The sequence below is a fragment of the Xyrauchen texanus genome, chromosome 7 (assembly GCF_025860055.1).
Source record: "Xyrauchen texanus isolate HMW12.3.18 chromosome 7, RBS_HiC_50CHRs, whole genome shotgun sequence".
Classification (NCBI taxonomy): domain Eukaryota; kingdom Metazoa; phylum Chordata; class Actinopteri; order Cypriniformes; family Catostomidae; genus Xyrauchen; species Xyrauchen texanus.
Window position 1 is genome coordinate 20,248,201 of NC_068282.1, and position 288,358 is coordinate 20,536,558.

General features: G+C 39.2%; 1 protein-coding gene across 1 annotated transcript; it reads right to left on the reverse strand.

Moving 5' to 3' along the window:
* Positions 1–4,574: 4,574 nt before the first annotated feature.
* lrp8 (low density lipoprotein receptor-related protein 8, apolipoprotein e receptor) lies at positions 4,575–226,029 on the reverse strand. Its single transcript, XM_052131165.1, has 18 exons — positions 225,888–226,029; positions 225,226–225,345; positions 120,504–120,626; positions 82,444–82,572; positions 62,699–62,824; positions 58,092–58,211; positions 55,961–56,086; positions 53,051–53,053; positions 34,687–34,858; positions 27,778–28,005; positions 25,597–25,715; positions 23,725–23,864; positions 19,335–19,476; positions 16,912–17,055; positions 16,625–16,634; positions 10,112–10,179; positions 6,469–6,638; positions 4,575–4,613 (listed from the first exon to the last, which is right to left on the reverse strand). The coding sequence occupies exons 1-18, from the start codon at positions 225,952–225,954 to the stop codon at positions 4,575–4,577; spliced, it is 2,046 nt and encodes a 681-aa protein (XP_051987125.1). The 5' UTR covers positions 225,955–226,029.
* Positions 226,030–288,358: the final 62,329 nt, after the last annotated feature.

Below are 288,358 nucleotides of genomic sequence, written 5' to 3' on the forward strand. Positions count from 1 at the left end.
CTATATCTTCATAAGCATTATGATAAGTGTAAGTGAGAAACAGATCGATATTTAAGTCCTTTTCAGTATAAATTCTCCTTCCTACCCAGTAGGTGGCGATATGCACAAAGAATGTGAATCGTCAATAACAAAAGAAGAAGAATGTGAAAATGAAAGTGGTGATAAATAATAAAAAAGGACATATATATTGATCCGTGTCTCACCCACACCTATCATATTGCTTCTGAAGACATGGGTTTAGCCACTGGAGTCGTATGGCTTTACGCTGACTTTATGTTCTTTCTGGACTTTCAAAGTTGTAGCCACCATTCATTTGCATTGTATGGACCTGTAGAGCAGATATATTTTTCAAAAAATCTTTATTTGTGTTCTGTAGAAGAAACTCATACACATCTGGGATGGCATGAGGGTGAGTAAATGATAAGAGAATTTTCATTTTTCAACTATCCCTTTAACCAGCTAAATTAGTCTTATTTTCTGGCAAGATTTATCATTATTCTTCATTAACAGTACAAAAAATGCATACAAACTAAACTGCATAGTCAAAATGCTCAATTGGTAAAACTGAATTTACCAATAACAATGTGCTTCTGCCATGATTCTTAAATCCACACGCCCCCAACTCAGAATTTCGTGGCTCAAAGAAAAGTCCGAGTTTCCCACTAGTAATTACGACATTGTGGTGGTATTCATGTGTGTTCAACTCGTAAATACGATCATTCCGACATGACTTGAACACACCAACAGACTGTCTAGTGCTTGTTTACATAGAAAAACAATTCAATAACGCAGATGGACAAAAAAATAAAACGTATTTATTGTGAACTGCCCTGTAGTAAACATAATAATATGACATGTAGGTTCGACGCTTCCAGTGCAGTTTCAAGTCATTGCAACGGGACACATCATTGGTCACTTCCAGTGTAGACATAATGAGGATGAATGACAACTCTTCAAATAAACTATAATTATGCTTACACTTGGCCTGTGAACCATCTGTTGGAAGTAATTCTAAAGGCATCTCAAGCACAGCCACATATCCCAAGTGTTCAGAAAATACAAATACACTGTTCTCAGTTAAATGCAAATCCTTTAATCCTCATAGACAAAAGTCACCCAAACAAAACTCCCATACTGTCTTTATTTCCCTAATGGATACATACAGTGACTTAATGGAGGACTATTTCAAATGTAGAGGGATGCTTTACAAGCAGAGCAGACTAGATGCCACATCACAGCGGAGAGGAGCAAAGGTGGCAAGAACAAAGAGCCACTACAGATGCAAGACCACCCACATGCTGGGATGAGCCAAACACAAATATTTCTCAGGGCGACCTTGGCATAGCCAGCGGCCCCTTTAAGTGGTCTCCAATACAGGGCCAATCACATTAATTTTTCAAAATAGTCGCAACAGTGCACCCCTGTTATAACAAGCTTTAATCCCTGCTAAAACAGCGTAAATTAGTATAAGGTGTTTTGCTGGTCTTAAATGTTTTTTACTGGTTAAGCTGGTTTCCCAGCCAGGTCAAGATGTTTTTAGCTGGTTTACCTGGTCTCAAAGCCTAAAAAGTGGCCAAAACCTGTCTAAAACACCCATCTTCCATAAAATAAGCTCAGTTTAACCAGGTTTTATTAAAACCAACAAGCAGGAGCACTTTTCTAGAAGAACTTTCATCTAATTTTCCAATGTGTAGTTTATCCAGTGTATTATCTGTTGTGAAAGATAACTAGAATAAGGTGCCTTGCAAATCTTAAGTGGTTTAAACTTGTTTATCTGGTCTCCCTGCCATCCTAAGGTTGTTTTCAGCCAGTTAAACTGGTCTCCCAGGATTAAAGGTACACTAAATGTCTCTAAAATCAGATCAGCTTAAAGGAATAGTTCACCAAAAAATGACATACTCTCATAATTTACTCACACTCATGCCATCCCAGATGTGTATGACTTTCTTTCTTCTACAGAATGCATACAAGGATTTTTAAAAGAACATTTCAGATCTGTAGGTCCATACGATGCAAGTGAATGGTGACCAGACTATTCAAGCTCCAAAATCACATAAAGGCAGCATAATACACAAGTAATCCAGTGGTTAAATCCATGTCTTCAGGAGTAATAAGATAGGTGTGGGTGAGAAACAGATCAATATCGAAGTCCTTTAAATCATAAAATAACCATTATATCTCATTAGAGAATTAGGAAACATGCTAAGTTGAAATACTGGCTTCTCCGATAACAATGCTACAGCGAGTATATTTTACTTTGAAGTTTCTATTTCTGGCCAGAATTTCTGTTTTTGTTTTGGCCTGTGTGAGTCCGGCCACTGCCCACTCACCAATAGTATTTCGACACCAGGGGTTGCCAGATTTGAACAAGTTTTCAGGCAAATACCACTGCGTGCTGCAGCCATGGAAACCAGCAAATGAACTGGATCAGAGATAACAGATTCCACACGACCTAAAAAGCTTTTTAAAACAAGGATAAATATTATAGATGCCTTTGGAAGATGGAGACCGCTTAAAGCCCAGAAATAATTTAAAACGGATCCTGTTGTGTGTCATCATTCTGGCAACCCGCATGAGCTTCAAGAGTGGGGCAGTGCAGACATCTCTCCAATATTTTGAATTTGGAATGCAGTACCCATTTTCAAACACTTGTTGACAATCTTACAAATAGCACTTTTAAATCCTCAATATTTAAGTCCTCATTTACTATAAATGTATAGTAAAAAGGATTTAAATATTAATATTTTTCTCATCCAGTGATTGAATCGCTTCAGAAGACATATTAAACCACTAGATAAATTTTATGCTGCCTTAATGTGAATTTTTGATCTTCAAAAGGTCTGGTCATCATTCACTTGCATTGTATGGACATACAGAGCTGTAATATTCTTCAAAATATCTTTGTTTGTGTTCAGCAGAAGAACGTAAGTCACATCTGGGATGGCATGAGGGCGAGTAAATGATGAGAGAATTTTCATTTTTGGGTGAACTATCCCTTTAACCAGTTTTTATAATACCAGCAAGCAGAAATACTATTCAAGGAGAAATTAGATCTCATTTGTCCACTTTGTCCAATGCATCGCCCTTTGTGTTACAAAGTTAGTCTAATTTTGCTGGTCTTAACTGGTTTAGGCTGGTATAGCTGGTCTCCCAGCCTGGCCAAGCTGGTGTTTAGCAAGCATCTCTGTCAAACCTGCTGACATGTATCCAAAACCTCTTTAAAACCATCAAAAAGACTTGTGACCAACTAAGACCAGCATACCCCCAAAGGCTGGTTTAAACAATTTTTCAGCAGGTAGGTCCAAACCTGTTTCTTACAGCTGTCCAATCAATCAGCCAGCTAGTGTCCCTGTGACAGTGATACAAAAATAACTGAGCCCTCATTTATCTTGTGAAGAGAGTTTGATGTTCTTGGCTATGTACAGGAAGCCTATATATTCAGGCACTCCTCATTGAACAGATGACTGTTCAGAGGAGCAAAGATTTGATCTATGACTGTAATCTATCACGCCATTAAGCCATGCAATAAGGCAGGCAGTGCCTTGTCGTCACTAAGCTAAATGCTTTTACCCAAGGCATGATGAGTGAAGGGAAGGAGAGGACTCATGTTTGTGAGTGTGTTTGTGTGCGAGTGAACAGATCTATATCTATTAGTGTGTTTGTGATAACACAACCACACAGATTGTACTAGTAACTATATTGAAACGAATGCCCTGAGCTAAATTTACAGGATAGATATGTGCCTGTGCAGGAAGATTGTAGTTGGTCCTATTTTGGCTCAAAAACGAATCCTTAAAGTGCACATGGAAGACATTAAGGAAGAGTATGTTTGGCTCTGGAAGTATATTGAAGGATACAAAATTATATATATATTCTGTCTTACATTTTTGTGGCAAATTATTTTTCAGCATGCATTATTGTTTTTTTTAGGAGTGAGTGCAGGTTTGTGTGTATGACTGCATATATGAATTCCTTCCATTCCCTCCCCATCCTATTTGACTATTTTACTTCTATGTTCCATGCAAACAGGCTGGATACCCACTATTCTCTCCTTTGAATTCTGCCCTACTGCTGTTCTGGGTGGCAATGCTCTCTTGGCACTGTCATGCCCACAAAGAAGCTCCTCCTGAATCCACAGCCTACCTCAAACCAGCTTTACTCTTAAACCAGCAATAAACATATTTCTAATTAAAAGAATTGCAGCACAGCAGGAGAGCCATTAAGTGTTAGCAACTACTGACATGATGAGCTATGAGGTTAGTCATCATTAAACAGCGCTACCTACTACTAGTGACACAGAGCAGAGATGATGCTAGTGTAAGTAGTTTTAATTTCACTAGTAGTGATTATTGCCCAAGTTAGATCGATTGAGAGATTATGGGCTGAAAAAGACACTACGAGAAGACAAACCCATTTTGTAGCTTTCAGATGCGAAGAGCGAGTGCTCTTGTGTCCTTTTGGCTCTCTGTGTTTATGTGATCTCTTCAGGAGACCAAGGGGGGTACCGATGAAAGGAGAGACGGAGGAATAAAATGTGGATGGAGAAGGAGAGAATGAGAGAGCGAGAATCGCCCTCAGGGGAATCCGTCATCGTCCAGACTGAGCGCCACGCGCTGCAGAGAGCAGATAAAAAAATTGTTAATCACTGTGAGAGAGAGGAGAAGAGAAATAAATGCATAAATTAGGAGAGAGTGGAAGGGTGTGAGACCAAAATTAAGGGAAAGAGAGAGACAGAGACAGCCCGTGGAGAATGAGACAAGGATTCAGAAACATCCAATATGCAGATCCCCCCACACCCACTGTGATGAGTGTGATGTGCAGGGCACTGGAGAGAATCCTGTTATGCCACTGGGATGGCCCTCCCCGCTGCTGCTACTTCACTGATATCTTTATCTGTGATTGTGCTTGACATGCCAACTGTAGCAAAGGAACCTCAGCTTCATCATATCACTCTGTCGAGCCCTTTGTTTTCCTATCTTCACATTCTTCATCAGTATTTTGCCCTGTTTGCCCGTAATATAACTCAACATCCTTAAAACAAGATTAATGTACTTGACAAGATATGATCACACTAGAAATCGACATGTTCCTTCCGAAAATTCATGTACCCTGAAATCAATGCCATTCAGCCATAGCCAAAGCACCAACCCCATTAGACATTTTTGCATTCAATTGAAGCATCAACATCTTTCCCAGGCAACCTCAAAAATAAAGGTTATAGTCCCGTGGGAACCAGGAAGTAATTGCTTTCAGATATACAATAATTAGCGCAATAAGGAGATTTAGGGTTGGGGTTTGGGCTAGGGGGTAGAGTTTATAAAATATGCATTCCTGTTGACTGTATTATAACCCACTTTTGGCACAACTCTGTGGACATTTCACCTGGAAAAGTGGAGCTCACACATAACTATACGTTCAACAACACTCCCAGCTTCTGCCACTGGGGGCAGTGGTTTGATTTTCAGTAAGTACAGACTTATTTCAGAAGCAAACCTTTCGACCTACTGTTGCCGAATTAACAGTGATCTGTATAAAGACATAAGAACTGAATTAAGTTTATGCTTCTTACCACTTTGGATTTTTTTTATTTTTATAAGTATGCTTTAACTTTCTTGAAGCATAATCAAACTACATTTAATGAGGTTTATGCTTAAAACAAGTCAAACAAATTGGCAAAGGGGTAAGAAAAATAAACCTAATTAAAGGAAAATTCACAATTTTGCTTCTTGAGTACATTTATCTTGTTTAAAGGATGCTTAGATATCAGATCCAACTTCATGTTTACTTTTTCGGCCCAGGCCTACAATTAGTAAAATATATGAATAAATTATTACACCACTCTAATAAATAAACAGCTAAAAACCTAAATAAATAAATTATTTTATATTAAAAAGATTGTCCTGTCATTTAAGGTGCTCGTTGCTCATCCCTAAAGCAATTATATATATATATATATATATATATATATATATATATATATATATATATGTATTTTTTTTTTAAATAAAAAACAAAACAACTATGGGATAATGGGAGAGCACAATTCAAATGCTTTCAGGCAAAGAAAGCATTTAAAGCTTTACAAACACACAACACAGAAACCAGACTATAAAATACGAACAAACAACTAACTAATCCTTACATGGTAATCCTTACACTAATTAAACACATGTAAATTAAAATAAATGAATTATATAAATATTATGGAAAGAGGTGGTGGATGAATGGCGAACTCATTATGCAAAGTAAAATATATAAGAGATAGCATAGTGCATTCTCTCTCTTAGTCACACTATGAGCTTGGTGTCTTAGCCCCGCCCTCCTTTTATAACTATCCAAATGCCTTCCTCCCTTTGTTCACTTTGTACTTGAAAGCATAGGTGCTCCTGAGTACCAATGAGCTTGTGGGTCTGGGATACTGCCCCCCAGTGGCAGTGCTAGGTATGGCTGTCTGGCACTGCCACTCACAGCAGGATAAACGTGTCCGATCTGTTCGTTGCGGCCGATGTGGATTTCGTCGTCATCGTCCTCTGTGGTCTTGCGGTAAACAGGGTTGTCGAAGTTCATGCTCTTGGTGTTCCGCCTCCTCCAGTTGCGCCACACCAGGTATCCTCCAGTACACATCAGGCCGATGACCACTGTAGCAAGGATAGGAACTGCATGCATTTAACACACAGTCGACACATATGGCGGGGTTAACACAGCCAAGGAACACAGAGCGGTGCTTAATGGCACACAAACCTTAGAGGAATAGTAAACCCAAAAAGGAAAATTCTGGCATCACTGACTCACCCTCATGTTCCAAACCTGTATGACTTTTTCAAAAGAGATGTTAGGTATAATGTAGCCTCAGTCACCATTCACTTTTATTGTATGGAAAAAAGATATGATGATGTGAACGGTGACTGATGCTAACATTCTGCCTAACATCTCCTTTTGTGTTCTATAGTAATTTGAGTTTGGAACAACATAAAGGTGAGTAAATGATGACACGATTTTTGTTTCGGTGAACTGTCCCTTTAAAGGTGCATCATGGCAGACCTGGGTCAAATTGTCTTTTCAAAATAGTTTCCAGTACCGAAAGTATGGTGTAAATGAAATGATTATGTATTATAGCTTCTAATTGCAATCTACAAAATCATCAGATTTTAAAACAATATTGGTGTAAAAACTATGGTTAAATCTGTAGTATGCAATATGAATTTTAGCACAGTCTGTAAATTATCTGTAGGAGTGGGTGACGTAAGCAAATATTAATAATGTGATTTTCTTTTTTTATTTTGTAAATGTCCAACTGTCTTTATGATAAATCAATTATTTAAATAAAATTGAATGACAACAATGTAGCATTCTACTTTTTGAAATATTTGGCATTGTATATTGCGTTTCACGTACTATTCTTCAAAATAATAAAGTAGGCAATATATAGTGTATGTTGCAGAGTATGCCATTATGACTTAATTTAATAAAGGTCTGACCATATCACCTCGCTAATAAACAAGCTACTCAACGAAATTTCAGGTTTAAACAAATAAATCAAGATAGATGTGTATTTTTAAACAGGTTGTTAAAAGGTAAAAAATGAAATATTTTTGAATTTGAACTAGGGCTGCCAACGACTCACCTAACTCACACAAAGTGGCTTAGTGGAGCATGTGGAGGGCATGCTCACATGCTGCTCAATGAGAATTCAGGGGTCTAAATGGAACCAGGAGCAATGGAATTGGACTGTGTACATGCATACACACGCATACATCTGAAGGGTTTGGGAGAGCATTGCCATTCAAGGTGAATTGTTAACCATGTGTGGCTTCACTGCAGTGGCTGACTAACAGCTTCCCTAATTTAAAAGATCAGCCACGACTGCTTCAGTCCCCTGGAAGTTCTTCCTAATTGCTCTTTTGTCCGAGGGGCCGTGGAGACCCCCTCATGATGTGTTTTCCTCCATAATTTAGCCTCTACTCTCTTGTGCACATTTGGAATTCATTCAGTCTATGAATAATGTTTTGAACCACACTATAAAAGCAATAAAAGCATTTAGAAAAACATTGCAATTTTAAGAGGGGTGCGCATAGAGGGACTGTAATTACAAAGGGCTCTTAAAATTATTTTAAGTGAGCAGATATTTAACTTAGTGTCTTCCATTTGAATGCAAGCACTAAGCTCATTTGATTCTCACTAAGCCACTCGGCAGACACAGCTAAGACAATCAATGAAGCCCATCAGGTCCTTTCTTTGACAAATAATTTCATCCTCCATCTTAGGTACACATATAATTTGGTTTATGCTTAGTTAGAAATGACCAAACAGTCAAAAGAATTATTCTAGAAATTAACAGAGATTTGATAACAAAATAAAATGTAATAAACCATTTATAAAGTATTTATTACATGCATAACACAATATATTTTGAAAGAAAAGGTTGTGAAATGTGGTCATTCACAACTGTGAAATAAACACTGTAACTATAAAGGAATATTCTGTATCAAATACAATTTAAGATCCTTCAACAGCATCTATGCCATTCTATCCACACAGACTATGAACACAGTCACTCAAAAAAGTGCATTGGCTGCACTTGATTCAATCATGGACAGTGATTCCACGTGTTTGAAATTCGTATTCTTAACTTAAAATTAATATTTAATATCAACACAAACACTGAGTTGAAAGAACCAAGTTGAATTGGTTAAACCCAGTGTACTAACTTTATTATTTATGTACTACCAAGTGAAAGTGAATGTTAGCATACTAAATACATGCTGGTTGGAACACTACAGAGTGTAGTTTAGTATGCTATGGTTAGCTTAACAATTGCTCAACGAAGCAAGCTATCAAAGTCATCGTTAGCTCAAGCCCCATTCTTCACCATAATGGTAAAATGTTCAAGAATTGTGTTGCTTTAGTTCATTTTAATTAAGTAAATTGGACAAGCAGCAAAAAAAAAAAAAAAATTGTGTGTGTGTGTGTGTGTAATGCTGAGAAAATGTCTAATGTGTACAGCACTGTGAAAAAAATATATGAAACTGTCACACTCTTACAAAAGTATAACATTGAATGTGTAAGCATATAACTGGTTTCAATTTAAAAGCACTTTTCTATGGAGAAAAGTTTTCTACAGGAATTACATTGGCAACATATACAGTAATCAGTTCATCCACCTAGAAAATGAGTCCTCATAAGGGTTCTGCCCTTAGTTTAAATTTGTTTTCCCCTTTATGGCAGAGCCCTGACATGTATGTGTTATATGTCTGTATTGTATCTGGATTCAGCCACTTCAGTTGGTTCGGTTTATTCACTCTGTGGCTGAGTCCAGGCACTTGTGTTTTGCCTTGTGCTGTGTGAATGCACTTGGGTTTGTGTATTCTCTTTCCCTTGTGCATTCGTGTCTGTCTTCAGTGATAACCCCACCCTTTTGTTTGGCTTGTTATCTGTCAAGTTATTAGTTAATGTGTTTCACTTGCCTTCCTCGTTTACCTCTTGATTTCTCCCTCTAGTTCCCTTGTGTGCTCTGTCATGTGTTGGATTGTTTTGTGAGTTACCCTGTTCAGTCGTGTTGTTCTAGTCCTGTTCAGAGTTAGTTCCTGTATCTTTGTTTATTTACTTGTCTTTCTCCATTGTGAGTGTTTTTGTTCTGTTATTTTTCACTTAATTAATCATGACTGCATTTGGAACCTCCTTCCTGCACACCTGACATCATCAGCTCAAAGGGATAATTTATTTGAATTTAACATATCAAATTATAATATTTCTTACTGAATAATTCATGTAAGTGTTACTACAAGCTTCCCATTTCTGCTTTTGAACCCTTTGAAATGATAACATCATAGAATTCCATAGTAAGTGCATTCCTGTTCACAAGCTGTCCTTTATATCTGAATATTCTGTAGAAATGAGCATGCCACAGATGCTGTCAATAGAGCTTGCGTTGTATTTATTCCAGAATATTCCTTCTGTATAAGTTTGATGAGGCAGTTGCAAGTTTATAAATGGCTAATTAAGTGTCTCTAAAGCAGGTAGTGCACTTAAAGCTGAAGAAACATGCAGATGATCTATTGGGTGAACAAGACTGAATTCAAAATGTAAATACTTAGTCAACAAAAATACTCACCTATTGGAATAACTATACCCAGAACTGCAACAGTTATATTGTTACCGAGGACGAAGTGGTCATTTCCACTTCCAGCTATATGAGAGAGAGAGAGAGAGTGAGAGAGAGAAAAACAATAGGGAAAAAGAGAAACAAAACATGACTTTTAATCACAAGCCCATTATAGATCATTGACAGGTGAGTAAACAGAACTAGCATGACTTAAAAAAATACTGAATGCACCTTCAAAAGAGCATTAACAGAGCAAGATAAAACCGTGATTGGGGGCCGCTGGTATGTTCAAGTTTAGTGATGACCATTTTCAGACAGCTGTATCCTTTCCAGTTTGTACAGTAAAGCACTCATTTGGCTTGATATCTCGCCCTCAGCCATACATTGCTGTTCATCCATCACTTTGATTTTCTCTGTTACTTTCCTTCTTTTAAGTAAGCTTCTACTGAGCGGTCGTTTCCATAAAATAAATCCCACCTTAATCTCACAATTAGCAGCACGTGGTCTTCAGTTATCTACAGCATAATTAGTGTCTGATAATGAACTCTGAGCCAGGAGATTAAGAGGACTAGATGGTACAGCATTAGCATACAGATATAGACAAGACGGCATGAGGGGCAACAAAAAGGGGCTTGGCTCTGTAACGAACAAAAGAAATGCAGTGCAGAAAACACAGATTACATAAAAGGAGACGAGATACAAAGAAAACTGTTTGATCTGTAAGAAAAGATCCCCTTGTAGCTACAGCCAGGGTGTTACCTGAAGTGTGTTTTTGTGATAACGTTACATCTGGGTTTCTATGGCAATGCTTTATTTTTATCACCTGGTTCTGTTTGTGAACCTTTAAGTCTTGTTTTAATGTATCTCTTAAGTTTCCATTAAAAGAGCATTATGTTTCATAACACATACACAGAAATGCTTTACAATTCAGATTACCTTTACAAACTGCTTAGGCAACCACCCACAACTCCATAGCATTGTGGGCATGAGTTTTGCTCAGTCAATTTATTGATGACTCAAAAGCTGCTTTTCAATCATGGCCCCCAAACAGTTCTTGTTGCTAAATCATGCCATTACATACCAATCCAGGCTCAATGGCATGGTTATGGTTTCTTTTTCCACTGTGGTGCTGTAAAATCAGGATTAGCATGGACTGACTGAGCAAGTGACCAATTGTGAGTCGCCACGTCACTACAAGCGTTATATAGAGCACTTCTCTTGAGTATGGTTAGCTATCATGCTGAGATAGTTTGTAACCATACCGAACCGCGCTCCAGTGGAAAAGCCACTGGAACCGTTAATCACCATGGTGGAAAAGGACTTACATTACTTCAGAAAATGTACTAAATGAATTTAAGACTGCAATTTGGATTTGACGTCACTCTTTACATGCTTTAGTTTTAATAAACGTGGAACTTGGATTCGGAACGAACACATGAGTTGGCCTTGCTGCGGTTTATGACATGTATTAATATAAAGTAATTGGTAGATATATAAAATCATATTTCAGTTCTGGAACATGTATTTGAGCTATTTAAAGCCATTTACAAATATACACAACAGAGCACAACTCTCTTTATATTTGAAAAGTATGCACTCCAAACAATGCACTGTAAACAGAATTGTTACATGAATTTCTCTTCACACTAAACAATACTCCACATCTACAAAAAATAAATAATCACAAAGCCACGTCCGTGAAAACACAAGGCAGTGTATTCAAACTTACAGACAGCATCATTAATATAGAAACTCTCAGTGCCAGTTCAAACTGCTGCCACCTCACTATTCCCATTCTGTCAGAATTGTCCTACAAGCAATTCACCTGTAACAGGTCATGCTGACAAACTTCATTATGGCCACATACACAGTGCAGCAAAGGTGTCAGTCACCTTCTGGGTGCTTAATACCAATTGTGTACTGAGAGAAATCTCTTCCAATCTACAAAGGTAAACTTTGTCATCATTAGCAAGTGGCCAGAACAGGCAGAAAGTGTGCTGGCATACTTCATAAGTTATCTCAGTGCAGCAATTTGCAGGTTTTATCTAATGGTGAGTTTCAGCACCTCTGCTGTGTAATATCCTGATAGTCATAAAATATTCAAGAACCCAGATTTATGGTTAGAGTCCAGAATGGGCACTTTTTATCAGGAGAGCTGGCTGAGAGCTGGACAGACCAATGGGATCTCATTAGTTTTTGTGGGTATTTGCGGGGGTGGTGGAGGGGTTGGAGTTTTTAGGCCTTTATTTGAAAAGGCGCTTTTGGAATACTCTAAATATAATGAAGACCCAAAATGTAATCATTTTTGGTTTTAAAAGATATAAAAGTTCATATAGTACACACAGACATACCCCAAATAAAATGGTTGGAGTTCATGAACCCTGGTCACTTTTGAAAGATGACACAGATTTTTGTCCAAATTCAGAATCATTTATTTATTATTATTATTTGTTTTTTTCATTTTCAATAAAATATGACACTTTCCTTGCCACAACCGAAACACAATTTGCAGAAGTCAAAGCCACAAGTCTTATAATGTTCTAGTTCTAATCTAGGGGTGATAACTCTCCCATTATTAGTTTTATATATCATCTTCTAAAGCAATGTTAAATAAAATTTCTAAAAGGCTACTTCATAAACACATTTATTAAATTCATTAACAATATTCACACATTCACTCTTTGTATGCCTGATATGCTAATAATTGCTCTGTTAAGGTTGTCTTTTAACATTCATATTTACAAATGACATTACGAAGCAACTGCGATGGACTGGCGACCTGTCCAGGGTGTCCCCCGCCTTTCGCCCAATGTTAGCTGGGATAGGCTCCAGCCCCCCGCGACCCTGTACACAGGATAAGCGGTTGACGATGGATGGATGGATGGATGGATGGATTATGAAGCAAGTAGAACTGTAAGTGAAATGATGAGTAGTTTGCATCCTAGACTGTTGGTCAGTATTGCATTTCAATCTTAAAATAGTGTCCAAATATTACAGTTTAGCTACTTGCATCTTACATGGCACTGAAACTTTTAACCTGAACTGCTGACCTTGCTGATGTTTCGTGCTGGAGTAATTCCCACTTTGCTTCTAAGGAACGTGAGTCTCACCTTCTTTGATTTGATTGGCCATCTCAAATGACAATTACGAGTAGCGTTAGACCACTGAGCATGCTAAAAATCTAGCAAATGTTGTTGATTGAGCTTAACTTGTATTGAACCCGGAATATTCCTTTAGGTCATTTATTTGTTTATTTTAATATAGTAATTAATTTATTATTTGTTTTATTTATAATAAATTAGATTCATTAACTATGTTTATTATCATCAGATTTATTTCACAGTTAATTTGACATTATGGCAGTAATATTACAATTTCTAAAGACTGCAAGAAATCACTCTGGCAGCATGCACACACACAAATCAGTAAATGAGGGAAACACGTTAATGTTAGGGATGTGCACGAGCAATCGATTAATCGAGTCCTCATTCAGCTTAAAGTATTTGACTGCTAGGAATAACTCTGGCAGCACGCACACACACACACATGCACACACGCACACACACGCACACACATATATCAGTAAATGAGGGAAACACTTTAATGTTATGAAGGTGCACGAGTAAACGATTAATCGAGTACTCATTTAGCTTAAAGTATTTGACTGCTAGGAATCACTCTGGCAGCACACACATACACAAATCAGTAAATGAGTGAAACACACATTAATGCAAGCAGGGCTGGGAGGGGGGAGGGAGATTTGTCACGGCGCCGCATTTTGAGGTCCGTTCTGCATAACGTGGCGGCTCCAGTTGAATAGCCCTGCCGTAAGCTAATGATGTCTACAAATGCTAATAAGAGTCAGAATTTGGCAAACCTGGCAAGGTGTGGGTTGGAGCTACTTTGACTTATAAAACACACTTAAACATTTTAAGTTTGCTATTCACATCTGCTGATGTGGAAAATGCCTTGCAAAAAGAGATCTTAGAAGACCTACAGTCAAAAATTGTTGCTTTGCATAAAGCTGGAAAGGGTTACAAAGTTATATCAAAGCGCTTCCATCTTTCCACAGTAAATTGAGGCAATTTATTACTGTAGCTACTCTCACTAGAAGTAGCCGTCCAGCCAAGATGACTCCGAGCACACCACAGAATGCTCTTTGAGGAAAAAAAAGAACCCTAGAGTGACAGCTAAAGACTTGAAGGTTATCATCTCTGTTCATTAGTCAACTATATGGAAAATATTAAACAGGTATGGTGTGCATGGCAGGTTTGGGAAGAACACGCAGGACTACCTATAGTGTAAAAATGGCACCCCATACCAACATAAAAACATCATTCCAACAGTGAATTATGATGGAGGGAGAATCATGATTTGGGGCTCCTTTGCTGCATTGGGGCCTGGACTGCTTGACATAATTGAGGGAAAAATGAATTACTAAGTTTATCAAGATATCCTACAGGATAATTTCAGACAGGCTATGTGTCAGCTGAAGCACAGTAGAAGTTGGGTGATGCAGCAGGACCCTTAATATAAAGTAAATCCACATCAGAATGGCTTAAAAAAAAAAAGAAAATCCACTTTTTGGAGTGGCCCATTCAGAGCCCATACCTTAACCAAACAGAGATGCTGTGGAATGACCTCAAGAGAGCCGTTCATAATAGAAATCCTAAGAATATGGCTGTGCTTAAGCAGTTCTGTAAGGAAGAATGGTCCATGTCTAATCCGAAGGCCAAAGGAGCATCAACCAGTTATTAAATCCAAGGGTTCACTTACTTTTTACACAACAATGTGAATGTTTAAAGGATGTGTTAAATAAAGGAATGAAAGATTATAATTGTTTGTGTGTTTTTAGCAAAAGCACACTATGTTTGTCTATTCTTGAGGGTTGAATATGAATATAAAGAATATGAAGATGGGATCACATATTATGCCAAACTAATGCAGATTTGCATCAAACAAATTCCGACACAGGGGTTTGCCAGAACACATTTTGATAAGGGTATGTAGAAGGGTCTATGTTTTAGATGCTATCAAAAGTTGCCATTGGTGATTTTTTTCCCCAACAATGCATCTCTTCTGGTCTGATAGACAACAACCCTTGACAGTCATTCAGTGGGTTTTCATGGATGTAGATCCTTGTAAAAGGTCTCTTCTTAATGGAAAGGAGGAAGCAGGAGTCGGCGAATTCAACACAAACAATATTTATTTTTATAAACAAACAAACTCGCTTTTCAGCATAATCTTAAAGGGGCTCATAGACAAAGCACAGTCTCCAGGTTTGTGCGTAACTCACAGCAATGACAAATAGCTGCTAGAGATAATCATTGCCAGGTGAGGATCCTTACCGTTCTCAACTCCTGTTCTCACACTCCATTCACAAGCCGGCGCTCAACCATGTCCCTACCACCACAATCCTATTATTAATATCATTAATGCCTTTATCTTGCTGCGTCAAGGTGCTATGTGCAGTACCCCAGTGACTGTGCAGTGTGAGAGTGAAACACTGAGCGAGGTAGAGGAACAAGGCTGAGGGCAATGTTCATCAGTCAAGGCTGGATGCTCCTCTCTCTTCACTGCCTACTCTAATTCAGCACAAAGCCACGTGCACTGGGACCCTGGGCTACTACTGCTGCCTCATCTATCACTCTCAAGTGGCCCAGTGATGCTCAGCAAGCAAATTCCACCACACATTAACTTTCACAGGCTCTAAGGAATACTGTGCAAGCATACTGAACCAGATTAAGGCTTCTAAAACTTCAGAGTGGCTTTCTTTATAGAGAAGAGGAAACAATCGTCAAAATGAACAGAAAGAATGAATTAGACATGCTGTACATCAGTGAATCCAAAAGAATTCCAACAGTATTATTTCACGGTACCCTGTCTTTTTTTTATTATCTCACATTGAATTCAGACTGCAAATTCTCAACTTGGATAAAATATAATTTGTTTTGCTGTGGTCCTGTAGATTCACTGCCATTGAACAAAACAATAGCACCAATACAGATTTGGATGACAAAATAATGACAAAAGCACGCATTTAAACAGACTCACCGCGATGAGAGAGGTTGGCATTTGCCCCTTGTATGCTGTTGCCGTGGGTGACGGTTGAAGATGTCTGTCTGTGGTCTGGTGTTGTCTGGCTGGAGGTTGGCTCTTGCCATGGTGCTGTAGTGCTGGGCTGAGTGGTTGTTTTGGGGGATGTGGCCATGGAGTGTGTGGTGGTGGAATGGCGTGTGCTGGAGTGAGTGGAAGGGCTTGTGCTGATTGTCATGGGAACAGGGCTGGTTGTAGTCGTTATTATTGATGTATATGTAGGTGTAGTTGTAGAGGTGGTTGTAGTTGTTTTTATACTAGTAGTAGTAGTAGAAGTAGTAGTGGATGGTTCTAGTGTTGTAGTAGTTGTACTTGCAGCAGTTGTCATCTCCAGTTTTACTGCAAAGACAGAGACATAGAAATATGATGAAAAAGTCTGGTGACTTGGATTCATTTTTCCTAGAAACAATTGGAGCTGTATTTAACTTCCTGTAACCTATAATCTATTTGAGATTCTTATTTGCTATTCAACTTTGAGACATATTCTGCTCAAAATAGCATGATAAAATTGGGATTTATTGAGACATTTGATAATTTACAAAAAAAAAAAAAAAAAGAATCATATTTTCATGAATAAAATATATAACTTTTTTTGTAGCTATTTAAATATCTGTTTCTGTCATTACCCAAGTGTGACAAAGGGTGATTTTCCACACTGCTTAATATATTAAATAAGCTTGACCTGTGACTCTTCAATTTGTTACCTGGCACACAGCGACGCATGTCTGGGCCCAGTTCCATGCTGTCTGGACAGGCACATGTGTACTTAGGTGAGTGATCTGTGATCTGAGGAGCTCTGAGACACAGATACTCACAGCCTCCATTGGGCAAACTCCCCATGTTACAATTGTCCGGAGCTGGAAAAAGGGAAAAACAATTGGTTGTCTTGAGGAATGGTCATTTTTGCACTAAAACATCAGAGAAAGAGAAATGCATCCATGTATCTTGGTGAAAAGGGTTAGATAATATTAATTAATATACATGTAATTAAACTGTGAATAGAAAATTGACTGAGTTTGAGCAAATGCGGTGTGCGTAAAGAGCAATAATTTATCCTTTGATGTTGTTATCAATGGAACAAAGGCAGTAATGTAATGCAGGGAAAATGCATTTGATTATTAGCCATCCATTTAAGGTGTTCATTAAACAGGGTTCTCAGAGCCAGGCTACAGCAAAAATACTAAAGATCAGACAAAACATGGACAGAGAGAAATGTATATACATTTTTTTTTTCTGTAGTCTAAATCCCATTGCAACCTTTAGACCAAAAAACAGAACTCATTCATCATACCTTCCAAGATCTGAAAGAGGTCGTTTAGCTCTTAGAAACACCATTCAGTAGGCTATTTTATTGAATAATATTTCATTTTTGGGTTATATTCATTATTTCCTATAGAAGCATTCTCTTTTCTGAAATCTCACTTAATTTGTGAGATGATTAATATTTCACTCAGAGGTACTTAAGAAACAAAAAGAAGCTGGATTTAATTCTCATTGTTTCTCCTTAAGCGCAAGTGTGTTTTCCTGGTTTCGTATGCATTTTTAGAGCAACATTTTAATTCTCTGAATTAGATTTAAAAAACACTTCTCATTTATAAATATCAGGAGTTTGTAAATTGGTTCTTCTGTTGGCACACTGCACACGCTCTGTTTGTGATTAAATTATGAAAACGAAGAATAAAGACCTGCACGCACACGCGCACACACACACGCGCGCGCACGCGCACACACACACACACACACACACACACGCTCTGCATGTCTTGAGAATAGAATTGATCATAACCATGCAATGCAATGACAGGGACACTGTTACTTTGTGGAAAACCAGTGAGTCAGTAAAGATTTGTCTCATCATTATAAAGGTAGTAAATTGCACGTTTTTATTTTATTTAGAATTATGAGATTATAGAATTTATAGAGCAGTCAAAATGAACGTGTTAACGCATGTGATTAATTAAAGTTTAATGTGTTAATTTTTCTTAATCACGATTAACATATTTACCATTAATACAGCATAAACCAGCATAAACACTGGTTGAAAGGGCAAAACCTTTGCGATGTGTCCACACGGAGTCCTTAGACACTGATGTACACACCACAAACACACATGGCAGTGATTCGGTGTCAGTGATAAAGTGATGGGGAAAGGAGCTCTTAACGCTATTTGTTGTAAAACACAATCCTAGATGGAAGGATTTTGATAGAAATTAAGTATTTTTCAGCCTAAGCAAGGCACATTTGAATTACCACAGAAGAATGCCAAATCTTAACAATCACCAAAAGCCAGAAAAATACATTTTGTCTGCAAGTGCTTTTCATGTAGAGTTCAAAGTGGCATTTGACACTGGCGCTGATGCCCTGACGTGAATCATGAACGCGGCTTAAAAATTGCTGTAACAAAGCAGATAGCCGCAGCCTGCCAGCTGATTAATATTGTGGAGGTAGAGAGTTTCAGAGATTTAATGCCCATTGCAATGAATATGCAACCTATGTAGGGACTAGTTTTTTGAATTAGTCAAACCCCTCTCTTAGACATTGGTAAACGTTAAATGTTACTTGAATTGGTGATATTTCAGTGCATTTCATTATACTATGGAAGGCTTTGTTTGGAAAATCTTAATAAAGCATTATATTGTTACATATATTTTCGACTTCTTTCCTAAGAAGGAAATAAATGCATTTTGACAGGAAAATAAGTATATATAGAGTCAAATTTCAGCACTTTCAGAATCTGTGATTTATCATGATTAACTACAAACAATTTTGCGATATTCGCAATTAAACATTTTAATTGAATGACAGCACATAAAATAAATACAAAATCTGAATCAGGCACCAAAAATCTTGGTGAATTGTTGAAAATCATTGAAATGATCCATCCAAACAAAGTGATTAAATAAAATGAGAAAATGGAATGGAAAAACGTTACTCTTTAAGCAACACTGGCTAGTATACGAATAATCTGTGCTGAGTAACCCATGTACACTAGTATGTAAAGTCAGTAATCTGGCATCTACAGACAGACTTCTATGAAATGAAAACACTCATAAATAGGGCTGGACAACCCAGACTCCAAATGAAATGGACTGGATGTCATTATGTTTGGTGAGAGCCCTGTTGTCATCTCTCGCACCTGTAGGCTGCCGGAGCTCGTGGAACACCACTACATCCAGTGGGTTGTTGAGATGCTGAGCCAGCATTGCAACATCATGCCCCGTCAGCCGGTTTACACTGTAGATGGCCTCATCCTCCAGATCTGTCCAGTACACCCGGTCCTATAGGGACAAATAGGAAGTGAGTACTGCACAAGCAAGAGCCATTCTTATTTCTACAGCACCTTATATTTGTCATTTTTGCTCCACTAGCAGCACCAAAATGGAATTACAAATATATCAAGAAAAGTTTCAAGACAAGTTTTGATGTTGGCTTGACAAAGCCCTGCCTGAAAATATATAGTAAAATAGGATAAGCCTTTAAAAGTCTTGAAGTTTGAAGGTTATATGGGCATTATGTAGGTTCCACACTGGATGGATAAACCAGCAAATACTGTCATTGTGCAAGGCTACTCTATTGTGGAACACTGAATGACCAAAACAGATATGCAGAGCAAAAAAACAACAACAACAAAAAAACAATTTGCTAGGAAATTGCAATAAATAAAATATTTTATTTATTTCCGTGTGATACAGGACACTAAAAAGGAGGGAGCTCTCGTAAGAACTCCTGTGTGAAAATGATTTTGGATCACAAAGGTTTTTCATCAGTATAATTAAAGCTCAAGGCTCTATCTCCACTTTGTATCTTCCACCTACATGAGCCTGAAAGCACATGATCCACTGTCTGACAATACTGCTTTCAACATTCTCCCCGCTTCTACGTTTTTCTACCTTCCTCTGATCAGTCCTTATCAGTCGCTACAGAAATATTGCAAATGTGCATGGAGAGATGGGTTGTTACTATGACAACCTGAGAATCATCTCCTTTTCAAACTGATGTAGAAATTGATAAGAAAGTTCAGTGAAGTGAGTTTGAGGGGGTTGGGGATGGTTTTAAGTAAACAAAAGAGAAAGACCAGATGGAGATTAACAGGAGAAGGGTGCACAGAGAAGATAGCGAGGACTGAGGATGCTCAAGGGGTTAGCTGGCTCTTACAGTATTACAGGATGTTTACAGAGCTGAGCCATTTGGAAAGGTCAGGCTGTTGAATCCCAGTAGAGCTCCATCAAGTACTTCTGCTGGTGGCAGATGATCTGTAGTACTCCTTACCTGCACTATATTCCTTTTAAAGTCTGCCGCATTGCAGACATCATCCATAGCACAGGTAAAGAGGCCACAAATCTAGATAACTTCTTTAATCTATGACACAAAAGGCTAGCATCTAAAACCCTTGTCTGAATTTTGTAGTACTTGATTAAGGGTAGCATCCTAATTAAAACTTTTCATCTTTGTCTGTACTTCATTTTGGAAGAAATAACTATTCCTATAGGAGAGATTTGTCTTGGACATCTTTAATCCTGCCCACTACCTACTGAATAGTGCAAAGGTGCACTGAAAAGTCATGGAGAAATATTGGCCGTTGGTCAAGGAATGGAAGATGTTGGTCTGCTTTATGAGATAGGGCCTTAAGTTTACACATAATCTGAATGTGACAAAGTATTTTGCAAGCTGGTTCGGCATAAGATGGCTGCAGAGTAAAATGTGGACAATTACATTTTTCAATCCCCATTTCGACTAATGTGTGCATGAATGAACTCTTGCCACACCCCCTTTAGTATCTTCAATTTAATTTATTTGTCATGTTTGTTATGTGTGTTTTGCACAGGAACGTGCCAAGATGCAATCCGTGTGTGAGAGAGTATGGGAAAGAGGCTACATGTAAGTGAAGTGTTTATGAGAAAAAATAAAATTCATAGATGTACAAAAAAAAAAAATAAATAAATAAATAAAAAAATCGACATAGTATAATGTCTAAAGCCACAATTGATACCGGGTCGATTTTTTTTTTTTTTTAAATGGTTATATTTTATAACAATTTTATAAAAAAAAAAAAAAATCTGAATTTATTTTTTTATGTGTATTTTGATAGTCTTGACAAAGTCACAAATTTTGGTTCCCATTCTAAAAACTATGTTATATTAAAAATGATCTTCCTCTCCTGGGTCAAAAATGACCCGAACACAATAGGAGGGTTAAAGGTAAATGGAGTCTGTTACAAAACTGTTCAGTCAGAGTAATCAATATATATCCCACAAAGTTGCCCAGTGTCCAATGATGTCTTCTCCAATTAACTTCACAAAGTGGTAAATGGTAAATGGTCTGCACTTATATAGCGCTTTTATAACCTTAGCACTATTCAAAGCGCTTTACACTGCCTCTCATTCACCCATTCACACACACATTCACACAACAATGACAGCAGAGCTGTCATGCAAGGTGCTAGCCTGCCATTGGGAGCAACTTGGTGTTCAGTGTCTTGCCCAAGGACACTTCAGCATGTGGAGTCGTGTGGGCTGGGAATCAAACCACCAACCCTGCGATTAGTGGACAAAACGGCTTTCAAGTTAAAATTTGAATTTCAAATATTCGTTGAATTAAAAAAAAAAAAAGCACATTCGAATGCAAAAACCATGCATTCGAATTTTAGGTGTATCAGGAGGCGCACGAGCCATGATCATGATGTAGCTGATGCGGTTTGTTTTTGTTAGCCTATCCAGTTCAACCCATTAGATGCGGCACGGCTGCATTGATAATTTGAAAAATGGTAAAAAAGAGAGTGAGGAATCGTAGTCGGAGAGGATCTTACTTACACCAATACATCTTAAAAGTGCTGTGAGGCGCTTCTTCGGTTTGTGGAGTATCGAAGGTTAGATTGTTGACAAAACCAATGTCATTTGTAAGTTGTGTAAGAAACCGCTGCTATATCACTACACAACTTCTAACTTGTAGTTAGATGCAGTCTTCTCATCCCGAAGAGTTTTCTCGAGAATGTCATGATGAGGGGCCATTATTAAACAAACAAAAACGCTCAGCCCTTGCTGCAGATCAAGTGGACCGTCAGGTGTTTTTGACAAACAATATGTAGATGTATGAGTGAGTGGATAGTTTCAGAATAACAGTTCGCCATTTTGTGATAACATAATACATTACGCTGTCTGTTGAAGCACGTTTTCTCATATTACTGATGCTCTTCCACTTATATGCACTTTTGTTACCTTAATTTCCTTGCGTGCACATTTAGGAAATTGTATTTGATCTATGAACGATTGTTTAAAAGGTTATGCACTTTAAACAAAGTCATAACATTTAATTTCAATAAAAAATGCTTACTCAATGCGATGCTTGATTTAGATTATATTTGCTCATTGCACTCACTTGCGCTTTCTTGAGGGCTTAGGAGACAATACAGTACTTTTTTCCTCTAACATAATGTCTTTAGAATTCAAATATAATTCAAATATTACTATTGTTTAAGTAAGAAATTCGAATTGAGTTTTTCAGCCATTTTGACAGCCCTAGTGGACAACCTGCTCAACCACCTGAGCCACAGCCGCCCCCTTCATAATAACAAATTTCATAATAAAGCGTTAATTTACTGCTTAAATATTTATTATGTAAATGTTGATATAAAACGAGAAATCCTCGAAAACCATCATCTAGTAATTTCTAAATCGAATGAACTTTTGCACACTTTTGAATGATCAACTCTCAAAATGAAAACTTTTTAACTAACACAAAGACACTAGACTATAATTGTAATTTGAGCTGCCAGAACTAAAGATTTTCAGAAAGATAATGCATCAACATTATAAATACAATCATATATCGATACATGACCAGATTCCTTTTTGCATCAATACCTGCTTGTATCATCATTCATTTATGTGTATTTACATGATCAATTCGAAGATAGAAAAAGCCAATGATGGATGAATAGATAGATAAATAATATAGAAAAATAATAGCTCATTGGAAATGACAACACCACAAAATTGTAAGATCGGCACGACTGTGTTCTTTAAAGATAATCTTCATTAAAAACATGTCTACATTCCTTTAGCACATCTACACACCTGAAGGACAGTGATGGAATGTCTTAAACTGGAGGCACCTATCAATAACACCTGTGCCTTATTTCTCTGAAGCTTTAAAATCTAAGTGAAGAACTTAAGCAGTAGTTTTGGAGCAGCCTCAAGGGTTCTGCAGCAATGTGGCGGTTCATTTCCCATGTGCTCTGGACAAAGAATGAAGAAAACACATTATTTCCATTTTCTAGGACTTGGCTCCTGGGTGTCCCCTCACTGAGCTGGCTCATTGGCCTGAGGAAGGGCATTAGGTGATCTATAGCCAGGGCTGGGTCCTGCCTTCAGGTTACTCAAGGAGCTGCCAAAGTATAAAGCTTTTTAATTTGCCATTTATTTTACAAATTGTAATTGCCATTACAAATTGCGATTGTCGAATTGAACTTATACATGTCTTCAGGCCTGTTCTTGAAAACACAAGTGTTATTTTATTAATTTGCTTACCTCAAACAAAGTGAGGGCAAAGGGATGACCTAGATGATCCATTGAGGAGAGTAAGACTCTGCGGTTGTCTCCGTTCAGGTCCACACTGGAGATCAAATGAAGTTTGGAGTCTACCCAGTAAAGTCGCCTGCTGGACAAGTCTGCAAGAATAAAACTTTTAAGGAAACAGAAATGTAGTGCTTCAATTATTTAATAATCTTTTCATTAATACAGACGAAGGTGGTTGAAATGACATTTCAAGCTGTGACCACAGTGTCGAAGACTATTTTAAACAGCAATTCTCTAATTCTTGTATACATTTTATGTGTTTTATGCGCAACAGTGCATGCCCACTTTTCAGCCGTCTGGATTCCAGAAGTATTTTTCCCATTTATTTTTTGCATAAGCATTTCATAAAATCCTCCATAAAAGAGTTGTAGGCCACACAGTTGTAAGAATATTAAAAACTTTGTTTTGAGGCTAAAAAGTATTTGAAAATCAGACAAAAAGAAAAAGGTACAAGACTGTGTACATACCGCCTTTCACGAGGGCAAAAACTACAATCCCATGAAGCACTGAAAATAACGTCATTATGAATGAAACTATATAAAACTACTGATTTTAGAGTGTTGATTATAAGTATTTAAACAATATATTATATGTTTATTGGAAAATATTCATTCATGTACAAATATATATATACAAGTAGTTTAAGGGTGAAGGGAGACTGACTCATTTGTCTCATTAACAATGTGTCAGGGAAGAAGGCGGTCGCTCCTGGGCACGATTTGCAGACTATTACCATGGGTAATGTAGTTGTTTTCCAAGAACTCTGTTAGCCAACATGATTTTTAAACAATTAATTAAAACTAACGAAGGCTTCAACTGAAGCATATTCCTTCGATGAACATCCTCGGAGCTCACAGTAGGTCTGTCTTTAAAGTTTTATAAGTCATTGTTGAATATCAATTAGTCATTGGAAAAACAATAATGAGATTTTTACTTCCGGAACCAGACTGTTGTTCTCTATTGAGAGACATTTTAACCTAAAATCTTGACCAATTTTATTTATTATGTTCATCCATGTTATTTGACAGATACCCAAGAATATTACGTGTTCCGGAGATGACATAAAGGAGAAACTGTCTGTTCTGACACTGAATATATTCGGACATAGAAATTATCAGAATGAAATGACAATGATTATTCATATTTCAAAATTCATGACAGTACCACTGAAAGCACAAACAAATGACAAAAACCAACACGGTGTACTTCAAACTCTCTTAGGTTTAAAGGTTACTTGCTTTTTTCCTATTCAAAATTGTTTTGGCTTCCAAACAGATACACAATTCCACTCTTTTGTCAATAACGTTTTTCCTATCCATCTAACATAACTGCTTTTTCAAAGGGCTTTCATCTAAAGCGAACCAGAGAAATGATGAAAATATTGACAATGTTGCTTGAGCAATTCCATTCAGTTTTTACTAAACTGACGGGTGATTGATGAGAAACATTGACAGTGAATGATTCAAAGCCCTGCTGGCCACAGGAGGCTTCATTATTAACACTCTTTCTTTTCCTTCTGCTACCCTTTTTCATTTTTTTTTCTTTCATATTGTTTTTCTCATTCTCTTATATGGTTGGTTGATGTCTTTCTCAATTGTAATGATCAGTTCAAGTAACTTGGCAAACATAGTTACCTGCTGTCTTGCTTTTTGGTATGATATTCTTTGTTTGCTTTCTGCTTCTTTTTCTTTTATCTGCTGTCTTTTCTGCTATTATCCTGTGTCAGTTTTTGCCACTTTGACAAGATTTTAAAAAGTGAATATTAAAATATTAAAAAGTAATTAAATTGCTAAACACCACGGCATCTCTTGAATAGAGTATTACCAAGCGCAATCCCGTTGGGCCACTCGATCCTCTCTGAAACCAGAACCTGTCGATCTACTCCGTTCATTCCGGCTTTCTCAATCTTGGCCTGCGTTCCCCAATCTGACCAGTACATGAAACTGAAGGGTAAAAAAAATTATTTTGAGTCATGAAGAAAGCATTCACGTTACCAAGCAAATATGATGCAATTAAGAGGAAAACATTTATTTTCACACTTGGATCATTAAAGGGGTCTTTCAGAGGGGTTTCCAAGAATTTTGGCTTATATGTGAACGCTAAAAATGAACTCGGACTCAGAAAAGAACTGACAGTTTGTCCACTGAAAGGGGTCTGATATTTGTTATTTTAGAGAAGACTCAAGTGTGAACCACACCCAATTCCCCAGACGGCCTTGAAACTGAAAATTCCCTTTACATATCAAAAAGCTGGATGAATATGGTAAATGTATGCTCATTAAAGACAGTCTATAGCTATGGGCCTGTAAGAGTGAAGTGGACACTTCACCCACAGGCAACAATTATCCAGTATGCAGACCTGCTTGAGACTCATTTGCATGTTTCATGCTCCTCTACTTCTGTAGTAAGGTGAAAAGAGTCAGTGGGGGATGGACTCATCATGAGGAACGGTAGGGAAAGAAGAACTTATAGTTATGAAGAGAAGGAACCATTGGTGGGGGTTTTAAAAATCTTGGTTGCCAATGATCATGAAACATACATCATATTTACATCACATTCACATTTTGGGATGAGTTCAACAGAAAATACAATGTTGTATGGTAAAATGACACTTTGCCTGCTGAACCCCAGCTTAAACAAGCCAAAGTTGGTTTTGCTGGTTTTAGCTGGTATTGCAGGTCCCCCTATCCTGGCAAATCAGTTTTTTAACGGGATTAGCTGCTCAGCCAGCTGATCTCCAACCCTTCTAAAGGGCTTTTCACAATTAACAAATTTTTTGCATCCCTCTGTGCTGGTTTAAAATAGTTTTCTATGTAAACATGCTCTAGACATTGTCTTTGACCTCAGACTCACCTTTTTAAGATGCAGTGTTAAAAGGATTCCATTCCATTCGTTGCACTGCATCTTGTTTTTTGTTTTTTAATGCAAGAATGCAATCGGTTTAAACACCCTATAACCAACTTAACAGACCAGCCTAACCCACTTAGCCATACTGGGAGACCAGCTAACCACCTTAGGCTGGTTATAGTTGATTTTTCATCAAGAAAAATACCGCAGAGAGAAACCTGCATGTTTTCTCTAAGCAATTTCAAATCAAATCAAATCAAATCACTTTATTGTCACACTACCAAGTACACAAGTGCAACAGTAGGTGAAATTCTTGTGTGCAGTTCTGAGCAACATAGCAGTCATGACAGTGACGAGACATATACTCACTCATTTCACTTGTCTTCTGACAATAAAAAAAACATTATATCCATTCTAGTGCTCTCAGTGGATTAATTTTTTTATTGTGATTAATTGCATAATTTTTTTCCAGTTAAAAATTTTCAATTGCAAAAACTATTGAAATCTGACAATTTATATACTTCTTTTCCTGCATTTATTTCCATTTTAGGAAATAAAACAAAAAATATGTCACAATATAATGCTTTATTAAGATTTTACGAACAAAGCCTTCTACAGTATAAAGACAGAAATGCCCTAAAATAACACCAATTCAAGTAAAATGTAATGTTTCACAAAGTCTAAGTGGGCATTAAATCTCTTAAACTCTCATCCTCCACAATATTAATCTGCCGGAAGACTGTGGCTATCCACTTAGATACAGACAAAAATGTCTAATTTTGCATTTTGGTGGTTGTTAAGACTTGACGTGCTTCTGTGGTAATTAAAATGTACATAGGCTGAAAAATACATGATTTCTATCACAAGTCCCCGCTTGGCTTGTTTTGTACATCAAATAGCATTAAGAGGTCCTTTCTCCATAATTTTTTCTACTGACACGGAAGCGCTGTTTTGTATGTTTGTGCTGTGTATGTCAGTGTAATGACTCTGGGCGGACACATTACAAAAGTTCTATCCTTCCAACCAGTGTTTATGCTGATTTATGCCGTATTAACGATACATGCATTAATCGCATTTAAGAAAAATGTATGCATTAAACATTTTAAATTAAATTAATCACATGTGTTAACACATTAATTCTGACAGCTCTAATACTTACCCTTGTCTTGGGTCTACAGCGATTGCTCGTGGTTCAATGAGCTCAGTGTCAATCAACACCTTCCTCTTCTTGCCATCGCCAGTTGCAACAGAGATAATCTTGTGCCCAGAGTCGGTCCAGTAGATGTTCTTATGGACCCAGTCAACTGCTAAGCCCTCTGGGGATTGAAGTGCAGTGTCGATGAGTGTGATCTGTTGAGAAGAATCGCTGGCTTTGTTGATATATGCACTGTCGAGGAAAAAAACACACAAATTAATTGTACATCCACAGCTTTTAAGCAGATGTTATACATCTACTTATAAACAATCACAAGTTGCTTAAAGCATCTGCCAGATTCATGGTGAATAAGCACACCTCAAATAGTTGACACGTCCATCTGTTGTTAATGTATACATAGACAGCAAAGTGAAGAAACATCTGTGTGAAAAAGTATTTCTCAAAGAACAGTCGTAGGACAACATGGCCCAGATCTGTTTTTAGAAACCGAACACAACATCAATATTAAAAGTAGGAGGGCAAATCCTTCTATGCAGTATATTTTAAAGTCCCCATTATACACTGATCAGCCACAACATTGAACCATCTGCCTAATATTGTGCAGGTCCCCTCGTGCCACCAAACAGCGCCAACCTGCATCTCAGAATAGCTTTCCGAGATGATAATCTTCTCACCACAATTGTACAGAGCGGTTATCTGAGATCGAAAAACATCCGAGAGTGATGGGAGTGGGAGTGATGAGAGTGGTCAACAGAGAATGGCCAGACTGGTTAGAACTGACAAAGTCTACGGTAACTCAGATAACTGGTCTGTACAATTGTGGTGAGAAGAATATCATATATATTGTTTTGGTAGAACGAGGGAGACCTATACAATATTATGCAGGTGATTTTAATGTTGTGGATGATCGGTGTATACATGTGATGTTCTGTGGTATTAGTTCCAACCTGTTTGATAAAATTACAGAAATTGGAATGATAATGTCTAAATATATATATATTATTTTTTTTAAATATTCAAATGATTTTTTACTTATATTTCCTTAGATTACAACACCAGTATACACATTTTTAAAGCCCAAAATATACTGCATAACAAGAATGACCAAGGTGTGATTGACCTTTGACATTTGATTCACGTTACAGACTTAGACTAACCTTATGAAATAGCATTCATAACAAAGCTACAAATCACTTTAGTGTCACCTGTCAATGATGATGAGCGGGTGGGTTTGGGTCAACACCTGATAATGTTTCACTTGCAGTCATGTAACTGAGAGTGTTAATGCTGCTCCAACAGCCACAAAAATGCGCCCATTTCCACTTATAAGACCAAGACTATGAAACAATCTCAAAGTGGATCGTAAGTGAAGATAATGATGGATTTGATGATGGGGTAGAAGATAATGATTCTACACTTAAATAATAGTGGCAAAAATGATGATAAGACGTTGAATATAAATTGACGTCAAATCACACAATGGCAGGTTCTCATTTTAATTATAATGATAATAATACAAGTTAACTTACAAATGTTTCATACGATAAGTAAAGGACCACTGCTGCAGACAAAATAAATAAATAAATAAATTCCAGGTACATGAGGTAATTAAAGTACTCACTCAATTAAAGCCCACTTTCTGTGTGACAAAACACAAGACAATCACAGATAATGAAAACATATTTGATGTTTAATATATAATGATATACCAAAGCTGTGTAGAGCTGGGTTTTCAACCAATGTGATTTCACTTTGAGTGGGGGTTCTCAGAGCATTGAGACAGAAAAACGGAAGCAAGTGACCAACAAAATGTCCTGTCACTTTGCGCTTGGTAAGGAAACGGTGTAGCAAGTTAAAGTAAATCAAATCAAACCAAACCATCTATAAAATCACAAACCACATGGTGTTTTGTGGTCAAGCCAGGATCAAACAATTATGTATTAGATCAGCAAGAGCAACAGATTGTCTCTTTGATTGCCTCTAAAATCTAAATAACAGCAGTAACCTTTGGTCATATTGACCCAAAATTATGCTTATTGGAACAAATCAAAGCAATGAAAACAACATTAATCTATAAATCTTGAAGCTTTTACATTTACTGCATGGTTTCAAACAAACAAAAAAAAAAAAGTAATTTTGAGCTATCATGCTGGTGATCAAAGATTTACTATGTAAACAACTTCTAACTGACAGCAACGGTCAGATAAATAACCAGAAAACCCACAAAAACTGACAGATCAAAGATGCTTTAAGCAGTCTTAAGGAGTTTTGAAATGTGCTACAATTACACAGCAATGTCCATCATTGCCAGTTTCAGCTGTCAACTGACATCTTGCATTGTATCAACTGACAATATAATACACATAATATGCTTACTTTTTGTCAATCAATGTGCAGTCTAATACCTTTGCAATAGCTACTTTATGTGCACAATAGTAAAGGGGTACCCTTATACTCTATTTCTTAATTTTTAACCATGTTTGTTCATCTAATATTGTCTATGTATTATTATGTATACTGTGTATATTGCGTTACATTGTGTATCTAGTTTATATATGTAGACTTCAAATTTTTCTGTATTTATTGAATTATGTGGTTCACTATTTCTGTAACAGCACTAGATGCAGCACAATGCATAATGACATGCATCTTATTCAATTTTCGTGAAAGCGTTAAGCACAAGTGGAAGTGTGCGGGAGTGCTTGCGCCTTCTGTGGGTGTATGAACGCAGTTGATGTGCAAAAGAATGCAAGTCCATATTCAGGGTTGGGAGGGTTACTTTTGAAATGTATTCCAATACAGATTACATATACATTTATGCATTTGGCAGACACTTTTATCCAAAGCGACTTACAGAGCCCTTATAACAGGGACAATCCCCCCGGAGCAACCTGGAGTTAAGTGCCTTGCTCAAGGACACAATGGTGGTGGCTGTGGGGATCGAACAGACAACCTTCTGCTTAACAGTTTAGTGCTTTAGCCCACTATGCCACCACCACTCCATGGCAAGAATACATACAGAATGCATGCTATAAAAATTAATTTGTAACATATTCCGTTAGGTTACGCAAGGTCAGTAACGTATTCGATCTTGTTGTTCGAAGGATTTTAAGACATTTTTACAGGAAAACAATACAAAAATTATCATCAAGAATATGATTTTTGCCCTAATATCAAAGGTCATACTAGAAAAAAAAAAAAGAAATTCAACATGAATTTTGGGCTGTCGATTTAACACCTTAAGTCAGTGCGATTAATAATAAAAAAATTAATGTCCCCAGACCGTAATAAGGAAAAATCCTGAGAAATGCAAGCTTGTAGTACCACCTGTTTACTCCAGAGGGCACTAAGTGAAATTTCAGCTGTATGAGCAATGCGTTGTTTATACAGTGAAGAAAACACTTCAGTAGGCAGAACACCACAAACATGCGTTACATTCTTGCATTCAAAACACTTGGAGTGCAAATGCAAACTAAGGGATCTCAAAATGTGTTTAAAGATTGAGTATTAAACTATATTTAACTTGACACAGTGACCGAAACATATTAGATTTATGACACAACGCACCAGAGACGCTGCAAAAGCATGTCTGATGCAGGTGTAAATTGACGGGTTCTTAAACAAGCCCTCATAATAAATCTCCAACTGACTGATAAATTCACTTGTGAAATGGATTGCTGTGAACTGTATGCCAATGATTGACTTATGATCAATATTATGGTATTAAACAATACATTGTATTCTAAAGCCACATTTTGTATGGTCTTATCAATGATTAACTCTTCTGCCACAAGAATATAATGCATTTTAATTGTCTGAATATTTTTTATTTTATATATATATATATATATATATATATATATATATATATATATATATATATATATATATTTAAAGATAACTATGCATAATTATTTCATCATTATATATTGAATTATTGTTATATGAGGGGCTTTCTCAGCAAATATTTGTATATGCGATTAATTAATCGGGACACCATTTAATTAATTAGATAAAACATTTTAATCGATTGACAGCCCTAAAAAAATATGATCATGTAAAAGTTAAATTAGCGTAAAGCTGCCAATTTACACAAGATTTATTTCTATTTCTTCTGCTCCATACTTCTCTGTCTGCTCGTATGAAAGTAACACATCATAAGAAAGTGTTTCACTGCTGTTCAAATGCACTTTGTGCTTTTTATATGTATAAATGTTTTCCATCTGAAAGAACTAAATATTAAATTAAACAAATGTCAATAAAATGCAAAGTAATCTCTTCAGTAATCAAAACACTTTTTGAATGTAACTGTATTCTATTTACCAATGATTAAAATTGTAACTGTAGTGGAATACAGTTAATTATATTTTGTATTTGAAATATGTAATCCTGTTACATGTATTCCGTAACTCCCCAACACTGTCCATATTTTAATTCTTTTAATGCATTGCATACAGCCCATTTACACTATATATTTCTTATGAATGTGCTATCTTTGTTTATAATGCCGGATCTTGACAGGAAATAAAATGAAGCCTATAATAGGATGCAGATGGCGCAATTACCTTAGAATTAAATTGCACTTGACCCAGCCCATTAGCTCTTTGCTTTGTTTGTCGAATTTGCCAGACAATGGTGTCATGTCCTGGTGCTAAACTAGATCAAACATATTGTTTTATTTATGCTGATATCACCGCACAAATCGGTGAGGCAGAAACAGCAGCAGCACGTTGTCATTAACGTCATCCTCACCCAGCCGACGCAGTGCATGATCACATGCACAGCAAGATGCTCATAACTACCAAAACCAGCTTATTTAAATAACGCAACCTGCAATTACATGGGACGGTTTATTATTTCCTGTTTTTGATATTGAAATGTAACAGGTATGAGCATACTACTTGTGCACATTGGATAAGCCAGTAAGAACACTGGTAAAGTTCCAATGTGAAGAGGACAAAAAACTATGTGTGCCAATCAATTTTTGCCAGAGGTCAGAGGTCAGTTTTTTTTCTCTCCACTAGAGTTTTTTATCTTTTTCATCTTTAGCTTGCTCAATGTTATTGCAAATGTCAGACACTGTTGAGTCATTTAAGATCCATCCATCCATCCATCCATCGTCAACCACTTATCCTGTGTACAGGGTCACGGGGGGCTGGAGCCTATCCCAGCTAACATTGGGCGAAAGGCGGGGGACACCCTGGACAGGTCGCCAGTCCATCGCAGGGCCACACATAGACAGACATACACTCACACTCACCTCCACATCCACATCCACACCTAGGGCAATTTTTTTTGGAGACACCAATTAACCTAGCCTGCATGTCTTTTGGATGGTGGGAGGAAGCCGGAGTACCCGGAGAGAACCCACGCAGACACGGGGAGAACATGCAAACTCCACACAGAAAGGCCGGGGCAACCAGGGTTTGAACCCACAACCTTCTTGCTGTGAGGCGACAGTGCTAACCGCTGCACCACCGTGCCACCCGTCATTTAAGATATAAAATATATTTATGATGAATCCTTGAATAAGTTCAAGTGAAAAACATTTGTGTGCACTGTTTTAAAAAAAATAATTGTATCGTATCGTGAGGCTTCTGCATCGTATCGTTAAATTTGTATATTGCTGCTTGCCTGTCTGTCTGTCTGTCTGTCTGTCTACACTGTTATATCAGTTTGTTTATATCACAGAAACCACCATTCTTTAATTCACATCACTCTCTTCCAGGGACCACATACAGTACATATACCGTATTAAACTCAATGCAGACAAGCAAAAGCATTTCCTCTATTCTTCTGAGTGCTCTACTGAGGAGTTTATAAAGTGATAGTGAATTGTCGTACCCTAACATGAGTAATAGTGAGCATTGTTGTAGGAGGTAAATTATGGCAAGCATATGGTGTAGTTGAGATGATTTAAAGATGCTCCAAGAGGCTGATGTGACTCATCACACAGTGAGTCAGGAAGTAAGGCGGAGACCCGAGTCTGACAGGGCAGCATGCACACAGGGACAGTAAAGGACAAACAGTCAAAGTTTTCAGCAGCTGTTTTAACTCAGACAGGCTGTGTGACAGGCTGGTGTTTTGACTGATAAGATATGACTTTGTTAAATGGTTGTCAGGGGTTTTTCATGATCACAAGACCTCCCATAAGGAATTGAAACGTCTTTCCATGAGGACAAAAATTGAAGTCTTAAAGGAATAGTTTGGCCAAAATGACAATTCTGTCATAATTTACTCACCCTCATGTCGTTCCAAACCCATATGACTTTTTTTATTTTATGGAACATAAAATTAGATGTTTATTCAATGTCCAGTCTATTCAATACAACCGCAAATAAATTTTTTTGTTAAAGATTTTAACCAATTTTTAGGTGAACTATTCTAACTTGTGCAATTTTGCTTCTCAAGTACATTTATCTTGTTTTATAGATGTTTAAAGGATTTTAATGGGAAAAAAGACAAAAATACTGAGTAAGAAAATGAATTTTACTGTGTAGAAAAAGAAGAGCAATGGCAACTAAAGAATTATTTGTTTTTTGTTTTTTACTAATTATCACCTCACATTTCAACACACACTATTTTTGGAGACAGGAAACCCAGAGTAAACCTTTATGAGAATGTGCATATAATATCAAGCACAGCTCTCGTTCCATGATGCTGATTGCTTTTAGAAACTATCCAGTGAGTCTATATCAGCTGTTCTCATGCATTTAAATATCAGCTGGTTGAGAGGGGGTGGGAAAAGTGTGTCAAAAGGAGCCTTCAACACCGCACTGTCTCCTCCCACCTGTACAGTATATTTACACTAGTTGTAAATTAGCATTTTTAAAACAGTTGTCAAGTTGCATGGAAGCAACACTACATCAAGCTGCACTTATTTGTTATTTAGATGTGTGATGTCATGAGTACCTGTAGATTTTGCGATGGAAGAGGTCACACCAATACATCTTGTTGGTGGTAACATCCACATCTAGAGCTACAGCGTTTTTCAGGGTCGGCACTACCTGTGTATAGTCCTTCTTCAACAGATCAATGCGACGGATCTCATGGCGGTTAGTGAACATGAGGTATGGGCTTTTACCTATGGGGAAAACAGAAAAACATCCCATTAGCGGCTGAGTGATCAGTTTGGGATTACTTGGGATCATCACAATCAGGATGTCAAGGTTTGGCTTGTTTATATCAGCAGGTATCCCTATGGGAATGGGGAAGAAAGGACCGATGTGGAGAAAACACAATGAGTAAATGTGGATTTCTGAAGTTATTCAAGGTCTTACACAGTATAATAGGGACTGAAATAGTGCACATCCTAACTTACTTTGACCAAGGAGTTTCATGTACCTCCACTGCATTGTTAATGCGATCATGTCCGAATAATGCACCAGATATACCTTTAAGAATATATATTACAACATTTTTTTAATTATTAGTTGCAGAAACAATATTTTGGTTGATTTTATTATGTTCCTCTGGATTAGCATGGATACATGGAGGTAAAATAACTTCTACTGTATAGTATAGCTGAGAGAAATAAAGTACACACACACTGTATTCCCCCAAAGTCAAAACATTCAGCTGTATGTGCTGTAGCCAGACGCATTTCCCAATCTCCCTGTTTCTGTTAGATTGCTTTTCACTATTGCTCTTGGCTTTGTTCAGTGGCCTCTAAAGAGGTTCTCCTTCAATCAGAGCAAAGTAAAATGGAGTCACAGGGACCATAGCTCTTCTCTGCTTCTTCAGAAAGGCTACTCTGTTTTACTCAAAAAAGTTAATTTGCCTGTCTGTGATAATACAGAATGTAAGTACTGTCATGCCATTACAGCCAAATATCATGTTGTGATAAAATCTAGTATTAACATGCGAGTAATACTGAAAAACAACCAGAGCTCAGAAGTTACACAGTTTGGGATATCTTGATCAATGTGAACAGCAAGACAGTCATTATGGTTGCATTAAAAATGAATAAACACTAGTCTGTAGACATAACCACTATTTGGTGGTAATTAATTCACTTGAGGAAGCTGCTCACTTGAAGCAAATATTCTTATGGTTGCTAAACACATCTATTTAAATAGCAATATAAAGCCAGAAAACACATGAATGTCTCAGATCATAAGTTCTTTATGACAGTTCTGGTATGATTATTTTGATTGTTTCATTTCATGCATTACAATAAATTAACTGAAGCCTGGAATTGGCAGTGTACATAAATGTATATCCAGAAATGGTGGTACAGTTTCAAAAGACCCTATTTGTGATTTGAGCTGTATGTACATATGTTAGGAGCAAATGTTGATGATGATAAAAGTGCATGAAAATGTAGTGAAAGAACATGCCAATACTTTTGCAGAAAACCGTCCATCCAGACCAACAGACCTACTATTAGGCAAAAGGGAGACAGCTTTATGAAGAGAGAGTTGGATGATAAGCGGCTTTAAACTTTTCATTAGTTAATATTAGAAGGTTAATATTGTTGACAACATTTTATTAATGTTTATTTCAGCATCTGAAGTGTACAGTAAAACTTGCTAAATGTAAGCATGTACACAGTATGTAATACAATCAAATTCAGTACCGTTGAAAAGTCTACCTGAGACATTCTTTTTCAGATTGTGAATTTTTCAAATACAGGCTTTTTTTTTTTTTTTATTATATTTATATTATAAGCATAACAATAGCTTTAATGATAGCATGCACTCGATCTGGCATGGACTCTACAAGTTTTTGCAAAACCAGAATCTTCCAAAGAGCACCTACTGTGCTTTAATGTAGGCAAGGAAATCTGATCTTTAGTATGGAGTTAACATGATCAATGTTTGTGATTAATCAATATATGAACATTTTGAGATTATTGGCATACATGGCATTAGCTTCTCTTTGTGTCAGTTTCAAAATCTACCAACAACCTTGTGTCACTGAAAAACCCCAATCGATCAACTGCACGCAATGCATAATTCACAATGCATAATGGCCTGCTACCATACATTTTTAGTTGGATTCCACCGTTATCAGTGCCCAGACATGTTATACTGCAAAAGAAAAAAAGACTGTAACTTGAATGTTTAAAACGCTCCCTGAGGAGGAGAATGAATCATAGCTTAAATTATTAAGCTGGAATGCAAATGCTTTGAGAGAGAAGCTAAAGAGAGCTGGCACTTCAAGGATAACAGTAAAAAAACAGTCTTCTCAGATGGGTAAACACATTAGGGCATATTATATTTAAACAACTCAGCACAGTGGCTGATGTGCACCGAATCATACTATTTATAATCAGAAAGTCAAATATATGAAGAGGAAAAATGTATTCTAACAACTCAACTGCAGCCTTTTTTGTGTAAGAGAGAAAATTACAATTTATTTAATAGTTTATTAAACATATAGTAAACACATATACATTGGCCCCAAACAGTATTTGGACACTTAACATACACTTACATAAGGGACTAAAACGTTTCCTGAAATGAAAAGTTCCATTTCGATTGTTCCTGAGTGAAAATGGTTAATTTTGTTCCACTAATGTTTTGTATCAGTGGAGTGGGGTGGTGGTGGCGTAGTGGCTAAAGCACAGGGCTGTTAATCAGAAGGTCGCTGGTTCGAACCCCACGGCCATTGTGCCCTTGAGCAAGGCACTTAACTCCAGGTTGTTCCGGGGGGATTGTCCCTGTAATAATTGCACTGTAAGTCGCTTTGGATAAAAGCGTCTGCCAAATGCATAAATGTAAATGTATCAAACCAAAGGGTTGCCCCCCAAAATGAGGCTTCTCTCTTTTAAGTAGAACAAGATAAGCATGTGCTTTTATCCTGAAGGAAACAGCTGCATCACACATTTCTTTGCCTAATTTCGCATTGTGAATGTAGCCTTCCATGACATGCTGATGACATTAATCCAGATAGAAGGAAAAATATTAAAAGGTAAAAGGTAAATTTCTCAGTTGTCTCTTAAGTCTTCAATGAATAATTATAGATATGATGCATTAATACAGATCTATAATATAAATTTAAGTATACACAAAGATAATTCTTACTTTATGATAATGTTCTGTTTCATTTGATTTATTTCAGCTAAAGAGCCAAGAGCAATGAGTGTGTGTTCCCTTCTGTTTTACCCTAATATTGGTTATTATATCAGTGCACAGTTGATTCAGGACTTTACCAGCTCCAGAAGAACATGGTTTGAGCATGCACTCTCTGTGGGTACAGCAAGGTTTAAAATGTATTTTTGGTATATAATAATATTAAGAATGCATTTATTGAAAATACATTATTTTATATAGGCTACTGTATACTATGCTTGTTGTGTTGTCTATGCTGCTAATCCCTTTCATGAGGAAAATAATTATTCGCTTATTTACGCTTATTTTGGGTGAGCAAGTCCCTTATTTTGGGCTTGTTTTTCATACCAGGTCACTTTTCTCTTGCAAGATCTGGCAACATTGCAACTGGAATATAACACAGATTTAGCAGTGAGTACTGTTATTTCTAACAATACAATTATTAACCGTTCTTTTATTTATTTCTAACTACACTTTTCTGAGCCATTTTTGCAATTACTTTAACCTCAAAGTTTTGACAACATGAAAGTGTCCAGAAACCATGTTTAGTTTTTTATAACAGTCTATCTATTGCTTTATGAATGGTCTCGTGATGTCTTTCTTTAAAACAAATGCCCCTTGCCACATTGTGTTTTAAAGCACTGATATACATACACTTTTAAGTGTGGCTTACATGTCCAAAAACTTCAAGGTCCCTGTATGTGTGTATGCAAAGTGAACAGCAGTATTAGTCTCCCCATAAATGGTTTAGTTGTGTGTGAGTATGCAGTGCACCTGCTGCTCATGTGATTCATGTTTCTGGGTTATTGACATGTGGCCACACTGTCTATGACTGTTTCCAGGTCATTACCCTGCACTGTGGTGTGCATGAAAATTTGAGTGTGTTGTGTGTGTGTGTGTGTGTGTGTGTGTGTGTGTGTGTGTGTGTGTGTGTGTGTACACTGCTGGGCAGCTTAGTCACTCTAGTTTGGTGCTCAGTCATGCAACACAGAATATTCCTGACCCATTAGTTCATCCTTTATATAGCAGCAAGGACAATCTCCCTGTTTCTGAGTAACTCTGTCCCCTCTACCTCGCCTATCTCACCTTGATACAGGTGTAATTCATTTCCAACCTGTCACACATGAGTCACAAAAAGAGCTGAGCAAATTATCCCCTTCTCATGACCTCTATTATAGTTTCATTGAGCTTTCATCTCTAATAAGCTCACTGCATCCAAATATCTCACGGGGTCTGTTCTAAAACTTTGTGAGCTGCCTCACTGTCTCCTGCATACATCATACTTCTATGGCAGCATCCTTATGGAAATGCTGAACTGTTGGTTGCTAGAAGCCTTTTCTACTCAATATCTGTATCAAAATTCATCAGGAGGTGAATCATGAGCATCACTGTCTTCTCTCCCTTTGGTTGTCGCCTCCTTGTGTATGTGCGCATTTGAATAAACTCTGTTCAAGTTTGTCCGATTGACTCATGTCATTTCAAAACACAAACTTCAAGTCTATCTATCACTGCAAATCCACGTTCAGTGTCTATGCCACTTCCTGGAAGGAATTTGTTAAGAATTAATTGCACCAGTTGCATAGCATTGTTTATCTGCACACACTCTCTGCGTTGTTTTAGCAAACGCTGCAAATGACGCACTTAACATATTTAAAATGCATGCTGAACAAAATTTGAAAGCTGAGGTTCTGTGCAAAAAGATACCCAATGTTATATAACTGAATAAAACATGGTGATAAACAATAACAATAACTCAAAAAAGCAGCGCAGGGCCAAGTGAATCAGTGAATCACTTATGTGAACTTGTTCATTTTTATAATCTGTCTGAAAGAACAGACTCACTAAAATGTTTTGGTTTTCCCAGCGATACACGAGAGAGAAAAGACAGTTTAGGTGAGCACATTGGATTATTCATTAAGCTCCATTGCTTCAGTTGCAATACAATGTGACTAATGTAGCATTTTGTGATGCTACACCGCTATTCCATGTAAAATGTTACTGGAAAACTATTGTAAAAATAGCAGAACTACTGTCATGCTACTGAAAAAGGTAGTTTTAGCATTGTCACTACTTTTAGTTAGTTACTCCCCAACACTGGTGGTGATGGGCTAGGAAAATATGGCTAAAACCAATTTCATCTGGAAGCTGGTTTTACTGGCTATTTATGTTAATTAGCTGCTCAAAGCTGGTCTAAGCTAATGTAGTTTAGATGGTTGATCAGCTGGAGCACTAGCTTGTGGGGTCTAGATTGACCGGGTAGACCATCTTGGTCAACCTGGTTAGAACTGGCAGACTAACTTTGGCTAAGCTGGTGAAAACAAATGGTCTGATCAGCTTGACCATCTTGGCCTTGTTTGAGTGGATGGGAAAGCCTATGACCTTGTTTATCCAGCAGGGAGATATCTCAATATAGCACATGCATGACAATAGAGGCTGTGTCTGAAACTGAAGGGAGTATAATGGCACCTGGTAACTGGTTTTACACAGCATTCCAAGGCACCATAATTTCCCTTCAGATGAACTAGAGTAAATTCAAGAGAGTTTGAGAGATAACCAACTAAATATTCTCTGACACAATGCTTTTTTTCTGATAGAAATGATTGTTCTAACTAACTGCCAAATTGCATGCACAGTACTGTTGTATATCACAGACAGTGAAGCATACATCTACTGTATGTTGCACCTTGGAGGCATCTCAACAGACAGGACATTACGTAGTCTCTAGATTTGGACATGCCTTGATGCCATTTTGCCTGTCAAAAAAGGCAGCATTTTTCAGGTTTGGACACCGCCAAATATACTTTTCTTACACTCCTGACAAGCAAGAGGTTCCTTCAAAAGACTTTGATAACCCACAGATGCCTTTTGGTCAAAAAGCATAACAGACAAAAGGAAAGATAGAAAGCACAAGTAGTGTATGAGAGGAAGAAAGAGTGAGCATAATGAAAACAAGATGTTGCTGTGAGTGTGCAGGAAAAGCGTTCAGGTTTGACAGTGATGGAGAGGGATGAGTGGAACTGATAGATGAGATCTCATGTCTCTGTTATTCTTCTCCTCCCTCCTCCCCTCATCATCCATCTAGACACAGCCAAATGCTGTTTTTAAAAGGTGCTTCTGTGTTGGACAGGTGCATGAAAAGCCCGTCCAGATTGTGGTTTGACAGATGGAGAGAGAACGTTTCCGTCCCCTCCTCAGAAAGCCCTCATAGACCACTGAATCATCAGCAAATATTTTAATTTACAACATGAGTCAAGGTTCAATTATTCTACCCATCTGTTGGACTTTTGGCAATCAATCTCATAAAGCCTGGAATGTTTTTATAATGTTGTAGTGACATCAGAAGTACCAGTGCTAATCAAGTTGCAGGATTGGGGAGTAAAGGAACACATGTAAAAATCTTATTCCTGATTCGAATTTTTGCATTGATATTCTGTAAAAATATCAGTAAATGCCTGATGAAGGTTGTGTGACCGAAACGTTGTAATACAATTTTGGAATATTTCTTGCAAGCTAAGGTAGTGTGCAGGATTTTTTTTAAAATTGACTGTCAAAATATCAAAAAATCCTTAAATAAAGATCATAATCATCATCTTAATTTATAAGCAACACTTCATAAGAATTTATTACTTCATAATATTTAGGCGTTTTCAGAGAATATATTTTTATTTCAGAGTTTTTAGTCAAAACAATTAAAAAAAAAAAAATCTACCAGTGCTGAAGTAGTAACCAAAGTATTTAGATTACGTTACTGACCTTGAGTAATCTAACGAAATATGTTACAAATTACATTATACAGCATTTACATTTAAAAAGTAACCCTTATGATGTGAAAAAAATATTATATTTAAAAATGTTAACAATATACTTTAATATTAAGTAATATATGTAAATTAATGATACCTGTCTTTCTACAGTATCGATAATGCAAAATACAGGCTCAATTCAGTTCACGCACGTTGTCTTGTTGGCAGCTGCTTTCAAGCACTCATGTTTGTGCGCGTATGCAAGATGAGAACGCGCGACACATGATTGTGGCTGCGTGTCTGGTCAACATTCCTGTCTTGGAAAGATTTGGAAAACAGTGCTGAGTTGGTCCATCCAGATGCTGTGAGAACCAAATTTTTGTATTTATAAACCTGAATTATTTTTATATATTCAGATGTGCTTTAGGAATTTGCAAACTTTGTGTCAGGAGCTAAGACAATTGTGTTTTTGAAAAACTTTATTAAGCCTCGCAAACTTTGGCAAATCTAGCAACTTAGTACCTATTTCAGCCTATTTACAGCCTGCTATCTTCTATCTTAAGCACTCAACAAATCAACATAAAACTGCACAATATGCGTCAAACTACAGAAAGCCAAAATCACAATTTAAAGTACATAGTGTTAAAAGCCTGCAATTTCTGATCTACAAACGTATCAGATGCTAAGACAAAACTTAGAGGGACCTTTCAGTTTTAGTTCAAGTAATCTTTAAAGATTTACTATATACATAAGTGACACCTCACAGATGTAAAATGTAAACTTTTAATAAAAGTCAAAGGGTGTTTCCACAGAGGTTTGGGCTAAGCCCCGAATATCCAATGACCCTAGAACCGCCACTGCTTCACTCTGAACGTGATTCCACAGTACGCTGACAAAAGGTTTGTTTTAGGTAAAGGACATGATTCTTGCTAGCCTTGAACCTGTATTATAATGGATTTATAATAACTAATGATTTTAATCTTTGAAACATGTTAAAGAAGAAAATAAACAGTATACTAATGTGACTTGTCATTTAGCAGACAAAGGGTTTAGGGATTTCCACATTAGTTTAAAGGTAAAGTGGCATTTTTGCACTACAGTAGCAGCTAAAAATGGATTGTGAAAAAATTATAAGCATTTTTACACGCACACCAATATACATAACTATCAATATACCAATATTTGATAACTATCAAAAATCACCTTATTCAAAAATATGACTACGCACATGTGACATGATATTATGGGTTATTTTCTGCTTTTGACGTCAAAATGTAAATAGACATGCACACAACACTTGTGCAAATTGGATAAGCTGGTAAAAACACTGGTAAATGTGTTTATATGCTTGCAACACGAAATCTTGGGTTTTGATTGTTTTTTGCTTAAGCTGTTTATAACCTTCCCCCATAAAGGAAAACCGTTTAAGGCGTTTACATGACCACATGCGTCATCCATTTGTTAAGCATAATTGGTGTAAGATTGTGCAGGTATACGTGATCAGTGATAGTTTCCAAACAGGTTTCCCAAACTAGTGTTGGGTTCGAGTCCACCTTAGTCGAGTCTGAGTTTTTAAACAATCGAGTCCGAATGAATCTGTTCAAAAATCTGAATTAAAATTGTAACTTTAAACTCAACATCAATATTTTAAGCTCATTTTAACCTCCACAACTAAGAAAAACAATTTGTCAATATGAATGCAAAAAACAAATTATTAGTATCCTGTTGAACAAATTTCAAAGTAGATTCAGAATGAAAGCATATGCTTTAGGTGTATGAATACAAAAATGTCCTTCAACACAATTCTTATTGCGTTCTGTTGACATTTCAATTATTTGTTGCTTTTTCCCCTCCACTCAAACACACACCAAAGAAAGTGAATGCTGTGTTAGTCATTATGACCAGAGTTATTTATTTAGAATTTTAATTTAGGCATGCGCTGAACATTTTTTAGAAGTTGCCAAAAGATTGGAAAGTAGAGCAAAAGTTAACAAAACTTGAGACCACTACCGTTTGCACACATGCCCTGCACGGCACACAGTGTGCAAAGAACAGTCACGGTTTCTCTTCACGACTGTGGATTTGACAGTGTTCTGGCCAAATTTTGCAAAATTGACATGTTGACCGCACAGGAGCTCGCTAAACTGCAAAAGCTGGAGGAACTACTTGAACCTTGTAGGTCATTTAATATTTCACTCTCTAGTCTTTGTGATCTCTGTATGTATTAGGTGTGTGTGGAGGGGTGCTCTACTGTTCTGTGTGTAAGTCTGTGTGTGTGTGTGTTTTATCCCCTCTATCTGTCGTCTGTGTTCTCTCTATGTGTGTGTGTGTGTATGTGTTTCAACATGGTTTTAAATTTCAACTTGCACTTTAACATTTAGTTTTTGCTATTGCCTTAAGTTCTAAGCTGATCCAGTCTTTTTGATAACCATTATGGTTTTAATATCCAACTTGCACTTGTCAATGGTATTGACTACTCTGTAGTTCTGAGGAGAGTCGGTTTACAGTTAACAAGATGTCATTAAAAAAAGTTGTTTAAAATGATTAATTTAATTAGGTGATCCTATGTTTAAATATTGAAGCTTGTTTACAAGCTTGGGGAAAAAAATTAGATTAATTGCGATTATTCACAGCTACGGAAGAGGATTAGGACCAAGCAATAATAAAAAAATAAAACCATCTCGAGATTAAAGTCATTATAATGCGAGATTAAACTTAATGAGTTTTTTCTCGAAACACAACGACTTTATTCTCGATATTTAATGAGTTTATTCTCAAGATTGTATTTCGACTTTTTTCTCGAAATTTAACGAGTTTAATCTCGCATTATAATTACTTTAATCTCGATATTTAATGAGTTTATTCTCAAGATTGTATTTCGACTTTTTTCTCGAAATTTAACGAGTATAATCTCGCATTATAATGACTTTAATCTCGAGATGGCTTTATTTTTTTTTATTATTGCTTGGCCCTAATCCTCTTCCGTACACAGCAAATTGTGACTTTTTTTGCCATTGAAACACAAGTGCAAGCTTTACAGGTAACACACAAAGGTTGCACTGCAAATATGTGACGGACTGAGTTGTACAATTTCCATCATGGTCTATTTCATCTGTCATATTAGTTTAATTGTACCTGATACATAGTACATTTGATTTTGTCTCGATTTAGTCAACGTTTTCAGGCAGAAATGACTTTGCGCAGAAAGTGTGAGTCTGATAAAACAAATGTTTTATTTAATAATTTGCAGAGTTGGCGAATGTACTTTTTAAAGTGTACTTACGGGCAAAAGAGTTAAAAAAGTACTTTGAAAGAGTGTGCACTGCTGCTCTCAGCCAGAATAATCACATGTAAGTATGCATGAAAACTGATGTGCAGTATCAAATACACAGAATGTATGATAGTATTAACTGTAGAGAGCACATCAATATGAAGACAAAACCAAATCTTGGACATTTAGAGGCAATTCTGAAATCTCAACCGGATGCTTTTTTTCAGGTCTGAAAAAGAGGACATGTGTGGGGAAAAGAGGACATATGGTCACCCTATGTTATTTTTTGGTTTGTTTTCATTGCATTACAAATGCCATGGACTCAGTCGGACAATGAAAAAAGTCCAAAAGGCTTGAGTCTGCGTCAAGTCCTAGTAAAAAAAGCATCAGAGTCCAAGACAAGTCCATTAAAATTGGACTCGTGACTCAGACTAGAGTCCGAACTAGAGTACCCCAACTCTATCCCAAACAATCCCATGTCTTCCATTGTTCACAGGAAGCAAATTCAGACTTCATTCAGACACAAATTCAGACATCTTGGACAACTCAAACAATCAAATAATGATTTGAATGGGCCACAGATTTAGAAGTCTTCAAGGACATCAACATGAATGGTTGTATGTATAATATACAGCTGGCTGTATGCATAATATAATATGAAGAGTGTAACAAAATATATATATAAAATGAAAAAAATTCCATTACCTGTAAAAATTATTTCAATAGTAATTTTTCATAATTTTCAAAGGCTTATGTGAATTTGTTGTGTAATTCGTATTTTCTCAAAGGTAAGCATTACTTAAAATGTCAGGGAATATTTAGTACACACAGTAAGACAATAATTTAAGTCACAGAGGTTTGGCAGACAAAAATTTTTGGAAACTCCTGATTTAGGGTAAAGTGCTTTTCTCATGGCCAAAATAGCTTTAGAATAGAAGGGGGACTCTCCAGTAAATAGTTCACTCATATGGGTCACCATCATCCTGTTATGATATGCCATAATACTGAAAGTTAACTACCTTTCATGAAGAGACAAGACTCATTCATTGTCAGAAACCATAAACCTTTCCCAGACACTGTAAACTTTTCCCCACATTTCCCAGAGACCATTAACTAAGTCACTAGTGTTTTTGAGCATCTTTCGCAATTCAATTTATAATTTCATTCGATATCCATCAGCTGTTTACACCGGCAGCTAACACAGAATAAATGTGAGGCATCAGCCCTGAAGACAACATGACACCTCCAAACATACATTCGATTTCCTCAATAAGTTTTTCCACACCACAGACAAGCATCACTCCACTGGCTGACACCCAGTGTGCACAGACGAGACAGCATGAAACAGCTTAATCTTTTTCCATCCACAGAGTCAAATATAGGTGGCTTGACAGAAAAAAAAAAACTGATTGAGTGAAAGCATGAAGATAATCAAATGATATGTGTGTGTGTGTGTGTGTGTGTGTGTGTATAAGAGCTGACTGACAAGAAAGAGACAAGATCTGCAGTTATGACAGCCCAAGTCATTTTCTATAACCTTCTCTTATCACGTCACTCAGCTGAGTGTCTCATTAGACAAATTACAAGGCAAAGATTTAATCCCAACTGTCCCTCCTGTCTACAACAGGCAAAAGTGACCTCACTCTATTAATGAGAGTATGTGACAGGCCTATTCTAGAGATGGGGGCGTATGACACACACCCTGCTTGATTGAGATTGACAATGGTGGCGTTTGGTTTACTTATGTACAGTAATGTGAAAGGGCGGAGGGTGGGGCCGGGTTGTGATTATACACACCTGGTCCCTTATCAGGCTATTAAAGCCTCTGAGAAGGATAAAGGCAGACTGCGGAAGGTGGTGCGATGAGAGAGAGATCGTTTACGGTCAGTTGACCGTCATGTGTGTGTTTGTGTCATTGTGTCAGACATAACCAACCTATATGCATGGGTTGATTTGGTAACGATGTAGGCGTGCCCACGTGATGATGCTTTCAAAACAGATGAGGGAAAAATGGAGGTGCATCAGCTCGCTCTCCAAATAAGTGCCCAGTCGCGGTGCAGAACTCTTCTGTCACACAAGAAAAACTCAGCGATGGAGGAGACTGTTAAATATTGTGATGTTCCATCCGATTTTTCACCGATTTTTGACATCATCGTTGTGTGTTGCATTAAGAGTGACGCAAAAGACCATTTGAAATCCGAATTGAGCAGCCAGAGCATCCGGACTGAGAAAAAAATCTGATTTCAATCGTATTTGAAACCACCTCCTGATGTGGTTTGAATCAGTTTCTAAAAAATCTGATTTAATGTGTTTTTTTGCAGTCAAGACTATCAAAAATCTGGATATGCCAAAAATCAGATTTTAGTGGCAGTCTGAACAAGGCCTAAGATATTTCCACCTCTGTCGACAGAACGCTTCATCTTTGCCCAGTGTCTGTGCTATTTCTTTCCAGGAGTTATGACCTATAAAAAATTTCTTTATACTCTTTCAGAGTAGAGTTGTACAAGTGCGGGTATCTTCTAACATCCTCACACAAGCGCTCGTCAATGTGGGATTCCATTGTTGCTGTGGTCTCTGCTTTTTGCTGCCTTTTGTTTCTTCCAGTTATTCTTCAACCCGTGAATACCCAGGGGTCTGTCTTGCCACCTTGTGGCAGCACAAGTTAAGTCCATGGGAATTCCTGAAGCATGTAATTGCAGTGAGAATGGACAGGCTTTAAGAGCAAGCCAGACGCCAGTCCAGACAGAGAGTGACGAGACACGAGCAGGAGAAAGACTCAAATGTTTTATGTCCACTGAAAAGCGGAGTTCTGAGTGCGACCGCTGAAAAGTGGAAATTTTGAGTTTAAAAGAAATAAAAACGTACTGTTTGAGTTGGATTTGCTGTCTTCTTCTTCCTCTTTTTCCCTAACTGTGAACATTGTTACAGTCAGTATTGTCTTTCATTGCACTTTGCACTACATGTTCTACTTCCCTAATAAACTAATTTAAAGTTGCTGTAAGTTATTTTACCATTCTGGAATTTACATGAGCTGAGCTGTTAAATTAGCCACGCCCCCTTTCTCCAAAACACGCACATAAAATATACCGTAGAGACTGACTGAGTAGAAGTCATCCCATGGTTGTCAAACACAACAGTAGCAAAAAAAACATGGCATGTAAATGGCATTATAGGCCTCAATATTTTACTGCAACTACAAAACAATGATAATGCACAAAATGATTAACAGGCAGAAAGCATCAGAGAACACGGCACCGGACACATTTTTGTATACTTTTTACACAGTCTAGGGCTGTCACAGAGACAGGTGAGATACATAACAACATTTATTTCAGTCACATCTTTTAGGCAGTATGATAATTTTTTGCATACCTTTGCATGAAAAAATAAATAAAATAGTTTACAGCACTTTTAATTTCAAATCAATATTTTGTTAGGAATTATGTATTTATTTGGTAAGTAACAGTGTAATAAGCACAACCTGCTCCAATATGGAGTGCTGATCAAAAACGACTGACTATAAAATCTCTTACATGTCAAACAAACACAGACAGATGAAACATTAGAATTACATTTGTTGTTCACTGGCATTACAGTTGTGTCCAATATAGCTGGCACTGCTCGATCTTGCAATATAAGTTTCTTTGCGAAGCCATATTGGTTCTCAAAAGAATCCATAGAGAAATGTGCCAAACAAACGTATACCATTAATACCACATTTAAAGTTAAGCAACTTAGTTCAAATAAATTTAAGCTACTTATTCCTTACATTGGAATCCCTCAGAAGGATATGCAGAGGTGCAGTTTTTTCACAACCCAGAACAGAATAACGTCTGTTGACTAATTCTTACTAATTAAATTTAATTAAAACGAATTCTTCCTCAATCTTAATCTTTTTGTTAGTTAAAAGCAAATTAGAGTAACAATATTGTCACTTTTATTGTCAGAGTACCTCAGTCACTCTCTCTTTCACCGGGACTATTACATATGTTGTGGAGGTGGGGCTATTCAAATTAACATCACAAACTGGTGTAAAAATGTGGCCAATTTCAAATCAAGTAGTTTTTGCATAGCAGAAACAATACATGCTATTTTTGGACTGGAGAGGAAGTTTTGAGTTCTGAAACTTGTATTTATAGTACAATCATGACATGGTATGTTTATATACAACAGGTATGTTTATATTAGGATATAATTATAATTTTTATTTTTTTTGCCTTTTCATTTATAACATTGTTTCATCAAATCTAAACAAACTGATAATGTTAATTATAAAGAACTATATACTTAATCTAAATACTGTGTGTAGTATAAAAGGCACAGTGTACATTTCTTCAATATCTCATAGGAAAGGCACTGTCTGATTTGTTGCTTGTTTGTTTTTTCCCCCTGCAGTAGCGGTTGTAAGAATAAATATGCCTGAATGTGAAGTTGGTGACACTGGTCTGTTCATGTTTTGGATTACTAACAGAGACACTGAATGTTCTCTGTGCTCTCTATTCATGTCACGAGCCATTATATCTCATATTGGTACCCAAAGGTCATATTTGCAGTTACTATTGTGCCTGAAAAACAGTTTTCATGCCCAGAAAACAAAAGTCTGGGCACACAGCACATAAAAGCACGTCTCCCTCTTATCTTTAATGTGCCTCCTTCGGATATGCTTATGAAAGGGAACGAGTGGGGAAAAATAGAAAAAAGTTATTTAGTTTATATTTTGAAAGATATACCTGTGACAAAAGGATCCAGCTATTAAAACTATTTAATAGATATTCCAGGCATTCTAAAGGGGTGGAAGAGTGAAGAAAAATTGTGAAGTGTTATTTAAAAGAAAACACACAGATCACTGCAGAGCAAATTTAGTTTGGCTAAAAATGTCACAAATCTAATAAAATTCCCAATGCGCTGTTGGTCTTCGTGGTGGCATAGTGACTCAGTTGGCGGAGGACGAAACTCAGTTGCCTCCACATCTGAGACAGTCAATCCGCGCATCTTATCACATGGCTTGTTGAGAGCATTACTGCGGAGACAAAGCGCGTGTGGAGGCTTCACACTATTCTCCACGACATCCACGCACAACTCACCACGTGCCCCACTGAGAACGAGAACCACATTATAGCGACCCTGAGGAGGTTACCCCATGCGACTCTACCCTCCCTAGCACCTGGGCCAATTTGGTTGCTTAGGACACATGGCTGGAGTCAGTCACCACGCCCTGGATTCGAACTCGCAACTCCAGGGGTGGTAGTCAGCATCTTTACTTGCTGAGCTAACCCAGGCCCCTAAAATTATTTTTTCTAATCTTAGTACAAAGTAAACAAAACTATTATTCCTGCATACCATGTGCCCGAAAACTTCTAAATCGGTCATGAAATACTCTAGATAGACAAAAGTACGTGGACAACCAAACCCACATTTGCTTGTTGAGAATTTAATTAAAACACCAATAACATTAATAGGGAATTGATCCCCTTACAACTTCCACTCTACTTCTACACTCACTGAGCACTTTAATAGGAACACTATGGCCTAATAAAGTGCCTGATGTGGCCTTCTGCTGTTGTAGCCCATCTTCCTCTAGGTTTGATGTGTTGTGCATTCTGAGATGCTATGCTGCTCACTACAATTGTACAGAATGGTTATCTGAGTTACCGTAGCTTTTCTTTCAGCTTGATCCAGTCTGGCCATTCTCCATTGACCTCTCTCATCAACAAGGCATTTTTGCCGCAGAACTGCTGCTCACTGGATGTTTTTTGTTTTTGGCACCATTCTGATAAACTCTAGAGACGACATCGACGTGCGCAAATACAGTAACAACAGAATGAAGCTTCTAAAGAGAGGAATCACTTAACTAGAAAGGAATCACTTCACTAAGTTTTCAGTGTGCTGTTTAGCCGCAGGGAAAGGTTTTGTTGGCCATCTTTACACACCGCACTTAATGACAGAGCTCCTCCAGCTGTCATGCAGCCCTTCGAGAGTGCTGGAAATGCACTGAAGTTTTACAAAGGCTGGTCAGACAAATGAAGTGCAATAAAGCCCCGCAAACAATTAGCTTAATTAGGTCCACAAAACCCTCACATTTCCTATGCAAGCCTTTTCATACCAACCCCATCTTATTTATGAAGTAAACAAGCAGCCTGCTAAAATAACACCCCACCGTTTCCATCACTTATCAAAGTTAAAGCATATTCGAGAAACATGTCCTCCAATGCCACTCCAAAGATTGATGGAATGAATTTTGCAACTGCAACTCTGAAGGTATCTGGTATATTTTGTTTGTTTTGGGGCATAACAGAGACTTAATCGATGAATTTTCACACTTCTTAATATACGGAACCAAATGTAATGTCTGCTTCCTCATCACTGATTATAGCTAACACAGTAAAATATAGAATTCAGTGCTCTGATGGCAATCATCCCTCTCCATTAAACCTTTAAATGTATTTTATTATGATAAATGCTATGACAGCCAAAGCATTTACAAATATTATTACTTTATTTTTGGGGGGGTTTGAAGGGTTTTTGAAGTATTGGAAGATTCAGTTTCCTATGCTATTAAAAGTTCTATGTATATTTACTGTATAAGCAACCATTCATTGTCTTGCCATGGAGCCTTTGAATCTCCTTAAATATTTAAATCATAAAAGCACAAATCTAAACATTAGCTTTTTACTTCCATGAAATTCTCAAAGATCTGTAGCTTCTGTTAAAACACCAAATGCCAGATGTTAGCAAAAGAGCAAGGCACTCAATTTCCAATGCTGAATATTTATTTCAGAGGCAACAAAACATTAAAAACTCAACGCTTATCGGCAGACTAGCTGCCTTCATCAGGACATCGCAAAACACTTTTGATGTTTTGACAGTAGCCCCATGTGGTAATGAGCACCTCTCTTCATAATTCTTTTTGGAAACATTTTCAAGCCTAAGTAGCTGTATTACTTTTCTACAGTATTCCTATTTTTGATCTGTAGCTTCTGTTGGCTAATAACTGATGTTGATGGGGCCCAACATGATCACTTGCCAAGAGTCAAATGTGAGTAAAACCTGGCTTGTGATTAAATAAAGCATTAATAAAGAGTTACTGGCCAGTCGGCAGCCAACAGAATTGCAATTCAAGAACAATGAGTCTCATTGACTTGGCATATTTACAAGCACAGGAAAAGTTCTCACCAAAAATTTCTGCCAGATTCACAACAGGTGCGCACGCACATAAGTTTGTTCTTAGCCTCGTTCTTATGTTAATAAATCCAGATTATTCTAAATAAAGGAGCATGCTCCCGAAGATAGTAATATGCATAAAAACACGCCTAAACCATCTCCATACAAGAGCTTTTAGCACAACCTCACCAGTCCAGCTGCAAATGTGTAGAGAAAGATGCGGGGAAGCAAAAGGCCAAAAAAAAAAAAAATAATAATTACACTATAAACAGGGCAGTACAGCATTACAGAATGATTTTACAATATACTGTAGATGTTGGATGAACTGAAGGCATGCTTTGAGTGCTGCTTTTGCAGGAGCATTTATCTGTGCTTCATCTTCCACAGGTTCAGACAGGTACATGTGAATTACTTTTATACTGCCTTTGTGCTTTTTTGACATTCTGGCCACCAATCACTTGCATTGAATAGACCTACAAATCTTCATTTGTGTTTAGCAGAGGAAATTCACACACATCTAGGATGGCATGAGGGTCAGTAAATGAGGAGAATCACTTTTAGGTCTCTTGTCAGATCTGGATGAATTTGTAAATAAGAAGAAGGGTTTGGAAAACATTCTAGTAATTATAACAGTGAAATCGAGAAAATGTCCCACAGGGGCAACAATCCCTTTAACCTTAAATCTTTTTTATAGATAGTAGGGATCGGACAATATATACAATTTTGAAATATTGGGAACCAAAATAAATGATTAACCATATAAACATGTTCAATACTATTTTGTGTCTACTTGATCCTTATATGACCCTTCAAACATAAAATCTGTAACACTTTACAATAAGGTTCCATTTGATAACATTTGTTTACTACATTAGCTAATATGAACTAACAATGAACAATACTTTCAATTAATCTTGGTTGATTTAAATTTTAACATATATTAATCCATCCATCCATCCATCTTCAACCGCTTATCCGAATTCGGGTCGCGGGGGCAGCTGCTCCAGCAGGGGGCCCCAAACTTCCCTATCCCGCGCCACATTAACCAGCTCTGACTGGGCGACCCCGAGGCGTTCCCAGGCCAGTGTGGAGATGTAATCTCTCCACCTAGTCCTGGGTCTTCCCCGAGGCCTCCTCCCAGCTGGACGTGCCTAAAACACCTCCCTAGGGAGGCGGCCAGGGGGCATCCTTACCAGATGCCCAAACCACCTCAACTGACTCCTTTCAACGCAAAGGAGCAGCGGCTCTACTCCGAGCTCCTCACGGATGACTGAGCTCCTCACCCTATCTCTAAGGGAGAAGCCCGCCACCCTTCTGAGGAAGCCCATTTCGGCCGCTTGTACTCGCGACCTAGTTCTTTCGGTCATGACCCAACCTTCATGACCATAGGTGAGGGTAGGAACAAAAATTGACCGGTAGATCGAGAGCTTTGCCTTCGGCTCAGCTCTCTTTTCGTGACAACGGTGCGATAGAGCGAGTGCAATACCGCCCCTGCTGCCCCGACTCTCCAGCCAACCTCCCGCTCCATTGTCCCTCACTCGTGAACAAGACCCCGAGGTACTTGAACTCCTTCACTTGGGGCAAAACCTCATTCCCTACCTGGAGTACGCACTCCATCGGTTTCCTGCTGAGAACCATGGCCTCAGATTTAGAGGTGCTAATCCTCATCCCAGCTGCTTCACACTCGACTGCCAAGCTGATCCAGTGAGAGCTGAAGGTCACGGACCGATGATGACATGAAGACAACATCATCTGCAAAAAGCAGCGATGAGATCCCCAGCCCACCGAACCAGCACACCATCCCCACCCCGACTACGCCTCGATATCCTGTCCATGAATATCACAAACAGGATTGGTGACAAAGCGCAGCCTTGGCGGAGACCAACCCCACATGGAATGAACTCGACTTTGTGCCGAGGACCCGGACACAACCCTCGCTTTGGACGTACAGGGATTGGATCAGCCCTAAGAAGGGACCCCCCACCCCGTACTCCAGCAGCACCTCCCACAGTCTCTCCGGGGACCCGGTCATACGCCTTCTCCAGATCCACAAAACACATGTAGACCGGATGGGCATACTCCCAGGCCCCCTCCAGGATCCTTGGCGAGTAAAGATCTGGTCCGTCGCTCCGCCGGACCGAAAACCGCATTGTTCCTCTTCAATCTGAGGTTCGACAATTGGCCGAACCCTCCTCTCCAGCACCTTGGAGTAAACTTTACCAGGGAGGCTGAGAAGTGTGATACCCCTGTAGTTGGCACACACTCTCTGATCCCCCTTTTGAAGAGGGGAACCACCACCCCGTTCTGCCACTCCTTAGGCACTGTCCCAGATTTCCACGCAATGTTGAAGAGGCGTGTCATCCATGACACCCCTCCACATCCAGAGCTTTCAGCATTTCTGGTCGGATCTCATCAATCCCCGGGCTTTGCCACTGCAGAGTTGTTTGACTACCTCAGTGACCTCCCCAGGAAATAGAATCTGATCCCCCATCATCCTCCGGCTCTGCCTCTACCATAGAGGGCGTGTTGGGATTTAGGAGTTCTTCAAAGTGTTCCTTCCACCGCCCAATAACCTCCTCGGTTGAGGTCAACAGCGTCCCATCTTTGCTGTATACAGCTTGAATGGTTCCCCGTTTCCCCTCCTAAGGTGGCGGACGGTTTTCCAGAAGCACTTTGGTGCGGACCGAAAGTCCTTCTCCATGGCTTCTCCGAACTTTTCCCACACCCACTGCTTTGCCTCCCTCACGGCCGAGGCCGCAGCCCTTCGGGCCTGTCGGTACCTTGCAACTGCCTCCGGAGACCTCCGGGACAACAAATCCGGAAGGCCTCTTTCTTCAGTCGGACGGCTTCCCTGACCACCAGTGTCCACCATGGTGTTCGAGGGTTACCACCCCTTGCGGCACCTAAAACCTTGAGGCCGCAGCTCTCCACCGCGGCTCGGCAATGGAAGCTTTGAACATTGCCCACTCCGGTTCAATGTCCCCAACCTCCGCAGGGATGCCTGAAAAGCTCCGCCGGAGGTGTGAGTTGAAGATCTCGCGGACAGGGACCTCCTCCAAACGTTCCCAGTTCACCCGCACTACTCGCTTGGGCTTCCCAGGTCTGTCTAGAGTCTTTCCCCACCCCTGACCCAACTCACCACCAGATGGTGATCGGTTGACAGCTCTGCCCTCTCTTTACCCGAGTGTCCAAAACATATGGCCTCAGATCCGACGACAAGATTACAAAATCGATCATCGACCTTCGGCCTAGGGTGCTCTGGTACCACGTACACTTATGAGCATCCTTATGTTCGAACATGGTGTTTGTTATAGATAATCCATGACTAGCACAGAAATCCAATAACAAACATCCACTTGAGTTCAGATCAGGGAGGCCGTTCCTCCCAATCACGCCTTTCCAGGTGTCCCTGTCATTTCCCACGTGTGCGTTGAAGTCACCCAGCATCACTATGGAGTCCCCTACTGGGGCCCTATTCAGGACATATATTAATAAATTTTTTAAATCACATTTGTACACACACTAACTAACACAAATTAATAATGAACAACTGTATTTTTATTTAAAAAGCGTAACAGTGTAATAAATGCTGTAAAATATATATTGTTAGTTCATGATACCTAATGCTGTGGCAGGGCGGAGGGCCGGGCCAGGTCACACCCGGTCCCACCCTCCACCCTGCCACAAATGCATTAACCAATGTTAACGAATGGAAACTTATTGTAAAGTGTTACCGTAAAATCTCTTTGTCCCTTTGTTTCTACACTTTTACCATGTTGGCAAAAGGTTCTTAAAGCTCTTAGCTTTTAGAAATGTATGTACTGAATGCATTTCTCAATTCACCTGCCATTTAGTAGGTGTGACAAAAAAGGTTTTTTTGGACCATGGTAGAAGGCACATTTGCATTAATGGTGAAGAGCAGAGCTGGATTGAGATGTTTGTGTGCAGTGTCTTACCCACTGCTTTGCAAGTCTTGGTAACTGGGTCCATCTCATAGCCCTCGTAGCATTCACATTTGTAGTCACCTTTGAGGTTGATACATCTTTGACTGCAGGTGTCAGGGTTCTCACATTCATCTATGTCTGTAAAGAAGCATCAGAAAAACTATCATGGCAGAGATACACTGAACATGAGCTTTTGAAAGGTGTCCACTGACAAGATAAATTATGCTTACAAACACCATCTGGGGATTTCTATCCAATACATTTCAAGGAGATGACAACAAAAGTAAACAATTCATAAACATTTACAATGTATGAACAGCAGTGGACTCATGAGAAAAATGTACAATGGTCATACAAATTGTCATACTTTTGTCACAGGTGTATGTATGCTTCATAAACCAAAGTCATATATTCATATTTAAATTTTACACCATTTCTTTAAGGCTTTAAAAACGTATCAATAACTTTAAAACTAATATTTTAAATATCAAAATATCTGTCAAATATCTCTTTTTGATCAATCTTACTCTTGGTGCATTTTGCATTTACTGTACACTGTTTTTGTTGTTGGAACTCACTTAACCCGAATACCAGTTATATTATATTACAGTTTAAGTCAGAAGTTTACATACACTTAGGTTGAAGTCATTAAAACTAATTTTTTAACCAAAACCAAAGATTTCATATTAGCAAATATACCGTTCTGGCAAGTCATTCAGGACATCTACTTTGTGCATGACATGAGTAATTTTTCCAACAATTGTTTACAGACAGATTGATTCACTTTTAATTGACTTCATCACAATTCCAGTGGGTCAGAAGTTTACATGCACTAAGTTATCTAGGCTAATTGGAGGTGTACCTTCAAACTCAGTGCCTCTTTGCTTGACATAATTGGAGAATCTAAAGAAATCAGCAAAGACCTCAGAAAACAAACTGTGGACCTCCACAAGTCTGGTTCATCTTTGGGAGCAATTTCCAAATGCCTGAAGGTACCACGTTCATCTTTACATACAATAGTATGCAAGTATAAACACCATGGGACCATGAATCCATCATACTGCTAAGGAGATGTATTCGGTCTCCTAGAGATTAAAGTAGTTTGGTGCGAAAAGTGTAAATCAATCCCAGAACAACAGCAAAGGACCTTGTGAAGATGCTGGAGGAAACAGGTAGACAAGTATCTATATCCACAGTAAAACGATTCCAATATTGACATTGAAGCCACTGCTCCAAACCGCCATAAAAAAGTCAGACTACAATTTGCAAGTGCACATGGGGACAAAGATCCTCTGGTTTAATGAAAAAACAATTCAACTCTTTGGCCATTTTGACCATTGTTATTTTTGAAGGAACAAGGGTGAGGCTTGCAAGCCGAAGAACACAATCCCAACCATGAAGCATGGGGGTGGAAGCATCATGTTGTGGGTTTGCTTTGTTGCAAGAGGGACTGGTGCACTTCACAAAATAGCTGGCATCATGAGGAAAATTATGTGGATATATTGAAAGCAATATCTCAAGACATCAGCCAGAATGTTAAAGCTCGGTTGCAAATGAGTCTTCCAAATGGACAATGACCCCAAGCATACCTCCAAAGTGGTGACAAAAAGGCTTAAGGACAACAAATTCAAGGTATTGGAGTGGCCATCACAAAGCACTGACCTCAATCCGATATAAAATGTATGGGCAGAACTGAAAAAGCGTGTGCGAGCAAGGAGGCCTACAAACCTGATTCAGTTGCACCAGTTCTGTCTGGAGGAATGGACCAAAATTCCAGCAACTTATTGTGAGAAAGCAACATTTACAACATTAAAAACAATTTTTTTTTTTATTTCTCTGGCATTAATTATTATTTAAAAAATGTCAACACTGTTTGCAATGGGGTTTCAAATTCAACTGCTGAGGGAGTGACAGAAAATTAGGGATCTTTATCTCTTCTGACAGCCATAATCCAATGTTCTCTATTTTTTTCTCTTGCTGTTGGAGATAATGGGAATGCAAAAATAATACAGTCTGTGGTCTAACATGTACCTCCACAGAAGTTTACCCTGTTTTAGTTTACTTTTACATTCCAACCCTGGAAATGTAAAAGGGTCCATTGAATTGAGAGGTCTGAAACTATAACTTATGTAAGTGGGTTTACCTCCACAAGTGTTCTTGTCCAGCAGCTTGTAGCCTGGGGGGCATTCACACTCATAGCCGATCCGCTGGTCCTTACATATGTGAGAGCAGCCTCCGTTGTTGTTGGAACATTCATTCAGAGCTACAATAGAAAAAAGAAATGTAATGTCAAAGGTCAGTATGCCCCTAGGATGGTAAGTGCCCATGGCAACCTGACAGCGATTTACGATGGATGAGCTATTTCTTTCTCATTTTCTCAGTTGAGTTTCTGGTTTGTGCCAAGAGTTTATGAGAAAGTGATGAGGTGAGTGCAATTGGACACACTTGCCTTAAAAGCTTTAGAGGATGTGTGTGTGTGTGTGTGTGTGGGGGGGGGACTTTAAGAGAAAATGACAGTGTAATAATGCGAAAGTCTTGCAAGTATTTCACTGACCAGTCTAGCGAAATTCTTAAAAAAGCAGCAAACACATTTGGACATTTTTTGATGACTTCTATCATTACAGTTGACAGGGAGAAATACTGTTTTATTTAATCTCTATAGAAAAACAGTATGTTTCCTCTCACTGTGAGAAAGATATACTGTAGCTGACAGCAGAGCTCCAAAAAGAGGCGGGAGCTCCAAACTGACAGCAACGATATAAGGAGCCCCTAACCTAACCCTTTCCCTAAGCCTAACCTTGACTGGAAGTAACACCACCTTTTGGAGTAACCTCGCCCCCTTCTGGAGTAACCCCACCCTCTTTTGGAGATTATGCCCCCATTTGGAGCCTGCAGCTATACCTACTCGCTCACTGTCCCTAAGAAAAGTCATAACATGAAAATGTGGTAAAATCATAATTGCAATAGGAAAATTTAACAAAGAAAATAGAAATATGTTCCAGTGCATTGCATGTGACAGATTGAACAACTGAGGTGCTCATGTGGGTAATGCAGGTTTGAATCTAGCCTGCGACACACCCAGACCTCATTCCACCTCTCTCTCCCCAATTACTTTCTGCCACTCTCTATTGTATTTATATAATTAAGATAACACATGTTTCTGGTGTTGAAATGAGATGCATTCTTGCATTCAAAAACAGAGCGTTATATGAACACTAATCTTGTGAAAGGAGTCTCAAAAAACTGCATATTACTGAACACATCAAAGACGTCCACTGGACTATTTACGAATGTAGTGGAAATACTTTAAATGTGATACATTTAAAAATGCAGCTTTTCGAGAGGGTTTAACAGCTAACAGCTAAAGCACCACTGCCAAAAACAAAACAAAACAACAATTCTAGATACCTCTCTAATCAACTATTTTGTTGTTGGACCTAATGTGTGTGGATAATAATTAGTCTTGTAACAGAACCTAGAGACACATGAACCAGCCTGACAGAACAAAAACAGACTCATCAGCTAGTGGAAGAAAGTCAGGAAGAAAAATAAGAGAAAGAAAGTAAGAGGCATAATAGCTGATACTAATGCTAATGCTGAGAAACAGCTGACAGCAGGAGATAGATTAAGAATACCACAGGAAGTTCAGCTGGAATAGAGGACAGAAAAGACATGATAGAATGAAAGAAGACTGAAAGAAGTTGAAAGAGAGGTTGATAGTAAGAGAAATGCACATTTAAAAAGTGAGTGAAAGGGACTGTGAGCTCTATTTTAAGACTGCTACATCTTAAGTGCAGTGCTATGTAATATGCCATACACACAAAGTCAGTAGGCTTTGCCAAGGAGGTTTGGTATTTTCATGCAAACATGCAATAAATCTTGCCGCTGGTTGGCGAAATCAAAATCTGCAATACTTGTGGAGGTAAACCCACTTACATAACCTCTGCAGTTGTAGTGAGTTATCTAATCTTTCATATTTAATAATTTGAAAGATTAAATAACTCACTACAACTGCAGTTTTGAAGAAAAGAAAGCAGTAAATCATCAAGATGTAGCATTTCAGCACCACTGTAAATGAACAGCAACTGATCAAACACAAAGCATAGACATATATACAGTATTGTATGTATGTATGAAAAATTTAGGACAAGCGCACATTTCATAATAGAAGTGCACTTTTTAAGAACTGCATTTACAATGCACAATAAACAGCAATATTTGTGATAAATGCCAGCTATGGTTTAATTTACAACATTGTAATTGTGTCACAGGTAATTGAGTCATCAGTGTCCCAATGATTAGTAGATCAAGGCCCTTGTTAGTGCCTGAATTTGAGTTATGATATACTGATTCATGTCACCGAGAACTAGTTAGCAGAATGAGAAAGAGTTGTACACTCTCTGGGAATCAAGAAACATGATCTTCTCCAGGCCACCTTTGAATCATGTACACAGTAGCATGTACAGGACACACCAGTGAATATGATAGAAGAGTAATCCTTGACACCAGTCCTAGCATGCATAAGAGGCAGTGGCCCACTTGGAGCCGGTCCAATGTGCACTGAGCTCAACGGGAGACTGCTGTACGTCAAGTGCCCGCTCTAATCTCATCCACTGAGTGGAAGCAACCACAAGGAAATTAACACCAACCTGAGGAGCCACTGTGGGACTATGTATTTTTACATTAAAGATAGATACAAGGATGAACATAACCAGGAGGATAAGGAGAAAGAGACAGATGACAAACAGAGAGAGGCAGAAAGAGAGAGAAGTGGAATGCTGGGGCTCTGGCTTTTTCTAAATACAGATCCAATTAATGTACAGCTGCAAGGTATTAGAAAACTTTGAACATTTAGTTGGTGTGACATTTTTTTTTGCAAAACATCACTTAATATTATAAATAATCCTAATTAAGGTGAAGTGTGGAATTTCCTGATTTGTACATGTTCAGAAGGAACTGTGAGAGGTGTCTGGTCTCTGTAAATTACACTGGGATAGGAGAAAGCATTTTAGACTTCACCTAAAAGCGATGATTGAGATGACCTATTCAGATCTACCTTATCACTGAAGAAAAAGTCCAGTTCCCCGTTGTGATGGAAGACTAGAATGGAGAAGAATGGATCTATAGGAGCCGTTATAGTCTGTGATAACAGGCTGAGAGGTATTGCACGCTGTGCACGTTCTCCTTTGATGAGAGCACGCACAGGAAGACACACACTTTGATCATAATGAGCGCTCTGTGAGTTGTTGGCCCTTGATCAAGTGAAGCTCCTAACAAGCCAACACTGCCTATAAGCTTAAATGCCCACTAATACTAATGTGCATGTCCATATGTTTCCAAATATGAGCTTGACAGAAAACAATGCATGTGTGTGGAAAGTGCTTATGATATTGCACCTTGTACAATATCATACCTTGTGCAATATTAGTATTCGATGACTGGCCTGCATGAAAAATATACCCACAAAATTCTGCAGAAAGCTCCAAAAATTCAAATGGTCACCATTCACATTGTTTAACAATCACTTGCCCCTTATGTTTGGCCTAATTTGACATTGCTTTCACATATCAATAGTACTCTAAGCTCTGTTTAACATATTTTACCATGTTTAAAGTGTTAGTTCACCCAAAAAGGAAGACGCTCTCATCATTTACTCACCCTCATGCCATCCTAGATGTGTATGACTTTCTTTCTTTAGCAGAACACAAACAAAGATTTTTAGAAGAATATTTTAGCTCTGTAGGTCCATAAAATGCAAGTGGATGGTGAACAACACTTTAAGGCTCCAAAAAGCACAGACAAACATTGTAAAATAAATCCATACAACTCCAGTGATTAAATTAATGTATTCTAAAGTGAAACAATTGCTTTATGTGAGAAACAGATCAATATTTAAGTCCTTTTCACTATAATGGTTTACTTCCGGTCACTTTCCGAAGAAAGAAAGTCATACACTTGGATGGCATGAGGGTGAGTAAATTATGAGAAAATTTTCATTTTTGGGTGAAGTATCCCTTTAAATCCATTGTGCAGATGTGAAAAAGTGTGCAAATTCAGTGTGGGCCTAATGTTGGCCTTTCAGGCATAATAGTTTTTAATGATTTTGTTTATTTGATTGTATGATGATCAGTTTACATCTGTCAATGAGAACTCACCGCACTCCTTTACAGGCTCGTCGGACCAGTCCTTGCAGTCCTTGATACTGTCACACACCTTACTGCTTACAATACACTCTCCGCTCTTACACAGGAACTTCAGAGGACCTTCACATTTTGTGGCTGTAAAGGATACAGCGAAGAAGAGTTCTTACAAATAACACAATTTTGTAAGGCACTATTATAAACAGCCAAAACGCAGATCTTCAAATGAAAATGGAAAAGTAATCGTTCTCCCAAAAACAATTTAATCGTTATCTTTTACCCAACTCTAAAGTAACCATAAAATTGCACAGATTGTCCGATACCAACAAGTTTAAAGAACAAGTCCTACTTGTGTAAATCACAATAATGATTCTTTTGAAATGAGTTTGATTAAAGGGCATCTTTTTTTTTTTTTTTTCCATATGGCATATATGGAAAGTATGCAATGTGGTACATTTTAGTAGTACATATTTTTGGTCTTAGAGGGTTTTGGTGGCTGTTTACTGACAGCATGATTGGGTGCACTCTTTCATCTCACCCTGTTTCAGTGAAAAGGCTGTTGAAAGAGGAGATGAAGAGACTAATCAAAAGAGAGATGGCTGTTACTCACTTTTGTTGATGCAGCCAGCCTCATCACTGAAATCTGGACAGTCGTGGACTTTGTTACACTGTTTAGTGCCATGAATGCAGGAGCCATCTCCACACTGGAACTCATCAGGACGGCAAGTCAGCAGAGCTGTAACACAGATATACAGGTTTTTATTATATTACATAAGATAAATCTTTTGAGTTTTTAAAGGAATAGTTCACCCAATAATTTAAATTCTGTCATCATTTGCGCAATTCCATGTCATTCCAACCCTGTATTTTTCTTTCTTCAGTGAAACACAAAAGGATATACGAGGCAAAATCAGCTCCTTCCCTTACAATGAAGCTCCAAAAAGGAAGTGTGCTATATTTCAAATCTCCCCTTCTGCTGAAACTCAGAAATAGACCACTTTTATGACACTTTTATTGTGCTTTATTTGTCATTCTGTAGCTTGGGATTATAAATCACTATTCACTGTCATTACACAGAAACGAACAGCTCGAACAACATTACGGTGAGTCATTTTTGGGCAAACTATCCCTTTTAAGGTGTCAGATAAGAACAAGCATGATAATAAAGCATCTCACCATCAAAGAATTACATGCTGAGCACCCATATAACCCTTCCATATTCCTGGTGTAAACTATATTTATAGAACAGCAAATGGTTTTGACATTTACCTGCTCTCATATTTGCAATTGTTACTTTCAAAAAAAGTCTTAAAAACCAAAAACAATCATTCACCTACTCAAGAGCATAAGGGAACATACTGCAGAGAAACTGTGCCATTCAGGAAAAGAGAGGTCTTTTAATTTCTCACATTCATTTTGAAAAATCCCTTTAATCTTTCATGTTGTGTGCTTTAGAGTAGCTGCAGAGGGAGAACATCAGGCATGATAAATTTCAGCACAGCACAGCGAATTATATCAAGCCAACTTGGTCTGGCTTCTAAAACTTAGGAGAAATACAGGCATGTAAACACAAACAGTTTAGCAACAATCAATATAGAATGCTCACACAGGCCAAGTAAATGTATTGGTAATTTCTTTAATCTAGCATAAGAAAACAAAGAATGGATTTCCTTAAAATTAATAAAATAATTTTAAGATGGAGGGGCTGGAGAAATAGAACAGAGCATCACTGATTATAACAGGTTCTATTTGCTTTTGATGTTATGCGCCGATCCCTTTCGGTGCAGACAGGGTGTAAGTAACAGCCATAACTAGACATAAAGTACTTTACATCTATGGACTGTGTGTTATTATATGGTAAGAAAAAATAAATAGCCATAATAATGGTTATAAAATACCCCTTGAAAATCAATTCTACGGGGCTAATATTGCCCCTACACAAAAGATTTTATGAATTAATTAATTTCTGACACTGGTCATCAGCATTAAAAAAAACATTGTTGTATTCTTGCACACTTACGACAATTGGCCTCATCAGACTTGTCCTTGCAGTCTGCATCTCCATCGCATTTCCAGTTGAGGTGAATGCACTCTCCGCTCCTGCAGCGGAACTCTCCTGTAGGGCAGTGAGGCTTCTGAGGTTCCGTCCTGCGACTGCACCGCTCCAGAGACTCGTCCGACTTGTCCCTGCAGTCTGGGTCTCCGTCACAGCTCCACAGTGCTGGGATGCATTCAGAGTCATTGCAGCGGAACTCATGCGGGCCGCAGGTGCTGGCAGTGTCCGCCGTGCACTTCTCCTCGTCACTGCCATCACCACAGTCATCGTCCCCATCGCAGACGAATGTGGGAGCCACGCACAGACGGTTACGGCACTGGAACTCTTTAGCCGGGCAGGCCTTGGCATCTGGAGGGAAGTGGAGGGTAGTTTATTTTTACAGAGTTTTACACAAAGAAGGCCTTACAAAACACAAATGCACAATCATCAACAGTTCTTTAATCAGAGAGAATAGATCTTCGTTCAGTTTGGAGTCCTAAACCTGTAAGAGAATTTGCCTTTTCGAGCCATATGGGTTTCAAGCCAATTTCCAATGGGTTTTTATAATAGTGGTTTTCATTTCAATTTATTATAAAGTCAATTATACAAATATGTATAATAAGGTATATGGTAAACATTACGTGAAGAGACACTTCACGTTTTGTTCTACAACCTAAATTATGCAGTCACACCTTCGACGCAAATTTAGAAGCTGTGGGCTTTTAAAAATATAAGCTACTAACAATTTTCTAAATGACTAGACATAAAACAAGGATCTAAGTTTACATGCTTGATAAATGGTTGCAAGATGGTTTCTAAAAAGAGTCAAAAGTCAAAAGAGACCAGGGTTTAAGTCATGACTGAACAGTTTTACAGTATTTCATCTAATTCATCTAAGGAGAAAAATAAAGGGGTAATATGAGGTAATATTCCAGTAAATTGACTGAATTAGTCACTCTCACAGGAGGTTTATTGCAAATGTAGCACCAGCGCAGAGCCATACTTTGCTGCTGTCTGTCAATGACCTCACTGATTCAAACATGTTGCGGGTCACCTGGGGTTCAAACAACAGCCCCACAAAGACGACAGACACTTAATGCACTCATCTGTGCTGAAGAAATCAGCTGACCATTCTTTAATGGGGTCACCCACCTTAACTGAATAAGAATCCTGAAGAGCTGTACAGCAGCTATAAAAGGATTTGAAATGACTTATACTGTACTCTATGTACAGGGTGACCCCAAAAAGGGTCAATATGTTTGATTGCTCATATCTTAAAAATGAATAAAGTCATTTGCATGATCATCTTCTATGACTTTTTGTAAACAACAATGACGTCACTGTGAGCAACAACTTGCTACAAATAAATATGTAAATTGTTTGGCCTAGCAAAATTGGGCCACATGGAAAAAGAGATTCACCTAAGTTTGCTGCCATTGAAAACTTAGCTAAACAATTGATTCATTTATTTGTAGCAAGCTGTTGCTCACGATGTTGTTTACAAAAAGTCGTAGAAGTAATGCAAACGCATTTATGCCTTTTTAAGATGCGAGTAATCAAACATTGTGGCCCTGTTTTTTTTTTTTTTTTTGGGTGGGGGCTACCCTGTATGTGAGCATGTTTCAGTGAATAGGAAGAGAGAGGAATTGATCCTAACAGTTGGTGACTTAGCATCAATATGCAAACTATTTGCAAAGAGCAACATGGGTTCAAAATGGTGACATTATCCAAATTGTATTGCCTGGACTCAAAATCAGTGTTGTTTGCACTGATCACAGAAAGGTCATTCTCGTTATACATTGCACTTTAGCTAATTTGTATTTCATATTTTTGCCACCTACGCTCACTGCTTTTAAGGCCAGTTATAATAATGGTCTAGGAGATGTACTGCTAATTGTATTTGTGCAAAGCTGATTAGCTAACAAGCATCTAATTGGCTAAAATAAACTAATTAAAAGCAGTTATAAGGAAATTAGCCTCTATACCTGCTGTCAGCCACTCAAAGGTGTCTTAAATGATTATTAAACAGCCAAGGTGAAATGACATATCAAGCTTAAAAACGATTGTTATCATCTGACAAATTTGACAAAGTAGTGAAACTTCATTAAACACATGTTGATGTTATCCATGCTACATAATTTCTCTGCTCCTGAGGTCAAGGAAGACATCAAACATAGCCGTTTTCAATAGAAGAGTGAGCGATTGGGTCTTGCTTGTGGGTATAGGGTATGGGATGGAAGGTTGTGTTTGCTCTGAGCAGGAAGATATTGGATTGACTGACCCTGCTCTTCTCTAGAGGGACAAAAAGGGCAGAAGTGGAAATGAAAAGGCTCACCCAGTGATGTAGATACCAGTTTAAAACAACACTCTCTCAAAGACCAATGGAACCCAGACATGTACAGCTTTATCATACATCAGTGCACACAGGCAGTACTGCCACATTCCAGTTAGAATGGAAATCAAACCAAGCAGCTATGTACTCTTCCAGATGAGATTGATTGAATGAACCAAATAAATTAAAATACCACATTCAGCTAACTGAAATCTGTGTAAATCAAATGCATATTTGTGGTGATTACTAAGGCAACCCTCACTTTTACTATTGCTCAAACTTAGTGTTTGTACTTCGACTGTAATCAGCATTTCAAAAGTTACTATGGCAAGTTGTGCAGTCCACCAATAACGTTAGAGTGGCGGCAGCAGTAGGAACGCCCACTTGTGACATAGATCACAGAGTATAAGCAACAATGCTGCCAGTGGTGTGAAAGGGGCTGATGTCTTAAATAGAGCAGACTTGTGATCGAGAGGAGTGCTATTACTTTTCTAGGTGATCAAACTTTTGCTTCTTTTTTAAAAATTATTTTCTGCCTGGTGGACAATAACATGGGTGATAACATCCCATAGAATTACAATGAAGCAGTGACCCAAAATATATCTAGGGACCAGAATATCATAGAGAATTGGGGGTGGGCTATTTTATCTCGGGCAAGTAAGCAACAACCCACAATACCCTTGCAACCATTTAGCAATGACCTGGCAAATAACCAGAACATCTTAGTAATTGGAAAAAGCAGTATGCTAAAAATAAACCACCTTAGCAACTGCATAGCAACACCATAATAAACACCCAAAACATAATGGGGAGATTTGCATGCATATACAATTCACATTTTCTTTAATTAATGTAAAATTCTGGTTTATTGGTATGCACATATAAATTAGAATAGCTAGAAAGAGACATTCACAGAGCACATGCTTCACATTTACCACACTGCAGCAATTGATGGCAAATTGCATTCCCTAACTAACATCTTTGGGCCATACAAAACAGAATTTACAAGCTAACATGCAGATATAATGCTTTTCCATTAGATGATAAAGCAGAAATGGGAAAATACATACAGGAGGAGACTAACAAATCAAAGAACAGTGTTAGCTTGGGGAGAATGTTACAGAGACATAAAAGAGCACCTTGCAGATAGTACATACACACACACACACAACTCAGAGCCAGATTGGCTTTTGTCATTCAATGCCTACTGATATATCTGTGCTATGTGGATTTTGATGGTATCTCCTGTAGAGGTCAGGGATGAAGGTGAATAGATTTTAAAAGAGCAGAAAGAAAAGCTCAAAGCAGGTCAATTGAATCCCACTGACCAACATCAACTAGTCATTCCTTAGTCCAACAACAGAGAGATAGTAGATAAGGCTTTACATTAAAAAGATCTCAGTGACCTTGAACCACACACAGGCACAACAGAGAGCGGAAAAAATCTTTAGTGGAACTGAATGTGAAAGGAAATACATTTATTTCACATTGCTGTAATAAAATAGCAATACATGCATGAAATATGCTGTATTAAACAGTGCATTAAAGTATTATAGTAAAATTCAAGTTTTCCATAAAATTCATATGTTCATGTTCATGCAAGTTGAAGTGTGTAATTGTTGTATGATTAGCTGGAACCCAATGGAATTACCTATATAAATCAACTTACTAATTGCTAACAGAACTTAGTTGTCCAATAACATTAAAGGAATGTTCTGGGTTCAATACAAGTTAAGCTCAATCAACAGCATTTACTGCATAACGTTAATTAACTCAAAAATAATATAAACTTGTCCTTTATTTATAAAAAAAAAGGCAAATATTGGGGTTACAGTAAGGTGCTTCTAACAGAATTAAATAGGTCCAGTATATAAATTATAAAATACACACCATTTCAAAAGTAATCAATATTATCACACTAAAATCATGTAGAACATAGATTTTATCACACCAAAATCATGCTAACGTGCATAATTTTTACGTATTGTGACTATACTTTTGAAACAGCGTATATTCTAGCGTTTATGTACTGCCCCATTCACTTCCATTGTAAGTGCCTAACTGTAACTGCAATTTTTGCTCTTTTTTTTTAATAAACTAGAGAAATAATTTACTGTGGTAATTAACATTATTCCATAAATGCAGTTGATTGAGCTTAACTTGTACTGAATCCAAAACATTCTATTACAGTAGCATTTTAACATGAACAAAATGTGCATCTGTAAAAAAATAAAATAAAAAAATGATGATTTCTGCAACCCCTTCCATTTTAATGGCCATCCCATATCATTTAGAACTAACCACCAGGAGCAGCTTAAGCTCTGAGGCTCATGCTACACCAGGCAAATGCCCTGCGGCACTAAGTCAGCACAGAGTTAATGGTGCGTTCACCATTGTCCTCCATCATCCCATAATATTATAGTAACTTGTATGAGAGAGACTGCTCTCCCCAAGGGAGAGAGGGACTGTAACCATTATGTACTGAGTTGAGGGGATGAGATGCCACAAACATACTGAGGCAGCTAAAGACTGTGGTGCTTTGGGATAGTTTCTACTCATGAAAACTCTTCCAAGTGCAGATAACAGTGCCCACAGGCACAATGTAAGGAAATGGAGATACAGCAGGAAAGAAAAATTGAAGACGACAGGGAGTTGAGTGAATCTCATGAAAACATGTCAGTGCCACATTTGATGTATAAATACTTCACAATAATTTTTTTTTCAGTTACAATAATGAGAAATCTATCTATCTATCTATCTATCCATCCATCCATCCAACCATCCATCTCAGCAACAACACTAAAACCACCAGCCTAATATTGTGTAGGTCCCCCTTGTGCTGCCAAAACACTGCCAACCCGCATCTCAGAATAGCATTCAGTGATGCTATTCTTCTCACCACAATATTCTTCTCACCACTACAGAGTGGTTTTACAGGTCCAAATCTGAGATCACATTTTTTCCCAATTCTGAATCCTGACCCTTATCTGAGTAATTTTATGCACTGAACTGCTGCCACACAATTGGCTGATTAGATAATTGCATGACATCATGGGAAAATCAAAAGAAATCAGACAAGACCTCAGAAAATAATATGTGAACCTCCACACACGTCTGAATGTCTTTAGGATTTGATGCAGCTGGCTGAAAATCAGAGCATGTTTTTGTTTCTTTGGACACTGGAAAGTGTTATTAAACCTGTTTGTCAAGCCGATCCCAGCTTCTTCCTTTCCCACCATTAAGTGTTACACTGGCTCATCATGATTCAGTTTGGAGATTACAAGGAAAAAGTATGTAGTACATCTAAAATATACTTCATGTGGTAACATCTAATTTACCTGTGTTAACTTCTCGTTAAATAAATAAATATGCCTGAAATACTTTGGCTTACACCAATGAAGGCATTTTTATGGGCCAGATCAGGTAAAAATATCACCTCAAGTTTACAACTTCACATGTTCTTTTTTCACTGTGGAAATGACTGACAGACAGCAGAAATGGTCTGAACTACTATAGTTGGGGAAATGATTGAACTGCCATTTTGAGCACTGAACTCTGGACAAACCCCTCTGAAGCAAGCCTGCATGTGTTTGTGGCATTTTCACATCTGAAGTGCAGCTATATGTTGACAAGGGGCAGGAGCATTACCTCTGGGTGGATTAGCAAAAGGCAGTACAGATGAAAGAAAAATATCAGGTTATTGCCAGGGGATTCGAGGGGTACAACATAGCGTCTGGCATTACGGGCGCAAATAGCTCTGCGTACGAAACTGTGTGCGGAGTACAGCCAGTATTCCCACCCACATAACAAACTGATTTTTAAAAAAGGGCAAGAGCTGTGCGGATTACATGGCCTGTGCATGCAAATTATTCTATCACAGAAAAAAATCTAAACATCTAAGTGGTGCTAAAGTTACAACTTGCAGAGTTACAAAGGGTTAATTAACCCAAAAAATGTATTCTGTTATCATTTATTCACTCATGTCGTTCTAAACCCGTATGAGTTTCAGTTTTCCATGAATTATAAGTAAATGTTTGTCAGAATATCAGAAACTGACAGCCTCAATCACCTTTCACTTCCATTGAATGGTGACTGAGGTTAACATTCTGCATAACATCTCTTTTTGTGTTCCATGGAAGAAAGTATAACAGGTTTATGACAAAATGAGGGTGACTAAATGATGAATTTTCACTGTGAGGTGAACGATCCCTTAAATTCATCACACTTCTTTGACAACTTTGAAGAAAATAGAGTTGAAACACTGACAAGTCATAAAATCAAATAGAAACCATTGTGACAAGTTAAATGGATGTGAATAAAGAGGATTAAACAATGATGACACTATTGACAGTGTAATAATGATTAATGAACTGCTTGATCTATTCATTTTTCCCTACACTTTTCTTATTAGGGAATTTGTAGAGAAAAAACAGACAAAACACATTTTGGCATTATCAAAAACTAAACTGATTCATTGTTAATTTCACTGGGACTCTTGCGATTGCATAAAAAAGCCTACATTTCCTGTTTAATTCAATCAAGATACTAACATATATCTGACAGCAAGCTGTACATCACTGAATTCATTAGCTTCAATGTCATGCAGGAAGTAAAAGAGAAACAAATAATCAACAATGTTGCATTATTAAAAATCTAAAATACAGGGCGGCTTACACTGTCTGCAGCATTGGCCCATCAGGGCTGTAATTATAATTTTACATGGATGCATGAAAACAGATTCATTATTTGCTCTAATCACATTAGCTGTCGGAAATAATCATGCATCTACTGATATAATCAGATTAATAGATATTCTGGTTGTGGTGCATCTAGCGCCTATGAATATCTCCTGAGGAAATAACGGTTTGGTAGATGACAACAGTGACATAGCAACAGCTGAATGTTGTAGGTGGTGAAATGTTGTACTTTTTAGAGATGAGCTGAATTCTCTCAGCACTCAGAGAAGTGCTAAAGTCTGGGAATGCCTCAGTAAGGGAAAAAAAAACACACAAAAAAACAAGACAGAGAGATTTTTCTTTCCAAAATCTAGTGAGCTGCCTACCTAGAGAGCATTTAAAGGCATCACAAGCATTCTTCTGATATAAACACAAGTAGCCTTCTAAGATACCTCAAAATCTAAGGCAGAATCGCAAGTCTCATTCATGGAGAAGACTGCCAGGAATATTGCGATGAGCTCAGTGAAAAAATAAACCCAAAATGGCTGATAATTCAGGAGAAATTTTCATTTAAAAAAAATTTCGTTCAAGACTCGAAAGTGTATATATATATATATATATATATAAAATATCTCAGTTCAATCTAATTAAAAATAGACTATTTTACAAAATATTTATATGATATGTATTGTTATTCTCATTAGATTATAGCGTCATTAGCTTAGAAACAATTTTGTTTAACTAAAAAAAGTAATCCATTACAAATGACTAATTATTTCTCAATTTTGTAATCAAATGACTGATTACTTCATCGAAAATGAATTACATTACTAACTGTATTCTACATAAATAATTATATTAAGTGATGTGGAAACCAAGTTAACTATTAACTTAATCTGATTACAAGAATTGAAATTGTAATGAGTAAACTACCTTTTTATTAAAAGTAATTTGATTACAGTAAACAATTACTTTTGTAATCAAATAACACCCAACACTGCTTTGCAACAAGTTAATGTGAAACTGTATTAAAATCAACTCTGCTCGTGAAGATCAATTTGTGTGACGCAAAGAGAATTCCAAATAAGTCACTATTGAGGTTTCATGACGATTAGGATGCTACCTATCTACAGTAGGCAGTAAGCAAGGCAGCTCATTTGTGCTTCTTGCAAGCAAAATATATTGTAAATGTGATTATGAAGTTGTGGAACATACAGAAGTTGGAGAGACTAAACTTATTACACTGTTCTGTATGTTAAAGAAGACAAGAAAATACTTGTTTGCTTGTAGTCTTACTAAAAATAGCACAGGTAACACACTCACTTAAATTTGAATAATTGTGCATACACACTCCCACACATAATCTCTTTTCCTACAATCGCAGAGACTGCTGCATGTGTTTGTTTTTCATTGTAAGGTATTCATTTCCTGTTTAACATATAGTTTCCATCATCCTCGGTTCTTTCTATATTCAAAGAATGTTCAAATCTATATTTGTCCACTTCAAATCCACCCACTTTACGATCTACCACGTGTCACAGGCCCCCCTCCTTTCAGTTCTCTTATCTGATCATCTCGTAGTCATCTCAGGGCGATGATCGACATTACATGCATCAGTGCTTGACTGCAATATCCATTCGATCTTAATTGATTGAATAGGGTCTGGTGTGCAGCCAAGCTAGCTACACCGAGGATGAGTTCACAGTTGAGTACTCAGCATAGTGAACACATTCACGTTTTAGTAATGGCGGCTATGTCTGTCACCTTCCCTTGGCGAGCCAAGTGTAACTTCATATTCACATTTTGGACCTGATGAGAGAATCAATGAAATAGTTTAAATGCAGGTCAAATTTGGGTTGCTTTCCCATTGTAACCAGGGATTGTGCATGAAGTTCTTAGAAACGGATACATGCGAGTATTAAGGCTGACATTCAAAGTCAAATGTGGGATAGTCCTACATGATATATCTGCCATCCAACAATACAGCGCTCTGTTTTCTGATCCTTGAAAGACAATTATGGAAATGCTAGCATTTGTTTTGCTGGATCATTTACCGTATTTAACACACCTGACTCTGGCAATGTTTACTAAATAGGGAGACTTTTTTATGTGTTGTTGGAACATTGAGTCATTGGGGATCTAATTCACTTAAAAGTAAATGTTTATGATAACAATGTACATCTCCCTGGCTGAGTGATATCATTCACCCGCACCTCTGCAATGTCGGGTCAAACTTAAATTGGCATTCTAGAGCAGTTCTCAAAGTCAGAAGTTGGAAATTTCAACTTAGATTTTCCAAGTTGAATAGAACGCAGTATAAGTATTAGATCCACAAAAGATGTGCACATTAGATATTAGCTGAATTCTCTCAGCACTCAGAAGTGCTAAAGTCTGGGAATGCCTCAGTTATGAATTAAATAACATGAGCTCAGTTCAATCTAATAATAAAAAAAAGACTATTTTACAATACCCAGTTCATATTTATATGATATGTATTGTTATGCTTATTAGATTATAGCGTCATTAGCTTAGAAACAATGTTGTTTGTGAATAATGGTTACATGTGACTAAAGGTGTTTTATGCATGTAGTCTCACCTCGCCTCTAGTTTCACATAATTCATGTTTTAATCTCTTTTTTTTATTATTGTTTTAGCTTTTTATGGGGCTGCAGGAATCAAGAGGGTGTGTGTAGAGTACATTAATCTCTATGGATGTGCAACGAGAGGCAGAGGTGGGGGGCACAGAACAAGATAAAGAGAGAGAGAGAGAGAGGAGGGGGGGATCAGAGATCTCAAGGGTAATATCACCCACAGCATGCCACAAATCTGACTGAACAAATTAAACACCAATTACAATAAAGCATAACATGTAAACACTCGACCATTTATAGGAGAAAAAATTAGCTGACATGAAGCATATTTTTATTCCTTTTTTCATGTATTATTTTAATAGAAAATATGTATACTATATACACTCACCTAAAGGATTATTAGGAACACCTGTTCAATTTCTCATTAATGCAATTATCTAATCAACCAATCACATGGCAGTTGCTTCAATGCATTTAGGGGTGTGGTCCTGGTCAAGACAATCTCCTGAACTCCAAACTGAATGTCAGAATGGGAAAGAAAGGTGATTTAAGCAATTTTGAGCGTGGCATGGTTGTTGGTGCCAGACGGGCAGGTCTGTGTATTTCACAATCTGCTCAGTTACTGGGATTTTCACGCACAACCATTTCTAGGGTTTACAAAGAATGGTGTGAAAAGGAAAAACATCCAGTATGCGGCAGTCCTGTGGGCGAAAATGCCTTGTTGATGCTAGAGGTCAGAGGAGAATGGGCCGACTGATTCAAGCTGATAGAAGAGCAACTTTGCCTGAAATAACCACTCGTTACAACCGAGGTATGCAGCAAAGCATTTGTGAAGCCACAACACGCACAACCTTGAGGCGGATGGGCTACAACAGCAGAAGACCCCACCGGGTACCACTCATCTCCACTACAAATAGGAAAAAGAGGCTACAATTTGCAAGAGCTCACCAAAATTGGACAGTTGAAGACTGGAAAAATGTTGCCTGGTCTGATGAGTCTCGATTTCTGTTGAGACATTCAGATGGTAGAGTCAGAATTTGGCGTAAACAGAATGAGAACATGGATCCATCATGCCTTGTCACCACTGTGCAGGCTGGTGGTGGTGGTGTAATGGTGTGGGGGATGTTTTCTTGGCACACTTTAGGCCCCTTAGTGCCAATTGGGCATCGTTTAAATGCCACGGCCTACATGAGCATTGTTTCTGACCATGTCTATTCCTTTATGGCCACCATGTACCCATCCTCTGATGGCTACTTCCAGCAGGATAATGCACCATGTCTCAAAGCTTGAATCATTTCAAATTGGTTTCTTGAACATGACAATGAGTTCACTGTACTAAAATGGCCCCCACAGTCACCAGATCTCAACCCAATAGAGCATCTTTGGGATGTGGTGGAACGGGAGCTTCGTGCCCTGGATGTGCATCCCACAAATCTCCATCAACTGCAAGATGCTATCCAATCAATATGGGCCAACATTTCTAAAGAATGCTTTCAGCACCTTGTTGAATCAATGCAACGTAGAATTAAGACAGTTCTGAAGGCGAAAGGGGGTCAAACACGGTATTAGTATGGTGTTCCTAATAATCCTTTAGGTGAGTGTATATATAATATATATATATATATATATATGTGTGTGTGTGTATATACTGTGTGTGTTTGTGTGTGTGCGTGTGTGTGTATATATATATATATATATATATATATATATATATATATATATATATATATATATATATATATATATATATATATATACACATACATACACACAGTATATAAATATATATATATATATACACAGTATATGAATAAACCATAAGGTGCATTCACACTGACAAATGTGTGAATTTTTTCTGGAAAAAAAACATGGTTACTACAGCCATGGTTATTACTGTCATGGTTAATTTTAGTTTATTATTATTATTATTTACTAACAACAATTACTTTAGATGTGCTTTTATTTAGTGTGAATTTACTCCAGGAGTTTCTCTGTTTTTCTCTCATTACCTCTTGTTTGAACGAGCGTTAGAAGAAATAGTTCCCATCCTGCACAAGTATTTTTCCCTTTGAAGTTTATATGTTCATGGAAACCAAATAATAATATCGATCTAATAATTAGTAATGATATTTTTGTGTGAGAATTAATATTTTTGATACAACATCAGAATCAGAAGTATCGATACTTTAGGATAAATCTGCACATCCCTAATGTCTACTAGTGATCAGCAGGCTTGCCAGACTTCGTAATCACTGTTAAAAGGTATTCATACTGGTACTAACACTACTTGTGCTCCAACATCTCATTGGTAGTCACCAAAACATGTCACTGCTCATTTGCAAGTTTAACCTTTCTTAACTTTGCAACACTGGACATACCCAAATCGTATCACCAAAAGTCAGTGTCGCTCAATTTGCCTCAAATGATCAACTCTGAACAAGAATGAATGCCTTTTGTTGGCTGTGCTGCTGAAAAGAGAGTGAATGCAGTGTTAAACGTGCTGTTAACCAGAAGTCAGTTAAATTTGTACAATTCTTGGTAAACGAAAATGTGTACATTCTTTCAACATGTGTACAGCTTCTATGCAAACAAACACAAACATGCACAATTGAAAAATTCTCTTAATCTCTGTAAGAATATGAACAACCAGCAATTCGACTTAAAACAAGGATAAAAAGATTTCTTGGATGCTAAAGCTGCTTAGTGTTTGATTACTTATCCTTGTCGTCATAGCTCCAATCACATGTAATAATGCTAAATGTCACAGCTTGACCTCACTGTGTCTAAATGCATAATTAAATTTTTTTGTTTGATAAATTAAAAACTTTTTTTGCAGGAATAATACAAGTGCAATGAGTCCTGATCATTTTTAATGTAGGTTCTTATTATACCAACCAGAATTGATGGTTAAGCTTTGTTAACAGTGTTTCTGGAGTTGAGATTAAGGGAATAGAGGAGACAGATGGAGAGCAGGGAACAAATTACTCTGGGACAAAGTTTAAGAGTGCAAACAACTGTTTTATTCCTCAGAAATGGGAATGTGAGGTTTGGAGGTATTTTATTCATGTGTGTGGCTCCCAAAGATATGTTTTATTTACATCTTTCAACCATTGGCATATTGAATAGGGCAAGTTTTTAGAGTGCATTTTTGTTGGTAAACTTTCACTATAAGAATGCTGCTGCCACACATAGTAAATAAATGTACTAACAAGTACATATTAACAATAGCTGGATCACATATCCCATATAATTTATTTTATATTAAGGTCAATATGGCTATGCCAGAAAATTTTAACATTCTGAATTTGCTGGCTGAAAACAGAGGTAGGTTTGCACTTCAAAGATGTCAGCTAATCATAACAAAAGTGGGTGTGAATATTGAAGTCTTAAAAGGGACAGCACAGAAATCCGAGTGTAACAGCCATTATGACTGTTCTTTTTGTGCATACTAACATTATAAGTGAACTTCATTGGCCTCAATGGAAATGATAAAATAATAAAAAAGCATGACTTTAAGGTAGCATAGTTGCCATATCCTATGCTGCTTTGATACCCTCCAATCCTATGCATGCAGTTCGGAGACTGGTGGAATAAAAACATTTGGTCTGAAGGAGCATCTGCAAGGAGTACATTAAAACAAACTTTTGATTATAGTGAAATAATTTCTTCTGAGAAATAATGACTTTATTCATTAAAGAGTTGTTGGTTATGTCTAAAGCTCAATTGAAATAGTTGTAAATACAGTAGTAAGACAAGACAATATGCTGCCTTGGTAAGTACAGAAACACTGCCTGTGAATTCATTAGCCCCTCACACATGCAACCAGGCAAATTTCAGGAAAATCATTGGGTTGCCTTCCTGGTAAATGTATCACATGTGCTATTCACACATTCACTTTGTCTTTTTTTTCTTTCCGCTTAGCTAGTACCATTCACATAGCACCAAATGTGAATTCTGAATGTATGCGGTCAGAAATGTTGGATGATGTTTTTAATTTATAGGTAATTATCCAACTTCTCATTAAGGCAAAGTGCCAGAGCAAAATTTAACAAAATCATAACAGAATCATGTTCACACATGACCTCTAACCTGAAAATTGCAGTACATTTTCTGAAAAAGGCTGTATGTGTGAAAGGGGCTAATGACTGACTCGGCATTGAGGCAGCAAAGTAGCTGGTCCTAAATTTCGGACACAGCCTACAGGCCTCTGTTTTAATCTGGAGATGACTGATTTGAAAATAATTTGAAATGTGATTTTTGTGTGAACATGATTCTTCAGAAGTGATGGGCTGTGAAGAATTAGGAGTAATATGTATTCACAAGCCTTGCCTTCACATCTTCAATTATAAATCAAAAGGAGTCATTCTGCAGGTTATTACACTTCTATAACAAAAATAATAGAACTCTGAGGAATGGACATCAAAGAGCAGGAAATCAATTATAATCAGGAGTGCAATGAAATATTACTACTGTGATGTTAATGCTCTTATTTCCAGTTCAGTGCAGGACTGTGAGACATACAGATCACCGCAATAAATCCAAGGAGATAAACAAATGCTGTCAAAGTTCTAATCATAGTGCTAATAGTTAGAAAATGGAAAGCCATACAAGCTGGAGCTAGAGTTGAAGGATGCACTCTGTATTCCATAATAACATGATTAAGTTTAAGAGAAAGCGTAAGTCTAAAAGTGACAAGGACAAGGAGATTTCACTTGGCTGTGTTTGGGTGATAAAGACTCCGTACATTTCAGATATGAAAGGTACAAGGGGCAAGGCTGGATAATTACATATTATGAACATAACAGGATTATTCAATTGAGAAATATGATTTTTGTAGACATCACAAGACATTCGTTGACAATGGTCAGTACAGACACAATAGGCGATTTACATTCTCTTTATGTTTAGCCAACGTGATCTCATTAGTATTCATTGGTATTTGTACGTTAAGTGTAGCCCATTCTAGCACACATAGACTTTTTTTTTACATTTGGATAGACACTGATTAGTGAAACATTATCATACAGACAGCTTCTTAAACAAACCCTTTTACACATGTACAACTGTAGAAACGTACAAATCTTTGCAATTCCTCTTTTTAGGTCTATAGATATGGTATTCTGAATGTGATTTTTAAAAAACTTTTTTTTTATACATATTTTCAGTATGTTTTTAAACTGGTCAGAACTGGAAAAGAGGAAAATGTAAAAATGGTAATATAGGCACATAAATAATAATAATCACGTAATTCAGTGTTTCCCAACCTTTTTTCTGCCATGGCACACTTTTTACGACTAATAAATTCTACGGCACATCATTATCCCACATAGGCTAACCATCGTCAATATTTTACCTTTTCAAGAACTTGTCCTTGTTTTCTGTGCGTAATCAAACGCATCAAGTGAGACTGATGCTGAGGCAATTGTCATTACAATGCGTCTTTGCCTCAGACAGATGACTTCTCGTGGCAGATTTAATTTGGTTCTGGAGGCTGAACCCAGCGTCAAGCACCACATTGCCCTCCACATGACAAGATTTGTAGGAAGCGTCACAGGTTTGCCACGTAAAAAGCAGGAGGTGTGCACAATAAACATTGAAAACATGTATTTGGAAGAGAGAAAAAAAAACTTGCAGTTGCTTTGATAGCAAAAAGTAAAAAAAGGACTTATGTTTAGATCCAAGCGCTTTCTTGGTGAATTTAAATTAGTTCAATAACTGGGGTCTCTGATTTTCGTAAACAATAAGGTAATATTTAATTAAAAGAAATTATGAGACATTCAATGTTTCTTCATAAATTTGGAGAGTTTTTAAATATTTCTTGTTGCCTAGTACTCTCAAAGACATTACCGGTGAAGCAAAAAACGTGTGTGTGAAAAACACTTGTGTAAAGTCACTTCGTAGATAGCAATGTTTTCTGCAGCGCTGATGTAGTCATGTGAACTTAACGCGTAGAAATATGACTCACTTCTGCACATTAATCATTGCTCTTCACAATCACAAAAAAGTGACTGATTATGGTTTCAAAACGGCGAATTTCTCTGAAAGGTGAGGAGTTTGGATCCTTGAAACTATTATTTTCTTTTTTTTTTTCTCATGCATTTATTTATTTTGTGGAATTTTATAATTTTCCACGGCACACCTGACAACCTTTCAGTGGTTGGGAAACACTGACGTAACTGAGTGTAAAATAAATATTAGACATGGTAAACAAACCTGCAAATACTGAGTTGTTTAGCTATACATTTATCACACTGGAAACAGAGTGAAAATGTAATTTTCTTTCATATCTGACCCCATCAGCAGTACGTCAGGAGTTTGTTATGATGATAAAGATTGTGAAGGGCTTTAAAAGACCAAATGTATGATCCATAATCTCTCCATAAAGAAGGTAGTTGGAGAATCAATGCTTCCATAGGCTGCATGTCAAAGAGCAAAGCAAAATCAATATTGGTGTATAAACAAAGAAAATTTAAATATGTATGTTTGGGAGCCAAATTATCGTGTATTTGTGTGTGTGTGTGTGTGTGTTTGTGTGTTTGTGAGAGAGGAAGGGAGAGAGAAAGAGAGAGACTGTGTGTGTAAGCAGAATTACAATTATTTATAGACATCACTCTCTCTCTCTCACACACACACATACACAGACAGACAGAAGCATGCACACGTGCCCACACACACACAAACACACACACATGCGTTGTTGCAGCTATCATTATGAGAACTCCCCTTAAACCTAACCCACGCAAAAAACCTTCTGAATTTGTACATTTTCAATAAAACATTGTTTAATGTGTTTAAGCTATTTGAATTATGGGGACACTAGAAATGTCCTCATAAACCACATTTATAGCATAACACCCTTGTAATTACCAGTTTGCAGGGGTGGAAAGAGTTCTGAAAAATAATACTCAAGTAAAAGTACCGTTACATCTTAAAAAATGTGGTATGAGTAGAGTAAAAGTACCTGTCCTAAAATCAACTCCAGTAAGAGCAAAAGAGTAGCTCATTTAAAAGTACTCATGAGTAGTGAATATTGAGGTCTGATTTGCGAATGCTATGCCCCTTTAAAATAAAAACTTGATGCTGCAATTTAAAAATGTAGCACACATACCGTAATTTATATTCCCTTTTATAGCCATAAAGAATAAAAAATATAGGTATTTTATAGGTGTTTGTGATTGACAACTTTTAAAATACATAACTTATCTATGATAATGATACTGACACTACATGAATCTGATTTAAAAATAAAGAAATAAAAGGGCGACATGGTTACAGAAATCAACAGATTAAATATATTTTCAATATCATAATGTATGAAACAATTACATTAAAATCAGTTTATGTGTAGGATCTGCATTAGTTATTTTTATTGTGCATAAAACAAATTGAAAACAATGCAAGGAATGCACGTCACTCCATTATGTTCACACATACACTCACCTAAAGGATTATTAGGAACACCTATTCAATTTCTCATTAATGCAATTATCTAATCAACCAATCACATGGCAGTTGCTTCAATGCATTTAGGGGTATGGTCCTGGTCAAGACAATCTCCTGAACTCCAAACTGAATCTCAGAATGGGAAAGAAAGGTGATTTAAGCAATTTTGAGCGTGGCATGGTTGTTGGTGCCAGACAGGCTGGTCTGAGTATTTCACAATCTGCTCAGTTACTGGAATTTTCACGTACAACCATTTCTAGGGTTTACAAAGAATGGTGTGAAAAGGGAAAAACATCCAGTATGCGGCAGTCCTGTGGGCGAAAATGCCTTGTTGATGCTAGAGGTCAGAGGAGAATGGGCCGACTGATTCAAGCTGATAGAAGAGCAACTTTGCCTGAAATAACCACTCGTTACAACCGAGGTATGCAGTAAAGCATTTGTGAAGCCACAACACGCACAACCTTGATGGGCTACAACAGCAGAAGACCCCACCGGGTACCACTCATCTCCACTACAAATAGGAAAAAGAGGCTACAATTTGCAAGAGCTCACCAAAATTGGACAGTTGAAGACTGGAAAAATGTTGCCTGGTCTGATGAGTCTCGATTTCTGTTGAGACATTCAGATGGTAGAGTCAGAATTTGGCGTAAACAGAATGAGAACATGGATCAATCATGCCTTGTTACCACTGTGCAGGCTGGTGGTGGTGGTGTAATGGTGTGGGGGATGTTTTCTTGGCACACTTTAGGCCCCTTAGTGCCAATTGGGCATCGTTTAAATGCCACGGCCTACCTGAGCATTGTTTCTGACCATGTCCATCCCTTTATGGCCACCATGTACCCATCCTCTGATGGCTACTTCCAGCAGGATAATGCACCATGTCACAAAGCTCGAATCATTTCAAATTGGTTTCTTGAACATGACAATGAGTTCACTGTACTAAAATGGCCCCCACAGTCACCAGATCTCAACCCAATAGAGCATCTTTGGGATGTGGTGGAATGGGAGCTTCGTGCCCTGGATGTGCATCCCACAAATCTCCATCAACTGCAAGATGCTATTCTATCAATATGGGCCAACATTTCTAAAGAATGCTTTCAGCACCTTGTTGAATCAATGCCATGTAGAATTAAGGCAGTTCTGAAGGCGAAAGGGGGTCAAACACAGTATTAGTATGGTGTTCCTAATAATCCTTTAGATGAGTGTATATATAAAACTGCATTATAGAGACAGGAGCTATGTTTAGACATATTTTTATTTGACTCTCTTTTGGCTCACCTGCGGCACACTGCTCCTCATCTGCTCCATTTTCACAGTCCCTTTCTCCATCACAGCGCCATGACAACGACACACACTTGCTGGTCGAGCCACCACAGTCAAACTTCTCTGGTGGACATGTCTGTTGACCTATCAACATAACCAAAAGAAACAATGAAAGATATTTCAGGATAAAATATATACCAATGCTAAAAATCCATTTATAAGGTGGATGGTTCCTTTTCATGTTTGGTCAATGCAGCTTTCAAACAGAGGGATGGCAATTTAATGAATTTGCCTGATAAAGTTTAATGAAACACACACACACGATAAGACATCTTCTCCAGCCTTATTGTTCACCAAAACCAAAGCCCATTGAAACACTTTCAAGTTTCACGAGATCACACAGCATTCCCAAGACAGCTCCATAAATTATACATCTCTACATGTCTGGGAACCGAACTACAAATCAATAGTACCCAGACTGATTTCTTTCTCTCCATTCTTCTCAGTCTTCAGAGTAATTTTCTCTTCATAAAAGAAGATTTATGAAGACCTTCTCACCTTCTCTGACACCTAGAATCTGTGTCTGCTGCCCATTGTGGCTCAAACCCTATCTATAATCATAAGCATGAATGCCACGTCTCACCCTGGATTCTCTGATTGTAAAGCCTTCTCTGAAGAAATGGGAAAAAAGACAGCTGTGAATCTCATTTGAGATATCACTATAACAGTTGACGGCCATTGTGGCTCTGCAAATTGATGCCAGGTTCTCTTCTGTGGGAGCCATATTGGCTCTGAACTCTGGTATGGAACAGAAAAAAATGTAAGGCCAGAGCTTAAGCGAACACAGCAAGGCTTGTTTGTGTGTGTGTGACTAGAGGGATGTATGTGACAGAACAGGTTTGTTTGAACAGTGTTTGCATGTAAGTGTGAGTGTTTGTTGCTTTGTCAGCATGAGTGTGAATAAACTGAATGACCCATTCTAACTGTCTGGCTGACTGCTCGAGATAGCACAACCTCCTGGGAAACGCAGTCTCTCTTATCTCCTCTCTCTCCTCCATGCCTCTCTCCATCCCAGCTTTTCAGGTACTGCCCACTCTCTCTAGGTTCTCTCTTCCCTACACCACAAAAATTCAGATTTGGATAAAGTAGTACTACTTCATAATCAGCTTTCATCACAATAAGACTTAAAGAAAACAAGGTCCTAAAACCGTTTGGAACACATAGGGAGAATTAACTAAGAATTCATTGCAGACACTGATAGTGTTGTTTATTTGCACATGCTGTCTGCATTGATTTAGCAGCCCATTCACTAAAGGAATTCTGTAAATCACATTACAGTGCAAAAACAAACAAAAGATATGTGCTGAACTCAGATTGCATGCTGCAATTCCCCATTTTGCAGGCTAGTTCTAAGTGCTGGGTTGTTGAGAATGCAGCACTGTGATCTGGTATACTTTGCAGGGACTGTTTAGCATTGCTCCACTACTGCAGTCCAGGAACTTGAATGGTCTTTAGCTGGGTTTCCCGAAGTACTAAGTATTATTATACAATTATTACTACTGTTGCTGATAGGGGTGCAACTATTTTCGGGTTAAATATTTTTACACAATTCGTTAAGCATTTGCACCGCGGTTCATCTGGAGTCTTACAACACATCTGGAGCAAACAGTTTGGTAAAGAATACACATCGTCAAATAGACAGGCACTGTTACACCCTCCGCTAATGCACCTATATGGCTCTGTAGATGGATACGCTGTGTCGGTGTCTCATGTGGGTCAACTTTCTACAGAGAGTAGCTGCCCAATTAACTTTTAGTATGATAATTCAGTTAATGACAGTTCTGCACAAGTTGGTGTGTAGTTAAATGGCAAGTGGAGAAGATAAGCCACTGAGAGAGAATCCCCCAGTCTCCTGTCTGGAAACATTTTCGATTTCCAGTCATTAACAACAGTGATGGTTAAACAATGTTGACAAAAACGTCACTGTTTGCAAGCATTGCTCAACACGAGTTCCGTAAACTCATGGTAATGTATAAAATATGACAGCCATTTACAACAACATCACTTTTGGCAGTTTAATAGCAAGGCCATTCCTTATATAGTGATGTACAGCTTCCAAATGCTGAATATATATTGATTTGATTTTGAAATGCACTTTATGTTGATGCATGTAGCATAATAATGAAGTTAAAATGTTGATTAAGTAATTAGATAAAAAGTTATATTTTAAGGACCTGAATGAAAACAAATATTGGTTTTATAATAGTAAATGTTGTAATCATGACTGAAGTAACCATGGCTGCTTTAAACATGTTTTTTTTTTTTTTTTGGCATATTCCATATATGGTTACATGGTTAGTTTTGTGGTTAATATGGTTTACTAAAAATACCATGGTGAAACTATGGTTACTGTGGTAAAACTGTGGTGATTTTTTATAAGGACAAACATGTTTGTTACCAAATTGAATATCCTTACTTCAGATTTGGCAGGTGTATTACATTTTTTCTGATCATAGCAAATGCCAAAAAGTAACAAAACTGTGACCCTAAAACCATGAAACAAACGTGAGAAATGTAATCCTTTACAAACCTAGTTGCTAATATATTAGACATCTTACCACCAACCAACAATATTACCCACAAGCTGGACAAATTTGATCTCTTAGGGGCATTTTCACACCTGGCTCATTTGGAACATTTGTTTCGGAACTGTTGTGTTTCTCCCTTTGCTCCATTTGTACAGGCATACATGAACACAGCAATCACACTCGGATCTGCACAAAAACAATGTCTGAAAACACCTGGACAAAAATGTTCTGATTTTAAACACCCTCTGTACCTGTTTGCTTGCAGAAAGAATGCAATCTGACCCAATGGACCAACAAACATGCCTATGATAACCAGCCTGATGGATCTTTGAAGAAACCTGTAGGTCAGCACGTCACAATAATTAATAATCAAAACGCAGATTTAGCCTTTTGTTAAAAGACTGGAAAACTTTGGTGACTATATAAGATGTAAATGCACATTTAATAATGGTGATATTATATATTATATATAATAATTCTGAGGTAATTTTAGTACGATCACTTATCTTTGTTGGATAGCAGTAGAACAAACATGAGCAGGATGACATTAGCAACTATTTGTCAGATCAAGAAAATCAAGAAAGAAAAGCATCTAGGAGGCATGAAGCATTTTCATAACCGTTGTAGCATCTGGACCAATCAGACACACAATTATTAATTATTTAATAAATAAGCCAACAGATGTCTCAAGACTGTAACAAGCAAAGGTCCAAGTAAGACCAAGCTGACTCCGTTATGTCTGCTCCCCCACTGATCATTATCAAGCATTTACACTGTCTTTGCTGCCACTGGACCAGCAAAAAGTGGACCCTCAGTGAAATTCCAAGTAGGGGAAGTTAGCTCCATGCTAGAGAAAATAATTCCGAAGAATTGATTCACTCCTTTCCCCCATAAGAAATGGACAAAAAGCCCAGAAAAACAGACCTTTCTTCATTAAATTATAGACAAACTTTGTATAATTTCACACGTATATTCCCAGGACATTATGTATAGGATCATTACTGTCTTTAAAAAGTGTTTTTGTACTGTATACTGTTTTATGCATTACTTATGACAGGACTGCAAGCTAATGTAAAATTATTTAGTATCATGTTTTTTACCAAATTAATCCTTGTGTGACATCTTGCACAATGGTATATATATATATATATATATATATATATATATATATATATTCATATTCTGGCAGTATGCTTGCTATATTAATCAGAGCATAAAGGGGCTTAAACTAACCCCAATCATACAAATGAGTCAGCTTCCAAACAAAGCAACATTTCCCACTTGGAAATTGCACCTTTCACATTGGTCAAGCCAGACTCGAGTGGAAGGACCTCCAGCAGAAGTTAAAAGACACGTCCTGCCTCTTACTCACTCTATTTCCCCTGACTCTCTCTTCCCTCTGCTTGCAGGCCGGCAGGCCTCAACATCTCAAGCCATGTGCAACTTCAACACCATCAACTCAAGGAACCATCAAGCCTATCTCCTGTGACTACATCCGGGCACTCTCTCAACAGCCAAGGCAATTGCAAGTATCGTACCAGTAACTAACTGAACATAGTTTAGTATAAGATGAAAACCCCTTTGTAACAAAGGTGCTTTTAAATTAAGAGATTGATGGGTCTCTCAGATGGTGAAAATGACTCTTGTCATAACTGCATTTCCCCCATTATGTTCCGGTTCCATGGTCATGTTCATAATTAATTATAACGAGTTATGATTAATTATTCATGTTTCCCTTTTAATGATATGTTGCCTGTTGAATATCTTGATAAATAATCTCATCCCTGTTTCTAAAAAAATTTGCTTCAAAGCTATACCTATGTGTGTAATATTATTGTCAATAAGCCATGAAATAATATTCATATGCACCGATGAAACGGTTTTCATTAGTGTTGACCCAGATCACAAATCACTGGTGTTGGTTGCTATGGCAACGGAAGTTCACAGGAAGTCCTAAAGAGACACTTCCGGGGCAATCTACCATGCATGCGCAACCTGCCGACGCCATATTGTAAACAAAGTACAGTGTCAAACTGACCAGTTAGCGAACTTTTATTGAAACCCCTAAATACGCTACACCATGAAAAACAATACTCGAAAATGTGTTCCATTTGACACAATCCCGAAACAGTGCTCAAACATTCTTAACAATGAGGGAACAATTTGCTCACGTCTGCCTTTTATTAACATAATTTTGGTCCATTTTGAAATGTTGCCTTGTCAAAGCGAAACTCTCTTTCCTAGTGTTTCTCCCGCGTAGGTGCAGGGTTCACTTCATGATAGTTTCCATATATATATATATATATATATATATATCTTTAGTTTAGTTTATCTTTAGTTTGCAAATATATATATATATTTGATTTGGCACAAGTTTTACAACGGATGCACTTCCTGACGCAACCCCCAGTGGCTGGGGGACTCTCACTCACACACATACGGGGCAATTTACAGTCTCCAGTTCACTTAACCTGCATGTTTTTGGACTTGTGGGGGAAACCGGAGCACCCGGAGGAAACCCACGCAAACACGGGGAGAACATGCAAACTCCACACTGAAAGGCCCTAGTTGAGCCGGGACTCGAACCCAGGACCTTGCTGTGAGGTGAGAGTACTAACCACTGAGCCACTGTGCAACTTTGTAACAATTTAAGCCCTTGTTTCAGAACAAATCAATTGAGCTACAGGCCTGAAAACGCTCTTCATTTTCTGTACTAAGACACAACAGATTAATGCCCAGGTGAACTGTTAGGTGAATGGTCAGCAAATGTAACTGTAAGAAAGTGATGAGCTCATCACTTTCGCTCAGGCAGAGAGAGCCAAGGGTCAACTCTGACTGAAAGCATGATGAGGTCAGAGACTAATGTAGTCTTTCACGTTGAGAGATGGTCTCACACCACGAAACAAGGCCTGTGGGCCAAAACTCAAAGCATGCTAGCAAACTGACAGTGTAAAGTCAAGCTTCATTTGCCGATCAAAGCTGAGGTCTATAAGTATGTATTCAAATGTTTCTTTTTTTTATTGAAAACAGAATAAGAAAGAGCTCTACCTGTACAGTGTGTGCAGAAAAACTCATCCTGACTGTAATACAATTCCTCTTGGGAAAATTAAGTTACAGAAGAGCCACAGGGAGTAGATGAGATTAGATTATCATATTTATCTAATAATGTAAATGATTTTCTTGGTGCTGGTGTAACATGGTGAAGCTAAATTGGGGACATGAAATTTATCACATTTAGCACATCAGTAGGCCCAGAGAAATAATCATTAGCTTCTCACAAAACCACATTATATTAGGGAAGCAGTTTCAGCCAATAATGTCCGAGTGATGAGTTTCACAGTCAACTAGATTCAGACATTTGTGTGAGTTCTGAAAATGCTGTGTGTCTAAGTGGGCATAAGAATGTCTTCCATCACTCCTCTCTCATTTGCCTAACTGCATCAGAACGAGTATTTGCACAAGTCCCAAGAACGTGTCCAAAAGGCAAAGCAATTATGGCTAACCAGCACAGCCCAAATACATCTAGATTCTACATCTCTCTGCATCATTTTTACAATAAGCCTCATTTACCCCTTTTGCTGCAGAAGAACTGCAAACCTACAAACCAGAACAGGCCAGTGTTTCCACCCACTGAACGGCATATTATGACATAACTGACTATGTTACTTTATAACCTTTTCACGAACAAACCTTGGACATTTCCAGTGTAGACAGCTTCGTTGATTATAATAAAAGCAATCTAGTTTTGTTTTGCGTCAGCCTTGACAGACTTAGTTGTTGTTTTAAAACATTATGTGGTGTGGACATTTTCCCACCTACAATTTCTAAAGAGGTTGGGCTGAGAAGTTTTCTTAGTCCTTCAGAAGGTCATTGTTAATCAGAGTACAACCCTTCAGGACTTTTTATGGAAATATCTTTATCACAAATGCTGACGGCTGCATTCTCACACGCTGCCCAACAAGAAATGCCAGCTCTATCGACATGCTTATCGACAGCTTTCAGGAGAACCCTTTTGATCCACAGATACAGCTCTGTACAGGGAAGTCAGGGCCAGCAGTATTTTGTACAGCAATCCAGAGTTTTAGGCTATTTTATTCCATAGAAATAAAAGGGATTTTCTAAACACTCCATCACACAATCACTCTTTTTCTAGCAAACACAACATTTTCATGCCAAATACATATGCTATAAACATACTGACTTAAATTTAAATGCTCCGCAATATTCTCTCCTCAACCTGTTGCTCCACCATGACCATAGCTGACTTCTGTCACCATTGAAGTGGACAGTTCCCACTAATCGCACTATGGCGGCAATTTGCGGATTGCATTGAGAATGCAATGTGTCCTTGCTTGGCTTATGAATTGCGCTCTGACACATCAGAACACAACGACGCGTGAAATCGAGCTGCGTGCAAGATACATCTACGTTCACGTATTTGCGTAGAGTGCAAGTAGTATGTTTACACTGAAAATGTAACAAAAAGAAGTGTAATTTAAGGACCTGTATGATGCACTTTTTCAACATTCAAAATATTGGACACTTTTGCACTCAAAGCTTGTGGCTTGCCGTATATAGTGGAATGGGTGGAGTTACCTGGCTGCATTGCTGGTCTGACAAAACAGTTGTAAATAATGAAGAATGTAGCAGACAGCAAAACTTTAATGGATACAGCACCTTACAAAAGCAAGTTGAATGCTTTATCACCCCAAGCTGTGTAAATATGTATGTTGTTTGAGATTCACATTTTGAACTGAGGTCCGCTAATGCGCTAAAGTTGTAGCGACAACACATCACGTGCGCTTGAAACGTCACTTCCGTCGTGTGGCAAATGCTTCCGTATAATAACAAACTGTTAAGTGTTCCATTTGGGACCACACCACATTCTACACAAAAAATGTATACACTATTTGGTTAAGTGCATAGTATATTTTGTAAGTGCATAGTGTATAGTGTGTCATTTGGAACACAGTTCATGTTTCAGCCCTTACAATCCACAGCAATCCATTTCACAATCAGTTTGCCAATCTGTCCAAAATAGATTTAAGGGCTGTTTACACAGAAAACATTCTTGCATTCTGACTGCATTATTTTTAGTTGTTGCCATATGTAAACATATGTTAGATGGATGTCTAGTGCCATGTTTTAAGATGCCATGTCAAGATGATATAATTTCAGCTTTTAAAGATGTTTTTTAAGAGCATTGCATCCTGCGTTGTATCACGGTTTTAGAATGCGAGAAAATGTCTTGTGTGAACGGCTCCACTCATTCTGTGCTGCCTTCTTTCGGTAACTGTGGTTTGATTTTTTTATTAAATAAGTTATTTTTTTATTGCATTATTTTTTCAATAAGTAACTTTAATTTATTAACATGTTAAATTGACAGCCCTAGTTTTACACCAGTTCACACAGAGGTAAACAGTGGGGTTAAACTTCTCTATTGACAGTGCTGCACACAAAGCCTGAATAACCAATCACAGTGGGGAATCGGTGAGGTCTTAACTGAGTCACTCCATTGATTTACATGTCTTTATTCCAGTGACAACTATTCCACCAAACAAAGGGACATTATTCTGATTTATGCTACAAAAATGCATTTTAACAAGTTGATGTGGCTGATTAGATGAGATACTAAGGGTCTTATCAAAAACCTAGTGAGCTTCCTCCTCTATGATGCCTTAAAATGCTACCTTCATAGGCTGATAACTAGGCTTAGAACAGAGCTATTCTCTCAAACAGATGCCAAATACCCAAGCACTGAACTTATTCATCATTTACAAAATGTAAATGCTAACTTCCATATAATGCATATCCGAATCAGTGCAGGTGATGTATATTTTATATGTTTTGACACCAGCCCACATGAGGGTATATGGAGAGGCGACTGAAACCTCTTGATCGACAGTACTGCACACAAAGCTTGAATAACAGATCACATTGGGGAATCATGGTGGTCTTAACTGTCTCACTCCATTGACCCACTTGTCTCTATTCTGTTGACACATATCCCACTGAACAAAATTATTCTGATTTATGTAACAAAAAACATTTAAAAAAGTTGATGCAGCTGATTAGATGGGACACTAAATGTGCATCTATGTGAGTATAATGACCAACTCAGTTTTGACCTGCATCCATCTAAAGAAAAAGCATCTTGAGCTCATTAGCAGGAGTGCTGGGATCTCTTCAGTATTCTGTGCACATTGCTTCAGTGGGGCTGTGCTACCATAATCTAAGGGTGCCCGTATTAAATGCTAATGTGATTTTGATTAACTGCCTTGCTAATGTCCCTTTACTGAGGGGTGGGGAGAGGGTTTATTATTGTGAAACCTCCCAGTCACATTTAGCTTTGTATGGTATGAGGGAGCATGATTAATTCTGATGTCTGAACCTGAAAGAAAATTGCTATGCTAATTTGCCAAGTGACGCTTTAACATTTGCAGACAGACTGTGTGGAGCTGAGGGAAGATGCTTGATTTCTGAAATATGCGATAAACTGTGCATCACTGTCAATGAGGAAGACATTAACATTGTGCGATTGCACTGCATGTTTTCTGAGGGACACAAAGGCTCCATTCCAAATACTAGTAAGCTGCCTATTTACACTCCACTTATGGTTATGTTTAAGTTTGGGTTAGAGCATAGGGTTAATAAAATATGCATTCCTGTTTACTTTGTTACAAAATTAACAAGAAAAAAATTACAACTCACTTTTGGCACCACTCTGTGGACATTTTCAGACACACTTGAGCTCTCACATGCCATTATATTTAACAACACTTCCATCTTCAGCCACTGGGGGCAATGTATTGAATTTCAGTAAGCACAAACAAATTTTAGCAGCTGAAATTTTGACCTATCGATGCCAAATTTACATTGATCTCAGTCTGATCTAGAATTCTGCCCAAATTCTAAGGCCGAATTATGTGTATTCTTTGTAGACCAGGCAATCTCGTACTGCAACATGTATTGCAAATTTCATCCAAGATGATGAATGGACTGTTCATTATATACACACACACACTATATGGCCAAAAGTATGTGGACACCTTAACACCACACCCATATGTTCTTGTTGAGCATTTAATTTAAAAAATCATTGGCATGAATATTAAGTTGGTTCTCCCTAACAGCTTCCATTGTTTTGGGAAGAGGCTTATGGTCTCTTAAGTGGCAAATGCTGTATAAAGCTGTGCAAAGCACATAGATCACATCTCATATTCCACAACTCCTGTTTTCTGAGATCCCTCCCAATATTTCAACAGTGGAACTATTCAAAACACTTTAAACAACAGTAAAATAGAAAAAGCATAGAAAAGACTGTAGGTTGGATAATGGCACAAAAGTGAATATGGTCTATAGAGCCAAACCCAGTGGTTCTCCACATGCTAAAATGACTCAAAGGCAACAGGTTTGGTTCAGGTGCAATAAAAATACATCATAGCCTATAAGATTTGCTCACACTCCTGTATCACACTCCACAATCCAGCAATCAAAAATACAGAAAGCATACCAGTTGTTTTTAAAGCTGTGCATAAAGAGAAATAAATGTGGTAAGGTGAAACAGAGTTGACAAATAATCCATAAACAAGATTGCTCACTCAGAGTGATACAAGATAAGTACAAGAATAAAAATAATTGCTTAAATCACAGTTAAACTATGTTCAAATGTCTCCATGGTGCTATGCATTCAATTAAGCAAATAACACAATCAATACAAGCTCAATACTATTTGAATGGAGGAAAATAAATCTGATATCATGGTCAAGCAGTGATACTTTACTGGACAGAAGTGTAAATGGTAAGAGGCTCAAGGGTGACTAACCACTAAAACCATAATGTATGAAAGTTAATGGTGATCTCCTTTTGTGTTACACTGAAGAAAGAAAGTAATGCATGTTTGGCACAACATGAGGGTGAGTAATTTTCATCTTGAGTGAACTAATCCTTCATATTTTTACTGTTTGATTTTAAATCAAGTAAAATTATATAATTAACAAAACAGTTTATTGTTCAATAACTTATTTGATCAACAGTGATAAGGCGAGCAGTTGGTTAAATGATGTAATCAATTATGATTGTATCAATATAAAAGTAATAAATTGATGAGAGGCAGCAAATTACAACAGTTAAAGTAAATTAAAGTAAAGGCAGGGGAAGAAGATTAAAGTGGATGATGAATCTACTCTGAGAATGTTATAAACCTATTTCATAGGAGACAGTGACTCTGCCATGTAGGAACTGCCATTTATATCAATAAAATTCCCCCGTGTCTCCACTTCATTTCACCACTCAACCCATAAGGGAACAAATACAAATCAGAGTGAGATAGAAATGGACTGAGATCAACAGAGCATTGGTGGAAGATGAAGAAATATGGCAGGATGAAGAGATGAAAATGAAGACAACACAACAAAGAGAGTTCAAGCACCATATACTCATGACAGCAAGGAAAATCAGCATGCAGAAAGGTTTTGTAAATTTTGATGTCAATCTGAGACAATCTGAAATAAACTCAAATCACTGAAGTGCAATATCAAAGCAGAGAATTTCCCTGGGGTGGATAAAACCTTTAAAGTGAAAAGATTAAGAAACTATACTATCACTTGCAAAAAGTTACATGGTATTACCTTGTTTTTTGGACACATCAACAACTTAAAAATTGCATCACAATACCATGGTCTATTTCAAAGTAATATGGTATTACCATCTGATTTCTGGATGAGAAGGCTGTCATTCAAATACCCTGGATTTACAGTTACACACCATCACTGTACTATGTTACCTCAACATTACTTTAAGTAAAAAAAAAAAAATGAAAAAGGAACCTTATTATTCAACAGAAATAAAAAGACCATAAAGGCAAAAAAAAAAAAAAAAAACTTTATTTCGTAAAAACGTTTCTTAATTTCAATAGAACAGCGGGAGATAAGTAAGCAGAAAGATGCTGATTAGACAAGCTGGTGAGCATGGGTGTGTCCAGCTAGATGTAATGCAGTGGAGTGCGTCACATGCCACTAATAAGTGTGCTGTTAACAGATGTGCTGATCCGACACAAATGCCACACTAAAACACATGCACAGGCAAAATTACATTTACAGCTTCATTATTGTATGCAGAGACCCTTAAACACACACTTCACACCACAGACACACTATTAAGAAGGAGAGGTACAGGGGAAAGAAATATAGATTTATAAACAGAGAAATGAGACTGTGTAATTAGTGGTGATTGCTAAGGCAAGCATCATTATTACTACTGCTCAAACTCATACGTGTATTATGAATAAAGCCCTAACCCTAACTACTACAGCTGGTGCTGCACTGTTTGTGCAACAGACTTGAATGACACCGTAAATTGTGTGGCTTGTGTAGGAGCGGTGCTCTTTTACTTTAAATAAACATACTTCTGATTTTCCTGGCAGACAATAAAACCAACAGTTCCATATACTTTAATTAAAGGAGGGTTGTACTACCTGTGCGTTATGTCTCACTTAAGTTGGAAAGTTCACACCAAGTAACTACTAGTACTGTAACTAGTAGTTAGTTTGTAGGCTTAGTAACTACTAGTTAGTTTGTTATAAATCAATGCTTGATTTGGTTGCACCACCTTTTCTTAAAGCAAGACTTAGCTTGTAAGTCATAAGCTCTTCATAAAGAAATGTATAGTCACATTATACTGTGTGATGTTTACCTTTATTGATCCTATAAACAGCCTTTCCATTTTTAAATGCACAGTATTGAAAAGCCTTGCATTGTGGTTTAATTTAGTTACGGTTGATTTTCAAATATTTTTTGCATTGCGTAACTGTCAGCTGTAACAAATTTCCTTATGTTGAATTTCAAATCGCAAAATAATATATACTGTAAATAATATTCAGGAACTGCATCTAAAATTAATAAGAGGCAATATATAAAACTAATACAATTAGTTATTTATTTTGTATTTTTAATTTATAATGTGTTGACTTGGCAACCCAAAGTGATGGCAGAGTGCACAGAAATGTATACCCACCATTTAGATTGGCTTCATGCTGAAGAGCCAATAAGTAGTATGTTTTATTTTCTACATAACACTCTTTCTCGTAAATGTAATACGGTGCAACCTTCCCATTAACCATAGTGACCAGATCATCAGAAATAATTTGGTTTAGATTATTTTGACTAGGGTCAGGAAGCAACACCCAAAACATCCTAGCAACCACACAGCAGTACACAACCCCCCCCCCCCAAAAGAACACCTTAACAACTGCATAGCCCTTGCAATCACTCAAAACCCTAGCATGCCAGTTTTGCAAGTGTAAACACCACTCACATTTTCTTTAAAAAAGTTACAAATAGAGAGTAGATAGCAACAACTTAGGCTACTATTACACTTAAAAAACACTCAACCGTGATCACACACTGTCCGGCAGTGCAACAACAGCATGCTGTAATCGGCTACCGTTGTCTGCGCACACACAAGCGCACCTCTAAATTTATGTTTCGGGCACACACGACAGGAATCCTTTGAGCTGTTAATCGATCGGTCTTACTTTAATTACACATTCTCTGGCACTCCAGCAGTTCTCCACAGATTTGACCCACTGGAAGTAATCTTGACAAAGAGAGGAGAAATACTGTGGATTACTGTACTGGGGGGATGTTTCTGAACAAGCTGACATTCAAACGATAAAAGTATACAAACATTTAAAAGTATATTAAAAAAAACACATTACAAATATTCATGGAAAAAAAAAATCTCTCTAAAAGAAACAAAAAACAAGATTTAAACATTAGCATGTAAAATAGAAAGTTCAGAACAAAAACATCTTAAACCAGATTAAGATGGTTTGCTCATTTTAGATTTTTTAAGATAGTCCGAGCTGGTCTCTCAGTATAGCCAAGCTGGTTCATTGATTACGAAATTTAAGAATCGATTAACATTACTATATTAATACCCAATGTGATACAGATACAGTCTCGGATTACACAAACTTTCATACAACAGAAGCAGAGAAGACAAGATTGAGGAGAAAAAAAAGTGCACTTTGAATTAATAACATTCACGCTGCCGAGTTAACTCTCTGTGATCCTATATAGGATATGCGGGTCACTGGATGGATGGATCAGCAGAGTTATGCTTTTTGTGTCATTATTCATAACTGACTGCATCCATTTCACTAAGATAAATTAATTGTCATCGATTTCTTCTCCGGTTATGATATATTATGTTTATATTGCTATATATTTATTTATTGCAAATATTTACACCACTTAAAACTAGCCAAATGGCCAGACTGAGAGACTAGCTAACCAGTTTAGGCTGGTTTAAGTGGTTTCTTTCAGCAGGGCTAAGGAAATATTCAATAATTCATGACAAAATATTGCTTCAAGATGGAACATACTCTTAAATTGAAATAAAGTTAATTTGAATGCAAACTGCCTTGGCCTCTTTGCTACAGTCTCCGAAATAATGTTTGTTTTCTACTGATTCCTGAAATCATTGTTTTAAATACCATAAGAGCAAAATATATTTGAATTCAAACAGTTACATTTAACAACAATGTCTGCTTTTTATAATAAATGTATGCTTGTTAAATTCCTGTTGCCCTTGGTTTACCCTTACAAAAAAAAAAAAAAGCCTGAATTTAGTGATTGTGATTTCTTTAGCCGTAACATTAACCAATGCATGAAAAACAAACCAATCTTTGTGGTGTTGCAATCACGTCTGCGATTCACACTACCCTCCCATGAATCTTTAATGTAGCAGGCATGTTTTGAAAGTCAAATGGCATCACTTAAAATGTTTGGCACTCAACATATGTTTATAAGGTTTGGACAGTTCCTCAATAAAATGGGCTTCAGGCAGTCTCACGCCTTGCTGCATGCGTGCTTGGGACTACCATGGTTCAGTCCCTGATTTCCAGCATGCTCCGTACATCCTCCACCAAATCAGAGCATTCCATGAAACTGAGCCAGACATTGTACTGCTATCCATATATAATCCCAAACTATTTAAATCACAGCAAATGAACCCTGTTTCCTGTAACAGAAAGCATGTATATAGTCTCAATTGGGTTATCTCCAACGGATTAAGATTTACAATTAGCATCTTCGAAGAATAGCGAGTGGAGCATAAGATGGGGCAAATCTGTGATTTACCAAAGGATTTATTAGTGATAAATCAATATTTGTTTTATTATTGTATCTTACAGTTGCATAATTAAACAATAAGGCACAAGAGGTAGTGCTACACCGTGATTGTCATGGCTAAAGGGCATTTTTAGGCATGACACACAGTAATGCATCTGTACGGATAAACAAGAATACCCTCTTGCATTAGAGCAAAGTAATGACACATATTACTTTTAAGAGGGTACAATCCAAATTTTATTGGCCCCCTTCTATTGTACAACAAACAGGTACTGTAGTCGTGCCCCAATGTTGTGATATTACCACAGAGCCATAGTATTTGCACTCTGGGAAGCTGATCTACAAATTGCTTACCCATTATTGTCTCTGCACATTAAAATGGGATTGGAAAAAGTAGTTTTACATACAAAAACATGCAATTCACCTGTAAGTCAATTAGCCTATAACAGGAAATTAAGGTTTTGTAATTGTGACTAAGTAAGTGTGTGTGTGTGGATGCAAGGATTAAATATTTACACAAAATTATATATGGTCACGAGTGTTATTTTAATACATGTCTGTGCCTTTAAACACCTCAGAAGGTGACTCAACACACAACAAAGGCTGAGCTAATAAAAGGGGCAGCATCTTTATGAGAGCCAATTTGCTACATTAGTCTTAGAACATTGTCCCGTGGGTTGTTCAGGTGAGCTATCCAGCTTGAAGGATATTCTGTAACAGTGGTATTGACATACACTATAAATGATAGTGGGTACTACCGGTGAAAGGCTGATTGCTTTAATTCAGCTTTAACTCAATGCTGCTTTTTCACAGACAAGGATGAAGAATGAGAGAGAGAAAAGATAGATGAGGTAGGGAGAAAGAGTGGGAGGATTAGCACATTATTCTTGTTGGTGGCAATATATATATATATATATATATATTCTTATGAAAGTTGGGAAGAATGTTAAAAATCTAACAAAAATCTCCAACAATATGTAAAAAATAAAATAAAATAATCAGTCATCATTAACTATGTTGCTCTAAACCCATGTAACTTTCTTTCTTTCATGGAAGACAAAAGGTGAATTTCTAAATAGTCTTTACAAGGCTTATTTGTCATATAATGCAATACATGTATATAAAACGAGATGTCAGTTGTACACAAAGGTATTCACATACTTTTGGCCAATTAGTATATGTAATATTCTGAATAGTAAGGAACCACACACATGGATATGATGTGATTTATGAGAACAAGCTGGTATTTGATCCCAGGGAAAAATAGTCCAATGCAACAAGGGCCCTTTCTTCCATGCACTGTGTTGTTTGTGATACTAAAGAATCTGATTATCCATGCAACAACAAGCTTATCCTGTTATTGAACAGCATTGTTAGCATTACAATCTGGCTTGTGGGTTTATAATGTGAAATGTTTTCAGATATTATGCCACTGTTTATGAGACAATATACTGATCAGATAGGATCTTTTTCCTACAAAGACTTCCAGAGAAAAACAGCCAAATCTATCACACTGTAATAATCACACCACAGAGCCTAAAGGCCTAAAGAGATTTGAAATGGTGCTCTGGCCCAAGCCTAAAGGCATTGATGGTGGATCAATAGGGAACTGGTGAGATCAAGGGTCACTAATTACAAGTAAAAAATGTAATTGATGGAATCATACAAATGATGCTCTAAGAGCATTTTTAGTAGGATAGATGTCTTGGTCTGATCTTTTTTTTTCTGCATATCTTGTCCAGTGGGGCACAATTAAGCATGCTATCCATCCATGACTTGGATCGAAAGTGATCCATAAGCGATTGATGTTGTTAAACAGACAAACACTGAAAACTTTATTCTCAATAGACTACCAGGGAAGAGAACACCTTCCTATTTATTCTGATTTATCTTTTCTTTCTAAACTTGTAAAGGTGACATTAAACGTGTACACACACAAACATCTTAACAATTGAACTAACTCCAGTCTGTCAAACTGACCATGCCCGACACCCAACATTAAGCGAGTAAGTAGAGAGCAGAAATGTCCATGTTTTTATACTTTCAGCCAATTAAATGTGCCTGCAGGGAATAAAGCCTCCTGACTTTATCCAACAGTCCTTTGCACAGTGAGAGTAGCCCACACTAATCTCCCAGAGAGCTTCACAGCCAGTTAATGTCTCTTTGACATGACCTGCTCTTATGAGATGCCTCAGTCTTTGACAGGTTTATCTTAACAAGAATTAGTGTCTGGGAAAATATAAACAAAAGGAATGCTAATTACTTAATTATGTGAGAGTTCAAAGAGCTGTTCTAATTAGTGTTGTCAAAAATAGCGGTACCCTGGTACCAAGTCGGTACTCAAACAAAAAATCATTTAAGATACCAAAATTTCTGGAGGTACCGGGGTACAGAGTACCGGGTCTACCCGGTACCCATGCAGAGTCGGGAACTTTCGAACGCTCACAACAAGCAAAAGATGATGACAAGCAAAGCTGCAAAAAGCCAGGTTTGGAAATTCATAGGTTAGGGAAACATCATAGATCAGCAAAAACCTATTTGTATACAGTGCTTTCACAATTTTCTGACGAAAGGAGGAAACACATCATACTTAATAAACACATCAACTTAATAAAGCACCTGAAAGACAGTCACCCGGATTTATTCAAGCAACTAAAGCATATTATCATTTGCATTAGGGCTGAAACGTTTAGTCGACATTATCGACATCGCCGAAAATAAAAAATTGACGAGAAAAATGTTCGTTGTTGAATAGTCGTTTGATCTCATTTAACGTAACATGAAATCACAATAAACTGTAACAAATGACGCATGAGAGCAGAAGTTCACGCCTGATGGAGGAAGAATTACACAGATCAGTCCAGATGCAATCTAAACTTTCACAGTTTATTTTATGTAGATCCCAAAGTATTAGGGAATGATTAAAAAAATGTACATTCAGAAGCATGTACCGTTGTGGAATAAGCGGAGGCGGAGCTCTTTCAAGGAAACATCCCGGCGTTACATCTTAAATGCAGTAAAATTGCTTTATTAAAGTTCAAATAATACAGAAGCAGGTCATGTTAATAACTATAAACTCTGTGTGGTCGGTGCCTCTTCTATGAGTTGCGCGAATGGCCCGATCTAAGGAGGAGAGATTGAAACTGTACCCGGCTGAGAGAGACTCCGCCTTTGGGACGCTCCTCCCTCGATCGCGGACGCTTCATGCAGCTAGATTAGAACTTATTTAATCATAATATCTATATATATATGTCCATATGCATTTCTTATCATGAAGAAAAATGGCAAAATGCAGCTTTATTAATAAGAGAGCACTTTGCACATTAGTTTGGAAATCGTTTTTTATTCATTCTATTGTATGCTCGTTTATTTAGGTTTTGATTTTTAGTACTTGGTAAAAATTTTAATTAAAAGTTGCAAAAGTTGAAGCAAATCTGAAAAATACTTTTACTGAAAGCATACATTGTTAAGTTTTGTTTAGTAACCTGTTTTTGTGTTTTGCTTTGGTACCGAAAATGGTATCGAGTACAGTGAAATTTCACTGGTATTGGTACCGACTACTGAAATTTTGGTACCGTGACAACACTAGTTCTAATATGTAATTGTGTCTTTGTTTTTGACAAATTGGATTTCTAAATTGGCTACTGAGTTGGTTTATTCTTTCTTACGAATAGAGCGCAACAGTCTGGTACTGGAAGTAAAAATCCCACACAAAAATGTCCATAGGAGACACGATATTTAACAATAACTTACAAACCTTTAAAGGCATACCTACTGTGAGCCCTAAGGTTGTTAAAAAATAGTATATGCCACTGCTGAAACCATAATTTCAAATTATTTAAACTTAATTTTTTTTAAATAGTGTTAAATACCATAATTCCTGGTGAAGAACTACACTACCCATGAATTGTGAGGGGGCAAATTCCACCAGTCAGAGAATGGCGGCAAACAAATCCAAGAACTCTGTAGTGATTGCTCACTTCCATGAAACACTGTGACTGACTATGTGTACATGAACACGAGAAAGCAGCTTAATATGAGAAAGCGGCTAATTGCAAGAAAGTGGCATTCCTGTTTGCATGCACTGTATAAGCGGCACACTCTTTTCTCCCATATACATGCAACTTGGTCAGTAAGCAGCTTTCTCCACAGCAAGGTAATTTCCCCGCAATGCGTATGTACTGTATTTTAAAAAAAAATTGCCATCCGAGGAAGACTAAGCTATATTATTCTCCATTGCTGTGATTTATTACCAGATATTCCAGAGTTGTTGCTGTGCTTCCTTAACTTTCTTTTGCAAACTGCAGCAGAGTTGCGCTAATTAGTGGGGTTTCCCTCATATATAAAACTTTGTGATTCCTCTCAATGTATGAGCGCATATACGCAGACATGAAGGACAGTCCATATTTTGCATTGGTGTGTATAAATGGGTACAGCATGTGTATGTGCTTTTCCCACTGTACTCTTAAATGTTGAATTATTTTCGCTTAACTTAACTTTCCTTAACTTTCTACCATGACCTGCTATGGAATTGCACTGCAGTAGTGGGGTTTCCCACTTATGTAAAACTCTGGGATGCCCAAATGTACAAGTGCATATATGCAAAGTTTATGGTGTATGTGCTTTTGTAGATTTTATTCCACTTAACTTGTTGTTGGGTTAAAAAAAACTGGGTGGATATCGTCAACTAACTTATGATACAAAACACTCTGAATTACATACTTTACATACGACTACACTGTACTGTTTTAATATATCATAATTGTATATTTTTAACTTTAATGAAAGGGCAAATATAATGAAATAAAAAAAAACCTGTCTGCAAGAAATAGTAAAACTACTTAAAGAGACTAAAATGGCGGTAAACACCCTGGAGATGAAGCATTTTTTTTCAAGAGATAATGTGTGGTATCAATTTCAATCTCTCTCATGCAGTTTTAATTCAGTTTCAGGTTATTTATATGATCTGCTTTTTCATTAATTGAAATATATCTGATATGAATGCACTCAAAAATTTTAAATATCCATACAAGGATCTAATGTGTCAATGCAATTTAGTGAGAAATACTAATTCGATGCTGTATGACAATATATGATTGTTTCGGCTTAACCCTAGAGCAACACCTTTTGTGGTCAGTAGTTGGCTCCTGTTGTTTGAGTCAGGTAGTGAAGAAAATTAGCACTGATAGGCGCTAAATTATTACATGGCACAGGCCATGGGACTAAGAAGCAATCAGGCTGCCGCCATTCTGGCAGGCAGGGGTTCGTGGCAAGGGGAACAGAGGTTGTTCTTAGGCTGCAGCACTGCTCCTGGAGTGCGGCCACATGGGAAATTACTTTGGGGAACCGCTGCCTGAAGCATGAAATTGAACCCATCCGGTGCATCTGACTGGATCCCTCCTTAATATTTAAAATAATTATGTAGCAAAACTCCTGCAGAGGGTAATAATAGACCCAGGCCTTTGTCTACTGACTTACAGCTTGGCTGTGACTTTCAGTATAAAAGCAACACAGATGCCAAAGATAGCTCCAACCACACACACACACACACACACACACCCCGGTGCTCCAAGGGATCTGCAAATCTCTCTTGTAAATGACCCGCTTTTTACATTGAATGATAATGTAAATGACAATGTTATTACATAACCTGACCTCAAATAAACATGTAGCATCGTGGTCTCTTTTTACATGTCTTACGAGAACATATTTTATTCAAAGTAATTCAATTTATCTATTTGTACTACCATGAGCTGCTTTTGATAAAATGGCCAGAAATAATTTAAAATAACAAATACATTTATTATGAATCATGCATCTTATCACCACATTATACAGTATGTTTCAATACAGCTTTGGTAATTATGACGGTAGCAAATTAGTTTTGTGTGATAGTTTTGCATCAGACTTGATTTATTGCAGCTCTGAAAACTTTACTTTGACATTACCTGGTACGAGACATGGGAGAGCAGTTTATTTCGCCCCCAAAACAACCTTTTTTTGGAGAAACACATGGAGCGATTCCAGATTTGGCAATGGCACCATGTCTGTGGAAAAGTAGTGATGGATATAGTTTAACACACAAATGCATTTGTTTATATCTTTGTACTTATTGACATTAAACACTAATTACATATTTCAGCTTTTTACACTCGAAAATATGAGAACCTGAAAACTCTGAAGCAGCAATTGTAACTTTCAGCTGGCCAAGAGTCTGTCAGTAAATGGATTCACTCAGGGACAGCATAATTGATGCAGAGGAGAAGAGATGAAAGAGAATGAATGTGGGGCACCTGGAGTGTCATTCTCAATGGAAAACTTCATTCTCTCCTTTATGATAACACAATTTTCAGTGCAGTAGATCTATGTCATGTAAAGATCTGGATTAAACTAATTTAGTCAGCAAGGAACACACTTATGAGACCACCCACTTACAGGCTTCAGAACACTGGGGATCATATTCAACTGACCAATATTGAACTTGTCGAAACCTCTGCAAAAGTCTTGTCATAATATAGAAGACTTGTGTTGTATACAGTGTTATCATCACACCACTTGCGATTAAATTACTTAATTAACTACCAACTAAAGCCTTTATCAGCCAAAAAACTAAGGACACTGCATCTTCATGCACTTTCGCAGTTCATTTTGGTATGGACTTTAAAAGCATTTAATCAATTATCTTACAGTTCAATAAATGTGCTTTATTTGCAAACATTGCCCATTAAAAATCTACTCAGTTCACTTAATACACAACTTGTATTAAATATAGCTAACTGATATTGGCATTATTTTCATGCTGTATAGCCAGAGGGGAACTGGCTCCTGAGCCTAGTTTCTCTCAAGTTTTTTTGTTTTTTCTCCATTAACAAACATCATATGGAGTTTTTGGTCCTTTGCTGTAGTTGTCTTTTGCTTGCTCTCTGGGGAACATGAGACGACTCATTTTAAGGCATCATTTTCAATGACGTTTTCAATGAAACTGCTCAACTGCTCAGACATTTCAGCATAATTTCTGTAAAACTGCTTTGAAATTATGTTTATTGTGAAAAGCGCTATACAAATAAAAATGACGACTTGCTTTATATTTGTCACTATGTAGGAACAACTGCATGCCATGAACTCTCTTTTACTGGCGATTACATTTTATTTAAATGACTGGCAATTAATAGTTTTATTAGAATTTACTTTGCAAGCAAATTTCCAGAGCTGAATGTTCAATTAAAATGGGATATGAGTGTGTATTTGTTTTGCAGTTTCACTAACTTTCCAGTGCATTCCTGTCTCAGTTTTAACAATTTCAAAGTTGTCTGATGCAATGTCTACCTTTTTTCTTTTATTTTTTACCTTATTTAGATTTAATCCAGGGGTATTTGAGGAAAACAACCAATTTCCAAGAAAGATGAACAATCCAAACAAACTCATTATCTAGGTGACTTGGGATCAGTTCCAGAGATGGATACATTTCAGGGAGCAACATAAAGTGTCCAAGTTAATTGCAAATGAATCAAAACAGAACGTGAGCTTGATGGAGAAGAGGAGGTTGGAGCTGGTATCACATATAGCAACATGAGGCAATTTTTGCGTGGAATTTAGAGAAATGCATTGCCGTAGTCTGGCCTTGACTGAGGAAAATGTGACAGAAGAAGAAGTCTTTCTATGTTCTATTCGAATAAGTTCTATGTGTTTTGGGAAAATACGTTTTTAAGTTATTTTATCTACCGACCAGTAGGCAACTTACACTTAATTGACATGCCTGAGGCAGATTTACTTTGTGGTTCTCTGGATTAAATCAATGGTGAAATTTGTCTAGCACTCACTTGCTAAGGTCCAGTACAGACTGTGTAGTGAATTTAGTTTGAATGTCCAATATGTTTTGGCATCTTTATTTTTTTACCACTTTTCCCATTTTTAATGAAATCTTCGAGTCATCAACATTCACTTGTAAAATGAATTAAGCTCAAATCACCTTGGACTTGAAAGTAAAATCTTAGTGCTCTAGCAACAGACATGAACTTCTTATCTCTCAACTTTTGGAACACCAAGAATATCTGCAAAAATATTGCACTCAGATTGGAAACAACCAGCAAAGGCTTTATGCACACAGGTAAAATTATGAACACAATTAAAATATGTAACACTCCCACAGTGGTCTTAGCTTTGGATGCAGAGCAGGCATTTGATAGTTTGATTGTTTCCCCTAGGAGTTTTTCAGCAGGGGTTTTGTTGTGCACATGTCCACAAGTACACAACGCCAGGGACAACACTAGGATTTCAATCTCAGAGGGACTTAGCCCCTAATGACACTATAAGATGTGTGCATTTAATGTATTCCAATCTCTTACATAGATGGTGTTTTGTTTTTAAACTACGATTTTTACATCATTCAAGCTAGAAAGCAAATATTCATTCAGAATCTTTTATAAAACATTTATAAAGTTATAAAAATAACCGATAATACAGACAAACAATGTATTATTGTAACGGTCAATTTATTGGCAGCATGTTTCATCTTTCTAATCATTTCTTTTTGTTCTCCATTTATTAACACAGAAACATTAGTCAATAATTTCACAACTTCTATAGTTTAAAGTTATATCAAACACCACAAAATCCTATTACTACAATAATGTCACATTATTCTGTGGAGTGAATTAACTCTAGATCAGTGATTCTCAACTGGTGGGTCGTGACCCAAAAGTGGGATGCAGGTTAGCAGGGAAAGAACAAAGACATGGTTCAACTACTGAAAATCTGCAATGCGATATTTTCGTGGTGCGATTTAGCTTTGCACAATTATAATGGAACCAGCTCGCACCAATGATATTGCGCGCGCACGCATCAATTGGGTTTCCCTCGATATTGCAGTGTGCGGACCATAAAACTGATGTGACCCATTTCAATTCTAGTGAGAACTTTCTAGTTTAAAGTGCTATGGAGGATCTCAAGTAAAACCTCTCAAACAGTAGGCAGAAACGATTTACCAGTAGGTGGCAACAAATTAACATATTTTATGTGTTTTGAGTGAGTCATTAAACCATTGATAAAGCACGGAGTCTTTTGTTGGCTTCAGAAGGATGAGACGTTGTTGAAGGAGAAATATCAGTCAGTGTAAGGAGGTGAATATGAACTAGGGTTGCACGGTATGCAAGTAAGAAATATTGCTATACCAAAAATGTAAAAATGGTATGATATCATCTTGTTGCTAATTTTGGTACCATACTACAGTATTGTGCTATTAGTCACATTTTACAGGATGTGACATTTTCGAGACAAAAATCAATGACAATTAATTAATATCTCAATATGGCCAAGTGTGGTAAGCCGTTAATTAGCCGGTAATTTCCAATTTTTTACTGTTCAAATTTGAACAGTATGTGTCCCACTGTACACTGCAGAGTCCTAATCCACGACTACAGCATGTTGTATCCCTCAAACTGGTATAAGCAGCCTGTGTTCCCTTTTCGCATGCCTGCAGTGAGGAACTTTTCACTTCATAATCACATTAAAACATTAGTCTTCTGGAGGTGAAGGACACCAGACTTATGTGAATCGCAATTTGTAGAGAAACACTACAGAGAAACTAGACATATTTGACTTCATTTTATCAACAAAACACTTTTGCGCTTTGAATTAGACAATGTGAGAAAATACATACGTAAAGTTATGTGAAAAATTGCAGTTTAGTTTTTATGTTTTACCCCATAGTTAATTTAATTATTATAATTAGACGCCAATTCCACGATGGCCGTTTTTTGTTTGCTTTTTTTCATGTTTTTTTTATATGAAAAAGCGACCATAATAAGCAAACTTTTATGGCTCATTTGACTTGTGTCATTATTACCCTATATTGCATTATTATGCATAGTCCATCAAGTTTAGAGTGCAAAATAAACACTTTGGTTTAAATTCTCATTACTATCATTAAAAATAATATTAATCATAATAATAATAATAATAATAATAATAATAATAATAATAATAATAATGTGTTTTTACATTATAATTATATAATAATAATAATAATAATCATTATTCTTATTCTTATTATTATTATTATTATTATATATAATAATAATAATAATAATAATAATAATAATAATAATATCTAAACAATATCACAAAAGCAAGTTTACTGAATATCAGCAATCTTTGAATCAGCCGTAGCAGCCTTAAACCACAGATAATCATATTTCTTTCAACAGTGTTTTCATTTATACTGTAAAGCAAGCAATTTTTTTCATTTTATTTTCATATTTTCAATATTTTCATATTTTTAAAGTTTTATGTATTTATTTGTTTAAACTGCTTGATTAATGCATTAAAAATGTAATCCAGAAATTCTTTAAAAGGAAAACAGAATTTGTAACTGCAAGACTTCATCCAGCCACTTTTCTATGCAATTTCATCAGTAATTTGAGGCTAGTTATGTGTAGCCAAAGTATTAATTTAGTATCGTTACTGAGGTACCAGCGCTGGTATCATTCAGAAGCCATACATATTGAATACGGAGCAACCCTAACATGAAATATTCGTTCAAAAAGACAGATTTGTTTACGAACGGAACATCGCTACTCTGCACAGTGTAGAAAGCAAACAGCTGGCAAGCATTACAGTGCATGAAGAATATCAATGAACCATATGAAATGCCAGCAGCAGTGCATATAGGGGAAACACTGCAGTGCTCCACACCAAAGTGTCCCATTACTGCTTACCATGTGTCTCTTACTGTAGATGACATGGGCAAAAACAAAAAAAAATAATTATAATAATAAATAAATATCTTTGTTTTTCATTTATAAACATTCTTAAAACCAGGTATGTATTTACACTAGCAGTATGTATTTTTACTTGTTTTAAGCATGTGTAAAACATTTAAAAACAAAAAACAAAATTCTGCAAGTGCAGCAAGACCCAAGTAGCAAAAAGTTAATATTGTATTTAGTGTTGCTTGACAGGTGTTTTTATCTTGTTTTTTTTTTTTTTTTTACTGGAAAACAAGTTAATAAAATAAGTAAAATAATGTAAGTGGTGGAGTAAAAAATAAATAAATTACAAAACTGGAAATAAATCATGTACATCAACTCAACAATGGCCCCAATTCATTCTGGATAACATACATTTTGAGAATATCAGTATATCACGGACATCTTAACAGGTTGACATTTGAGAATGCCTCCGCAACACTACATGCTGAGATGTTGCACAGAGACACTGCTTCCGGATATCGCGTTGCGTAGTCCACCAGAACAACACAACGCAATGCCCACGTGCCATCCACTGTAATGGACCGACGAGGTCCATACCAATTCTTTCGAAGGGGACCTCGATTAATGGAAGGTGGCACAATGGTGCTCAAGGGGTGGCTGGCAGATTCACCAGCATGTCGCACACCACCTGCGAACATCCCCGCGAATGCCTGTCCATTACAAATGGGCCATTAGAAGGATCAGTGTCTTTTCCTGCTCTAAGTGACCAACCATCTGACTATTATGAGCCATCTAGAATAACATTTCCCAATGGCTCCGCGATATTAACAACTGCGTTTTATCCTTCTTTGTCTAAGCATCCTGAATCACTCGATACAATAGATTTCAATAGATTGAAAAATACGGATATGTGAGTGCAATTTCTGGCTGGAGACATTGACATTCAATCACTTTCACTTGATAAAAGGCATGGCTAAGGGTCTCGTCTCGGGTCTGCTCCAGAAGGAAATCCCCACCAGGGAATCCTCTAAGAGTTGTAGCGCACTGGGGACCCAGACCAATGTCTCAATCACGGGGCATCGGTCCTGGAAATGCCCACGTTCCCTGCAGCTCCAGCAGACCGGCCCAGATTGCAAACCCTGCGGCAGTTGATTCACCAGCCTGTGGGAGAAGGGAGAGAGAGACGGGGGGGGGGGGGTGTACGTCTACCCCCGAAAACGCCACCTAATGGTCCTCAGCCAACTGGATTGCATCAGCATCGCGATCCTCTGCCAGCACCCACCTTAGACAGTCACCACAGAGCTGTTGGGCAAAGGCAAACGGGCGACCGCAGTCGCTGAACGGCATGGTGCGGAAGTGTTGTCGGTGTTGCGACCTACCCACTGCTGGATGGCCCGCGTACTCCAGGATACTCATGACTGGCAGTTATTGGGCCGCAAGATATGATTCGCAGGACAGAAAGGGAAGCGATCGTCCTGCACACTGGGTGTTGTGCTAGCCCCACGCTTCAGCCGCCTGCTTGAAGAGCTCGATGAAGGCTTCAGGTTCATCTTGCAGCCCGATTTTCTTGAGCGTGATGTTGGGCGTGGCCATGGCCGGTGTCATTGCTGGAGTACTCCTCCGGGCCATCAGGCTCCGTAATACCTGTCGGTCCTCTGCCTGGGCTTAAAGCTGGACCTGAAAACGATGTTACTGCTCCGCATGTAGGTCCAGGAGTGCTTGATGCTGCATCTGATGGATGCCGGCAAGAGTCGTAATGACTTCAGCAAATGGCGAGGACTCCATAACGGCGTTTTCTTCCTCCTAATCCTGAGTTTTGGCACTACTTTCACGGATCTCTCACTACTTTGAAGGAGGAAGCTGAAGCCGGGTGAACAATCCAACGTGAGTTTTTATTTTCCCACTTTTCAGTGCAACAACAAACTTTGCTTTTTAGAATGACATACATAATGGGAGATAATCACTGCTGCATGGGTCTCTCCCTCTCCAGGGTGGCATTCTGGACACCATTTTTATTCCTCTCCAGCGCTCACTGAAACACAGAACAGTTGATAGCTCTTACAATTTCCCACAGATAATCCTTACAGTGCTTCCTCTCCGGCCTCACTCTCCACAGATGTCGCTCGGCCACGCCCACATCACCACAATTTATTAATTTATTGGTGCAACATGAAGCAAGGAATGTCTTGGTGTGCAAATAAAAGTAAAGAAAAGTCTTAGTGTGTAGACAAAAAGTCTACAAATTAAAAACTTGCAAAGAAAGGTTTTATGAGAAGAATGTTTTGTGTTCAAAAAAAGATTTTTTTTTTATATGTGAATGCAACAAACACATGAATAAATAATTACATTTAATTGTTGCTATTAAATCAAAAGCATTTTTAACCAAAAATGTACAAATAAATTACTAGTTGAAAACAGAAAATGTGCCTTAGCAATTGACAAGGCTGTAGGTACATTTTTCAACTGACACAAGGGCAACGTTGCAGGTTAATCAACCAAGGCGGCACAGTTATTGACCGAGTTATTGACCGATAGTAATAGTCTCAATAGTTTCAAATATTAGCCGATTAATCAGCCTGGCTGATATATTGATCATTTACTAAGATAAAACCCTTCATCTGACCATTATTCTCACAGGACTGTTAGTGTGCGCTACTAACACACACACGCAAACTTCATCAAGGTGATTAATTACCACCCAATCACAGTGAGACTCCTTTCTCATTTTTTAAAATTATGCCAGCATATGATCACAGATTAGTTTTTTTACAAGCACCTAAGTCATATCCACACACATTAAATTATATTACTTTTTAATGCAACCATATTAACTGTCCTGCTGTTCCCACTGATCAATATATCCCACACTGCATAACTGCAAAGCTCTGGTTGATTTTCAATGTTACTCACATGATAGTCAGCTGTAATGGCATGACAGTACTTCAATTCTGCATAACCACAGGAAGGCAAATGTTTGAGGAGGGGCAGAGGCAAACAGAGCAGCCTGTATGAAGAAGCTGAGAACAACTATGGTCCATGTGACTCCATAGGCCCTTTCCCACCTACAGTGTGTACTTTTCCTTTAGTAACTTTTTTAGATTCTCTTACGAGGAACTGAACAACCGAGGAGACTTTTCCCCAGCTGCATTCTCATTCCCAAAAGTTACCACGTAGTGACGTAATCTAGTAGACCATTTTTCTTCTTTTGGAACGTGCGATTCAATATAAACAATGACAACAAAATAAACAACACTGACGGAAGATGCCGAGATCGGAGTTACACTTTTGTTAGGGCTGTTTTACATGAGCTTTGGCTGTATCCGAAAACGTAGGCAGCTGCCTAATCAGTTCATGGTTTAAACGACAGTGTTTTTGGATGAATAGTACTCTTAAGGAAACTGGTCCCTGAACAGTTTAAAAAGCACCTTATTTCATCCTACCTCAGCCCCTCAGCTGGAGTGAGAGATGAGACGAGGGATCAGACTACCATGCAGCACATGCTGAAATTAGTGGACAACATGTTGAAAGCACTATAAACCTTTTTATCAACACAATCTTATACATTAAAGGCTTTTATGAATTGACATAAATGACTACTGAAATACTCACTCATTGATTTAAAAACACATCTTGATGAAAGTTACCATGCAGTAACAGGCACGCAATACTTTCCTCATGTAGACTAGATTTCATGAGGGTGTAGTGTACAATAGAGTTAAATTATCCACTCTAGATAAACATCTGATTATTTATATCTGTCATTCCAAGAAAATGTTTGACATAGTAATCAAGAAGTCACTTTATTTCTGTATTGTCACACAGTACAAACATACTCAAAGCGTGTCTCCCGATGACACACACACACACACACACACACACACACACACACACACACACACACACACACACACACACACACTTGTGAAATAGGTGATCCTCTTTATATACTTTGTTGGTTTTATTTTATTTCTGTTAAGGGAATTGTAAAATTAGCACAATCCTCTGAGTAGAATGCTAGCAGCTAGTTGTCTACAATGGCGGCTGTGGACACTCCTTTATCAATGCTTTGTGCAGCATAGGTTTTGACCAATCACAGGCTGCAGCACCTCCCAGTCTCCAACAGTCACTATCTGCCCCCAAACTACCTAATGCAGAGTAGGAGCTAAAAATCCCACAAAACAGCTTAGAGGAACTATAGCTACTCATGTGCGAAAAGACAAAAAGTACTAGTTCCGGGGAAAAGTAACTAAAACAGGCTTTAATACTGCCAGTGGGAAAGGGCCACATGTGACTGGTCTGAAAAAGGAGAACCTCTGTAAATGCCACTGAACAAAGCAAAGAGCAATTCTGAAAAAGCAATTTAACGCAGAAACACAGAGATTGGGGAATGTGTATAGCTACAGCACACATGTTTTGACCTTGGACTTGGGGGAATAGGTGTGTGTGTGTGTGTGTGTGTGTGTGTGTGTGTGTGTGTGTGTGTGTGTGTGTGTGTGTGTGTGTGTGTGTGTGTGTGTGTGCTTCATGTTTCTAAGCAAGAGAAGGTTTCTTAGAGAGAGGTGGTTGATTTTGAGGGGACAGAAACGACCCAATCAAGCAAGATATATTTTCAGCAACAAACAACTTAAAGTTAGAATCCATATTTTTAAAGATAGATAAGGAGCCCCATTTATAATTATTCAAACATAATGAAATTAACAATACATTGGAGGAAAACTGCTTGATCAATTATATGAGGACGTGAAAAATGTCAGTCCCTACTTTACTAAAAATGCCTATTGGTGACATTACAAATACTGTATATTCATTAGCCTACTGTATTTTTATTCCTGATTTCTTTTCCTGTAATTTCCCTTGCTTTACTTTTCTTTCCTTTACACTCAGTGTCACATAACTTCATTACGCTGCATTTGAGTGCATCCAGTTGTCATCTTACAAAATATGTTCTTCTGTTATTTTTCACTTCTAATGGAATATGTCTTGCAAATAATCAGTCTCAAAAGAGATGCTTAAATTATGGCTGTAATTACCTCCAGTTAATTCACCACACTGAAAATGTAAGGTCAAGTTAAGTGCAGTGTATTGTGATATACTGTATTGTGTTCAGTGTGCTCTAATATTTATTTAATAGGGTAAAAATGTATATACTGGGCACAGTATGTTTCATCATTAGAAAGGATACTAGGGTAGTAATATATGCCAAACATAACCTAGGCCTCCATCATCCATCCTTGCCCAGGATGCTGCCAGTGAAAAAAAAAATGTGCCAAATCACAATTGATCAGGTTTTCTTGAAATCATTGAACTGGAAGTTCTATTTTCCGTTGTTGTAACAACCGAATCAGAGCACAAGGAATAGGTGCAAAAATTTGATTGGAACATAATCGGAGTGGACAATATAAATTACTCGTGACTGAATGCGCCAAGGGAAGTGGGCATTACTGATGCCAATCAGCAGCAGGAGATACAAATTCTGCATCACTTGGTCAGAGAGAAAGGCTCAACCCAGAGCTTAAAATAACAATTATTTAGATTGTCAAACAGCCCTAGGCAATCCTTGGTTAGAATTTCCAGAAAATAACACTAGAAGAGGAAACTTTAAATAGCTGGATGCATGCAAATAAAAGGCAAAACTCAACTAACATAAACATTTCTGTTCATATTCATTACAAAGTATGACTGACCAACGCATTCTTATGTGTTATATGTTAAGGCAGTGTTTACTACAACAAAAAAAGATTATAACTGGATATGCAGTTATATTGCAAAGTAGGAACATATAGGGGAAATTCCAAATGGCATTTTAATAACCTTGAAGGGCACTGCAGGAAAGGGATGCTATTTGTAGGGTTGGTTTAACCAAAAACTAATAAAATTAATTCCATCATGAAGGGCCCTAAACAAACAGTGGTCCCTTTAAGGTAGTAATTCTCCCATTAACAATCTCTTATGATCCTGAGTGATTCATTTTGAAACATCAGGGTCCTCATGTATAAAGCTCTGCTTAGGTTTCTTCCAAAAGTGTGTCCAAGTACAAAAGTCAGATTTTGCGTATGTAAAAACGACTGTATGTATGCCAGAACCTGCGCATAGTTCCCTTAATAAACCCTGTCTATGGGAAGATTGTGCGTACATGCACGTGATTCGTTCCCCACCCAGTCTCCTCCCCAAAATAACCATATATGGATTGTACAACACCTATTTTTACTATGCATATCCTCATCTGCATACAATTGCCATACGTATGCATTTCACCATCCAGACACGTGATTACTGCGTTTAACGGTACGGAAAAATGTATTATAAGAAAAAAAGAGTGCAAATGCCACATATAAGGTTAGATACTGCACTGTGAAGAAACATAATTTATTAAGATATTAACTTGTTTTCAAAGAATATATCTTGAATATCCCTTGGCAAAATGTTTTTATCTTTGCAGGCATAAATCTAACCAAAGCAATTTTGCTTCTCAGAAAACATTTTAAATTGTTTTATGGGTGTTTTTATTGAGAAGTTAAATATTTCTTACTGGAAACAAAACGAAAAATATACAAATTATTTGTGCAGCATTGTCTGATATCATCGCATTACTAAGATTTTTATATTTGATTGGTATTTCATATTCAAAAAACAGCTGAATGGCAAATGTACTTTTCATAATGTTTTTATTAGACTAGATCAGGGTTTCATTGCGATGAGTGTCAGAATGAAGTGGAGCAGGCAGCACATTTGATGTGCAATTTTATGTGCATTGCTGTACCTGAGTGCAGCTGTACTACACTGTATCTGATTAGACATGTCTCTCCAATGGTTCATTCGACTACTGAATGTCTTATAGCTACTGTCCATTTTACCGAGCCATTTAACGTCAGTCAGAGTCAAGTGTGCATCGCATTAAACATAATCTTTATTCAAAGGCTGTACTTATCTCAGTACATGATTGTAATAGAACAGAAAATATGTCAAATTAAGAAATGTAATTTTTAGTCAGGCCTACTCTGCATGTTCCTTCTCTATGATATACAGGTGCTGGTCATATAATTCGAATATCATCAAAAAGTTGATTTATTTTAGTAATTCCATTCAAAAAGTGAAACTTGGATAATGTATACATTCATTCCACACAGACTGATATATTTCAAGTGTTCATTCTGATTCTTGATGATTATAACTGACAACTAATGAAAAACCCCAAAATCAGTATCTCAGAAAATTTGAATATTGTGAAAAGGTTCAATACTGAAGACACCGGGTGCCACACTCTAATCAGCTAATTAACTCAAAACACCTGCAAAGACCTAAATGGTCTCTCAGTCTAGTTCTGTAGGCTACACAATCATGGAGAAGACTGCTGACTTGACAGCTGTCCAAAAGACGACCATTGACACCTTGCACAAGGAGGGCAAGACACAAAAGGTCATTGCTAAAGAGGCTGGCTGTTCACAGAGCTCTGTGTACAAGCACATTAATAGAGAGGCGAAGGGAAGGAAAAGATGTGGTAGAAAAAAAGTGTACAAGCAATAGGGATAACCGCACCCTGGAGAGGATTGTGAAACAAAACCCATTCAAAAATGTGGGGGAGATTCACAAAGAGTGGGCTGCAGCTGGAGTCAGTGCTTCAAGAACCACCACGCACAGACGTATGCAAGACATAGGTTTCAGCTGTCGCATTCCTTGTGTCAAGCCACTCTTGAACAAGACACAGCATCAGAAGCGTCTCGCCTGGACTGCTGCTGAGTGGTCCAAAGTTATGTTCTCTGATGAAAGTAAATTTTGCATTTCCTTTGGAAATCAAGGTCCCAGAGTCTGGAGGAAGAGAGGAGAGGCACAGAATCCACGTTGCTTGAAGTCCAGTGTAAAGTTTCCACAGTCAGTGATGGTTTGGGGTGCCATGTCATCTGCTGGCGTTGGTCCACTGTGTTTTCTGAGGTCCAAGGTCAACGCAGCAGTCTACCAGGAAGTTTTAGAGCACTTCATGCTTCCTGCTGCTGACTTTATGGAGATGCAGATTTCATTTTCCAACAGGACTTGGCACCTGCACACAGTGCCAAAGCTACCAGTACCTGGTTTAAGGACCATGGTATCCCTGTTCTGAACTGGCCAGAAAACTCGCCTGACCTTAACCCTATAGAAAATCTATGGGGTTTTTTGAAGAGGAAGATGTGATACGCCAGACCCAACAATGCAGAAGAGCTGAAGGCCACTATCAGAGCAAGCTGGGCTCTCATAACACCCGAGCAGTGCCACAGACTGATCGACTCCATGCCACGCCGCATTGCTGCAGTAATTCAGGCAAAAGGAGCCCCAACTAAGTATTGAGTGCTGTACATGCTCATACTTTTCATGTTCATACTTTTCAGTTGGTCAACATTTCTAAAAATCCTTTTTTTGTATTGGTCTTAAGTAATATTAAAATTTTCGGAGATACTGACTTTGGGATTTTCATTAGTTGTCAGTTTTAATCATCACAATTAAATTAAATAAACATTTGAAATATATCAGTCTGTGTGTAATGAATGCATATAATATCCAAGTTTCACTTTTTGAATGGAATTACTGAAATAAATCAACTTTTTGGTGATATTCTAATTATATGACCAGCACCTGTAGATTATATATGATAGTTCTCCAAACGCAGCGCATCCCAAACCAATATTTCCCATTTACAGCTTATATTTGAATTCTATCTGAATTGACTATAGGCTTGATAAAACTCCTGTTTCAAGTGCTTAACTACATACTTTTTTTTATTCTAAATGTAAATTAAATGGTCTGCACTTATTCGGCACCTTTTAACCATAGTGGTATTCAAAGAGCTTTACAATGCATATTATTCACCCATTCACACACACACGCACGCACGCACACACATTCACACACCAATGACAGCAGAGCTGCCATGCAAGGTGCTAACCTGCCATTGGGAGCAACTTGGGGTTCAGTGTCTTGGAACCGAAAGACCAACCCGGCGATTGGTGGACAACCCGCTCTACCACCTGAGCTACAGCCGCCCGTCATTAAATGAAAATCAGAGTTTATAATCAGTCTGTTCAGTTCATTATTTATCCAGCTGGAGTCGCCAATTCACACACACCAGTTAAAGAGTGCGTACGCACAGTCAAGAGTGTCCATTTTATTTTTTATAAATCCCAATATGTTCCTAAGAAATTGCTTACGCACATTTCAAAGCCCATTTTGTGCTTACACAACATTTATACATCCAGGAATTTTATTTAAGATTTTTACCTGATTACACCCAAGGACTATCAGTGGTTAATATTCCTCACATACTTTCATACCGATATACCCTTGACATCGGTTTGAACTACAACTCAAACTTAAGTCAAAAGTCTAAATTAACACATGCGATTAATTAAAGTTTAACACATACATTTTTCTTTATCGTGATTAAATCATCTACCATTACTGCAGCATAAACCAGCATAAACACTGCTTGGAAGGGCGGAAACTTTGTAATGTGTCCACCTGAAATGATTACACCACAGAAACTAAGCATTTTTCAGCCTAAGTAAGGTGCATTTTAATTACTTAATTACTTTTCATGTGGAGTTCAAAGCGGTGCTTAAAACTGATGCGAATCATGAATGCGGCTTCACAATTGCTGTAACAAAGAGAACAGCCACAGTCTGCCGGCTGATTAATATTGTGGAGAGATTTAATGCCCATTGCAATGAATATGCAACCTATGAGGGGATTAGTTCTTTCAATTAGACAAACTCCCACTTAGACTTTGGTAAACGTCTGATGTTATTTGAATTAGTGCTATTTTAGTGCATTTCTATCTTTATATTGTGGAAGGCTTGGTTTGGAAAATGTTAATAAAGTATTATATTGCTATATGTTGATAAGAAGTATATTTAGAGTCAAATTTCAGCACTTTCATAATCTGCGATTAATCACAATTAACTACAAAAATATTATGGAATCAATCGCGATTCAAAATTTTAATCGAATGACAGCACTAGTTTGAATGCTAAGCTTAATTTTGGAGCACACCAAACACACACATATAAGAAGTAATGACCTCCACCCTTAAGAGTACTCACTTCAAGAGATCTGCCCTACAGCGTAAGGCATGATGATGCTCATTTTGAATGGAGTTCACCTATAGCTTTCCATACTTTTATTTGAATAAAAATCAGTCAGGACCATGGTTCGAATTACGTGGGAGCCAGTGGGAGCTGAGCTCCCATAGAAAGAGGATGAGCTCCCATGAAAGCAGTAAAATCATGCACCTGTGGGGGTCTCTAAAAATCATCAGCACCATTATTTTAAATTACAAATAAAGCATTTTTTCCTTAAATATATTCCTTCAATGTTTATGTTAACCCTTTTGCACGTATGATCGATCAACACCGGTGTGATTAGAACGGTCAGTGCATCACGTGATCAACTGCTAAATTCAAACGTGCTTTCGCGTTTTGGCTGGCGCTGAGCCAGAGACAGACGCGCTCAGTGCTGCTGTCATGTATCACAACCGTAGACAGATCAACTGTTCTGTGTTTTCAACCAAATAATGTTTATTTTAGGTTTCAGACATTTAAATACACATAAGTACTAGCAAAAAAATATTTTGAGTTTGTAAAATACACACTGATGTCTAGGGAAGCGGCAATAATAATCCTTTCCATTAACGTTACGTTACAATAAGACACGTTTTCATATCAGATACACATTGTGTAAGTAGCTTTACATTTTACTCTATTCTTCTCCCAGTTCACCGGCCACTTACATTCATGTATTTCGTGAGAAGTTGAGGAATTGACGTGTTGTAAAATAACATGGCGCCGCCCCTCGCACATACAGCTCAACTAACTTAACGCGATCGTTATAAAGGCGTTTAAACAACAAAACACATCCACTTGCACATATTTGACAATCGGAATATCAGTGTTTCATGTTATAGCTAATACATTTGTGAATATTTTGTATAAAAAAGGAAAAATGACATAAAAGCAGATCATCATTCATTCAGCGCTGTGTTGTGGTTGCGCTGTGCAACGTGACAAGCAATGATGCGTCACCATGGAAACATTGAAGTGACAGGTTCTAAATAACGGTCACCTAGAATAACTCACGCTGGGGGATCAGTTAGAATATTTTAGAAATAGTGTAAAGATCAGAACCAGCAACCATGCCACCAAAAATAAAAAGACTGCTACCAACATCAGGTACAACTTTGGCAAAATTCGGGTTTATTTCAAAAAAACAAAAAACATCATCAGAGGACAGTCTACTCGTTTCTCTACTCCTGCACTGACGTGCGGTCTGGGTAGGCAAACTAGCACTGACGTGCGGTCTGGGTAGGCAAACTAGGCACTGCCTACCCTGCCAAAATTCAAAAATAAAATGTTTATTAAAAAATAAACTTATATTTGTATTTTTACTTTTTATTCTTGTGATGTATATATGCAATATGTGTGTTATTCCAATTGTTTAGACGTTATGATGACAAATGTAGCAGTTACGCATAATCAACTAAAAACATATGGTAGAATAAGCAGTGCTTTTACGGTCCATTCGTTGCAGACGACAAGCGGAAAACCCATGTTGCGCATGCGCACTTCGATCCTGTATTCTTTAACATGTACGGCAAAAAGCACAAATCTGCTCTGCCTTTTGACGTAAATATGTTATGCCCGTAATCATCTCCGTTACGTATCAGACATGGACCAATTAAAATCGAGATATTTCTGGACATTTGCGTAGCTAACGTCATTACACCACAGCTAGCGTACATGCCTAATCCCCGCCAAATTCAAAATGACAGAACACCGGCCGTAATCACGGAATTAGGAAATTTTATAACCAAATATGAGTTAATTGCAAGAGGGAGGTCTACGCCAGCCTTAGATGGCTAGCACAGCACAAGGGCCCAAAAATTATCCGATCATTTCAAACTGATTGGTATGTAAGAAAAGATTGGCTATGTGGCTGTTCTAACAATCAGCGGCTGTACTGCTATCCCTGCCTGCTTTTTTCAACCTGTCAGACTGTTTGGACTTCAGCAGGATATTGTGATTTGAACAACCTTCCAGCAGCTTTAACCAAGCATGAAAAGTCGTCAGCTCACATCCAGTGTCAAATTACACAGAAAACCTTTGGAAAATCTCGGATCAACCTTGCACTTGATGAGCAAAGGAAGCTGAATATAACCTACCACAATGAAAAGGTAAAGGAAAACCGTGAGGATTTGAAGGATCTGATAAATGCGTAACGTTCACTGTTTACGCGCTTGTGTGTGTGTGTGCGTGAGAGAGAGAGAGAGAGAGAGAGTGTACACGATATACATCCTGATTTGTACATTTCTTGATATGTATATAACGTTTAATGTTATTACGTATTATTAGCTTAAACAATAAATCAGGTAATCTGGCTTTCATAACTCAGTGCCTAGCCTCTTTAAGACATCACCGCACGTCACTGTACTCCTGTATTAATAAACATTGAAATCAAAAGAATCAAGTGCAGTGTTAAGCAATTATTTATCACACACACCACGCCTGCTTATAGGCTACTTTTTTTTTTTTTTAAGAGACCCCCACAAAGATGAAATCATAATTCGAACCCTGGTCAGGACTACAAGACAAACACACACACACACACACTCTTAGGTTACTTACTGCAGGTGGAGTCTGCTTCATCCGACTCGTCTGGACACTCAGGTTCTCCATCACACCTCCAGCGGGCTGGGACACACTGCCCATTCTTACAGGCAAAGTCTGTTGTGGCACAGGTCTTTTTTGCTGTTAAAAGAAAGAGTGGAATATAAGAACAGAGGTGCATTCTATACTTACGCAATAAGCACCTCAAGTTACTGATATTTTACCATGGGTAAGGAGTTTTCTTAGGGACGAAGTACAGTGGTGTGGTAAAATCCTTCATGGATTCGAGTGGTTTATTGATTTTATAAAACAGTGGCAACAGTACTATAACAAAAAGTTACTAATAAATAGAGTTACATTTATTATTAATAGGCTGATTGTGATTGCCAAGTAACAAAGCAACTAATTTAAAACAGAATGTGCAGTCACATCTGTGTATTGGAATTGACCCAATTAAGCCAAATTTTACATGTTTTCTTATATAAATGTTAAAAGCCTTCCAATAAAATGAGTATTAAATCAAAGATATGTATCTCATCTAAACACTCATGTGTTTTTTGATAAAATTACAAAATTAAGTTACTTTATTTAACTGCAAACATCAAAAGTCTGTAGTGTGCTTATAAGGAACACATGTACCTACGCCCTGTGTTCTTAATAAGCCCACTATACTTTTAAAAATGTTGTGACAAGGAGGAGGGCGTGGCCACGGCATGATAATGCACAGCCAGGGCTGAATCGGCTGATCAGCAGGAGAGAGAGATAAAGGAGAGCCAGAGGCACGTGGCTGTGTTGCATGTGTCCTTATGTATTATGTATTATGTTGTTTTAAGTAATTTAATTTATATAATTAAAGTTTATGTTTACCGTTCAGCCGGTTCCCACCTCCTCCTTGCCCATCTTTACCGGTTACAAATGTAAATGCTTCACATTTACTCAATTTATTTTATTAATTTATTTGTAGATTTAGACTTCAAACATCATAAGTAAATTATATCTTTAATTTCTGAATCTCACATTCCTTATAATATTGTTCTGTTTTTTTTTCCTCCCTGGAATGAAAACATTCAGTATGTAGCATTGACAAGGAGTTCAGATTAATATGATGTTCAATGGGTTATCTGCTCAGAGGGCTTATTTTATTTTTATTTATCTTTTTATATTTCAAAATAAATTACTAAGTGCTTATTTGGTATGTGAGCTTAATTGGGTCACTTCTATAGTCATACAGCAGAATTGAATGTGGCTCATCCAATAAGACTGTACTATAGACTTTCTTTAAAACAACACAGTGGAACTGAAACAAATGCAGGTCTGTCAGGCCAGCACACTTTAAAATATATTCTGCAGGAGATCCCCTGACAATCCTGGTTCATTTCACAGATATACTCCAGATATAAACTCTTGACAATAAATGTTCTGGTGTAGAATCAAAGAGACTAGTACCTGAACAGCAAAAGCCTCATGCTTTTGGTTCAAACAAAAACAGAAAAAACCACTATGCAACTAGGTGTACAATGTTTCTCTGTTGTTTCTACTTGTCGTGTTTGCACTTTAATTGGTATGAGTCTTTGAATGAACTGAAGAAACGGCTGTATTGGGAGCAATTACAAAGGCACATCATTGTGAATATAGGATCCCTTGCTTTTGTTTGTGTATGTGTGTTAATAAAGACTGATTGCTTTATTAAATTTGTGGCTATAGGTTAAAACAGCCTGAAGGAAGAATGATTGATGATCAGTAGTCAGCTCTCTGGGAGGCAAGACCAATAAACAGGTTTATCAGGCAGACAGGACACAAGAGTTTAGTACTGTAAGTACTTAAGTTCTCTAAGACCAAATACTATTGGTCTGCCATGGTACTTTTGCTATACCCACTAGGTCTAATTCTATCAACAGAACAATTTAGTCAAAATGAGACTAAATCTACATAAGTAAATCTACAAAACAGAAGTATAAAATGGAAGAAATAATATATGCTCCTCCATCAAAATGTAATATAAAATGTCAGTAAAATCCAATAGATAATAGTGAGAAAAAAATAAAATAAAAATGAAAACAGCTAAACATTTTCAAACAGCCATTAAGTTGACAGAGAAAACTATTCTTTGAAATTCTTCTCTGGAATAGTAAGCAAATCCCAGGCCCTTTGCCCCCATCAGAACAAGAGGATTTCATTTAAGTCTCCCCTATCTCCCCAACCAAGCAGCCTTACACTGAAACAAGTCTAGAGATTTACCATCTCACACATCACAGAGAACATGTTCCCCAAAGACTTCAGAAAGAGGTGGTCAGTGAGTGCTGAGAAGCGGTTAATAATCAAAGATCCATCTCTAGCTTTATCACAAGGACAAAACGATACATTGTCAAACCCTTCATTAATTTCAAGCAGAACATAATTTTCCTGTTCCTAAAGGTGCAGTGTCGGGCAGCTCTTTTCAACTGTATGTGTTAAATACTGTATGTATGTATATATATATATATATATATATATATATATATATATATATATATATATATATACACACACACACATATACATATACATATATACATATACATATATACACATATACATATACATATATACATATATACACACATACATACATACATACATATATATATATATATATATATATATATATATATATATATATATATATATATATACATACACATAAACTCACCTAAAGGATTATTAGGAACACCTGTTCAATTTCTCATTAATGGAATTATCTAATCAACCAATCACATGGCAGTTGCTTCAATGCATTTAGGGGTGTGGTCCTGGTCAAGACAATCTCCTGAACTCCAAACTGAATGTCAGAATGGGAAAGAAAGGTGATTTAAGCAATTTTGAGTGTGGCATGGTTGTTGGTGCCAGGCGGGCGGTCTGAGTATTTCACAATCTGCTCAGTTACTGGGATTTTCACGCACAACCATTTCTAGGGTTTACAAAGAATGGTGTGAAAAGGGAAAAACATCCAGTATCGCGGCAGTCCTGTGGGCGAAAATGCCTTGTTGATGCTAGAGGTCAGAGGAGAATGGGCCGACTGATTCAAGCTGATAGAAGAGCAACTTTGCCTGAAATACATATATATATATATATATATATATATACACACACACTCACCTAAAGGATTATTAGGAACACCATACTAATACTGTGTTTGACCCCATTTCGCCTTCAGAACTGCCTTAATTCTACGTGGAATTGATTCAACAAGGTGCTGAAAGCATTCTTTAGAAATGTTGGCCCATATTGATAGGATAGCATCTTGCAGTTGATGGAGATTTGTGGGATGCACATCCAGGGCACGAAGCTCCCGTTCCACCACATCCCAAAGATGCTCTATTGGGTTGAGATCTGGTGACTGTGCGGGCCATTTTAGTACAGTGAACTCATTGTCATGTTCAAGAAACCAATTTGAAATGATTTGAGCTTTGTGACATGGTGCATTATCCTGCTGGAAGTAGCCATCAGAGGATGGGTACATGGTGGCCATAAAGGGATGGACATGGTCAGAAACAATGCTCAGGTAGGCCGTGGCATTTAAACGATGCCCAATTGGCACTAAGGGGCCTAAAGTGTGCCAAGAAAACATCCCCCACACCATTACACCACCACCACCAGCCTGCACAGTGGTAACAAGGCATGATGGATCCATGTTCTCATTCTGTTTACGCCAAATTCTGACTCTACTATCTGAATGTCTCAACAGAAATCGAGACTCATCAGACCAGGCAACATTTTTCCAGTCTTCAACGGTCCAATTTTGGTGAGCTCTTGCAAATTGTAGACTCTTTTTCCTATTTGTAGTGGAGATGAGTGGTACCCGGTGGGGTCTTCTGCTGTTGTAGCCCATCCGCCTCAAGGTTGTGTGTGTTGTGGCTTCACAAATGCTTTGCTGCATACCTCGGTTGTAAGGAGTGGTTATTTCAGGCAAAGTTGCTCTTCTATCAGCTTGAATCAGTCGGCCCATTCTCCTCTGACCTCTAGCATCAACAAGGCATTTTCGCCCACAGGACTGCCGCATACTGTATGTTTTTCCTTTTTCACACCATTCTTTGTAAACCCTAGAAATGGTTGTGCGTGAAAATCCCAGTAACTGAGCAGATTGTGAAATACTCAGACCGGCCCGTCTAGCGGTGTAGAAAAAGGGCAAACAGCTCCCAGAGAGAATGGGCTGTCACATCCACACATGCACTTATTCTCTGTTTCTATCAGACAATCGAGCTGCAGACAGCGGGGGTGAGAGACGAGCGTCTCCGTGTTAAGAGTGCGCATCAGCCGGAGGAACTTTAAATCTCTCCCGTTCTCGACTCCCCCCTCAGATTGGGTCTCTTCCACGACTGGTTGAAGCAGCTCTGACTGCACAGAGAATGACAGTTTTGGAGTTTATTTACATGTCACGCTCCTGTATTATATTAACTTGAATTATTGATGAAATAAGATATATCGCCAAGCTGTGTTCTGTGTTTTCTGTGTTATTTTTTCTGACCACCAGTTCACTGTCAGTCTGCTCGGCATCCATCTTCACCTGATTTCCACACTGCACACCGGAAACTCACATGACCACATGTGCCACCCCCTAAACTGAGACTGACTGGTTATCTTTTTATTAGCGTTGTAGAAAATGGGCAAACAGCTCTCAGAGAGAATGGGCTGTCACGTCCACACATTAACTTATTTATTTAATAAAATCACAGCATTTGCCTTCATATAATCGCACAGGCTGACATCGCGATTGCGATATGATTAATCGTGCAGCACTAGAAGTGAGTGGTGCAATTGTAAAGCTTCGTTAACATGGCTTTAGGACTCCGCTGCGGAGTATTCATCTGGCAAATGTCCGCTCCCGTGCCAACAAAACGAACAAACTGCTTCTGCTCTCTCAAACAAATAAGGACTTTTCTAACTCTGCTGATCTGTGTTTCACGGAAACCTGGCTGATTGAAGCCAAATCGGATGTAACCGCATTGAAGAAGATGTGCTGTCCTAATTTAGAACGCGGGAGTTTTCCCCGTTCATTCTGGTGAGTGTTTATACCCTGCCACAAGCATGTGTGAACGCAGCATTGCAACAGCTAGCTGATAACATCACAGACATGGAGCAACAACACCCAAACTCACTTATTATTATTCTGGAAGATTTTAATAAATCTAACCTCATCCATGAATTGCCAAAATACAAACAACACTTCACATGCCCAACCAGAGGCAGAAATATACTGGACCACTGATACACCACTGTAAAGGATGCTTATCGCCCTATCGTCTTCTACCAACCTACAGGCAGAAACTTAAATCATCTAAGCCTGTATGGTCTGTAAAGAGATAGACTAATGAAGCGAAGCTGGAACTACAAGTCTGCTTTGACTGCACTGATTGGAGTGTTTTTGAAGCTGCAGCCACAGACATGGACGAGCTCACAGATACGGTGACATCATACAGTATATCAGTATCAGATGATGCTTACAGAAGTGGGGATAAAACATTGTACATCCAGGTCAGAAATACACTAAGGAAATCAGAGTGGCTAAAAGAAGCTACTCTGAAAAGCTGAAAAAAAAATTCAGCCAATGATCCTGCATCTGAGCTGGGATAGGCTCCAGCCCCCCGCGACCCTGTACACAGGATAAGCGGTTGACGATGGATGGATGGATGGATGGATGGATCCTGCATCTGTGTGGAAAGGCCTGAGAAGCATCACCAAGTACAAGACACATCCCCCTCTCTATGCAGAGAGTCAAATATTGGCTGAAGAACTGAATGTGTTTTACTGCAGGTTTAAAAAGCCCAGTCACACACCCCTCCCCCACACCGATCTTCACTTCACACACACATACCAACACCTCCAGGAGCCCCCTCTTGCTACTAAATCTGCACTTATGATCTATGAGGTGGATGAGTGTCGGGTATTTCAGAAACAAAAGTTTAGGAAAGCTTCAGGCAAATGTCTGCACTGACCTACTGGCCCCCATTTTCACACAGATCTTCAATAGATCACTGGAGCAGTGTGAAGTTCCCTGCTTCAAATGTTCCACCATCATCCCCCCCCCCCAAAAAAAAATCAAAATCAAAATAGGACTTAATGACTACAGACCTGTCGCTCTCACCTCTGTGGTCATGAAGTCATTTGAGAGACTAGCTTTGGCCTACCTGAAGGACATCACTGGACCCCTGCTGGACCTCCTTCAGTTTGCTTACCGAGCAAACAAGTTTGTGGATAATGCTGTCAATATGGGACTACATTATATCCTGCAACACCTCGACAGACCTGGGACTTATGCAAGAATCCTGTTTGTGGATTTCAGTTCAGCCTTAAATACCATCATGCCTTCTCTTCTCTCAACCAAACTCACCCAGCTCTCCATGCCCACCACAATCTGTTGATGGATCACCAGCTTTCTGACAGATTGGGCAGCTAGTGAGACTGGGTAAACACATCTGGGACCCTCACTGTTAGCACTGGTGCTCCTCAGGGATGCATTCTCTCTACACTGCTCTTCTCCCTGTACACAAATGGCTGCTCTGCAAAGGACCACACTGTCAAGCTCCTGAAGTTTGCAGACAACACCACGGACATCTGCCTCATCCACAACGGTGACAAGTCTGCATTCAGATGGGAAGTTGAATAGCTGGATGTCTGGTGCAGTCACAACAACCTTAAGCTGAACATGCTCAAATCAGTGGAGATGCTAGTGGACTTCAGGAGAAATCCCTCCAAAATAACCAACCTGAACAGCATTGTGACAACAGTGGAGTCATTCAGGTTTCTGGGCTCTACCATCTCTCAGGACATAAAGTGGGACACCCACATAGACTCCATTGTGAAGAAGGCTCAGCAGAGGCCAATTCCTTCGCCAGCTGAGGAAGTTCAACCTGCCACTGGAGCTGCTGACACAGATCTATGTGGCCATCATTGAGTTTGTCATGTATACATTTATAACTGTCTGGTTTGGTACAGCCACCAAATCAGACAGAAGGAAGCTTCAACGGACAGTCAGGACTGCAGAGAGGATTATCTGTGTCTCCCTGCCCACCCTCCAAGACCTCTACATCTCTAGAGTGAGGAAACGTGCAGGTAGAATCACTCTGGACACTCCCTCTGTCAACTGTTGCCCTCTGGGCAGTGCTACAGAGCACTGAGCACCAGGACATCCAGACACAAAAGCCAGATGAACCCTCAGGCCACATGAACAATTAAACTGCCTCAGGAATCTCCCATAGTGCAATAATGTATATACATATCGAAAATCCATATGTAAATTCACATATTTAATTCAATAACTGTACATACCCCTACCTTGCACATACATAATGACTTGCACATTCTGTTATATCCTATTATTTGTATGTCTATTTATATTCTTACATTGCTTTTATTTTTTGTCCCACTGTAATGTTCTGTGTGCACTAGTTTCTCCTATCACCAAAATAAATTCCTTGTGTACGTGTGAACACTTGGCAATAAAGCTAATTCTGATACTGATTATTATTGTGGGACCAAGCAAAATGTATTATAATAATACAATACTAAATTATTAGCCTATTATTTATAAAATAATACTAATAATAATTGTATTATTATTTTGAGGATTAAATTAGTTTTTATTCAATAATAATAAATTTCTGTCTGTTACTTCACCTTTACTTAAAACCTTTATTTCGGCGGAATACTTACAATGCACTGCAGTGTTAGTGTGAATTTGACAGTACACTATTTTTGTCATTAAAAAACAGGAGATATGGCATCATCTCCTTTTCTTGATACTGTGTCAATCTTATATTTGCATAACAATTTGTAGCAGTTACAAATGTTTGAAATTATGCGAATATGTGAACCAGCAGTACAATGTGCACAAACCGCTCTGCGAGCAATAAAAACAGAGAATCATGAGCCCTGCATGTGCACACATAACAGCTCATCATGCTTTCATTCTTAAGTGCACACAGACTATGTTCTTATTTAATTAAATAGCAGCCTTTGTGATTTAAAATTCATATATAACCATATTGTACTTCTGATGATATTTTGATTTATTGTGCAGCCCTGAATGATCGTGAAATCAGTATAATGATGCACACTTTAGAAAATTTTGCAGCAAAATATATATTTTTTTTACATTGTCAGCAAAATCTTCACAATTACGGTATATAGCCAATATACGACACATCGCCTATAGGCCTACTCACTTGCATTACTAAAGAACTAATGGCCGAGTAGTATGTTCTTCATCAATGCAGTAGACAGTATGTGAATTCGGACACAACCAGTGACTCTGGCACTTATTAAAGGTCTGTTTAAACCAGGGAGGGCAGAAATTACCTGTTTAGCCGGTGCCTAAATAAACAAACGGGAACTCTTGATTTTGCAGCCATGTGTCATTTGAACAATATTGATTATAGCAGCGTGTTAAAAACAATATAGTGAATGAATTTGTAATGCATAATTCATGATACATCAATCTGGAACTATGCCATTTTAATCAAGGAGCTCTTAAATACTATTAAAATTCAATATTCTAAAATATAATTATTAGAAGTTGTATTCATGTATGCCTGCTGCGAATGATCATTACAGTGAGTCAGCAATAAGGGAAAAAGTTAATAAGTATAAACTTAACAGTGGCTGTAATTTGGACGATTTATGCATTTTATTTTGCATTGAAAGCCAACATGCTAAAGTGTGCAGCTTTTAATTGTGCTAATCACCACTATACAGGGTCTGGTGTAAAATTCCAGTGGTAAGATATTTAATTAATTATTAACATGCATACTTTGTGTTGTATGGATGTAATTTTTTATGCAGCTGTAAAGCAAACGCATCACAACTGGTGCCAAGATGGCACCTACTTCCAGGGTGGTCGTGGGGAACCTGCGTCAACTGAGCACTGCAATAAAAATGAATGGGAATGTCAACTCTTAGCTCTCTCCAGGTATTTTAGAGCTCCTTGGTTTAAACAGTTTGACATGTCAACTTCTGACTCAACAAATGGTGTGAGTTTGGGGTAGGACTACCTGTTTGATGGGGGCAGGGTGGAAGAGGACTTTGGGAAAAAAGTTTGGAAATAATCATTTGTTTTTGCAATTGCATTTTGGAAATCCACTACAGCCACAATAATTGCATACTTAATCTCTAAGAAATGACTTCTACATCACATGTTGGCTCATAGTATTATGCTTTTAAGCAACACAAATCTAGCTTGAAGTACTGCCAGATGTTGCTAAATTGGAAAGCACAAGGGTGATGGTGTGACTTTGGGGGCTGGCTGTTATGTTGTGTGGGTTTGAGAAAACAAGCGTGCGTTGGTTTTACTAATTTTCCTCTAGGACTTCCAATGCAGGGAGGCAGCTTCAAGCACCTACTCATGAGATGTGCTGATTAAAAGATGTTATGTATTACAAGCAGCATATACTCCATAATGCAGATACTCACACTAGGCACACATACACACAGTAATCAAAGATTGCTGGTACAGTCCAAGATGTATACAATCACATACATATACAGTGTGTGTGTGTGTGTGTGTGTGTATGTATATATATATATATATATATATATATATATATACACAGTATATATATATATATACACAGTATATATATATATATATATATATATATATATATATATATATATATATATATATATATACTGTATATATATATATATCATTGGCATACAGTTCACAGCAATCCATTTTGCAAGTGAATTTGTCAATTAGTTGGAGATTTATTATGAGGGCTTGTTTAAGGGCCTGTCAATGTACACCTGCATCAGACATGATTGTGTAGCAGCTCGGGCGCGATGCGTCATAAGCATACAATTTTTAGATCTATGTGTCAAGTTAAATATAGTTTCATACTTAGAACACATCTTGAGATCCCTTAGTTCGAATTTGCTCTCCAAGTGTTTTGAACGCAAGAACGTAATGTGTTTTCTTCACTGTATAAACTGTGCAATGCCACACAGCTGAAATTTCACTTACTGCCCTCTGGAGTAAACAGGTGGTACTACAAGCTTGCATTTCTCAGGAATCTTCCTTATTTCAGTCTGGGGGCAGTACGATTAATTGCGTATGTTTTTTAACGCGTTAAATCAACATCCCTAATAAACACACACACACACACACACACACACACACACACACACACACACACACACACACACACACAAGTGGTCCTTCTCTCCTTATAATGTCTATGGCATTAGTGATTGAAGTGAACTGTAAAAAGATTGAGAATGTATGCCTTTTCTGCACAATCAGGCAAAGCCATGCCATTCTCGAGGTTCCTTGCTCCAGAGACCACACTGATTACTGACAGACTGCTGTCCTGTGATGTTTAGCTAGTGGTAGGTGCCCTCTTTGCCTGCTGCCAATGTTTCACAGAGCGGGTGGTCTGGACAGGACAAAGCGCTGCTCAAGGTCAAAGTCCTTCAATTTCACAAGCCATTTCCACAAAGACTTCACAGAGAACATAAGACCACAGTCTAAACATACTTGGCACATTCAGCTTCCCCGAAACTGCCTAATTACCAAACCAATTTTAAAAGCAATGGAACAGATGCAGAATTGTCATTGAATCTGCTTCAAAATGGTCTATAGAGCTGCTTAAACACTACCAGCTATGCACTTCATCGCTGTATTTGCTTACTTTGAGGTTACAAAACTATGCCTGAAGGTGGTGAGCATAGGAGTGGTTTGCAGCTTTGTAACATTGTAAGGTTTTAGCCACTTAATGCTGGTCTAATGCTTGTTAATTTTGATGAAAAATTCAATAATATGCTCATGTTGCCGGGAGAAATAAATCAGTTATACTGGATCAGAGGTATGTAGTGTGCTGTTTGGGGAGGTGCTGTGATTAACTGACTGTGGTTTATGTGCCTCTGAGTGCTCGTTCGAGATAAGAGAACCCACCTATTATAGGATAAGGCAATCGCGGTGCCTTCTTGAGCATTGCTATATAAATGAACAGGTTATAAACGTAAATGGAGTCTGTGAAGAGAGAAACCTCAGTGGGTAACATTTGTATTTACTTTTTTTGCATGTCTATTCCAGATATGTCTGTCGCTTTTGGATATGGAACAGATGAAGTTCAATTTTAACCACAATGTATGGCATTATAGTATTAAAATATATTTTCTGTGATTTTATTGACAACATAAAATCAATCAACATTACGAATATCGCAAATATTTTAAAGTGCTTTTTATTTGGCCTTAAGCTTCCTAAAGACTGCTTTGGTGGGCTAATTTTCCATATCCTCCCCATGTCACGAGTTGCTAGTATGACAGCATTACAACATATTATGATGCAGTATTTTATTTTAGAATGTATTATTTCTTTTAATTGAGATATTTAATATCATGATTTAATCATCATTTGCATAATCCTACAATATTGATTGTTAATCAGTTAAAAAAAAATCAGTCATCACTAATAATTATTTATTGTTCCCTCATGGTATTTTACAGATTAAAATGTTTTAGTAAAATTAAAAAGTGGGTAAATATTTATGTTTATAACTGCATTGTTATTTTGGTACATATAAATAAATACCAACAAACATAATTCTTCCTTATTAATCTAATGAAAAACAGTTTGTGCAAAACATGCCTAGATTATTTTTTAATTACATTTTAATAATGCATTTAAGATTTTTAATTGGTACCAATGGCCATATAGAATAAACCAGACATGGCATATTGTATGCAAAAGGTTTGCTATTAGAACTAAATGACCCTTCATTCTTCTTGATTTACACTAACACACAGAGAAAGACAAACATAACAACATACAATTCATATGCTAGTAAATTTACTCCCTTAATACCAAGTGACTATTTATCTAAGACTTCACCTGCTTAGTAACCTATACTTATGTAGCACACAAAGCCTTAAAGGTGAAAAGGTTGTGTAGGTCTGTGCATGCACCTGCTCTATTCCCAGAAGTGAGCGTATTTAAAGGCCTTTGCACACCAGAGGTGATGCAATAATGCAAAATAAATCTCAGATGAATGGCCCTTTCGCATTAAAAGCAAGGCGAATAATCTGCTTTAACACATTCACAAATTTACAATAGGTGGTGCTGATTGACAAGCAATTTTACCTCGCTACGTTAGGTGGTGCAAAGTACCTTTCAGCTGGTCAGCCCTTTGCCCATCATGAATGAGGAAAACTACTTGCAAGTTCAAGAAAACATTCAAGACAATTCACAAACTATTTCAGTTCTCCTGTTTGACAAGCTGACTGGCAGTATTATTATGTATACCCTATTGTCTGAGGGGTGATTAGAAAGAATAGTGTAAAATATTATATTAACGGTTAAAACATGTTATCAATTGGTACAATACTGATTATATGCCACACAAATTGTATATATCTGTGCTATCCACGTTTGTTTAAAAATCACTGCGTAATGCACTCACATCATGACTGTTAAAACAAATTTTGTCAATTGTAACAGTTTTATTGTCATTATCTGTTTTGTGTATTAATGCTTTGGCAAATTTTTATGTTACGCAATCATGCCAATAAAGTACTTTTAAATTTAAATTGATTTGAGAGAGGAAGATAAAGGGTATCAAGGGAATCTACTGAAACAGCAGAGTGAGGGAGTGAAAATGGGAGAGGTGAGAGAATGAAACAAGGTCACCCCTGAGGGAACAGTGTAAAGACCCCTGGTTACATGCTGTGAATGAGACACAGTTTTTATGCTGTCAATAGACTATAAAGAGTGTAGATGTGTCAGTATAGAGAACCCTTAGACAAGACAGAATGACCACATGAAGCGAGGAAAGGCTTTAAACACATGCACATTGTGCGCGCTCACACAAATGCACACGCACAATAAAACATCAAATGCCAACAAGCGCTTCCAGAATGGCCACAGAACTAATCTACATGAATTGTTTCTGTGTATTAAGAATGGGAATCAGCAGAAACCTGGAGATATCATTTTTTGGGCCATGATATGATAATATTTAGATTCTTTATGTTTTGTGATTCAAACTGTACTATGTTATGATCTTTTACTAACCTGTTTCTCATTTAACTTTACTGGAATTAGGTCCTTTGCGTGTGATGAATTGCTTTACTACATCATGCCACCATAGAAATAGCATTGTCAAAAGAAAAAAAATGTGAGGAAATAGCCTACATTGTTCCAGTGTTTTTGTCATAGCCCAAAAAACCATTGCAGTCTACCATATACTACAAACTGGCATTGTTACAAAGGATAAAAGGATATAGACTTCTATTCTTTGCTTGTTTTGAGAAAGAATGGAAATAATTAAGTGTGCATTGACCTAAAAAAAAAAAATGAGCTAACATTTCATTTTAAGGGTTAGATTAAGTATAAATAGTACATTAAGTTAATAACTGCCAATAATCGTGTGGCAGCAGTGCAATGCATAAAATCATGCAGATCCGGGTCAGGAGCTTCAGTTAATGTTCATATCAACTTTCAGAATGGGGAAAAAGTATGCGTGGAATGATTGTTGGTGCCAGATGGGCTGGTCTGAGTATTTCTGTAACTGCTGATCTCCTGAGATTTTCATGCACAACTCACAATGGTGCCAAAAAAAAAAGAAAAACATCCAGTGAGTATCAGTTCTGTGGACTTGTTGATGAGAGAGGTCAACGGAGAATGGCTAGACTGGTTCGAGCTGACAGAAAGACTATGGTAACTCAAATAACCACTCTGTACAATTGTAGTGAGCAGAATAGCATCTCAGAATACACAAGATGTCGAACCTTGAGGCGGATGGGCAACGACAGCAGAAGACCATGTCGGGCACTTTTTTAGTCCCACAGTATTCCTAATAAAGTACTCAGTGATTATATAACTTAAATAATATTTACATGTTTCCCCACCCATAGTGTGCATTTGCATAGAAAGTTATTTCCAACTCTTGAAGTTCAAAGATGACAAAAGAGAAAAGCTGGAAGAAAATGAGAAATAATAAGTAAACAAGCTGTAAAGGTGACAACAAGATTAAGCCTGAAACCCAGGTGGATTTCAAAGGCACAGCTGAACTCCTTTGAGGAGTGTAGCAGATAAAGCCCTGTGAGAACGGCTTTACACTGTCGTTTCACAGCTGTATAACACACTAATCTGCCTCTGCTGCCTTTGTAAGCAGATTCTGTTAAAGCACCTTCATCAGATACCTTCAGGATGAAGGAAGGCAGCTATGAGCAAACACATAAGTAAATAAACTCCAACACCTTAAATTGAGCATTTTGTCAGTTTGTTCTGGCATAACAATGCCTTCTTAATGGAAAAAGAAAAGGAAGTGTGAAACTTGGTCCATTTAAAAGTGGCACAGGAGCATCCTGCTAAATAGGGCATTAGGGAGTTGGAGGGAAGATATAGACTAGTGCTGTTGTCGGCATCTTGGCTGGGAATGAAAGTTTTCCTTAAGTGCTGATCCAAGACCAACTTATTACAACTAAATTGGAGCTAGTTGTAAGAAACATGAGAAATATGCAAACCTGGACTTAAAGGTGGTACACAATTACAACAGCAGCTTAGCACTGAATAGCCATGCTCTCAACAGGGTTTTCACCCTCATGTGGTTCCAAACCTCAGAACACAAAAGAGTTCTTACGCAGATTGTTAGCCTGAGTCACCATTACATTTTATTGCATTTCTTTTCACCAACAATGAATGTGAATGGTGACAGGACAGCAGCCAAAGCGGCCTCCACATGACTCACGTTAGGGTGTCAAAGCACCGCTCAATCCCATGGCCAAGCGGCGCTTTGACCTCAACATGAAAAGAGCTGCAGAGAACGTCTTGCTTTGATTTTAGCACTGGCAGCGTGTAAGTCCCTAAAATTCACACCAACATCTCCTCGGTTATATGGGTTTGGAAAAACAGGAGTAAAAAAAAATTATTTGTTTTTAAATTTTTGGGTAGAATCTTCTTTTAAAGATTAATAACCTGAATGCAGAAGTGAAATCCCTAAAGCATACATGGGTAAAGTATGGCCCACAGGCCAGATCTGGCCCTCCACATGGTTTAATCTAAAATGTTTTTGTGGTGGTGTGTGGATGGTTGCGTGCTAGCTTTTGAATGGAGAGCAAGATCGGGAGACGAGAACTCTGAGAGTCATCACCTGTCACTGACTGTTTCTAACAGTTGTTTGTCATTGCAGTGAGAGTGGAAACAGATTTAAGAGCGAGCCAGATGCCAGTGTGGGAGAGATAGAGAGACACACAAGCAGCAGTGTTTGTGTGTGTGCTTTTGGTGCTATGCTGTAAAGCGAATTTGAGTGGAAAAAATAAATACCCTTTTGAGATTGATTTTGCCATCTCCCACTTCCTCCTTGCAAAGAGTTAAAGAACTTATGGTGCTGAAACCTGGGACTTAGGAGGAAGAGTACCGCCATGGAAGCCTCACCTCTAGAGGAAGTGTTCAAGACCCACGCCAGCATCCACCAATCCCAGCATCAGGCCCTCCTTGAGCCAAGCACAGAGCAGGAGTAGCGGATCATCGTGCTCCTCAAGGCCCAAGCGGAGGACTGGCTGGTGCTCCGGAGCTTGTTACTCCAGGAGGGGGCTGCCGCTGTGACCCTAGACCCAACAACCGCCCTGCTCCAGGTGCCTCTTGTCTAGATGGGTCATGAAGACAATCCCGGAGGCCTTCCATGTGCTCTTTGAGCAGACGGCGGGGGCATGTGGTTGGTCGAACACCCAGTGGGTGGTCCGCTTGATTCCATTACTGTTCGGGGAGGCCCAGCTCGCGGCGCAGCAGTTACCAGCAGAGAACCTCCTGGTGTATGCAGACTTAAGGAAAGCCATCCTGCAACAGTTTGGCTGGACACCAGAGCAACAGCGCCAACAATTCCACATGCCGACCCTTGGTGAGCATGGCTGCCTGTTTGCCTTCACCCAGCAGCTCTGGGACGCCTGCCAGAGGTGGTTTCAGGCTGAGCAACGCGACGTCAGGACTGTGATCGATCTGATGGTCATGGAGTAGTTGATTGCTCAACATCCGTGAGGGTCAGCAGAGTGGGACCAGTGCCATCACCCAGCGTCGCTCCAAACGGCCATCCATCTGGCAGAGGACCACAGAGGCGTATTCGGGAGCCGGCAAGCCCCGAAATCCATCTCAAAAGGGTATTTCATTTTTCTACACAAATGCACTTTCAGCATAACACCAAAAGCACACACAAACACTGCTGTGTGTCTCTTTCTCTCTCCCACACTGGCGTCTGGCTAATCTGTCTCCACTCTCAATGCAATGACAAACAGCTGTTAGAGACCATCAATGACAGGTGATGACTCTCAACATTCTCCTCTCCCAATCTCGCTCTCCATTCACAAGGCGGTGGACCACTCACCCAGCACCACAGTTTTCATTGGGACCCAACACACAATTTCAAGTAGTTAACATGAGTTGCCAGATAAGAAATGCAAACCCCCAATTAGAGATTTATATTTGCAAAAAAATATTCCACTTAATGTTATACTTATCTGACAACCATGCATGGGTGTGCGCTCTTTCTAGCTCTCACTTTCCCCTTCAAACACTTGCCAATCTTTTGTGCAATATTCTGCTCAAGGAAAAGTGTGATACGGCCACTCCGTGTCCATTCTTGAGGATGATTGTGCTGTTTGGTGCTATTAAGTTTGTGAGCAAAACTCCCTTGCACCTGTACGTGAATCTAACTCTTGCAGTAGCTATTCATGTATCATAGTCATGCAGCCTGTTTTATTCAGTTGTGTGCTGAATGGATAGCCACTGGCGGACATACCATTGACGAGACCCGCATCATGACCATTTTAGCGAGTAAACAGGTAATGTTTTGAGAATTAAATACTGTAAGTAACCATTAAAAGTTCTATAATTTTCTATTTTTCCTTTTATTAAAACAGACCTGGTGTAGAGTGTGTTACATTGAATAATAAATTACCAGGGAAGTAGAGATGGTAAAATAAATTAGGTATAATTATGCTCAGCCTTTATTCATTTTTTTTTTAAAGACCATTATAAAAGTATCTACATTTAAGCAACTGCAGAATAGTCCCTTCAGTACACAACTATTACTAGGCTTAAAAGATACAAGAACTAAACCTATATGGAACATTGTATCTCAAAAGGAATACAATGTGACCCCACATGCACTACTTAAATCCCGATGTGGCCCCTGTATCAAAATAATTGCCCACCCCTGCCCTAAAGTTTAATTCCAAGTGTTTACTGAATACAAAAATCAATGCTGAAATTGCAATGTTGGCAACGTGTTGGCAACATTTTCAAAACTGTAAACAAGCATAAATTCCTTAACCCATTTGGTGTTATATTATTTGCCCAAGTGATATTAGCCGAAGTGACATTATGGTCTGGCAATTTCAATAGGCCATCGTCAAAAGCAGCAGTATGTTTTGTTACAGATTTATTGTAAAATACTATTATCACAAATGTTTTGCCTAAATATGCGGTCATAGAATGTGGTTTTCACTGCTCTAAATAGCTGAACTCTGTGTGTACAGAATGGGATTATGCACACAGAATAGGAGTGACCATATTTCACTGCATTGTTTAAGTGGACAAGGAGAGAGAGACATTGATGGGAAATGGGGTAAAAGGGGTGAAAAAAGCATGCGGTTCTAAATTAGCAGGTTTTATCTTTATATGTTCCTCTCCAGCTGTCCGTTCTCTCTCAATGAGTTTATCTCTATTGATTTCCGCACTGTTTGTTTCTCCTCAAACAAACAGGAGCATAACAAACATAATCACACAGCAACCATTAGTGCATAAATATTTATACTGGTCACTGGACTGGTACAGTATACCTACACTTTTTCACATATATATACTTAACTGAAATCCTTGATCGGATGGGAAGCATGGGTTTGAAGAGAGCTTGGTTGGCAGCAATGTAATCAATATCATATTTGGTTCTATGGAGCACATCACCCGAGAGCATGCATTTGATGCAAACAGAACATTGTTGTTATTTTTGGCTATGAGGCAAGCTGAATGCAATCAAACAGATCATATCAGGGTCTGTCAAAGCAAAAGTACATTATAGTTGAGTGCTTTCATTAATTAGGTGGGAAAAGAAAGATGTTTTTTGTGAGAATGAGAGTGAGGGAACAGGAAAGCAATGTGGAGGCATGATGCCATTGTAATTCAGCTCTCTAATGGAATACAAAGCAAACATTTTTTATCAAAATCAAGATTTTAGGTTCAAATGTGTATGAAGGTATAAGGCATATTAAAGGTGCTATGAATGGTTACAATTTGGTAAATGGTAAATTGTCTGCACTTATATAGCGTTTTTTTTTTTTTTTTACCTTAGAGGTTACCAAAGCACTTTACACTGTGTCCCAGACACCCATTCACACACCAAGATGGCGGCGCGTTAGCATGCAGCGGCCACTCCGGATCCAAAATGGTGCTATTTTTACCACTCCGGATCCAAAATGGTGCTATTTTTATCACTTAGCCCGACTTTTACAGAACATGGACATCGGAGCAACCGGTGTTCATGTCTACCATCGGCAGACACAGTTAATATAAGATTCATGCAACAACCTAGATCATGCAGGAGTTGCTACGTGAACTCGGCTTGCTGCGAAGACCAGGCCTCCAGTCCTCGGCACCGCCTGATGCCGATGCCCGGGGGAGGGGACGTCGTAAGCGGTGTACGAGGAAGCGAAAGCGCGGCAAGAGGGGTCCATGCTTGGCTAAAAACAAACCCTAGTCTCCTGTCCATCATGCTCTCAAATATTTGCTCCCTGGACAATAAACTGGACTACATCCGACTCCAGCACACTACGCAGCGTGAGCTTAGAGACTGCTACGGCTCAGCAACAGATTTCCGGATGCCGCCATTCAGCTAGGCGGACTCGCCTTGTTTCGTGTCAACAGAAATGCAGCTCTGTGCGTTAAGACTCACGGTGGTGGCTTGTGTGTTTACATCAACATGGAATGATGCAATAACTCTTTGCTAGTCTCTAGTTAATGGTAAATGGTCTGCACTTATATAGCGCTTTTTTAACCTTAGCGGTATTCAAAGCGCTTTACACTGTGACTCATTCACCCATTCACACACACATACCAATGGTGGCAGAGCCGCCATGCAAGGTGCTAGCCTGCCATTGGGAGCAACTTGGGTTTCAGTCTTGCACTTCGGCATATCGTTGGCATGTGGAGTCGTGTGGGCCGGGATTCGAACCACCAACCCTGCGATTAGTGGCCGACCCGCTCTACCAACCCCGCTCTATCTACATTCCCCCCAGCGCTAACGCTAAGGAAGCGCTCTGTGGACTGTATGGGGCTATAAGCGAACTGCAGAACGCTCACCCTGACAGACTGTTTATTGTCGCTGGAGATTTCAACCATGCGAATCTCAAAACAGTGCTCCCTAAATTCCATCTCTATGTGGACTTTGCAATGAGAGGGGCGAACACGCTTGATCTTGTTTATACAAACATCCCAGGCACGTACCGGGCACCTCGGCAACTCAGACCACATCTCTGTTATGCTAATTCCAGCAGACAGACCGCTTGTCAGATGTACAAAACCACTCCAGAAGCAGGTGAAACCCTAGCAGGAGCCATCTTTGCTCTTCAGGACTATTTTGAGTGTACTGACTGGCACATGTTCAGGGAGCCTGCAAAATATGGCGACTCTAACTTGGAGGAATACACAGCATCAGTGACCAGCTACATCAGCAAGTGCATTGATGATGTCACCTTCTCCAAGACCATCACCCCACGCTCCAACCAGAAGCCATGGATGACTGCAGAGGTGCGTGCGCTGCTGAGGACCCGAGACTCCACCTTCAGAGCAGGCGACAAGGCTGCCCTAAGAACAGCGAGGGCCAAACTGTCCCGGGCCATCAGAGAGGCAAAGCGCGCACACGCCCAGAGAATCCACAGTCACTTCCAGGACAGCGGCAACACACGGCGCATGTGGCAGCGCATCCAGGCCATAACCAACTACAGGACAACATCAGTTGCCATCAGATGCCTCTCTTCCAGATGCGCTGAACGACTTCTACGCTAGGTTTGAAGCACAGAACAACGTGGTGGCAAGGAAGACCACCCCTCCCCCAACAACCAGATGCTCTGTCTTACCATGGCTGATGTGAGGAAAACTCAACGTAGAGTCAACCCACAGAAGGCTGCTGGGCCAGACAACATTCCTGGCAGAGTGCTCAGAGGATGTGCAGACCAGCTGGCAGATGTTCTTACCGTTATCTTCAACATCTCTGAGCAGCGCCGTCATTCCAACGTGCTTCAAGGCCACCACCATCTTCCCATGCCAAAGAGGTCTTCAGTGTCCTGCCTCAACGACTACCATCCCGTCGCACTCACACCAATCATCATGAAGTGCTTTGAGAGGCTCGTCATGAGGCACAATGCTTGCCCCCCTCACTAGACCCACTACAGTTTGCGTATCGTCCAAACCGTTCAACAGACGACACCATCACCACCACCCTTATTCTGGCCCTCACCCACCTAGATAAAACGGTCTCATATGTTCGAATGCTGTTCATAAACTTCAGCTCAGCATTCAACACAATAATTCCTCAGCACCTGATTGGAAAGCTGAACCTGCTGGACCTGGACACCTCCCTCTGCATCTGGATCCTGGACTTCCTGACTGGAAGACCTCAGTCAGTCCGGATCAGTAACAGCATCTCCACCACCACCACACTGAGCACTGGGGCCCCCCAGGGCTGTGTGCTCAGTCCACTGCTGTTCACTCTGCTGACTCACGACTGTGCAGCAATGCACAGCTCAAACCACATTATTACGTTTGCCGATGACACGACCGTGGTGGGTCTTATCAGCAAGAACGACGAGTCGGCATACAGAGAGGAGGTGCAGCGGCTAACAACCTGTCTCTGAATGTGGACAGAACAAAAGAGATGGTTGTTGACTTTTGGAGAGCACAGAGTGCGCGCACACACACACACACACGTCCTGAGTTGCACTTTAATTATTGTCACTTTATACCTGGCTGCTATGTGCATAGAACACCATCTCATAGTATGTTATTGTAACACTGTTTGGTCGGGCAATGGAGTCAGGAGACAGCGAAGCAGCGAAGCAGGTTTGATGTCAGTTTTGAATTCTCTCGGTAACCGTCGGAACACAGGAACACATAAGCAATAAACGTAAGCATAAGCGTTAGCAATGTCCGCCTTCAGGTTTCTCTCTCTCCCTCTCTGGAGGCTTAGCGTTCCTTTTATGTCTCCCTCCGAATCACTATAACAAGACACAGGTGTTAAGGTTAATTAAAAACCAGGTGACAAGCCTTACCGCTCGCTCTCTCTCCCGCAGACCGGCACACGACCACGTCCCCATGTCACGGTTATGTTTACATTTGGCATTTTTAGAAAGTGTCATCTTTTGACACTGCACTTTCTCTCACTGTGCCTATTGTCCTGGTTATTTTTTTTTATTTATTGTACGGTTCCGTACTTTTTGCACACGTTTGCACGTGCACTTTATATAGGTATGTTATTTAGTCTGTGTAGTCTCATGTGGTTCTGTGTTTGTCCTATGTTGCTTTATGTAGCACCATGGTCCTGGAGGAACGTTGTCTCGTTTCACTGTGTACTGTACTAACTGTGTACTGTTGAATGACAATAAAAACCACTTCACTTGACTTGACAATGGCGGCAGAGCTGCCATGCCTGCCATTGGGAGCAACTTGGGGTTCAGTGTCTTGCCCAAAGACACTTCGGCATGTGGAGTCGTGTGGGTCCCCCAGTATCGGTCTCCTTGATAGGTCAATGTGCTAATCACATCCATGAACCTCTCCAGCTTCGTCCACTTCTCATTCTTTTTTCCCCCATTGGAATGACTAGCCCTCCAGCACTCAGTCACTCAAAACAAGTTACCCTTCTATTTCACCTCCCCCTGTCTGTCTGTCTCTGCTGCATAGTGTTTGTGTTTAATGCATAGGTTGGTAATCCAACAATACAGCCACTGTATTAGAGCTACTCAATTCATCAGAGACCAAGATACACATGAGAGAGAGACAGAGATGGATAGCAAAAGAGAGAGAGAGAGAGAGAGAGAAAGCACAAAAAAACTAAACTCTCAATGGTTTTCTTAGACATAAGTAACATGAACGCACAGAAAGAAATGTACATGTTGCTTCTAAATGTTTATGTACCCCACTATGGTGATGGGGGCATGGTCGAGCGACGTCTGTAGAGAGCGAGGCTGGGAGAGGAAGAACGGTAAGGATTGGCACCTGTGGGAAATCACCTCTAACAGCTGTTTTGTATTGCAGTGAGAGCTGGAGAGGGATAAAAGGGCAATCCAAACTGCCGGAGGGGGAGAGAGAGAGAGATGCACACAACAGTGTTCTGTGTTTTTTTGTTATGCTGAAAAGTGAAAAATGTGTCTGAAAAGTGGAGAAATAAAAGTCCAACGTTGGATGTTTACCCGGCTCCCGATTCCTCCTTAACAAAGAAACCGAGATCCTTATCACACCCACTCTACGGAATGTTTATAAAAGATTTAACCCCTTCCGCTGAATTAATGACAAGCGCCATCCTCATCAGATATTTTTCCAACAATTAAATGTTTTTACTATTTTCTGTAGCTCATCTTATACTCTTATACTTATACTATATTTTTACTACACTGTTGGTTAGGTTTAGGGTTAATAAAATCTGCATCCAGTTCAATGTATTACATTATTTACAACTAAATATACAATTAATAAGTCATTCCTGTATTGCAAAAATAATAAAGGTGTCGCAAACTTAGGTTCCCCATTGGTTGGGCAAACCATTCTATCAACTTCTATTTTTATTTCTTCTAAGGAATTTAAGGATGAAAATTGGTGATATAGATGATACCCAGTTGAAACTGAGATCTCGGAGTAATACAATTATTCTCTGGGAGAGTGGCTCAGAAACGGAGAACTAGAATGAGAAAAAGAGAATAAAATTTAACGCAGATGTCTAAAAAAAAAGCATCAAGCTGAGATGCACTTTGACTGGGGAAAGCACTGCCTGTGGATGAGTCTAGGGTGAGGGTCACAGACTCTTTTGGTGCTCACTACTTATGTTGTATGTTGAATACATTTTGTATGCTATCATCAATAAACGTCTTTTCAATTAGTAAAGTTTACGACAGCAAGGACAGTTATTTATTAAAAACACAAAATGGTGAATCTCATGAAAAGTTCAATTAAATGGTCACGTTTAACAAGAAAATATATTTTGCATAAGAAAATGAAGCATAGTTTTAGGATCAGTATGATTTTTATTTTCATATTCATCCAGTTCTTTGTTTTTTCTATTTGTAATTTTCCTTACTCTTAATGGTGATTTTCATTACTGTAAAAAACAATTAAACACCGTAATGCAGTTTTGATTTAAATCAGCATAAATTACAGAACAACAGATGTATAAACTTTCACAAATAAAATATTATAATAATAATTGCATTACTGTGAAGATTTGTATGTATTACGGTTGTGAGAATGGTAATTATCATCAAAATAATGTCACAATATAAAACAGGCTTAATTTTATTTAACAAAAATTTAATTTCCTATTCCTTTCATTTGTATGGAGGGTAAAATATGACCCATGCACATGCTTAATGAAAGAAGTACAAACACAATATTATTGTGCTTGCTGCAGCCACATAATGTCTGCCCAAAAAATGAATCAACGTGGCAGAGATGATTATGAACTTGTTGTGATTAATGCACTCAATAGGGGTTTACACGGTGGCAATAAAACAATACTTGGAGACGACATGCTGATAAACTACATCCGATCTCAGTGTGACGCACATGTGCATTTGTTCTTGTCAGAGTATGTGTGAGTTCTACGCGGTCTCATTTGGTTCAGTGCCAAGTCATATCATATCATCACAGTGTGTGCTCAACCACAGAACAGACTGCCATTGCTTTATTAATTCAAATATATGTATGCGTGTCTGTGCATGTTGGGAAGACTGAAGGGGGAACCTTGACAAAGCGGCAAGCCCAGAGTCCAAAGATGTGGGCAAATCTGCCCTGCTGACATGGAAGAATTCAGTTTAATTACAAATGACCTCCATCGCTCGGTAAAGACATAAAGCAACAAGCCCTCCACCAAATGGGACATTGAGGAAAGGAAGGAGGTTACATTGAGAGAACAAGATGTAAGAACAACAACCTGCTGCTTTGATTTGCTTAGAGGTTGCGCTAATGATGGCATGAAATGATTTCCTTTGTGACAAAGGATTTTCCGTCACAACGGTTTTCTGCATGATGCAATGAAAATCTGAGGTGCCTTTCTTCCTCCCAAGACACACCTCTTTATCTTTATATCAATATACTGGGTGAACCTCATGAAAAACATTTCAGGTTACATTTCACCACAAAATAAAAAAGCCACAAAAAGACCACAGAAGAAAAAAGTATATATTTTTATATATTTTGTTTTTTATAATACATAAATATATCTACACTCACAATGTTTTTTAATAAAAAATGTATATATTTATATGTATAAGTTATATTGATTTTATTAAAAACATTTTTAAGAAAAAGATTTTATATTTTTTAAATATATAATAAAAAAATATAAAGATTTTATTTTAATAAAAATTTTTTATTTTTAGCACATTAGGATTTTTTTCCATTATGATGTAATTTTCATAAATTAGCTAATCACCTTTCATGAAAGCATGTGCAGGTCACATTTCACCACAAATTGAAAAAGACAAAAGGTTATATATATATATATATATATATATATATATATATATATATATATATATATATATATATATATATATATATATATATATATATATATATATTATACAAAATATTTTGCATAAAGTTATTGTTATTTTATTGATTATGACATTTTCATTAGTTAAAGCACATTTCACTTCACTTGTATCCAAATGTTATAGTTTTTAATTTTATGGACATTTCATTCTGTAATTTGTGAACTATTTTATTTATTTATATTTCAATTTGGGAGTGAAAATTGACCCAGATGTGCTCTTAACTCTATGTGAGATTCATTATATGAATACTCTTATCATTAGCAAGTCTTTGTAAACCTTCTGTTTTTTTTATTCTTTTGTGTTTCTGTCCCTTCTACTTGCAATGTGGCATCTCTCTCTCTCTCTCTCTCTCTGCTTATTCCTTTGTGTGTGTTTGTCTCAGCCCTGGTTTTCTGCAGCGACGGCAATATTGTAGTAGACCCAACATAACTCTTTGCTGGGCAGTGTGTGTGTGTGTGTGTGTGTGTGTGTGTGTGTGTGTGTGTGTGTGTGTGTGTGTGTGTGTGCGTGCGTGTTTGTTTTGGGGGAGAGCTGGTCTCTCCTGTGAATGCAGAGATGGTGGTGGGGACAATTTTCCTCCATCATAGCAGCCAGACACACCCACATATATAGTCCAGTCAACTAATAAAAAAAAAAACCCCTAATCAAGCTCAACATAGGTTAGTATTGCTTCTGTTCATTGTTTCAAACAAAGCTGAAGGTTCTGCTCGAAGCTAAGAAGCATATAAATAAATACAGCCATTATACCCAACAATCATCACCTCACCAGTGCTCCAGACTGACATTTAGTGTCTCACATTAGAGCTCTAATTAACAGCATATGCTCCGGCATCATAGCAGAGGGGGTTAATGGACTGGGCTTTAACAAAACACAGAGATGTACGCAAGTGCTAAAATCAAGCACAACTCAAGCTCTGAATCTATATCTTGACTCATTATTCACAATAATTAAAACATGATCATATGATACTTCAACAGCACATTTACTAGATTTCTTTCCTAGTGGATATAGGCTTTACATGTACAGATTTTCACAGATCTTTACAGCTCTTCACAAATGGCTCTTTCACAGATCTCCTTGCTGTCATAATAATCATGTTTCTTTAGACAATCTCTCTCATGCTCTGATGAAAATCATTATGCCATTTGGGAGGTACTCGCACAATCACTAAGCTGCCCTGTTATGCTACAAATCTGCTTGATTGGTGGAAAACAAAGAAAGTAATTTTGACATGGCTTTTTGTTGACGCCTCTGAATCAGTGTAGTAGTGACTGAAGAGGTGGACATATTGTGAATGTATCAAGGATAACCCCCAAATGTTTATTTAAATGCATTCATATTTTCACTTTTAAAAGCGAAGTAAATATACAGCAAAAATGATGGTGACTCCAGCGCTGCTTGCGAATCAGCATTTCACTGTAGATGCTAGAAATGTTCCGTCCCTTATTAAAATGGAAAATATGATTGGTTTAAAAATATCCAATTGTGTCTCAAACTAATGTTCTGATTGGTAGCTCAGCTGATTCGAACTGTCAATTCTGCGTGTGCCTTCAGTTCAGCGCTCCTACCTCCCGCTGCTCTGTGTGCGGTTAGAGAGAATCTCTGTACACCAATTAAAAAATAATAATAATAATCACAATTCACTCAATGGTGCTGCGGCATCACCTCAGTATAATTAAAAGTCATGGCTCAATTGCTGTTCTGGGGGCCATCCCCATCATAACTAGTTTTAGGTGGGCATACGCAAAATCCTTTGAAAGACAGGTGGGCATATGGTGCATGCCTGCGTATGCCCTAAACTACACTACTGCTCTGAGTCATATAAAGCAATGGAGTGATGCATCAACATCTGAAGGTATTGAGAGGTCTATTAAAGCCCTTAAAAACACTTTGCAAACAATGCTAAACCATAGTGATGTACCAGTGTATCAGCTAATCATTGGTAATGGCATATAAAAGCATTTAAAAACAGACAATGATCAGGGTCAGATAAATCCTGTCAATGAAAAGTGGCAGAAAACAGTGTCAGTTAATTCGCCTATAACTTATGCCGTGTAAGTGGAATTACTTTACTTTGTGTTAGAATGACAGCAGAGTTCTCAGATTGCTAGAATTTCACAGAGTGGAACTATCATCAAAACTATTAATAATTTAACTAATTTGATTACTCACCATACAACTTGACACAGCTAGGAATATTAAGAGTTTGTTTAAGCTAAAGAGGGAGGCTGCTTCATCTAAAAGGGAAATAGCTTAATCATTCAAATACAGTTAAAGCTACACTATGTAACTTTTATTTTTTTGTGCAAAAATCCACCTTCCAAACCAATGTCTTTACCCAAATACAGTTTGATAAACCTATAATAATGACATTATATTATAAATATTTTAGAACTGTCAGGACGTATTTCGTGGGAAATTGCAAACATATGTCATTCGCCTGTGTGTGTTGACGTCATATCCGTACACAGAGAAAACAAGATCCGGCAACTGTAGCACGCATGTGGGAGCAGCTTGCCAATGCACGTGTATGTGTAGTGAAAACAATAATTATACTGTAATCGGTGCAGAACTTTTCACTTGCTAGCACACGTGTGTGTATTTTTCTTTATAACGGCAAACATTTATATAAATCAATATTTTAGTCCTAGGCTGGCCAAGGACATGCGAGTCTTGAAATGATGTTGACCACTGGTTGGGAACAATTAGTCACTAACGTGGTCTATTTGGCCAATATCCTGCAACTTTACAACATTTTACCTTATCAGAATAGCAATCATTGTGACTAATGTTAACAAACGTTGCTTAACTTTTGTAACGTCATTTATTTTTACAAACATTAATGTTTCCAATAAGTCAAAACAACAGCATAAGATATGACACTTATCTGCTTAGATGACATGTTTTCAGATAACAATCTTTTCCTTTCTTTCGTACTTATTTGTCCATCCGCTCTGATAAGATGTCCTGTATTCATGTGTACACCACATTCATCCGCGCAAGAAACATGCAGTTTTATTTTTTTAACCACTAGAGGGCCAAAAGTTACGTAGTGTAGCTTTAATGTAAATTAAGGACATTAAATATATATATAATTCAAATGTAAGCCTAACAAAAGGCTATTCAGAATTAAATTAATGCGAGTTAAAATGTTAATGAGTTAATAATGTGCTTTTTCAAAAAAAATATAACCAAGACCAGCTAATCAGTAACATGAAAAACATGTGGACACTTAAGCCCTATTCGGATGGGATTAGTTTTATATGGGGACATGGGATAATCTAATAATTACCAGAGCTTCTCAGTAATTTGAATCCCCGTGTGAATCGGTCTGACTAAATATCTGACTTTTTCCAGACTTCATGTTCCAGCACAGGAAAAAATTACAGCATGTTTTACAAACTTTAAAATGGCCTGTAAAAATAACCCCTGGTAATATTAATCATGTGTGAATTGACATGTTGGTAAAAAGCATGTTTAATTCGGCACTTTCCAGCCCTTGAGCCCTTTAAATATTCACAATTTCTTAAGTTCTCCATGTGTCTGAAGTGGATGTTGGTCAAGAGAAGACACCAGAAAATGTAAGACACGCTTCACAACTTCAGGTAACACTGGCTGTTGCATTTGGACTGATGCATGTTTTTAAATAATGCTCACTCATATTTACCAATGTAAAAGAGAAAGAAACAAACAGTTATTTATTTATTGGTTAGGAAACTTAAAAGTAACACAAACACGTAATTTGTTTATGATTTGAGCAAAGTGAGTGCAGGAAATTGTGTTGAGCTTCACACTTTGAAAGTCCATGGGAAATATACATGTTTGCGTTTTGAAAAGTTTGGTCCCCTTTTTCAATCTGCAGGGATAACTGAAAGTTACATTCAATTGAGTGAGCGATTTCAATCTACGTATTTATACAAGCGCACTAACCAAATCCAAGTTCACTCACTTCCTCTTGTTGAATGTTTTCCAGTCACCTAAGCGTATCCAGGGCTACCCCCACATTAGAATATAAATGAATCCCCTACCCCACCGCTGCGGTTGTCACAATGTCACCCACCTCCCTATACCCACTGACTTCTCCTTCATTTGGTTTGAGGGCGACTGACATGGGAGTAAACATGGTGCTGGTCTGCAGTAGTGTGAGAGAGAAATCCTGATGGGGTGAAGTTCTAAAGGCCCATGTGTGTGGTTTTCTGGACAAACAGAGGGAGACGTGTTCTGCGCTGTTTCATTCTGTATGGACCTTTGAAAATGTGAGCTGCGGGAAACCCTTTTAACATGACAGGGCCGGGGAGAGGGACGTAGCCCAGCAGTGGGGTGAGGATGGAGGCTGGGGGTTTGACGGAAACAAAAGACATCTCTTCATAGACTTCGGAATTGTGCGAAAAAGTTTCACGGCTGAACACCGATGAATGGGGCAAAAGAAGTTTGCTTAGTGATCTCACATTTTTTCATTTGTTCGATGACAAAAAAAAGCTTAAAACACAATAACACACAGGCACATCAAAGTAACCCAAACCACTTTGACATTAGTGCTGTACGAAACTGAACGAATTTAACCCTAACCATCTCAAGTTTATGTATTTCCTCTGAAATGGCTTAAAAATATTATTCCAGAGGAGCCATTATTTTAACCAAACAGTCATTGTAGCCAATCAGATAAAATTAGAAAAGAGGAACGTTTTCCACTTTGTTTGTCGCAAAATTAATAGAATGAAGAATTATATTTACAGTTATCATTTTAATTGATTTTCCAGTTTAGCCTATAGGTTGGGATTTCGTTACCATTTCGGAACTGTGCTAAAAGTTTCACTACTAAACACTGTTGAAAAAGGGAAAAGTATTTTTAGTTTTTTACTCCATTTACCTTGACAAAAAGCGAAAACACAATAACTCACACACAATCCCACACAACAAACTAATCCAAAGCTCATTCATGTACACACGCAAACATTGTACACATAATTTAAAACCTAAACACACCCACAAACCCCCATTTATTTGATCTTCTCGCGGCAAGTATGAGAGTGTTTTGATGCTGTAGGCCAGCATGGGTTTGGCCGAATTGGACTGAGTATCTATCAGAGGTGCCCAGCACTGGGAGGGAACCTCTCCGATCAATGGCTGCTCCTGGCTGATGAGCAATCTTTAATATTTCAACTGTCTGGGCCTCAAAGCTCTGTTGAGGCAACTTAGCAGAGACCAGACTCTGCAACAATCCAATAACCCGCTGTATGCATCCAATAAGACAAAGTTAAGGCTAAAAGAGCAACCTACAGGCTGCAGATATGAATGTCTGATTGGATGAAATACTAACAAAGATGTTTTTAAAAGGGTCATAACATACTCTTCTTTTTGTAATTGTATTATTTTCCCTGAGGTCCACCGATAATGTTAGAAAAGTTTTTTTTTTTTGTTTGTTGCACTAAATAATTTTTCTCCCTGTCTCTGACCCTCTGTCTGAAACTCTTGGCTTTGGCCTAAAAGCCTCCTTAAAACTTCAACGTAAATGCCCACTGTTATGATTGACTAACATCGTACTGCCACTAAAATACAGCCATATTTGAAACTCAGTCGGAAGAGAGTGAATAAGCTACAAAACATTATAAAACAAAATTTCACATAGCACACATCCAACAAATTGTATCCGAATATATTAAACTGTTAATCTCAAGCACAACTGTTAGCACTCAGCACCATAAACTGTTCATCATCAAACCGTTATAACATTTGAACTATTGATGAATGAAGCTTGAATTGTATTATGACTGGTTCACAAGCATTCCATGCTGATATGATCCAGAAAAAAAAACAAAAAAAAGAAAACGCACAAACCTAGTCCAATGCACGATGAAACAAATACAACACATACAGCATCATCCTACACTTAGGTGCACATCATTGGAAACACAGTGTACGTTTACATACACCAACAATTAAAAATAGCACAGTTGGGCTCAAAACAGCAAGAGGCAGAGCAGCTAAATGAAAAAGAATGATGTTTCCTATTCAGAGTTGTAACTTGAAACAGCGTCTTATAAAAGCGGTGCATGACAACATGACATCAGTCAAAGACATCTGTGTAGTGCATGTTTATATAAAAAGAATTTTACAAATAGTCCAGATGGGTCCCCTTTGGTGTTCAGGAATAGTCAAGCCACACTAGGCCTGTTTGCGCTCTTTCGCCGAGTACGAATGGAGCGCCAGTGGGTGGGGCCAAGGGTGCGATGATGTAAGGTAGGCGTTGATATTTTTATGCTGTAGAGGCCGTCATGAATTAAAGTTCTAGGTTCATATTCCAGGTTCAATACAAGTTAAACTCAATTGACAGCATTTGTGGCATAATGTTGATTAGCAAAACATTTTTCCCTCCTTTTCTTAAAAAACAAAACAAGCAAAAAACAAGGTTACAGTAAGGCACTACAATGGAAGTGAATGTGTCCATACTTTGCAGTGTTTAAAAACAAACATTAAGCTTATCCATCCATCCATCCATCCATCCATCCATCCATCCATCCATCGTCAACCGCTTATCCTGTGTACAGGGTCGCGGGGGGCTGGAGCCTATCCCAGCTAACATTGGGCGAAAGGCGGGGGACACCCTGGACAGGTCGCCAGTCCATCGCAGCCGACGTGACCTGCGAGCGCGCGCTGGGGGTCCTACACACGGGTCTCGCGCCCCCCCGCCGAGGCGGAGGGAAACGCGGCCGCATTAAGCTTATCATTTTATAAAAGCACTTACATTAATTCTTCTGTTAAAACTGGTAAATTATATGAGCTGTAAATGTGTTTAAAATGTAATTTTTATATATTTTAATATAACAACTTTAAACAGAAAAGGTTAGCAAGTTATTTTTATCACACTAAAATCATGTTTACGTGCATATTGTTTATGTCTTATGGCTATTCTTTTAAAAAAGTGAGTATTTGTGTGTTTAAAAATTGGCCCCCGTTCACTTCAATTATAAGTGCCTCACTGTAACCCAGATTTGTGCTTTTTTTGTTTTTTTCAAGAAATGGAGGGGCAAGTCAAAACTTTTGTGGAAATCAACATTATGACACAAATGCTGTTGACTGAGCTTAACTTGTATTGAATATTCCTTTAATAGAAGGAGGCATTTTGCAGTGACGTTTCAATAAATGCCTTTATTGCATTGGGGATTAAGTTGAGTTCTGAAATGTACAGTATGCTTTTATAATAAAATTACCTCTTTTATGTCAAAAAAAATATCAAGGAAAATGTGATTCCTCATGGCAGGATCCCTTTTATCTAAAAGAAAGTTGTTGATTTTAAGGAGCAATATGTAACATTGGCATCAAGCATTTAAAATGGGTACTGCAGTCCAAATTAAAAATATTGGAGAGAGTTATCTCCCCAGCCCCCTCCTCCCCAGACTCTAAGCTCACGCAGGTTGCCAGGTTGAGGACACACAACAGGAACGAGCAAACTGACAATTAGGGATGCACCGATACCGATATCGGTATCTGGTATCGGCCTCGATACCACATTTTCTAAAGTACTCGTGACTGTTAAAAGTCCCCGATACCGGGGACCGATACCACGGTGTTGTCCAAAGCGGCAGAGTTTACAACAAACTGAAAAAAATACTTGAGTTGCACTGTCACTGTTTAAATTTTTTTTTTATAATTATTTATTCTGTAATATGTTGCATACAACATGCTTTTCATTTTAAATAAATGTTCTTAATTCCAAACTAGTCCCTTGTTTTTTTGTTAAATTATATGACTAAAGCTGTTACCTGTAAATTTAAATCATGTTTTTTTTATTAAGTACTCGGTATCGGTATCGGCGAGTACTGAAATGCAAGTACTCGTACTCGTACTCGTTTTCCAAAAAAGTGGTATCGGTGCATCCCTACTGACAATGGCAAGCGACGAGCCTTACACTGTAAGTTGATCAGCTAATGTATATGTTTGAAATGTTTTATTGTTTGCAAATTATAAACCAGCTTGTGTGGATTTTTTATAACTCTATCAATGTTAACTACATGTACTGCTTTCTTCCATGGCTGCAGCACGCTGTGTTTGCCCGCTAACTTGTTTCAAATTCGGCAACCCCAGGCCAAAACACAAACAGAAATTCCTGCCCGGAATGGACATTTCAAAGTAGAAAATACTGGCTGTAGCATTGTTTTCGGAGAAGCCAGTATTTCAACTAAACATGTTTCCTAAATCTCTGATAACATATTATGATAATTTTATGCTTTAGTACAGTAAATATATTACATATTGCACCTTTAAACTCCCACCCACCCATGCACTTTTTACTTTTATACTTTGCCAATACAAGAAATCAGTTAAGATGAATGACTATTTAACTTTAGGATGTTTAATCCTCCAAGAATAAACTTCATTTGCATTCCAAAAGGTAAAGTTCAAAAGTTTTGCAATCAAAACCCTGTTATTTTTTATTTTTTTTGGAGTATAACAGAGAAATTCCTAAGGAGAAACAAACAAAGCAAATCTGACAACGTATACATCGGTTTAATGGATTTGGGTAGCATAGCTTTGGTTTAGGAGATACTTGATGTTTGAGTTCATTTTTATAATATTTTATTTATTTTTTTAAGTAGGGATGAGACAATTTGTATTTAATTTTTTGTGAGAATCAACATTATGCCACAAATAATGCTGATTGAGATTAATTTATAATTTGAACATGCAATATCCTATAAGGTTGTCATGAATATGACTGATATTGAACACAGTATCTTCAAAAGAGGATAGCTACAAGAACACTGTAAGGTGAGAGACAGTATAGTAACATCACAGTAACGCTGTGACCTCATAAAACACGGCAAATAAAGTTCCTATGATAATCACTGTTTGGCAGCATCACAGCAAACACATGCACCAGTGTCAACATTCAACACAGAATAATCTTCTTGCATTGTTCCCCCATAGAATTCCTAAAGAACATGTTGGTTTCATTAGTATTCCTTTGAGCTAATGCCATTTCCCCTCCATGGGACCGGAGTTCAAGGTTAACACAAAAACAGGGAAGCATTCAAAAGAGGGAAAACAAAACCCTGCCACTTGTGATATAAATGTGCACCACTCCTAGGTTCATAAAATCAGCGCTTAACATAGCAGTGCTACAACTTTGTTTTTTAAACCTTTAAGATCTTTTGAGGAACAGTTGCAAAGCCACTTCCTTTTATATTTGATCACAATTAATTGAACATTGAGCACACAAAAAAATTCATAAATCTAGCAGAAGTTTCTCATTTTTGAAGTAAATCCTCTGAGCAGAGTTTTGTCCCACTGAGAGCTAACAACAGGTACCGGAGAGGGAAATTAGAGGAGCAGTGAAGCACTACGGAGAAAAGACAAATTAAAAGGGAGAAGAGGGGGAGATTTAGACAGCTGAGACGAGCAGACCACTCCTAAACAATGCTGTCAGTCTGGGCCCCAGTCCCAGGTTTGAAATGAGAACGCAGTGTGTCTGTGCTTGGCTCTGACACCATGTGAATAAGAACAAGCATTCTGGAGCAAAGCGTTAACAGCACATTTGCTAACCATTCGCCCGTGTCTTTGCTGTATCTCAAGTTTTCCTTTTCATTCACTGCTAGACAACGCATCCCATTAGAAAGCACTTTGATGAAAGCGGGGAGGGAAGCCACTCTAAATTTACCTCAGTGAAGCTAAAGGCTCTCTACAACATCTCTGGGCTCACAAATACAATTATTCTAAAACCACAGATAATAGAGGGCACCTTTGAAATAGGGCTTCCACTAATGATTATTTTGATAATTGACTAATCTTAATCAAACTAATTATTAGAACAATTAATCGACAATTCAGATGATTATTGCAACAATTAATCCATTAGCTCTTAACTTGAAATTCTGTTTCTGCTTTGAGTTAACAGGTTGTATAAAACATGTGCTTTTTAAAAGTATTTTTTAAAAACACATTTAAATGACCCTAATTGAAAATACTTGAGGATTTTTATTAGGCAAATTCAATAAAAAAATTTTTTTATATATATATATTATATTTATTTATATAAATAAATACATTTATATATGTCAATCGATTAACATTTTTGATCGAATTAATTACATGTAGCGATTAATCTCATATACAAATATTTTCTGAGAATGCCTCTCATATAACTATAATTCAATACATAATGTTGAAACAATTATACATGGTTATCTTTAAATATTAAAAAATTATATATATATATATATTCAGATAATTAAAAAACATTACATTCTTGTGGTAGAAGAGTTACTCATTGATAAGACAATGATTTTTTACAATGTATTGTTTAGTACCATATTATTGATCATAAGTCAATCATTGGCATACAGTTCACAGCAATCCATTTCAAAAGTGAATTTGTCAATCAGTTCGAGATTCAATATGAGGGCTTGTTTAAGGACCCGTCAATGTGCGTCAGACATGCTTGTGTAGCATCTCGGGTGCGTTGCATCATAAACATACATTTTTAGGTCACTGTAAGTTAAATATAGTTTAATACTTAGAACACATCTTGGAGATCCCTTAGTTCGAATTTGCGCTCCATCAAATGTTTTGTACGTAAGAATGTAACGAATGTCTGTTTTGTGCTGTCTGGTTATTTTCTTCACTGTTGCCACACAGCTGAAATTTCAATTACTGCCTTCTTGAGTAAACAGGTGGTACTACAAGCTTGCATTTCTCAGGAATCTTCCTTATCATTACCAATCCAGGGTCATTGCAATAAAAAAAATGTACGTGTTACTTTTAATAAAATTAAATTGCACTGAATTAATGTGTTAAATCGACAGCCTGGCTTGTTTTCAGAGAATATATATATGTGTTTTGTATAAGTATATGTGTATTTTTTCACTTGTTTATTCTTCTGCCATTGCAGTAGGACACAAAACAAATATTCAAGATTACATTCAACATTCTCTGAAAATAAATGTTAATATCTTCTGCAGTATAGCTCCTCAAGAAAATGTACCTTGTTTTAAAGTAGTTTTAGATATTTATTTTGGAAAACAAGCAAAAAAAAGGGATAGCTAATTTTATTTAACTCTCAAAAAAAAATTAAATCTCTGCTAATTTAAATAGACTGCTTCCTTATTATTTGAACTTTAATAAAGAATGCATTAAATATAAAATGCCAGGGTGTTTCCTTTATAGAAGCTCTAACGTGCTTTTGTTTTTCTCCAGCGGAACGCCAGCTCCACATTATTCCACAACAACACAATTCTGTATTTACATATTTTGTATTTTTTTTATATTTCCCTTAAAAATTTGTGATCAGCTTGAGCTGTTTGGAAAGTTTGGACTGTGTTTGAACTGTGAGCGGTGTCTTCCTCTCTGCATGTCTTTATCAGACTATTCAACAACAAAACATTTCTGGCAATTTTTGTTTTCGACATATTTGATAATGTCAACTAATCGTTTCTGCCCTACTTTGAAATGTGTGTGCTACAAGCGGTTTAAATATGAGAGCTTCTAGATTTATGAACAGCTGGACCAATCGGAGCTTGTTTAGAACACTAGATCTGTGTCCGAAATAGTTCACTTATTCACTATTTCCTATATAGTGGATGGCAGGGAAACTATAGCTCAGCAGTGAGTGAATGAAATGAGTGAATTCGGACGCTGACGTGGTCTCACGCGGACACGATACATACACCATTCATCCTTCATGGTGAGTGTGTTAACTGATCAAACCACTTTTAAAAGATTAAAACAAAATATGCAAATATCTTAAAGTTATTAAAGATGCAAAAGCACATTCACGTGTATTTTAAATAGCACAGATGGCTCGTTATTTATATGTGTATTAAACTGCAGATATAAAATTACCTGTGTGTATTTGTGGAATGTGTTGTGAGCTTATATAAAATGGTGTATAATATATTTGTGAATGTTGATGTAAGTAGTTGTGAAATACATGTGCATTTGTGGTAAACTATGATACTGTTAACTTAATGCAAAATTTAACTGAGCTGGTGTAATCTCCTCCCTTTCCAACACTCCGCTGCTTACTACGGTTACTTTTTGGAGTACTTTTCAATAGTGCTGAAAATTGAGCTTTGCTGTAACGGGGGGTTTCATGTCCCTTTAAAGTACAGCTAGAATCCTACCCAACCTAAAAAAAAATACAAAATCAATATTAATCAAAAGTGGTAGCAACATCAGGTATGATCCACACTTTACTTTTTTCCCTTAATTATATACATAATATATTAGGCATGTCATAATATATTAATAATTCGAGTATTGCTCGGCACATTATTTTATCGATACATTATTACATTTTAACTCCCATTTTAATTAGAAGCCTAATTTATGTGCTTTCCAATCTGGTCTTCGTTTATGTAGCCTGGTGTAATAGCTTCGAGACCACATCTTTTTATGTTTATGTACTTCAAAAATGAACAAAGTGATGTTGAGTTTGTAGGTTAGTGTATAATATATATATGTGTGTGTGTGTGTGTGTGTGTGTGTATGAAATGCATACATCTATCAATTATAATCGGGAACATTTTCTGATTATCGATGTGTGAAAAAGGCATCTATCCAAAGCCTATAATATTGTTATGAACGAGCAGCGAAGGCAGACAAGGAGATGCGGATCCAGTTGCAGTTCAACTTTATTTCATAAACAAACAGGCAAAACACAAAGGAAAACCCTCAATGGGGAAATAAACATAAAACTAGAAAACACGGGCAGGGAACACACACCAGGCTAACAACATTCAACGAACGACAAGGAGTGAACAAAAAGCAGGGCTTAAATACACAGTGAGTGATGACTGAATGAGACACAGGTGAAAACAATGAACAAAATGGCAGTGATGATGGCAGGTGGATTCTGGGAAGTGTAGTTCTAAACAATGACAAGTGAACACGAAGGCTAACCAAAAGACAAAAGTGAAAAATAAGGAATGCAAAGGTGGCAGACAAAGGGCAACAGTGAAACAAGACAAGGAATTCCTAACAAATATATATACACAAAACAACACACAAGTCTTGTTTATTTGTAATGAATTTCACATCAACAGCATGAACTTCGGTCACAACTTAGTAATAATTATGGAGATGTCAGTCCTCTCTGAATAAATACACCAAAATCTTTTCATTAAATCTTTATTTTGTTCTTGAAATACCTTTATATTGAAGTTCTTAGTTCTTGTTCCTAGTTCTTGTTTTGTTTCCTGTTCCCTCTCTGAGTATTTTAAGATTTATCTTGTTAGTTAATTAGTGTCCGGTTTATTAACTGTATAAGCCCACATGTTCTCCCTGTGCTTGTACAGTTATACTTTTGGTGAGTCCTTGAGTTTCTTGATTATGTTGTATTGATTTAATAAAGCTCTTCAATTGGCTCCCTACACTCTTTCAACGACACTTTCACCAAGAGTCGTATATTATAGAATGCTAGACCAAGGACAGAGAAAACGAATTAACTAACAACAGACATCTGGAAACCATTAAGGACAGAAGAGGAAATGATATGAGAACTAGGGGTGAATTCCAATTGAAAGTTAGTATCCTTATGCCCTAATCACTTTGAAGGGTAAAACCCAGTCTTGTGGAAGGGACCTTTGTTTTGGAACAACCCATCCCCCTCATGCAGCGCCCTTCAAGGGCACAAAAATTCTATTTGAAATTTGCAAAGAAAAAAGTATTTAGAAAGAAATTCAAACTACAAGGCTAACAAGAACAAATAACCATGAAATAAATCAAATATCTCACCTAACATTACAGTTACCTTAAGGAGCTATTTCTACCTGACATGACACGTAAAATGTTTTCACTGGGGTAACCAAATGTAGTCAGGCTGAAAAAGTCATACTATTCTTGAATTGAATAAAACTTAAAAACAGTGTAATGCTAAATCCACGTCTAGACAACCAGGAATACTGAAGGGTTTGTGTCACCAATAAACAGATCCTTTAAAATGACCTCCGACCTGGCCTTTCTAGAGCCAATATAAATGTTACACTCATTTATTTGAATCTATGCATTTTGTGTCAGGACAAATAAACTACTTACTCCATTGCAATGAAAAATAATGAACACCAATTATTCTTAGCTGTTCCACACTGTTTAGGGAAAAGCACATCCATTACAAGAATGAAAAACATTGGTTAGAATTATAGAGAGAGGGAAAGAGAGATCATTTATTACCATAATTGTGGCATAAGAAGAAGAAAAAAAAAAAGACTTATAAGAATTAAAGGAGGAAAAAATAAAAGAATACATAGAGACATTATCCTTCAGATGAATGCGAGTGAATGGGAGTCACTTCCATTCTCATGGTGCACATAAGAAACTTTAGTCTTAATAAAACTGAGTAAATCTGATTAAAATTAATTATGAAAACATTTTGGTCAAAAGATTAAAACTATGACTAAAATGTAAACAATACAATAAATTAACACTGGATTAAAAAGTGACTTTTTTGTTAAATTATCATAACATTAAAGCTATTATGATTTGTTGCTCTTTCTATCTGTGGAAATCATAAGAAGCTGGAGCATATTCTTGGTCACCATAAAATACTCTACAATGCTAAGATAGTACAGTAAATGCCTTAAGGGTCTCCACAAAAGCAAAGCTCTCATGTCCTTCTCTCCCTTTCATGAACAGAGTTTCACAATAGTCTAATTTCTTTTCAATTACACACACCTCTGCAAATGTGAGCTCTGTTCATTGCGCTTCTGAATACTCATACCTCATGCTGGTAGCACAGCTGGGGAAGCTCATTGTGACAACTAAATTGATAGTAATGAGAACTGCATTTCCTCTGACTCTTCAGAAACAACTACAACAAAAGATTTTGAACCAATCGACTAGCATACAGTTGGCTACCCAAAAAAGTCACTTACGGTAACCATGCACCACAGTTAAACACTAAAAGTTTGTATTTTATTTGGAAGCTGACGTGGTTTCACGAGGACGCGATGCAAACCCGGTGTAAAATTGTGTTGTGCTGTGATTCATTTTCATTCTTTTCAGTGCATATGAGGCATATATTCTGTAAACAAAGCTTCTTATAGGGTGCACTTTTTCCACAAAACTCAGAACAATGTTTTGTCTCACGCAATTAACACTGCTATTACTGCAAACAAAACCAGTAGGTAAACAGAATTTTCTTAAAAGGGATATTTCACCCAAAAATGAAAATTCTCTCATAATTTACTCACCCTCTTGCCATCCCAGATGTATATGAATTATTTTCTTCAGCAAATAATATTTTAAGTTTTTGTACAGCCATATTTATTTGAATCCGAGTACTCTGATCAGGAGTACAAGGAGATGGAGGAGGATGAACCAACAAGCCTCTGAGAGACAGAGAACTTAGGAGACATGGTGGTGCACATGTAGGCAATGCCAACAGAGGTAGAAAGTGTCTGCTGAACGTTGCCATGTCATCGCTGGGGAGACCACGTGACATCTCGTGAATGCACATACAGCTGCTTACAGGACGTGATGATTTATCCGAGTTAAAAATACTTAAATATTGAACTTTTTCAAAACAAAAGTGATCGTATCGCTTTATAAGAAAAATGTTTAACCACTTGGGTCATATGGATTAGGTTAATGCTGATTGTCTATGATTTTTGGAGCATTAAAAATCGTGTTACCATCCACATCCATTATAAGGACCTAATGAGCAGAGATATTTTTCTATGAGATATATTTCTTCAAATGTATTCTGCTGAAGAGAGGAAGTCATATACATCTGGGATGGCATGAGGGTGAGTAAATGAGAGAATTTTTATTTTTGGGTGAACTAACCCTTTAAGCGTACCTTTTCTGTTGATCATTGCAGCAATTCATCACATGATGAACAAATGATGGAGAGGGGCATTATAACTGGCCATATACACTCACTGAGATGTCCGGACTTTGTCTTCTGCTGTCGTAGGCCATCCACTTAAAGGTTCAAAGTGTTGTGCATGCGTGAGATGCTATTATGCTCACCACAATTGTATTGGTTTATTGGAGCGTTTCTGTCAGCTTGAACCAGTCTGGCTATTCTGCTTTGACCTCTGTCATCAAAAAGGCGTTTCCGTCCGCAGAACTGCCGCTCACTGAATGTTTTTTTGTTTGTTTTTCCACCATTCTGAGCAAACTATACAGACTATTGTGGGTGAAAATCCCAAGAGATCAGCAGTTACAGAAATAGCTGGTCGATGTAAACATTAACTGAAGCTCCTGACCCATATCTAAATGATTTTATGCATTGCACTGCTTCCACACAATTGGCAGATTAGATAGATGTCTGAATACGTAGGTGTACAGGTGTTCCTAATAAAGTGCTCAGTGAGTGTATACACCAGATACATGGTGGAGTCGAGTGCACTTTCTGTATTTTAAAAAGCCAATTCAGGTGTCTTGATCACATTGGTGAAGAAATTGGGTGTCTAAGTATGCAAGATCACAGTAGTCTGATGCATCTTCATGAATTACACAGTTCTTGATTTGCATAATTCCTTCCTTTATGGACCTCTAAAACTATGCAGACAGTCTGAGCACTTCATTCTTAGTGGATTTCTTCATTACAGTAATAACAGGTGGTGCCCGTCAGTGGCAACTTACTTTCTTCCCAAATGCACATTCGTACATAGGCATACAGAGCTGTCTTAAGGATTGCGAAGGGTCTGGCACATTAATGTTTCCCCAAATTCCAATTTGGAACAAAGAGCAGATGGGGTTCCCTCCTTTAGAGAAATGTGGAACAATTCCACTCTTTCTAGCCCCTTATTGGAGGCTAAAACTTATGGATCTTAATTGTATAACTCTGATCAGTATGGAGGGAGCGGAGGGGAGGGGTGGGAAAGCAGAACAGAAATGGAATTTTGATTTAATGAAAGAGAGCGTAATCCCAGAGCTCTCTGGAGATAATTCGCATTAAGGGTGAACATTATGCCAGTCCGTGGCTGAGAGGCTCACGCCTGTTACATAGAGAGGAGGGGGGGTAAAGGGTCATTTATGAAGGAGAGAGGAGAGGAATGGAAGATGAAAATTAAAATGGTAAGCGAACAATGTTCTCTTCCTCAAGAATTTAAGGATTTCTGTGCTTAGAAAATCCAACATTGACCCTATAAGCCCATACACCTGTACTCTACTGTTGTGAAACTGGAGAGCTTGTGCATCTCAGTGCTACTGATGAATTGCTTTAAATTCTTTAGATTCTTAATACAAAACAGAGCTTCTAAATTTTTCCTCAAAATGGGCAACATTAAGGGTCAAGAGCAAGTCTTGCGACATCATCAATTCAAGCAACAGATTTGCTATTAGGCTATTTTACACCAGTTTAACATTATTTTGAAACATAGGCAATTGCATTTAATCTGGCAGTATACTGTGCTCACATTAATGATGTGCTCACGGATGTTGTTGGGATTTGGGACAAACCAAAAAGTGTAAAAATAGAAGATAGGTGTAGGATATGGAAAACACATATGGTATTTTTTTATAAAATGGTAGAGAGAAGAAAGTATAGATAAAATAAATAAATAAAAAAGACAAGAAGGCCATCAAGAAAGAAAAGAATGCCATTACGTTCAGATAAGTGTAAGTCATTCCGCAGAACAGCAATGGCTCAACTCTGAACTTACTCACCCCGTTGAAACACAGTCACATTGTGCAAGGGACCATTGTGCCAGATTCCTTTAGCCCCTTTAGTGAAAGAGGTGACAACTATAGGCTCGAAAACTAAGATTAATGCTTCCCCGTGTCTAAATACCAAACCCACACTCCATAAAGACCTCCCCTTCACTTAACTAACCCAGCCTTCCCTTCCTCGCTCAGTCTTTGGCATGGCATTCATTGTGCCTTTCACACCATTACTCAGGTTACGGGTAATTCCACCAATGTGTTAAAGGCATTAACCCCATTCAGCACTCAATGTGTTTGGAAACAGTGTCTCTGGTGAGTACACAAGTAAAGCCAAAAGAAAAGTTTGTAGAATATATCTTGTTTTTTGGTATATGGCTCCAATAAACAGCAAATCATAAAGTTATTACTTTATCAATGATAAATGTGAACAACTTTTATTTCCATTCATAATAAAATGACCTAATATACTGTAACAAATCTAACAACATAAGAGTAGTTACATGAATGTTTGATGATGATATTTAATTTTTTTTATCCATTTTATTTAATGAATTGCAAATTAATTCTCTTATGCCACTAACTAAAACAATACTAAAAAAGCACCATGGTTTTACCATGCTTTATTGAAAATAGTACTATCGGAATACCATTTTTTAGACAATGGTGGTAATACTACGGTATTCCTTGAAATATACTATGACACTAAGTATCATGGTTAATAAATATGGTAATCGTTCAAAGTACCATAATGGTATAATTATCTGATATCATGGTACTGCCACATTACTTTCATGTAAGAATGGCATGGACATATAAGACAAGGAGAAGAAAAATAAAACGATAAAGCCACAGCAATACAAATCTCCATGACTGTGACAGTAATTTGCCTGTTATTTTCAATTAATGATTAATGATATACACCACATATTTTCCACCGTTAATATCACCCTGTAAATTATGCGAAACAATGCAGATAAGAGTCTGTCCTTTACGTAAGTTTTATTATTATAACAGGCAAAAATGATTAGAAGACAAAAAGCAGTCTCATGTACTGTACAAGTGTTCGGAATCAATCTTTCCTGACTGCCATTTATATTCATCTAGACAAGACCAACCAAGCAAATAGCACTTCAACCTTTCCTGATACTCACGTTCCAAGACTAGCTTGCTTGCCCTGTTGTTTCGAGCTTTCTGAGCACAACACATCAAGTAAAATATAAAATTGTGCACTCCACCAGAGAGTTTACAAAGTACCGATGGGCAAGTTTGTACATTTGAAGGGTATTAATGACAATGGAGTCATCTCTGATAGATAAGTGACTCTGGGTGGTTCTGTGAGGAGAGCCTTTTTTTGTGCCACAAGATGAATTGTGTCATTATCCCTCAATAAGCTTGTGAAATGTAGTTTATATGCAACAAATACATGTCCCTTTAGGGGAAACTAAGCAGTGAAAGATTGTCCATTCCCCAAATGGTACTGCGTTTTCCTGTAGATTATCATCACTGAAACATCTATATGCAATTATGCTGAACGTTAAGCTCATTCTAGCATTTCCCATTTACGTGTCTAAAACTAATTTATGTGAAGGGCATATTATAGTTTTTATTTCTATTTTATATCAATCTGTCATTCCAAACATGTTTTAGTTTTCATTAGTTTTCACAGTTTGTCTGTTAGTTTTAGTTTAGTTTTCGTTTTCAGTTTTCAGAATTTTTCATGGCTTCCAAAGAAGAAGCATTTACTGGTATCATTAAAAAATGTCTAACATCATAACATTTCTCAGGGCAGTCTTGTTGTTACCTCTATCTATTTGTATAATCCAGTTTAATTTGGATTGTAAATGTTGCAAATTTTATAACATAGGTTGAACATGGGTAAAGTGACAAAGGACATTTTAACTTGATCACCACTGTATATACATATGAATTTCCTTAGATTATCATAAATCGGTTCTTAACTAATCTTTGGACAGTAAACAATTAAAGGGATAGTTCACCCAAAAATTAAAGTTCTGTCATCATTTACTCACCCTCATGCCACCAGATGTGTATGACTTACTTTCTTCTGCAGAACACAAAGTAAGATTTTTAGAAGTATATCTCAGCTCTGGAGTTCCATACAGTGCAAGTCATCACAGTAAAACACCTCAAAGCTCCAAAAAGCACATAAAAGGTAGCATCCTTTTTTACTGTAAATCTTGACATCAGCAGTCTCATTAGTTATCTTTCCTGTAGACTGCAAATGCAAAATCTATTGTGAAAAAGGAGTTTTATTTTGGTCTGTTCTCACACAAAACTGATTAGATTTCTTAAGACATTAATTAAACCATTTAAGGATTACTTTGTTACCTTTATGTACTTTTTAGAGCTTCAAAGCTTTGGACCCTGTTGACTCGTATGGACCTACAGAGCTGAGATATTCTTATAATGACTGGGGGTGAAGCAGCCTGCCGGTCAGCCAAGGATACCATATTTCCTCAGCCTAGCAGCACTGGCTTTCATCACTCTTAACCAAAATTCAACAAAAAGATATCAAAATGATATCTACTCTGCCTTCTATATAAGGGCATGCTACTTGCTAATCCAACTAAATTATAAAGCATCAACAACTTAAGATGAATTTCAGCTCTTAGACTTCTAATCGGAGTAACTTTGCTTTAACAATTGCCATTTAAAACTGTGCAAAAACAAGAGTTCTTTGAACTTCTTGAGCTCTTGTCAAAAGTAAACATGGACCAAAGAATATAAATTCATCCTCAAAGCATCATCCATATGAAAGAGACAACACCCCAAGGGGTTGGTATGTGTTTGAAGATGGTATTCTTGAAAAACTCGGAGGTGATTCTTTTGTGTAATTCATGCCAGTCCGGATTTGGTCTTTGGAGTGAGCGTTTGATGATGTTCACAGCTTGTTCACAGTGGTATTAATATTTATTGACGGTTTGCCAAAATCTTCTCTTATTAGCAAGCTCTCCCTTAGGCTACCTTGGGTTTCTCCATGGACCAGTCCATATACTGTAGGCTAATTCACACTTGCCAGTTATGAACAGAACTTGCTATCAAAGAGAATATACTGGAAATGATCATTCAATCACAGAAGCAAACTCATTTTGATATCAAAAAGTAATAGTTCACCCAAAAATGAAAAGTCTGTCATTATTTACTCACCCTTATGTCGTTTCAAACTTGTATGGCTCTCTTTCTTTTGTGTAACACAAAAGGTGATATGTTTATTTTAAAAGATTAATCTGCGCCAATCTTTTTCATATCATGATTGTCAGTGAGGACTGGGGCTGTGAAGCACCAAAATAATAAATAAATAATAAAAGCACAATCAATTCAACATAAATGTGGTCCAAACAACTCTTGCTCTATATTCAAAGTCTTCTGAAGGCATACAATAACTCTCACTATAAATCTTTTATTTGTTAAAAATCATGACATCCACTCTAGCACTCCTTGGCAAGTTCATGATGTTAGTAGTGATGCCGGATTCCAGAATAAATCATTCTTTTGAAACTGATCTTTTAACTAATCTGTTCATCCATTTCACAAAACCGGTCTATATGATTTCTTCATTATTGTGTTCTACAGAAGAAAGAAATTCTTACAGGTTTGGAAGAACATGAGGTGGTGTAATTTATTATAATTATTTATGTTATTAATTTTTGGGTGATCGATTTCCTTTAACATGCTTTTAAGAGAAAATTATTAGACTGGCATTACATCATTAGCATCACTTTTTTAAGCTTTAATTATTGTGTAAAGAATTACACTGGAAATGTGCAAAAATAAATGAATTCCACGCATGGACACAACTGCAAGAAAGTGCAGCATGAAAAGCAAATTTAATATGGGTCAGGGCATGTCAAGCATATTTAAACATGCAGATTATCCACAACATGTTGCTCTTGTATGCTAATGGCAGTTTAGCAGTAACCCTTTAAAACATATATTTGTAGATACATAATTTTGCCACAACGAAATGCCAAAATCTGAGTGTGATTATGAGCCGTTATCTCCATGAGCCTCATTATCATGGTTCCAGGCATGAGAGCAGCAGTGAAGGGGCATGGGTGAGAAAAGCAGCAGAGTGGCAGATCCGGCAACCTGGATCTAAGCCCCACAAAAACAGTGGGACACTGCTCACTCACTGCTACCTTCAAAATGCATCATTCTAATTCATTATGGTAGAAAAGGAAGGACAAACAGCATAGAAGGCCAAAGTCACAAGCAATAGTTGAACAAAGACCTAAAAGTGCTGTTGTCCCAATACCAAAATTTCAGTATCTGTACCAATACCAGTAAAATTTCACAATTCTTGATATTAATTTCTATACCACATCAAAATCTTTTAGCCTATTTAAAAGTTAAATATCAATGAATATAATAAATTAATAAAAATGGCACGTTTCCTTCAATTATTTTTTTCAATAAGGTCCTAATTCCATGTTTTGAAATTTTATTAAACTCCAGCACCGAAATTGTGTGTAATCTAATGAATTAATAACACAATAAAATAAAATAAATTCTTTTCAACATACTATTGCATATTGTATTAAATAAAGTGCTTTTATAAAAATCCCAAAGCATAACCTAAAACACAACACTGGTCTAATTTTTGTCAAATAATGTGCTGCAGTATAAATGAAAACATTGATAAAAACTTGCATTCAGTACAACAGCACTCTTGCTTGTGAGATGTAGCATAAACATTATTGTAATTATTATAAATATATATTTAATTGAATATAACATTTTACTATTAAGTATTAACATCTTTGTCACAAGGTAAATTGAGCTTTTATTTTGACAGACTTCAGTTTGTGCGTGTTTTTGACTGTAGCTTCACACCTCCAGGTAAGCAGTTGTTTAAATGGCTCAGTGTGATTATTAAAGCACAAAATGCTGAAATGTAATTATATAAACATATATATAATTATATATAAGTCTCCAGGCACTACCTCTGTTCTGTCATCTATCTATACACGTACAGTGCATCATGATCTTAGTGCAGTGATTTTAGCACGAGTGGCTTCACACATTCACTGTAAAGCACGCAGAACATGCAGAGAGTATGGCCGTGTCTCGTTTGGAAGGCTGCAAGCTAGGTAGGATGCATCCTTTGAAGGCTGCAGTATACCGAGTGTCCTCCTTTAAACAAGCCTGGTTTAAATGAGACGGACTTCAAAGGACAGTAGGACTTCGTTGATATGACAGAACGCCACTCTTTAACAAGCACGATCGCTTTGAGTGAGGTACATTTTAGGAGAGTTATACTTATGTAAAGAGAAAAGAAAATATATTTTACAAGTGTACTTTTAGTCTAATACATTATTTTAATTTTATATTAATATAATTATACATGTTATATACTCTGCACCCATCTACTGAGGTACTTCAACTTGGGAATTATCATTACTTGCGTTTGAACATCATATTTACGGTCAAATTGGCATACATTTTTAGACAGTGTAGAATTCAGTTAAAGCAAAGAATTGTGGGTTGTGTGTGCCCACTAAGGATACACCTCATACATTCTCAGAATTCCTGTGAAAGAAGGTCGCATTTGAAGGCTGCATGGGGGTTGGGGTTGGGGGGTATATGGGGGACAATAACAGATGTCTGGCCGATATATTTGTCTATCACTAGTCCACACACATGGTATCCCAAGTTTTCTGATAATTACGCAAAAAAACATAAGCAACAACAATTGCTTGACTAAAGGCAATTGTTGACTTGGATTTTTTTGTCAATTTCAATGAGGCATGGGGCTTTGATCAAGTTTTGGAGGACACTCAAATCCATGCTTCCAGTCACATATCAGCAGGACTTCTCAAAAGAGACAGCTGGGTCTTTGAAGTCAAGCATTGCCTTTGGCAGATCCCATTGATGTATTATACAGTAGTGAAAAATTCACTTTTTTTTTTATTTAGTTTTTTTCTTTCCTGGGAAGATTTACCAAAGGATTTCTGATTCTATAAATCAAACAGTATGGTAACACTTGGCCCTTACAATTTTATTAGCCACAATCTAAGTTGTGTTTCAATCAGATGGTCCATCCATCCATCCATCGTCAACCGCTTATCCTGTTCAATCAGATGGTTTATTACATAATTTATTTCCATAAATAAATCATGCTTTTTACTCCACACTATAAAATATTTTCAAATGTGTGGGTTTTATTAAAGTTAAAAATATTATTTAACATCATTGAATCAACCTGAATACATTAGAGTTAGGTAGCAAATACAACTTATTTCACGTAAAGAATTCATATGTAGATTAAAAGTAGTTTCTAAACCATCCCTTTTCGACACTTAATAAATGTAATCAATGACAATTAAATCAATTCCACGGACATTTAAAGACTATTAATTTCTGTTTATAGAGGTTTAATCAATGCTCAAGGACTTCAAATGAGCTGGTATCACAGATTTGCTTACACTGTCCAATCAACGGATGTTCAATTGACCAAGACTACCTCAAGAGAGATTTCCTTAGGTTAAAAATTAATTTATTCTTTGTTGATCTACTTTAGAGCACATTACAGATCAAAAGCTTCCCCACGAACTGTGAACACAGATTTACTGTGCTAATCACACCGCGTCACTTAGTTAAATCATCAGCCGTTTTCATGCCTTTAGAGCCTCACTTTAAATGCATTATTTTTCCTGTATCAATGCTTTACAGCACTCTCGGCTCTGCCTCATTGATCTGTCCCTCTGATTGTTAGAAATGGTGAGAGATGACACTAGAGAAAGATGTCGTTCTTTAGGCTGAGCAGTCAAACTAATATTGTGCTGAAATCTCATTTCACGACTCACAGCCATGTTTGCAAATCCTGAGGCAATGGCGCATCTTGGGGAGCAGGTTGTCCAGGTGAACGTCAAAAAGCAGGGAGATAAGAACGTTAACAAATGACACCGGGAGCTAAGGTCACACTACAGTGGGCTTGAGCTTCCTTGGTCTGCTCATTTGGGTGCTAATGGCTTATTGATCGGGAGCACTTTTCCCAAAAGCATGGGCACTGAAACCTCGTTGCTCAGCAGAGATCAGTTGAGCTAGACTTCTGCAGACACAGTTGTTTCTTCCAGTCCATTTTGTCGGATGTCGATCAATATGGCTCCTTAACTCTTTTCAAACATTAATACATCTTATTTTGGGATATCATTGAGAGCCTTAAAGGAACAATCCATGTCTGGGTTGTGCAAGTGGCTTTTAGTTTCAGTAACAAGACATGTCAGCATAAAAGAGCAAACAGTTTATTTGTTCTGTCTATTGGAATGGTTTGGGTGATATGAAATCCCACGAGAACAACAGTTACAGAAACACTCAAACCAGCCCGTCTGGCACCAACAATTATGCCAAGGTCCGTGGAATTCATTTATTTTTGCACATTTCTAGTGTAATTCTTTACACAATAATTAAAGCTAAAAAAGTGATGCTAATGATGTAATGCCAGTCTATTAATTTTCACTTAAAAGCATGTTAAAGGAAATTGATCACCCAAAAATTAATAACATATAAATAATAATAATTTACACCACCTCATGTTCTTCCAAACCTGTAAGTATTTCTTTCTTCTGTAGAACACAATAATGAAGAAATCATATAGACCGGTTTTGTGAAATGGATGAACCGATTAGTAAAAAAAAAATTCCCCATTCTGATGGTTGATGTGAACATTACCTGAAGCTCCTGACCCATATCTGCATGATTTTATGCATCGCTCTGCTGCCACATGATTGGTTGATCAGATAATCCCATGAATAATTAGGCGTACATGTGTTCCTAATGAAGTGCTCGGTGAGTGTATATTAAAATATAGTTACTTTTGCTGGAAATTATATATATATAATATTTTTTTTTTAGGGCTAACTAGCTATTAGGGCTAAACATATACACTTTCTGATTAAGTATAATATCCCTTTGAACAATCCTGATGTGGTTTTAAAAAGATCCACATGTTTTCTTTTCATGTTTTGGTTGTTTTGATTTTTATATCTGTAAAAAAACTAGCAATTAAGCTGAATAGTTTGGGCCCTACTGCTTTTTTTTTTTTATGTATATTTTTGTAATGTACCAATGTTCCCTGTATAATTTTACAGCTTTAGCTCAGAGAGACTTGTTTTTATATGTACACAAAATGGACATCATAACTGAAATATACCCAAATTAATCCAAATCGAATCAAAACTTATCAAAATTGGTTTTGGATTGAGCGCTTGTGAATCTGGGAATATATATCGATAACCACAAACCTTATTACATATAAAATGCTCATAAGTGGTATTGCCTATATTGGATAATTCAATAATACTTCATTAATAATATTTAACAAATCAAAAGGTAGTTCGTATTGTTTCTTTAATTTTAAACTTGGATTTAAAACTATAAGATCAACTTATTCAGCAAGTAAATGTTAAGTCGGCATTCACAGCAAAAATAGCACTTTCATGTTGCTCTCATACATCCAGTTCTAACATGAATGGTGGATCTTCAGTACATTAGTCAAAGCAACTCTTGTCTGTAAAACGTATACCGTGAATATAAACTGTAACTGGATCAAGTAGATTTATGGTTCTCAACTCTTTTCCATAGAGCTGCTAATACAAAAGTCACTAAACTGAACAGAGCAACAACTGGCATTATTACCCCAAAGTTAATTGCTCATTACATCCTCAGAACGGTTTTCCCCGCCAGGCAAAAATCATATTGACAGAAAGCCATTTGTGGTGCCGGGTTGATTTACCAAGTCCCTTATCACTGGCTTTCGATTTAACACTGTTCATTCTTTTAATTAATGGCCATGAAATGGCATTTGTAATTGCTCCTTCTGTGTCTTTGTTCTACATCTTTTTGTTAGATCACTGGTATTGTCATTTGTTTTGTAATACCTTGCGTCCAGCATTCTTGCATTCTGGCCTTTTCATGCAGTATGGATACAACACTGAAACACACAGGATGAAATTTCTTTTTTTGTGCTACTATTTCATCACCTTTCTAAAGGAATAGTTCAGCCAAAAATGTAAATGCTGTCATCATTTACGCACCCTTATTTTGTTTTCTTTTTCCATTGAACGCATAGAGAGAAATTATGCAGAATGTCATCCTCAGTCACCATTCACTTTTATTGTACGAACAAAAGATTCAATCAAAGTGAACGATATCTAAGGTTAACATTCTGCCTAACATCTCCTTTTGTGTTCCATTAAAGACAGGCAGAAATTCACACAGGTTTGGAACAACATGAGAATTAGTAAATTATGGTAGAATTAAATTTTTTGGGTGAATGATCCCTTTAAGACAGCGCAAAAGTCATTAGTTTTTTGTTGTTGTTGTTTTTCAATCAGAGTATTATGCAGACTGCCTTCCTGAACAATCAAATGATGCCATTTATCTGCAAAATGCATTATGAATTTTTGGCATTTTGACAAATGAGTCTCAGATGCTCAGAAATACCCAGATTTATTCAGTGTATGTAAAGTGCACACAAAAAGCACCATATTGCAGATATGGGAGGCAGGATAGAAGGAAATGAACAGGCAAGATGTTATCGAGTGCTTTCATCCAATAACAAATTACTTGTGCACACATTTTATTTCTCTCTTCATATTTTTGGCAGAGGTGTGTGAGGCCTGCCTCGCTAGTGTGAGCTTCCTGGGTAGGGTTGCACCAGCTATGTGTAAGGTATCACATAAGTTGGGATGTAAAGTTTACACTAAGGACTTAGTAAATACTAGTTAGTATGTAACTAATTCAGTGCTCAGTTTGGTTGCATCACCTGTTCTTAAGGCAAGAATTAGCTAGTAGGTCGTAAGCTCTCCGTAAAGTAATGCGTAGTCGCATAATATGATGATTACCTGTATTGGTTCAATAAACAGCCTTCAAATTTGCACACAGAACTGATTTAAAATTGTGAATTTCAATTTAATCTTGTTACGGTTGACGTTCAAACCTCTCACGTAACTGTCAGTAGTAATAAATTATATCCCCATTAAAATCCGACACGTAATAAATGTAGATTCGATAAATTGTATATTTGCCCTGTGTAAACAACAATATATAGGAACTGTATCTAAAATAAATAAGGGATGATAAATAAATACTAAGGCAAGTTGAAACTTGACAACGGGCGATGCACCCGAATACTGCACTGTTTAAACGGTTTAATGCTGAAGAGACGCACAAAAGTTTTTTTTTGTTTTTTTCTCAAATCTCAAATGTAAACGAGTGAAAATGTCAACATCATACTTTGTCAAAATGATTGAAGCCCGTCATGCAAAACATGAGCTCATTGAGGTCATAAAAAAAAAAAAAAAAATCAGTCTGCTATTCGGAGGCTTCCATATATATTTTGTTTATAGTACCAAGTGTTACGTACCAAGTTTAATTTACGCCACAACTAGGCTAATTTGCAACTTGCTTATAGCTGGTGCAACTGGCCCCTGGTGTCTAATATTTGCTCACTGATTACACTGGAGTGGGAGGAAAACAATCTGTGCACAAATCTCAGCACTGCCTAAAACTGTGACACCAGTGGAATGAAGTCTGCCTCCTTTCATCCCCTCCTGGTACTCAGCAGGTGGACAAAGCTGGCAACAATACTGAGAGTCTGATGTTGTAAATGGAGCTGAATGTTCCGAATCCAGCATGAACCATGTCAATACATACACATTGATTCATTGGTAATCTGTACAATGCAATTAACGCAATACAAGTTCATTAATGACAAAACATTTGCACTTAGGAAAAAAGTTGGTAGGCAGTAGCTTTCTACACAAAGTCAAAAGCACCAGGTAAGAGAAGTAACAGCTCACCTCTCCTAAATGAGCCACACAATTTTAGATATCATTCATGTCTATACCTCAAACAAGGGAGGGCAGGTAACAGATACATTTTAATTCTTATGGTTTGAGATTTAGAACAAACCCCTAAATACTAAGTATGAACAACAATAATTGGTATGCCTTAACAAGCACCACTAATTATATCCATGCTCACACATTACAGATAATGAGCACCTGATAGAACTTCCACATTTCAGATTAGAGGACATTTACCAGGTTTTGTCTGATATTAATCTCTACCCATGAGTCTCTCTTTTTGTCCATATTTGAGGATTGATATGCCCCACTAACCTCCTGTATTTCAGTGGGGTGTTAATGCTTCTGACTCCGATGTACAAATGGAGGGTAAATTATTGAAACCAGGCTGAATTCAGTAGTTAAGCCCAAGTAACTAAGCAACAATGACTGAACTGCTCATTGAGGACACATACTTCTGGAGTACATGGTTGGTGGTCCAGTCTGACAGTGGCCATTTGGCAAGGGATCAAAAATAATGGGATCCTAAAGGGTCCTTCAGATGCAGTCAAAGTCATGTGGTGCTGCTTAAAAGCAATAGGAAAAAGGTGGTGAAAATCTGCAGAGAATTTAATGAAGGACAAAGCCACAGCACATGATTTAACTGACAGGGATGGCAAAGATCCATCTCATTATCCAGCTCTGATTAATGGATAAGTGTCTTTGGTACCACAATAGTGCGTTTCGTCTATTCCAATATGCCCAAGAATGATGGCGTACAGCAATATTGCAATAGCTTCTTTTTCTAAACATGAAGATGATTTGTTTTTTCAGTGCATGAATGATGTATCTTATCTAGGAGACTATTTGTGGACAAGAAATTTTCTCATTCACTGTCACAATGCCAGGGTGTTGTGGGTGGTTGCCAGGGCACTGCTTTGCACTTGTTAAGGAGTTATAAGTGTTATGATTTTCTAAGGTGTTATAAGTGGTTGCTAGGGCATTATAAATGTTTGCAATGTGATTGCTAACAAAGTACCCGGATGATGCGCTTTTTAAACCATCAAAATGGAGTGATAAATGTTGAAAATTTCATGCACTCAGCGCATGCGGCTTGCCGTAGATAACGGAAGGGGTGGAGTTACCTGGCTGTGCTGCGGTTCTGACAAAACATTTGTAAATAAAGAATATACAGCTGGTGAAACCTTAATGGATACAACACCTTACAAATGTGAGTTGAATGCTTTACCATCACCCCAAGCTGTGTGAATATGTACATTGTTTGAGATACAAGTATTGAAATGAGGTTGGCTAACGCGCTAAAGCTAGAGGCAACATCACATGTGCTTGAAACATAGCTTCAGTCAACTGTTAAACTGCGAATGCTTCCTGGTTGTTCAAAACCCTAACCCTAAGTATGGGCAATAGCAATAGTGATACCTGCCTTAGCAGGCACCTATAAGCATTGCAGCAAATCTTAATAATTACCGCTGCCGGTAATGATTTGAGACATCTTTCAGACTTGATATATCTTTCAAATACTCCTTACATAACAGCTTCATAGAGAACTGCGAACTTCCCATTCCCTCTGGCCTCCCCACACTCCTGGCTAACAGCGTGCCTCCTGCACAGTCACATGCGCCATGTCACGACTGCAAACAGAATAGCTGGGTGCTGAGTGGCTCGGCCAGGCTGCTGAGCCCAGACTAGACCGTTCTTTAAACTATGACCTCCCCAGAGGCTTCTGGCAAAGAAAAGCCATCTCGTTCATTCAAGTTCTTCTGCAGCCTGTCAGTCCAGGCAAGTCTGACAGCACAGTAAATCAATGATGAATGTACAATTTTAAAATTGAGTTACCACATTTGCAATGATGCTTCAAATGCAGCTGCTAAAAGGAGTTTATGAAATCTGTGAGTGATTCTGGATTCTTTCTTCTAAATGCTGTAATCCACTGCTCTCAATCATTTCTTTTTTGGAAAGTTGTGGGAACGTAATAGTGCAGTGTATCTTTTGCTGCTGGACCAAATTGGTAAGCATTTTAATTATATACTAAAAAGAAAAATAAATCAGTTTAATTAAAAATAGTGTGCTTTGTATTTCTAAGGCCTGAGTCAAAGCCAAAAGGTAGACAGTTGAGATACATTAAGAGGAGGGGATAGCCCTCTTTGGTTGACTGAAGACCTAAGTGAGAACCTGCAAGAACAGGTGGTTGGTGAACGGTGAAGTTAAGCTTTTCATCAACCACCACTCCCGGGTTCCGGGCTGTAGCTGTTGGCGTTAGTGTAGTTGGCTCAACGTGAATGGTGAGGTTGTGGTCAGCACATGGGTTGAGTTCACAAGGAGTTCATATTGTTCCAGTTGGGATGTACAGTACCCTGGATGTCACCAAGAACTATCAAATCCAAATTTTATATATATAATTATTATTTTTTTTTTCTCTCCTTTTACTCCTAAATTTGGAATGCCCAATTCGCTCTAAGGGTTGAGGTGGCGTAGTGCAGAAAAACCCACAAGGGCTTATTTAAAGCCTCCACCTAAATAAGTTTAAAATGTCATGTTGTTAAAAGAGTACACAAAATTAACATACAGAAAATAATATGACTATATCACAATGAATGACAAACTAAATATTACAAAATATATATAAAATCAACAACAATAAATACAAATATATCAATATATAAACAAAAGAAATTGTAAATAGCATGTACATGTCTGTGTGTATATGTGCATGTGTATGGGATCTTCTATAATATGTGTGAGCGTATGTACGTGTATGAGCGTGTATGAGTTCCTATAAGGGAGATACTGAATACACCTGTAATGACTCCTGAACAATAGTAATAATACATGTCACTATGAATGAAATAATTAAAACTTGTCTGCCTGTCTGTCTACACACACTGATTCTCATTCAATAAGCCACTTACACACACTGCAGCAGACTTAAAAGCAAACTTTCATCACTGCAGTCTGGGAACCTAGGAGATGGCAAACATCTGATGGGGTTGGGGGTGCACAGAGGAAGCATATATTTGTCTGTGAATCCGGTTTGACAGATCTTACAGTCAACCTCACTCTTACCACTCCAACTTAAAAAAAACAGAATGCACAAAGCCCTTAACTTCTCTAGGCCATTTATCAAAAACAAAACCCTTTAAAAAAAATAAAAATTAAAAAAAGTCCTCTCTAGCCGAGTACAACTACAAATATCATTAGATTATTACAATATTAAGCAATGATCCTGCAGTCAGCCAGCTTATACATCGTTATGTCTCTAGTATGCAAATATTACATTTATTTTTCAACTTCAATGGAATATATTTATATAAATAGTACACTGATCTCCTGAGTTTATAGTGGTGATATTTCACAATGGTCAGCTAGTAGTCCAACAACCAACCAGTTTGGTTTCAGACTTTAAAATGCTAAGCTTTAGCTGTTAGGTTAGTTTTCAAGGCTGAACTCTATTAGAAAAGGTACAGAACATCCTCAAATTCAGCCATGCACATGCAAACATACTGTACATCATTGATGTTGTGTCTTTTATTTTATTGTTTTTATGAGCATCCTAAACAAAAGTTGCATTATTAAGATATTACATATTTAAGGCATGTCAAGGTAAAAAATAGTTAAACTTTTAAAAAAAACAGGACACCTACATTCAGTTCCATTCCGTTGCACTCCGTATAGCAGTATTTGAACACATTAACACATCTTATGTAAACTCCCACAAGTAAACATATCTGATCTGTGTCGGGTGAACCCAAAACCAGCCTAATAAAACAGTGGTTCTTTAAGACCAATTAGACAACTAGTCATTCAGTTAACAAACCAGCTAGTCCATTGGGTGCTTAACAACACAAGATCTCGCATGAACACGAGAGCCAAAGTGAACAACCTTTTCTCATAGTGCCCATCACGAATGTGAGATTTTTACTGCAAAATGACTTAAATTGCAGGATGATTTTCACCAAAACCTATCATACCTGATTCCTTCATAAGACTTAGAATAAGACATACGAGTCGCATTAACTACTTTTATGCTAATTTTGGTTCCTTTTATGCTTTAAAGTGAGGCACTATCCCCCTACATTCATTAAACAATCTCATTTTGTGTTCTGAATTAGAAATAAAGCCAAACGGGTTTGGAACAACATGAAGGTCAGAAGATTATGACATCATTTTAATTTTTGGGTAAACTATTCCTTCAAGTGCAACTTAATTTTTCATCTCAGATTAGAGGCATTTAAATCATATTTAAATCATATCTCCTGGAATTTATGAAGATTTTTTCCAGAGAAACAAAAGAACGAATTGGCATTTCTGTGACTTCACAACGCATTGCTGTTTACAGTTTGCTTGCAGGAATCAATCTCCCTTGTGACTGACAGCAAAGACTACCTGCTGAGCAACACTTGTTGCATTCATGTAGCCTGAAGTTCTTTCTTAACTTAGGGAAGTTAGGGAGCAGACAGCTATCGTGTTTTTTCTTGTTGTTTTTTTCCATCTCATCTATATTGTATCAAGGTTAAAAGGAAACGGCAAAAAATACAAGCAATGAAATCACTTTTGAATTCAAAAGTTGGAGAGTGAAAGTTAAAGCCACAGGAAGCCAGTGAGTCGTAGTGTTTAAGGACAAGATTGTTATGGTGATGGAGTAAATAGAGACTACCAAAAATAAAAAAGGTAAAGCTCTGCCCAGGAGTATTATTAAAAATTATCTTAAAACCCAGGTAATAGTTTGATTGAAAAGTACAAAGTTTGCACAAAGAAGGCCTATCTCCCCATTTTTTTTTTGTTAAATTCCTCTTATGATGGAAATCATTTCAAAGACGTTAAGATATACCTTAGTGGGTAAATAAGTATCTTGTATCCTAATACAACAAATACAGTTCTTGTGTAACCTTGCTTGAGTTATTTTCAGATATTTACATTTGCAAGCCTATGTGAGTGGTGCTTGCCCATTGAAAAGTCATCATCACAATACTAGGGTGTTTTGGGTGATTGCCAGGGCATTGTTTTACAGAAGCTTATGTCTTCAACTGCAAATGTTTTTAAGAACATTGATGTGTGGTTGCACCAGTGTTCTGGTTCCTTGTTGGCCTAGTAAACAAAAAAAACAAAAAAATAAATAAAATTAGCTTTATGATAGCTGGATCCTTATATATGGCTTGGATCCTTCTTTCATTGTAGGTCTATCGGTGTGTCTCAATCAGCTCTCTATGTCATGAATTAGTATATCGGGAACACAAATTTGGCACTGGCAAGGGTGTTCATCCACTGAACATTGGGACGCTTATGAATCAATAACCTGTGACAGGAAAACAAGCTCACGCATTAAAACACAGCAGATATTAATCAAAAACATTGCTCTATATTGACACTTTCCTGCATGTTTGATGTAGATAAATTGTACAGTGTTATTATGAAAGATAAATGACAAATAAATAAATTATAATATGAAAGAATGTATTTTTAATCTTCTGTGACAGGGTGGAGGGCGGGGCTGGGTTGTGATGGTACACACCCGGTCCCTTATCAGGCTAATCAAGCCTCTGAGAGGGATCAAGGCTGACTGCGGACGGTGGAGCGAGAGAGAGAGAGCATTTACGGGCAGCTGCCCCGTGTGTGTTTGTGTGTGTGTCTTTATTTAATTAAATGTTGTTTATATTGTCAAGCCGGTTCACGGACTCCTTTCGATTAATAACTTTACACTTGTGCCGAAACCCGGGAAGGAGGAGGGATACGCTGTAGTGGAGTTCTCGCTGCTACCATCCATCCCAACGGAGCAGCCGCGGCCATCTGCCGGGGGACGGAGGAGCCCAGCTGCCTAGAAGTGGAGGAATGGCCGTCGACTGCGAGGGGAGAAGGGGCCCCTAGCCGACCCCCTGGAGCAGTCAGGGCTGCTGCCAAGTGTGGGGGAGACCCCTACCAGCCGCTAAACGCGTCGGGTCAAGAGAGGACCTTCCGACCATGAGCGGTGAGGGGCTCCGCTGCCAGGGGTGGAGGAGACCCCTTCTGTTCCCAGAGAACGCGGCGGGGCATTCCGTCCGCCAGGGGCAGGACGAATGCCTCTGATCTGCCTGGGGAGTCATGGCTGTTGTCCGTTAGAGGGTGGAGGAGTGGCCGAGGACCAAGCTATGGCGTATCAGAGAACTGGCGAGTAAGCGTTTTTCTCTCTCTCTTCCTCACCCACTGCCGCTCCACGTTGACCTTTTCAGTCTTTTAAATTTTACAGTGTTTATTTTTGTTGGGGGTACTACACTGTTACAGGAAGTACCCCCTATTTTAAGGCACACCCTCCCCAAGGGAAAGAGAATGAGGGAGGAATGTGACCGGGCGGAGGGAGTGGCCGGGTCTTGATGCTACACACCAGGTCCCTTATCAGGCTAATCAAGCCTCCGAGAGGGATAAAGGCCGACTGCGGACAGTGGTGCAGAGAGAGAGAGAGAGAGAGAGAGAGAGAGAGAGAGAGAGAGAGTGTGTTTACAGGCAGTCTTTTTATTTAATAAAATGTTGTTTATATTGTCAAGCCGCCTCCTTTCCATTAATACCTTTACACCTTCTTTTAACAACTCTAATATTTAAAAGATTGTTTCCCTTTCATGGTCATTATGAATGAAACGCATTACAAACAACATCACTTTTAAAGAGAAAATAAGTCTTTGACCCCACCTAGTTTTACATTTGTGCACCTCTTATAATGACTTTAAAGACTTCAGAAGACATGAAGACATTTCCAGTAAGGGAACATAGTGAGCAATGATGATCCCTGGTTTTTATGGTGCATTCTGGAAATTTTTCGCAATTGAGACAGCCCTAGAAATGGTTCACTGACTGACACTGGCTGACATAGTGCCTTGACTACTGAACTAGGGAACTGATTGATATGCACCGTTTTGTTTTTGTTTGTTTTTTCCCACCTATTTTACTGTCAGCCTGGTGAAAACCACTCTGATCATCACTTAAAAAACTGGTATCATGTTTCTATTTAACAAGTTGCTTGAGTTTTCATTCATGTCCGTAGCACAAATGGTGCTGGACGAGTGACATTACAAAGTTTGAAACTTAAGGTTCGAATTGTTTAATTCTCCATATCAAAGTATGAGCAATAGTGATAGCGGTGTGTGATTGCATTAAAATGGTAAGCAGCTGAAGCTCACCTAAGTTTGTAACCTAATCCCTGCAAAATAATGGAGAGGTGAAACTGTAATGTTCACAAATCGAATAGGAGAACAAAATTATTTCTGAACACACACACACACACAAGACCATGCAAGCCTATTGGTTTTCTGCCTAAAACATGGATCTTGTTTTTAGTCATTTTAGATGAAAATCTACTAAAGATTCTAGACCAGATTTACGAATTGGCTAATGCTTTTACACAAAGTGACATATATTTAGGATTGGTGGGACCAACTGTAATAATTTAAGTATCAAATCCCACATGACTAGTATGATAGTATGGTTGACTACTATGAATATCGGGTGAGTCAGGACCCCCTTAAAGTCTGGTGGTTACAACCCTGTACTCTTCTTCTGTATATGACATTTTAAGTGTGGTCTCTACCACAGCTGAAGGCAATCCTTAACCCAAACAAGACATATTAATATAAAAACAACCATCATTGCTCTAACATCATTGCTCTACTTGCAATGTGTTCTATTGGAGTAGCTCATCAAACCAGAGCTCAAGTGTTCAAAGACCTCCATAATGGATGACCTTGCACCTACTCCCAACTTCCTAGTTATTGACTCCATGCTGGTTAACCATCTCTATATAGTGAAACCATCTCAACAAGTCTGCTCAATGTCATCTAATGTCAGTATCTGTGAATATGTAGCAGTGTTTTGCTTTTGGCTTTGTCCTGCGGCTTGATTAATTCCCCCTCATATAATTATGATAAAGCCAAAGAGCTGCTCAGTCCATATGTCCTGATTATGTAGAGGAGATCATTAAACACAAATGACGAATGACCATAAGCGTTATCAGACAGAAAGGTGCGTTATAAAATAAACAGCCTAGTCCTAATGTGTATGGTTTATATGAAAGCTAAACTTCTGATTATCTATCAATAAAACAGCACCCTACTTGTTTGTAGTACAATGTCAACATGCTAACTCAAGCACTGCTGCTAAAATATAAAAATTAATTACAATAAACAACAGCAGTCAACCTCACTAACAAACTAGTCCAAATATTGTTTGTCTTGAGTTAAATACAGAATCCTACATCCTTGGAATATGGCTTGTACCCCGTTCAAAAGCTCAGGAAGTCTGCTTTCAACAACATCCAGATCAACAATAATGAAGGATGCACACCATGGATTGGAAAGCCTGTTTAACTTGTGCTTGAGCACGGATGAGAAGCCCAATGCTGGCGTATTGGGCTCAGCTAAGACATCTAAGCAGATCATATCTTAAAAGATGAGTTCCAAGACCTCTGGGCCAAGAAAAGTAGGCAAATAGGATTGGGCAATGCTGTCAGGCTTTAAGCTATAGAATCCGATCAGGAAAACCAGTATTATCTGCACAAGCTGTCTGGTAAACTGGAGCAACAGACAAATATCGTCACGTGTCAAGGTTTTGTCTTTGTTTCCGTCTGTGGTCTAACATCCGGAAAGCAAATTTGAAGTGGTTAGGAGGGCTGAAGAACAAGTTTCATTTCCACCTCACCACCTCACCCCTCCCCCACATTCCCAATCCTTCATTTTATAGGCAATAACTCTTTATGGCAGTCTGTGCTGCCATAATTGGAGCAGAAATAGAAGGAATGGGGGTATGACACTTAATTTGACCTGCTTTGTATTTCCCCCATATCCACAGATTCTGCATAGCTTCATCATGGGCAAGTAGAGGAGATCATCAGATATTCTCAGCTGTCAGGTTAAGGCAACCAACACTGAGAGAAGGTTTCTCTACATATAATGCTTCCTTTGGAGCATGTTCACTCACTAATTGGATTTCCAGTTAACTCTTGACTTCAAACATCCTTTTTAAAAGGCATAATTTACAAACAAAAAAAGAATTCTATAATTTACTCTCATTTTGTTTCAAACCTATGGCTTTATCTTCTGTGAAACCCAAAATGTTAGGCAGAACGACAGTCTTAGTCACCATTCAGTTTCATTGTATGGAAAAAAGATGCAATGAAAGTGAATGGTGACTGAGGTGACAGACACAAAGCTGGTTCTATGAAATGAGCTATGATTGGATTCCTCACTAGGAAACCATATTCCTGCTCACATGGGCCAGCCAGCTAGTTCAAGTCCTCTTAATCAGTTGGACATGCGGCGTTCCAAGATCGCAGATATTTTGCATAATATGCTTTACTTTTTGTATCACTCTGCTTGTATACTTTCGCTAGCTGACAGTGATGCGTTGCTTGGCAACTTGCAACAGTTTTTCCTGCTTTGGCTTCTTTTTGGGCCATTTTCATTGGCAATATACAAAATATCTGGCCATAAGGTGTCTAAAATATAATTTACTCTATATTAGCTTAAGTACAGTGCAGGCAGCCGTCACAAAAACAGCCAAAAACACAGATAATACTCGAGTTAATCCAGTAGACACATTTGCTAGAGAAGCATAGAGGAAGAATTACAGTGCTTGCACTGTATACATGAACTGTGCTATTAAAACCAAGCAAACAAAGAAAGAGAAAAAATGGAAAAGGAAGATGGAGCTTGTGCTTTCTCCACTGGCAGTGCAAGTGAAAGTTTTATGCCAGTTGCAGTTGGCTGCCAGTTGGTTGGGGGTCTAACAGTGAGACAGCTGGTGAAGTTCCATGTAATGACATTTCCACAGTGAGACGCATGTTACTCCAGCTTGTTCCTGAGAGCCCTGCAAACAGTAACGGCTGGGTGCTCAACGATCAAACCCCTTCCCTCTAACCTTCCCATCTCCTTCCACCTCTTAAACAGCCACATATCTAATAGAATCTTGACAGAAGTGTCACCACGCATAGGGTGGTTCTGAGGTCACTATGATGTCAAGAGGAAGCACATAGAAGGCTGACAGGCTGCCAACCTCATCTGCAAGCAACAAGCTGCTCAGCACATAATATTACCCCAGGGAAAAGATTTCCAAACTAATCCGAGGGCACATAGGTTTACTTGCATATTTTCTTTACACGGTACTACACAACCAAAGTAATGCCAGACCAAAGTACGCTCCTAAAAGACATTCAAAATGTTTGCAATAATGTTTCTAATTTTCAAACTAGACCAATCGCAGCTCACAGAATAAAGTCCCAGTAAGGAGTAGGCCTTAATAAGTGCAAAACACTACTTTTAATATTGTTTCTAATAGACTTTTTCTGAAGAAAATGTGAGTGGCCATTGCAAGTGCAAAGCACCCCATATTATGTTCTTTTACAGTAGAAGGAACATAATATGGGGTCGGAATGATATGAAGGTGATTAATAATGACTAAAATTTAATGTTTTGGTGAACTATTCCTTTAGTATGAGTAACAATACAGAAATGAAATATCTTGTACGCAACAAAATGTAAATAAGCAACAAAGATAAGAGGCTTTAGAGTTGGTCTTTCTTTGCTGATGTTTCATTGAACGCCTTTGCACTAGCCATTACATAAAGAGAAACTCTAAACACTTAGTAAAGAGACATAAGGAACAGTCTATAAATGTGATCCAGACTTAATTAAAAGATCAACTGTTCTGAGTGTGATGGTCATTGTATAACTGATGTTGTATTCTTGTACTTCTTCCTCTGGAATTTAAATAAACTCCTTCATGGATCAAGAGCATATTGAAATAATGTTGTCTCTTCTTTTCAGCTCATTCATCACAGAGTCTAATAATTTGCTGTCCTGTGGCCCATGACTAATAAAACCTAATGGCAATGTGTGTGTGTATTACAATGAGGGAGGAACTCCACTGCATCAGTTTTTGAATAATCACACTCTGCAACAAAGGGATGTAGCTTGTGGAAAAACAAATAGCCCTCATCCAAACCAGGCAAAGGGCTTCTAAGACACCAGAGCAAGCATTTAAACAGATGAATTGTCAAAGGATAAGCAAGGAAAAAATTAGGTGGCTCATAAAGCTTATTAAGTTGAAGTCAATGGCAGGTATTTCCATGTTCAGAAATGGGTCCATATGAACTTCAAGCTTTTTAAAGTCGACATGTAATGACATTCACAACCCATTGTATTTACATAATCTGAAATATTTCTGATTGAAACAGCATAACGAAGATAAAGTGACAAGACTTCCATATGGAATTGATTGGATCATGAAAAGTGAGGGTTACATACCAGAGAGGAGCCAGGTAGTTCAAGGGGAGAGGTTGAAAAAGTAAGAGGAATTCTAAGCTGAAATTACAACTGAAGTCATTTCAGAGGTGGAAAATAAGTCGTACTTGGTTGTAAGAACAGGGTGAATAATGAAAGCATTTTCATTTTTGGGTGAACAATCCCTTAAATGTAAACAGGGTCAATTTACAGTTCATGTTGACTTTATGGTAAAAACGAAACTTTAAGGTTTCATTAAGACTTGAAAGCACAAAATCTACAGATTCATATGGTGTGTCAGCCTCACATAGGGGTTCAACTTGTTAAAACGATTGTGATCTTTTTCCACAAGCACCAAAAATTTGTATACATCAGTATAATGAGAAAGGCTGGCCATAAATCTTGGGTTTCACAGGTGAAACTGGAGTGCAGTGGTGCACCAATGGAAACCCAGTGGGCTATACACAGATACAGAACCTAGCAGATTGCCCATCAGAGCTCCCCATTAAAGTGATCCACATTCAACATAAGTTGAAATGAACTCATGCAAGCAACATGGGGAGATCAGTTTCTCAGTAATTGCTTCTCTTGGTTAAAAGGGGGACACCCAGGGATATTAGACTGTAAAAGGCTAATATCACACTATAGACACCATGTATTTAAATCATATCATATCCTTTTAATATTCTTCCTTGTCAAGTTGTTTTTATTGTTGTTCAGCCATATAAAGTTAGTACAGTACACAGTGAAACGAGACAACGTTCCTCCAGGACCTTGGTGCTAAATAAAACAACATAGGACAAACACAGAACCACATGAGACTACACAGACTAAATAACATACATATATAAAGTGCACGTGCAACGTGTGCAAAAAGTACAGGACAGTATAATAAATTAATAAAAATTAACAGGACAACAGGCACAGTGAGAGACAGTGCAGCACCGATCAGTACACTGTAGTTCAAAAAGATGACAGTTTCTAAAAATGCCAAATGTAAACATAACATACTATGAGATGAGTGTTCTATGTACATAGCAGTTCTCTTACGAGAGGTTCTCTCGTATTGCGTAAGCTAGCTTACGGGAAAGATTCATCTTTTCTGAGATATTGAAGCCAAAAAATTATCCTTAATTTTTGTATCCATTGTCAACGCAGTGCGGCAGCTGCAGACCATGAGCGAGCTAGCTAGCGAGCTCATAGGTTGCTCTGCGGCAACTGCTGCAGCCTATAGACGAGCTTGGGCGAACTCGCATCCATTGAGAGGCGTCCGGCGCTCACTGCATCAAAGCCCGCCAAAAAGGGCGTGACTAGAGTGCATATAAGCGTAGTTCGTAGGCTGGAACCCTGATTTTCATCTCTTCAGCGAAGCTCTCCGCATCGCTGACCTGGAAGCCGCGTCGCCGTTTGAGGGGCATCTAGCAAGCGTGGACAGCGCTAGAAGAAGCCGGCCGTCTCAGCCACCTTCAGCCATCCTGCGAGCTACGCCATCCGACGACGTATCCTTTTATTAAGCAAGCTAGTTCTCACGAACTATTCACAAAAGAGTACTGGCGTCTTTTTCAAGATGCCTCGCTCCACTTGCGCCTCATGTCGCGCCCTTCTCAGCACAGGAGACCGCCACATCATCTGCGCTCTCTGCCTGGGACTGGGGCACGCAGAGCTCGCCCTCACTGAGGGCGGATGCGATTTCTGCGAGGAGCTACCGATGTCGACCCTCGCGGGCTCGACTCGAGCGGTCAAAGCAGAAACCGCCAGCGCCGCCTACCCTCAGCCGCGCAGGAAGAAGCGCCGCTCACAAAGGCTGCCGGAAACTGTGGTTGAAGCGACTACCTCGCCGGAGCCTCTCCCTCGAGCATCGCTTTCACCCTCCCCGCCCCGGAGCCGCGCAGTTGCCGCCGGCGGCCGCACTGCTGCCATCTCGGATGACGAGCGGAGGATAAGGGCTGCTGTTCCATCATGGCTTCGGACAGCGAGGAGTGGACAGACTCCCAAGCCTCCTCCTCAGCCCAGGAATCCAGCAGGACCCGCGCCGAGTCGAAGGGGAGTTAACACGCCTCCTCACACAGGCCGTCGACCGCCTCAGGCTCGAGTGGTCACCGCCCCTGAGCAGGCACCCAACAGACTCGGCGGCTGCTTTCTTCAAAGCCATCGCCGCTCTACACCCGCGGCCCGGGCCGCTCCCTTCCTGCCGGAATTACATACGGAGCTTGCAAAGTCGTGGAACGCTCCGTTTTCAGCCAGGACCCGTTCACACGTCTCCACCTCTCTCGCGTCGGTGGACGGCGCCACTGAGAGAGGCTACTCCTCCATCCCCGGTCGAGGACTTCGGTAGCAGCACACCTTTGTCCGCCCTCCGCGAGATGGCGTTCCAAGCCTGTGCTCCAGTCTAAGGCCTGCAGAGCGACTTCCGCCTATGTTGGCGCGCCTATTCCGCCGCCGGCCAAGCGCATCTGCTCTGCACTCAATGGCCGCTTTACAGATCCTACAAGCAGACCTTCTTCGAGTGGGATGAGAAAGGCAGGCACCCAGAGGCTGTTACTGATCTACGGCCGCGACAGACCTCGCCCTTCGCGCTACCAAAGCTGCAGCCCAAGCTCTAGGGAAGTGCATGGCCTCGCTGACTGTGACCGAGAGACACTTATGGCTAACACTAGCCGACATGGGAGAAGCAGAGCGCTCCACGTTCCTCAACGCACCGCTCTCTCCAACCGGTCTCTTCGGCTCCGCGGTGAGTGGCATTGTTGACCGCTTCTCAGAAGTCCAGAAAGCCACCCAAGCCATGAACCTCTTCCTGCCGCGTCGCGCTAGCTCCTCTGCAGGCCGCTCACGTGATCAGCCTCCTGCACGAGCCTCTTCACAGCGCCCAGTTCAACAATCTCAGACTTCTCAGCGTCGACAGGGCGGCCACCCTCGATCAGGCTCAGACAGCCGCCGCAGACCGCCTCCCGCGGGCCTCGATCTAAGGTAACGCTGAATCCCGAGCAGCCGAAGTCTTCCTAACTGTGTTGAACAAGCGACGGCTCAGTCCGCCGCGGCCGGACCACTGTCAAAGCTTTACCCCCTGTCAGTCCCTTCTCTCAGGCTACTACAGTGGTGAATTTAGCAGCCAACAAGCCGGTGACACTGCCCGCTTGCTCTGCACTCAAACGCCGTTTTCACGGCGACCCAAATAAATCTTGTAAAGAGCAAACATGTCTTATGTGTAGAAAAAGTGCCCACAACCCAGTGTTCGCCCCTACACACAAGCATAACACATCCCGTGCCCCTATCAGAGCACGCTCTCATAAAGCTGATTACTGAACCGCTCGAGCGCCAGAGTCAATGAAGGCGCCCACAAATGCGTCTGCGCGCCCATTCTCTGCCCGCTCTGTCACACGACCAGCCCTATGTGTAGAAAATGTGCCCACAATCCAGTGTTCACTTCTGCACACAAGCACTGCATGTCTCGTGTCCCCACCAGAGCACGCTCACATAAAGCGGTTACTGAACCGCTCGAGCGCTAGAGTCAATAAATGCGCCCACAAATGCGTGCGACGCCCATTCTCTGCCCGCTCTGTTACACGGCCAGCAACCATTCCTCTGTGTGTAAGTCCCGTGCCCATGACTATGCTTGCGCATCACGTAACAGATGTGACTCTTTCCCCATTCATTCCAATCGGAAGTCACTCACAAAACAGCCTGTTCATGCTGTCTGCGAGCAATCATGCATGAACACACTAAACGCGCTCACACATTTTGTTCAGCTCTGTGTGCGGCAATCAGAGCGAATTGGCCATTCACCATCTAGCGCTACGCTTCAAAGCGTGGGAAGCTATTCCAGGGATATCCAAGTGGGTGTTAAGCACAATACAACAGGGCTATTTGCTACAGTTCGATCGCCGCCCCTCGCTTCAGAGCCGCTCGAAACCACTGTGAACACGGAAGCAGCGTGCATGCTTCGTTCAGAAATAGCAAGCCTTCTGTGCAAAAGGGCCATAGAAAAAGTGCCACCCTCTCTGAGCGAAGTCGGGCTTTACAGCCGTTATTTTCTTGTTCCCAAGAAAGACGGCGGCCTCAGACCCATATTAGATCTCAGGGTTTTGAACAAGGTGCTTGCAAAAGACCGCTCAAAATGCTTACAATCAGGAAACTCCTCGAGCATGTGCGCCAGGGGACTGGTTTATTTCTCTCGAGCTGAAAGATGCATACTTTCAGATTCAGATAAATCCCCGCCACAGGCCATTCTTGAGATTCGCCGACGGCCAGGTTTATCAATACACCGTCCTTCCGCTCGCCTGTCCTTAGCACCTCGTACTTTCACGAAGCGCATGGATGCGGCGCCGCACTCCTCGCGGAGTCAGGGTTTGCGAATTCTGAACTATTTGGACGACTGGCTGATTATGGCTCAGTCACATATGGAGCTTCTGTCTCACAGAGCAGTTCTCCTCAGCCATCTGAACAGTTTGGGTCTTGCAGTCAATTGGACCAAGAGCTCACTACAGCCCAGTCAGACCATTTCCTTCCTGGGAATAGAACTAGACTCTGTGGCAATGACGGCTCGCTTATCTACACAGCGCGACGCCGTGTTCAGCTGACTAGCCGCATCTTTTCAGATGAACAGCCTCACGCCTCTGAAGAAATTCCAGAGAGTGCTAGGTTACATGGCCTCAGCCGCAGCAGTACTTCAGCTGGGTTTACTGCACATGCGCCGCTTCAGCATTGGCTAAACACCCACGCGTCTCGCCGGGCTTGGGCCACAGGCCGCCAGCCCATCAAGGTGACTCAGACCTGCATATCAGCTCTGCAGCCCTGGACAGTGGCCGAATGGTATCAGCGGGAGTGACAATGGGAGCTGAAAAGTCATCTCGACAGACGCGTCCAACACGGGTTGGGGCGCGGTCTCGCGAGGGCTCTCCGGTTTTCGGCCTATGGTCAGTTCAGGAAAAGCTCCTTCACATAAATTGTCTGGAAATGATAGCGGTCGAGTACGCCGCGGCGCTTTCTCCCGGTCATTCAGGGTCACCATGTCCTGGTCCGTTCGGACAACAGATCTGTGGTATCCTACCTAAACCGTCAGGGCGGTGTCAGATCCAGGAACCTCTTCCATCTGACAAAACGCATACTGAGTTGGTCCCAGTGCCACCTGCGCCGCTGAGGGCGACGCGACGTGCCAGGCCACCTGAACGACGGCCCGACAGACTGTCCAGAGACAATATTCCCCAGGGAATGGTCCCTGCACGCCAAACAGTCCAGACGTTATGGCACCTATTCGGCAGAGCAGAGATAGACCTCTTTAGCGTCCAAAGAGAACTCTCACTGCCCAATATTTTTCTCGAAGCGAGGACGCCTGGCCCAGGACTGGACCAGACGCCCGCTTTACGCCTTCCCTCCCGTCTCGCTATTGCCACAGGTAATGCAGAGGATCAGGGAAGCGCGTCACTCGGTGCTCCTCATAGCCCCGAGTTGGGAGAATCAGACATGGTTCCCGGAGCTTACGCAGCTGTCACTGACAGCGCGTGGCCCATCCCAGTGAGAGCAGATCTCCTCTCTCAAGCTCGCGGCACAATCTGGCATCCCCACCCAGAGCGCTGGGCGCTGCATGCGTGGGTGATCAACAACTACCCGTCGCTCTGCCAGAAGGAGTAATAAACACCATCATACACGCTAGAGCCCCTTCCACGAGAAGACTCTATGCGTCAAAATGGTCTGTGTTCTCAAAATGGTGCACCGACAGAGACCTGGACCCACGGACATGTGGGGTGTCGTCGCTGCTCGTATTTCTACAAGAGCTGCTGGATAAGGGCAGATCCCCATCCACTCAAAGTGTATGTGGCGGCCGTTGCGGCGTTCGCTGAACCCCTGCACGGCCAGTCATGGGGTAAAAACGAGCTGGTCATCCGCTTCCTCAGGGGAGCTAGAAGGATGAACCCCGCGCCCCCATCGGTTCCTATCTGGGATCTTTCTATAGTTCTCGAAACTATGAAAGCCCCCCTTTCAAACCACTTCAATCCGTGGATTTGAAATACCTTTCACTCAAAACCGCTTTTCTGACTGCCCTGTCATCAGTCAAACGTGTGGGAGACCTTCACGCGCTGTCTGTCAGTGCTGCGTGTCTTGAGTTTGGACCAAGTGACTCCAAGGTCATTTTAAAGCCTAGACACGGCTATGTTCCCAAGGTGATCGGTACTCCTTTCAGAGCACAGGTCATTTCCCTATCGGCGCTGCCAGCACCGGATAGCTGAACGCGACGCCAATCTCCTTTGCCCGGTCAGAGCACTGAGATTGTATACTGCGCGCTCCGCTGCTTTCAGATGCTCCGAGCAGCTTTTCGTTTCGTTCGGAGGGCGCACCAAAGGTCTCGCCACCTCGAAACAGACACTATCTAGATGGATAGTGGACGCTATTGCTGCTGCATACGCGTCAAAAGACCTGCCATGCCCGTTGGGCATTAGGGCTCACTCCACTAGAGGCATGGCATCCTCGTGGGCATGGTCCAGCGGAATTTCCATTCACGACATATGTGTGGCAGCGGGATGGACTTCCCCTCCACCTTTGTCAGATTTTACAATATGGAAGTGCCCGCTCTGCAGGCAAAACTACTAGCGGTTTAATACGCTACAGCTCCCCTGGTGAGCTGCACTGATGGGACACATTCCACACAGACCGGCACCGCAGCTCTGTCGTTCCCGTCCTACTATGTGCTTATGTATTACACAATCAATGACCCGCATTCTTGCCGGCCAAATATTATTTCCCCACTCATAAGGGCTCCCCGGGTCCCCCTTAATTCCCTGGGGCTTATACAGTGGATGCTTGGCGCGCATGGCGTTGACAATGGGTTCCGTAGCGTAAGCTAGCTTACGCAATACGAGAGAACCTCTCGTAAGAGAACGTATCGGTTACCTAACGTAACCTCGGTTCTCTCTAGATGAGGGAACGAGTATTGCGTAGCCGGCCGTGCTTCACGCCACGGCGACTTTTCGCTTCAGTCAATGAAAACCAGGGTTCCAGCCTCACGAACTACGCTTATATGCACTCTAGTCACGCCCTTTTGGCGGGCTTTGATGCAGTGAGCGCGCGGACGCCTCTCATTGGATGCGAGTTCGCCCAAGCTCGTCTATAGGCTGCAGCAGTTGCCGCAGAGCAACCTATGAGCTCGCTAGCTAGCTCGCTCAAGGTCTGCAGCTGCCGCACTGCGTTGACAATGGATACAAAAATTAAGGATAATTTTTTGGCTTCAATATCTCAGAAACGATGAATCTTTCCTGTAAGCTAGCTTACGCAATACTCGTTCCCTCATCTAGAGAGAACCGAGGTTACGTTAGGTAACCGATACGTTTTTGAGGTAGCAGCCAGGTATAAACTAACAATAATTAAAGTGCAACTCAGGACACGTGTGTGTGTGTGTGTGTGTGTGTGTGTGTGTGTGTGTGTGTGAGTGTGTATTTATCACTTTGTGGGGACCAAATGGGAGATGTGCTTTCCTCAGCGTTCGAAGGAAGTAGAGACGCTGCTGGGCTTTCTTGTTAAAAGAGCTGGTGTTGAGGGACCAGGTGATGTTCTCCGCCAGGTGAACACCAAGGAATTTGGTACTCTTGACGATCTCCACAGAGGAGCCGCCGATGTTCAGCGGAGAATGGTCACTCTGTACTCTCCTAAAGTCAATAAACATCTCTTTTGTTTTGTCCACATTCAGAGACAGGTTGTTGGATCTACACCAGTCCATTAGCCGCTGCACCACCTCTCTGTATGCTGACTTGTCATTCTTGCTGATGAGACCCACCACGGTCGTGTCATCGGCGAACTTAATGATGTGGTTCGAGCTGTGCATTGCTGCACAGTCGTGAGTTAGTAGAGTGAACAGCAGTGGACTGAGCACACAGCCCTGGGGGGCCCCAGTGCTCAGTGTGGTGGTGGTGGAGATGCTGTTCCCGATCTGGACTGACTGAGGTCTCCCATTCAGGAAGTCCAGGTTCCAGTTGCAGAGGGAGGTGTCCAGGCCCAGCAGGTTCAGCTTTCCAATCAGGTGCTGAGGAATTATTGTGTTGAATGCTGAGCTGAAGTCTATGAACAGCATTCGAACGTATGAGTCCTTTTTATCTAGGTGGGTGAGGGCCAGATGGAGGGTAGTGGTGATGTCATCGTCTGTTGACCAGTTTGGGCAATACGCAAACTGCAGTGGGCTTAATGTGCCTCATGACGAGCCTCTCGAAGCACTTCATAATGATGGGTGCGAGTGCGATGGTATGGTAGTCGTTGAGGCAGGACACTGAAGACTTCTTTGGCATGGGGACGATGGTGGTGGCCTTGAAGCACGTTGGAACAACAGCGCTGCTCAGAGAGATGTTGAAGATTTTGGTAAGAACATCTACCAGCTGGTCTGCACATCCTCTGAGCACTCTGCCAGGAATGTTGTCTGGTCCAGCAGCCTTCCATGGGTTGACTCTACGTAGAGTTATTCTCACATCAGCCGTGGTAAGACAGAGCACCTGGTCGTTGTGAGGAGGGGTGGTCTTCCTCGCCACCATGTCATTCTGTGCTTCAAACCTAGCGTAGAAGTCGTTCAGCGCATCTGGAAGGGAGGCATTTTTGTCATAGATAACTGATGTTGTCCTGTAGTTGATGATGGCCTGGATGCCCTGCCACATGCGCCGCGTGTTGCCGCTGTCCTGGAAGTGAATGCGGATACTCTGGGCATGTGCATGTTATTCATAACACTGTACAATGAGTGTTTTTGGTTAAGAACTCATTATTTGAATGAGTTTGTTGCATACTGGTCTATTACTGTCATCATTGATCTTAGTTCTGCAGAATTTTCACATTATACCCCAACTAAAAGAACCTTACAAAAATGAATCCTCACCCTTAGGTCATCTTCAGGTCTATCATTATTTTTTCAATATCATTACCCTTTCTCTGTTAAGTCATGCAAATTAAAAATGCCAGAGAAGCTTTCATTTATTAATGTGCCATAACTTAACCTGAAATTGAGAGTGGCCGCCCTTGGGAGTTAATGTTGAGGCCTAAACAGTACTCTATCCCAACTGGCACTTTGCTAATCATACTAACACTGCTTTGCTCTCATAGAGGGCATGCAGTTTATTAATATCTGTTAATGAACTGCAACAAATTTGCAGCCAGAGGCTTGAACCTGAATGGCACCAACCAGTCACTATCCATTATGAATGAGGATGTCCCAACTCATATCTTTGGAGAGAGAATTTGGGGGTATGTAAAGTATATATATTTGTTGGAACAGGTTTGTCAGGAAGTGCATTGGAGAGGAGGACATATTGTAGTATCACTTTCCATTCCAGTTTTCTGTGCCAAAAACACATCTGACATGCCACTGCCTTCTTGGAAGGATGCATTTTAATGTGTTCCTCAAGCTATGCAGAGCTGCGTTTTCCAGCTCTCCTTATATGCTTCACTATGGAGAGTGGACAACACACAATCAAACACACACATTCCCAAATGCAACTATGTAGCATGCTTTGGCAGACAGATACATGGACTCCAAATTGTACAATTTTATGCATAACTCGCAAGTCTCCACTTTTTTTGAAGACTATGACAGATAAATACTAAGACAGTATGACAGCAATATAAAGTTATATATTGTTTTAAATGTTGGTCTATGTGCCCATGCAGACTGACTTCTGTTTTTTCAATGTCTTGCGCTATGAGCATTGCATTTTTAAGACTCCATGTGAAGTTTAAAACAATTCTGTTCCATTCTGTTGCGCTCCGTAAAGCTGTTTTTGAAAACACAAACACACCCTATGTGAACGGCCCATAAGAAACACATCTGATCGGTGTCTTATGGCACTATATCAGCCCTATTGTGCATGATTTCCTTAAGCATGACTTTTTAAGGCAAACAAATAACTAGACTATAACGGACAGATGGATGGATGGACAGACAGACATACAGAGAGATGGATAGATAGAGCGATCACATGCAAATGCACACCATAAAAAAATACATTAAACTTAAAGACTAAGGACATTCATTAACTCTGGATTCATTCGGCTGAAGACATGGAGGCTGTGGAGACATAAGTTTGTTTGTGACACATCGATCGAACACAATGATTAAATGATGGAACAAAGGAACCTCAGCAAGATTAGGATGTAATGAGTGAGTGGTCAAACTGAGAGAAACAAAAAAGGGAAGGAAAGTCAGAGCAAGGATGATAGCAGTCGAGGTGGTACAGAAGGCTGGGTATTTGTCTTGTTTGGTTATGTTCACATGCATGGATGACTCACAGTGTTCTAAGTAAGGTAGGCACAGGTTCAGCCTAAGCTTTGTCTGGCATTGTTCACACCTACAGCTGCCAAGCACTGGAATGAGAGAGAGAGACAGCCATCAAGAGTGGTGAGCAGCGAGGATGTGGGCTAGAATGCAAAATGGACATTAGAGAACCTTTGTAAGTGATCTGGCATTAAGCCTGACATTTGTAGACTTGGCACTATAGCAAAAACTTTGAGGCAAATTCAAGCAAGATCCTGGTGAGCAGCAAAACCCCATGCAGATGTGGACCCCATATGCAGTCTTGACAGTCATACACACACTAAAGCCACACACTTTAAGATCATTTAAAAATACCAATATCGGCTGATTTATTTGACTTGGTCCTGTATCGGTCGACCACAAAGCACAACGCCGAGCTTCAATTGCATTATCTAGGTCTGTTAGTCCAATTTCCCCAAATATTATTTCACTCTATAGTGTTGACATGACAGTTTAAAAAAATATATAATTTTCTTACTTTTAAAGCACATGTAAAAATACTGACTGTCTGTAATTTTACTAAGAGTGCATTTCAGCAAAAGTTGCAATGGACAGTAACGGAGTGTTACTTTTGAAAACCATTGTGTTTTTCCTCTACACCCTTCTGACGCACCATTCCCATTAAAATCAATGGATTTGCAGCATTCTCTGACACAGCATAAACTCTAGTGTGTAGGTGCCCTTACAATGACATTTCAACAGCCTTGCCCCACAAACACACATTAACCTCAAAGTGCTGAGTGGCCACATGCAGACAAACGAATGTCAGTGGGAAATAAACAAGAGCGAATCATTGCAAAATGCCACCAGGTTGTGTCCGTGTGTGAATAAACCGTTTGCATTAATGTCAGTCGAGGGTGTGGCATGGCTGCTATTTGGAATCGCTGACTAATCATTTGCATTCTTCTCCTTTATGAATAATTAAACTCTGCGCACCTACCCAGAGAGTCTTGACCTTTAACTCCTCTACAGGCTCCACCCACAGCAGATACTTCTGCCAAAATGATCAGCTAATAATCTCTATCCGCAACAGAGACAAGTGCATAAATGGGTAACTGGGCAGTGATCACAATGGAACTGGGATTACAGGGCATTACATGTTGGACAGAAGTCTTTGTTGTGTGTGTGGGTATGGGTGTACACTTGCCAAATCCAAATTTGTAGAGTGTTTGCATACCTGCATGATTTTACACACATCAAATGTACAGTATTTTTGGTGCCCAGGTGTTTATTCATGCTTGAGTTTGAGTGTATCTGTTTACATATGAGTTTGCATATGTGGGTGCGTACACTTTTTGCTATTTTACTCCTGTGAAGTTTCTATGATGTAAAAATAGCCTTACAGCAATAGGAAATGTATAGAACTAAAAAAATATATATACATAAGCTTGGCCAATTATTCAGGCAATAGTTGGCATTTTTTAGATTTAGCATTGGGCGATTAACAGAAGTGATAATTCCATCTTGTTCCAGTTGCGTACATTTTATTTTCTTTGTTCCATGAAGCATGAAATGGGATGTTGATCTGCTCTTTTCCATACGGACATGTCGATGGTGATTTATACCCCAACTGACACAAAGAAAGCACATTTTAATTTATCAGTCCAACTTTTCTTAAAACAACAAAATTACTTTACGTGAGAAAAAGACCAACATTTAAGATATTTTTCACTAATATTATTCACTGATAATCTGATCAAGTTTAACTCACATTAAACTAGTTATCTTGTTAAACTGTACTTATCCTTAGGGTTGGCTGAATTAACAGTTTAGCGTTCTCGTTTTTTTTCCCCTTCACTTTAATATTATAGCCTCTGCCCCTGCCGACCCTGGCATGAGGAGACCAGGGCTGAGTTTCCCGAAACCTTCTTAACGCTACGTCGTTCTTAAGTTACACCTTAAGCTGTACCTTATCGTTAATACGTGTTTCCCGAAACGTTCTTAGTTAAGTATACCTTCTGTAAGTCATACGTTCGGAAGGTTGGTCTGGAGCACTCTTAGCTATACCTTATCACTGTTGGCAGTTCACTCCGCTAGTGGGCACCACTGCAAAAAGCTTCTTTACATCTTAGTCTATACGAATATTATTTTAAATTGAATACACCCAGTGTTCAATTAGGCTAATTCAAGTGTTTTCATGCAAATAATAAAATTGTCATCACACTGATTGTTGTTAGCTTTTTAATTATATTATCCAAAGGTACATCAGCTGGCAAACCATTCGAAAGTAAAGGCTTATTCGTCTATTTAAAGAGAATGACTGTGGTGGGGAATTTGGTCAAACTATTACAGCGATACAGCGAATAGTTGTGCTAAATCAAAGACGGCAGCCGTCCATGAAGCCATTTAGTGTATGTGCACTATTATATTCGCGAAAACTTTAGTCCCCTGGCTACCATGTCAGAAGATACAATTCAAAAGAAATTTCAGCCTGCCACGACAGCAAATTCAGCAGCTTTTAGATCTTATTAGTCCGGATGTGTCAAGACAAACTCGACGGAACCACCCCCTCAGCCCCGAAATTCAGCTGCTTGCGGCTCTCCGTTTTTATGCAGTGGGGAGTTTTCTGGAGGTGGTTGGGGATGGATATGGACTGAGTAGCCTAAGACCTCGGTGTGGCGGTGCGTTCGTTCAGTCACAAACATCCTGCTCCGTCATGCCACAGATTATATCCGCATGCCTTCCACCAGGCACGAAGTGATGGAGGTGCATCAAAGCTTCCATGCCATTGCCAGTATACCACAAATAATAGGGCTTGTCGACGTGACACTTATCCCCATAGCCAACCCATCAGCGCTCAACCAGGCCTTCATCTGTCGTAAGGGCTTCGCGGCCATCAATGTCCAGGTGGTGGTGGACCACAGGGGGATGTTTGCAGACGTGGTGGCAAAGTGGCCTGGTAGCGCACACGACAGCTTTGTATGGGCCAATTCAGTAGTAGGTTAGACGCATGACACGTTTGAGCACGAGGTTGTGCGTTCACAGCACTCTTTCCGAAATTATATAAAATATCCAGGGATTAATTTAGTTTGCAATTTGTAATTTTTTTTTATAATATCCCATGAGTCCAAATAAATGCAATTTCCACTATTTCTGAAGTGCTTCTTTTAAAAAGAACACCGCTTTCTCACATAACGCAGTGAAGCAGCCCCAGCACGAGAGAATAATTGATTCTCGAGCCATCGATATCAACAAATTCAGCACCATCGCCACGGACAGCACCGGGTAACGTCGCACGTAAGAAGGTATATCTTAAGCGGCTTCCTAAGGCATGGTTCGAGGAACACACCTAGAAATGGTATACCTTCAGTTAAGTTATACCTTAAGAGTCTTCGTAGCGCGCTAAGAGACAACGTTATCGGGAAACTCAGGCCAGAAGGCTCAGGAGATGAGTTTTTGTGCCTGTAAAAAAGTTAAATAAAGCCAAAGTTTTTTTTAGGTAATGTTTGTAATCTTGTTAAAATGGATTTCATAAAATTTGTATAAAAAAAAAAAGTATAGTTTAGGAACCAGTATTGAATTCAAGATATCATTATAAAAAAATTTTTTAACAATACCCAGCCCTAATCAGCTACCCTGCTCTCTAGATTGGCCATTGAAAAACCCATATCAGTCGACTACTATACAGAATTAAAGATAAGACGAAGTATAAGGCTTAAGGTATGTAAAATAGGATGGTATGTATGTAAAAAAGCCTTACAAAACTGCATTTCAACTTTTTTTATTTTATTCATTTTTTTATTTCCTGACACTGACATCCTTGTGTCGGAAAACCCCTTAGCATGAGCATGAATAGTGATGCTAAGCTACAATTCTCTATTGAGTTGGGCAGTGGGCAGGCCCCTCTGCACTCAAAACAGCAGGACTTCAGGCCTGAGGCTTCAGTGCAACTCATTGCTTCCCATAGGATGCCACAAGAACATATAATATCTCTCACACAAACACGCAAACAAACACAAACCACTGAGGCGAGGAACTAGCTGATTTAACCAACTGTGTGCCGAATCTGAATCTCTGTCTCTTCTTCATAGTGTGACAGATGGGAAAGTGAGGAATGAAGGAAGAAGAGATGGTGTGGGATGTGCGTGAGAAAAAGACCCAGTACAGCATGCCAAAACCCACTGTGTCATCCAAAATCCAGATACAACACCCTTTCCATGTCTGAATTATGTTCCATTTATTTGAGTTAGTCAAATAAAAAGATACAAAACAAGAATCCAGAACAATGAAAGTATTTTGCAAAAACTGTCTAAGAGGCTAAAAAATATTTGTATTTATCATCCTTACCGTGAAGCTATAAATCACCCAAATACATTTTACCTGTCACCTATGTATATTTTCTTGTGCAGTGTCTATTACATAAGTGATCTATCATGGTAAACCTTTGGGAAACTGACCTGTCATGTGGTGTAACATGCTATACTCCCCTTTTCTCCCCAATTTGGAATGCCCAATTCCAATGCACACCAAGTCCTCGTGGTGGTGTAGTGACTCACCTCAATCCAGGTGGCAGAGGACAAATCCCAGTTACCTCCGCATCAGAGACTTCAATCCGCACATATTATCAAGTGTCTTGTTGAACGCGTTACCAAGGAGACATTGTGCATGTGGAGGCCCATGCTATTCTCCGTGGCATCCACGCACAACTCACCACACACCCCAACGAGAGCGAGAACCACACATTATAACGACCATGAGTAGCAGGGCTGGACAATTTGGGGAAAATGTCATATTGCGATTATTGATGCTAATATTGCGATATGCGATTGCGATATAATAAACAAATGGTATCATGAGTCAACTTGCTTGGTTATCAAGGAAAATGCACAAATAGATTACTGATAATGCTGAAATGTGTATTTCTCAACTCAAACATACAAACTAGCAACAACAACAACTATAAATGCAGTGTTTTCAAATAAAAATATTTTTACAAAATTAAATAATAACATCTTTGCATTACTGCTATGTAATAACAAATACTTTTTGTTATTATTTTCTCAATATTACACCTAAATAAAATGGAACAATAAATAAGAACATACAAATTTTCATGAAAATAAGATTGTCCAAACAAACAGGAACATTTAATCAGGATGTAACATGTACTTTCTATAAACTCTTTTGAAAAGGAAACTGGATATAAAAGTGTGGTTCACTCAAACCACTAAAACTGTTGCTGTTGTTGTTGCTCTTGTGTTTTTTTTTTTTTTGTAAATGACCAACTGGTATTTCCAAATCCTCTTTCTAAAAAGTTCTACTTAAAATCGCTGGTACCGTTTTGATTTTGCCGTCATATAATCGCACAGGCTGACATCGCGATTGCGATATGATTAATCGTGCAGCACTGATGAGTAGGATATCCCATGTGACTCCCTAGCAACCGGGCCAATTTGGTTGCTTAGGAGACCTGTAGTCACTCAGCATGCCCTGGATTCGAACTCGTGACTCGAGAGGTGGTAGTGAGCGTCATACTTGCTGAGCTACCCAGGCCCCCATGACCTTATAATCATTAAGGGATATTTGTAATTTTAACAAATACTTTGTCACATGGCATGGCTATTTAAAATAAAAAGGTGTTTAAAATGTATTTTTAAAAAAGGGTGACCAGTTACAGCATTGGACGGATGGACGGAGAGAATATTTTTTTTCCTAAACTTTTTATCTTGACATTGATTAAAAAAAGAAGCTCTTTGACATGTTATCATGACTCAACAACTCACAATTAATGTAATGTAATTAAATACAAGAAATAAATCACACACTGACCTATAGCCAAGAGAAAAACTTCAAAAACCACACACATCAGAATCAAACAGATGGAAAGACAGAAGGTACGGATGAGAGTACACTTCCCTGTGTTCCAGGCTTTTGCATACAAGCGGGTGTGCGTGGGCAGACAAACTCACACACACACACACACACAAACACGGAAAGTACAAAAAAATACAAATATGCTCTGGTCCAGAGCTTTTCACAATCAGAGATGACATTGTAATAGAAAAATGTGTTGTCAATTTGTTGTCTTTTTATCATTTCAGTATTTGTATTGAATCACATTCAATTAACACTGCAAGCTCACAACTATGAATAGTGCTCAAGGAATAACTTTCAAAAGTTTCGTGTACAGTATTGCATCTGAATCAGTGGAAGATAAGTAATCGGTTTCAGTATTATTTTCATTTTTTTCTTTCATTTTTTGCAGAAGTGACACCAGAAGTAAAGGGGTTTTGATTCCCAAACCTAGGTCTGAAATAATCCGATTTCATTTGCTTTAACTGGCAAAAGGCTCCCAGTTTTGGCAGGTGGATAGTGGGATGGCGAGAAAGTGTATCTGGGTCACTAGAAGCCATGCATCCCAAGTCTGCCACCAGCAAAGAGAAAATAGTTCCTTTTCTTTTTCCTCTCTCTTTCTTTTAATCTGCTGTCTTTTCCCACACACTCCCTTTCTTGATAGAACCATCAGAATTTGGCTGCTCACTATCAGGCTGCAGCATAAGAAATATGCGGCAGGTGGAATAGGAGGAAGTACAGGAAGATAGATAAAAAAAGAGGAAGGACTTATGCGGGAATAATTCTGGAAGAACATGTCGATGTTACCAGGAAACAGAGAAGTGTTCCCTTAATGAGGATCATCCACTGCTTGTCAATTGTGCTTGTCATATTTTCAAGATTCTCTTCTCGCCTCCCTCCTTTCCTTTCTTTTTATGTCTTTTTTTCTCCCTCTATCAGGTGTGTTATGTTGATGCATGAGTAAGCATCATACAAGCCCTCCGAGCTATCTGCACTAAAGCATTTAAAATAGCTCTTCCAGAAAAACACAGGCACACTTAAAACATTATCCTCAAAACCAAACCTGTACCTCCCACGAGTGGCCCCGATATAATTCTACTCTCAATCCTCCTCCTGCACATTTGCTCTTCACACACTCTGCTATGTATTTATTTTTTTAGGTCTCCTTCATTTAAAGCTACTGATTTAGATGTGGAAACTGACAAGGAAGTGAGACGAAATACCACTATGATATTCATACTGTGAAAATTGACATAACTCTACAGCAAAGTGAATTGAATTATCTTCGCATTACTCCCCCATTTAAAACTCCTGTTTTAAAAAAACCACTCATTACCTCACACTGATGCAGATATATATTAGAGGGTTTATTTTAACAGTGTGTTTTTGATCCAAGTCTCAGTCATGCTCAGTAAAGTGGGAAAACATTTTCTCTCTCCTGGGTGCTAACAAGCTCTGTTGAGACACTGAACAAGTGCACTCTCAAAGGTTCGATTTTAGCTGAGCTAGAAACAAATCGTGTAGTTCTCTCACTTTTTCCTCGTCACACTCTTTTATTCATCTCAGAGCAGCTGGAGGTTTCTCTGAGAGTTGCACCTTCAAGATTTATCTAACATTTCATTAGTCGTCAAAATCATGAGCTGCCTTCTAAAGGGGTGTTCAGACTGAAAGCAATTTGTTGCAACAAAGTAACTGGAAGTTATTCATTTTTAATGAGAGTGGGCGATTTAAGTTACATGAATGACAGAGAATGCTGGTGATGCCACAAAGTTGAGCAGAGTTTAACTTCATGCAATGAGCAGCAATGCTATGCAGCGCCTACCACTACGATTTTATACAGTGGAGCTCTGCAATTCAGCAGGAATGCCTACTAACAGCCAACAGTACTGTGTAGTAGTGACTTCAAGCACAGTCAGAGTGAATGTAACTTTCACAGCATCCTACTTTTAATCACACAATTAACAAAATAGTTCACTCAAAAATAATAATTCCCTCATCTTACTTTCTTCAGTTTACTTTCTATCAGTTTCTCCCATTATTCTTTGCAGGACATCTCAAGCTCCATCAGGTTGGATGGGGAGCGTCAGTGCAGAGTCATTTTCAGATCTCTCCAGAGATGTTCAATCGGGTTCAAGTCTGGGCTCTGGCTGGGCCACTCAAGGACATTCACAGAGTTGTCCCATAGCCACTCCTTTGTTATCTTGGCTGTGTGCTTAGGGTCATTGTTCTGTTGGAAGATGAACCTTCGCCCCAGTCTGAGGTCCAGAGTGCTCTGGAGCAGGTTTTCATCAAGGATGTCTCTGTACATTGCTGCATTCATCTTTCCCTCGATCCTGACTAGTCTCCCAGTTCCTGCTGCTGAAAAACATCCCCACAGCATGATGCTGCCACCACCATGCTTCACTGTAGGGATGGTATTAGCCAGGTAATGAGGTTTCCTCCAGACATGACGCTTGCCATTCAGCGCAAAGAGTTCAATCTTTGTTTCATCAGACAAGATAATTTTGTTTCTCATGGTCTGAGAGTCCTTCAGGTGCCTTTTGGTAAACTCCAGGACGGCTGTCATGTGCCTTTTACTGCGAGTAGCTTCCGTCTGGCCACTCTACCATACAGGCCTGATTGGTGGAGTGCTGCAGAGATGGTTTGTCTTCTGGAAGGTTCTTGTCTCTCCACAGATAAACTCTGGAACTTTATCAGAGTGACCATCAGGTTCTTGGTCACCTCCCTTACTAAGGCCCTTCTCCCCCGATCGCTCAGTTTGGCCGGGCGCCCAGCTCTAGGAAGAGTCCTGGTGGTTCCAATCTTCTCCCATTTACAGATGATGGAGGACACTGTACTCATTGGGACCTTCAATGCTGCAGACATTTTTTTGTACCCTTCCCCAGATCTGTGCCTCGATACAATCCTGTCTCGGAGGTCTACAGACAATTACTTTGACTTCATGGCTTGGTTTATGCTCTGACATGCACTGTTAACTGTGGGACCAGTTGTAGAAACATCTCAAGGATGATCAGTGGAAACAGGATGCACCTGAGCTCAAGTGCCATGGCAAAGGCTGTGAATACGTACATGTGATTTTTTTGTTTTTTTTATTTTTAATAAATTTGCTAAGATTTCAAACAAACTTTTCACATTGTCATTATGGGGTATGGTTTGTAGAATTTTGAGGAAAATAATACATTTAATCCATTTTGGAATAAGGCTTTAACGTAACAAATTGTGGAAAAAGTGAAGCGTGTGAATACTTTCCGGATGCACTGTACATATGATGCAGCAATTAAATGCTAAGTAGACAACTCACTAGGCTTCAGAACAGCAATATATTAATATCCCACTGCCAAGTGCAGAACACAAGTCAAGCTCATCTCCTCTGATGTTGCCATCTTGTCTCAGATGAAAAGTCTCACATATCATGAACAATGGTTGTGTAGTGTGCGCACTTCTGTGACAAGCCCCGACTAGTCGCAGATGTTATATCAGATTTCCAATGAGCCAAAGCCAATGAAATATAGAGCGAGCGCAAGGTATTTGGAAGCAGGAGACAAAAAATAATTAGAAAATAAAATAAAACATCACACACAAAACCCTTTCTGCTATCTCTATTATTTCAGCATTTTTTCTTTCTTTATTATTCCTTTGCAAATAAGTGTAAATAAGGGCAAAAACGAAGACTGAGTAGCAGGACGCTGACTGAAGGTCGTGTAGTGTGCGCTTAGCAACTAGCTCAGTATGGTGAAGAGATTCGAGTACACGCAACAGGAGGTCTAAAATAAAGACAAGGACATCAAGAGCCACCGACAGTCTCCATCACGACCTGTCCAGACAGGTTCTCCACAGTCTCCAATAAATGATGTATTAAGGCACTGCACTGAAGTATAAGACTATTTGGATTCATGCCCATAAGGTCACTGCCTTTAAGAGCCACACCGGGAACAATTGGAAAGTAACTGAATCATATTTTCTCTCTTAAAGGGCTGTTCGCTAATTTTCTTTGTTTCACTGATACTGTTGCTGATGTCTCCCTTTCTAACATTTGTAGCTTTTCTTCTCTGAACTGAGAACTGACTCACACTTCTGTCATTTAATCAAACACACAAATGAACAAACGCAAGGCTATCCCGCCTCTAGCGCACATAGGCACATTTTGACAGTTTAATATGTCAGAAGGAGTCGTTTCTGACCCGTGACCATGATTTCTCACAAAGCATATTCATTCAAGCTCTCACATCCAGAACAAATATGTTCTGCATTCTTCCTAACAATGCGTTCTTAAGACACGTGCGTACATTGACGTGTCCTTGGAAAAACCTCTGTAATAAATCTCGGACAGATTTACAAATTCAATTACAAAATGGATAGCTGTGGAATGTAGACCAATGATAGGCTAATGTTCAATAATGTGGAAACAAACAAAATGTTTGTTAATGCCAATGGATCTTCGCACCATAAACTGGTAGTGATTCTACCTCCATCTGAATAAACAATATATGGTTGCATCGCCAACTTTCGATATACTGTAAAAGCTCACTTTTAGTATTGCCTTCTCATCTGCTACAATAATGTTATGTATTTAAAATTATCTGAATTATTATAAGATATATTACATTCATAATCATTTAAATATAACTCATTCTAATTGTTTAATCATTATATTTAATTATTGTTATTTGGGGGGGCCTGGGCAGCTCAGTGAGTAAAAACGCTGACTACCACCCCTGGAGTCGCGAGTTCGAATTCAGGGCGTGCTGAGTGGCTTCAGTCAGGTCTCTAAGAAACCAAATTTGCCCGGTTGCTCGGGAGGGTCGAATGTGTTAACCATGGGTTAACATGGGTGGTCACTATAATGTGGTTCACTCTCGGAGGGACATGCATGGATGCCATGGGGAATAGCATGAAGCCTCCACACGTGCCATTTCTCCATGGTAACACATTCAAAAAGCCAAGTGAAAGATGTACGGATTGACTGTCTCAGACATGGAGACAACTAAAATTCGTCCTCTGCCACCCGAATTGTCACTACACCACCACAAGGACTTAAAGCACATTGGGAATTCCAAATTGGGGAGAAAATATTATTGTTATTTGAGGGATTTTCTCAGTAAATATTTATATGCAATTAACTGCAATTCATTTAATTAACCGGCATCTCATACAATTAATTTGATTAAAAACATTTATTGACTGTCAGCCCAAATATATAAACATTAAAATCAAGTCAACTAATGTATAGTCAGGACATTAAAAATGTAAAAAATTACTTAAAATTTGAAAAAGGTTTTTTCAGAACTTCTTACAAAGAATAAAAAAATCCTCTATGTGCAGCAATGACAGCTTTGCAGATCCTTGGCATTACAACTGTCACTTTGTCCAGATACTCCCCACGCTTCCTGTAACACTTGCCATAGATGTGGCTGTCTTGTAGTCTATCTGATCCCACAAAATCTCAATGGAGTTAAGATCCATAACACTCTTTTCCAATTATCTGTTGTCCAATGTCTGTTTCTTTGCCCACTCGAACCATTTTTTTTTTCCAGTTTCAAAAGTTGCTTTTCTTTGCAATTCTTCCCATAATGCCTGCACCCTTGAGTCTTCTCTTTACTGTTGTACATGATACTGGAGTTGAGCAGGTCAAATTCAATGAAGCTGTCATCTGAGGACATGTGAGGCATCTATTTCTCAAACTAGAGACTCCGATGTACCTATCCTCTTGTTTAGTTGTACATCGGGCCTTCCACGTCTCTTTCTGTCCTTGTTAGAGTCAGCTGCCCTTTGTCTACTGTTGTGTACACCTTTGTTTGAAATCTTCCATCTTTTGGCAGTTTCAAGCATTATAAAGCCTTCATTCCTCAAAGCAATTATTGACCGATGAGTTTCTAGGAAAGCGGTTTCTTTTTTGCAATTTTTTACCAGACAAACACCAAGACATTGTTAAGCTTCATTTAACAAACCAAATATCTTTCAACTGTGTTTGATATAATGGCAAGTGATTTTCTAGGACCAAATTAGCAATTTATCATGATTACTCAAGGATAAGGTGTTGGAGTGATGCCTGCTGGAAATGGGGCCTGTCTAAATTTGATAAAAAATGACATTTTTCAAAAAGAGGTGCTGTTTTTTTTTTTCATCAGTAATGTCCTGACTATACTTTTGATCAGTTGAATGCCACTTTTTGTCAATTAAAGTACCAATTTCCTTCCAAAACAACCAAATCTGTACTTAAACCAATCTTTTGGCCGCCAGTGTGTGTGTGTGTGTGTGTATATATATATATATATATATATATATATATATATATACACACACACACACACACACACACACACACACACACAAAATGGCAATACCAAATTCTTTAAAGTGCAGTGTACTGTTAATAGCATGGTATAAGAAAAGGCAATCATCCAGAAACATGTTATTAGAGTAGTTGACATGAAATACTTTTGAAAAGTTGACATATCCTGCAGTGTAACATGCTAAACTTCATGATCTAAAATTAAATTGAGAGACTACCGTACATGGAATATTTGAACTTTTACAAATAAAAAATTAATTATCTGCTAAAGAAATTAAGCAAAAAAAAAAAAAAAAAAGTACACCTTCAAATCTTCACTGTATTGGTCACGCTAGACATGATATGCATTAACTATCCATTCATCAAAATACCATGGGGTTACCATCTGATACCATCACTGATCTATGCTTCTGCCAGATTACTTTTTTGTTAGCAAAATGAAAGCATAACTATACCCTTTACTAGGGATGTTCAAAAGTAGTCGAATATTCGTTATGCAATAATTATTTGAATAGTAAAATACTATTGTTGAGAGATGCATGTTAAATCCTGAACACAAACTAAAACTGGCAGTTATAACAGAATGCACTGGGTGGCGCCATTGAGTGTGGACACAAGTTGATCACATTTGTTGAGCAAATGGTTCTTATCAGTATGTTCAGAAGGACACCAAAAAAGCAGGTTATTGTGATAATGTGGCTTACTGTGAGAAAGCTGGGTTCCTGGTTAAATGTACTGGATTAAGCAGTGTACACTTTACTATCGTATATGTGCAGCTCATCAGAAAGCAGCATTCCTGTTGCAACGTAATCCCTGAGACACTTTGTAAACAACAAACATGGCATCCGAGAAAGCCTATGCTAGCTGAGGTAAGGGACATTCCATTATTTAAACTGGTGTGTATTAGTGCTGCACGATTAATCATATCGCAATCACGATGTCAGCCTGTGCGATTATATGATGGCAAATGCTGCGATTTTATTACATTTTCTACACGGCTAATAAAAAGATGACCAGTCTATAATAGTGACATGCGAGACAAGAGGAGCGCAGATCACAGCTTGGCGATATATCTTTATTTCATCCTTAAACTCATATAATATGGGAGCGTGACATGTAAAAAAGCACAAACTCCAAAACTGTCATTCTCTGTGTGGTCAAAGCTGCTTCAACCAGTCGAGATAGAGACTCAATCTGAGTGGGAGTTGAGACCGGGAGAGATTTAAAGTTTTGGAGATACAATATAAACATGATAACTATTATATGGCAAGCATTTATATTACTCCTGTATGTTAACCGAGTCGATCTACTTCATCAGCGGTTCCTTATTCTTTGCTTTGCGTGAGCTTAAAAGCTTTCATTCTATTCTTTTTTTGTTTTCACGCATTGCTTGTTTAAAACACACAGGACATGATATAAGCTTGTTTTTAATATAATTATAAGGTTGTTTTTTTTAATAGTGAGGCAAATTTATGACTAAAAAAATTATTTTACAACATCTCTGTGTCATTAATTACCTTCATTTAAATAATAGAATATTCAAATATTTGTTTTTTTATGAGCTTAAATATTCAAATGATGAATACCAAATGATGAATGCCCATCCCTACCCTTTACCTTCCACAGTAAATATCAATCTGTTATTAGAAGTGCTTCCAAATTGTTTAAAAGGTCTAAGCACGTACCTCCTAAAAGGATTTAAATACTTTCATTAAGAGCAATTATGGAATGTTAAACGTCCAAGTCTAGATACTGGCTGTCATGCTGATTAGCAGCTGCATTTGCATTTTAGAGTGTAATTTTTACTCTTTGTTTACTGAAGTGCATGTACTTCACGTTCAAATACTGATATTTCCTTCTTTTGCAGAACCAACCATCATTTAAAACATAAGTACAAGCAAATATAAGGCATTCACCTATATTTCCATTTAAAAGAGTTTCTCACATTCGGTTTCTCATATATGCATACAGCCACATAAACACACCTACACCCGGTCTATGTGTTTACCATCTGGGTGGAGATAGTAAAGAGGATCGATCTCATTAGAAAAACACTGACGGCACAGATAGAGCATGGGGACATTGTGAGTGCAGCTTCACCAGTTAGCAATTTAATAAGTGGTTTGTAAGCCCCTGCATTCATTTAATTCAATTAGCTCACTTTGTCCCATGATATTTCTGGTCCCGTTTTACATCGAGACAGGATTAGCCATAAGGCATCGCTTTGGGTCCTGTGCATAATTTTTTGATGCCAAAACCAATTGTTACAAAAACACTCACTTTTGATGATCTTGTGTTATGTTAGAAAAGTCCACAATCCAGTCTGTTAACTTCCTTATTAAATATTCAGGTTGTAAGTCAACGTAAATCCAGGATTTATGTGTCACCCATCCTCCATTTAACTCGTTTGCTCCAATTTGCAGCCAGTTTCATCTGTCATATGCTTCATCACCCACCAAATGAGGAGTACTTAATTCACTGGGGACCGAAGTGAATCAATCTGGTTGATAAACCTGCAATTATAGTCTCATCTGCTGGACAGATGAAAGAGGCTCTTTCAGAGGGGTCGTTAAGCTCATTTTCTGAAATGAACATTACTTTTCAAATACGGCAGAGCAGACTTTCCTCACATTTCTGCAGAGAGATGAAGGCCTTGCCTAAGTCCATTTCATTTGCTTCCAGAACAACGCCCTTGCCCTCTTTTGTGCCCTACACTTCCAGCTCTGTTCTTTCTCTCCTTCTCTTTCCTCAAACTACAAAGTAAGGCGCTGAGGCATTTGTGGAAATGATGTACAGCAGAAGAGTAGAACTGTCAAAATAGCAAAGCAAGTTATGGGAAAACATTGAAAACAAATTTGTGTTGGATTTTGCATTTTTGCATCACATTTAAGTAAATTCAACTTATGGTCGTTTCATGTCATCACTAACTAGAAAACCTTTATATATATATATATACATACACACAAATACACACACACACATACACACAAATGTATCAGTTCATTCAACTTTATTTACTTTAAAAAAAAGGATGTCACATGAATAAAATGTAATAACTAATTCAAATGAACTTTAATATTATTGTTTCTAAAATAATGACAGAGGTAATTCATTAAACAATAGATTCCCCAAAGTAGTGCAGATAATGCTGCACTTCAGCTATGCACATTCACATGCACAAGAAAATATTGTGTGGCTTGAACAGGATCCAACTTTACCAAAGGGAACTCTAATCACCCTAATGGTGACTTTACTCAAAACAACTATCAATAACACTAAAAGGAGCTTAAATCTCAATGATTCTTAAAAACAACTAATTAAATGTCCCAATAAGTTCCTTTTGACCCAACAAATGTGCTTAAATTATTCAAACACAAGGGTTTATGTGTATTCCCCACAACCTCAGTCCTGTGCTTGATCTTTGAGTTTTTGGGTTTTTCAAATATTACCTTTCATGTAGTGTTATATAGCTGTTTGTGAACATAAAAAAGTTTCAAAATTCAAAGTGCACGACAAATGCGTTTATTGACTCCCAAATTAAAAAAACGATTCTGAACACCTGAAACGAGTCGTTAGTAATTCCAGACTTACTTCCTGTACTAATCTAGGTAATTTGGTAACAAAAAACCCGCCTCTGGTATTCATTGGCTGCTCACGAACAGCTTTGACCTACACTCAAACACTTCACTAAGCTGTAAACCAATCACAACAGACTGGGACATCTGACCAGAGCAGAGTAGGCTCTCTAAAGGAGGAGTTTAGAATGAATCCTTTAGAACAGATCATTGAATTAGTTGTTTCTGACACTGGGGAAAAAAAGGTAATGCTGCAATTTAAATTATGAGCAAATTCAAGTGTTTTTTTTTTTGTTTTTTTACCTTGGATGCATGTAAATCTATTGTATGAGACCTTTAAAACAAATTAGGCACGTTTAAAAATCATAACAGGTTCTCTTTAAAATCTTAACTTTATGGATCAGATTAGAGCTTGCCAGATCGAGACAGTATTTTTGAGTTTTGTGTGTAATATGCAGCAAAGACTACACTCAACAACTATTTTTTTCCAGCGTAGTCTTTGCCATATTACACACAAAACTGGAAAATACTTTCTCGATCTGGCAAGCTCTAATCTGATCAGCTGACTTGACGCAACGTCAAGGAGTAATGGCCCACATCATTTTATTTTTCTAATATGTCCACCTAATAAACAAAAGTTGTTTATGATACAGTACCTAGTTGATGCAATGTGCTTTTAAGGATAAAATAATCACAAGATTAGACCAAGTTTGTCAGTTTAAAGACTTTTTAAAACTTTTTTGTTTGAGGCACTTAGAAGTTAATTAGATAGACAAAAAGAGCTGTATAATCTGCTTTGTTTTGTGTTCTGTCTACGAAAGCAAACATACTCCTTCACTATATTTTTTCTTTGAAAACCATTCCAAGAGACTGCCAGGTTATTTTATTTGTCATGTTTTTTGAGTCAGTTATTTTAGTATCATCTATTTATCATCCAACCTGCCCCTAAATGGCACATAAATACAATAACTGTGGTTGTTTGTTTGACATGTTGGTTAGACAGTTTCTTAAAGTCAGAGGTTTTTGGTGAGAATAATGTGCAATGTGGATAAAACCCGTTTAGTTAAATTATGGCTTTGAGACACCATGAGGAAAGTTTACAAAGCCAAACATTACCGAGAAACACAGAGCCAGATAAAGTGAATTCACCATTCTACGACTGTTCATTCTCTGAAAAGAAGATATCTAGCAATCGTTAATATTTGAGCGCCAGTGGAAGCAAAAGTGAAAATAATTAATCAGGCTAACAGTGATGAATGTTAATTACAGCAGAATCTCTTGCTCATTTGTCAAGTCTATATCTCTGCCAAACGGAAGAAAAAAAGGTAAATGGTGAATAAAACGACAGTTAGTAAAGACCTCAGCACTTAACCCTTTATGTTAATGTTCACAATGCTGCAGGCTCTGAAATAAGTGCTGAAAGTTCACTGTAAGTGCTCTAACATACAGCATTTGCTACACAGAGATAAAAACAAGCATTGAGACCCACTAAAGGTAAAGCTCTAAAGGGATCTGCTCTTGCATATTAATATATATTCTCTAAATCCACCTGGCAACCACATCAGTGTGCACTCACCTCAATAAAGATCAGACAGGCTGTAATTTAATTACCAAAGCAGTCCAGTCTACATTACAGACTAAGTTAAGTTTGTTCTGTTCGATAAATTGAGAGGTCCTGCTGGAGTGGACAGACCTGTTCTGGACTCATGAAAGCTGCTAAGCACCACCTGGGCTCTGGCCCCAAAGCTCAATGGACTGCAATTCAAGGAAAAGTTCACCCCAAATAATTATGTTGCTTTTCTCCACATGATGAAAATGAATGAGGACTGTGGTTGTCAAACTCCAAAAATGACAAAAAGCACAACAAAATTCCATGTTACACATGCTTCTGACATGTTGAGCTGTAGTGCTTATGTTGGTTGCACCGGTTTAAGCCTGGCCTGCAACATCTCTCTCTCTCTCACTCTCTCAATAATGAGCACTGAAAGAAGAGTGCAAACGAACTAGGCCCTTGGTAGTCAGATATTTTCATTGCTCTATCCACCTTCCTTCTCACACCCACATAACCAAATCTGAGGCAACCAAATGATGATAAATAGTGCTTACTGGCTTAGTGCAGGGTTTTGTGACATTAACAAAGAAATTAATGAACTTGCCCTCTTCCCCAGAGTGGCGCAGATGTGCTCACGGCCCACACACATGCTGACTCACCTCAAACACACTATTTGCAAACATTCACATTTAAATCTTCTAAATCTAATGAAAATATAATGGATGAGTGAAATCTAACTGTGAATAGTGAGCTAAAACACAACACATGCTCCTAAACATAGATTATTTTCACAAATACTCAGTGTCCATGGATTTAAAATCAGCATCAATATTTAAGGTTAAAATGTATTCACCAGCTAGGTTTAAAAAAATATTTAATCACCTTTTTGCATTCACTAGTTCATATTAAATGGCGCTGTGCGGTGACAAATACATTTTTTACAAATTGCAGAGTTATAAATAGTCCATATAGACTCTTAAAAGGATTTTTCCAGGTTCAATACAAGCTAAGCTCAATCGAAAGAATTTGTGGCACAATGTTGATTTCCACAAAATGCAATTTGGAATAGTACCTCCCCTTTGTTTTAACAATAAGCAAAAATCAAGGTAACTTACATTGGAAGTGAATGGGGAAAATGTTTGGAGGGTTTATTAGTAGAAATGTAAAGCTTATAATTTTTATAAAGCACTTAACATTAATTATTCTGTTAAAACTTTTTTTTAAATTCTGTACTTTTTGAGCTGTAAAGTTTAAATTGTCATTTTTTACAGGGTTTTATGGTTTGTTGACATTATATCATCAAGAAATGACTCATCGAAGGGCCTTCTGATCCAGACGATTTTCCTGAATAGGGCTGGGTAAAAATATCGATTCTCCAATTAATTGCGGTCTTTATTTAAACAAACAATGTTTTGATTTTTAAAACCTCAAGATCAATTTTTTTACTTTTAGTTTAAAGTTTACTTCCGTTTTGGTTGTTTTGATGGTTATATCTGTTAAATATACCAAAATATTATAAATGTGTCCCACGCTGTTGTACATTTGACTAATAATAATACTTTGAACTTTGGTAATTTGGTAAATAAGTATTATTTTAAGCATGGAGTAGTGCGTGTTGCCATCATAGGCATATTGTAGAATTTGTGGTGTTATGTTATAAGGGATGACAATTAAAACAAATATCCTACTGAATTAAATAAAAACTACAAATAATAGCAAGTCACGTTAAGCAATGCGAGGTTCGGATGTGTGATCGGCGAGCTCCGAGCACTTTACTAGTTAACACTATTAATGTTATAAACCGGTGAGATTTGATACACTCTGTTCCATAACTGTTCTAGGAGGACAATGAAAAGACATGAAAAATCACTGGGCTCTGGAAACATTAAAAGACACTTACGTGCTTAAGCTGATATCCCCGAGGCACCGAGCCAGGGAGCCGAATTGGACGGAAAAATGGCGAGAAATGTTGAACATGTCGGCAATGTTGAATTGGAAATGGGGCAACTATTTGGTGTTCTTGGGGGGCTCTTGGGGAGGGGAGGTTTAGTTATAAATGTGTCTGATTATTATATAGTTTTAGATGTTTGTTGAGGGTTGGAGTGGGGTTGGGGATTGGGAATGGTAATAGTGGGGGTTAAATGTTGATTCTGTGTATATTTGTTTTTCTTTTCTTTGTTTACTGTATGAATAAAAAATATATATATATAAAAAAAAAAAAAAAAGCTTAAAATAATTATTTTATAAAAACAGAAATAAAATAGAAAACACTTTTTGCACCATAAAAACTAAAACCAAACTGAAAACAAAAAGAAAATGAAAAATTATATATACAATGTATATATGTATATAACTATCCTGTTTAGAACTCCTATGCCTCATACTACTGACAGACTACAAACAGCCCATTCTATGTCCAAGTAAAAGACATGATCTGACTGTATAAGAGTATGTATGCGAGTACGTTAGCCTAATATGCAAAGGCCCCTTCAGTTGTTCATGTATGTGAGATGTGTGTTCATTGCATGCATTCTGACTGTTGCTTGCCAGGCTGGAAACGTTCCTAACCTCACTGAAAGATTAAGTGAGGTCTATTTCTCTATCCATCTCTCTGCTTCTCTCTCTCTCTCTTTTTCTATTTTTGTCACTTATAAGTACAGAAATATCACACCCTAAAAGATGTTGTTCTTCGGCAAGGAGAGCACAAAACATACCCACTAATCATCTACCTCGTAAATACAACTCTGGTAGTCATTTAATATCCTCATCACAACTGTGGATGATAGCAACAGAGCAGATACATCTCCCCATTGCAATGCAGTGACTTAGTTTTCAGCTCAATTTTCCACAGCTGACACAGTACAGAAAACACTAAAAAGTAAGCAATTGTTCGAGAAAAGATGAGATGAATAAAGTGAAGAGTCTGCCTAAATTGTAGACAGACAGCCTCAAAATAACAATCTCTGAGGCTGTGACATAAAATATACAAAACGACACACATTGATATGAACTTACATGCATTGAGAGAGTGTCTGTGAGTGCATGGATGGGTATTAGCCAAATAATTTATTCATGATAACCAGGTATATAAATATTTTTCGGATTCTATTGCAAGACAAAACTGTAAAAGTGACAAGCATGCACGAGAGCATGAATTACAGAAATGCAGTGTCGGGATATTCCACTAATCTTGGAAGAGATTTGACGTACATACACATAGACTGTCAGGCAGAGGGACAGATCAGAGAGGCACTGGGATTTTGTGATCTGTGAGAATAGACCTCTGCAAATGTGTCGAGACAGAAAGCCTGCACCATGATATAATATACTATCAATATAAAGACAACACAACTTTTCAGCTATCCATATAAAGACAATTCAACTTCCATGTCCTTGCGGACTACACACAAAAATGAATTGTTGGACTGGTGCAGTAATTTTAAATGAATCAGTTGAGACAATTGTCATATCAGTCTAAAAAGAAAATAGATCAGGATTCAACCTGTCTTATGGACAGAATATTCCAGAAACTTTTCCTCACTGAATTTACTTGGAAAACTAGAATAAACAAAATTTTAAATTAAACATTAAATAAATAATATATGATAAATTAAATCAAATATTTCTTGAGAAAGGGGAATCACTGCTAGTAGAAACCACATGGGAGAAGAAGCATTCTTATCCTCTTTCTACATCCTGCCACACAGCCAAACGAATCATTGGCCTGTGGCTGATTGTGTTGCACACCTTGATGAGCACAGACCACCTGTATCCTGCCTACAATCAGAATACAACTGTGGAAAAAATTTATAAATGCAACAAAAAGCACGCTATTACCACCTCGGCTGCCCCTCACCAATGACTACTGAGTGCGCTGGAGGCAGTGTCTTTGTTCACCTCTCCCTTTATTCCGTCTCACTCTCTCTCGCTCTCTAAATCGGTCACTTTCCCCACCCCCACTCCCCAACAACTAACAGAGACCCAACATTTCATATCAGAATGAAGCTTTTTTTAAATTCACTTGAAAAGATTTTTCACAATATCCTGGCAATATCCACTATATCTAGACAAAAATATGTATGCCATCTTTCTTTGTCTCTGTCAGTCAGTCTCTCTTCTCGGCTCTCTATTGCACAGCCTTAATGAATAAATTCTCTCAATACATTAGCATTAAAGAGGAAACACAAGCCAAACGGAGTCCCGTGTGCCCAAAGTTTGTTTTAGAATGTGTATGTGTGCATGAAAGTGATGAAAGTACGACAGTTTTAAAAGGACACGTGCAGAAAGCTTCATGCTAATAAATGTTCTCGCATTCAAACAACACATAATTTGGACACAAGTGCTACTTAAAGGGATTGTTCACACAAAAATTTACATTTTGTCATCATTTGCTTACCCTCATGTTATTCAGAACCTGTATGACCTGCAGGCACAATGTTAGAAACAAAAAGCCTTTCACTTTAATTGTATGGAAAAAAAGGTACAATGAAAGTTAATGGATACCAAGTATAACATTCTCATCTCCTCTTTTGTTCCATGGAAGAAAGTCATACAGTTTTGGAATGAAATGAGGGTGAGTAAATGATGACTTGAAATAAATTATAATTTTCACGTGAAGTGCTTTATTGCCCTTGAACTAAAATGAAACCAATAGTCGTGTTCGACATCATGCAGCGCTGCGTAGACCAATCGGGGCCTTAAGGCAGTACATGTTGGTTCGAAATTTTGCCTGACTTGTAATGTATGCCATTAAAGAACCGCAAGAGTGAGATGAGACCAGCTGGCTGGGTTAGCCAGTGCAGTTGCTCCAAAGCAGCAGCACAAGCTATGATGATGACACAATTGGCCAGACTCTCCGATGACAATGATGGCGTGCGCTTCATGCAGAGTTTGAAATGGTACTACTGCTCTTACTACTTCTGACATAAGGTTTAAAGTGTAGTATATTAGTATGCTATTACCAAGGTGTTTATTCTAACACCTTCAGTTAGGCTAAACTCTCACATATCCACGTTTCTGGTTATTATATGTCAAATTCAAGCATCTCTATTTCTGAATTTCTTTTCATCCAATTCATCAGCAATAAAGCAAGCAAGCAAACATCCTGTGATCTTCCATGACTGATGTAGGTAGGTACAGCACATTATGGGAGTGCAGAGTGTCCAACTTGACGGTTTTCTTTTGTACTCCTCCCCGACTGCAAATGGCAAATCGCCGATCAGTAAGGCAAGGCACAGCTGAAGTCGAATAAACCTACTGATATGGTGCACGCACGCATACACACACACACACATACATGGAGAGACTCTAATTTGATATGTTTTCTGCATATGGAGAGTTCATGGTCACCTGGGTCTTTGTTTCTCAAGCCACCACCACACACACTCGATCTCTCAAAAGCACTAATGTGTGTTTTCTGATCAAATTAATAGAAGAACAAAGCCCTTGGGCAATAACAAAACCCCAGCAATAATTACAACAGCAGAAACTGGTTTCCACACATGCTCATACCTCACATTTGCCTACAACACAGATAACTTTAAACCAAGAGAACTTACTCCAGCTATCTGCCAGTTTTATATAATATTAATACAGTGATTACTATCAAAGGTGTAAAAGTGGAAATGCAGGAAATATAAACTTGCTAATCCTGATTGACAATACATTTCCTAAAATTATTTTCTTCTTTTTTTCCTCAAATATGATTCACAGACCAAATACATCTACCACAAATTCATTAGAAAAGGAAAAGTATGATAAACCAAATTGTGTAATAAAAGAAAATCAAAGTGGGGAAAGGGTGTGGCATTTGACTTGTGTTCTGCACTGTAATTACACATGTCTGAAGACAGTGAATCATCCAGTATGGGACCACTGGAATGTGGGTTTATATATACAAACATATTACCACATTAGATATATGTTTATGGAACTGTCTATTGTAGGTCCTGTAAAATAGTCCTGTGAGACAAATTCATTTTTAAAAGAACAAAATGTTCCATTTAGGCTCTCAATTAATATTACTTCATAAACCTTCATGTTAAATTATTACAGAAGAAATTGATGAATTATAGCATGTCACACCGCACAACACTGCAGAAACTGCTTAAAATTTCATCTAACTATGAGCATTGTAAAATTAATCAGACATCTGGGTAAAATACTCCTTTTTTACAGTTAAAAGACACTAGCACAACATGAAATGCACTAGAAACACACTCATTTGGTTCAGCTTTACTTTGTGTACGAATGTGCATGCGAGACTGAATAAGACAGGGCTGCAATTCGATATGTAATGCAGAATATGGGAGCGATGTAATAGCTACATGTTAATAAATAACCCTGCTAACACAGAACAGCTATGTTGGTTGTAACCTTCCACAGTCATTTTATATATAAATTTGATATTATTCCCAAAGGCTTCTCTCGTGTTCGTGATTCAGGCAGTTAGTTTTATTATCTCAACAGATTCAATAAACATTTTGAGATAGATGAGAGTCTCTGACCTGTGTCCCAGTATGATATGTCCAATTTTACCTCTTAAGAGGTTGAAAAAAGCTTCTGTTTAAAAAAAATTATAAAAAACAACATCAACATTAATTTGTGTTTGGTTGTGTGAGTGTTAGAAAGAAACATGGGCAGCCAGACATTTCAGTGATGACCCCTTATTATATATATTTGTGGTGATTGTGAGAAACAGCCATGAAATGTGCAGTGATGCCACATGTCGGAGGGAGATAGCTCAAATACAATGCATGCACCGATCAGCCACAACATTAAAACCACCTGCCTAATATTGTGAAACAGCACCAACCTGCATCTCAAAATAGCATTCTGAGAAGCTATTCTTCTCAGCACAATTGTACAGTGCGGTATCTGAGTTACCACAGACTTTGTCAATTCAAACCAGTCTGGCCATTCTCTGTTGACCTCTCTCATTAACAAGGCATTTCAGTCCACAGAAGTGCCACTCACTGGATGTTTCTTGTTTTTGGCACTATTCGGATAAAATTCTAAAAACAAAAAAAACATCCAGTGAGTGCCAGTTCTGCAGATGGAAATACCTTGTTGATGAGAGAGTTCAACAGTGAATGGCCAGACTGGTTCAAACAGACAAAGTCTACGGTAGTGCTATTCTGAGATGCGGGTTGTGATGTTTTGGTAGCACGAGGGGGGACTTAAACAATATTAGGCTGGTGGTTTTCATGTTACAATTGATGTTTATCTAAAGCACAAAGTAGAAAAGATAAAGTGCCACTGTCACCTGCATGTTTGTGGTAATTTGTCTTTCTTTAAAGAAAATAAAACCGATCAGTCAACAAAAATACATTATATAACAAAGAATAGTGACAAGCAGAAGCACACAAGTCAAACTTAAAAAAAAATTTATACTATTATAGATACTATTATTAATACTATACTATTATTATACTATTACATACGATTACTTTTTCTTGATTACATTTATATCTGCAGAATTCACAACAATAATGTTCAGTACAATACAATACATAAAAACACATGTATATCATCAGCAAACATATGATTTCAAAGCAGCAATTGCCCGATGCAAAGCAAATGACTTATCAATCAACTGCCCTAAACGCTCTCACATTTGTTGATCCCTGCAAGTAGGGCTTTCAATGTAAATTCCATTTTTCAATTACAAAAATTTTTCTGCCAAAAACATCTGCCAAACAGAATTCATCTACAGGACAGGGAGGCTTTTAGTCCCAAATTATCAATCATTATTTTCAATTATTTCTGGCTATTTTATGGTTAATATAGCTAAAATTCATGGTTATATTGACTTATTATTTGATAAACTACTTTCAACAGCGACACGATTTACACAGTATTTCTTTCACGCTCTCCCTCTCATTCTTTCACACACTTACAAACAAACACAGGGGGAATACTTTGGCATCAATGTCAAAAACTAACAGCAAGTAAACAAATCATTATCCACCTCAAGAATGCTTCATCACAGCTTACGTTTACCCAGCTAAAAGTTCTTTATGGTTTGGGATTGTCTGAACTACCACTGTAAAAAGTGCTATCAGAACATTTTGTCAACAATAATTCACATCTTAATAAAAAATGTCCATATGAAACAATCATCTATAAAGACTGTGAAGGCCATCCAGAGAAACATAAAATGTCTCCAGCCACTAAGTCAGTCTCTGCCCACTTCATCTTCAGACACAAAGATTAGAATTTTGTCCTGAAAAACCGAGACAGAGGTAGAGGAAGCAGTGTGTGTTGTGAAGTGTTGCTATCACCGTCTCCATGGGCAACGAAAGCAGACTCCTGCCAATTCTGTGAGTAGGTTGTCTCTGGGAGGGGAGCACAAAGCACAGTCCTTAAGGTAATATTGTAATTCAATGACTGTCCAAGTCAGCAGGAAGACATCCAGAGGAGAGAGAGGAGCTTTCAGCACAACGACACCCCAAGAGAGTGCTTCTACCTGTGGAGAAACCCCACAGACACCCTGCCTGCTAGAGATACTACGTGTAACAATGCACCTTATTGTAGATCCATTTAAACTGGCACAGATGTTGCCAAAAACACACCAGGAGCAGGCAACATACCTGAATCTCAATGGCACGATGGTTACCAGTGAATTTTAGTGCAATATCGTATTATTTTCCTCAAATCAAACTAGAACAAATTAAATAAACAATAAGCCAAACAGGCCCTGTGATGGACTGGCGACCTGTCCAGGGTGTCCCCTGCCTTACGCCCAATGTTAGCTGAGATAGGCTCCAGCCCCCCGCGACCCTGTACACAGGATAAGCGGTTGACGATGGATGGATGGATGGATAAGCCAAACAGATCAGGTCACATGGTTTAATAAAAGTCATAATTAGAGAGGGGTGAACAGGTTTCTCGAATGGAGAGAATCAGAGGATTAGAAGGAAAGACAGAATTAGGGAGTAATCAAGATAAGCAAAGATCCAACAAAGCCAATTATTGAACCATACTGCAGTGCAACAGCAAAATGCACTTAAGTTCAGTTATGACCAAAAATTGTCTCTTTGGCTATAATCTTTCCTGTGACATACAGGTTTAGCACAACTATGAGTGTGTTTACATGCACACCAATATGCTGATTACTCTCTAAAATCAGCTTATTTAAAAACAAATCTGACAAGGCAAGAAAGCTGCATTTACATGACACTGAAATAATTGCATTATTCTCTACTTCTGACGTCAAAACATGAAGAGGCATGCACTCAACACGTGCACACATTGGATGAGCTGGTAAGGTGTTTACATGGCACGCAAAATCGGCATAATGGGCAAAAATCTACCTGTGTCTATCGGGTTATTCATCAGCCATTTATGGCCTTTACGCCGACAAAGAAATGTGGTTTATTGCATTTACATGACCGCATGCATTGTCAGCTTATAATAATAATAATAATAAGTGCAAGAACGTGCATGTAAACGCGCTCACTGTTCACATCCAATCAGTGCATTACCATGTATATACAATACGCAGAAACTTAAGCTATTTTTCCTCTGTTGCAGAGTTGTTGTAGATACTTTGTTTGCCTTTGTAGAGCAGCATACACTCCCCTCCCTTTGGGGTTTTGTTCAGATGTAGATTTTGTAGTGTTGTTTATTTGCAGACCAGGTGGGTTACTGATCACTGTTTATATCGTGTAGGAAGTGTTGCACAAATCAAGCAGCACTAATGCAGCAAGTGATTCCAGGCATGTGTACGTCCACGTTTTTTAAGACAAGTGTGGAGGCATCTCTTTCTCTTACTCTAAAAATGCAGCCTACCACTACAGTCCCCCATGCATCTAAGAAGTAAAGCTGAAAAATTTAAGAAGTAAAGCTGAAAAAGCTTAAGCAGGAAGCAAAGAGCATCCCTTAAAAAAACACAACAAGAGTAACAGAAGTTTGACCTTATAATCTTACATTACATGACTTCAACATAACAACTGTGTCTCCGTATTCAAATGGAATGCAGTGCAGATTTGTGTGATTGTTACTTTATTACATGAGGTCATCGGTTTTAGGAATTAAATTGCTTTGAGAGGAAGTGAAAACCAGTAAGTATGAGCATTCCCTTCACCAAGCCTCCAAACCCTCTACTTTACAACATTAATCAGCTCACCAGAATAATTACCACACTTCCAATTAATACTGTGACCATTACAACAGAATAATTACATTTTGTGGGAGTTTCGCCTCGCTCTCCTCAGCAGAGCCCTACATCCCAATTAAGTTATTCGACTTGCTGATAACGCTTTTAATATTTGTCTTTCATTAGCAAGTCCTGCAAAAATCCATCTTGACTATGTCCACCTTCCCGAAGATGCTTCCTGCCAAGTGACTTCCATTTCCTGCTCATACCCACATCATGACTGTGTCAAATACTTTAGATCTGCTCAAAATATGCCCAATTAAAATGTCAGAGCAATATCATACTCACACTTTACACTGCAGTGTCGATGTCATACATATTTCACATAATGTCACTATAATTAACTACATTAACAATGTGCATTTACAAGCTGTGCACAAAACAATTAACCATTAAAGGTGCTGTAAGCTATTTTTTCATGGAAAGGTATTCAAAAAAAATTTCCTTATCCCTAAGAGATATTACTGAAATAAGTTTTGTAAGATATCTCACCTCTCTCTGTGACAGCTCTAGACTCTGTACACAGCAAACAAAAAGGTGTCCGTGGACAACGGACAATGACGCTTTCGAATTGAGATTTAATGCCATTTTTAAGCCATGTTGTTCACAACAGTTGTCAGTTAAGGGCGCAATTTTGCTGCTGTTGTTTTAAACAACCATTTCTGCATGACGTCGGTCTCTAAAAAGCTAATTTGTTATCTTTGGAGTTTTGGAAAGGGGGGCGTGGCTAATCCAACAGCTAAATCTCATGGAAGTAGAACGGCTATAATCACTTACAGCACCTTTAAGTGCATTGCTGTCCATCACTATTACTCACTACACAGTAGGGCTGCACAGTTAATCGCATTTAAACCATGATCACGGTTTCTGCCTCTCATGGTTAATTAAGCGTAACAATTTGTGGTATTAGTGAGTTAGCAAGCAGAAATTATTAGCCAGGTAATGTTTCAAATTGTTTATTTTCATTAAAGGCTGTACGATGACAGACTAAATAACAAGCTCTTTCAAAGTCCATCAACCTCAACTGACCATCACGCTCTCTACCCATCACATTTCTCTTTTAAGGACCCTCTAAAATACAAAGCCACCTTACGAGTATTGCAGGTCTCGTATGTGTTCTGATCTGTGTTAAAACATGAGGTTCAAAATCATAATGCTCTGTTGCTGTGGTCTTGGAGCGGTTTTGTGCTAGATACACACAAATTTCATCTTGTGCTCCGATTATGCATTAAACACAAAACAGCTGTGCTGAGTTGTGTCCTTTCCGTGCACATTGCTAATGTTCGCTAAACGCATTATATTTAAAGCGCACCAGATATACTTAAATTTAGCAAAATTCCAAATATGTTTCTTCTAAACAAATCTAAAGTAACCCCTTGGCACTGGTGTTTTGTGGACTGTGGAGGAGATGAGAGCATTTCACAATGAATGGAAGGAGGATCACAAAGCTATTGTCAACTCAAGCTAAACACAGAAACAACGTGTGAAGCCTTAAATTTTTCACCAAAATAAAGGCTTTAGACCGTATAGCAATGCTGCGTGATAAATTATTACACAAATATATTGTATTTTGCAATAATAACAATAATTTTAAAGATGTATCTTTTAAATAGGACTTAAGTGTGAACACCCTACAGAGTAACTTATATTGGCTGTAAAGCATTGGCAAAACATGACTTAATTTTAGTCAAAAAGGAATAATTTAATATTTTGTAGTTTTAACCATAGAGATCTATAGTTAGATATCTTATTAGCAGATGTTTCTATGAAACGCCATTCATTCGCCATATTGGATAGGTCAAGAGCGAACCGTCAACACGTGAATGTAAATTGGCAGATATGGTCTGCAAAAATCTAGTGTCTTTTCCAGTCAACTTTCAGATTATCTGATGTTCTATAAACACTGGGCAACATTTTAGATACTTCTAAAACAAACTACAAATAAAGTCCTCTACATATGAATATATCATGGCAAACATACTGAAAATTAGCAGCAAGTCAGTCAATTTATTACATGATGAACTGTTTCCACAAAACAGCAGTTTATGCCACAGTGTGAGGCATCTCCTCCACTCACTTGTATTCAAACAGCGCTCCTTGTTGACCGTTAAAATAGAGGGTAAAACGTGTTTAATATATCCAGTACCTAAAGCCACCCCGTGGCAGTTACAGACTCCGTCTGGGGTATTTCTAAAACAGATGTTAAGTCTTTGCCTGTTTCAAAACCTAAATGAGCTGCTACTTAGGGGCAGTCACGCCAAACGAGTCTTTGTTTACCTATGTAAACGCGCTAGACATCCGTCTTTGACTGTTGCGCTGCAAATGGAAAAGACGCGTCTCGAGACACCTGCGTTTTAAATACAGTATATTAGTTAAAAAAACAACAAACAAAAAAAAAAAACAACAGCAAGACGCGGAACAAGCGCATGTTAACAAAGAAAAAAATAACAACAGCGTAGACGCAAAAACTCGTTCCTTATACAGTATTTTTGGTCAACACAAGCGCGTTCAGACCGCGCGTTCCCAAAACCCACATTTTCCAAAATGTTAGCTTTTGAAATCAGATTCAATTGAAAGATAGCACCACCATGACTATTTGACACACGTTTAACAAAGGTGAATCAACTCACGGCAGTTCTCCTCGTCGCTGTTGTCCGAGCAGTCGTCATCGTCATCACATCTCCACGGAGTCGGAATGCACCTGCCGTTTCTGCACTGAAACTGGCCGCTTTCACAGTCCGGCGTAGTCCCTGTCATTTAAGAAGGCATGTTTAAATGCATAGAGCTATAATATATTTAATAAGTGATGTTAGGCGTTAGTCCACAGCATAGTAAAAGTCAAAGTGTGGACCACGTGTGAGATGACAGAGGGCAATAAACATTAAAGCGCAAGCCACAAACTCTTATGTGGTCTTTGATACATGACACATTGGTGTGCAAAAAATATTAATGACATAACTTGCTTCTCAATGATAATAAACTAATTAAATTGTTGTTGTTGTTGTTGTTGTGCTGCTTTCAAAGTGTTTATGTAGGACTACTATAACAATTAAATCGTCCCTGTTAGAAAAAAAATCATAAAGAACACGGCTGGACGAGAACAACACACATTTTATCATATTCTTTTTACTTCTGAACACAAGTTGTTATATAGCCGAGGTTTTTATGTGATACAACAGCTCCATACAATGTCTCGTCATCGGAAGTGAATGTGCGCGTCTGCGCCGGTGTTTCTCCAGCATCATCGCTTCACAACATGCACACCAGCATACAACGTGCAGCAGATACTTACCGTATACCAGAAGAAATCCCACGAGTATCATATGTAAAAGTAGCAGTTTCCCTATACCCGTCCACATCTTTACAGATCAATGCGTTGTGCTCATACGAAATATAAAAAGGCCGTGCCGTACTGTTCTCTGCCTCTGGTCCCCGTGCAGCCTGTGCTCTACCACTACGCTCCACTCTGCTTACCATACTAGTTTGAATTGATGACGACATCTGGTGGGCGGAGTCATATGTGCTGGAATACGCTTATGGGCGGGCTTAATGTTTGCAGTAATAGCCTTTACATGCCATCAATCTACACCTTTGGAGAAATTAACTGTTTCATTAAAAATGGTGGGGAATACATATATTTAAAGAGAGCGTCAGAGTGTGCTCAAGCCTAATATCTGGCGTAATCAATAATAATAATAAAAAATGGCTCTGTTTTGTACTTTTTCGGATAAATAAATTGGTAGTACGTTTATTTCTGATTTAATTTATGGATAGTGACCCATAACCATGAACACAAAAACATACATACACGATGTGTGCGTGTGTGTGTGTGTGTGTGTGTGTGTGTGTGTGTGTGCGCGTATGCGTGTGCGTGTGTGTGTGTGTGTGTGTATGTTTATACTACATTTCACAAGGATAGTAAAACCCGAGAAAACCTACATTGTGGGGGCCAGGCAGCAGTCCCCATGAGGGAAATGGCTTATTAAACATACTAAATGATGTTTTTATTGGAAATGTAAAAATGCAAAGGTTTCTGTGAGGGTTAAGTTTAGGGGTAGGGTCATGGCAGTGGGGATTTCTTTAAGACTGCAAGGGAATCTCAGCTTCCCCTATAATGTCAAAAAAAATAATGGTCAAATATGTACTATTGTGTAAACAATTTATTGACTAAAAATGCGTTAGAACACGTTCATCTCGAAGACGAGTTCGTTCAGAATCAGCTACATTACATATAGCAGGTCGGCTGACTCGATTTACTTCTCATACGGGTCTTGTATCCGGTGACTTTTCCTGTCCCAATGATTTATATACTCATATTTTCTCTAAAATGAGTCACATATTTATATAATAAATGGCTTAAATTGTAGATTTAAGTATTCTTTACAATTTAAACAGAGATAATAGACATTAAAAATACTATTTTGTATTTTACACCATTTTAATTGATGTATGCATTCAATTATATCATGTCCTCAGTGCACAGTAATCAACTTCTGCAAGAAATATAAACCATGAAATGACAAAAACCTCAAAATATTTTTTAATTATGTTATAGACTAGGCTATATTGCATCTAATCATACATATAAATCATGTGAAAATATAGGTATTTTTCTTAAAATTTTCTTCAATTACTGCGTCCCTGAAGTCATCTTCCACCCTGTTAGTATGTACTTTTTTGCCTTCCAAATCCAACTGCAATTTCATTGAGACCATTTTCAAGAAGTGATTTAATTTCTTTTACCTGCTGGAATTCAACTGTACAAACTGAGGTAAGCTTTAACTCTCACTCCTAACTTTTTTTTTAGTTTTTGAGATGTTATCCTGCTTGTCCCACCCTTAAAGTTCCACCCTGTTAGGCTTTGTTATGAAGAATGTCCTATCAAAAAAAATTTAAAACAAATCTGACATAGTTATAAAAGTTCTGTTAATTTGTAGAAGGTTAGCTAGCTAAATGTTGATCACTCAAAGAACTATGGCTAACTTTGCTCAGAATTTTCCACCCTGTTAGATTCCACCCTGTTAGGTCTATAAACCTAACAGGGTGGAATGTGAAACTAACAGGGTGGAAATTCTAATAGAATAATTAGTATTTAATGTAAATAGCAAGTTCTATGTATGTATACATATACATATCTATCTATCTATCTATCTATATTATATATATATATATATATATATATATATATATATATATATATATATATATATATATATATATATATATATATATATATTTACTACACTCAGTATCAAAGATTGTTATATAAAGGTTATTTATATGTAGTATACCATCCTATGCTGAGATGGTTCTTTCCATTAGAGTTTAAAGTTATTTTCCCGCCTTTTTGCTTTTCAAATCTGTAACTGTCAAAGCCACATCATAACTGATTTTCTGGAGTTCATGACAGACTGTCAACGTACTCTCAATAGGTAAATGATTTATTTCTTAAAATGTGTTAAAATTTAACTTTCAAAATGTAATAATATAAAGATAGTGATTAATGAAAATAAACTGTTATTAAAAAGGTTATTAAACATCACTAGGTCCTACGTATAACTTTCTATTCAGCACCAAAAAGGATTCTGCTATTGTTACAATGTTTTGTTACAAATGTAGCAACGCAACACAAAAAATGGCATCTCTGTTCCTCCTTGTAATTATTATTTTTTTTATTTTGTTTGTTAATCAAGTAAGTTGATGTAGCCAAAACACCACAAAGGGCATCACTGTCCATTACTGTTCCTTCTTGTGATGAATTTTGTATTTGTTTGTTAATCTAGTTAATTCAAATGAATTAGATCATCTTTATTTTTAATAAAATATAAATAAATAAAAATGTAATTTATTATGTCTGTCTTCTCTAATTTGTAAATATTTCTCTAGCCATCTGAAGAGAGAATTGTTTTGTTTTGCCCCCATTATTGATTATGATGAGGAACCACATAGATATTTTTTGTGTCCCTCCCCCAAAGGAAATTTGGATTTTATATTTTATTGTTTTGAAACAATATGTTATAGGTGCAGTTCCACACATTAGCAATGGCAAACCATGCAGGACAATGACAAAAGGCTCATCCACTGAACCTGTTAACACTGGTGTTCCACCCTGTTATACTCCGTTCCACCCTGTTAGACAAGTCATTTTAAATAATAATTTGACAGCAACATTAAATGTTTGGCATACTTTTGTCTTATTTTGTGAGGTGAGGAGCACTAACAGCATATATGTGTTTTTGAGCCAATTTTTATTGTTATTTACCATCCTATTTGCAAAGATGGGCACAAAAAGTACCAGTTTTTAATAATCAAGACATATTCTCTTCATCAAAAATTGTTTTGCTTGTTTCAAGAAGAAAAAAAAAATCTAAGATGGCATAAGGGACATATACTATCCAAGAAAAGCTCATTAATGTTTAACATTTACATTATTAACATGTTGTGATAACAATGTATATGTCCCTAACAGGGTGGAATATTTTCATGGACGTGTCTGAACAATCTACCCATAATTATTATTTTCAGAGTCCCTGAGCTTGATATCAGGGAATATGTATTCCTTATAGTTAAACATGTCAATATTTTGGTAGAATGCTAAAAACATGAAAATCATGTCCTTTTTTTCCCAACACTTATGAAGCCAAAATGTCACCGCATACCAGGAATGACCCACACATTCCCGTAGCGTCAGTGCATTTCCCTGTTGAAGCCGAGCGTCCATTGACTTCAATGGGGCTGCTCTGAACAGTTTTTTTCAGTGCTCCGAAAATAGACGGTCATTGGATAAATGCTGCGATTATGTCCCGCCCACGGACGCTCAGCGTCTCTGGGGGTGAATGAGGAGTGGGCTGGCCCGGACTCCGGGCTTCCGCGTGATGATTGGAGGATCTGTTGAGACTGCACCTCCTTTTGATTGACAGCGAATCTGTACTATAAGAAGTCACTGAAGCTATTTCGCGCTCAGTCCCATCGCGGATTTCTCAAGTGTAGTCGAAAGACGAACTGCTGCAACCTATTTCTTTATATTTGTTTGGCGAAATTGTTAGTCAATTTGCATAATACATTTCACACAATTATACACCACATTCCTTGTTTCAGTTTTACCAAGTTTAATATATTTTGTTTTAGAGCGTTCGTTCGTTCGTTCATTCATAGGGCAGAATTTACTTTTAAATAAGTTTATAATGTAGGCCGAAAATGAGCTTCCCCTCTTTGAAAGACCAGCAGCCGCCACTGGGTCATAGTAAGGGATAGAAATTACCGTTAGACCTGTGTAAAAGTCCCCACAATGATATAAAAACATGGTGTGTGTGTGTGTGAGAGAGAGAGAGAGAGAGAGAGAGAGAGAGAGAGAGAGAGAGAGAGAGAGAGAGAGAGAGAGAGAGAGGGGCAATTTAGTGGGTGTGAGTGTCATTCTACAGTTAAAACCTAAATTATTTATATTTCATTTTAAAAAGTTATGTTTCTTCTTATTTAATTATTAAGGGCACTGGAGTGTTTTATGTGTTGGGTGCTGGTTGTGACATCACGAAAGCTGTTAATATTGATTAGGTTATGCAGAGATAATTAAAAAAAAAATTGTTTGATAAATAGTAATTCTTGATGGCCAATTCAAGCGCTCCAATAAATATTCCACATAATTTATGTGAAAACTGTATCACTACATTTGCAGCTGTTAATCATGGGATTATATGGATCAACAATGGTTACTTATGGTGACCAATTGATCTTGTGGCCAGTTTTTGCCTCTAGTACAAGGAGTTCCCAGTTATAATCTGCCCTAGTAAAACTTTTTATTTTAATAAACCAAGATTACACCTGTACGTCAGTGGATGTATATCATAAATCTGTACACATTTGTTTGATGCGGAACAGTGGTATGTGTTGATCGCACGTCTATTTGCAAGAGAGAACATCACCGCCTGCTGTCGCTCAATGTTACTTATAACAGCCACAATGAGGATTTATTATAACATTTTTAAAAATACATTCCAGTGTCCAAGGGTTAGCTGTGGGGGGACGTGGGGGACCCGTCCTCCAAACTATTTAAAAAAGTTATTTTTGTCCTCCGCACTTTTCCAAGCTAAACCCATATCGAGACCAAATGGTGGTTTTGTATACAGTATTCTTTGCATTTTGTTACTTTGCGCTGATTGAGCGACCATCCAGCTAATCACAAGTGAGTTTCATGAGCCGAAACTACCCTTCCGTAATAGGAAGTCAGTTAAACAGTCTTGTGGACTCAATACGGTCACTTCTGCGTTTTGCCTCAGGGGCACACTTACTTCCGGCGCAGTGCCAGAAATGATTTCCTCCTGCTCTAATAAATGCTGGTAAGACAACCTTTTTCAGAGGAAAATTACTTTTCACACGTTATTTACACAAGTTTTAGTGGATGACATTGGACAATATCCATCGCACATTGAGACACGAAACTGTTGCTCCATCCAGTAAAAGGAAGAAGGGGTTTAACAAAGTGTATTTTACGTTATATCGACCACAATGAGGGTGAATATTCACAAGACATAGACCAGCGCTGGATTAGCAAGGTCCCTGTTACCGACTGTACTACTCATGTAATTATTTTGATTCATTTTTCTAGAAAAGTATAGACCTCTGTGATATTATAAGTTATAATATTACAATTGATGATGCTCCAGGTTCACATCAATCATCATACATTATATTTCTTAACATAGTGACTCTTACTTTACCATAAAATTTGTATAATAGTGATCAATATTAGTTTATTGTATTCTGTTTACAGTAGAATATAATTTTCACTTTCAGTATAATTTACGTTAATAGACGCAGTCATTTGACACAATAGATAAACTTGTGTTAACACTTTACAATATGGTTCAATTCATTAACATGCATTAATATATTGGGTATCATGATCAAACAATTAACCATATATTTTTACAATATTTATTATTATTTGTCAATATTAGTAAAAAAATATATAATTTTCATTGTTAGTTCATAGTGCATTAACTAATGTTCAATACAACTTTTGATTTTTAAAATCTGTTAGTATGTTGATATTAATATTTATTAAGATTAATAAATGCTGTAAAAGTATCATTGTTAGTTCATGTTAACTAGTGTTGTTAACTAATTTGATCAAATATACTTATTGTAAAGTTTTTCCAATTGTGTAATTGTATCGTTACTTTTATTTATGAATATCGTGGTGTGATATTACAGATCATATGAATAAAACGAATTAATCTTCAACTGTAATTTTTTTCTCTTCTCAGTAGTGTTTTACTTATGTGTAATCTCATGCTTTGACTAGGGGAAAATCTAGTAATTTACCAAAAAATCAGTACTGTGTGTAGTGTTCTCAGTGATGTTTCGTCACCCAGTGGATGATGGCTTAAGACCTCAGCTGAGCAACGGAGCAACTGTTCCACGTCGTCTTCAGGTGATAGTTTGTGCTCTCGAATCGCTTGTATTGCTGTCTCACTTGTAAATCACTGTACAATCGCTAGATGTAAAAACTTTGCACACAGAGGAAGCCTTACACAATGGAATAGCAGTGCTCGACAGTTCTGCAAGCTTCAGATTGAATGTATTAACACTTTTGCAGCTCAGTACTGAGTTCTTTTTTGATACTTTTACTAAATGAAATCACATTTGTTGTGATAAATCACTTTATTTTAGAAAGATTTGCAGTTTGCTACAACTTTTGACACTTTCATGTAAGCAAAATACAATACCGGAAGATTGTTAACCCCCTGAGATTTGACCGGAAATATGCAGGCTAAGTTCCGTGTATAGAGTCCATCGACGCGGCTCCATTCATTTCTACAATGCTCATTTAATCATGTTTTTATTAGCATTGATGTTGATATAAATTAATAAACTAGAGATGAGGAACACACAAATAAGGGTTAAGAAAAAAGCAAAAGACAATCCTTTTTTAAAGCACACATTGTAAGTGGAGTTTGCACCGATCAGCCACTACATTAAAATCATCTTCCTAATACTGTGTAGATCCTCCTCGTGCCGCCAAAACAGCGCCAACCCCCATCTCAGAATAGCATTCTGTGATACTATTCTTCACACCATAATTGTACAGACCGGTTATCTGAGTTACCATAGACTTTGTCAGTTCGAACCAGTCTGGCCATTCTCTGTTGACCTCTCTCATCAACAAGGTGTTTCCATCTGCAGAACTACCGCTCACTGGATGTTTTTTTTGTTTGTTTTTGCCACCATTCAGAGTAAATTCTAGAGACTTTTGTGTGTGAAAGTCCCAGGAGATCAGCAGTTACAGAAATACTCAAACCAGCCCGTCTGGCTTCATAAAACATCCATGCAATTACAAAATCAGCCAATTGTGTTGCAGCAGTGCAGTTCATAAAATCATGCAGATACAGGTCAGGAGCTTCAGTTAATGTTCACATCAACCATCAGAAGGGGGTAAAATGTGATCTCAGTGATTTGGACCACAGCATGATTGTTGGTGCCAGATGGGCTGGTTTGAGTATTTCTGTATCTGCTGATCTCCTGGGATTTTCACACACAGCAGTTTCTAGAATTTACTCTGAATGGTGCCAAAAACAAAAAACATCCAGTGAGTGGCAGTTCTGTGGATGGAAATGCCTTGTTAATGAGAGAGGTCAACAGAGAATGGCTAAACTATTTTGAACTGACAAAGTTTATAGTAACTCAGATAACCGCTCTGTACAATTGTGGTGAGAAGAATAGCATAGCAGATTGCTATTCTGAGATGCGGGCTGGCACTGTTTTGGCAGCCAGAGGGGGACCTACACAATATTAGGTAGGTGGTTTTAATGTTGTGGCTGATCAGTTGTTTATCAGCACATGAGTCTTCATTAAGTTATGCTTTTTGCATTATGTTTGTGAGGTAATAGTTTGATCAGTTGTTTTTGCTAATTTAAGCAGATTACTAGACCTGTGTTAAATATGTAAAGCTATTTTTAATACCAGCTCCTGTTTTTATTTTATCTCTATGTTGGTGTGCAGTCAACAAATTTAAGGAAAAAAGATAGATCTGCTGTGTTCTTACTGAAGTGAATAGATATGTAGACACTGTTTTTTTCCTCTATGTTGGTGTGCAGTCAACAAACTTAAGGAAAAAAGATAGATCTGCTATGTTCTTACTGAAGTGAATAGATATGTAGACACACGTCATGTTTTGTTTTCTGGTCTTTTATTTTGAAAGGTTTTGTTCCCGTTTCCTAGTCATGTTATGTCCTGTTTTCCCTCCATGTTTATGTGTCTTGTTTTCATTGGTTCTTAGTCTTGTTATTGGTTCTTTCATGCAATTGGTTTATGCTTATTGTCTTGTTATCTTGTTTAGAGATCTGTTTGTTCATTGGCTTATGTTTCCCCATGTCCATGTATTTAAGCCCTCATGTTTGTAATTGTCCTTTGTTGAGTATTGTTGATGTAATGTTGTAATATGGTTAGTTCATATCAAAGTCAAGTCATTTATGGTTGTTTGGTTTTTGATGTCATGTTTGGATTTATGATTGTTAGATTTCACTTATGTAAATAAACTGCACCTGGGTTTGTCATCACATCATCGTCTGCTCCTGTGTCATTGCCTGCCAGAAACATTACAGAATACTCGACCTCACAATGGACCCAGCAGTTCAGCTTCTGAGCCTCTGTCAGGGGAGTCGTCCCCTTGAGGATTATGTTGAGGACTTTTGTGCCCAAGCCTGTCAGGTGGCTTTTAATGAGCTCGCCTCGCCCTCAAGGACATTTCTTGGGTCAGACTTAATGACTCCTTGATGCCTGGCTGTTGCAGTCCCTCAATCTGGCCCAATATATCGACCTCGCCCTGCAGATCATTGGTTCCACGTTCACTGTGGGGGAGGCGGATACCTAGCCAGAGTTCCTCGACATGGCCGCCGCCGAGCAAGAGTTTCACATCATGGCCGCTGTAAAGCAGTCAATGGAAAGGAGGCGAGAACCGGCTTTTCAATATAAATAAGTTTAATTCCAAACTCAAACAAAAGACAAACACACACATGACGGACGTGTCCGTAAACTATCTTTCTCTCCCGCACAATCCTCCGCAGTCTGCCTTTATCCCTCTCGGAGGCTTGATTAGCCTGATAAGGGACTGGGTATGTATGATCACGACCCGGCCCTGCCCTCCGCCCTGCCACAGCCACCAAGCCAGCATTCCACGTCATTTCCAATGAGCCCATGTCTGCCACAGCCAATGAGCCAACATTGCCAGCCTTGTCTGTCCCAGAGCCTGCACTGCCAACTTCAGCCTCACAGAGGAGGAGGAGGAGGAGAAGGGATTTCGTCTCTAAGTCTCAGTCCTTGCCCTTGACCACATTGGTCGTTCCTGACACTCTGTTCATGCCCACGACCGCAAAGGTCGCTCCTGAGTCTCTGTTCATGTTCACGACCACAGAGGTCGTTTCCAAGTCTCTGTCCATACCCACGACCACAGAGGTCGCTCCCACGACTCCGCTTATGTTCACAACCACTGAGGTCTTTTCCCAGTCAATTAGGACATTTGGTTTCAAGCCTCCCACATTTCCAGGCCATGTCACAGTCGCACCAGAGTCAGAGCTCCAGGCCATGTCACAGTAGCACCAGAGTGAGCTCCAGGCCATGTCACAGTCGCACCTCAGTCTGCTCCATGTCATGTCACAGCCAAGCCCCAGAATGCTCCATGCCAGGTCATAAGCAAGCCTCTGCTCCACAGGGGACCTCCATCCCTACGACTCCACCTTGGTCCTCAGCCCCATTGGATCTGCCCCTCGAGCCTCTCATGTCCTCTGTCGAGTATTGTTGATGTAATGTTGTGTCATGGTTCATTCATATCAAAGTCAAGTCGTTTATGTTTGTTTGGTTTTTGATTTCACATTTGGATGTATGGTTGTTAGATTTCACTTATGTAAATAAACTGCACCTGGGTTCATCATCACATCCTTGTCTGCTCCTGTGTCATTGCCTGCCAGAAACGTTGCAACTTTTTTATACATGAAAACGTATGGACGTTATTGAAACTCTTGTAGACAATTATTGTTGTCTTCTGATAAAAGTCATGCTCAGCAGCTCACAAACTGTAGGGAAGTGATATATTTGCTTTGATCTTACAATGCTTAAAACCTCAACTAAAGTCTTTTTGTAGGTCTGTAGACATTAAAAGGATTAAAGTTTTCTTTTGATTGTTGATTCAGTGACTAAATAATTTCACAGAAGACACTGATTTGTCACCACCTTCTGGCATCACCAGAAATGGTCACTGAATCATTAAATGGATCTGAACAAATTTTGGTGAACATAGTCAAAACACTCAAGCCACATGGATACACTTGGATCCAACAATGCACAAGCACAGAGAAAAAAATTTGCACATACACAATTGTCATTATTATAATTGATTAATTTATTCAGGACCAACTTGTGTGTCTTTTATTGTCATGTGTGAACTGCTCCACAAGATGCCCTTTATTTTTGCAGCTAATTTTGAAAAATGTTGCAATTATTTTGCAATAATTGAATCTTTAAAATACAGCAACTATTAAAAGTAAATAATACATGTATGTTAATTTAATACCTTTTTCAGGACACTGTATTTTAAATATAATTTTAAAAAAATCCAAATAACTTTACAGATCTTTATTGTTAAGGGTTTAAACAATATTTTCCATGCTTGTTCAATGAACCATAAACTAATAATGAACATGTAGCTGTGGAACAGTCGTTAAGACACTAACAGCTTACAGACGGGTAGGCAATTAAGGTCAAAGTTATAAAAACTTAGGACACTAAAGAAATCTTTCTACTGACTCTGAAAAACACCAAAACAAAGATGCCCAGGGTCCCTACAGTTCTGCGTGAACCTGCCTTAGGCATGCTGCTTGAAGGCATGAGGACTGCAAATGTGGCCAGGGCAATAAATTGCAATTTCCGTACTGTGAGACACCTAAGACAGCACTACAGGGAGACAGGAAGGACAGCTGATTGTCCTCGCAGTGGCAGACCACGTGTAACAACACCTGCTCAGGATCAACATTCGAATATCACGCCAGGAACATTGTGTGTTACATCAGGAACACACAATCCCTCCATCAGTGCTCAGACTGTCTGCAATAGGCTGAGAGAGGCTGAACTGAGGGCTTGTAGGCCTGTTGTAAGGCAAGTTCTTACCAGACATCAATGGCAACAATGGATCGGAGGGTGAAGGCTAGTGCCTTGGTGGAAGAGTGGGGTAACATCTCACAGCAAGAACTGGCAAATCTGGTGCAGTCCATGAGGAGGAGATGCACTGCAGTATTTAATGCAGCTGGTGGCCACACCAGATACTGACTGTTACTTTTGATTTTGACCCCACCCCTTTGTTCAGGGATGCATTATTCAATTTCTGTTAGTCACATGTCTATGAAACTTGTTCAGTTTATGTCTTAGTTGTTGAATCTTTTTATGTTCATATATATTTACACATGTGAGAGGACGTTTCTTTTTTGCTGAGTTTATATTAATTTATACAGTAATATATCAAATACAGCAATGTAAGTGTTGGGTCTGTGCGAGCCACCAACTAACAGGTGTGTCCCATCTACTGCTACACCCCTGCCAGTGCCATATAACTACTTATAACACACATGAATGAAATGGAAACTCCTGCTCAAGAAATGTCAATGTTTCTTCTGCATTAGACTCTTACCTGATGAAATCTATTTCAAAAAGTGGTAGGGACAAAATTGGCCAAGCAAAAAGTGGTAAGGACATATCCAACCAGCCCCACCATAAATGATGCCTCTATGAATTGGGACGCAGCAAAAAATTCCAGTGGATGCGCACTTCAGGATTTCGCCAGATGTAGCATAGCAGTTTGTACGGATATTTCTGACGACTGTTTTATTAATGATTAAGATCCAGCAATCGTTTTCATCTCTGGTCAGGCCCCGCGATTATTTCAGTCTTTCCCTTTCGGGCAGCCGTCGAGGGCCCCCTGACCCAGTGCGGCCACACATATTACTCTATTGACATACTGCTTTTGGCATACTATAAAGTAGGGAAGTATGCATATTCAAACAGGGTTTGACTTTTATGGGTGCACTGTGATTGTAGGCCTTAATTGCTGGACATGTGATGTTTTCATATGGCATTCCAATGTACCACTTGTTATTTTAGTTATTATCTGTACACTTAAACATAACTCCGTGTATTAGAAGTTTTTTTTATTTCTTTAAGTTCTAGCAACCAGAGCTGCCTGTTGTTGTTTATATTTTCCTGTAATTGTATAAAAAACAAGGGCTTAAAAACACAAGGGAAAACAAGGAACACCTGGGGAAACAATCAGGGAATAAAACTACAAACACAAAGGTAAATATACATACAGTACACCAGAGATGGGTATTAATGCGCCTCCTTTACATTTACTTAAGTAATGTTTTGGAAAAGAAAATTACTTTTATGAGTATATTGAAAGGTGGATCATTTTCACTCTTACTCAAGTAAATTTCTAATGAATTTTTTAAAACTTTTACTTCATTACAATGGAGTTCCTGTCATTCCATTACTGGTTTTAATTTGATAAGTGTAAATAAATGTGTAATTTTTTGAGAGATTTTTGAAAGGGAATTATCCGGAATTTTATAGCTGCGCGCTGTTACTGGAGTCGAGTCTACCATTGCAGCATCAACAGCAAGTGCGCCAAATAAACACATTCTTCACTCCACATCATTGAAAAAGAAAAGTTTTGTCATGCAGTGCCTTCATTTTACACCAAAACAAGCGGATATTTCAAGATTAAAATTGCAGAACGGTTGTCTGTGTCATTGTCATTATTAGGGTGGTTATGTAACTAGGCTTCTATGACCACGGTTTAAACAGTAAGTATACAGTTTTATATCAGTGTTGCAATATATAAATTCCTAAATCCATGTAAATCTCTGCGTTAAGTGTAAATGTCTGATGCTTTGCGGATCACGTGCTTGACTTCGCCTGCACAGTATTTCTGTGTTTGACAGATGCTGAGTTTAAATAAGCCCAACGCGCTTCGAAATACAGAGATAAATTGCAGTTTACCATTAGTGTACAGAACTAATGATTTTAATTCTTTTGACACTGAAAATACTGTAACTACATCGATCTAAGAATCCATTCAGGACTTTAAAAATCGACAGGACTTTTGAAATAGTGGCTGTAGGCGTTAATAAAGCATGATCATTTTTTGTTTTATTCAGCATATTACATTACATATAATTGGGCCTGTGGGACATTGTACACGTTTTTTACTTTAATAATTACTAGAAACTGGTTTCCAAACTTCTCATCTATTTCAGATTCATTCAAATCTGACAAGCATCCTTAAAGTAATAGTTCAACCATAAATTCATGTTCTGTCATATTTTCCTGCCCATATGTTGTTCCAGATCTGTGTGACTATGTATTTTGTGGAACCCAAAAAAGATATCAGACAGAATGTTAGAGACTGACAGTCACAGACACCATAACCCTTTAAAAATATGGAGGAAAAAACATGCAGTGACAGTAAATGTTGACTAAGGCTAACGTTCTGTCTAACATCTCTTTATTTGTGTTGCATTGTAGAAAGTCATATGGTTTGAAACAACACGAGGATGTATGCTGACAATTTCCATTAATAATAATAACAATAATAATAATAATCATTATTATTATCATTCAGTAATACATGTTAAATATGTATTATGTAATGGAATATTGGGGCATAATCATCCATTATGTTTCATGTGGAAGTAATTAGTTACTCACTACTTTTAATTTAATAATATCTTACACTTACTTGAGTAGTTTTTTACATTACTACTTTTACTTGTTCTTGAGTAATATTCTTTTATGTAATTGTACTTGAGAAAATATTTTGGGTACTCTACCAACCTCTGTAGTATACAAATGGAAACTGACCCCTGTAATTGTGTGTTGGGCGTGAGATTTGGAATAGTTTCAATGTTCTTAAAGGTACAATAGCTGCAGGGACTGGCATCAGAACAGGAATCCACAGTTATTTCAGCAATGTGATAAATTGTTCCCACTTCTTAAGTGTGAAAAAGAGAATGAAAGAATGAGAGAAGCAGAGTGTTCTCTTACGAGAGGTTCTCTCGTATTGCGTAAGCTAGCTTACGCTACGGGAAAGATTAATCTTTTCTGAGATATTGAAGCCAAAAAAATTATCCTTAATTTTGTATCATTTGTCAACGCAGTGCAGCAACTGCAGACCTTGAGCGGGCTAGCTAGCGAGATCATTGGTTGCTCTGCAGCAACTGCTGCAGCCTATAGACGAACTTGGGCGAACTCGCGTCCAATGAGAGGCGTCTGCGCGCTTACTGCATCAAAGCCCGCCAAAATGGGCTTGGCTAGAGTGCATATAAGCGTAGTTCGTAGGCTGGAACCCTGATTTTCATCTCTTCAGCGAAGCTCTTCTCATCTCTGAAATGGAAGCCGCGTCGCCGTTCGAGGGACATCTAGCAAGCTTGGACAGCGCTCGAAGAAGCCGGCCGTCTTCGCCACCTTCAGCCATCCTGCGAGCTACGCCATCCGGCGACGTATCCTTTTTTTAGAGCAAGCTAAGTTCCTCAGTGAACTTCACAAAAAGAGTATCGAGCGTCTTTTTAAAGATGCCTCGCACTTCCTGCGGCTCATGCCGCGCTCCTCTCAGCACCGGAGACCGCCACCTCATCTGCGCTCTCTGCCTGGGACGGGAACATGCAGAGCTCGCCCTCGCTGACGGCGGATGCGACCTCTGCGAGGAGCTTCCGATGTCGACCCTGCGGGCTCGACTCGAAGCATGCAAAACCGAAGCCGCCGCGCCGCCTTTCGTTTCACCGCGCAATAAGAAGCACCGCTCCCAAAGGCTGCCGGAACCGGTGTTAGAAGTGACTGCCTCGCCGGAGCCTCTCCCTCGAGTCTCGCTTTCACCCTCCCCGCCCCCCCGGGACGCGCAGTTGCCGCCGAACGGCCGCACTGCTGCCATCTGGGATGACGAGGTGGAGGATAAGGGTTGCTGTTCCATCATGGCTTCGGACAGCGAGGAGTGGTCAGGCTCCCAAGCCTCCTCCTCGGCCCAGGAATCCAGAGGATTCGGTAGCAGCACACCTTTGCCCGCCCTCCGCGAGATGGCGGTCTAAACCGGTGATCCCGTCTAGGCCTGCAGAACAACTTCCGCCTGTGTTGGCCGCGCCTATGCCGCCGCCGGCCAAGCCGCATCTGCTCTGCATTCCATGGCCGTCTTACAGATCCTCCAAGCAGACCTCCTTCGAGAATGGGATGAGAAAGGCGGACACCCAGAGGCTGTTTCAGATCTAAGGAGCGCGACGGACAACACGCCGCTCTCTCCATCCGGTCTCTTCGGTTCCGCGGTGAGTGGCATTGTTGACCGTTTCACGGAAGTCCAGAAAGCCACCCAAGCCATGAATCTCTTCCTGCCTCGTCGCGCTAGCTCCTCTGCAGGCCGCCCACGTGACCAGCCTCCTGCACGAGCCTCTTCACAGCGCCCAGCTCAGCAAAGCCAGACTTTTCAGCGTCGACAGGGCGGCTGCCCTAGGTCGCGCTCAGACAGCCGCTGCAGACCGCCGCCCCCCCCGCGGGCCTCGGCCTAAGATTGCGTTGAAACCTGAGCAACCGAAGTCCTCCTAGCTTTGTTGAGAAAATGACGGCTCAGTTCCGCCGCAGCCGGACAGCCGTCAAAGCTTCGCCCTCTGTCAGTCCCCTTCTCTCAGGCTACTGCAGTGGTGGATTCAGCAGCCAACAAGCCGGTGATACTGTCCACTTGCCTGCACTCAAACACCGTTTTCACGGCGACCCAAAGAAATCTTGTAAAGAGCAAACATGCCTTATGTGTAGAAAATGTGCCCACAATCCAGTGTTCACCCCTACACACAAGCATTACACTTCCCGTGTTCCTATCAGAGCCCACTCACATAAAGCGGACACAGCCCGCTCGAGTGTTAGAGTCAATAAACGCGCCCACCGAATCCGTCGCGCGCCCTTCTCTGGCCGCTCTGTCACACGACCAGCCTTGTGTAGAAAATGTGCCCACAATCCAGTGTTCACCTCTACACACAAGCATTACACTTCCCGTGTCCCGATCAGAGCCCACTCACATAAAGCGGACACAGCCCGCTCGAGTGTTAGAGTCAATAAGCGCGCTCACGAATACGTCGCGGCGCCCATTCTCTGCCCACTCTGTCACACGGCCAGCAAACACTTCTCTGTATGTAAGTCCCGTGCCCGTGACTATGCTCGCGCATCACTTAACAGATGTGACTCTTTCCCCATTCACCTCAATCGGAAGTCACTCACAGAACAGCCTGTCCCTGCTGTCTGTGAGCAGTCATGCATAAGCACAGTAAGCGGCTCACACATTCTGTTCAGCGGCTGTGTGCGGCAATCAGGGCGATTTGGCCATTCACCCTCTAGCGTTACGCTTCAAAGCGTGGGAAGCTATCCCAGGATATCCAAATGGGTGTTAAGCACAATAAAACAGGGCTATTTGCTACAGTTCGATCGCCACCCTCCCCGCTTCAGAGCGTGGCTCGAAACTATTGTGAACACGGAAGCAGCCTGCATGCTTTGTTCAGAAATAGCAAACCTTCTGTGCAAAAGGGCCATAGAGAAAGTGCCGCCTTCGCTGAGCGAGTCGGGGTTTTACAGCCGTTATTTTCTTGTTCCCAAGAAAGATGGCAGCCTCAGACCAATATTAGATCTCAGGGTTTTGAACAAGGTGCTTGCAAAAAGACAGTTCAAAATGCTTACAATCAGGAAACTCCTCGCACATACGCGCCAGGGGGACTGGTTTATCTCTCTCGATCTGAAAGATGCCTATTTTCAGATTCAGATAAATCCCCCGACGCACGTGCCAGGCCACTTGAACGACGGCCCAGACAGACTGTCCAGAGACAATATTCCCCCAGGGGAATGGTCCCTGCACGCTCAAACAGTCCAGAAGTTATGCCGCATATTCGGCAGAGCAGAGATAGACCTCTTTGCGTCAGAAGAGAACTCTCACTGCCCAATATTTTTCTCGAAAAGCGAGGACGCGCTGGCCCAGGACTGGCCCAACCGCCCGCTTTACGCCTTCCCTCCCGTCTCGCTATTGCCACAGGTAATGCAGAGGATCAGGGAAACGCGTCACTCGGTGCTCCTCATAGCCCCGCATTGGGAGAATCAGACATGGTTCCCGGAGCTTACGCAGCTGTCACTGACAGCGCCGTGGCCCATCCCAGTGGGAGCAGATCTCCTCTCTCAAGCTCGCGGCACGATCTGGCATCCCCACCCAGAGCGCTGGGCACTGCACGCATGGGTGATCAACGACTACCCGTCGCTCTGCCAGAAGGGGTAATAAACACCATCATACACGCTAGAGCCCCTTCCACGAGAAGACTCTATGTGTCAAAATGGTCTGTGTTTTCAAAATGGTGCACCGACAGAGACCTGGACCCATGGACATGTGGGGTGTCGTCGCTGCTCGTGTTTTTACAAAGAGCTGCTGGATAAGGGCAGATCCCCATCCACGCTCAAAGTATATGTGGCGGCCGTCGCGGCGTTCACTGAACCCCTGCACGGCCAGTCACTGGGAAAAAACGAGCTGGTCATCCGCTTCCTCAGGGGAGCTAGAAGGATGAACCCCCCGTGCCCCCCATCGGTTCCTATCTGGGATCTTTCTATAGTTCTCGAAACTATGAAAGCCCCCCCTTTCGAACCGCTTCAATCCGTGGATTTGAAATACCTTTCATTCAAAACCGTTTTTCTGAGTGCCCTGTCATCAGTCAAACGTGTGGGAGACCTTCACGCGCTGTCTGTCAGCGCTGCGTGTCTTGAGTTTGGACCAAGTGACTCCAAGGTCATTTTAAAGCCTAGACACGGCTATGTTCCCAAGGTGATCGGTACTCCTTTCAGAGTACAGGTCATTTCCCTATCGGCGCTGCCAGCATCCGATAGCGAACGCGATGCCAATCTCCTTTGCCCAGTCAGAGCACTGAGATTGTATACTGCGCGCTCCGCCTCTTTCAGACGCTCTGAGCAGCTTTTCGATTCGTTCGGAGGGCGCACCAAAGGTCTCGCCGCCTCGAAACAGACACTGTCTAGATGGATAGTGGACGCTATTGCTGCCGCATACGCGTCAAAAGACCTGCCATGCCCGTTGGGCATTAGGGCTCACTCCACTAGAGGCATGGCCTCATCGTGAGCATGGTCCAGCGGGATTTCCATTCACGACATATGTGTGGCAGCGGGCTGGGCTTCCCCCTCCACCTTTGTCAGATTTTACAATCTGGAAGTGCCCGCCCTGCAGGCAAAACTACTAGCGGTTTAATACGCTACAGCTCCCCTGGTGAGCTGCACTGATGGGACTCATTCCACACAGACCGGCTCCGCCGCTCTGTTGTTCCCTTCCCACAATGTGCTTATGTATTACACACACACTGGCCCGCACTCTTGCCGGCCAAATATTATTTCCCCACTCACAAGGGCTCCCCCGGGTCCCCCCACCCCCGGGGCTCATGCAGTGGATGCTTGGCGCAGACGGTGTTGACAATGGGTTCCCGTGAGCGTAAGCTAGCTTACGCAATACGAGAGAACCTCTCGTGAAGAGAACGAATCGGTTACCTAACGTAACCTCGGTTCTCTCTAGACGAGGGAACGAGTATTGCGTAGCCGGCCGTGCTTCGCGCCACGGCGACTTTCGCTTCATTCAATGAAAACCAGGGTTCCAGCCTCACGTAACTACGCTTATATGCACTCTAGCCACGCCCATTTTGGCGGGCTTTGATGCAGTAAGCGCGCGGACGCCTCTCATTGGACGCGAGTTCGCCCAAGTTCGTCTATAGGCTGCAGCAGTTGCCACAGAGCAACCAATGAGCTCGCTAGCTAGCCCGCTCAAGGTCTGCAGTTGCTGCACTGCGTTGACAAATGATACAAAATTAAGGATAATTTTTTGGCTTCAATATCTCAGAAAAGATTAATCTTTCCCGTACCGTAAGCTAGCTTACGCAATACTCGTTCCCTCGTCTAGAGAGAACCGAGGTTACGTTAGGTAACCGATTCGTTTTTCCTCAGTTGAGAAGGCATGGCCTTCAGTCAATTTTTCTCTATATACTCAAAAAACAGCTTCCTCTGCTTGGGTACTTCTGAGAGAATGCTTTCACTGTTTATCTAGCATCAGTATCTGCATGAACAACCAATTTAACCACAATGATTAAGAAAATAAAAAGCTATGTAGCTCACTTTCTGTTGTGCAATTTATCATTATCCATTAAATTAAAAAAATCAAGAATGATCTTACCTGTTTCCCTCCTGGGATCTCTCGGTCGTCCTTATGGGACTCCGGAGACCCCCCTTCGAGCCGCTTGACTCAGTTGGACTCAGGGCCCTCTCTCTCAAGACCGCCCTGCTGATCACGCTCGCTTCCATCAAGAGGGTCGGGGACCTGCATGCGTTCTCTGTTAGCGACGCTTGCCTCGAGTTCGGTTGCCTTTGCGGGTCAGAGCCCACTCCACCAGGAGTGTTGCGTCCTCGTGGGCACTGGCTAGGGGCATTGCCCTAGCAGACATTTGTAGAGCAGCGGGCTGGGCAACACCTAACACTTTTGCGAGATTCTACAATCTCCGAGTTGAGTCAGTATCGTCCCGTGTTCTCTCAGGTACCGAGCCCGTAGAACTCGGTGGCACGTCCACGATCTGACCAGGTGAATCGCTTGCACCCAGCGCCCTTCCCCCTAACCAGGGGAAACAGTGCGCATTCTTTCCCAGGAGATCCCAGGTTTGGGACACTGGTTGACTCCTCCCTAGCCCTCGTGGGTCACAGTTCTGCGGAGGAACTCGCCGACCCAAACCACTGCGGTTACCACTAGCTACCCTGTACTGGTATAGGTGCACCACAGGTAAGGCCTCCTGTTCGGACTCCCCCTGTGTGTAAAACCACGGTTCTGTCCCCTCACGAGAGTTGACTCCGTGTTTTCCTTAGGCAGTTACAGCTGCCTCGGGTGCCGTGCTGTATGCTTCCCCCCTCTGCGAGGCTGGATCTACCACCGCACTACTGTTCCGCATAAGACCTAAGTATAGGCCATGCGATGTATTTGCCACTCAAAATTTGCCTCCCCTCATGGGTAGGTGTGGCCTCCACAGGGTCTTCTACGCTCTAATAAGGGCTAAGACCCCCTTCCCTCAATGCGTGTAAGGGCCCCGACCATAGTTGCTCTATGCGAGAAACATAGAGAGAAAAGAGGCCCAGCCAGGCTGGCCCGTTCCCATGTTGGCGGCCGTCACCTTGTTCCCCCCTCCAGGGTAACGATAAGGAATCCTGATGGCTTAAATGGGGCATTGGGGAAGGGTACATGCAGCCTGATACAGTTGGTCGTTCTGCACGTAGGAATACCTGCTCGCTCCTGTATCAGCGGATCACGCACACGGCTCAGCGCATGGCTCTTTTAAGTGGACCCCTAGTGTCGCTTCTCTGACACAACGTGGAGAGAGCGACAGAAGGGGAACGTCTAGGTTACGTATGTAACCTCCGTTCCCCGATGGAGGGAACGAGACGCTGTGTCTCCCCTGCCACGTCGCTGAGCCGAGCCCCTGTTGTGGCCGGACCATTTCCGGCTCCTCAGAAAAATCCTGAATGAACTCCCGTATTTGCGCCACTTAAATACCCGTATGTCCGGGGGCGGGACATGCAAATACTGGTTGCTAACTCTCATTGGCCTTTTTTCATAGTTCAGAGGTGAATATCGGCGCTCAAGAGAGACCCCTAGTGTCGTTTCTCTGACACAACGTCTCGTTCCCTCCATCGGGGAACGGAGGTTACATACGTAACCTAGACGTTTTCATTTATTAAAGCACTTAAGATGCTCTGTGAAAATTCACACGCAGGATCATGATTATCATAATCATCGGGTTTTGCACAAAATTTTCACCCAAACTGTTATGCTGTTAATATCATTTGTAATGAAAAATAAATGATTAAATGCAAATTAGGAACATTTTCAAAAGTAAAATCGTATACATTTGCATGTGGTTCTTTTTTGTTGGACAACTTTTCATTGAAGTAGTCATCAGGAATAAGGACTAGAGGTGAGAGGTGGACACAGAAGTACTGCAGGGGTTAGAGATGAATGTGTGGTTGTGAGATGACACTTCAGTGGACATCGCATTTGTGTTGAGGGATATAGGCTAAAAGGTAAGAGATAGAGAGAGACCAGGACAAACAGAGAATCTAAGAGAGAAAAGAAAAAAGGAAAGATACATGAGTTGGTTAGTAATGGACTACATGCAATCTGGATTGCATAATTCAGGCATTCAAGGACTGACAAATAGCAAATTATTGTTTGATTTTATGCTAAATAATGTTTCATGAAAGGAGTATATATATTTGTACATAATACACTTAAAATTAGATAATCATACATGCAATAAGTAATCAAAAAGTAATCAGATTACATTTAATTGCCATCAAAATTATTACTTTATTGTTTACAATTTTTGTTATATTTAATTTCTGAAGTAATCTACTCAACAGCTGTGTGAATTGGGATTACATTTATGGGTGAGAATTGTAGTGTAGAACAAAATGTTAGGTGAATTTTAGAGTGGTGTTTGCACATACAAAATTAGCTGACATGATTCTGTGGTGTTTTGGGTGACCAGGGCATTGATATGTGGTTGCTATTGTGTTCTATGTGTTTTTTACTGAATAGCTACTATGTGGTTTCTATGTTCTGGGTGGTGGCTATTGCGTTACTAGGTGTCATGTTTAAATGTGTTTTTGTTCATATTTTGCGTTCATGTCTTTTATTTTGGAAGTTTAGTTCCTGTTTTATAGTTATGAGTTCATGTCATGTGATTTCCTGTTCCCACATGTGATCTTGTCTTGTGTTTCCCCAGTTCATGTGTCTTGTTTTCATTGGTTCATTGTTTGAGTTCTTGTTAGCAGTCTTGTCTTTTCATTGGTTAAAATGTATTAGCCTTGTTATCTTGTTTACAGTTTTGTCTGTTGATTGGTTGTCATGTTACCCTTGTCCATGTATTTAAACTAGGGCTGTCAATCGTTACATTTTTTTTAGCGAATTAATAACACGGTGTCCCGATTAATTAATCGCGATTAATCGCATATACAAATATTTGCTGAGAAAGCCCCTCATATAAAAATAATCAATATATAATGATGAAATAATGATACATAGTTATCTTTAAATATTTAATAAATATATATATATATATATAATTAACACAAAATTAATTGCGTAAATTTTTGTAATGTTGTATTCAAGTCAAGTCAAGTCAAGATGTTTGTTCTAGTTTATGTTGGATATTCACTTTGTAAATAAACATCGCACATGGGTTCTTCACACTTCATTGTCTTCATCTGCCTGTTCGTTACGCTAGGTGGCTGTTAGTGTGTTCTGGGTGGTTGTTTATAGACCTTGTTGAAAGTTAAAAGAGCCCATCCCTAGGTCTCTCTATGATATTTTGGTATTTTGATATTAAGTCCAAACACAAAGAAAGGTTCTCTTCAGTATGCCACATGATTCAAGGTATCATTCATGTCCGTAGCATAAATGTTGTGGAACGTGTTAGTTGCTAAAGTTGAAAACTTAGAGTTAGGGGTTTGTTCAAATTTCTAACTCTAAATATGAACAAAAATAACAATGATGCTTGTCTTAGCAGACACCATAACAATAGAAATACAGTGAAAAATTAAATAAAATAAGGTGTTGCTCTTTGGGAGGGAAGCTCTGTAATATTGCATCCAAACAGAAACGGATTAGTGACCAGCTTAGTAACAAAGAGAAGGGTTCTATTACATAACAAGAATCTGCTTCTCCTTTTGTCCATGTGAAGATGGCTAAGACATGGCTAAGAATGGGGATCAAGACATTGAAATTGGGGTCAAGAGAGGCTTGTCACTGTTATTACATCTTGGGGCTGGTAAACACCATGTAAGAGTATTAAAAAAGAACTTTAGCTAGATGAAAGTGGTTGTTTACAGAGAAAAATGTGTGTTTGCGTGTGCTTGCACGTGCATGTGTGTGTGTGTGTGTGTGTGTGTGTGTGTGTGTGTGTGCTTTCATTTCTGATGTCATTAATGTCAAGTTAAACTTGTTGCTTTTGGAGACTTACTCTCCAATAGTGAACACGGAGATGTATTGTGGATTGTGTTTAAGGATTACACACTTAATAATCCCTGGGATAATATCTTAAATACTGTAGTGAAGGGTACATGTATTTGGGTTAAATTTCAAATCAAAGGAATGTCCCAGAACACATACTTTAAGCTTCCCATGTGACATATATTTCTTGGTAGCAGGGCAAGATTTGATACAACATTATTTAATTTTATTCATGAACTTAAGGGCATGCAGTAGGGATTTGATTTTATTTCTTTTTTGGTGCCATAATACATTATAAGGTCTCTCTTTATATTAGGTGTCTTTAACTAATACGTACTAATATTAAAATTAGGTCTGTCAATCGATTAAAGATTATAATCAAATTAATTACACGGTGTCCTGATTAATTAATCGCAATTAATCGCGTATACAAATATTTGCTGAGAAAGCCCCTCATATAACAATAATTAAATATATAATGATGAAATAATTATACATAGTTATCTTTTATATATCTATATATATATATATATATATATATATATATATATATATGTATATATATATATATATATATAAAATAAAATAAAATAGAATATATTCAGATAATTAAAATGCATTATATTCTTGTAGCAGAAGAGTTAATCATTGATAAGACCATACAAAATGTGGCTTTAGAATACAATGTATTGTTTACTAACATATTATTGATCATAAGTCAGTCATTGGCATACAGTTCACAGCAATCCATTTCACAAGTGAATTTGTCAACCAGTTGGAGATTTACTATGAGCACTTGTTTCAGGACCCGTCAATGTACAACTGCGTCAGACATTTATTTTTAATTTTAATTTTAAACAAGCCAGGGGTATACATAGTACACAATACTACAGATATATTTTACAATAATGCCAAGACATTACATTCATTACATAGTGCAATGGTTTTCAATTCTTTGGAGTTGTTGGAGGTACAAAGGGGCAGATTAATCTACAGCATTACTGAAGGAGCAAAGGGGATCTTTTTCAGGGAGCATGTTTCTTAAATAAAGATTGACTGGGTAAAAACCGTGTAACAGTTTAAAGACATCTCCTTAACCTTGTTGGTAATTAAATATTTGTGAAGTAAAGACCATACAACCTGCGTCAGACATGCTTGTGTCACGTCTCGGGTGTGTTGCGTCATAAGAGTAAAATGTTTAGGTCACTGTGTCAAGTTAAATATAGTTTAATCTTTAAACACATCTTGAGATCCCTTGGTTCACATTTGCGCTCCTTCAAGTGTTTTGAACGCAAGAACGTAATGCACGTTTGTGTGTCCGCTGAAGGGTTGTTAATGTTTTGTTCACTGTAATAAACTGTGTGTTGCTCACACAGCTGAAATTTCACTTACAGCCCTCTGGAGTAAAGAGGTGATACTACAAGCATGAATATCTCAGGAAAGCATTGCGGTTAAATGTAAAATTGTAAATTTAGTAAAATGAATCGCACGTTATTAACACGTTAAATCGACAGCCCTAATTAAAATACATACAATTCAATGTACTGATTATGTATCTAGATTTTTTTCTATAAAATTCTCACAAGATTCACATTTGCTGCTACTGAGGTTGAAGAATGTGTAGGTTTAGGGTTTAGATTAGGGTTTAAGGTAAAGGTAGGGTTAAGTTTAGGAATAGGAGTAAGTTTGACAGTATAATTACAAATATAATTAAATGTAAGTACATTTACATTTACATTTATGCATTTGGCAGACGCTTTTATCCAAAGCGACTTACAGTGCACTTATTACAGGGACAATCCCCCCGGAGCAACCTGGAGTTAAGTGCCTTGCTCAAGGACACAATAGTGGTGGCGGCTGTGGGGCTCGAACCAGCATCCTTCTGATTACCATATTACCAGTTATGTGCTTAGACCACCACTCCATGTAGTTTGAAAGTAAGCACAATGCAACAACATGTATATGTACATAATAAAGTAAATTATATAAAATGCTTAAGTACTTAGTAGTTACAGACAACTAGTGGGTCCCTTTATTAATATAAATTCTGGTATTTTAACCCTAAGATTAGGGCTGCACGTTTATGATCCTGCTACTTTGGTCTCATCTTATTTTGTTGTGGCAGGATTGCGATTGTCTCCTCTGCCCATCTGTTAGGTTCCCATGTTGTGTGTTCTGTGAGAACAAATGTGTGGTTTTGATTCTCTTCGCCTTGTGCACTCATGTCTGTTTGGTCTTGTATGTTTGCACATGGCTTTGTGTTTGTCTTGCTATGCATCCTCCCTCCGCCTCCTCATTCCCTCATCACTCTCCCTTGTTTGGTCCTTGTTATGTAAATTAATTTCACCTGTTCATCATGTGTGTTCTTTCTATATATTTTGCCCTCTTTCCTCATATCTCTGTCTGTTTGTTTTTGTTTATTCTCCCCGTCAGTTTGTTCCTTCGAGCTGTTGTCGTTCGGTCAGTTTGTTTGTTTTACTTGTTCTATTTTGTGTTTTTTTTTTTTCAATTCTCTCCCTTGCCAGAGGTTTTTGTTTCTGTTTTACTTGTCTGTTAGTTCTTGCTTTATCTAGTTACGTTTTTGTTTCTGTTTTCTCCCTCGTGAGATCTATTGTTTACATTTTGCCTTCCGCATCATTGGGTCCTCCCTCAAATTCCATGACTTTCAACTAACAACTATTATGGTAATAGATTAATCTGATAATTTTTTCGATTAAGCAATTCATTGGATTTAAACAATCATGGCACATTGGGTAAGACATAAAAAAAATATTTACTCATAAAATACAAGTAATGCACAGAACAAATTAAAAGCCATAAACAAATGTATAAATGTTTGATATTATACATTGTGCTCTTGCTATACATATAAAGGTTACAATCTGTCATGTTCACTATTGTCTTTTGTTTTGTGCTTTTATGTTGAAGCTTAGTTTAGTTCCTGTTTCCTGTTTTGGTTTTTGTAGTCCTTTGTAGTTTCTTCTATTACCTTGTCTTGTTTCACTGTTGCCCTTTGTTTGTCATTTTTGTCACTTTTGTAATTCCTTAGTTTTCACTTTTGTCCCTTTTGTAGCTCTGCAGTCTCTTTGTTAGCCTTCGTGTTCTCTGTTCATTGGTTTCACCTGCCCTCGTTAGTTCACCATTGGTTTCTGTTTATTTCCCTGTTATCTTGTTTGAGTTCTGTTTGTTCATTGGCTCTTGTCTCCCCATGTCCATGTATTTAACCCTGTCTGTTTGTTCAGTCTCTGTCGGTCGTTGTTTGTGAATGGATCGTTTCTTGTTTGCTGTTCTTGCCCTCTGATGTTGATTTCGTGTTCGTCCGAGGTTCCCTTTCCCCTTCATGGATGTTCGTCAACTTGTGTTCACCTGTGTGTAACTTTGTGTTTTGAATTCACTTTTCCCATCGTGGACTTTTGATTTGTTCCAGATTTTGTGTTCTTTTCTGTGTACATACATGAATAAAAACCGTGTTTGGATCCGCATCTACCGTCTGCCTTCTCCTGACTCCCCACACCGTGACAGAACGACCGACCATTACAATGGATCCAGCGGTCCAACAGGCCAACTACCAGCTGCTCTGCTTGAAGCAAGGGGACCGACCGATTGAAGACCACATTCAGGACTTCCTCGAGCTGGCGTTTGTCTCCGACTTCCCGGACTCAATCCTGGCATCTTTCTTTCGGGGAAATCTGAATGCCCCACTAAGGGAGCGGTTGCCACCAATGACGATCGGCTGGACTTTGCAGGAGATGGTGGAAGAGGCTTTGCTGGTCAGCGGCTCATCACTCATGGTGGACGTGACAGAGGAGAACCCTACCTCACCTCCCGCGGTGGCGACCTTCAACTCGCCCTTGGCTCTTCCCGTCACGCCAGTTCCACCTGTCAGCGAGTCCATCCCTACGCCAGTCGCCCCCCACGAACCAGCGCGTCCATCTTCGTCTGCCCAGAGGTGGAGGAGGAGGAGGAGAAGACGGGCTTCCGCCTCCCGGCCCGTCAGCCATGGTGAGCGAGCCTGAGCCCTCGACCGTCCCCGAGCCAGCGCCGGTAGCCCCAGACGTCAGTGAGCCAGTGCCGATAGCCTCAAACGTCAATGAGCCAGCGCCTGTAGCCTCGACCGTCCCTGAGCCAGCGCCTGTAGCCTCGACCGTCCCTGAGCCAGCGCCTGTAGCCTCGACCGTCCCTGAGCCAGCGTCTGTAGCCATGACCGTCCAAGCGCCAACGCCTCCCGAGCTTTCCAGAGCTCCGCCTCCCGAGCTTTCCAGAGCTCCGCCTCCCGAGCTTTCCAGAGCTCCGTCTTCCGAGCTTTCCAGAGCTCCGTCTTCCGAGCCTCACAAGCTTTCCAGAGCTCCGCCTACCGAGTCTTCCAGGGCTCCTCTCGATCTTCCCAGAGCTCCGCCTCCCGAGTCTCTCAGGGCTCCGCCCCTCAATTAACTCGAGTCTTCCAGAGCTCCGCCTTCCGAGCTTTCCAGAGCTCCGCCTTCCGAGCTTTCCAGAGCTCCGCCTCCCGAGCTTTCCAGAGCTCCGCCTTCTGAGCCTTCCGAGCTTTCCAGAGCTCCGCCTTCCGAATTTTCCAGAGCTCCGCCTTCCGAGCCTCCCGAGCTTTCCAGAGTTCCGCCTTCCGAGCTTTCCAGAGCTCCGCCTTCCGAGCCTCCCGAGCTTTCCAGAGCTCCGCCTTCCGAGCTCTCCAGAGCTCCGCCTACCGAGTCTTCCAGGGCTCCTCTCGAGCTTCCCAGAGCTCCGCCTCTCAAGTCTTCCAGGTATCCACCTCTCAAGCCTTCCTGGGCTCCGCCTCTCAAGCCTCTCGAGCCTTCCAGGGCTCCGCCTCTCAAGCCTCTCGAGACTTCCAGGGCTCCTCCTCCCGAGTCTTCCAGGGCTCCGCCTCTCAAGTCTCTCGAGCCTCCCAGGGCCCTGCCTCTCAAGCCTCTCGAGCCTTCTAGGGCTCCGCCCCTCAAGCCTCTCGAGCCTCCCAGGGCTCCACCCCTCAAGTCTCTCGAGTCTTCCAGGGCTCCGCCTCTCGAGCCTCCCAGGGCTCTGCTCCTCAAGCCCCTCGAGCCTTCCAGGGCTCCGCCCCTCAAGCCTCTTGAGCCCTCTAGGGCTCCGCCCCTCAAGTCTCTCGAACCTCCCAGGGCTCCACCCCTCAAGTCTCTTGAGTCTTCCAGGGCTCCGCCTCTCGAGCCTCCTACGGCTCCGCCTCCTGAGCCTCCTACGGCTCTGCTCCCAGAGACTCCAGAGCTTTCTAGGGCTCCGCCTCCTGAGCCTCCTTCGGCTCCGCCTTCAGAGCCTCCTACGGCTCTGCTCCCAGAGATTCCCGAGCCTTCTAGGGCTCCACCTCTCGAGCCTCCTACGGCTCCACCTCTCGAGCCTCCTACAGCTCCGCCTCCTGAGCCCCCTATGGCTCCGCCTCCCGAGCCTCCTTCGGCTCTGCTCCCAGAGATTCCTGAGCCTTCTAGGGCTCCGCCTCTAGAGCACCCTACGGCTCCGTCTCCTGAGCCTTCCTCAGCTCCGTCCCCAGAGCCTTCCAGGCCTCCGCCTCTAGAGCTGCCTACGGCGCCACCGCCCTCGGTGCCACCTCCTGAGCCATCCTTGGCTCTGCCTCCTAGGCCCCCCTCGAACCCACACCAGAGCCTCCCGAGCCTCCTACGGCTCCGCCTCCAGAGCCTCCCGAGCCTCCCTCGTCTTCGCCTCTAGAGCCTCCTGCGGCGCCACCTCCCTCTGCCCTGTCTCCTGGGCCTCCAATGGCACCGCCCCCTGAGCCTCCCTCAGCTCCGCCTCTTGAGCATCCAGAGCCCCTCTCAGCTCCGCCTCCGTGACCTGTCCCTGTCCTGAGGCTTCCTCCCAGGCCTCCTGGACCTGTTCCTGTCCGATGGCCACCTCCCAGGCCTCCTAGACCTGTCCCTGTCTTGTGGCCACCTCCCAGGCCTCCTAGACCTGTCCCTGTCTTGTGGCCACCTCCCAGGCCTCCTAGACCTGTCCCTGTCTTGTGGCCACCTCCCAGGTCCCCTGAACCGGCCCTTGCCAAGTGGCCAGCTCCTGGGCCATCTAAACCGGCCTCTGTCCTTTGGCCACCTCCCAGGCCCCCTGAACCGGCCCCTGCTCTGCGGCCATCTCCCAGACCACCTAAACCTGCACACACCCCCAGAGACTGCTTACCTGCCCTCTCGGCCTCCCTGGTCTGCCTGTCTGCCCTTTGTGCCCCCGTGGACTGTCTCATTTCCCTTTTGCCCCCGTGGACTGCCTATTTGCCCCTTTTGCCTCCTCGGACTGCCTGATTGCCCCTTGTGCCCCCTTTGGTCTGTCTGTTTGCCCCTGGTTTGCCCTCACTTTGTTTCTTGTGGGGTTTTTTTTTGTCATTTATTTTTTTAGGATCGTCTGGAATCCGATCCTTTGAGGGGGGGTCCTGTCATGTTCACTGTTGTCTTTTGTTTTGTGCTTTTATGTTGAAGCTTAGTTTAGTTCCTGTTTTGGTTTTTGTAGTCCTTTGTAGTTTCTTCTATTACCTTGTCTTGTTTCACTGTTGCCCTTTGATTGTCATTTTTGTCACTTTTGTAATTACTTAGTTTTCACTTTTGTCCCTTTTGTAGCTCCGTAGTCTCTTTGTTAGCCTTTGTGTTCTCTGTTCATTGGTTTCACCTGCCCTCGTTAGTTTGCCATTGGTTTCTGTTTATTTCCCTGTTACCTTGTTTGAGTTCTGGTTGTTCATTGGCTCTCGTCTCCCCATGTCCATTTATTTAACCCTGTCTGTTTGTTCAGTCTCTGTCGGTCGTTGTTTGTGAATGGATCGTTTCTTGTTTGCTGTTCTTGCCCGCTGATGTTGATTTCGTGTTCGTCCGAGGTTCCCTTTCCCCTTCATGGATGTTCGTCAACTTGTGTTCACCTGTGTGTAACTTTGTGTTTTGAATTCACTTTTCCCATCGTGGACTTTTGATTTGTTCCAGAGTTTGTGTTCTTTTCTGTGTACATACATGAATAAAAACCGCGTTTGGATCCGCATCTACCGTCTGCCTTCTTCTGACTCCCCACACCATGACACAATCTAAACTGCACAAAGGTTTTTTTAAATCTCAATATTTAATAATGTCTAAAAATATCTATGGTTTGAGAGCAGCAGGACAGTTTTAAATCACTAAATTAAAAAATATATTTATGAGAAAATACAAATTGTTCGTTTTAGGTAACTTTCAGGCACTTTGTCATTACACAGATTTAGTGAAATGGAAATAAATGCAATATCTTGCCCAGTGGCCTGAGATATTTCAAAAACTTTGCAGTTATGATGTAAGGTTAAAATATCAACAATTTTTAAGCAGATCTTAAACACATCTTCCTTCAAAATTTTCTAGCAAGTCAGTATCATACTGTATCAACAGCTCAGCATGGGTGGCCCTTGACCAAGACCGTGATGAACAGTCCTCCAGTGTTTCTCTGCATCCATGCTGTGAGCAATTGCACTCCTTCAACCTCATTTGGTAGCCATATGTAGTGTAACATATCAATAATCAATAGTAAACTGAGCTTTGGCTTCTCCTACTGCAATAACATGGCAAGCTTCAGTGCCTCGACACAGCTAACATTATTGATTAACAAAGTATGTATCACTGTGAGAAAGACCCATAGAAGCAGTATGTTTTGTTTCTATTTCTTTTATTTCTATTTCTATTCTTTATTTATAAAAAAAAAATTGCAGTCTCATCTTTACAAAATGTCTCTTTTGAAGCAGTTTAAGTAAATGTCTATTACAGTGTTTAAGAGGCATCTTCAAACAGCCGAGTTAAGGCTCTTCTGTATGTCAGCTCTAACCAGCATCATATGTCAGTGAAATGCAGCATTAGTTCAGCTTTAAACTTTGTAGTTGTTGTGACTTGTGATAGAGTATTAAAGGGGTCTTTACACTTGGTCACCTCATGTGATTTTCATGGATGGGTTAGCTCTAAAATCACAAAAAGGCCAAGCGTAACTTGCTTTCAGGTCACATTGAAGATCGACAACAATTTGATCACCTAAACCATCTTGGTGGGTGGTTTGAGATGCATTATCCCTAAATTAAATGCTTCTGATCGTTCATACATGAACTTCCAACTTCCTTCTTCCATGTATGTCTGCATCTATAATTTTGGGAGCCCAAAGATGACAAATAAATTGTGGCACATACTCTAACAGCTGTTGCCATTAGTACAATTTACAGAGCAATTTTAGCCACCTCCTGTTTTTATATTTTTAACAGGAAAATCAAATGCAGAAAAAAAAATTCTGCCTACCATTATCATCATCAAATAAGTTAACTATTATTTTTGCGGAGACACTTCTTTGTGGCAAAGTGTATACCCATTCGGATGGTAATTTAATTGATCAAGATGCATGGAGTGACTGAATGTTTATACTTATAATGTTATATATAACAAATAACTTTGTTATAAATAAATATATCTGCAATTGCTACATCTGTCTAAATCCTTTTATTCCGCTTCTATGCAGCATTAAACAGTACATGTAAATGCAACTTTTTTAGGTATATGTTGTTTCAGATACAGCTTCTGTGCCATCTTGCAGTGTAAAGATGGGGAATAAAATATGATGGTAAAATATGGATATGAGGAAGAACCTACAGTATACATGACTGTAAAGAAGTCAATGGAAAGGAGGAGGTGAGAATTGGCTTGACGATATAAATAATAGTTTTAATATAAAACATAAACAGACACAAACACACATGATGGACATGTCCGTAAACTGTCTCTCTCTCTTGCACAACCCTCCACAGTCGGCCTTTATCCCTCTCGGAGGCTTGATGAGCCTGATAAGGGACCGGGTGTGTATAATCACAACCCGGCCCCACCCTCCGCCCTGCCACAATGCCTAACAAAAGTGTTTCGCTCTCATTGCTGATGCTAACCACAAGATTTTGTTTGCTTTGCAATTTCTTTTTGAGATTTGTTCCTGAAGTCCTCCAAAACATATCCTAGAGAGCCTTGGCGCAGTCTTTATTTATCGCCAAATAGCTGATTGCCTTTCTGTCACAGCAGACAACCATCTGACTTATCTGCAAATAAATGCCATATCATAGCTGAATGATTAATTTTAATATTCCCCTGCTCCACTTCGCACCTATGCTTTGCTGCATACATACCTCTTTCCATGGAAAAACAACTTGACTGTGTGTTTCTCTCCCATTTCTCAATTCTGTCACCTTCCTCGCCGTCTATCCTTACACCCTCTTACAACCACTATTCTTTCAACATATGCATAGACTGTTACTGTATAAGCCTCCAGCACATTGAGGTTTATACTTGAGCTTTAAAGGGGTTATGTCATGAGAAACACTTCATCCTTTGCGATTAAAATAGTTCACTGTATGGGAATTTACCTTTACTTTAGTGTGTAATATAGCTGTTTGTGCAAGTAAAAGGTCTGCAATGTTACAAAGCACAAAGTCCAAGAAAAGGAGTTATTCTCTCCCACAGACAATATTGCTCAAGAACTACAAGAAATGGCTGGATTGTAGTCCAGCCATTTTTTCCGTCAAGTATCTACGCCACTGTGTAACACATTTGCATAATTCCTACTTACATAATATTATGCAGATTGTTTTTCGTCCTTACTATCATGAATATTGATCAAGTGTGGAGATGGATTTATTTTTACAAACAGTAAGTTTACATCTGTAATCCACGTTAGTGCTCGGCTAACTTGCTCTGTAATGTTATTGTTTTGGTAAGAGTTTACTATTCAGCTGTGGGCCGGCTTTTACCTAAAACTGTGTAACAAAATGGTCAACCTCACGAAGCCTAGGCAACAGCAGTGAGGATATCACTTTGTGTGCATGAATCCTCGCAAACATGCGGCTGTGTCGAGTATAAAACCAGGAGCCATTAATATTTTGCAAAAATGTTGTCACAGTCAAGTAATTTTTGTGAGAGAATATTATAGATAGTGATATTATTTTTGAATTGCAAATGCTGTTATCAATATTAATACTGCATACTTTCTGTCGCATATAAATGTACATTTGACTGTTAAGCATTCTGTTGTGAGGGAGATGTGAATTTACTGATATTAACAACAATAAAATCTGTAATTAGTAATCTATGTAAGGCTATGACAGTAGGACTTCTTAAATGATATTTCTCTTTTATCAGGATCATAAGTATTGAATTAACTTTTTCTATTAAAGTTCATTAGATAAGAAATAAACATATTTACAGAGGAAGAAAAAGGAATCGCTTCATCCTTCATTCATGGGGGTCCAGGTTTTTAAACTCTTGATAAATTCTCCTTGCTTGCCCATATGAAAATTTACCACAGTTCTTGAATAGTTTCCAGAGTTTAACTGAGTGTAATGAAGGAGGAAGCTGGGACCGGCTTGACATACATTTAAACATTTATTATACAACTTTAAAGACAAAATCAAACGCACTGCTTCCCTGCATTCACGTTGCATGCTCACACACAGGTTCATGCTCCCAGTCTGCCACTATCTCCTCTCCTTAAATACCCCAGCCACCCCTCACTGGAATGCAAGACCGGTGTGGCACACAGGTGGAACTCATTAACCACTTATCTTCCTGGCCTCGCTCTGTCCAGACTCAACTTGGCCCCGCCCTGCTGGCCACATACCCCCACCGCCAAACTCAGGTTGTGGAATTCTCCTTGCTGTGAACTATCCCCCCCACACACACCATATTTAGGGAGTGAGCATTAGTCCATTAAGATGGTCTCCAGATCCAACCCACACGTGCCTTGGACTGGGAACAGGCAGCGTTTCCTCTAGCTCCTGGCAGACGTCAGTGACTCCTCCATCCCCTGGCAGACAGCAACGGCTCCTCCTTCTGCTGTGTTTCAGGGAGAGCTGGAGGGGGTTAAAAGGGCAGTCTAGACCCCCGGAGGAGAGAGAGAGAGACCGATCTGATTGTATGTGTGTGCTCTGATGAAAAGAAAACCATGTGTGTAAATAAAGAAACTTACGTAGATTGTTTATCCGGCTCCCGCTTCCTACTTCCTATCTAAACAAGTTACTTATCACAGACTGCAAAAGCATGCTAGGTCAAAAGAGCCCACTTCATGCATGGCGTTGTGGCTGGACAAGGTGTACAATGCAGAGAGAGGTTTGGAGATATATATGCTTTTAAACAGAACAGCTATGACAAAATTGCTATTACCTATCAAGCATAACTGATATAATCAAATTTCTCAGTGTAAATCAGCTGTCACTTAGAGGAGACCAGGATTCATTTAATAGCATCTCGGACATCAGTGGACTGTTTTTATCCCTCTTTGAGAATACAATCAGCAAAGATACTGAATTGAAAAAGGCTGAGAAAACAATCCCACGTAATACATCTTATACAAGCCACAAAATCCAGAATCAGGTCATTGAAATAATAAGCAATTTAGTTACAGAAGAAATTGTTAGAGAAGTAGGAGGTGCATTTTATAGTCAAAGATGAGGGAACTCGAGACCCAACAGGGACAGAGAATGTCAGCATTGTGATTCTTTTTGTTGATGACAACTTTGAGGCTAAAGAATGTCTTGTATCTGTCGCCACCGCAGCTCATGGAGATGCTGTGACCTTGACTGAAAAGATAATTGCAGAGTTTACAAAGGCAGGCCTTAACACTGACAGAATTCTCAGCCAGGTGTATGATGGGGCAGCAGTTATGTCGGGAAAACATGGAGGTGTGCAGAAACATTTACAGGACAGACTGGGCCTAAACATTAATTACACACACTGTTTTAATCACAAACTACATCTAGTGGTTGTCCATGCCTTGTCGACTGAAAGTGTAATCCAAGACTTTTTCAGAGTTTGTGATTTACTTTACAAGTTCTTAAGAAAGCCCATGATAGTAGTCCATAACAAGGGCAAGAAGCTAAAATGTCTCTTGGATCAATGGTGGACAGGCCATCTAGCCACAGTTTATGTTATTCTTTAATCCTTCAGAAATATACGTTCATTGTTGATGGAGCTAAGTAATGTTCATGGTCATGGAACAGACAATCTTGTTGAGGCTATGTGACTTATGCGATCAGTGACAGAGCCTAACTTTAGCTTTATTTCAGGAATGGCATATAAGATACTGAAACTTGACACAGCAAACAAAATACTTCAAGTAAAAAACATAGATTTACTCTTTACTCTAGCCATTAAGTTTGAGAATTACACAGCCGATTGTGTCAAAAAACTTAGATCAGAAGAACAGTTCATTGAGCATTGGAGAATTAGTTGTGATATGGTCCCAACTGAAACCAGACTGATCAAGTCAAGTCAAGTCAAGTGGTTTTTATTGTTGTTTCAACCATATACAGTTAGTACAGTACACAGCAAAACGAGACAACGTTCCTCCAGGACCATGGTGCTACATAAAAACAACAAAGGACCAACACAGGACCACATGAGACAACACAACGAAATAAAATACCTATTTAAATACCTATATATACCTATATAAAGTGCACATGCAAACATGTGCAAAGTATGGGACAGTACAACAAATTACTGACAATGAACAGGACAATAGACACAGTGCAGCGCCGACCAGTACTCAGTAGTGCAAAAAGATGACAGTTTCTAAAAATGTAAACATAACATACTATGAGATAGTGTTCTATGCACATAGCAGTTATTGAGGTAGCAGACAGTTATAAAGTGACAGTAATTATAGTGCAACTCAGGACACGTGTGTGTGTGTGTGTTTGTCAAACCAATCTCTGAGTATTGAGGAGTCTGATGGCTTGGGGGAAGAAGCTGTTACACAGTCTGGCCGTGAAGGCCCGAATGCTTCGGTACCTCTTGCCAGACGGCAGGAGGGTAAAGAGTTTGTGTGAGGGGTGTGTGGGGTCGTCCACAATGCTGGTTGCTTTGCGGATACAGTGTTTTTTGTAAATGTCTTTGGTGGAGGGAAGAGAGACCCCAATGATCTTCTCAGCTGTCCTCACTATCCTCTGCAGTGCTTTGCGGTCCGAAACGTTGCAAGTCCCAAACCAGGCAGTGATGCAGCTGCTCAGGATGCTCTCAATAGTCCCTCTATAGAATGTAGTGAGGATGGGGGTTGGGAGATGTGCTTTCCTCAGCCTTCGAAGAAAGTAGAGACGCTGCTGGGCTTTCTTGGTGATAGAGCCGGTGTTGAGGGACCAGGTGAGGTTCTCCGTCAGGTGAACACCAAGGAATTTGGTGCTCTTGACGATCTCCACAGAGGAGCCGTCGATGTTCAGTGGAGTGTGTTCACCTTGTGCTCTCCTAAAGTCAACAACCATCTCTTTTGTTTTGTCGACATTCAGGGACAGGTTGTTGGCTCTACACCAGTTCGTCAGCCGCTGCACCTCCTCTCTGTATGCTGACTCGTCGTTCTTGCTGATCAGACCCACCACGGTCGTGTCATCTGCGAACTTGACGATGTGGTTCGAGCTGTGCATTGCTGCACAGTCGTGAGTCAGCAGAGTGAACAGCAGTGGACTGAGCACACAGCCCTGGGGGGCCCCAGTGCTCAGTGTGGTGGTGGTGGAGGTGCTGTTCCCGATCCGGACTGACTGAGGTCTCCCAGTCAGGAAGTCCAGGATCCAGTTGCAGAGGGAGGTGTCCAGGCCCAGGAGGTTCAGCTTTCCAATCAGGTGCTGGGGAATGATTGTGTTGAATGCTGAGCTGAAATCTATGAACAGCATTCGAACGTATGAGTCCTTATTGTCTAGGTGGGTGAGGGCCAGATGGAGGGTTGTGGCGATGGCATCGTCCGTTGAACTGTTTGGACGATACGCAAACTGTAGTGGGTCTAGTGAGGGGGGCAGCTGGGTCTTAATGTGCCTCATGACGAGCCTCTCGAAGCACTTCATGATGATGGGTGTAAGTGCGACGGGACGGTAGTCGTTGAGGCAGGACACTGAAGAATTCTTTGGCATGGGGATGATGGTGGTGGCCTTGAAGCACGTTGGAACGACGGCGCTGCTTAGAGAGATGTTGAAGATGTTGGTAAGAACATCTGCTAGCTGGTCTGCACATCCTCTGAGCACTCTGCCAGGAATGTTGTCTGGTCCAGCAGCCTTCCGTGGGTTGACTCTATGTAGAGTTTTCCTCACATCTGCCGTGGTAAGACAGAGCACCTGGTCGTTGGGAGGAGGGGTGGTCTTCCTCGCCACCACATCGTTCTGCACTTCAAACCGAGCGTAGAAGTCGTTCAGCGCATCTGGAAGGGAGGCATCTTTGTCACAGGCAACTGATGTTGTCCTGTAGTTGGTGATGGCCTGGATGCCCTGCCACATGCGCCGCGTGTCACCGCTGTCCTGGAAGTGACTGTGGATTCTCGGGCGTGTGCGCGCTTTGCCTCTCTGATTGCCTGTGACAGTTTGGCCCTAGCTGTTCTTAGGGCTGCTTTATCGCCTGCTCTGAAGGCGGAGTCTCGGGACCTCAGCAGCGTGCGCACCTCCGCAGTCATCCACGGCTTCTGGTTGGAGCGTGTGGTGATGGTCTTGGAGAAAGTGACATCATCAATGCACTTGCTGATGTAGCTGGTCACTGATGCTGTGTATTCCTCCAAGTTGGTAGAATCGCCATATGTTGCAGCCTCCCTGAACATGTGCCAGTCAGTACACTCAAAACAGTCCTGAAGAGCAGAGATGGCTCCTGCTGGCCAGGTTTTCACCTGCTTCTGAAGCGGTTTTGTGCATCTGACGAGCGGTCTGTATGCTGGAATTAACATAACAGAGATGTGGTCTGAGTAGCCGAGGTGGGGGCGGGGTTCCGCCCGGTACGCGCCTGGGATGTTTGTGTAAACAAGATCAAGCGCGTTCGCCCCTCTCGTTGCAAAGTCCACATACTGATGGAATTTAGGGAGCACTGTCTTGAGATTCGCATGGTTGAAATCTCTGGCGACAATAAACAGTCCGTCGGGGTGAGCGTTCTGCAGTTCGCTCATAGCCCCATACAGTTCACAGAGCGCTTCCTTAGCGTTAGCGCTGCGGGGAATGTAAACTCCGGTTATGTAAACAGTAGTGAATTTCCGTGGTAGATAAAAAGGTCTGCATCTAACAGTCACAATCTCCAACAGCGATGAACAGTAACTAGAGACTAGCATAGAGTTCTTGCACCATTCCGTGTTGATGTAAACACACAAGCCACCACCGCGAGTCTTACAGAGTCTTACCCGATCAAAAGACAATGCACGATAAGCAAGAACTTGGAACATTACGCTGTTGAGGAAACAGTAGGACAAAATGAACACAGTTACGAGACTGAACTTCGTCTGTTGATGCTATGGCTGCACTGTTCGCAGATCAACAGCAAACTCATGCAGGCTCTCGAATCCCTGGACCCTGCTAGTGAGTGTTTTCTGGACAGAACCAAACTAAAACCACAGCTGGACTTTACAGGTATGGAGCTTGTTGATAGTGAAAACACTGTTTCTGATTGATTCCTTTGCACAGAAATGGAAACTCTGCATGATAATTTTATCAATTTTGACAAACTTTAGCAAAACAATGATGACAATGCCATCAAATGTGACTGCTTTTAAACATGTTTTGACACTTGGAGCCTCAACAGCAATGTGCAAGTATTTACTCTCAACCTTGAAGCGGATTTTCTCTGACCAGTGAAGAAGCATGTTGCACTCAAGGAAGGCCCACTTGATAAAACTTACTTTTGAGAAAGACCTGACAAAGAAATGTACAAATTAATGGAAACTATATGCCCTGCCAAGGTTCAATTCAGAGATATCTCGATGCCTCCAACTCTTACTATTTTTAAATGCCTGTACATGCACAGACTGTGGTGCATTTCTGTGTCTGTGGTGAATTTTTTTTTAACTGTTGCTGTGCACTAAAAAGCAATTGTTTCCAGGATTATATATATGTTGGGGATTTTTATAAATAGTGTTTCTGTCACCTGCTGAGATTGGGTTTTCTATTATTTTGCACCACTTAGAAAGTGAATGCCCCCCTATCAGTACTGACCTGGTGGGAGGGCCTGTCCTGCTCGACTCTCAGGCTGTGACCAGTAGATGCAATGCGCGGGAGGGTCAGTCCTGATCGACTCTTGTGCTGTGGCCAGTGGATTCTGTGTAGCACATACTGCTCTGCATGTGGCTGAAAAAAATCAGTGAGGTAGGTACAGGCTGTATTAAAATACAGGGCAGTCAAAAACTGTATTTAATTTGACAGCAAACCGCAGCTCGTTAGTGAAAGTGCAACAAAGGGATGTATCTCATTTCACATGCAAAGGGAGCATTTACATTGACATCTAGAAGCATGGCAGACATATCAAGGATGAATATTATATATGTTGGCATCTTAACTACATCTAAAGATGACTAAAGCTGATTTAATTCTAAATAATAAAAGTAAACCATCTGAGAGTTGTGAGACTATCTACGTGACCTGAATCTCCCTGCTTTCCTCTATTTCTCAGTTATTGTTTGATAAATCAATGACTTGTAATATATGTGCAACTTAAACAACTTAGTAGAATAGATAGCAGGTGAGTAACGACTGGCCTTACAAAACTATTTCCTGTTCCTCTTTCTGTAAATGTGGAATAACTTCTCATTAATCTGTCAATGTTGTAAATCTTGGCATTGGCCACAAAGCTAAATAAATCTGATTGAACAGATAAAGCCTGATTTTTTTCTCTTGTTTTCTCTCTGTCGCTCAAAGTAGTAAGAGCAGGTAGATTATATGCCATGTGGCTATAGAATGGAAAGTAAATTCTTAATCTTTTTTTCTCCACATATAATGTTCTCATATTGTTCTTTCTTTGACCAATGAATAAGCCCAGAGCTTTGACATTTTCAAGGTTCAGATTTGACATATATTTATGATTCAGTGTAATGAGAGGATATGCAGGGGAGACCAAGTTACAGATTTCAATGGGAAAATAGCCAAGCACTGTTATGATAGCTGAGCACCTCAGATACGGTGAGAGGAAAACAGTATACCTGCAGAGCTGAAATTATAGCTTGCCCATGCATTATCAACAGAAACCCAGCAAGAAGCTCAAGAGCTGGATGTGAGGAGGGAATGGAGTGGATTTACTGGCAGGGTGCAATTGTTTTCATATGGTTCAAGTGTGTGTGTGTGTGTGTGTGTGTGTGTGTGTGTGTGTGTGGGTGGGTGCGTGCGTGCGTGCGTGTGTGAGTGAAATAAAGAGCATAACAGACGCATGGGACTCAATGTGCTCTGTGAGTGAATTTACACACCTCTGTCTTGCTGACATATGACACATAGTAGGGTATAAATACATAGCCAGAACCGAACTTCTACTTGAGCATTCTACACATGATGTTCCACATTCAGCACTTCTCAAGTTTAAACTAGTAGAAGGTAAATACCATCAGGCAGATCACTGGATAAACTTTCCATGTGTGGATTTATCGTCAAGTCCATAATCCAAAGCTATGATTTACTCAAAACCCCAGACCTACAACTAGGTACCAAAAAAAAAAATGAAATCCTTTTAGATATTGTTTTTTAAACATCCCGAAATATGTGTATACATGGGAGTATTCTGTGGTGATTTATTTTTAGTTTAGAAATAATATAAATCTGACCATTACCCTACATTCCAATGATGAGCAATTTTTTTCACCACTTTTGTGCAACTAAAATGATTCATTAGCAACAATGCTCCAGTAAATCCCTACCCTTGATATACTCTAAATTAGTTCTGATTTATAGAATTTACATGAAAAATATTTTTGCGGGGCATCTACATCCCATATTCTTTAAAGGAATACTTAACCCAAAAATAAAAATTTAGATTTTTTGTTCTATAGAACACAAGTGAAGATGTTAAGCAGAATGTTAGCCTTAATCACCTGTAACTTTCATTGCATTCGGCAACAGAAATGAGAATTTGAGTATTTAGTTCCAGGTTATATATACTAAATGAACACACGGGTTTATCCTGTCTCTGACTCTTGAAACAGTATTTGCTCTCTCCATCCTCTTCTCTTTATATTTTTGTTTCTTTGACTGATAGTTCAAATTGCAATAAGAGATCAACTTTCACTCTATTTGTAAAAGTAACATCTCAATATGAAAGACATACCATGAACAAGAGGAAATTACTGAGAAATCTCTGTAGGGGACTTGGATAAAACAAGCAGGCTGTGGTTGATATACGAAATGACACTCATAAAGTTTAGAATCTGACAAAGCAAAGGTTAGAATCGAAAATGGATCATGACTATGAAAATAATATCTGACCCTATAAGAAAACTTAACTGTTGTTATTCCCTACTGCACATAAGATTACCATATCGTTCCCATGCTCTCACTAAAGTTATCATTGGAAAAAAAAAAAAGAAAAAAGAAAGAAAGGGTACTCACAGACGTAAAAAGGGAAGAATTATAGGAGGGCTGGGGCTGAACAAAGTGAGATTTCTGGGTACATTTATTAGATTTCATCAAACAAACATAAACAGGTTTCTGGTGTGTGGACAGAATTGTCTTCTGGAGGGAGTGAGGGAACACAGAACACAAATGAAGGAAATTTGAGCAGGGACAGAGGGCAGGAAGGGAAGGTAAATCAAAATAAAAATTTACTGAATAAGCACACAGAAAGGATTATAGAATATGTGCTTTATGTCTGATTCTAGATCTGCTGTAATTGAAATGTTGACTGCACAACTCTCAGCATGAGCAAAGATAAAGCCTCAGGTCTAAATTTAACCAATTTAAAGTCAGGGTAAAAATAACTTTTTGCCACACTTGTCAATGGTAAATTGAGAAGCCATATTCCTACCAGCCAAGAAATTGCACTGCATATGACTTTTTTAAGAATTACACTACCGTTCAAAAGTTTGGGGTCACTTGCCTGAAATGTTTCTCATTATCTTAAAAACCTTTTGATCTGAAGGCATATGCTTAAATGTTTTAAATTAGTTTTGTAGACAAAAATATAATTGTGCCAACATATTAATTTATTTAATTACAAAATTTACATTTTATTTAATAAAAAAACGTTTTTTAAATGGATGACTTGGACCGAATAATTAAGAAAAGAAGCCACTAAGTGCCCAGCATATAGATGGGAACTCCTTCATTACTGTTTAAAAAGCATCCCTGGGTGATACCTCAAGAATTTGGTTGAGAAAATGCCAAGAGATCATTTCTGCAAAATCTAGGCAAAGTGTGGCCACTTTGAAGATGCTAAATATTAAATAGTTTTGATTTATTTTGGATTTTTTTAGTCACAACATATTTCCCATATTACCATTTCTATTATTCCATAGTTGTGATGACTTTACTATTATTCTAATATATGAAAAACAAATAGATATAATAATAAATAATAAGTAAGTGACCCTAAACTTTTGAACAGTGGTGTTTATTTTCGTTTTGATGGTGTAACGCCAATAATGCAGCGTCACATAGAGGAACGACAATATAAGAAAAAAACGTCTCGGGTTATGTAGTGTAACCCTTGTTCCCTGAAAAAAGCAGAACGAGATGATGCGCTGAGAAAAGCGCTTTGGGAACAATCCTACATTGTGACCAGCTGTGAATATGTGTGTAAAACGTCAATGAACATTGACCAGAATTTATAGCCTCGGCTGGTGAGATCATTGGATGCACCTGTGGCCAGGCTATAAATAGACGCGTCACCAGCGTGTCCTCAGATATATATTTTTCTGAAGAGCAGTCCTGGGACATCCCAGTGCGGCAAAGAAGCGCAGCATCTCGTTCTGCTTTTTTCAGGGAACAAGGGTTACACTACGTAACCCGAGACGTTCCCTTTACAAAAAGCTTCACTAGGATGCTGTGCTGAGAAAAGCGCTTTGGGAACGAGAATACCCACGCCGACGCACTGAGGCTGTCCGAACCCCTACGGTTGTGACGTGTGCTCACAAGAACGTGAGAGGTCTCATACATGAGCTTGAGATGTCGACTCAAGGACATAAGAGCCCAGAGTAGCATGAACATCCAAACTATAAAATTGTATGAATGTGTGCAGAGAGGACCAGCCTGCCGCGTCACAAACTTGCTGCAGAGGGACCCCTCTAGCCAAGGCTTAAGAGGAGGCGACCCCTCTGGTGGAGTGAGCCCTGATACCTACTGGAATAGCTTGACCACGGAGACATTGCGCTGTTCATAGAGGTGAAGAGGTCCTCTTCCAGCAGGTCAGCCTGGTAAGCCTGTAATACAGCCATTGTGTACAGAGCAGCACCAGCCTGACCTGCTGCTTGATAAGCCCTCCCCACTTAAGTGAAGGTTGTATCCTACAAGGCTTTGTGGGGAGAGAGGGCTTTTTAAAAGATGATGCCGAACCTGGCGAGAGATAGCCCGCAAGCGTCTCTTCGACTGGCGGCATCATTGAATACCCCCGAGTCTCAGCACCCACGATAGTCGAGTATAAAGACGTCGAGGGTACGTGGACACGGGAAGTATATGGGTTCCTCCATGAGCAAGAAAGCTCGTCATGGAGGTCATCAAAGAAAGGAAGGGACTAATATAGTGTTCCCTTTCCCTGGCCACCAGACAGAAATCTGTCTTCTAACTTAGATCATTTGGGGGTCTCTTGTCCGCGTGGCCAGTCTAATTGAAGCCTGGCCACTGCCCGAGTAACCGCATCGAGTAATTCCTCCAAAGATTTTGAATCATGCTTGGAATGCTCAGATGTGGGTAACTCAAAGTCTGTAGACCCAAGAGATTCAAGGTCCACCGGAGCGTGCTTCAGGATAACGGGAAGGACAAGCCGGATCTGGGGAGAGAGCAAGCAAAAGGGACAGACCCGTCTCTCGCTCCTCAGCCAGATCCATACGAGAGCCCCACGAATAAAGCGTGGGCGCCAGCTCTCGGAAGTAAGCAAGGTGAGCGCGAAGCATCTTGACCGAAAGAAGGTCGCAAAGCACGCACCCACCCTGCCCCAATGCGAGAGCAGCATGCTCTTCCCCCAAACAAACAAAGCAAAACTGATCGCTTGCTCTGACTCTCAGTCGTTTTCTCTTTTTTTATATATATATATTTTCTTTTTCAAAGAAGAGAAAGAAGAGAAAAGATGTTCTGCACACTGCCTAACAAATTTGAACTCCTAACAAAGGAAAGAAAGTTCTGACAGGCTTGTGAAACATACACCTACAGAATGATCTGAAGAAAAAGGATCTGACGACGCTGGTGTAATCTAATGATTACACCAGCCGAGGCTATACATTCTGTTCAATGTTCATTGACGTGTTACACACATATTCACCGCTGGTCACGCACGTAAGGTTGTTCCAAAAGCGCTTCCAGCACAGTATCAGAAGTGAAGATTTTTGTAAAGGGAACTGAGCGTTTCAGGCAGAGGGCCAGAGACAGGAAAAAAGGACATTTAGTACTATATAATGACTATTTAATGTTCGAAATCCTTTACTGCCATTATAAGTGAACCTAAAGAAAAATAATTAAGTTTAATAAAAGCATGACATGACCCCTTTAATCAGCTTCCGTTGAAGCCATCATATTTCACATTTATCTCACTTTTGGCACTTGATGAGTGTTCATTTAGATGTATATTTCTCTACCCTGGAACCGTATATTTTTCCCCCATTGTTCTACATACCTATTCATCCTTAGAAATTCCATCCCATGATCCAACCCCCACCCTGTATTTTACATCAAACTGACCTTAGGTAACCCACTCATGTTTAGAAGTACCTCTCTAGCTGTAATTCCAACTGACAAGTACTGACATGTTGTAGACTATTTGCATATTGGAAGGGTCTCTATGTATGACACAACATACCATTCACACAGTTGGCACATTGCTGGATGTCCCCCCTGATGCTGCAGAGAGCTTGTTGACAGTGCAGGCACACTCGATGGTCGCCCTATTACCAACACCTTTGTCTTGTCAAAACTGGCTGGCTGTCTGCTGTTGAAAACTTGGAATGGATGCCCACACTTCAGATCTGACAAAGATCATTTGATGGTTTTTGTCTTATGGCACATTTTGGAGTAAGAAATCCATGCTCCATTTTCTGTTTTTGGATGTTGTAGATGTGCTTTTGTTTCTTGTTTCTCCAGAGAATGAGAACCCAAATACTTTGTTTATCTTCCCTCTTCCTCTTTAGATGCATGGCCAATCCTTCATACATATGTTAAACACACAGACTCTGCCAAGAGTCAGAGACAAGGAGAAATTCATTGAGGGAGGAAAAAAGGAAAAGAATAAGCATTTTTTTATGCATTCAGAGATCACACATCAGTCCACTCAGGTGTTCTGCCTTGCATTGTTCAGAATGAGATGGGGACCATACAGACACAATGAACCCTTCAATTCACAGTGATACTACAAGATGAGAGGCTCAGGTGGTCTTAAAACCATGACACACATGCCCACACAAACACAGCCCACAAGCACCAATCAGAAGCGAGACATACTCACACTCATTCCACTTGCTGGGCACAGAGGGGAATAATCTAATTGGAATGGGACAGTGCTGTCATGGTGACAAAGATAGAGAGTGAAGGAGCTCTTCAATTAGAATATTCCCGGCATGGCAGATTCTACAACACTTGTTGGAGTGTGAGCATTAAGAATGCTTTTATGTCTGTAATATAAGTGCATTTTGTCTATTTTCTATTATGTCAAAATATTATAAACATATGTTATGATTTATATCTGTTTAGAATAAGTAAAGCTGACAGTATGACTAGGGATGAAAAACAGATATTAAGATTTTGCACACCTAATTGGCCACTTACTCCAATAGTATTGTGCATAGTTTTATGCAGGTACCAAAAGATTCCCAGGTGAGGTGTGTCATTTCTCACACTTCACCTTTAATCTTATTCACAGGCATGGACAACAAGAGAAAGGCACTTTTTTGCACTTTAGTGCAGAGCTATTTCAAGTCAGAAAAAAAGTGTTAATAGACACAAGAAAAGGTATTTGCAGAACAATGACTATATTATAGGCTTATCAGGCAAAGAATAAAAGTTAGGAACACCTTTTAGACTTTGAACACTTTCTCAACTTTTAAGCTGTTAACCACACACTCATGCAAGGCTCAGTTATTTTACTCAGAACAAAATCTGCAATATCACACAAAAAAGATTGTCATTATCTTGAAGTAATTTCAAAGCTACTAATTAAACATTAAGGGAGCATTTACACCATATAAGATATATGTGCATACGTCCCTACTGAAATCATGATGTACTGTGTTCAAATGTATATATACATTTGGAATAATAATGGTGAAAGCAAGAAAGTCTTAAAAATAAACATTGACATGCCAAGCACTGATTGATGCATTCTCACTTCAGATTGACCTCAGCATCCTGCCTCCTCTCATCCATAAACAGGCATTGTTGTGTGTAAATTCTAGAGAAGGCCACTGAATGGAGACAGACTCACAGGTGAACACTGCTGGAGCTCAGAGGCCAATGGAGCACTACTAGAGACCATTTGGCCAGCATTATGGAAATAGCAGACTATAGAATTAAAAGAGAAAGCCACTTTAATTCTAAAGGGGAAAGAGTGAAAAAGAGAGATAGAGATAGAAATGTGTATTGAAAACAACTGAATACAGCTATAACTAATCAAATCAAATCCCTTTATTGTCACTCAATCATATATACAAGTGCAACAGTGGGTGAAAGACTTGGGGGCAGTTCCAAGCAACATAGCAGTATGACAATTACAATAAACATCTGATTTACACATAACACAGTTTACACATCTTGTTACACAACACAATATACAATATACACTTAATAATATACAGTATACACAAAATAAGAAGACTGTATACAATAAAAATACAAAAATACATTGCTGGAGTCTTTGATGATCCTCCGAGCTTGTTTCACACACCGCCTGGTATAGATGTCCTGAAGGGAGGGAAGCTCACCTCTGATGATGTGTCTGGTAGTTCGCACCACCCTTTGCAGGGCTTTGCAATTGATGGCGGTGCTGTTGCTGTACCAGTCGGTGATGCAGCCAGTCAGGATGCTCTCTACAGTGCTGGTGTAGAACCATGTGAGGATGTGGTGGTTCATTCCAAACTTGCTCAGCCGTCTCAGAAAGAAAAGTCGCTGGTGAGCCTGCGGAGCTCCAGTGTTGAGGGCCAGTGATGAGGAGATGTTGCTGCCCATTATAACCACCTGGAGTCTGCCAGGAAGTCCAGGATCCAGCTGCACAGCGAGCTGTTTAAGCCCTTAATCAAGATTGGAAGGCACTATGGTGTTGAATGCTGAGCTGTAGTCTACTAACAGCATTCTCACATATATATTCCTTTTTTCCAGGTGGGAGAGTGCAATGTGTAGTGTAGATGCAATGGCATAATCAGTGGAGCGGTTGTTGCGGTAGGCAAACTGCAGTGAGTCTAGTGAGGCAGGTAGCACAGAGCAGATGTAATCTCTGATTAGCCTCTCAAAGCATTTGCTGATGATGGGGGTCAGAGCAACAGGACGCCAGTCATTTAAGCAAGTGATTTTGGTTTGCTTTTGTACAGGCACAATGGTGGACATTTTAAAGCATGTGGGGACCACAGACAAGGAGAGGGAAAGGTTGAAATGTCCGTAAAACCCCAGCCAGTTGGTTTGCGCATGCTCTGATGACGTGGCCCGGAAAACCATCTGGACCCATGGCTTTATGGATATTAACCTGTCGGAAGGATCAGGTTACATCCGCTACAGAGATGGCCTCAGCCGTGGGAGCTCTCTCCGTGGGGGTTGTGTTATTTCCCTTGAAACGAGCATAAAATGTATTAAGCTCTTCCGGGAGAGAGGCAGTGGTGTTCATAGCTTTTCACTACATTTTTATTCCCTTTTAAGCCTGTGATGATATTAATTCCATGTCACATGCTTCTAGAGTCAGTGTTAAACTGTCCTTCAATCTTGTCCCTGTACTGGCATTTGGCTGCTCTGATAGTTTTCAGAGGACATAACTGGCTTATTTATGCTCCTCCGCGTTACCGGAATTAAAAGTGGAGGTCCGCGCATTAAGTGCAGCACGAACATCGCTATTCATTTTATGGTTTCTGGTTAGGGTAGATCTGTATTTTTTTAGTCGGCACTACATCATCTATGCAGTTCCTGATGAAACGTGTTACAGTATCAGCGTAAACCTCGATTTCATCATCAGAAGCGGACCGGAACCTCTCCCAGTCCATGTGATCAAAACAGTCCTCTAGCATAGAATCTGATTGGTCCAACCAGCACTAAACCTTTCTGAGAGCAGGTGCTTCCTGTTTCAGAATGGAAGAGTGGTCTAATTTTCCAAATGGTGGGTGGAGGAGGTATTTGTAGCCATCCTGGAAGGTTTCAGTGGTCCATAGCCCTGTCCCCTTGTGTTTTGCATCTTTTGTGTGGGTAGTATTTCGGTGCTATTGACTTGAAGTTGGCTTTTGTTAAAGTCCCCAGTCACAATGAACACAGCATCAGGGTATGCAGTTTCCTGCTCACATATACTCCCATACAGCCTACTTATACTCCCATACAGCAGCTCTGTGTCGGCTTGGGGTGGTGTACACAGCTGTGATAATGAACGCTGTGAATTCCCTCGGTAGCCAGAATGGCCGACGCAGAAGCATGAGAAATTCCAGATCAGGAGAGAAAAAAGACTTGATAGAATGTACGTTCCTCTGATCACACCGGGATTTGTTGATCATAAAACATACACCACCTTCTCTGCTTTTACCTGAGAGGTTTTTCACTCTGTCTGCTCGGTGCACTGAGAACCCCACAGGTTCGATGGCTGAGTCTGGAATCTCAGCAGACATCCAAGTTTCTGTAAAGCAGATAATGCAACAGTCCCTCATCTCTCATTGGAAAGAGATCCATGCTCTCAGCTCGCAGAGCTTGTTGTACAGAGACTGAACATTTGTCAGTAGAATGCTGGGTAGTGGGGGTCGATTTGCTTGACGTCTTAGTCTGACAAGAACGCCGGGCAAGAACGCTCTCCTTCCCCTTTTCCAGCTGTGGCCGGGCTGCCCAGACAAAGGGCTCCGCTGTCGTGTTTGAAAACAGCAGGTTGATGTTGAGGTATTTAAAGCCCGGTTTTTGGTGTGCTATTGCAGAAACAATGTCCAAAAGTGTTTATCTATCGTAGACAATAAGGCAGACAACATCCAAGCAAAAAGCATAAGAATTGTAGATAAAACAAACAAAAAACTGCAATATTGGTTCAGAGCTCGCAGTGCAGCAGCCATCCTCTGCGTCATTTGTTTTTTTTAACAAAAAGCAGATACTGATAAATACAGTGACCCCAGAAAGATTTTAGACAATTTTGGACACATAATGGGTTATTTCACCCAAAAATGTGTATGACTTTGTTTCTTCTGCTGAACACAAATGAAGATTTTTAGAAGAATATTTCAGCTCTGTAGGTCCATACAGTGCAAGTGAATGGTGATAAGCTCCAAAAAGGAGATAAAGTCAGCATAAACTTAATCTATCAGATTTCAGTGGTTTAATCAATGTCTTCTGAAGTGATCCAGTTGGTTTTGAGTGAGAACAGACCAAAACATAACTCCTTTTTCACTGTACATGTTGAAAGCAGTCCCCATGGCAATCATGATTTCAAGCTTGATTACACTACCAACAGCCCCATTTAGTGGAAGAGATCTTCAATACTGAGATAACAACCGACACACACCAGGTATTGTGCTATCTATTTTACATTCAAAAAGTGACTATTGCAGATTGTTCAGTTTACTTAATTAAAATGAACAAAAGCAACACAATTCAAGAACATTTTGTAACAACTTGATTTCATTGCGTTCTATTAAGTTAAAATAGTTAAAAACTGAAGATGATGAAACAAGGCACTGGATTTTCATTTCCCAACATGCTTTGCATGGGACTGGATGGGGTGAAATTGTTTTGAAATGAAGTGTTATTTTATGCAATAGGAGGAGATTTGTTCCTAATGGTATATAAAAAGAGTGTCTGTTAGGCACATGTAGTTGGGATGAGGAAGGACTTTCACTTTCAAGTAATGCTTGGCTCAGCTCTACAAGCAGCTACTATCAAATTTTACAGTGCAACAGATTCCCTATCCTTACACTTGCTCAGCTGGCAAATACTAATTATTAATCAAATTAATTAAGTTGGACCAACATAAGAAAATTTATTATATTAAACATGATTAAATTGAGTTTGACTAACCTAATAAAGTTTAGTTAAATCTGATTTGACCTAATCCAACTAAATTATTTTGCCTGAATGTTCTGAATACTTCATGACTTAATTTGAATGAAAGAAATTACATTTTTGGTGAAAACATTCTCAAATCCATGTAAGGGTATGACATATGCCATATTTTGTTATATAATGCAATAAAATGTGTGCCTTTTTAAATGTGGCTAAAGTGTCCAAATACTTTTTGTAGCCACTGTTAATACAATTTCTTCTTGTGAGCTTACCATTTGTCATAAACATTTTATTTGGGTATGAGCAATCTCAAATTAACAGTTTGGCTTTATATAAGTTATCTGTGTGTGGAAGCCTAGAAAAACTTCCGCCAGTCTTTATACATTTTTAATAAGCTGCCAAAAAAATCACAAATAGCATCCACACACTGGCACATCTTTTGTCACAGCATTTTTGACAACTATTTAAAGTTCTTGAAATCCACTGACCAAAAGAGCTGTCAAAGAGTCAGGCGTAAGATATGAGCCATGATCCTTTGAGACCCACTCAGTGTCAGTGATTTGACAAGTCAGCCTCATCCGCATGGCTATAAAGTATATTTCTATGATATAATTCTGCCCAGGGGCTGGAGGTAGGGGGTGGATCCTTTGTACCTTTGACCGCTGAAAGTATAATCAAGAGGTATAACTCAAAAGAAAAGTGGGAGAGAGAGAAAAGACAGATGATGGGGTGGGCAGACAGTAATGGATGAGGTTCCAGAGAGATTTCATCAATAACTGATCAGACACACTGCACTGAGATGGACACCCTCCCCTTCACTGTTCAGATCAGAGGAGACTGTGCCATTCGGCTCTGAAAGTAAAGGGCTGTGAATGAGTCCTGAGAGGGCATTATACTAACAGGATACCTACATAGCGGAGTTCACTTTTGTGATGTTTCTAATGCCAGGCAGCAACATTGGTTGCACTTGAACAGAAGGAAGCTTAAATTAGATGATTGCTGTATAAAAGGTAACTGTCAGATGTGGATTTCAGGGCTCCAAAACTTACATATGCTGTGGTAGCTCAATTAGGAATAGGGAAGTTTACGTATGTGGCTTGGATAGCCAGATGCTGATATTAATATAGCTATCTGATCATTAAAAATGCATTTGACCAAGAGTAAATAGAACAAATTCCTTTACGTTCATAATTGACCATTGAAGAAGTATGCTCTGTATGTAGATGTAAAGTTTAAAAACATTCCTGGACATGCTACATCTGCCGTGTTCCGCCGACTTCTGCTCAGTCAGTCACACTGGTAAAGAGGAGAGAAGGGCCTGTCATGGGAGATTCATCCAAAGTTGACTTACACAGGACATCTTCATGTGCCTGTCTGAATTGAAATATTTTTCAAGTTATTAATCTAAAATGGATCCCCTATTGTGTTTCATTTAGCTGCATTGTCTTGCTGGTGTCCTGGTCGTTTTTGCACCCATCTGTGCTATTTTTTATTGTTTGTCAACATCTTTGATCGTATTGATGCATTTCTGCACAACACGTCGATGTGTGCCACGTTTGAAGAGCGGTACAAGTAAAAAATTGAAAAATGCATCTCATTCTGCTACGCTCACTGACTGGGAGAAACACAAGCAGTCCTGTGTGTAGAAAACCAGGAAAATGTGAGATGTGAAGACCAGCATCCATGCTTTAGCCTGTTGAAGCCAGTAGAAGCAGCCAAAATCTTAGTGTACTGTATTACATTTGAGTATTTATAAGATTTCAGTGTGTGAAACAATCACAATATGATTAATTGAAAGATGAGGCAGTTAAAATTGAACTAAAACTTGCCCACTGTTTTGTGAGGAGCCGAGACAAGGTCACGGACATTTCAGAGGGTAGTACAGCATTGTGGCAAGAGGGACACAACGTCTCGTTCCCTCCATCGGGGAACGAAGGTTATAACAGTAACCGAGACGTTCCCCTTCTATCACTCAATCAATGTTGTGTACTATGCAAAACGCCACAACGGCTGAACTGTGTTACGCGAACTGCCAATGCAGGTGTAAGCAGGCTACTGCTTGCGTAGGACCAGATGAACTCAGACTGAATGTAGCCTCCCTCAATGCCCCATAAAACGTTGTATAGTTCCCCACAGACGTATCTAGTATGGGAGCAGGCCGTGCCAGCCACAACCTTTTCTCTCTATGTTTTTCTATCCACAGAGTATTAGATTCAGCAGGGACCCCGTGGAGACCACACCCAGGTGGTCCTGGTGGCCACATGGGCTCAAGGTCACACATGGAAGGGGCACGGCGGTAGGTCCTACCCCGAAGGGGAAGAGCCCTACAAACACAGCGACCAGGGCAGAGAATGAGATCGTTCGGCAGAAAATACATCACAGGAGGTTACTGAGGTATCCGGCACCTGTGGAGCAGTTACCCCAGTACAGGGCATGTTAGCACACGTACTGGGTCCGACTACGAATTCCTCAGCTAAATTCATGAGCCAGAGGGCTAGGGAGAAAGGACATCAAGAGTTCATGGTTCGTGAGAGAAAATGGGAGAAAAGAGTGCACAACTTCCCCTCCTGGAGGGGTAAGGTGCTATATGCATGTGGTACATCCGGCCAGCTCCCCTGCATTACGAAACGTACCTGTTTGTACCTGATAGAACACGAGACGAAACCCGCACCATCTGGCACCCACGCCCAGACCTCAGGAACCTCTACATCTGGTCCCTGAATGGGACATGGAAGACTTAAGTGGTCTACCGCCCACAGTGATAAACACGATTGCTCAGGCCAGGGCTACTTCCACAAGGCAGCTGTATACCCTGAAGTGGCATGTGTTCACAAACTGTTTTTCTTCCTGTAGCGAAGACCCCCAGAGATGCGCAGTCAGGTCAGTGCTTTTCTTCCTGCAGGAGAAGCTGGAGGGGTGGCTGTCCCCCTCCACCCTGAAGGTGAACGTAGCTGCTATAGCACTGCCCCATGATGCAGTTGAAGGTAAGTCCCTTGGTAAGAACTTCCTGATCATCAGGTTCCTGAGAGGCGCCAGGAGGTTAATCCCTCCAATGTCGCGCCTTTTCCCCTCATGATATCTCTCCGTGGTCCTGCTGGGCCTTTGGAGAGCCCCGTTCAAGTCAGTCGAGTTAAAGGCCATCTCATTAAAGACCGCACTCCTGACCGCGCTCGCTTCCATCAAGAGGGTTGGGGAACTGCGTTCTCTGTCAGCAAAACGTGCCTGGATTTTGGTTCAGAAGTCTCTCAAGTGATCCTGAGACCCCGACCGGGCTATGTGCCCAAGGTTCCCACGACCCTTTTTAGGGATCAGGTGGAGAGCCTGCAAACGCTGCCCCTTGAGGAGGCAGACCCAGCCTTATTGTTGCTGTGTCCGGTGCATGCTTTGCACATCTACTTGGATCACACACAGAGCTTTAGATTCTCTGAGCAACTCTTTGTCTGCTTTGGTGCACAGCGGAAAGGGAACGATGTCTCCAAACAGAGGCATGCCCACTGGATCATGGACACCATCACATTGAACCCTGACCCAGGCCGTGCCTGCCCCCTTTTGGGTTCAAGCACTACAAAGAGTGTGGTATTCTCATGGGCACTGGCCAACGGCACCTCCCTAGCAGACATCTGCAGAGCAGTGGGCTGGGCAACACCCAATAGCATTTTACGATCTCCGGGTTGAGCCGGTTTCATCCCGTGTTCTTTCAGCAATGAACGTATAACACCTTTCCCCTCCCCTGAGGTGAAAACGTGCACTTTTACCCCCAGTCGAGTTCACAAAGTCGTGGACCCTGGACATCCTTTCTCCCTAGCCCTGTGGCTTGCGAATTCGGCAGAGGAGTTCTCAGCCAGACCCACTATGCCCTGTACTGTGATAGGTGCTCCACAGGTGGCGATTACTCCGGTAACCCCTTGTGATGTATTTTCCGCTGTACAGTCTCCCTGTCGGCAGACCCGTGTCTCCCCTGGGCAGAGCTCTCTCTGCCTCTGGTCGCTGTGTTTGTAGAGCTCCTCCCCCTTGTGTTGACCTCCCCTTTTGGGCAGGATGTGGTCTTCACAGGGTCTTTTCCCCCTGAAAGAATAGGAAAGGAAAAGAACACCTTCCCCGATGTTTATGATAGCGTTAGATGGCCCCAGCCGAATCTAATACTCTGTGGAGAGAAAACATAGAGAGAAAAGGCCAAGGCTGGCACGGCCTGCTCCCATGCTAGTTACGTCACTCCCCCCCTCAGGAATGTGGGGAACTACATGACATCTTTTTGGGGTGTTGGGGGAGGTTACATGCAGACTGACGCACCTGCTATTACGCATGCAGCAGCTTTCTTGCACCTGCATCAGCAGTTCACGTAACAGAGTTAAATTGTTGTGCCGTTTTTCTATAGGAACCCCTAGTGTCACTACTGATGGAGGGAATGAGACTTTGTGTCCCTCTTGCCACAACGCTGTACTACCTGCTGAAATGGCAATAACCTTGTCTTGGCTCCTCAGCACAAAACCTAAATTAGAGTGGGTATTCCTTCTCCTTTTATACTCGAATGTCTGGTGGACTGTTATGCAAATTCCCCTCACAATTCTCTTTGGCCTTTTCTCAAAAGAATAGAAGTGTTCGGTGGTCACAAGAGCGACCCTTAGTGTCACTACATCGATACAATGTCTCGTTCCCTCCATCAGGGAACAGAGGTTATAACAGTAACAAAGACATTACTTATCATATTTATGAACATCTTGACAGTTCTGATATTAGAAGGGAATGACAGAAGAAACACAGTTTGATTTAGAGTGACAGGTGTCCCTCATGTGAAAATATAATTTTCATTATTTTTATAAAATCTTTTATTTTTGGTAACACTTTACAATAAGGTTCCATTCATTAATATTATTTAATGCACTAGTTATCATGAATTTACATTGAGCAATATATTTTTTTTTCAGCTTTAATTCATCTTTGTTCATATTAGTTAATAAAAATAATATTGTTCATTTTTATTTCATTTTAGTTCATAGTGCATTAACTAATGTTAATATATACAACTTTTTATTTAAAAAAAAATATTAATATATGTTGAAAGTAACATTAACCAAAATTAACAAAAGCTTTAAAAGTATTGTTCATTGTTAGTTCATGTTCATGTTAACAAATGGAACCTTTTTGTTTTATATTTTTTATTTATTATTTATTGATTTATTTATTGTCAAAACCTCATTAATTATAGGTTAAGCTTTGACCTGATGACACAACATTACACTGCCCATGTTCAACAAGCTTGCATTCTTACTATCATTCTATGATTTCCATGTTGTGGATCCTTAGCAGTTTGTTTAAGTAATTGTAACATCAGTAATCACTGCATTCTAAGACAATTCGATAAGATTGCATAAGTAAATTAAATTGTAACTGCATAAATAAATGTTAGTTATTCATTACTTTCACTATATTTACACTGGCAGCCATAATTTGGAATAAGTACAGGTTTTGCTCTTATGGGAAGAAATTGGTACTTTTATTCACCGAAGTGGCATTCAACTGATCACAATGTATAGTCAGGACATTAATAGCATGAATATTTACTAATACAATTAGATTTGTATTTTAGAAAAACTACTTCATAGAGTTCTCATCAATAAATCCTCCATGTGCAGCAATGTCAGCTTTGCAGATCCTTGGCATTCTAGCTCTCAGTTTTTCCAGATACTCTGGTGACATTTCACCCCACGTTTCCTGTAACAGTTGCCATAGATGTGGCTGTCTTGTCTGGCACTTCTCACGCATCTTACAGTCTAGCTGATCACACAAATGCTCAATGGGATTAAGATCCATAACACTCTTTTCCAATTATCTATTATCTAACCTTTTCTTTTTGTATTCCAGTTTCAAAAGTGGCTTTTTCTTTGCAATTTTCTTTTTCTTTGCCATAATGCCTGCACCCCTGAATTTTCTCTTTACTGTTGTAAATTAAACTGGTGTTGAGCGGTTAGAATTAAATGAAACTGTCAGCTGAGGACATGTGAGGTGTCTATTTCTCAAACTAGAGATTCTGATGTACTTATCCTCTTGTTTAGTTGTACATCCAGCCTTTCAGATCTCTTTCTGTCCTTGTTAGAGTCAGCTGCCCTTTGTCTATGAAGACTGTAGTGTACACCTTTGGATGAAATATTCTGTTTTTTCGGCAATTTCAAGCATTGTATAGCCTTCATTCCTCTAAACAATAATTGACTGTTTTGCCATTTTTTACCTAATATTGACCTTAAGACATGCCAGTCTATTGCATACTGTGGCAACTCAAAAACAAACACAAAGACAATGTTAAGCTTCATTTAACAAACCAAATATCTTTCAACTGTGTTTGATATAATAGCAAGTGAGTTTCTAGTACCAAATTAGCAATTTAGCATGATTACTCAAGGATAAGGTGTTGGAGTGATGGCTGCTGGAAATGGGGCCTGTCTAGATTTGAGCAAAAATAACTTTTTTTCAATAAGTGTTGGTGCTGTTTTTTTTTTTACACCAGTAATGTCCTGACTATACTTTGTCATCAGCTGAATGCCACATTGGTGAATTAAAGTACCAATGATTCCAAATTTTTGGCCACCAATGTATAATTTAAAGAAAAAATTACATTGCATTATTTAAGTTTTAAAGCAGCTAAATTTCAGTATTTAAAAAAAACTATATATATATATATATATATATATATATATATATATATATATATATATATATATATATATATATACTGTATAATCATACAGATCCAGGCTTGTAGAGCCTGGGAACCCTTGATCTAAACCTGTTACTGCTGATTAAACATTCACTGCACCTAACTTCATTTAAAATATCATTGTACAGTAACAGAACCCTCTGTCCTCGTTTAGCTCAAGTAAAAACAACAGTGCTAGTTATGAACTGTTGTCATCCAAGTGGAAACAGTCAGTTGTTAGAGTTACAGTCAAGTGTAGCAGCCATTAAACACCATCCAGACATAATCTTGCTGCAGATTACACAGCAGTTTAGCCAAGAGTTAGCTATGAAAGTTTGAAATAAAGAAAATATTTGGAGGGTCTGTGAGTGTGTGTGTGTGTGTGTGTGTGTGTGTGTGTGTGTGTGTGTGTGTGTGTGTGTGTGTGTGTGTGTGTGTGTGTGTGTGTGTGTGTGAGCGTGTATTTATCACTTTGTGGGGACCAAATGTCCCCATAAGGATAGTAAAACCCGAAATTTTTGACCTTGTGGGGACATTTTGTCAGTCCCCATGAGGAAAACAGCTTATAAATCATACTAAATTATGTTTTTTGAAAAGGTAAAAATGCAGAAAGTTTTCTGTGAGGGTTAGGTTTAGGGGTAGGGTTAGGTTTAGGGGATAGAATATAAAGTTTGTACAGTATAAAAACCATTATGTCTATGGAAAGTCCCCATAAAACATGGAAACACTACATGTGTGTGTGTGTGTGTGTGTGTGTGTGTGGTGAGCAACAAAAGGGTAACCATTCTGTCTCCTCTGCTGTTCATATTTAATTTGACCCAACTGACTTTCAATACTCATGCCGCCCAAAGAAGTTCTAAGCAAGCTGAGTCAGACTCGGAGCATTGCAAACTGGTGGAGGGCTTTATCATGTGACACACTGGGAACCTCTTGCTTCTGAACATCAGCAAAGCCAAGATGTTGGAGGGGAATTTCCAGTCATCATCTAGTGAGAGAATGTGGAGGTTCTGCAGTCTTTTATATATGTTTCAGTCCACATAAACAATAAACTGGACTGTATGGGCAAATGGAAATAAGGACAGAGTCTGCTGAGCATCTTTCAAGGCTATAGGTGTGTTTTGCCTCATATATTTGTACAGCGTGTATCGTACAATATGCTGTAAACCTAGCTGAAAAGGCCAGCATTGCTGGTCACCAGCTTATGTTCTGTTTTAAGTGCTGGTCTGGTATGCTAATGACCATACCAGGCTTTTTAACTAGTTTAAGCACTTGCATAAACCATCCAGGTGTTTGAGTCATGCTTACTGTATATGTTCTCTAAATATTAAAAAAGATGGGGTTATGTTGCTTTTGTTATTATACAGTATTTGTGCTTTGTATTTCAGAGGTTCATGATTAAATCTTGGAATTATTGAATAAAAACAAATATTCAAGAGTGAGTTCAAAGTATATTCCTTTACCCTATCAATGTCGTGAATTTTTTCTATCAATAATTTGTCACATTTTCTGTATGAGAAAAACACAATGTATAAAAATGCATTATCTGATTGAAGTCTTGAAATCTGTCCCAAATACATGCTTTTATAACTCATGCACTCTCGTGGCCTGCTGACTTATAATACATTTGCAACTCATTGTGCACAGTTGTTAGATAATCCCTAGATGGCCTAATGCAGGCGCTTCAGTCTTCAGATATCCGACAGAATGTATGTGGTCTTTTCATTCTTTTGACCATTAACTTATTTATTTGGAATATGTCTGCATTTCCCGATGACTGTCCATCATAAATTACAAATTCACCTTTTCCAGATAGCTCCATCTTGGAGAACATAGCTACCATATTTTTCTGCTGCAAAAAAGTGATATTAGTGGATCTTTTCTGCCAGTTGCTATCAGAGAGTACAACATCTTTACCTCTTCCTCTACATCCAGCCAAAAGTAACAAAACTGCACTCAGACAGTTTTTCTTTGCCACTCAGTGTAGCAGTCTTTACTCTCTATTGTAACTTAATTGTGCCCAAGGACAGTTGTTTGTTTGTGCAATTTATGTGCACTTTATCCCATGGGGGATATTTTTCCTGGAAGAAATAGAGCACGTCTATCTATGTATTGCTGCTTTTTAATATATACAGTATATATATATATATATGAATTGCTTGTATTTTTTACAGTTACTGCACAATTTTGCCCTTGCACTAACTCGATTTACACTTTTTAAAATGCACATATTTATTTTGTAAATGAATAGAAACCTGTGCAGTAGTCACTCCTGCTGGTTCTTGTTCTGAACTACATCAGGAGTTACCACATGGCCTCAGAATTGATCCATCTGTTTATGCATGGCATGCATTAGTGTGCAGAGTGTGTCCTTTCATCTGAATAACACAACATACACATTCAATAGGAAAGGACAACACAAGACGTAGCAAATATTTGTGACTCTAGAATCAATAATGGTCAATAATCCCTGTCCTCACTTCCTATCCACGTCAAACTTACATTCCAAAAACCCAGCCACTATTCCTTGATCAGATAAGCTGACCTGACTGGTGTCCATTCTAACATCTGCTGCGTATTTTTAAAAGGCCCAATTTCCATGTCAAATTGGAAAGCTGTGATCTCTCTGGGGTTTTACCACGGAACACTGCAAGTGTGCTGGATGAATACATCAGAAGGTTTTAAAAGTCTAATCTGATGGACATCAAATACAAGGGGCAATGGGGAGCCCCAAACTCAGGGAGTATGCTGCTGTTTCTTTGTAAAGGATGATCAGAATATCAGTTCGCAGGTTAGGGGCATCCAATCTTTGAACGATTTTAAAAGTTTTGTTTGAGGCACTTTTAGGTCAAATGTTATCTAGATATCTACAAACTGTACATTTTGCTTTGTTTTCTGAGTTATGTATGTGAAATAGTCTGTACTTGTTACTTTTGGGAAGACAGAATTTCAATAAACAATTGTTTCAATTTTGTTGGCTTTCTGTTGCCATTGCTAGACTGATGCATCATTATTTAAATCAATTTTTTATTCATGCTGGTCTTTTGTTTTGACATAATTGATTTAAGATAAACCTGCCCCAAAACAGCTTGTAAAAAAACAAACAAAAAAACAATCTGAAATAAAATGCTAGCATCAACCTGAATGATGCCTGAATCATCCTGACTACTTTAGGTTAATTTTAAGGGTTAGAAAATGTAGAAATAGCTCCTTTAGGTAACAAATACAGGTTGCCATTTTTCACGGTGTGTGATTTGTTGCTTCAGTTCAGTACATCACAGTGTATCTGCATCAAAATGGATAACTCCTTGTTGAAAGCTATTACAGTATAAACAATGAAATAGAAATACCAATATGAATGAGAAATGTATAATTGTCCTTTTATGGGAGGCGATCATCAATAGGTCAAACTCATATGGTGGCTTAAATTGCTCTATAATTGGTTTGATGGATTAAAATATTCAGAGATAGAGACTGCCTAGACTGTCTGTGTCACTGCAAATGAAAACAAATGTAACAGATGTGTTTGGCCAGGCTCCAGTAAACAGTCGCTGTGTAGATGGTGGGACTTCAGTATGTTTGTGTGTGTGTGTGTGTGTGTGTGTGTGTGTGTGTGTGTGTGTGTGTGTGTGTGTGTGTGTGTGTGTGTGTGTGTGTGTGTGAGCGTGTATTTATCACTTTGTGGGGACCAAATGTCCCCATAAGGATAGTAAAACCCGAAATTTTTGACCTTGTGTCCCCATGAGGAAAACAGCTTATAAATCATACTAAATTGTGTTTTTTGAAAATGTAAAAATGCAGAATGTTTTCTGTGAGGTTTAGGTTTAGGGGTAGGGTTAGGTTTAGGGGATAGAATATAAAGTTTTTACAGTATAAAAACCATTATGTCTATGGAAAGTCCCCATAAAACATGGAAACACAACATGTGTGTGTGTGTGTGTGTGTGTGTGTGTGTGTGTGTGTGTGTGTGTGTGTGTGTGTGTGTGTGTGTGTGTGTGTGTGTGTGTGTGTGTGTGTGTGTGTGTCGTGGGGAGGTGAAACAGCCCTGATCAAATTTTTGTGTGGGCCAAATTTAAATAAATTCAGTGACTGGGGCCAGGTCCTCAGTTCAATGAAGATTTATTGGTCTAGTCTAAACAGTATTTGGTGAGCAGTCAAATTTGTATGGGCAATATGATTGAACCAGGGATTTACGGCCTCCAAGCAATTTTTGTTTTAAAGACAAATCCATTACTTTAATTAAACCACGAATAATAACTGATGTAACTGACCTAAAATGTGTTGATCCAAATGGCAGCTTATCAACTGTGAATAAAACTGTACAATACAAGGCATATAAGGATAGGAAAATGTGCACGCAGTGTTGTGTTTGTGCAGCATTCATGTACAGTATAGGAAATGTGTGGCAGGGGAAGTTAACTGATTCCTGGAGGAAAGAGGTTAGCCAAAAGATAGCCAAAAGACGTGTGTGGTCTTTCTAGATTTAACCTCATGTTCCACTAATTCTACAGACCAACGGATATAAAGACTTAAACACAGGCACACTCTTCCTCCTTCTCTGATCATTGTGTGAACAACTCCAATTATGTATTCCATTCACAGTGGGGGATTTTCTTCAAATTAATCCAGCACCTTGTTCTATGAGACAGCCATAAACACCCAATTAAATGTTTTACCTAATGTATGTGCAAAACATCTAGAGGGAAAAACTGGTTACTGATTATCTTAAAGATGAAGTGTATAATTTTTTGACATTATAAAATGTTCCCCTATCCCAGCTTAATATGCACAGACAACTATAAGTAAGCTATTCATTGGTTGATCAACCTTCAAATGTCTCTGTGGTGCTCTTCTTGTTTGAAAACCATGACCAGCTCGACAAATAAACATTTGCTCAACCATTGGCACGAGTTTAGGCTGGGACTATCTGTTTGTCCAACCTGGTCTAAAGTCATAATAACAGTAAGATATGCTAAATTCATAAGAAATTATACATGTTGACTTTTACTCCCATAATTAGTGAACAATAAATAAAAAGTATATAAGAGATAAAGAACAATGTTATAATGATTTAATCTCTAACCCAAACCCAAACCTAAGCATAAAGTCTAAACCTTTACCCAAGCCCTAAACCCTAAACCACGGAAGAAAAAGTAACATCTGGAGACAGAGCATCACTTGGTCTCCATGGTTCACAGAATAGAGAACTATTCTGCAACTTGCATGCTCCATAAGTGCTCAGTTCTAAGCACTCATAACAGAAGGTTCAGTGGTTTAGCACTTTAGTAAACCAGAAAGAGATGTTTGAGTTTAAATCAAAAAATGTTCTGATCAAACCAGAAAAAAGTGTCCCCCAAAAATTCACACACATGCAAATGGACTGTGGTGTAAGGGTAAGATAGGCGAACACAATAAACTATATGCATTCACTTTGGATTGCCTGTCACATAAGATGTGTCGCTGAATGTCATAACATGTGACATTTATCTGCCCTTAGACATTTATACCAATCTCTCTCTCTCTCTCTCTCTCACACACACACACACACACACACACACCCAACCACGCTGCTCTAACTCTATAGCAGCACTTGTATGACAGTGATTTGCTTTCTGTTACAGACTGCAAGCTCCATAATTCCCCTCTGGAATGGCTATGAAAAGTTAACTTTTTTAGATTTCACATCTAGAGACTTTCAGAAATATGATTTCATGCCTGAAGGAAACAAACAGGAAGCTGGCATTTCCATTTGTGAAAAATAAATGAACAAATAAAACAAATAAAACTTTAAATTTATTTCAGTCTCCTTGGGGAAAGTGTATTACGTGAAAACATTATACAATGAAGAAATTATTTATTCAGCCATTCCACATCAAATCGAAGAAGAATGACAGGAAGGCAATAAATCTTGTCATG

Bases quoted from the DNA above. Each gene is read 5' to 3' on its own strand.
- lrp8 (XM_052131165.1), bottom strand. From the start codon at position 225,954: ATGTGGACGGGTATAGGGAAACTGCTACTTTTACATATGATACTCGTG. The intron at 25,716-27,777 runs GTAAGTATTAGA...TTTACCCTTCAG, and splicing joins GCTGTAGACCCAAGACAAGG to TTTCATGTACTGGTCAGATT. The intron at 4,614-6,468 runs GTGAGTGGCAGT...TGCTCTCTGCAG, and splicing joins TCGGACACGTTTATCCTGCT to CGCGTGGCGCTCAGTCTGGA.